The sequence below is a fragment of the Anthonomus grandis genome, chromosome 4 (genome assembly GCF_022605725.1).
Source record: "Anthonomus grandis grandis chromosome 4, icAntGran1.3, whole genome shotgun sequence".
In the NCBI taxonomy this organism is placed as follows: Eukaryota; Metazoa; Arthropoda; class Insecta; order Coleoptera; family Curculionidae; genus Anthonomus; species Anthonomus grandis.
The window spans coordinates 23264354-23552711 of record NC_065549.1 but is presented as its reverse complement, the minus strand read 5'-3'; the positions used below and the strand labels follow the sequence as shown (position 1 = coordinate 23552711).

The window sequence follows — 288358 nt, the reverse complement described above, 5'->3', positions numbered from 1 at the left end:
TCCAACTACCCCTCCCAGCTCATGCCCCGCTGATAAAATTCTGATTTTTGCAAGTTTTTCAACTATCTTGGAGAGGGTAGATAATATAGAAATTGGACGGAAATTACAAGGCTCACTCAAATCTCCACCCTTATAAAGAGGGATAACCACTGCCTCCTTCAAACATGCTGGAAAGATGCCATTATGAAAGGAATTGTTTATGGCAGAAGCTAAGGCTGAGTCAGGCAAAAGGAGTAGTAATTTTGATGATATCCCATCAGCTCCAGCTGATTTATGGTTTTTTAAGCTTTAAATTGCATCTCTAACGTCAGTAAGGCTAACAGGATAAAAGAAAAAAGAATTTTGAACTGACACTTGTTGAATATAATGCAAAGGATCAATATTAGTATTTACATCCTTGAGCAATAAATGAGGAATATTACAGTAATAATCATTTAAACTATTTGGTCTTACATATAATGCCTGAAGTCATTTATAATTGACCAACATTCTCTCTGCCTATTTGAGGACATATTCAAGCGGTCACTATAATATTTAACCTTTGCTGCTTTTATCGTCTTTCTGTATAGACTACGACATTTCTGATGATAAAGAATAATGTTTGCATTAGTTGTAAACTTGCACAACTTAGCCAAAAAACGGAGGTTTTTAGCTGAAGTTCTGAGGCCTGCTGTGACCCATGATTTTCTATTTTTCAATTTAAGCCTCTTTTTAGGAGAACACTGATTGATCTTGTCACATAGCACATGAAATGACAAAGTAAATGGGTCAGGAGCCATTTCAACTGCATTCCAATTAACCAAAGCTGTAGTAGAAGAAAAAGCATTCAAATTTGCTCTGCTGAATCAAATTCTTCCTATATAGTGAGATGAAGGAAATACAGTGTTGCATGGAATCCTAGTGAGAATGGCTTCATGGTCAGAAATACCAGATGAGAGTACTCTACATGGCACATCATTTAAATTTGTACACAAATAATCAATAGTAGTTGCAGATGAGGATGTTATATGTGTGGGTGAAAGAACATGTATCTTCAAGTCATAAGATTCCAATATACTTAAAAGGGATGTATGATATGATGGCAAGCTTACATCAGTGAAGGTAATATTAAAGTCACCAGCCAATATAACTATGGAGTGTAGAGACAATTGGGATAATAGAGAATCAAGTTTGTCCAGGAACATACCAATATCTCCTGTGGGTGGTCTATAAACACAAAGAACGTATAAATTAAATCGCTTACAAAAACAAAGGGAGAATTCAAAAACCTTCTCCAACAGAAAGCTATCATACTTATTAATTTTACAGAAAAAAGCTTCAGTTGTTTGTTCAGATATTAAGAAACATTCGTTAGGCTTTAACCAGTGCTCAGTTAGTAATACAATATCAGGAAAATCACATGAATCAAGTAAAAGATGAAGCTCGTCCATTTTATTTCTTAAAGACTGTATATTTAAAATAAAACTACTGAAACTTTTCGCATGCTTATTTTCAATGTTATTTATAGAATGTTAGTGAGCTTCATCTTCTGTGTATTTATCTATAAAAAAGAATCCCTATCACAGTCAGTATCTAGAAGTCCAGGTTGATTACTTGGTTTTATTGTGGACACATTTTTTGATGAAATGCTACTTTTGAAATGTTTTAAAATATGGGTATACAGTAATGATGCCAAATCTGATCCAAAGGCTGGCATGATTAGACTCTAAAAATTCTATTTAGATTAATATTATTTGCATGAAATATTCTATTGAGAGCCTTATTGCTATTATAAATTACATTATGGTTTGGATACATGTAAGGGCTTGTCATCACTAAACTATTGCTGTGTAAATGTATAATTTTTTTTAAAATATCGAATGATGAGCAAATACCATTTAACATTAAAATCAACAAATCATTTTCTGTAAATTCCTTAACCATAGATGATGCAGTATAAATCAGTTCATTGTTTGTACTTCCTGGCTTCAGGAAACACTGGACTTTGTAGTTAGCTTCAAACTTCAGACGCAATTTCTTCAGGAACACTCTACTACAATTTCCACTCACAAAAAGAAGCTTAGGTCGATTATCAACAGGTGAATTTGGCCTACATGGCAACTGTGTTGAAGAATTTATATTAACAAATTTAGATAAGTTTTGCTGTTCCTTTAATGCACAAATATCGGAATAGCAAGTATCTTTTTCAACTTCCAACACCTTTATAGACTGGATCATATTCTTATTCATCTTAGTTAAATCATTAACTTCCATTTGTAACATATTTATTTGCGTCTTATAGGTTGCAGATTCATTTTCCAATGTTTTTATTGTTACAATTAATTTTTTATTTAAGGTATTTAACTCATTGATTTCTATATTGAAATTTATTTTTTCCTCTTCACATACTTTTAATAGTGACAGTAACTCACTAACTCACATTCTTTAGTTTTTAAATTTGTTAATTCAATTTTCAAATTCAAAGTTCATCATTAAGTTTGTGTAGATTATCTAGGGAGGAGGAAAACTTCTTTTCGGCCTCTGACACTTCATCTTCAAACACCAAACTATTTCTTCTCATTCTTTCTATATGTCTATCCTTTTCTTTTAGTTCAATCAACAATTCGTGAATCTTCTGCTCGTAAGACTTCTTTTCTCTCTCAAGATATGTATAGCCTAGCATTATATCAGATCCTCAGAACTAATGAGGAGAATTTGATATACAGGATTCAAAACTCATTGCATTAAAATTAAACTTTATATGAAAAATTGGAATATAAAGAAAAAATACTGTTTTAAACAAAAAATGTACAGACTAATGGATTTTAATTTTTAAAAATACCAAATATTTCTTCATTATATTCATATATACAGGGTGTCCGGAAGCTAGATGCAATTCTTTAAGGGGGTGATAGCTGACTTAATTTCAAACATTTTAAGCTAAATATGTGTAGGTCGAAATTTGTTTATAAATTTTTTATGGCAATTTTTGCATTTTTCTTAAGAAATACCAAAATTTCACACTTAAATGGTAATAGAGCGCAAGTTACAATTAGTATCGGAGTTTCAAAGTTTATTTTGTTTTGTCTAATGTGTATTAATAAAAATACGATCAATTTCAAGCTTCTGTGTGAACTTATTAGAAAAAATAGAGATATTGAAACGTAAAAAATAAATATGGAGTTAAAATAAAAATGCTTTGTTTTATGTTTAAATAATTGTTATGAAAATGCTTTCGTCGTTCAAACCTCTCTAAAAATATGCCTGGCTTCTGCCCTTTATTTTAAGATATCACTCATGCCGATGCCTGGCCAATTCTCAGAATTATGGCCTCTTTTGTGCGGCAGGTCATGTAAACAAAACTTACTGGATTGGTTTTCTATTATGGGACAGTTTAGGTAAATATTCAGGTAAATAAAAAGTAATAAAAACAAAATTAAGCAGAGGTACCTAATAGTAGATACTGTAGGGTAAGGGGTACCTAGTAGGTACTTTGGGGTGGGGGTTACAAGTTAGGTACTCGCTGAATAAATAAAAACGTGTGATTTTAGCCTCTTGTTGTTTAGTTTCACTCTCCCTTCTAATTTTGTAAGATTATCAACTTCGTACTGACTGCATCCACTGTTTTTTAAATCGAGTTTCTGCCCGTTTTATTAAACAGTATTGTAAAATGGAATTTACCAACCAAGAGTACGATGACATTGTCTTCAAATATGGACGCGCTAACGGTAATGGAGCTTTGGCACGACGCTTGTACCAGGAACGTTATCCAGATCGGAGGTTACCAAACTTCAGGGTGTTTCAAAACATCTTTCGCCGTCTTACTGAAGTTGGCATTGGGAATAATCCGGCACGTGGATTTAACCCTGGCCATAGTAATGTAGAGATCGAGGAGCAAATACTGGAAGCTTTTACCGCAGACCCTACTGCAAGCGTCAGAAAAGTAGCTAAAGACCTTGGCCTTTCTAGATGGGAGGTATGAAGAAAGATAGACAGTATCCCTTTCATGGTACGGGGGTGCAGGGCTTACAAGAAGAAGACCCTGCAAGACGAATTCAGTTCTGCCGCTTTTTATTGAACATGGACATCGAGGACCCGTTATTCTTAAGAAGTATCTTGTGGACAGACGAGTCCAATTTTTCCAGGGAGGGTATTACCAACTTCCACAACCTCCACGAATGGGCTGCCAAAGATGCAAATCTGCACTGGAAAAACAAAAATCATTTCAGAACAGATTTTCGGTCAATGTGTGGGTTGGAGTAATAGGCAGGACTATTATTGGGCCACATTTCTTACCAGAGAATTTAAATGGTGCGAACTATTTAGATTTTCTACAAAATGATATCCCCGTTCTTTTAATCCAGCTTCGTGGATTATTGGAACGAGAAAGACCAATAATCTTTCAGCAAGATGGTTTTCCAGCGCATTGGTCCTTGGCTGTCAGGAATTACTTAGACGACTGTTTTCCGGACGGTTGGATCGGTAGAGGCGGAACCTTTCCTTGGCCTCCTCGATCGCCTGACCTAACTCCGTTGGATTTTTTCATATGGGGCCGGGCAAAGAGGCTTGTATACATCACCGAAATAAGAACAAGAGAAGAGTTGATTTGCAAAATAAATGAAGCATTTGACAGGATGAAAAAAGATATGACCATAAGAGTAACCACCACCGAAGTAACAAAAAGGGCTCGAGCCTGTATTAGAAATAATGGATTGCATTTTGAACATGAACAATAAATAGTTTAAACAAAATTGTGTTTTATTTAACATTAAAACCTAAAATAACCCCACAATCGGGGCTCTAATGCTTAGTAGGCCCGAGGCCTCTTAGAATGAGAGTTCTCAGTCTAATAATTTTTGTTTACATGACCTGCCGCACAAAAGAGAATTGGCCAGGCATCGGCATGAGTGATATCTAAAAATAAAGGGCGTTTCAATGTCTCTATTTTTTCTATAAGTTTACACAGAAGCTTGGAATTGATCGTATTTTTATTAATACACATTAGACAAAAGAAAATAAACTTTGAAACTCCGATACTAATTGTAACTTGCGCTTTATTACCATTTAAGTGTGAAATTTTGGTATTTCTTAAGAAAAATGCAAAAATTGCCATAAAAAATTTATAAACAAATTTCGACCTACACATATTTAGCTTAAAATGTTTGAAATTAAATCAGCTATCACCCCCTTAAAGGATTGGATCTAGCTTCCGGACACCTTGTATATCAATCTACATAGTATTGTTATTAGTAAAAGACAAAATAAAAGGATTTATAATTTTATAAATTGTAGATAAAAGGACATTTAAAATATTTTTACATTTTCCGTTTTTTAGATTTAATATTAACTTGAGTCAAGTAGCTTATTTAAAAACAGAAATACAGTAAATATTCTTTAAAAAAATATTATTTTATGCAGTAATAAGTTACAAATTAACTGTAAGTACTTTTTATTATTATTCACTAAGAAATTTGTATGTCAATTTTTACCTGTATTGAAGTTTGTAATTGTATTTTGCTTAACATTTTTTTTGCCTTTATACTTTTTTAATACATATGTTTTTTTTTGTTAAAAATTTTACCTTTTTGTTAAAAATTAGCTCTAAATTCTATTTCAAATATTGTGGTCTGTAAAAATGAAATTGGAGTCAATATGAATCTTTGGGCTCTCTGAATTACTGAAAATTATCACATGTTTAATTGTTTATGAGTTCATAATCTTTTATATTTTTATTTAGGGTAATGGAGATAAAAGCACACGCACTTGGATCAGCACCTAAATTTTTTTCAATTGAAGTTTTGTACAAATTATATTCATATTTTGTTTGATTTTTTATTTCAGCTCTAAGGTGCTGATATTCAACGCATTCTGGGCTCACTTGCTTACTCAACTGAGAGTGAAGTTTATTTTTCTTTTTAATTTTATATTTTAAATCAAGAGAGAACCATACTGGAAATTTCCCTGCAGTGTTGGATTTTACCTTTGTTTTTGGAATTGAAATGTCCAGAAATTGGTATATTAGTTTATAAAATGTATTAAACCCCATACAAACATCATAGCATTTAAACACCATAGACCAGTCGCAATCAGAAAGTGATCTATAAAGAGTAAAGAAGTTACCTTTTGCATAGTTGTATGTATAAGTCTTCGTATTAATTGTTTTATTTTGTACAATCCTCAGATTAAATTGTAAATTAAGAGCAGGGTGATAAGCATCTTTAGATAATAAAGGGTCACTTGGTCTCGATACTGTGCATTTTTCCATATTAGTTAGTGAAAGATCTAAAGATCTGTTAATATCTTAAAACAATAAATTAGGAATATTATTTACTTGGCATAGATTATACATATTAATAAATTGCTGCATCAGGACATTTTTATCACAATCTGTATAATTACAATTATTAAAATAAGGTAAATTAAAATCTCCTAGCAATATCACATTATTAGTAAAATTTCCCCAAAAAGGTTAAAATATTTTTCATACATTAAAACAGTGGAATTTAGTATGAAATAAACAACAGACAAATAAACAGATATATTTTTAACACTTACTTTAAGTATCAGACAGTCACTATCACAGTCGGCATTTACTATTTCATAAGGCAGTTCCTTTCTGTAGTTAAGGTTACTTTGAGAGGGTCCTCCTATTATTCTGGTGGTTTTGTTGAGAAAATTATTCCAGAGATATTTTTTTCTGTAATTTGTGGTTTAGAACCATCATATCTTCAAATTTAATAGTATGTCTAGTATTTGTGCTTTCTTATACAAGAGCAGTGTAGTTGTTTATTTTTATACAGTGATATTTACATACTTTTGCTTTTTATAGATTCCCACCAACAAGGACAAGAAAAAACTCCAAACAATCTTCGGCTCAGCCGAAGAGATCAACACAATAGCACCACCAACGAAAAGAAAAAACGCTCTAAAAGCGACTCTACCGTCTCCGTTACAAAGAAGAGTAAAATTCCTTTGAGAACGATTTCTCATGACAAAGAAGTCGATGCAAATGGTGAAAATAAGAAGAAAGATGTAAACATTAATTTTACTGAAGCTGTACGATATACGCCGAGCATGTCAGGACAAAAGCAAATGGTTAATTGTGACCTCGTTACTCCTAAAAATGTCTCTATGATGGATGCTCCTGACAGTAGCTGTTTGCGAGAAAACAAGCTATCAAATAAAAAAAAAGAGTCCCCAGTAAGAACTAGAGACATGTTTGTTAACAAAACACCAAGATCAAATAGAAAAGTAAATTATGAACCTGACGGTAAGTTCATATTATTTTCTTTACTATTCATTTATTTACGTTTTTTTAATGAAATAAAAATTATTATATAGTTTCGAGAATAGTGTGCAATAAAATGAGAAAAAAAATCTATATAGACATAATTTGGCATTGAGATTAAATTATTAAATTTTGTGCTAAGTACAACTTAATAACTAAATATGTAATGGTTATTAAACAGGACTGGCTTAGGATATTTTTATATTGAAAATGCATGTTTTGTCAGAAATCATATTGAACATCCAATGGTAATAGGTCCATATGAAGGTTTTCAGTTGAAATAATGCATTAAGACGATCAGGCAGTAAAATTAGGCTGTTTACTACCCCGATTATCACTAATAATTTAGGAATTTTGTGCGACAAACGACTCGTAAATTTTCGTCCGACCATGGTGCATTTTGTGAATATTCATTAAACTCCAGACGTTATAAGCATCAACTAATCAGATAATAGTTTTCCAGGAAAAAAAAATTATTTTTGGCCACTATTAATTGAAAAACTTGGGCGTTGTGAATAGTTGTTAATGTACTGCTATACTATTTAGAAATTACTTTCTATGCCTCCTAATTTCACAAATTAATGTGAATAAGGATGGACACCAGAATTTTTTTTTTGTTGATGGATCAAACATCAAATTAAATTATAACAATGTCTAAAAACTTATTATTCAGTATCCACTTAATTTATAAATAGTTTTATTTCCCAATGAATTTATATGCATGTTTAGATTGTATTAACTCAAAATCGGTGCATTTTAGCGATATCAAACAGAAACAACCTTCTTACAAAGAAAATTCTAGATTTTCAGATTTTTTTGATCATAGTTGGGGTTAGAAATATCCTAAGTTTTTTGCTAAGGTCCTATTTAATATTATCGAAACATCTAAAAATTGTTTCGGTATTAATTTGTGCCAACCTCAGGGCTACAATTAAATTAATTATATTTTGTTATTTACAACAATACGTTAAAATAGTTTTTTAAATTTTTTTTAATATTAATATTAATTTCAATTTTAAAACAATTAAAGTAGTGCTAAAGTTGAAACGATAATATTGTGCATAAATTAAATCGAAAAGGCAACTAAAACTATACATATATTAGATTTTTTAGAGCTAGAATTTTTTTAAATAAAGAATTTTGAAAATTGAAAAATTTTAAAGGTACAGGATAGCCTAAAGCCTCATCATCATTAGGATCTCGGAAAGCAGAAGGGACGAGAGGTTGGTAAAATTATGGCAAATTTGCGTAATATAGTCATTATTAAAATTCAGTTTAAAAACATTAAAAAATTTTGATACGTTGGCATATAATAAATTTTGAAATCTTTTTTATTTTTTTCTGACGTTATTTTATAATCCTTTGGCAAAATAGATAAGATTTTATTAAGGCTTTTTGCTCCTCTACAAAGTGACGTTTTTATATTTAACGTTCGACGTTTCGCCTTTTAGAAACCATCACCAACTTTAATTTTTTGATTTTTTTTAGCCACCTTAACATCATGAAATATTAAAACTTTTGACATAAAAAAGGATCAAAACGAGAATATTTCATAAACATTGTCTATTATAATTAACCATACTCAAAATAAATATGCAATATTTTTTCAAATTTAAAACAAATAACAGATAACAATATTTAAGGAAAATTAACATTTAGTCAAGTAAGCTTTAGCAACTAAATCAAACTTACGATAATAAGTAAACTCTAACGCAAATGCTTAAATAACCCGCCTTTGTTTTCTGTATACTCTTAATTCGCCTGCGCATACTGCCCGTAGGATTATTCTCCCTTTCATTTGTAGAGCCGCGGTTTCAACAATTCAGTTGGGCCGCAAAATGTTTTTGCAAAATAATGTTTTGTGGAATATTTTAAAATATTTTTACCAAAATATAATCCAGCGGGGACAAATCTAGGCTTCTGGCAGGCCAACGCACGACACCCTGGTGTGCAATCTCCTGATTGGGAAGGATTTCATAAACCTAGTTGCTACCATTATGGGATGGTGCCGGATCTTGTTACCACCACAACTACTTCTATTTCTAAATACCGTAATACTAAAAGTATAACCGCGGAATTTGAACTGAATCTAGTTAGTGAAAGTTTTCTGGGAAGTGTCGGAGATTGGATCTAATGCCATTGGTATAAATGGAATTAACCTTGAAATAATGAGGCGATTTAGTCCAATAATTTTGCATGTGCTTTTTAATTCCTGCATGCAAAAGACCATTTTGCCGGCCCAAGACGGTTGAAGTCTTGGCACTACCAACAATTAGCAGCCCTAAGGATGTGTATTATATAACTTTAAGCTAAAAAAGATTATCTGACTGGTTTTACGTCAACATAAAATAGTATATTACCTTATGAAATACCTAAAATTACGTAAACGATGACTCAAATATACTTCAGTTAAACTTCTAAATTAATACAATATAGGTCAATTTGAAGATATATCTCCTAATATGTTCAAATGTAAAATAAAACAACTGCTTCTCTGAAGTATAAGTTTGTTCGTTTATAACTTTTTTGAACATATATGTAATTATTTTTTTATGTAATGTTTTAATGTTGCAATGTAAAACTTGTTTTTTATCTTTGTCATATTACTTTTCTTTATGGGTTATTATTTTTCTAAATGCTCCGATAAGTTATCAGCATAGCTGACCTTCGCCCAGTTTAAAATAAAGGCATTTATATTTATATATTATTATTACCTATAGCAACATATTATTTAATAGCTTATTTTTAAGCTGACGTAATACAGCGTTATTCAATACCTAGAAGTAATTTTCAGCATTTAAATTTTTCTCCTAAAAAATTGGCTCCATTATTTTATTGCGATTTAGCCCGATCCATATATTGATCTTCCCCTTCATTAATGATCTTCACCGTCTTCAGACTTAATAGATTTGTACCTGTATTCTTAACCCCATAATAATATTCATTAGGTTGCTTAAAAAGACCGCTTGTCGAAAAATTGCTCTTATCTGTCCAGATGATCTTATTTAAAAATTCCCCATCTTCTCCAATATTTCCTTTGAGCAAATGACAAAAATTTAATCTTCTATTGAAGGAACTATGTTCAAATTCTTGACTTATATGAATCTTATATGGCTCATATTTGTATTTTGAATCTTAATCCTAATTAATCCTTTGAATCCTAATTCTTGGCATTACTAGTTCTGCCGCAAATTGGTGGGATCAAACTTTAGGATTTTGCGTAAACGTTAATCAGATATTTTAAAAATGTAGTGCTGAACTATCAGGTATAAAAAAAAATTATAATTAAAAAGTTATATGCATTAATTATGGACCATTTTGTAATCTAAAGGATCTCTGTGTGAAAAGAATTTAAAAAACATTTGTTTTTTATAGTCATGTATCAAAACTAATAAAAGATTAAATTATCCAGCAAAAATGAGCTATTATGCTATTCTTTATACCATTTCTTATGTATTATATGTCAGTCGATAATAAAAAAGTTAGTCTTACAGCATTTAAAAGCTTCTTCATCATCGGATTCTCTGCGTTCGCCTTACTTTCGATGGGGTTTATTGAAACTCTTAGGGTTTATTAAAATTCCCTGAAGTTTTAATCCAATAAGAAACGGAAAAGGTCAGAGGTGGCGCACGCTCGCGTATTATGCCAAATATCGATCGCATGACATTTTTAGATTTCTGTTCATACTGTAATAAATTCGAATCATCACGTTTTTCGGGAATTCGAAAACCCCATCTTTACTCTTTTAATTAGTTTAAAATGGTAAATTGACACGTCAACAATCAAACAATATAATTATTGCTGTTGGTTACAAAATATCAAGCTACCTTTTGTTTTTTTCATTGATATTTATAGAGAATGGACCCAAACTCAACAACGTCGAAAATATTAATTGCTTGTAAAACTCATTTCTGTTATACAGGGTATTACAAAATTCGGTGCACATATTTTGAGAGCTTATTATTGGAGTCAAGTAAGACATTTTTTTCCTATAAACATGTGTCCTAAAATGCTTCCCCTCAGAGCTACTGCCCTTCTAAATTGATTAATGAAAATTGATTATCTGAAACCGTGACTACATTAATTTATCGGTCAAATCTGCTGAAAATTGGGGGCTTTTTTCGTTTTCCCTCCAAAAAATGATGTAAATTCAAATTTAGGGAAAGATTCAGAGTAGCTTACCCTTCTGGTGGCCCTTATATTATGTTTTCGATAAGAAAATTAAAAATCTAGCAACATCATTTTTCAATTTTGGTATCTTGCATTTTTTCGATACAATTAACCGTTTTCGAGAAAATCGTTGATAGACGAAAGAGAAGCATTATTAAATTCGATTAAAAAGATCGAAGTGGGCTGTGATTGGTTTAATTTTTGTCAAATCAAACTAATTGCAATTAAAAAATGCAAGAAACAATAATTTTAGATTTTTTCATTGCTAACTAGATGGTGTTCTAGATTTTAAAAATTCTTATGAGCACCATTGCCCATGAGATATGGGCAATCATATGGGTAAGTCCCCTTGAATCTGTGTTAACATTATTTTTGGCATGGAAAATGTCAAAAACAGTCAAAGAGCCAAAAAAAAAAACTGTTGTCAAGCCTTCCATATAATCTATTTTCTTCAAGCAATTTGCCCAGGCTGTAGCTCTCAGGAAGAGTATTTGTTTAGCATGTTTATAGGATAAAAAGTTCTTAATTTGAATTCAACAATACGCTCTTAAAATATTTGCACCGAAGTTTGTAACACCCTGTATAATATTGTTTTTTTTTTAGTCTAATTTTATCCTGTAAAATTTTTAAGACAAAAATCAATTTTCCTTTAATTATAATGTAATAAAACATTTTAATTTAATTTAAACAGTATTATATTTTGTCACACTTCAAGAAAATATCGTTTTGAAACTCGTTTTGAAGTTGAGAGTTGTAATATTATATAATGTTTAAATGGCTAATTTGTAGCGAATAATAAAATGAAAAATACAGATTTTTAAAAAAATAAGGTTAATGATGGTTTCTGAAAGACGAAACGTCGGATGCTAAATCTAAAAACATAATTTTCTCGAGGAGAAAAAATGACCCTAGTAAAGTTTTATCTATTTTGGTATAGGGTTGTAAATAACGCCAGAAAAAATTGAAAATATTTTCTTAAAGTTTTAAATGGAATTTTAATAAGCATCAAATTATGCAATTTAGCCATAATTAATTCCGAGATTCCAGTGATAAGGCTGTAATTTGAGTCACCCTGTATAAAATAGAATAATTATTTTAAAATGAAAGGACAGAATTCATTTGAGGTAGAACTTTAATAATAATTATAATTATAAACAAAATGCCGATATACTTTGAACTAAACTTCTCTAGCAATTTTTAGTTGGACAGGAATCTTAGACAGATTCGATATAAATAAAGAAGAAACAAAACACAACTGATCACTTACAAAAAATTCACTTCAAAATTTAAACTTTGCCTACAATACTTAAAAAACCTAGAAAAATATTACTAAAAATATTTTAAAAATTTAAAACTTCCTCTTTCAAACAAAAATTATCGTAATACTTAACGACAACAATGACGCTATGACAACAGATTTTATTATAGCCCTGAAGGTGATACAAAATAGTGCCGAAACGTGGGCTTTATAAACAAAAAGTTTTTAAGGATATTTTCGAAAAAATAATAAATATAATAATATTAATATACGTTTATTAAGTGAAAATATAAATTACTTAAATTAAGATAAAATTGCATACACATAGAAACCTAGCTAATAAACGGTTTAATCATAAAAGCTGTACAATTTTGTAGCTTGTTAATGACGAGTGCAGTAATAAAATTTTTTGTCACAGTTTGGTAATTGTTAGTCACTTTTATCATTAAGGTCATAGCTTGGTAATTTTTAGGCAGAATTCGGTAGCTCATAATCTCTAATATGTTCCAGTTTGGTAATTTATGTCATAGCTTGGAAAATGATATACGTATATATTTTCTAAGGTAAATCAATTTTGGTTGTTAATTAATCTATGGAAAATAATGCGGTCTGTTTGCTGGATGCAGAGTTTAACTGCAGATTTGAAAGTTTTCTTGTAGTCTAACTAACTATATATATATATACGTCATTAATACTCGTAATTTTTTAGTCACATGGTTACTGTGAATATCCCCTTTTAGAAGCTGGTCGAAAATAATACCTCAATATTTAATATAATATGTCTCGGATATAGCAATATTTTAAGTTATTTCTAACACTTTTAGGAAGATTGCAATTGTAGGATGAAAAACTAATATATTTAGTTTTTTGAATATTAGGGCATAATTTATTACCGTTAAGCCCGTTAGAAATAATCAAGGATCTTTCCTGCAAGGATTTTTAGTCGTTATCATGTCGACGCTGTATAGAAAATTACGGTCATCGAAATAACTAATAATTTTGCCGACATTGTTAAGTTTTAATAGACAATTTACATATATAATAAATAAAAGCGGACACAAGACAGTTTCTTGAGGTACTCCGCAAGTGACAATTCGAGACATGCTTTGAACTTTATTTACTTTTACAATTTAGCGTCTATTTGATAAGTAACTTTAATAGTTTTTGGGTACTTCCTCTGATATAATATATTTTGCCAAGTTTTTTTATTAAAATTTTATGATCTACAGTATCAAAAGCTTTAGACAAATCTACAAAAATAACAGGAGCGAGAATATTTGTTACTAAGATCTTCATATAAATTGGATGTAAGACCTAATATGGCATCTTCTGTCGACTTGCCTCACCAAAGCTAAATTGATTTTCTGCGAGAACATACATTTTTTTTCAGAAAATAAAGCAATCCGAGTACATTTTTTAAAATTATTTTTGACAAATTTGATATTAAATAATTTGAAATTTGAACTGTTTCAGCCTTTAAGCCATCTAATCCAGGTGCTTTTTTTTGCTTAAGATTTAATAATTTGTTCCACCTCATTAGCATCTGTTTTTAATGAAAAAAAGGAATTTTTGAAACATTTTTGATTTCATTAATGTGGTTCCTGTCTATATGACATGCTAATCTTTCTCCTATCTCAGAGAAGAAATTGTTAAAATATTCCGACATTCGTTCACCATGTTCCAATACTTGGCCTGAAGTAGTAACTAATTTATTTATAGTCTGTTTACGTCGCTTTCATTACAAGCTAATTTTTAATAATGTTGATCAGTGTATTTTTTTATTAATATAAAGTTATCATAATTTGAATGTCAAAATGCATTTTCATTGTATCCTGTCGATTATGTTTAAAGAGAGAACGCGGTCATAGCTTATGCCTTGTATAAGACAGAAAGAGAGAAAAGTTGAAAACTTTTGGATCGATATTTTTGCGAAGAATTTATTGGCGTGGTTAAAAAATCATGGGCGTTATTAAAGAGTTATAATACTTAGAGTTATAAACTTAGTCTTTTTTAAATCACTTCACACTAATGTTTCTTAAATCACAATTAAAAAAAAACTGTATTTTATGACATTTATAATTTGCCAATTTTTTAAAAAAACTTTAGTTATCAGTTTAATAATAACTATATAATCTATTAGTTATCCATAAAAATTAAAAAAAAAACTCAAAATGGAAATTAATACTATTACTATCCTGTGTCTGAGAGGCAAAATGAGTTAGCTTAATTCTGTAGCTATATTAGGTTTCCATAACAGGTTCGGGAAAACCTCAAAGTTTATCTTTAAAAATAACCGAGATACCCTGCAATTACAACCAAAATGTGACACAACGATTATTTTTTTTAAAGTAAGAGTTAATAAGTAAAAGACATTATTCGCTTTCTGCTAATTACAATGAAATAATGAGTTTTTTACTTAAATTACTAAATGTCATATACAAGGGATGTGGGAATTTGATTATACAATAAGGCTTCTCATTTTTACTAATAGACCCGATTAATTGATAAATAATTAACTAAATATTACATATTTCAGAAAATGGTGAAATCCTCACCAGAACTATTAATTTGGCTGATAAAACTGATAATATTAAGGCGAATGAGCTAACAATTGTCGCAAATCACACTGTACAGACGTCAATCCTAAACGATTTACCAAAAACGAAAACACCTAAAAATAACATTTTGGAAATTCCGTCGAAATTGGTTAGGGAAGCCAATCTGGAACCTCGACAAACTAACAATAAAGATGTTCAGACTACGTTTTTTAACATTGATGCTGGAAGTAAGTTGGTAAATTTACAGATTACCTTTGTTGGTTAATATAATTATTGTTAGCCACTAAATTTTGAATATAAACATTTGAAGATAATCTTTATATGGAACTTAATTACAGCGTCAATTATAGCGTATAACTGACGAAATAAAAAAAATAGGTTATTGTATTAACTAAATAGTGTTAGTACAGTATCCCATTTTGTATCAAATAAAAAAATGTAAAGCACAGAAACTAATAGATAATTTTCAAAGAAGAATTCAATGGTGAAATTTTATTAAAGTTTGTAAATTTAATGTTAATTTTTTTTTATCTTCATCTTGAATTACACCTTCAACGTCAGTTAAAGATCTTCGTTCAATAGTTTAAGTTCAATTAGAAGATACCTGTTACATTCTTTTTTAGTAACATTTATATTTATTTTTAACTATACGATAAGAACTAACTTTAAAATTTATTTGCTTTAAACTGACAAAAGTTCGTAATTACTTCTTTTAAGGTTTAAATATTTTTAAGAATTTCTAATTTAAGCCTCGTTTAATTTACGTCGTAGGAATAAAGCTTAAAATAGCCTCGCGTAATTACCCCCATTTAATATAAGTTAGGTGGCTTTTTAACATTTAAAAAAAAAAAATTACCGTATATATTTTACAGCTTCGCCAGAGCGACACGAACTTTATGAGTTCACTGAACCCGCGGAACTAGGCAGAAAACGAAAATTCGAAATATTTTTAAAAGGTCTTGAAGAGTTTGCTTTAGAAGCTGATAAAGTAAGCACAGCGCCTACAATTGAAGGTAAGAAAAAAAATTTAATTAGAAAATAGAGTTTACCTAAAGCAAATTAGCATCGATTACTTTTAGCAAGTTTTGTTATTACTATAACAAATTATTACTATTAAACCGGAAAAGTGTCGAAAATTGGTCATTCTGCCAACTGTTATTTTTTATACGTGTACACCTACAAAAATTTACTACATCAAATAAATATTATCTTTATTAACAAAATTATAAACATTCCAAAATTTAGGAGCTACTTCTAGCATAGCTGACCTAATTTTTTAATAAATCTCTTCTAAATTTAAAAAAAAAAAACATAAACTATATATCCGACTGATTATATAACAAAACCTCTAAAAAGTAGCAGAAACAAAGGGCTGGTGGTTGGTTTTAAACCAACCTTTATTTTTATACCAACGTTTTGACGTGGGTTTTACGGCTGTATGAAGTTAAAAAAATAAAAATTAAACCTAAAAGAAACGATTTAACAGTAGACGAAATAAAATATTCATGGTTATTCACGACATACGATACACGGAATATTTTGGCTAAACTACAAGCTCAAAAATTAAAAAAAAAGGTGAATATCAGAGGCCTTCCAGAAGTATATTTTAAAATTATTTTTATGACCTTCAGGGTGTTTCGAAGTACAGAAACATAACAAAGTTACGTTTTTTTTAATGGATCAGCGTGTATATTATATAACTTTTGAATTTTACCTCGTAAATAAAGGTAGATTTTATTAAGGTTTATCCAGCCTAAACATTAACATTTTCGAAATATTTCGTGTTCTGTGAAGATTTTTTTTACATTTGTACTAAGAAATACTAAATTATTAAACTGTACATTTCCTTTGCAGAAATGTTACAATTTTATATATCTTCTTTAGATTTTTCTACCTCTCTTAATTTAATGTTTTTCCTAACATTAATTGCCGCATCGCCCTTGTCCTACATAAATGTACCGTCTTAAAATTAAGAGTGTCAAACATAAATTGCTCACCTACTTTTATCTCACTCACTCTCAACTACAAAACATTTCAACAGATCAATCTTATTTCTAATACTTTGACAATTCATATAACAAACTTTTATTTTGCGTTGGGTTGTCTCTAGTTTCTTAAATCCACACGGTTCTCAATTATGCATATTTTAGAGTTGTCCTCCTTTTTTAAAAATATACTTCCATAATATAATCCAGAGATATTTAAAACCATGCTCTTTTTTAAACTCTCTAGCAACCTTAAACAGTTCTACGTTTAACTTATTCAAATCGTGATTGAGGTAAATCTTATTATTTTGTCTACAGCCCAAGTCCTTGGCGTTTAAAAACATTTTTTCTTGGATCTTAGAAGATCAGTCTTCATGTTTTTATCCCCAAATGTGAATTATTGCTGATGTATTAGTATTATCTCTTCCCAGACGTATAGCGGTAAACTGTTTAAGAGGAACATCAACATTTTCTTCTATTTTTTTTACTATGTTTATAATATTCTCCCCATCCTCGTATGGCACTCCGTGAATAATAATATTATTTTTAAGATTCGCTTGATCCCATCTGTTTAGCTGTTTTTTATAACAGATATTATCACATCCATCACATTCAGCAAGCATGTCGGCAATTAGAGCCACAATGATATAACGGTAAAGAAAAATACTACACCACTTATACTATTGTACAGGAGTTAGTACAATTAGTCGAGTAACACACAGCCCACCAAATTAATGTATATTTAGTGCAAAAAAAACTGCCCTTATCGAATATTTTTGCACTTAAGAGTTAACGCAAAAATACCTTTTCAATGGTACCACTTTTAGTACTAAACACTTAAATAAACTCACGCAGACTACCAATAATTTCGGAGCACTTTAACAATGATGCTTACTGTTCAATTCAAATTGACTTGATAGATTTATTCAACCAACAGCGACGTCGGTTAATATAGAAAAAATAAAACTCCAACGTTTCGAGTTTGACTTTATGTAATTTTCAAAGCTAATTATAGAGGTATCTAAAGACTAACCGGTATCAATAACAAATGAACTAAATTCTATATTCCCTTCCTCGGGAGTTCTGAGGATGCCGCTGCTCAAGTAAACACACGCCAACAACCGTGTAGAATTATTAGAGTTTCGTGTGCTAAAGTTATAATTAATAGCTACATTGTGGATTGGTTTATAGACCATTATTCCTGCTGTAATTAGTATTATTTATCTCTGAGGAAAGTATTCTATAAAACTAGTAATTTTGATTTAAACTGGTGTTAACGAGAACCGATCTGGAAGATATTAAGCGAAACCATAGCGCAACTGGCTATTATCAACACAGTCAACAACTCTTGCGAAAGAGTTGAAGGATCTAAAAGACGAAAATTCGCGCCTATCTACTATGCTAGACTCTCAGGAACAATATTCCCACAGGCGTAATATTCGCATTTTCGGTTTCAAAGTCGAGCGCGAGGATGACCTTTAATTGGCAGCGTTTAACACGCTAAAAACTAATCTCAAAACCACAAATCTAGAAATGTCCGACATGAGCCGCTGTTATTATGGGCAGTCAAAAGTACCCGATCCATCAAAACTGCCTGCTATTTTGGTTCAGTTTTCAGACGTAAACAAACGGTCAATGGTGCTTAAAAATCGCAAATTTTTAAAATCGATGCCGAATATTACAATCAAGGAAGATCTTACAAAAGCGCGACAAAATTTGCTTCATTCCGCTGTGAATAAGCTTAGTGCAAAAGGTGTGTGCTTAATGGCAGTGTTTATGTAAAAAACAATCGGGGTGAAATTCATAAAGTGGACAACCTTGATCACCTCAATCAAATCGCAGTTTAATAGGTACACTTGTCCTTAATTTTAAGACTATTTTTTTTTCTCTCTTAACAATACGTGAACATAAGTATGGGACAGCATTATTAATTTTTTTTTCAGTATGCTTTTCAGTATGGTGTTGGCTTTTTTTTCTTTTCTCATAGATTAATTGTTATTATTCTTATTTTTAAGCCATAACTTTTAAAGTAACAATTCTAGTTTTTAATAATGTATTCTATAATGTAAGTAAAACTTTAACAAAAAAGAAAAAGCCACAAATTAGACAACAGTATGCATACACGGGTTGTGTCTATAAGAATTCTTGGTGTGAACTTTTTTTTTCTGTGTTTTGAGAACTCTTTAGTATCTATTTTCAAAGCTCTTTTTTATAGTACCAGACTATAATTTTGTGAGGCAGGACAGAAATTCTAGGGGTGGTGGCATGGGCCAATACATAAAGAAAAATATCAAATACTCTATCATACTACAAGAAAGTACCGAATTTATTGAACACATCTGGGTTAAGTTATTCTTGGGTGATGAAATCTTCATATTAGGAGATATATATATATATAGACCACCTTCATGCAATATTAATAATTTTTTTTTAATTATGAGGAAATATTGACAGAATTACTTTCAAGCAATGATGCACTCTTTTGCTTTGGGGATTTTAATATTGACATGGGAAATATGGGCAACAAACTAAGTGAATCTTTACAAAATATTACTGACGTATTTGGTTTAAAACAAGTTATTTAAGAGCTTACAAGAATAAATAATTATAGCTCATCTACTATTGATTTAATATTTTATAATCAAGATAACGTCATAGATGTTAGCACTGAAGATATACAGATATCTGATCATAACCTAATCTTTTGTAATATTCAAACAAAAAAGAAAAATGTAAAACCATTATATAGTTTTAAATTTAGACGTCTTAACCTAATTAATAAATAAATTTTTCAATGCGAACTTGAAAACATTTCCTGGAACATTTTTTATGAATTAAATACTGCCAATGAAAAGGTAAATTTTCTAACTTGAAGTTTATTAAGATTGTTTGACAAACATGCCCCTTTCGTCAATATCAATGGCAAAACCAAACCAAACTCACCATGGATTACAGATAACATTCGTCTTATGATAAAACTTTGCAATAAAGCACTTAATAGATTGCGAGCCACTAAAAACCCCAATCACTAGGTTTAATATCAAGAACTTCGTAATTTTACAACTTCGGCCATAAGAGCTGAAAAAAAGCTTATATGAATACCGTCTTTAAGCAAGGTACCACTAAGCAGAAATGGCAAGAACCTAAAAATAAAATAATCAAAAATAGATTCAACCACATTCCAGAACATCTGTCCAACGGTCATGAATTAAATAATTATTTTTCGTCGATGAATACCAGTAATCAAAACATACATAATGAAACATTATTATCCTATCTAAGTAATAAGCTCAATATTACAAATTCATTTTCTTTTATTTGTGTGGCAGATAGATTAAAAGTAGTTTATAACCTTAAATCAAATGCAATTGACCAAGATAAATTAAATTTAAATCTTATTTTATACTGTTGTCCATTTTTAATTCCTCATATTAGACATCTTGTAAACTTTTGCTTGATATCATCAGTTACCTTTCTGATTCATGGAAGCAAGCTAAAGATAGTCCATTGTGCAAATGTAACAACCCTAAGGAATTTAGCGAACTTCGATCAATCTCTATCCTTCCTTGCTTATCCAAGATTTTAGAAAAAGTAATGGAGACTCAGATTGGCGCTTTTGTAAATTCTAACAATATTTTACCCGGTAAACAATCCGGTTTTAGACAGGGGCATAGTTGTGAGAAAACTCTTGCTGAGGTCACTGATTCAATATTTAAATCATTAGATTTAAAAAATGCATCTGTTCTTATTATGCTAGAATACTCTAAAGCATTTGACACTTTAAACCATGAACTATTGTTGGCAGTACTGCAGTATATTGGATTGTCTGAAATGGCATTAAGGCTTAATCAAATCATATTTAACAGATAGGTTTTAAAGGGTTTGCATCGGTAACTATTTCAAGTAGTATAAAAATAACAGCTGGTGTTCGTCAAGGAAGCATTCTGGGTCCTCTCTTATATTCTATTTACACTTATAACATGTACCGGGTGTACAACTAAGAGAGGTCGCCGGCCATATCTCAGTAACTAGTCATCCCACAGCATACCGAAAAAAATATTTCTTATAAAAGCGGCAAAGAGAAATCGTTAGAAATTATTTATAAGTTCGTACGATGACCGCTAGGGGGCGCAATACAACATTGAAATAGAAAAAATTGGTTTTATTGAAAATATTCAAAGTGAATCCTAGAGATGATGCCATTTTAAAGCATGATAAATTCTAAACATTTTTTATTTCAAACTTTTTTTTATAATCTGTCAAATAATAGGTGGGGGAAGAGTTGAATATTTATATCTAAAATTCTTGATAACTTTAGATTGGTCTAACGAATTTCAACGAGCTTACTTTTGTTTTCAAGAATAATTATCAGGCTTTTATGTGGTATAATTACTTAGCCGTTTTAGTTGTTTTGTTGAGCGCTAGAGGGCGGTTTGTATTATTTTGGACTTTTTCAGTGATTTTCTGGCAAATATTAAATACAACGATATAATTTTTTTTACTTAAGCTAAAAGCGCATAAAAAACATAAAAACTGGCGCAAACCGCAACTCGATATCTTATTTTATTTCGAAATTATTAATTAAACTGTTTTTGAACAATAAAAATAAAACTCCAGAACTCAAATTTTTGTCATAAATAAATTGTTTTATATTTTTAATGGTGTATTAGATGCTCAAACTGTTTTCCTTCATTTTCAATATACAGTCGAAGTCGTTGCGTCGTTGACAGAACCGCTGTCTGGATTTATGCTGTGGGTAAGGAATTTATTGCATTGCGTATTTGGTTCTGCATGTCATTGTGTGTTTTGGGTGGGGTGACAAGAACTAAATCTTTAATCCTTCCCCACAGATAAAAGTCTAGAACAGTCAGATCTGGGGATTGAGCAGGCCAAGGAAAAATACTTCCTCTTCCTATCCACAAACGATATTGTCTGGTTAATTATTGACGAACTTGAACGGCAAAATGTGCAGGGCAACCATCATGTTGGAAAATTATTTGCCCTCTTGTTTCCAAATCAACATCTTCCAGTAACCGGGAGATCATTTTGCAAATAAATTAAATACACATTTCCAGAAAGTGTTTGATTGAAAAAGAAAGGACCAATAATTTTTCGGCCAATAATTCCGCACCACACATTTACAGTCCATCTGCCTTGGTGTTGAGTCTCGCAAATCCAAGAGGGATTTTGTTCTGCCCAATAATGCAAATTATGCAGGTTTACACCACCATCACTGCTAAATGATGCCTCGTCCGTCCATAATATCTTCGAGATAAATTGGGTATCTTCTCTAACCATGTTCAACAGCCAATAACAGAAATTGAGTCTGTTACCAAAGTCTGGAAGCGCCTGGCGCAGAACCACGTGATATGGATGAAATTTAAGTAAAAAACAATAAATACACTATAATAGGATGCTTATTAGTGTTGTAACAAATAAAACTAGGTACCTGTGCTCTTTCAGAATATTTTCTACTGGGTCGAGGGACACTCCCAATTCCCTACAAATATTTCGGATGCTTAGTTGAGGGTTTATTTCAATATATGCCTAAATATTTATAACGTTTGCCTCTATGCGCCCTCGCCTTCGTCTTCGATGAATATTGCCGCGAATAATTTCAGTATTTCTTAGCCTGGTAGCTAAACCGGTAAAGACTCTATGATTATTGTGTCTTCTGCCAGAATATCTTTGGGCATATATACGGGCTGCAATGCGTGCATTTTGCATTAACTCAAAATACACTGCTAGCTACGTTTGGCATTTTTAAAAACTTGATGATTTCAAAATCTGTCTTCGACGTTACATTTGACATCGATCATAAACGTTTTATCATGGCCCCGAAAATATTTATTAAATTTATTTGTTTCCAAAGCTTACTATTGACTATGTGACGCAATAATGCCAGCGCGGCGACAGATTTCATTGTTCAAAAACATTTTAATTTATAATTTCGGAATAAAATAAGATATCGAGTTGCGGTTTGCGCCAGTTTTTATGTTTTTTCCTGCTCTTTTAGCTTAAGTAAAAAAAGTTATATCGTTGTATTTAATATTTGCCAGAAAATCGCTGAAAAAGTACAAATTAAAACAAACCGCCCTCTAGCGCTCAACAAAACAACTAAAACGGCTAAGTAATTATACCACATAAAAGCCTAGTAATTATCCTTTAAAACAAAAGTAAGCTCGTTGAAATTCGTTAGACCAATCCAAAGTTATCAAGAATTTTAGATATAAATATTCAACCTTCCCCCATCTATTATTTGACAGATTAGAAAAAAAAGTTTGAAATAAAAAATGTTTAGAATTTATAATACTTTTAAATGGCAGCATTCTTTTCTAGGATTTACTTTGAATATTTTCAATAAAACCAATTTTTTCTATTTCAATGTTGTATTACGCCCCCTAGCGGTTATCGTACGAACTTGTAAATAATTTTCAGCAATTTCTCTTTGCCGCTTTTATTAAAAATATTTTTTCCCTACGCTGTGCGATGAGTAGTTACTCAGATATGGCCGGCGACCTCTCTTAGTTGTACACCCGGTACAAACGTCTTCAATACTGTGATCACCATATGTATGCTAATGATACCCACCTAATTTACAGCTTCACTGTTCCTGGTACTGAGGAAGCCAATTTAAAAATAAATGGTGACCATCAGTATTTATACGAAAAATCGACAAATATGCAGCTTAAACTTAAACCAGCCAAATCCATAGCAATTGTCTCTGCCAGTACCGAACGATTATAGTTAATGATCTACACTTAAAAATAGGAAATGAAAAGATAACAATTAAAGATAGTGCAAAAAACTTAGGTCTAATTATAGATCATAAATTATGATTTAAAGAACACATTACTACAAAACTTAAAATAGCCTATTCGACCCTAAAAATGCTTTATTCACACAGACATTATTTAAATGAAACAACAAAAAAAACATTATGCGAATCCTTAGTCTTATCTCACTTTAACTTTTGTGACTCAATTTATGGCCCATGCCTTGATAATGAAACAAAACGTCGAATTCAAGTTCAAAACTCCTGTCTAAGATTTATTTTTGGTATACGAAGATGCAACAGTATTACTTATAAGCTTAAAGATGTAAAATTGATAGATATGGCAACACGTAGAGAGCTACATTAAGTTTCTTTTTATTATAAAATGTTAAAAAATCGCACCCCTCACTACCTTTTTACTAAAATTAAACTAAGAACTTCAGCACGTCATGTAAACCTAAGACAAAGATATCTTGTTGAAATTCCAAGACATCATAAGACATCTTTTTCCTATAATGCTGCCAAGTTGATAAATAAGTATAAAATTAGTGATTTAACATTGTCAGTGCACTCATTTAGAAATGCAATTTGGAAAAAAATGTTTGTTTAATATGTAACCTATTTAATTATTCAATATTATGTGACGTAGCGCTGCATTTATAGTGCCGTCTTTTCTTTTCTCTTCTTTACGCCTTCTTTTCTTTCGATCTCTCTTATTGTTCTCTCTCTCTTTCCCCCTTTTTATTTTGTAAATATACGCTTGTATATATATATAATTATAAAAATAAATAAATAAATAAACAGTTTACTTCTTGGCTTCAACAGCCCCTACGTAATTGTTAGGATGCTGAAAATTAAGCCATTTAATCCCGCACAATTATATTATTATTATTTCTTTTACAGCAATGTAAATATTGAATTAGGAATATGAACTATATTGGGAATTAATAAACATTATTATTATTATAAATTTTTACACATATTTTAGAAATCGGAAAAAAGAGACCCAGAAAAAAAAGTTCTAGTGAATCCGGAAGTGACGGCAAAATATTGCACAATATTGTGAGTAAACTAGCGAAAAGGGCTCAGGAGGCATCCACTCCAGAAAAACAATGCAAGACACCCAAAAACAACCAATTAGCGAGCAAAAAGAATCCGCTTTTTAGGAGATCACATCGAAAGGCTAGTCAGAAAGAATTGAGGTAAGATAAGAAGTCTTTAAAAATAGTACAATAATTTGTTTTACTATAGTCATAATATAATTAAAGAAATAATAAATTATATTCTGAATACAACATAAATAATATCTCTGCAACAGAATGCTGACATGCTCACTGAGTCTTAACGACTCTAGGGTAAATCCTTAACTTTCATACTATATCATTTATAATATTGTATAATTTGATAATAGCAGCGGACTATGCTTATGATAATTCTTATTAAAAAATATTATTATTTTAGTTTTGTTACGGTTTATGACCAAGCTGTGCTCCTTTGAGTATCACAAAATTAGGCTTTAATGAATGTTTCAAACTAAACTACGAAAAGGGAGCCACTATTCCATAAGTTTATATTCCACGTATTTGGTAATTAAACAAAAATATTATTATACAATCACAATGTATAGACTTTCGCCTTATTCGTACAGTTATAAACAAAAAATTTTTTGTGTCGGTATCCTCAGAAAAAAATGTTAACATTTTAATGTTAAGAATTCCTTATCAACGCATATTAATTTTGCGCCTGTCTTGATCAATCTTAGTAAAAATTTTACAGCGAAAAGATGAATATTGATGTGCTAGGTAGAAGAATACGCCGTAGAGTAAACCTTAATGAAGTTGAAATCGATAGGGCCGCAACGGTAATTGACAAAGATTATTCCAGAAGAAGAGTCGCTGAATGTGAATGTGAATCGGGCCGCTATAAACAGAGCATGGAATCGATATTTAATTTATGGCATTATCAGAAGAAAGCCCTATCCTCAACGTCAAAGGGCCACATCAGCTCGAGAAGACTGTTTATTAAGTCTGTGGGCGATTAGGGAACGAACCACTATTGCACGAGCGCTTCAAAATCAGTTAGCAACCACAAAGGGAACCAAAATTTCTGATCAAACAGTACGTAATAGACTTCATCAGTCTCAGTTGCGTGCTAGGAGGCCCGTTAGAGTTCCTCGTGTAACAGTAGAGCATCAAAGAGCTCGAAGAATTTTTGTCGAAGCACATGGTCATTGGACAATACTACTATGGAGTAATGTTTTGTTTACGGATGATTGCAGATTCTGCTTACATCACAACGATGGACGAGTTCGGGTATGGGACGAACAGGTGAGCAATATTTGGACTCAGCTATGCAAGAAACTGTTCGATTTGGCGGAGGGTCTATTATGCTATGGGCTGGCATATGTTTAACCAGTAATTGCAAAAGGTTCCTTAACGACATTACGTTACTTAGAAGAGTTTTTAACACCACACGTGATTCCTTTTCCGAATAATATGAGAGCAGATTTCACTTTATAAGATACAGCTAGGCCGCACATGGTTAGGATAACGATAGCTTTTTTAAATGACCTTAATATTGAAGTTATGGAATGCCCGGATAACAGTCCGGATCTCAATCTCATCGAACATATGTGGGATGCATTGGGACAAAGATTATTGGAGCGGCAGCCTATACAAACCATCCACCAACTTGAAGAACTTCATATTCAAGAATGGGAACAACTACCCCAGAAGTTGATCAGAAACTTGATTGAGAATATGCCCAGTCTTTTACTGAAGTTATCAGAGCTAGAGGAGGGCATACTCACTACTAAGAATAGTCTTAAGATACTGTCTTATTAAAAGATGGAAAAACATGGACTTGGAATTGAAATTTGAATGTTTTATTCCTAAATAAGACATCCGACAGGTTTAAGACATTACAATTTTAACAGTAGCCTTTCACCAATAAAGGAGAACACAATAACTTTTTCAAAAAAATAATTAAAATTTTTTCAAGTGGCTTCTTTTTCGTATTGAGTAGTTTATTTTTCATTAGGTCCTGACGACTAAAATAATGAATAATATCAGCACATTGATGAATTTATGACATGATCAGCCGTATACGCTAGAAATAAAAGAGGCCCAAGAATTGACACTCGAAGGGCACTCTTGAAACTATTTCTTTGGATGTAGAATAATTGTCATTAATAGTCTAAATTGTCATAAGACAAAATCGTTGTATACGCTCGTATTTAATAGTAAAAGAGCACTGGACTAGGATCCGATCTGACCCAGGTTGTTAAGAAGGAAAACTCTTATTGTCAACTGAGTAGGCAGAATGCTGTACATGAAAGTATAATACATCTATACACACATAATTTTTTGCCCAAAAAAACTCTTAGAGGTATTTGCTAAACGACTCGCTACCGTTTATAAATCAAGTAAAATAGCAAATTGCTAATAACTTATCAAAATTGTCAATATCACAACGCTAGAAAAAGTATTTGCGAACGTCACCAAATCATAATCGGTGATAGTAGCGCATGGAGGCTCTAGCATACAACGAAATGAAAATTTTGAAATTGTTATGTCTCTCTCTATTTCGAAAAATGGTGTTTTTAATTTGGTAAATTCTATTCTAATTAGAGGAAACCCAAGATTTGAAATATTTTCAAGTATATCAAATTACCCACAAATAACGTTTTTTTTTTTATCTGAGCCCCTGTTTTTATGTTGAACCTCTAAAACTTTTAAATAAATACGAAAAGAGGGATCGTGTAAAACTTTAGTTTTAATAACCTAAACTACCTTTTCCAAAAGTTTAAACGACTATCACAAAAAAGTGTAAAAATCCCTCAAAGTGCATAGTATTTTGTTCCTTTTTATATTATAGTATAATATATACATAATTTCTTTTTTTTTACAAGAAAAGATTATCATGGACAAAGAACTGCAATTTGTGATTACTTTTCCAACACCCTCTTAGTTTTCCAATCCTTGGCGCTGTATTAGTTTTGTGAAAAAAAAATTAATAAAATCAAAAGTGTTTTTAGATGGAAAATGAAAACCACATTAATTTTTATTACTTTTAAATAGAGAAATTTACTTCGCTTTTAATATATACAATGATGAACAAAAAAAGATAGAAACGATCATAAATACCTTGTAATATCATCTTGTGATTATTGGCTATAAATAATTTTATTGAAATATAAAGGTTGTCCCAATAAGAACGCACATTTTAATTGTGAAATAAAACTCATAATTTATTTAAAACTGAGTGTTATTTATATTTTAATATGAGGGACCACTTGACATTCTGGGAAAAATTAGCAGGCAGTATAGTAATAATGAACACAAAGATTGCTACAAAAAATTAAAAATTGGAATTTAAAATACTTTATTTGCGTATAAAAAGAAAAAAAAATTTAACTAAAAGATAGTTGCAGAGGAATCGCATAGTTCTCTTTAGACAAAAAGGATGGTATCGCGATTTTTAAAACCGTTAACACCTGGCAAGTATGCCAGGAGTGATACAGACCTACTACTACTAATACTTAACATTTAATAAACTTAGAAACTTAACAGAACGAAAGGCTGAAAAAATATCTGGTAAAAAAGTATACAAAAATGTATATAAAAAGCCATTTATAAAGCCAACATTTCTGCTTCTGATTCTTGCATTGAATCGTCAACAAACCCAGTATATGGGTTTAATGTCAAGGTCATACAGTCGGTTATTGTCGGTTCTGGTAACCCTCACAAGGATTATCAATCTGTGCATCAGAGAAAAAACCTTTCCCAACTGTATAAAAAGGGCTTTTTAGCACTGCGGTCTGCTAAGAAGCAGTCCTATTGTGTCCCATATGTTTAGTCCCACAGGTTCAATTCTGTAGCTTCAAGGAAGTCCAGGATTGTGCCCAGTGGTAGATTTCTTATACCCTCTGGTGCGGGTTTCTCCTCCCCCAGGAATGTTGCCCTGGTTTGATTAAATGCTTCACAGAAGCACAGTATGTGAAGAGTTGTTTCGTCCTCCTCATTGCATCCCCTACATAGCGAGGTAACTGATTTCCCTAGCGTATGCAGGTGTTTCCTGCTGGGTGCATGGCCTGTAAGTAGCCCTGCGACCTTTCGCAGTTGTTGTCTGGAGAGGCCCAGTATGTTCTCACCCTTCTTGAAGGGTGGGCTGCCTATAAGTTGTTTGGATTGTTCCATCTTTGGCAGCTGCTCCCAGTAGAATTTGTTCTGGTTTGTTAGCCAGTTGCCGATTTCCCTCTTCCAGGTCTTATCGCTGACATAACATGTTGGTTCAGGGCCTACCAGGCTGTTGCTGGCTCCCTGGGTTGCAAGTTGGATAGCTCTTCTTGCAGCCTTATTGTTGCCCATATTCTCTGCTAGGATTATCTCTGGCCTATTTTGCGCTTCGGCGAGGTTCCTGAGATCCTCCCAGCAGCTTTGCACAGTCCTTGACTTAGTCTCGAACTGTTGTAGTGCAAGTGTCGCAGCCTGGTCTCCTGTGAAAATTGCGAAGGTTTTGCCTCTTGGCAGCCCTTCTCTCATCAGTTGGACACAGGTTTGAATTCCTATTATGCTTGCCTGTAAATTTGTTGTTTCGAGGCCCAGGTTTAGCATAAGTTGTCTGCCCTGTTGTTCGTCCTCCACCATGCCCACAGCTACCCCGATCTTGGATCGTTTGGTTGCCGTGTGCCATACTGAGTAACCTCTTTGCCTGAGCCTGTTCGCTTCTGCGTCCAATGGTCCCCTTTTTTCTTTGATGATAAAAGGTTTGTCTAGGTATGTGACCTTGGTTCTGTCTGTTCTTAGGGCCAGGCGCCCAAGGTCCTGTATCTTGTCAAATAGGGCATTGTGCCCATCTTTCGATAGGATTGTTGCGCCATTTGACAGCAGTCTTTTCGCCCCCGTTATAGCTTCAGCCCGTACCACTAAGTGTAGCGGGCTTAGTCCTATCAGGCTCTCTAGGGCAGCAGTCGGCGTTGTTGACATCGCTCCTGTTATGCCCAGACATGCTATTCGTTGTGTTTTGTTGAGTATCTGTATTACAGTCCTCTTTTCTGCCGCATGCCACCATATAGGTGCTGCGTATGTAATGATGGGTCTAACCATTGTCGTGTACATCCAATGTACCATTTTTGGTGACAGTCCCCATGATCTACCGAACATTCTCTTGCAGTACATAAGAGTTTTCGTGGCTTTATTTGTAGCTTGGATTACATGTTTCTTGAAGCTGAGTTTTTTATCCAGGGTTATACCTAGATATTTGACCTCGTCTTCAAGTCGCAGATTTTCTCCATAAAATTTTATGTTTCTAATGGGCTCTAGTTTCCTTCTTTTGGTAAAGGAAACCAGAGTAGTTTTTGTGGGGTTTACCCTTAGTTGTTCTTCCTCACACCAGTGCTCGACAGTAGTCAGGGCTCTTTGCATTTTTTCGAATACATAAGCCTGACTACCCCCTCGTGTAAGGATGACTATATCGTCAGCATATCCTATAGCAAGGATAAGCTGCCTCTCCAGTCGTATCAGCAAGCTGTCCGATACAAGGTTCCACAGCAGCGGTGACAGTACGCCCCCTTGCGGTGTTCCCCTGCACACTTTGGCCTTAACCGTTGTGCTGTTGAGATTTGCTGCTACTTTCCTATGATTTAGCATTTGGGTTATCCAGCCGCCAATCATGGGATGTATTCCTCGTGCTGCTATCGCACGGTTGATTGAGTCATATGATGTATTGTCGAATGCTCCCTCAATATCTAAGAAAGCTCCTAGGGCGATCTCTTTGTTGTTCAGAGATTGTTCGACCCTCTGGGTTATCTCGTGAATCGCTGATTCACAAGATTTACCTGTTTGGTAGGCATACTGGTGTCGATGTAGAGGGTTGACCCGTAATACATTGTCCCTGATATGCCTTTCTATGAGCTTTTCCTCTGTTTTTAGGAGGAATGATGTAAGGCAGATTGGTCGGAAGGATTTAGGTTTCGCATAGGAGTCGCGTCCCGTCTTTTGTAGAAATACTACTTTTGCTTCCCTCCAACTCTCTGGTATATGCGCCGTGGCTAGACTTGCCCGCATTATTTTACATAGTGCAGGCAGCAGCAGTTCGCTACCCCGCTGTAGCATGACTGGCATTATGCCATTCATTCCGGGAGATTTAAATGGTTTGAAGGAATTTATCGCCCATTTAACCTTCTCGTAGGTTACTACCTTTTTCGCTAGTTCCCAGTGTTCCCTTTTGCCCCTGTTCGGAATGATAGGAGTTGGGTCCTGGGTATGTTCTGGTTGGTGGAGAATTTTCGATCCCGGAAAGTGCGTGTTCAGCATTAAGCCAAGCGTTTCTTCCTCGGTTGTCGTATATTCTCCATCGGGTTTTAGACAAGAGCCTAGGGTTTGTCGTGGCCCTTTGGATATTGCCTTGTGGAGTCTAGCATATGCTGGTGTCTCTGTTAGGTCCCGGCATAGCTTCCTCCACCCTTCTTTCTTTGCTCTTTTTATAGCATCATTGTACCTGGTTAAGTGTTGTCTGTATAGATTCCACTCGCCAGTTCTTTTGGCTCTGTTAAAAAGCTTTCTTACTGTCTTCCTTAGCTCGCCCAATTCTTGGTTCCACCATGAGGTGTTCCCTGCTTGACGCGGTTTGCTTAGTGGACATGAGTTTTCAAAAGCAATTGGGGTTCCTCGGGACTCCATTCTGGGCCCAAATATTTTTCTCATTTCTATTATTGACCTGCCTTTAGTAGATCCAAACAAAAAGTATACCCTCTTTATACTATCATTTTTGTTGGTGGTGGGACTCTGGAGGCATCCGTGCCTCCTTGCAGTGCTCTAGGGATGTACAGTTGAAGGCTGAGAGATGGTTTATTTAAAAAAAAAACTGCTTTTAAACCAGGAAAAGTCAAAAAGAATTCTGATATTCACTCTGAGAGATCTGCAAGCTGTGGGTAATCCTGTTGATCAGATCAAGTTTCTTGGAGTTCACATTAATCAGAGGGCTCAGTGGAATGTACATCTGAAATTTTTAGCTGGAAAACTCGCTAAGGGCTTTTTTTGCCTCATCGACTTACTGAGAATGAGGCCAGCCTAATTTGCCATCTTCCACTCGCAGCTATCCGATGCTGTGCTTGTGTGGAGCCATGCTCCAAATACCTACATCTCTTTGAAAGATATTAGAATAATTGGTCGTTCCGGAGATATGGAGATAATTGCAGTTTAAAAAGCTGCAAATACTTACCAGACTTTCCCTATACATCTTGAAGAATCTGTTGTATATTGTGAGGAATATTGGTTTATTTGCTACTAATGGAGATATGCATGATGACTTAAACTTTTTCTGCACATAAGTAATCTTTAACATAATGTATGCGAATTCGCTTTTTTAAATTGATGACCAAAATTATATTTTAAAGTGTACTTAATTAGGGAATTTTAATCTATGTGACTTTCCTATTAATTATTACTTTTAATTTAATTTAAAAAAAAATATATTGTATTGCTATTTTTAAAAGTATGTATACGACTTTCGTCGTTTTGTAAGCATAAAATGGATGAATTTCAATTTAAATATAAAGCTAGTTTACTGCAATTAAACGTGAAAAATAATATCTGGCAGATGGTTGCCTCGACTTTAGTGAGAGACTCTTATTTGTTTTGAGCAATTTTCAATTACATTCGCACAATTTCGCTAATTACACGTTTAATTTAGTTTTTTAACTATTGAATTGTTGGGTTATTATCACATAAACATGTCGCACCATCCTGTACGTACCACATGAGTTCTATATCCATACCATCCAATTTAGATCATAAAAATTCAGTTAACATGTATCGATAGCGTTCGCTGTTTACGGGAACTTTATTTTCTTCCTCGTCCTCTAAGGAATAAGACCCTATAAAACTTGTCTAAAGTGCGCACCAAACAGTGACTGTTAATCGCTGCATTTCATGAACAACTCTGGCATTTTGTTCGCGGCAATTTTGTTTATTAACAAAGTCATTGCGGCGGAAGTATGCCTCATCAGTAAACAGATTTTTCTTCGAAAAATTGACATCCATTTGTTGTTTTTGCAATACCCAAGAAGAAAATGTACCGTGTGTCGCATGGTCCAGTAGCTTTAATTCTTAAGTCAAGTGAATCTTATCAGTGTGGAAATGAAGATCTTTTATGTGCAACTGCTGTGCATGATGAGGGATAGACTTTCCTGGATTCTCGCCAAACGAAGCGACCAGCACCGTGACGCATTGGTATTTCTATGACACAATCATTTTGCTCAAATTTGTCACGTAGTGTTTTTCACGGTCGTGTGATTGACCCAAAATGCTACGCAATGAACGAACTGTATCCGCAAGGCATTCTCCATATTTGTAGTATGTTTTAATATAATAATTTTTTGTTCGACCGGATATCGTTTCCTGGCTACTAATCGCAAACTATTTACATTATTATTTTAATTTTTTTTTTATTTATCACGAAAAAAATGCCGTGCAATTCAACCTGTGCATTTCTATTGGGACACCCTTTATATTAAGAGCTTTTAAGTTTTAGAAACGTAAAATTGCTTTTAAATAGTACTCCAATTCATTGCTATTTTATTAAACATTTTTGTATCTTTGGGTAACTAAAGATACTTTGGTCATCCTCCACAAAATTTATTTAAAAAATATTAATCCGACATGTTTCGGACATATAACATGCCCATCATCAGGAATATTATAACAGAACCAAGGAAACTTATAAGATATAGATTCAAATTGTTAAATTACAAAAGGTATTAAAATCACTCACACAAATTAGGGGGTTCCGTCAATAGATCTTACAGATCTAGTGCCTCAAACAAGGTTAAAAGGTTAAAACGACTAAAAATCAATAAAAATGGCTTCTACAATGATAAAAAGCTTAATTTATTAACAAATAATTGGACGTTGAATACATAAAACTTACATTAAGATACATGAGAATGGGACAAAACATGGATTTACAAAAACTTAAAAGGTAAACAAGAACTGAGAACAAAAGAACCATATAAATTTTCAAACAATAGCGTGCGACTTAGGTACGGCGGTACTGGAAATGATAATTATAAATAAAATATAAATGTTTTTGACTCTTTAATATGAGAGAATGAAAAGTTCGTAAAAGCGTTATAAATAAGCATTAAAATTTAATGAATTAAAAAAGTGTGTGGACGAATGATTTATCATTGACACATGTAATATCATTATTCTGTATCCCTCTATTATCTCTAAAGTTTCTAGTAAATCTATTTTATTACTTTTATGGCAGAAATGTAAATATTTTGTGTCTAAAAGAAGATCGAAGTTATGGTTATTAAGATGTATGTGTCTAGCAAAATTGAATTTTATATTTGAAGGGCAAAGATTGCGTTTTCTAGCCTTTTGGATCTCTTTACAATGTTCCGTAACACGAGTGGAGAATGTTCTACCTGTTTGGCCGATATAAAAAAGCGCCACACTTATCACTGGAGCAGTTTAGTTGATAAACACCCGATTTTTGGTTAGGAAATACTATGTCCTTTGGGTTCACTATAAAGGCTTTCAGAGTGTGTACGGTTTTAAAACTCATATTATTAAGGTGAGAGCTGAAAATGTTTTTTAATTTATGCGATATCGGACCCCAAAAGAGCAGTGAATAATATTTGGTTTCTTTAGGTTCTTTGCACATTAAATTTTCATATACAAAATTACTAGACGATACGTCGGGACTCAATACGTCGACAAAGTATATATCTAGTATATCTATAGTATATATATCCATTCTTATCTTCTGACAATTTTTCGCACATTTAACCCTTTAGACAAATTTTTCATCAACTTTAAAATACACTGAAACAAGTATCAAACACTTTATAATTTTTCGGGACAAATAAATTTAAGCTACGCCTATTAACCCAACCATTCCTTTATTATACGACCTTTCCAAAATCCATAAGCAAGACATTCCTATTCGTCCTGTGGTGTCTTACTGTTCTTCTCCTTGTGATAAACTCAGCTCTTGGCTGAATCACATTTTATTTTCACTTACTAACTTTAAGAGTTCCTTTTCAATAAAAAATTCTTCACAATTAGCGGATGAATTAAAAGATCTGACTTTACCACCCGCAACCTTTCTAGTCTCGCTTGACGTCTCTAATCTATTTTCAAGTATCCCTCCAGGTGATTGTGTACCATTGGTGAGAGATCTTCTTAAGGACCGTGCCAGTATTTCCCAAATTCATATTAATAATTTATGTCTTTTAGTTGAGCTAGTTCAACAACAATTTTTTTTTCCAGTTCAATGGATCTTTTTACCCACAAAACAAGGGGTCTAAAGACCTCTGCTAGCATTGGAACACCAAATTAAGAACAGCCCTCTTTTTCACCACATCTTCTTTATCAAAAGATCATATTTTTGCCATTTTTTAAGGGGATAAAGATGAGTTAAACACTTTTGTGACTTTTCTAAATGCCTTACACCCTTCAGTAACGTTAACTTTTGAAATTGAGGAAAATTAATCATTACCTTTTCTGGATCTTAATTTAAAACACATCAACAATAAAATTAAATTTTCGATATATCGTAAACTCACAAGTACTGACAGCACCATCCCCTATAATTCCAACCATCCCCATAGCCATAAACTTGCTTCGTTTCATTCGTATTTTTCAAGGCTTTTCTCAGTTTCCCTAGAAAACACACACTTCATCTCTGAGTTGAAGATCATTAAACAAATTGCAAATAACAATAACTTTCCAGCGAAACTTATAAATAAAATTTATTACAAAGCATTTAAATAAATCACTTATTATTCACTACTACTTTTGGGGTCCGATATCGCATAAATTAAAAAACATTTTTAGCTCTCACCTTATGTTGACGAAGGTCGGTTCCTCCCCCACATTAAGTATATTTAGACCGGAGGCAGCACAGTAATTTAATAATGATTCGCCCCGTTTGTTTGTTCCAGTGCTTCCCCAGATAGTGTGGTGAGCATTGGCGTCACAGCCTATTATAAGGTTTTCCAATCTTTGATGGTCTATCAACCTCCGAACTGTTGTCGGAGGTGGTTCCCCTTGTTGATCGTGCGGAAAGTATGCTGATACTATTATTGTATCGTAGCTCCTCTCCGCTGTTTTGATTTGTACTTTGACCGCCGCTGTGTCCCTGTCACAAAACTCCCACAGCGGTGTGGCCTCTATATCTTTTCTTATAAAGATACAGCTTCTTAGGTTAGGTCCCTCTTTTGGGTCTGACACTAGTCTCCCGTTGAGGTTTCCTAGTCCCCTTATCTGGCCCCTATAAGTATAAGGTTCCTGAATCAGGGCTATCTGAATATTGTTGTCGGCTATGCATTTTTGTAAGGCCGCAGTGGCTGCTTTGCAGTGGTGGAGGTTAATTTGTATCAGCCTCGCACCCATTGCGGAGAGCGATTTTAGGAGGAAGAGGTTCCCGGCAATCCCTCTGTTTCCATAGGGGTTGCCTGGTCCCTCTTCTCTTTCTCTTGGCTGCCGGCCAAGAGTCTAATTTTTATGCTGCCAAAGTTAAGGTATAGCGATTGATTCGCTTCCCTTACTTTGGCCCAGGATTTCTCGTCCATGAGGAGCGTTACCAGGCAACCCTTGTCGTCCTGGTCCTTCCTCATGTCGAGCACTTTCCACAAGCTGGTGTTGATGTTGTTTTGAACATCCAGCTTGTGTAGGAGTGCTTTCGGTTCCTCAGTAGGTCCCGGCACCCATGTTATTGCCTTCACCGGTCTGGGAAGTTTGCCGTCCTCCGTTATCTGGAGTTCAGCCCCTTCCCAGGGAGTTTCCTTCTGCACCAGTCCGACGAGCCAATTTTTAGTTGACTCGTCGACACAGGTGATGTGAAGGATTCCCCCACCGTGGCTTACGCCTGCAAACTTGGGCGCGATTTGTGATCCGCTCTGCAGAGCGAGCGTTTTGTTGAGCAGCCAGCCCTTTAGGGTGTTTGCCTGCTCCTCCGAGACGAATGCCTCGGGGTATTTTTTGGCTGTTATGGCCATTCTTAGCCCCGCCGCAGCATCCCGATAGGACAGCCCTGGTTCCCGTCTTGGGCCCCTGGGCTTTTTCCTGGGTCGTTTTGACTCCGGCGGAGTTTCTCCCTCCGAGCGATGTCGTTTTTGCGTCTCGCTCGTATTGGCCTTGGTCTGGGTGGGTGTCAGTGCCTCTTTGGGCCCCGTCCCCCCCCTTCCCTTGGCCGCCAACAGTTTGGCTTTCCTTCTTTGAGCCCCCGACGGTCGTTTCCTCCCGGCAGGTCCCTCTTTTACTTTCTCAGCGGCGGTTCCTTGCGGCCCCGCCGTTGACTTCTCAACAGCGGTTCCTTTAGGTGCCGCCATTGCTGGCAAAGGTTGCTCTTGGCCCCCTTCTTTGGTTTTTTTGTTTTGGTCCATCCTAGATGTTCCCACGAGTAGCTAGGGAAAGGGTGGTCCACCCCTGCAGAGCCCCGCATGCAGGGGTAAGGCTGGATACACTGGGGTGCGCCTTGTTCCCCAGAGTTGGCCGCTAGTGACTGGGCTTCCCCCCAGTCTTGCATCCCTTGGCGCGCGCCATACCCTAGGAATTGGGAGATATTATAGTGTTCTCACCACGCGGTCCGGGTGGTTAAGCCCAGACCCCCGTGCCGTTCATCAGCACGTACCCCACGCTCCCTTTCAGGATCATGGGGGTCGTTGCGCCGAATGGACGGTTTACGGTGTATAGCTGGTCCGCGACGATGACCTTCAGTTGGCTCGGACGGGTGTAGGCCCGTTGGCTTCCCTTATAGTCACCGTTAACCGGAACCATTTCTGGTTTTCCGGCCGTTCTCCTATCCGCCACCTGGAGACGCGCCTGACAGGTTGCTGAACCCCCGCAGATGTTTACTGCGGTGTCAGGATCCGACAGGTTTAAGACATTACAATTTTAACAGTAGCCTTTCACCAATAAAGGAGAACACGATAACTTTTTCAAAAAAATAATTAAAATTTTTTCAAGTGGCTTCTTTTTCGTATTGAGTAGTTTATTTTTCATTAGGTCCTGACGACTAAAATAATGAATAATATCAGCACATTGATGAATTTATGACATGATCAGCCGTATACGCTAGAAATAAAAGAGGCCCAAGAATTGACACTTGAAGGGCACTCTTGAAACTATTTCTTTGGATGTAGAATAATTGTCATTAATAGTCTAAATTGTCATAAGACAAAATCGTTGTATACGCTCGTATTTAATAGTAAAAGAGCACTGGACTAGGATCCGATCTGACCCAGGTTGTTAAGAAGGAAAACTCTTATTGTCAACTGAGTAGGCAGAATGCTGTACATGAAAGTATAATACATCTATACACACATAATTTTTTGCCCAAAAAAAACTCTTAGAGGTATTTGCTGAACGACTCGCTACCGTTTATAAATCAAGTAAAATAGCAAATTGCTAATAACTTATCAAAATTGTCAATATCACAACGCTAGAAAAAGTATTTGCGAACGTCACCAAATCATAATCGGTGATAGTAGCGCATGGAGGCTCTAGCATACAACGAAATGAAAATTTTGAAATTGTTATGTCTCTCTCTATTTCGAAAAATGGTGTTTTTAATTTGGTAAATTCTATTCTAATTAGAGGAAACCCAAGATTTGAAATATTTTCAAGTATATCAAATTACCCACAAATAACGTTTTTTTTTTATCTGAGCCCCTGTTTTTATGTTGAACCTCTAAAACTTCTAAATAAATACGAAAAGAGGGATCGTGTAAAACTTTAGTTTTAACAACCTAAACTACCTTTTCCAAAAGTTTAAACGACTATCACAAAAAAGTGTAAAAATCCCTCAAAGTGCATAGTATTTTGTTCCTTTTTATATTATAGTATAATATATACATAATTTCTTTTTTTTTACAAGAAAAGATTATCATGGACAAAGAACTGCAATTTGTGATTACTTTTCCAACACCCTCTTAGTTTTCCAATCCTTGGCGCTGTATTAGTTTTGTGAAAAAAAAAAATTAATAAAATCAAAAGTGTTTTTAGATGGAAAATGAAAACCACATTAATTTTTATTACTTTTAAATAGAGAAATTTACTTCGCTTTTAATATATACAATGATGAACAAAAAAAGATAGAAACGATCATAAATACCTTGTAATATCATCTTGTGATTATTGGCTATAAATAATTTTATTGAAATATAAAGGTTGTCCCAATAAGAACGCACATTTTAATTGTGAAATAAAAGTCATAATTTATTTAAAACTGAGTGTTATTTATATTTTAATATGAGGGACCACTTGACATTCTGGGAAAAATTAGCAGGCAGTATAGTAATAATGAACACAAAGATTGCTACAAAAAATTAAAATATGGAATTTAAAATACTTTATTTGCGTATAAAAAGAAAAAAAAATTTAACTAAAAGATAGTTGCAGAGGAATCGCATAGTTCTCTTTAGACAAAAAGGATGTAATCGCGATTTTTAAAACCGTTAACACCTGGCAAGTATGCCAGGAGTGATACAGCCCTACTACTACTAATACTTAACATTTAATAAACTTAGAAACTTAACAGAACGAAAGGCTGAAAAAATATCTGGTAAAAAAGTATACAAAAATGTATATAAAAAGCCATTTATAAAGCCAACATTTCTGCTTCTGATTCTTGCATTGAATCGTCAACAAACCCAGTATATGGGTTTAATGTCAAGGTCATACAGTCGGTTATTGTCGGTTCTGGTAACCCTCACAAGGATTATCAATCTGTGCATCAGAGAAAAAACCTTTCCCAACTGTATAAAAAGGGTCATAGCTAATCTACTCATCAATGGAGAAATACGACGCTGGGCATCCTCAGTGGTATTTCGGATGTGATGAATGCGTTTGATGAACTTATGATGCAGTTCTCTTCTGTGATCTCAATAAGGCCTTTGATTTTGTTGACCATGGAGTCCTATTGGAGAAGGTCAAAGTCGAGGGTTTTCAGGAGGACAGCGTCTAACTACTGAAATCGTATTTAGCACAGCGATACCAAGCCGTTTGGTATGGTGCAGTGTTGTCTGCTGAGAGGGAAATAACAATTGGGGTTCCTCGGGAGTCTCTTCTGGGCCCAAATATTTTTCTCATTTCTATTATTGACCTGCCTTTAGTAGATCCAAACAAAAAGTATACCCTCTTTATACTATCATTTCTGTTGGTGGTGGGACTCTGAAGGCATCCGTGCCTCCTTGCAGTGCTATAGGGATGTACAGTTGAAGGCTGAGAGATGGTTTATTTAAAAAAAAAAACTGCTTTTAAACCAGGAAAAGTCAAAAAGAATTCTGATATTTACTCTGAGAGATCTGCAAGCTGTGGGTAATCCTGTTAATCAGATCAAGTTTCTTGGAGTTCACATTAATCAGAGGGCTCAGTGGAATGTACATCTGAAATTTTTAGCTGGAAAACTCGCTAAGGGCTTTTTTTGCCTCATCGACTTACTGAGAATGAGGCCAGCCTAATTTGCCATCTTCCACTCGCAGCTATCCGATGCTGTGCTTGTGTGGAGCCATGCTCCAAATACCTACATCTCTTTGAAAGATATTAGAATAATTGGTCGTTCCGGAGATATGGAGATAATTGCAGTTTAAAAAGCTGCAAATACTTACCAGACTTTCCCTATACATCTTGAAGAATCTGTTGTATATTGTGAGGAATATTGGTTTATTTGCTACTAATGGAGATATGCATGATGACTTAAACTTTTTCTGTACATAAGTAATCTTTAACATAATGTATGCGAATTCGCTTTTTTAAATTGATGACCAAAATTATATTTTAAAGTGTACTTAATTAGGGAATTTTAATCTATGTGAGTTTCCTATTAATTATTACTTTTAATTTAATTTAAAAAAAAATATATTGTATTGCTATTTTTAAAAGTATGTATACGACTTTCGTCGTTTTGTAAGCATAAAATGGATGAATTTCAATTTAAATATAAAGCTAGTTTACTGCAATTAAACGTGAAAAATAATATCTGGCAGATGGTTGCCTCGACTTTAGTGAGAGACTCTTATTTGTTTTGAGCAATTTTCAATTACATTCGCACAATTTCGCTAATTACACGTTTAATTTAGTTTTTTAACTATTGAATTGTTGGGTTATTATCACATAAACATGTCGCACCATCCTGTACGTACCACATGAGTTCCATATCCATACCATCCAATTTAGATCATAAAAATTCAGTTAACATGTATCGATAGCGTTCGCTGTTTACGGGAACTTTATTTTCTTCCTCGTCCTCTAAGGAATAAGACCCTATAAAACTTGTCTAAAGTGCGCACCAAACAGTGACTGTTAATCGCTGCATTTCATGAACAACTCTGGCATTTTGTTCGCGGCAATTTTGTTTATTAACAAAGTCATTGCGGCGGAAGTATGCCTCATCAGTAAACAGATTTTTCTTCGAAAAATTGACATCCATTTGTTGTTTTTGCAATACCCAAGAAGAAAATGTACCGTGTGTCGCATGGTCCAGTAGCTTTAATTCTTAAGTCAAGTGAATCTTATCAGTGTGGAAATGAAGATCTTTTATGTGCAACTGCTGTGCATGATGAGGGATAGACTTTCCTGGATTCTCGCCAAACGAAGCGACCAGCACCGTGACGCATTGGTATTTCTATGACACAATCATTTTGCTCAAATTTGTCACGTAGTGTTTTTCACGGTCGTGTGATTGACCCAAAATGCTACGCAATGAACGAACTGTATCCGCAAGGCATTCTCCATATTTGTAGTATGTTTTAATATAATAATTTTTTGTTCGACCGGATATCGTTTCCTGGCTACTAATCGCAAACTATTTACATTATTATTTTATTTTTTTTTTATTTATCACGAAAAAAATGCCGTGCAATTCAACCTGTGCATTTCTATTGGGACACCCTCTATATTAAGAGCTTTTAAGTTTTAGAAACGTAAAATTGCTTTTAAATAGTACTCCAATTCATTGCTATTTTATTAAACATTTTTGTATCTTTGGGTAACTAAAGATACTTTGGTCATCCTCCACAAAATTTATTTAAAAAATATTAATCCGACATGTTTCGGACATATAACATGCCCATCATCAGGAATATTATAACAGAACCAAGGAAACTTATAAGATATAGATTCAAATTGTTAAATTACAAAAGGTATTAAAATCACTCACACAAATTAGGGGGTTCCGTCAATAGATCTTACAGATCTAGTGCCTCAAACAAGGTTAAAAGGTTAAAACGACTAAAAATCAATAAAAATGGCTTCTACAATGATAAAAAGCTTAATTTATTAACAAATAATTGGACGTTGAATACATAAAACTTACATTAAGATACATGAGAATGGGACAAAACATGGATTTACAAAAACTTAAAAGGTAAACAAGAACTGAGAACAAAAGAACCATATAAATTTTCAAACAATAGCGTGCGACTTAGGTACGGCGGTACTGGAAATGATAATTATAAATAAAATATAAATGTTTTTGACTCTTTAATATGAGAGAATGAAAAGTTCGTAAAAGCGTTATAAATAAGCATTAAAATTTAATGAATTAAAAAAGTGTGTGGACGAATGATTTATCATTGACACATGTAATATCATTATTCTGTATCCCTCTATTATCTCTAAAGTTTCTAGTAAATCTATTTTATTACTTTTATGGCAGAAATGTAAATATTTTGTGTCTAAAAGAAGATCGAAGTTATGGTTATTAAGATGTATGTGTCTAGCAAAATTGAATTTTATATTTGAAGGGCAAAGATTGCGTTTTCTAGCCTTTTGGATCTCTTTACAATGTTCCGTAACACGAGTGGAGAATGTTCTACCTGTTTGGCCGATATAAAAAAGCGCCACACTTATCACTGGAGCAGTTTAGTTGATAAACACCCGATTTTTGGTTAGGAAATACTATGTCCTTTGGGTTCACTATAAAGGCTTTCAGAGTGTGTACGGTTTTAAAACTCATATTATTAAGGTGAGAGCTGAAAATGTTTTTTAATTTATGCGATATCGGACCCCAAAAGAGCAGTGAATAATATTTGGTTTCTTTAGGTTCTTTGCACACTAAATTTTCATATACAAAATTACTAGACGATACGTCGGGACTCAATACGTCGACAAAGTATATATCTAGTATATCTATAGTATATATATCCATTCTTATCTTCTGACAATTTTTCGCACATTTAACCCTTTAGACAAATTTTTCATCAAGTTTAAAATACACTGAAACAAGTATCAAACACTTTATAATTTTTCGGGACAAATAAATTTAAGCTACGCCTATTAACCCAACCATTCCTTTATTATACGACCTTTCCAAAATCCATAAGCAAGACATTCCTATTCGTCCTGTGGTGTCTTACTGTTCTTCTCCTTGTGATAAACTCAGCTCTTGGCTGAATCACATTTTATTTTCACTTACTAACTTTAAGAGTTCCTTTTCAATAAAAAATTCTTACAATTAGCGGATGAATTAAAAGATCTGACTTTACCACCCGCAACCTTTCTAGTCTCGCTTGACGTCTCTAATCTATTTTCAAGTATCCCTCCAGGTGATTGTGTACCATTGGTGAGAGATCTTCTTAAGGACCGTGCCAGTATTTCCCAAATTCATATTAATAATTCATGTCTTTTAGTCTTTTTTTTAGTTGAGCTAGTTCAACAACAATTTTTTTTTCCAGTTCAATGGATCTTTTTACCCACAAAACAAGGGGTCTAAAGACCTCTGCTAGCATTGGAACACCAAATTAAGAACAGCCCTCTTTTTCACCACATCTTCTTTATCAAAAGATCATATTTTTGCCATTTTTTAAGGGGATAAAGATGAGTTAAACACTTTTGTGACTTTCTGCCTTACACCCTTCAGTAACGTTAACTTTTGAAATAGAGGAAAATTAATCATTACCTTTTCTGGATCTTAATTTAAAACACATCAACAATAAAATTAAATTTTCGATATATCGTAAACTCACAAGTACTGACAGCACCATCCCCTATAATTCCAACCATCCCCATAGCCATAAACTTGCTTCGTTTTATTCGTATTTTTCAAGGCTTTTCTCAGTTTCCCTAGAAAACACACACTTCATCTCTGAAGTTGAAGATCATTAAACAAATTGCAAATAACAATAACTTTCCAGCGAAACTTATAAATAAAATTTATTACAAAGCATTTAAATAAATCACTTATTATTCACTACTACTTTTGGGGTCCGATATCGCATAAATTAAAAAACATTTTTAGCTCTCACCTTATTAATACGAGTTTTAATACCGTACACACTCTGAAATCCTTTATAGTGAACCCAAACGACATAGTACTTTTTGACCAAAAATCGGGTGTTTATCAACTAAACTGCTCCAATGATAACTGTGACGTTTTTTATATCGGCCAAACAGGTAGAAAACTCTTCAGTCGTGTCAAGTCGTGTTGCGGAACATTGTAAAGAGATCGAAAAGGCTAGAAAATGCAATCTTTGCCCTTCAAATATAAAATCCGATTATGCTAGACACATACATGTTAATAACCATAACTTCGATCCTCTTTTAGACACCAAATATTTACATTTCTGCCGTAAAAGTAATAAACTAGATTTACTAGAAATTTTAGAGATAATAGAGCGATACAGAATAATGGTATTACATATGTCAATGATCAAATAAATCATTTAAAATTAGGGGCACCATACTTTAAGTAAGGCGCACGTTATTGTTTGAAAATGTATATGGTTCTTTTGTTCTCAGTTCTTGTTTACAAAACAATTATTATCGTATTGTCGTAATAATGTAATTCGATTGTAGATGCCATTTTTATTGATTTTTAGTCGTTTTAACCTTTTAACCTTGACTGAGTCACAAGATCTGTAAGATGTATTGACGGAACCCCCTAATTTGTGTAAGTAATTTTAATACCTTTTGTAATTTAACAATTTGAATCTATATCTTATAAGTTTCCTTGGTTCTTTTATAGTATCCCTGATGATAGACATGTTATATGTCCGAAACATTTCGGATTAATATTTCTTAAATAAATTTAGTGGAGGATGACTAAAGTATCTTTAGTTACCCATTGATCTATTAACTCCACTGCAAGAATAGACTATTTCTTCTACTTCAAATTTTTGTATCTGCGATAGTATTTGATATGCTTGTACTAACATTAAAATTACTCTACCCTGTATATATTTTTATTTTAATATGATTTTTTAATCTCCGTAGGGAGCCGGCTGTTATAAGTTTAGGCGAAGATTCAAGGGAGTCCTACCAAAACGACTCTGAAAGACGAAATATATTTGACAGTTTGGAAGTGGGTAATGTGGTTGACGTTGTGGATTTTAGTAACGATGCTGTTCCTGAAATCTCCGTAGCTGAAAAGCCTTGGCGGTTCGAAGGCAGTGACGGTCCTATGCGTTTTAACAATATTACGCTGAAATTTTCCAGGAAGGAGGCCGATATTAGATATAGCGACTGTTATAATGTTTCAGAAGAGACTTTACCTGGAAAAATTTCTTTAGAATCGACACATAATTTTAAAAAACGGCAAAATGAGCTGAGTAAGGATGTTGTCGAGTTGGATAACATTGTGCCTAATGTAGAATCAAGAAAATCCTATTATAAGAAAACTTATAGTCGAAACCTTAGAAGTTGTGCTGCCGAAGAAGATAACGAACAACCAGCTGCAAATAATCCAGATGCATTTAAAAAACCACCAACGCCAAAACAAAATACTAACAAAACGTCGCTGCGTAAAACGTCAAGGAAAAGTGGTTCAGCAATTCGAAAGTCACCGGCTAATGGCGGTAAGCAAAATAATATTTCAAAAGAAGCAGAGAAAACAATTTTCCACGAAGAATCAGACAAAGAAAACTCAAAAACTATGTCCTCGACGCAAATTCAGAAAAAGAATGTTAGTTATCAGGCCAGAAAAAAGCTGTTTGGTGTTGAACTACCAGAGCTCGCGCCAGACAAAAGTGTTAGCGATGAATCTCAAACTCCAGTCAATAGTTCAAAATCTAAAAAACAGCCTCAATCAGGACAAAATTATCAAACAATTGTCATTGAAGAATCTCGCAGTTTAGTTAATAGAGAGTTGCGGCCTAGAAAGCCGAACTCAAACCCAAATCAGGATAAACCTGTAAATAAAGCCAAGAAAAATGTAATAGTCATTCCGCTAGAGAATGAGATCTCAACAATAGTATCCGGTGAGTACTTAAGTCTTTAGGCCTTTTCATTTCAACGTTTGAACATTCTAAGTTCGTAATATAATAAGCTTAATAATTTAGTTGTAAGAATTCCTTAGATTAACCCTTAATGTTAAAATTAACCAAATTTGCTTTTTTTATAAAAAAATTATATTTAACAGCAGAAAAAGTAATGTGTAAACACGTGTGATATATCACAAATTGAAAATTCTTTCTTCAAGTAGACATGTTTAACTTTCAAACTTTTAAAGGAAAGTTTATATTCTTCACAAAAGTATGATGGTTTAATTTTTGTTTTTCATGACCCTATCTCTCGGAAGATTTTTTATTCTAAATAATTGCTTCGAATTTAAAATCAATGAATATTTCACTTATGCAGTTCTACACGCAAGCTTTTAACATATAATTATTTATTATACAATATGGTTCAGTTTCGAAAGTGGAACTTAAATAGCCGATGGAGAACCAACAAATTACAGTTTCGATTATAAACTATATTCGAAAAATGCTTTGTTCAAAATTTACAGGAGGTTTTAAGAAATACAAATAGAAATATTCTTAAAATTAATAACTTTAAAATTATTATTTTTAAAATTAGGTAACTTAAATACATCTTTTTACATGGCATTAGTAAGGACCCAATTCTAATGGAAATAATTTTTTACCCCTTTTTTAAAATCTTACAACGAAAAAAGACTTTTCACTTATTGCTTTAAGCAAGTATACTTCAAACATTTTCAAACAAATTTCACTCTGCGGTTGTTGGCTATATGAAACAAAAAAGACTACTTTTACTATCCAGTCGGTGTTTTGTGCATTTCATTATGATTGTGAATTGACTTTTGTCAGCTTATTTAATTCAGTATAATTGTATACTTCCTACTTTTGATAACAATCTAAGGCACCTCTACATACTTAAGTCTAAAGTATTTCATATCCTGTTCAGGGTTTGTACCCTGATGATACTGAAAAACAAAAGAGATTTGCTACTGGCCTTTTGACGAAAAAAAAATGACATAAGATTTTTTTAGACCGATTCTCAACATATATCTAAACATAAAACTAGCAAAATTTTATTTAAATTTATAGAATAGTTTTAAAAATATTATTCAATTTCAGTTTTTTATTAAAATTTTGACACCCTGTATTTTTGTAATGAAGCACTTTTAGAATATAGTTTATTATAAACTATATTCTAAAAACGGTTGATTACTTTATTAATAGTATAAAATATAAATATAATATAAATTAAACTTAATTTATTAATATAGTTTATTATAAAATTATATTATTTTGGTGTTCTCCGTTTGCAAGTGTGGCTTTCGAAATTCGATCACTCTGTTTTTTATAGTCTTTAGAATTCCTAAGTAATTTTAATTAATATAACGTTATACCTTCCTTTTTCAACCATTCAGCTAATCAGAAGTTGTCCGCATTCAACTCACTTTCAAATTTCTCAAAACTATGGCGATTCTGGCAAAATAATAAATTCTGCCTATTTATAATATGTTAACAAATATTTAAATAAGGCACATATTTACAAAAACGATGCCCTTTACAGAAGCATATCTTATTTTGTAAACTTATGCGGAAAGTATGTCGAGAAACATTAAACACAACAAGCAAATGCGTGCCTGTTTTAGGACCTCAAATAATTTGTCTAAATCTCTAGTCAACACCAATTTCCGTCACACACAGATCGGGTGTTTACAGATTAAAATAGTCTCACCCTGACTGCAATGTGTGCTACATCGGACAAAACGAAAGATGAATCAAGATGACAGTCAAAGAACATACTAAACTCATTGAAAAGAACATTAGCCGATTTATAACCAATAGGTCTTCTCCTTTCGCCAATCATACTATTGAGGTTGGACATAGGTTCGAATTTAAAGCGGATATCAAAGGGCTCCACGTTTGTCAGAAAGTTTTAAGGTCCAATCTTTTGGAAATTCTGGAAATAAATAAATACATTGGATTACACTTGCGTTAATGAGCAAATTAAATTTAACAGCAACACTTTCTTTAATTCCTGTAAAGTCCTAACAATAACACAGTATTTCATTTAACTCATTAACATATTTAAAACACATTTATTTTTTATTTATATCCTGTAACATTACACTCCAACGATGGTCTCTCACTCGCTCTCTGTACTGAGTAGAAATCTGCTAATCTGAGATTGCTCAACTTGTTGTAATTTTAATTGTTTACTAAATGTTGTGCAACGTACCATTCGATATTTGTTATAAGTCTATTTACAATTTTAATTTGTATTTTTTGATATTATCTGTCACAAAAAAATGTAAAATATATTACAAAAACTGTTTGTAACATATTTTAGAGTCTGATGGTGGCAAGAACACTCGTAGAAATGCATCACTTCTGAAACTAGGATTGGTATACTACTTGTGGCGAAAAGACTACCCCTACTAACTTTTCTGTTACATTGACTCCCCTTCATAATGCATTGCAAATGCATTTTTCCTTAATATATCTATAGTCGTGCTAGTTACACTAATTATAACTGAAGAATGGCTGAAACTTGGTGGAGAGGTAGCTTAGAACCAGGGGACGGACATTGGATAGTTTTTATCTCGTTTAACCGCGTTTCAGTGAAGTCACTATAAAACGCGGTATAACAAAAATCCATCTATTATGGAATAACAAAACGCAAATAACAGCTAAACATACATTTATCTATGGTTAAGTAAAGAATGCTCCTAATTATGAGGATGTGCGTTCTACTCGCGCTCTTGGTCGTATGTATACCGTTCATCCAAAGAATGATGAATGCTTCTGTTTGTTATTGTTGCTGGTAAATTTCCGTAGGCCAACGTCATTTGAGTCACTATGGCCTGTTAATGTTAATATCGTGCTGCATGTGAAGAACTTAATTTACTAGAAAACGATACCCATTGTGATACGACAATCGTTGAAGACATCCATTATCTCTGCATCGCCAAGTCAGCTACGTACATTATTTGCTGTGATCAATTCGACATGCTTTCCATCGAACTCAGTTCAGGTTAGATCTGTGGCCTAAATATAAGGATAATAAATATGTCAGAAGATATTTTACATCAAATTCGTGTCAGTTTCAGAAATCACAATCTTGAGATTAATGAGCAGATAGATAATCGGGCTTTACTCTTGATCGAAGGCATGTGTTACCTTAGGTGTGGTGGTTTATTAGGTATGCCACATCGTGAAATGTCATTAGTTTTAGCCATTGTTCGTGCGCGATCCCACATTGCGCTTGTAGTGGCTCCTTCTGGAATAGCAGCCACATTGTTAGGACGATGCTGTACGGCTCATTCACCATTAAAATTGCCGTTAAATCTTCAAAATATTGAAGAACCTAGATGTAATATTTCAGAAAACTTTGGCAAAATTTTTTCAGCATCGAAAATCATCATCTGAAACGAATGCGCAATGGCGTATAAATGTGCATTAGAAGCACTTAACCGAACATACGCAAGATATACGCGATGACTCGAGATGTTTTGGAGGCGCAATGATTTTACTGTCTGGCGATTTTCGCTACACACTGCCAGTAATTCCAAATCAACGGTTGCCGACGAAATAAACGCTTGCGTCAAGTCACCGAATCTACAGCGGTATGTGAAGAAACTTCAGCTGACAACAAAAATGATAGTTGCATTGCTTGATGATACATTTGCTGAGGATTTCTCTGAGCAATTGGTGATTATGGATAATGGTCGAGTACCGGTCTACGAATCGAGCGAATGGATTTTATTTCCTCATAATTTATGTAGCTTTGTCTTATAAAAATACCAACTTATCAATAAAGTATTCGCAAACATCATTATCTATCTAATAATAATGAATAGTTGAGTGAGCGTAAAATTTTAGCGGCTAAGAATAAAGATGTAGATGACCTAAACTACATAATTAGAATGATATCATTGGAACAATGCACTCATTCAAATCCATTGACTGTACAACAAATGAAGATGAAGCCACAAACTATCCAATTGAATTTTTTAACTCCCTGGATGTGCTTGGCTTACCACCGCATAATTTAGGCCCAAAGGTTGGCTCTATAGTAATCATGTTTCGAAACATAAACCCACCAAAACTTTGCAACGGTACGCGTTTAGTGGTATGTAAATTGATGAACAATGTGATTTACACGACGATACTTAAAGGGAAATTCGAATGTGAGGAAGTTCTCAGCCCGAGGATTCCGATGGTCCAAACTGATATGCCGTTTGAGTTTAAAAGCCTTTATTTTCCGATCCGTCTTGGACTCGCCATGATCATTAACAAATTACAAGGTCATTCCTTGAAAGCTTGTGGTCTGGATCTAGGTGAATTATGTGTGGTATGTTTACGGGTCGGAAGACAATCTGCGTTGTTTGTACTTGCGCCTAATAATAAAACAACAAATATCGTGTATCACACGGTGCTTAACTTTATTCTGCCTTATTTCTGCTCTGATCACTTTAAGGCAGTGATTATGCAAATTTACAAATCAAAATTAGTATATATAAATCTACATATATACATATATTAAATTTGGAAAATATATTTTTGTTTTATTATAATAATTTTATATTAGTTTCCTTGAGCTTAAACACACCGCCAGTCAACTACCGCGAAATTCGATCTGTCTATCCAATAGTGTTGATAATAAACTTGACATATTTTATTTGGAAAAAAAAGTAATAGACAAGTTCTGTTTAAAAAAATAAAAAAAAATTCCATTTTTGCCTCACTGATAACATACAATTGTTAAGTAAATTTTGGGATAAGACACATAAAAAATATTACAAGCAGAAAATCTCTTTCAATATTATTGAGTTTTAAGGAACTTTACAAAGCAATACATAATACGCGAAGAAAACTAGCTGATTCTGAATTACTTAATAAATATTTTGCATGTAGTATCAAGTACTACATCAAGGCAGCAGAATTTATTTTACAATAATAATATTTTTTCTAATATTATATCTGATAATATTCTAACTTTCCTGAAATTTGAAAAAAAGCTAGTATTAAACCTTTACCGCTATATTTGCCAAATATCCGCTACGGAACCCAAAGATTTAACGCCTATCGGTATTCGCTTCCTTGGTTTAAATAAAAAAGTATTGATTTCACCAAATAGTAGAAGGTATCATAATTTTTGCTTTATTTATCGTGTAATAAAGTCTGGCAAATCGCCGTATTTAAAAAAAGGTCTTTAAAACATCAGGAATCGTCTTAATTTTAGAACTCCTCAATACAGTACGGCAGTTTTTTAATGTTCGTTTAGCTTTATTGCCGCACAAAATGTGGAACAATTTGTAGTAAATGTGGTACAATTATACCTTTAAGAAAGATATTAGGAATTATACCTTAAAAATGTCTATGAAAGAACAATCTGATTGATGATTTATTCCTTGTTTGTGGATTGTGATAGTTTGGATTATACTAGCTTACTATAAATCTACCATTCAAAACAAAACCTTATGTCAATTAATAACATACACACTAATTTTATAAGGTTTCATTATTAATACTTTTCACCCCTCTCCTCATGTTTTGAGGTCGCCGGTGCCTAAAATTATAGTTTTTTCTTTTTTATCTAATTTATTGTATTGTATATAGTTCCCAAGTAGTCATTTCAAGGGTGCATCGCACGTACCTCCTCTCCAAGGTGTTACTGCGGAAGGGTTTTCTTATAATCGAGATGCATTCTTATTTGATTTTTTTATTAAATTAAATTATATAGTAAATATTGTAATCTGTAACTTTTTTTATAATAAGCGAAAACTCTTTATTTTACTCGACACGTGTTTCTCTAACACATATAAAAACAGTTTTAATCTTCTCGCGAAGATTTCCTTTTTTATATAGAAGTTTATATGCTTTTCAGAGCCTGAAGCTAACAATAACACCAATGATTTCCCCCAAAAATCTCATCAGAACATCCAGTTAAAAGAGGGAATTAAAAAACCTAATTGCCAGCCAGAGCTTATTATTCCAATTCCAATAACTCCTATAAATTTGTTAATTAATAGATCATTGAAGCAAGTATCTAGCTCTAAACCTAAGGAAGCAAAAAAACCAAAGCAAAAATTACCATCAAGAAATAAAATTCCGGATAATAGTCAACGTAGTCGACATGCTGGACTTACGGCCGCCGTAGATGCTTCTAATGTTCAGGATTGTGGTAGGTTAACGTTTCTAAAATATATTAACGAGCTGAAGAACTGATATCTTTTAATTCATAATTTAAATATTAATTTTTTATAGTAAGAAAAAATTTTTAGGAACTGGTAGGCCGCAGAGGACGCGAAAACCTGCAAAGCGCCACACCGATATTGTGCAACCAAAACATGGTTACAGTAAGTATATTTTCAGTTATATATTCTGTATTTAAGTTATAGAGCCTATTATTACATTTTTAGTTGCACTTTTTGAAATCTTATTTAAATTTTAGTTTCCATGTCACTATTTAATAGTGACTTCAGATCGAAACCCAGAAAACGAAAATCTAACATTCAAACCAATAATAATAATGGTACAACCAGCACCATTTTGAATAATCTCTCAGAGCAAACAACTTGTAGTATTGAAAGTGCCAACTTGAAGTCATTAGCTACAGAAATTTCTGGAATGGAAATCTTGTCTCATGGTAAAAATCCGAAACGTATAAATATAAATACTTTGGACACTATTGTAGATGAGGATGCCGTACAAGGTAATTTTGATTAAAGTAGATGTAGTTATTTTTTTATTAAATACTATTCATATAACTAGCTACATATTTATTTATTTATTTATTTATTTATTTATTACACTCTCACAAACTCATTGGAAATGTAGTTACATGTTAAGAGTGCTTACTAAGCCAGTAAAGGCGAGAAAAAGAAAGACTACAACTAAAATATACTAACTAAACAAATTAACAATATAAAAAAATACGAAAAACATACAAATACATATAGCAGGTTCTAAAACAAATATATGTACTACTTATACTTTGAACTACCTAAAATCACAGATCTAATTTGTCCTACAGAACTATTAAAGAAATCTATATCACATTTTTGTATATATTCATTACTTTGGTACATCATTCGATTTATAGGTGAGTTAAACATTGGAACAGCTTTTTATTTCTTATTCTTAAGTTTACTTTAGGAACCACAAAAGTTATCTTGTTAATTAATGAACATTTCTTATATTTTACATTGTTGACAATATTATATAAAAAAGAAAGAAAGAAAATGTGCTATATTACGTAAGAATAATCTTGTGTACAAGCATCCTACAAGCTAAAAAAACAAAAACAAAACAAAAATACAATTTCAAAAATTGACAAAGCAATGAACAAAATTAAACACAAGAAGACAAAACTTTTTGAACATACTTGAATTAAAGATAACTAAATAAAACAATCAATTACTAAATAAAGGTAAACTTGTTGACAAAACTAGAGAAGAAAAAAGAAAAAAAACTTTCCAACATGTCCAAGGTTAAAACCTATCATTAAAAAAGTCATCCAGGTTATAATATGCCTTAGCCAATAAAAGCGTTTTTAATCTCTTTTAAATTTCTTAACATCCGATATATGTCTAACACATAGAGGAACATGATTGTAAATTTTTTTACTTATGTAAATTAATGAGTTTTTGGTAAGGGAAGACGAAGGAATAGGTAGGGGAACATCATTTACACGAGGAGTCAATAAATAGTACATCATTTAAACTTCGTCTAATACTTAATCTAACCATACTAAATTCAGTCAGCATACTTTCATAAGAAATCATATAGGGACAGGTATTATGAGTTCTTAAGTATAGATACCTTAGAAACCTCTTTTGCATTTTTCAATCATATCAATATGCACCAATGACTGTGGTGACCAAATAACAGAGGCATATTCTAAGTGGGGTCTATCCAATGTATTGTATAATATTATGATTGATTTTATTTGTTTCTAATTACAAATCTAAGCACTTCATATGCTTTATTGACAATAGCTTCATAGTGCTGGTTAAATTTAAAGTTTGGCTGCATGTACACACCAAGGTCCCTACATTCACTTTTCCTGCTTAGTGACAAATTATCAATCATGTAATTAAACTTGGTACATTCCACTTTTGGTGTAAAAGTTAAGACATGACATTTACCAACATTTAATGACATTCTATTGACCTTAAACCACTCAGACACTGAGTCTAAATTACTCTGCAACTCATCACAATCTTTAATAGATGATATTATATGTTTAAATAACTTAAAGTCATCTGCAAACATGACACACTCAGAACATTCTACAGAATCTGGCAAGTCATTAATAAAAATTACAAACAGTAATGGACCAAGGCTTACTGCCCTGTGTCACTCCAGACACTGCCATGTACTGCACAGATAATTCTCTACCCATCTTAACCCGTTGAGTTATTTTCTGTTGGGAAGCTATAAATTTACATGCGGACAGAGAAAACCCGAATTTACCTAGTTTAGTGATCAGCAGACCGTGATCAACCTTATCAAAAGCTTTTTCATAGTCCGTCATGATCACATCTAACTGCTCCTTATTGTCAATAGTCTTAGCTGTTGTCTCTGTCAGAACGTCAAGATTGGTGACAGTCGAGACTCCCGGCAAGAAACCGTGCTGCTGTAGAGCAAATTTATTTATAAAGGTGTTCAAGTTATCTTGGTATAGAATGTTTTTAAACATTTTTGCAAGAGAATTAAGAACACTAATTGGTCGATAATTGTTAACCAAACATGCATCTCCTGATTTAAATATTGGAGTTACTGTTGCATATTTCAGCATTTCAGGAAATGCATTCGTCATTAAACACAGATTAAAAATTGTTTTTAGTGGAGCACACAAAATATCAGAACATCATGTGATCGTTACCAGTGGCCTTTTTTGGCTTTAATTTTTTGATACTTGCTTTAATGTCGTCGTCAGATATAAAGGAAAACATAAAACTGCCGGAACATTCTTCAAATTTAGGCTCCTCAGACTGCCGGAAAACTGATTCAAAATATGCAGCACATGTGTTAGCAATGTCTAGAGCACCACTAACAGAATGACCCTGAAATGAAACCTCTGTCGGAATATTAGGTTTTAAACGTTTAGATCTTATAAGGTCCCAGAAGGTATTTGGGTCAATAAAAACATTGTTTTCAACTGTCTCATGATACAATTGCATTTCTTGTGTAGTTTGTGATTGTGGCCCTCAGGGTTTTAAACTGCTTTTTAACCTCCAAACTAGCATCCCCTTTTTTTATTTGTCTGTAGACTTTACTTTTTAACTTTATGTTTTTTTTTAATTCTGTAGAAAAATAAATTGGATAGCTACTACTTTTGCAAATGTCGCTCTTTACTGTTTTTTTTCGGTATTGCTTTATCCAAGCATTCATATACCTTTTTGTAAAATAGATCAATACATATGTTTACATCTTTAGTTACTTCAAGATCTGACCAGTTAACATCCTTCAATAAATTATACAACTTATAGAAATCACCCCTTGAATAATCATAGATATGCTCACTGTGAGGAAGACTTATTCTCTTTTGTTGTGATCTAGGCAGAGTCATACTAATGGAGGGATGGTATGAATCCTCCTCTAAAATTGGACTATCGCAATGTTTTAAGTCTAAAATGTTCATATTTTGCAGTACAAGGTCTAGTTGCTTTTTGAAGGTGGTAGACAATGGTACAGTTTTCAAGGTCTAGTTGCCTTTGCATTTTGTTACATACAGAGTTGTGGTGATTAAGATTGTAAAAGTTTAAAAAATTATTTAAAAACTTACTTTTCTCACAGCCTTCCGTTGAATAAGGTGGTAAATTGAATTCACCTAAAATTATTACATCTACATTCTTATCTAAAATACACTCAAATTGATTAAAAACTTGGACATATATATCTACATTTACATTAGGTGGGATATAAACAGCAGATAAATAAAATAATTTCTTTTTACTTTTAATATTTTACAACATGTGGGGGTGCAATGTATTTATGAGAGAAAAGGGATAATAAAAATGAACATACCACAGGCTGTTGATTCCTTTCTTCTATATACTTGAGCTGCCCGTCACTGCTGCTACCGGCCGGTATTTTCGATAATCGGCAAGGTTTTACGGGATTAGTTACTTAATTTGAGCACTAGTGAAGTATACATTCAAAAAATGTTAAAAGTAAAAAGAACAATAGAAGTCATAGACTGAGTATGTATTCTTGTGTAGGCTTTTACAAAGAGGGATCGAAAAGAGAGAGAGTGGGGGAAAACATTATTCAACACTAGGTATCCATTATGCCGAAAAACTTATTGCAAATTGTAGAGACCCATGCGCGGCTCTAAAATTTTATTTTCGGTTTGTTCTAAGTAGAATTAAAAGTTTTGAGTGTTTTTCGCGATTTAAAAATAAATAAATGTCAATAAAAAAGCAAGCCGAAACGTAACAAACAACGAAAAAGTTGAAAAAATCACTCATCTTATTCCTAAAAACCATCGCCAACCAACTCTAAGAGATGTCTATAATATCATAGAGTTCAATTTAGATGATTTTATCTGAAGATTGCATTATTGCGTTTGATTCTTTCATTTCTTATACAGATTGTTAGTTAAGTATGCAGCTCCACTTTAAGCGGTGATCCTTTGAAAACTGTTTCAAGGAACAGGAATAAATGATTATTTTTTAAAATACTTTCAAAAGTTACGTCGTACCTTACCTAAGAGTAATTTTTGAGTATGAAAACTTTAATTATCTTTTATATAAAATGTAATTAACAAAAGACTCAATATGCTCTTGTAATAATATGATCATGAATCACTTAAGTCACTATAAATAGCTAGTGACTTACAGAAATGACGATAGCATCTTAATACTTGCATTGCAAATATTATTTTAAGCAATCAAAAGTTCAAATTTGGTCTCAATTAATTCCATGGATAACTCGTCTCAGAGTCTTTTAACCTCTGGAACATACTAAAATTTATTAATTTGCAATGATGACACACAACATTCATATCCCACCCTATATAATTAATGTGTTAAAAGTATTCATCTTAAAGTCTTTAACTGTATAAAAAAGATAACGAAATAAAATGTGTTAAAGTGACTTTTACGCAAAATAAAAACATTTTAATGTTTTAAATATATCGTTTTTACATTTATTAAAATTATAAATATTTTTGTGATATTTTCCCTTTATAAATATTAAATATATACCTCTGACTTTTTGTTCCTAATGTACTTCCGCCCTGTATAGGATATCGAGATCAATGAAAAATATAAAAAGCTAGGTTTAAAATAGTAAATACATACATAAAATCGTAAGTGAACAATGAAGTATCATACAATAAGACCTTACATCCCATAAACTAGTAAGTTTAAAATAAAAATACATAAAAGAAATATAATTAAATAATATGCAAAAAGCAACATTAAAAGCAAATGTACCACGGGCTAAAAGATCTCTTTAACTAACTTAGATTTATGTTTTAAGCTCATAGGTATATATGGATTAGATTCTTATAAGAATTTCTGTGGAAATATTAAAATGAAGTGTATAAATAATAGTGATATGAGTATGAATATATACAGTGACCGCCTAAAGTTCCGCATAAAATCGATAAAAATTAGAGACATAATTTTTTGAGAAAATGCTCGGACTCGGACCGTCGATTTTTATTTGAAGTTGCGCATTATTTCACATAAATTTTTGTATACAGGGTGGAACAAAAAAAATATATGATGTCATCGGTCATTTTTTTAAATGGAATGCTATATTTTTTATTGCATTTATGAAATATAGGCGAAATTCCAAGCAAGTTTCATATAACACACCTTATCTCAAAACTCAACTGTTTCAGAAATATTTACATTTAACCAACAAGAAAGCAAGTAAGTACCGGGTGGCCAACTAAGAATGGACGTCGGCGATATCTCAGGCCCTAATAGTCGTAGCGCCTTGAAAAAAAAATTTTTTTAATAAAAGTGGCCAAAAAAAAAGCCAGAAATTATTTTGAAGTTCATTGGTCAACCGCTAGAGGACGCCACAGCTTCTTTAAATCTTAAAATTGCATTTTTGCCAAAAAACCTCCAATAACGCACACCTCAAAATATTATATTAATATTCTAGGAAGATTTCCTCACAAAAAAGTTTCTACAAAAATTTCTGTCAGTTGTCAAATAAAGTGGCGGGGGGCGTTTTTAGCTTGAATAAAGAAAACAGCTGAAAATCAGCTATGACTGGACCGATGTTTTTTTAACATATTTTTTTTTAAGTCTATTGTTGCCTTATTTTTTCAACCAAAAAAAAATTTCAAATTACTTTTCCTAAAATCCGCTAGAGGGCGTTGACTTGTGACTAACCCTTTCTGACGGATTATTTCAAAAAACTCAAATGCAACTATATATATTTTTTTACGTCATTAAAAGCGGGGAAGAAAACCAAAGAAACTGGTGAAAACGGCACTTCGATATCACTTGTTAAACTAAACTTATTAACAAAATAGTGTCCATTCGAAAATAAAAGTGATAAAAATGGCCATAAATTACTATTTGCTTAGACAAGCTGAATAAACTCGTATTATCTAAGTATTTTTAAAAAGAAACAAACTCAGTAGTGTTTTAGAAAATCCGAGATATAGAATTGATCGTTATACGTTTATTTATACAGGGTGTTAACTAAATAAAGTTGACCAAATTGGCCTATTTTGGGAACACTGTGCATACAGTTTATAGTTGTTCTATAGGAAAGTTTTCAAAATTTAGCACCATACCATACCATAGAAAAGTCAATTAAAGATACAACAATAAAATAATTTGACACTTGTAACAATTTTGATGATCCGGATGTAGATGAAAACTTGCTTATTTTAAATAGAACCCTCTATTATTATAGAGTGACATATTTGTTATTTGATATTTAAATTCTACATACAATTTTAAGAAATCTTAGGTGGTACAATAAATAATATGTTATACACATAATTTATTTAGTGCCTCCCCAAATGTTCCAAATGCATTCCATCATTTTCTATGCACTGAAACATCTTTTGTTCGGTAGACAAAACTGCAGTCTCTACCTCAGCAAATGCATGCAGACTCTCTCGAGTCTGCATGCAATCCCTAAGCCGGCCAATCATATTTTGTCGCGTCGTAGGTCTTGTTGCAAAAACAATTTCTTTAACTCGACCCCATAAATAAAAATCCAGGCACGTTAGGTCTGGTGATCTAGCCGTCCATGGAAAGGTACCGCCCTGCCCTATCCATCTACCAGGGTAGGTAGCATCTAAAAACTCCCGAACATTTCGGGCGAAATGTGCTGGACATCATTCGTTGGCGAATTTCAAGCGGCATATCCTCTAATAAAATTGGCAATTCCTCCCTTAAAAACTGCAAATAATTTGCACCATTTAGTGCGTTGTTAAAAAAAAATGGGCCGATAATTCGACCTCCTGCCCAACAATTTAAAGACCAACGGCCTTGATGCTGGACTTCTCGCATCCAGTGGGGATTCGTTGGTGATCAGTAATGAATATTGTGGAGATTCACGCCTCCATTGCTGTGAAATGTAGCCTCATCTCTCCACAATATGTTTGAAAGCACCTGAGGATCCTCTGCAATCGTACCCAAAAGCCCGTGACAATGGTCTAGCCTTCGGTCAAAATCTTGTGCACTTAATTCTTGATGCAGTACTAAATGATATGGATGAAACCTGGAACAAGATGATGACTGCTGATTCAACAGAATATACCAATCTGGTGCTTGTCGTGTAAAAATTAATTAATTTTACATTTAAAGCATCATCATCAAAAAATGAACTCTCCTTAGGAAAATTAAGTCTCATCGCGTATAGTAAAGATTAATATCCAAAAGATCGCTTACCTGTACTCCTTAAGAATATTCTGAACAGTAGTTCGATTTACTCCCAGGTCGTGCGCTATTGTTCTAGTACTTAAGTGAGGATTAAACTCGACGTAGGCTAAAACATTTATTATGTTGTCTTCGGTGCGTCCCCTGCGTTGTCTCCGAAACACGGGCAGCCAAACGTTTCCAGTCGTTCGCAAACGATGTATGATCCGAAGAAAAACTTTTGCAGTAGCATGGCATCTATCAGGATACTGATGCGCATACACCCTTGCAGCAACTGTGGCATTTCTCATACATTCAGAATAAGTACCTATTATGTCAAACGCCTCTTCGTTTGTGTAAAGCATTGTTAAACAAAGCAATACGAAAAACAGAGATAAAAAGTTAAGGAACAAAAAACTTGAACAAAACACAAAAAACTGGAACAAAACAGGAAAAACTGGAGCAATACGAACAGCTGGCACAACACGAAAAACTGGAACAATACGGAAAACTGGAAAAACAAAGTTCACAATACGGCGAACTAACAAGAAAACTATTGGATGTTATTAGCGAGACTTAAAAACGCTTTAACAATCGCAAGAAGAGACGCTAAAATGACATTTAACTGAAATATTTACATATTTTGCTTCCATGGTTACCTGCCACTTTTGTTTCCATAGCCTACTAACTCAACTTTCCTATGCACAGTTTTCCCAAAATAGGCCCATTTGGTCAACTTGGTTTAGTTAACACCCTATATAAATAAACGTATAACGATCAATCCTGTATGTCGGATTTTCTAAAAGAGTACTATGAGTTTGTTTGTTTAAAAAAATACTTATATAAAAGGAGTTTATTCAGTTTGTCTAAGCAAATAGGAATTTATCGCCATTTTTGTCATTTTATTTTCGAATGGACACTTTTTTTTATAACTTTTGTTTAAGAAATGATATCGAAGTGCCGTTTTCACCAGTTTCTTTGGTTTTCCTCCCCGCTTTTAATGACGTAAAAAAATATATATAGTTGCATTTGAGTTTTTTTAAATAATCCGTCAGAAAAGGTTAGTCACAAGTCAACGCCCTCTAGCGGATTTTAGGAAAAGTAATTTGAAATTTTTTTTTGGTTGAAAAAATAAGGCAACAATAGACTTAAAAAAAAATATGTTTAAAAAAAATCGGTCCAGTCATAGCTGATTTTCAGCTGTTTTCTTTTTTCAAGCTAAAAACGCCCCCCACCACTTTATTTGACGACAGAAATTTTTGTAGAAACTTTTTTGTGAGGAAATCTTCCTAGAATATTAATATAATATTTTGAGGTGTACGTTATTGGAGGTTTTTTGGCAAAAATGCAATTTTAAGATTTAAATAACTGTGGCGCCCTCTAGCGGTTGACCAATGAACTTCAAAATAAATTCCAGCATTTTTTTGGCCACTTTTATTACAAATTTTTTTTTTCAAGGCGCTACGACTTTTAGGGCCTGAGATATCGCCGACGTCCATTCTTAGTTGGCCACCCGGTACGTCTATTTACAAATTAAGATAAAATGGAGGATACAATTTTATAAACTGTGAAAACTCTTATTAATGTGTCAAGTGTTCAAGCTGATCCCCATTTACTTCTTGGCAGAAAGCAAGAGGGTTTACAAACTCATGTAAAACACTATCAATTATTTCGGGTGATATACGACTAATTTCATATCTAATTCTATTTTTCAAATCTTCTACGTTGTTTGGCTTCTCAATATAAACCTTAGTTATCAGGTACCCCCATAGAAAATAGTTGCAGGGATTTAGGTCTGGTGACCTGGGCGGCCACTCTATTGGCTCTCTTCGTCCTATCCATCTTCCTGGGAACACTGTATCCAAGTAATTACGGACATCTCGAAAGAAATGTGGCGGTGTCTTGCTGAAACCACAAATTATCTGTCGGGACAGCAGGGTCTTGTTCGTCTGGGTATACCGACGTAGTACCGACAGTTTTGCCGATTTACGTATTTAAGAAATATTTACACCGTTTAAACAAAAAGTTGCTTCATCTGAAAACAAAACTCGTAACACAAACTAGAACCCTTAACTGTAACAACGGTTTTATTTTGTAAAAATGATGCCCCTAGTCACATATTTTTATAAACAATTAGAAATTACGTATACCGTTTAGAGTATCTAAAATATTAAGCTGTTTTTAACAATCTATTCGATTATTTACCTATGTTTTTGTTTCTTAGAAAATGAACTGCCTCAAACCGGGTCTAGAAATAAACGTGGAAAGAAAGCAACTACAACTGCAAAAAAAGTTGCTGCTAGAGGAAAATCAAAAGTTTCCGTGCCAATAATTAATAATGAGAATGCCCGATTAAATCCGGTTGATGATCACGTAGTAGATGAACATCCGATGAGTTTGGAGAGCGAAGTTATACAACATTCTAAGATTCCAGATGTTTCTGGGATTGAACGTTTTCCAAACTTGAAGGAACCTATTCTTTCAACCGATCCTGATTTAGGAAGTATTCTAGAGGAGAATGCTAACGATGCTACTAGTTTTCAAGGTACTAATTTAAGTAGTCTAAAAAGTATGGATTTTTTTAATTTTTGTTTTCCAATTCATGTCTTTATAAAGGGTCTTAGAAAAGTCTTCAAGCTTTAAGGATTATACCTTTTTTATTGCAATATCATCTGAATAAATTTATCTTCCTATGAAATTTATATTAAGTATTAACTAAAATACTAAGTATTGAAATAAGTGCGAAAGTATAATTTTTATTGTTTGGTACCGTTTTTGATATGTCCTTTTATTTAATTTTTGAAAAAATTGAGCTGGGAAAGCAAAGTCGAACATGTGAAGTAATGCAAGGATAATATATCAATTTCTCGATATGTTACGAACGGTTTTTTTAATATATTTCTTTAAAAATTATTAGTTACAAATTTTTAAGATCATTATCATAGCCAATAATGTACAGAAAATTCTTAATTGCATATAATGCAAAAAACTGTTAACACCTACAAATTTCACTTGCATCTCAACCGGTGTCAGAGCAACAAATAAATTGTCAGTGTGTAAGAAAAATGTCAAAACTCCATGTCTTGGAAAAGGGAACACTTGCGGACATAGGTTTATATAGCACACTGTTAATTTTTTTTATATCAAATCACTTTCCGAAATTTTCCGTACTTATTTATCAATACCTTGCAGATTATTCAGTTGCTAAAGATTGTCTTAGTCTATGCTTGGAATACAGGCTGAAAAGCTTATTTTGTAAAAAGATACATTAAGAGTATTTTTGCACCTTGCACCCCTTATCTACCAAATCATTTACTCGAATTATCTCTAAATTATTTCTTTAACATACATCAAAGATCCCAAGTACCAAAATTAGGAGCACTAAAATAGCAGCATTTTAGCAGCAAGTCTTTTTATTCTAAACAATTTTTTAGAATTGATAATCTACTCTTTAATGTGGTAGATTTGCTCAATTGGCTTTTTCCACCAAGGAAACTAAAAAAATATCGTCATTCGCAACTTTGATATTTTGTTGAGATTTCGCGATTAACTAAAAACTTGATATTCCTATTCATAAATATCTAAACCTGCATTTCTTGGCAATAACTTTGTGCTGGATTATGCTGCTTGCTCCCGGATGTTATCTGGATTTCCAGGACTTCGTTTAATTTTCGATTTGTTTCTGTATAATTTTTTTTTTAAATATAAATGCGGCTTTTTCGTTGAGCGCAGGATTAGAGAATCGAAGACGCGAAAACTTTTTCTCACTTATATGATGTAATATGATGAAAATAAGATATTTTTAAGGCTGTATAATAATAATACGGTTTTTTTACATCAATGAGCTTTTAGTTTCTAGCCTTCACGTTTTCTTCCAATTTTTAATATTTTGCCGACAAAAAAGAACATAGCGAAAACTAACCAGATTCAATATAATTAAGATATAGAAAGATAGCGCGGGCAGTCAAATAACAAAAGAATAGGCTAGTCAGGGTATTCCGTGATAAGAACAGTTGAAAAAATAAGGATTGTACTTGCTTGTAACAATGACAATCCTGTATCTCTGTCAAATCAATTTTTTTTTAAATAGACAAATTCGCTATTGCTATATTTTAAACTAAGGTATAACCTAAAGTTGAAATAACCTTTCTGAAACTGTCTGAATGTCTAAATCTATAAATTGATTGTTAACCTTATATTAGTACGGCGCTAATATTTTATATTAGCCGTAAAAACATATACAGTCTCAGCCAAATGGAATAAATTCCGTAATAAATAAATAAATAACATTTTCAAAAAAACGCTCAGACACGTCGATATGTATTTTTACTTACCTTTTAAAAAATATATCGAGTGTCAAGAATTTTTGCAATAAATTCGAAAGCACTAAAATTGTACATAAAATGATTCTAAAAATTGAGTAATATGAGGGTGTCACATTTAAAATGAGAAAGTTGATATTGGACACTGCTACATGATATGCCCTGTATAATTTTTTTTTTTTTAATAGACAAGTAGATATATCTATTGACGTGTCTGAGCGTTTTTTCGAGAATACCCCTATTTATTTATTTCATTTGGCTGATACACACTGTATATTCAATAGTCCAGAAACTATAATCCTGTTAATGGCTCCCTTGAAATATTATATATATATATAAATATATGAAATATAACTCTTAATGACTAGATATTAAAGAATTTACGGCCAATATCATTGGTTTTTTAAAAATTAACATGTTACAAAAAGCTATTATCTTTTTTAAGCTCATTTTTTTTTATAAATGTAAAATAGCTGAAATATTAAGTCGTATCTTAATTACTTTTGTATTATTTAGCAATTCTTTGTTTCTTAGATGTTGTACCAACTTCCAAGACTAAGCCTAAAAATAAAGTGGGTAGACCAAAGAAAACTCCTAATACAGACACAATTTCAAAAAAACTTGCCAAGGAGAAATCAAATGTTTTCGAACCAATTGCTAATAAAGAGAACGCGAGGTTGAATGAAGTTGATGATCACACAGATAAACAACCGATGGTTTGTGAAAGCGAGGTTTTGCCTATGGTAGATAACATTCCTCAGATTCCGGATGTTTCTGGCATTGAACGTTTACCAAACTTCAAGGAGCCTATTGTTCCCAATGACCTCCAAGATTCAAGAAATACTCAGGAAAAGAATGCGAATAACGCTACTAGTTTGCAAGGTACTATTTTTAGTTTAGATTTTATTAAATGTTCTTTTTACGTTATGTTCATATACAATGGTGTAAAAGGGCTCTAGCGTAATAAGTACGTCGAATCGGCCTCTAAACGAAATGCGAAGTTAATTGAAGAAACGCAGCTCACGATAACTCTTAACTAACTTAATGCTTATGGCATTCTAATTAATTTAGATACACACCCCACAAAAATTATCGCATCACTTATTATTTCTTAAATATTTTAAATTTTTTGCCTGTTTTTTAAAATTTCATTGATATTGATAATTAAATCACCAAATAATACGACTTTTGCATCATTTATTTTAAATCAGTTCAATCTACAGAGGACAAACATTTTGATTTGCCAAAACATACAAAAATCAAAAAAATTGTACAAAACATTGTGGCGTTAACTTTACAGTGTTACTATTTTGCCAAGAGTTTGCAGACAGTAGCTCAGAATTATTGGAGGCTTGGGATTGTTCGAAGATTCACTTATGACTGGCTATTAAAGATTATAAACTTGATTATAACTATTAAATAAGAGGGCGCCACTTAGTTTTTTTTTAATAAATGAAAGAAAACTAAGAAAAACACTTGGTATATAGGTTTCAATTAACAATTAAATGACCCTGGATAAAGTAGATTTAAAAAGACAAAAAAAATATCTTAACAATACAACCAAATTATATTTACATCAAAGATATGTACACACCTCATGTTCTAATCTGATAAAAATTAATAATTTGCTATGAATTAAAATAATATGAATAATGTTGATAAGATTTAAATAAATTTGACAAAAGTAACATTTAAATTATGATTTCGCTACTAGGTAGATTTCAGCACTTGAAAAATAAATTGCAATTATTAAAGTTTTTTTTTTTATAATATATTTGTAGTATGCAGGGGAAAGTTCATGAACCTTTTCACCTAAGGCATATCAACCTTAACCGAGTTATATCTACTTAACTACCAAAAAAGGTACCGAAAAATACTGAACAAAAAATAACTAAAATTATAGATAAGAAATTGACATATTAAATTATGATATTGATTAAATATTTGTAGCAATAAATTGAAATTAAAGATATATTAATAAAAATTTAAATAAGTGAGACAAATCTATGGTTAATAATATTTAAATAAATGGAATAAACTGGCCTGTATATTCCTCCAAGAAATGAACGGCTAGCCTTCAAAACCTTCAGGCTGTGAATGTATGCCATTTGTAGCTTAGCTATCCAGACTGGGAATTTCTAATACTAGCTCTAACTCTGGCTACAGCTCCACCGCTTTCAGCAATTTCCCGGGGAAATCAACAGCCTGTAGCCATCAACAATTGAAGAAGAATAAAGAGGAAAACGGAAAAGTAAAACCCTAAAACAACGGTTGCCATGGTATTCACTGTCGATAAAAATGAATGGCGTTCAAAATGTGATACACTCACCTTGCTAAGTTTCATTATGTATCCATTAAAATCTTGGGCATCCTGCACCAGAATTATGAAATAAACGGTTCCCTAAAGGAACAAGATTAAGGACTATAAATTATAAACCATATTGGCCACTTCCTGCTTCATAAACTTCGGAAATAAAAAACCGGCCTTTTACGTCTGCTTCTACCTGCAACACGGGAACAAGTCCTCGAAAAAATGGATGCAGTACCGACTAAATAAGTAACGACCCCACCTTTCGCCTGAGTTGTCAATATCAGCCAATCAGAGAAAACATTAAGACCAACCAGAAGAGTGACGGACCGTCAACAGAAAGCATGAATAATTAAACCAGGAGAGTGATGCGTTACAGTAGTAATGTGTTATTGACAGTGTGAATTTAAAGAAATATCAATAAAAGAAGTTGACTGAAATTATTAAGATAATTATTGAAATTAATGAAATATCAATGGAGCGTTAGTGAAAATAGGAGTAGAAAAATAAAACGCTACAACATGTATACAAAAAAAATTAACTTTATTTAAGCCAATGAATTTCTAATAGCGTGTGTTACCGCCCCTGGCTCTAATTACAGCTTCCATTCGTCTTTGAAGGCTTCTAAACAGGTTCTGGAGATATTCTTGCGGCACGTTTGCCCAGAAGTCAAAAAGAACATTTTGAAGATCATCTCGTGTTCTTATTGGTGCTAGATGTTGCTGAATTTGCCATCCTAGATGGTCCCAGACATGTTCTATCGGATTAAGGTTCGGGCTACGTGCAGGCCAATTTAGGGTGGGTATCTCGACCTTTTCTAAGTATTGCCGAACAACTCTAGCAGCGTGTGAACGATGAAACATTATCATGCATAAGCACAGAATTATCACCGATATATGGCATATAGGGCACTTCATGGGGTTCTAGGATATCGGTTATATACCTATCAGCATTTAGTCTTCCATCATTCACTGGTACTAGCTCCGTGCGACCCTCAAAAGAAATTCCCCAAACCATGATAGAGCCACCACCAAAGCTTTCAGTTTGACAAAAATTAACCTGATCGTGCCGTTCACCACGTCGCCTATATACTGGTACACGCCTATCTGAGGAATATAGACAAAGTCTTGATTCATCCGTGAATAAAATATTGGACCAATCTTGAATATTCCAATTTGCGTGTTCTCTAGCAAATTGCAATCTTGGTACTCGATGTTCTCTGGTAAGACGTGGACCTCTAGCTGGCACTCTGGCTCGTAAACCTGCTTCTCTTAGCCTATTTCGAACTGTCTGTAGGCCTATTCGGGCATTACGAGCAGCCAACAGATCTGTTTGCAGTCTTCTAGAGGTGGTATGCCTAATTCTTGAAGCCGTTAACCTTAAGTAACAAGAACCTTAAGTAACTCTTCTGCGGCCTTGTCCGGGTCGTCTGGATAGTTGTCCTGTTTCTTGGTAGCGATTACAACTCTGGATATGGTGCTTTGTTGAACTCCCATTGTCCGAGTGACGTATCTTTGACTGCGGCCATCTTCTATGAGCGCAATGATTCTAGCGGCTTCTTCATTAGTCACATGTCTTGTTAAACGTTCAGGCACATCCATTATTAACAATAAATTTAAATTTTCACTTTAGAATAACACTATTTGCTTAGAAAAATATGTAAGAAATTCGGATCATTTTTTGTCCATGATAAGAAACCAGAAATATGTTTTAAGTTGATACATATACAGATTGTCCCAAAAAATATTAAAAATATCTTAAAATATTAGTGATGCGATAATTTTTGTGGGGTGTGTATTTACAGGGAGTTTAGTTAAGGGTGTACACTATCTTTATCTCAAGAGCTCTGGAGCCAATTAAGAACATAATATAACAAAAATGGCAATGAGGGATCATCCCAACATATTTTCATCTTTGCAAAGTGGTCGTAAGTCGGCGCATTTGTCAAAATGAAAATTTAAAATTTGACCAAAATTATTAAATTAAGATATAAGTTTGATAACGTTATTAGAGAGCTAAGTATATTTTTTATGTATTCGATTTAAGCCAAATTTTCATTGGATCTATTGATCCAATTGCGCCAAAATCTACATTTTGGCGCAAACCCTATATCGATACATTTATTCGCTTCGGAATTATTGCCAAATAACTGGTAATAATAGAATCAAAAACAAATAAATTATCGTTTTTATGACAATGAAAGCAGTAACTGTCAGTTTGGTTTGTTTATTGTTTTGTGAAAGAAAGTTTACTGCTTATTTCCACTATTAAAGTAAAAATGCCGTTTACAAATGAAGAGACATTCGATATTTTATCTGTGTATTTTGAATGCTTTCGAAATTCAGCCAGAGCTATAAGAGAGTCTGCTTTGCAGTACCCTAATCGGACGCATCATTTCAGGCATATGTTTACTCGCTTAGCAGGACGACTTAGATAAACTAGCATAGTACAATCAACTTCTACTCAAATAAGGTATCGCAGAGTCAATACAATCAAGATCATAAACGTTTTAGCTTATATCAATGTTGATCCACATGCTGGTATTCGCGAAATTCATAGGCATTTGGGAAATTTAGTTAATTTCATTAATATAATTTTCATGTTTAACATGCATCTCTCATATTGTCTTGCACCAGGCTCTGCTAAACGCACCAGGCTCTACCAAACGCATATTTCGACAACCACTTAAATTATTATCATTGGCTTGATAACCTGATAAGGGACGATCATCGTTTTTTGGATACAGTACTATGGACAAGTGAAGCCTCATTTACCAGCAATGGTAAAATAAACCTGCCCAACATGCATTCCTGTATGGTAATAATCCTCACTGGATGCGTGAAGTTGACCATGAACATCGTTGGACCGTGAATGTATGGTGCGGAATTGTTGAAGGAGAGATTATCGGCCCTTTTATCTGATAGAACTGTATATGGTGAAATATATCTTCAATATTAATGATATGCTACAATTATTAGAAAACATGACCTCGCGACACTGAGAAATATATGGTTTTAACACGGTGGATGTCCTGCCCATTTTGCGAACCAGATGCGTCACTACCTTGATAAGCAGTTTATTTTCGGGTGGATTGGAAGAGGAAGTTTATTTCCTTGGCTAGCTAGTAGATCTCTAGACTCAACTCATCTCGATTTTTAATTTTTAAAAGAATAAAAGATCTCGCTCACAAAAGTTGACCAACATCACGAGAATAGCTGTTCTTTGTACCTATTATAAATTATCTTATATATGATACCTTGTTCGTTAAATTTTTTTAAGATATAGCGATTTAAACATGACAACATTAATTTGTTTTCCCCACTCTTATTATTGTCCAATGAAAATTTGGCTTAAACCGAATTAATAAAAAAATTACTCAGCTGTCCAGTGACGTTATCAAACTTATATTTTAATTTAATAATTTTGGTCAAATTTTAAATTTGTATTTTTATTATATTATAAAGTTTCAATTTGACAGACTCTTAAGGCCATTTTGCAAAGTTAAAAATTCTGGACGATTCTTCATTGTCATTCTTGTTATAATTTTGTTTTCCTAATTGGCTGGGGTCAAGGGTCCTTGAGATATAGATAGTGTATACCATTAAGTGAACACCAATATAAATACGTTCAAAAGATTGTAGTAAATTCAGAGACCTTTTCTAAATTTTTTTTATTCTTTTTTTGCTAAATTTTTGTATTTTAAGTAAGTAAAAAAGATAAGTAATTTTTAATACTTTTTTTTAGTTCGGAGAACCAAGTATTAGTAAAAAACATCCATTTTACCTCATAAGGTTGTTTTATAAACTAATTCGAAATAAAGAAAATTTTTTTTAATATTTATTTCAAACCATATTCAAAAAGTATAGAAAGTTGCCTCGAGATATCCCGGGTGACACAGGGAAAAGGCAACACTTACGTTCCGTCACTTCTGGTTAATCCGAAATTGACACTAATTTTCTTATTTTAAATGGGACACTTAGGTATATCGTTACGTATTTTGATAAAAAAGACTAGAGGGCCATGATACCGCATTTGCTACTTTCCATCAATGCGTCAGAAGTTTTTATTTTTAAATAAATGCCCAATTTAAAATTTTCTGCAAACCAGTATTTTTGGCATTTACTTAAATTGTTTAAATAGCACGTTTTTGAGAAGAACCGCTTTTAATAATATGATATGATTGTTTTTTAAATCGGTTAATAAATAAGCCCAAAAAAATAAAAAACTAGGTCACGTACGTAAACGCGTTTAGTTAATAAATTAAAGTTAATAATAAAAATAACATGAACTTTCAATTTTTGAATAGCAGACTGCGATTTGACGCGTTCGTCAATTATTTTTATTAAATGTTTTACTTCACGCTAATACACATACCAGTTTTCGTAAGAGAACTGGCAATGTAATTTAATGATAGTTGAAAACACGAGTCTTCTAAGAGCAATCTTCATCAACCTCTTTATATGAAGGGGGCTTTGAAAGACGACTGCAATTCTCCAATCGGCTTCTAAGCAAATATCAAGAAAATAACTTGGTTTTATTAATTTTTTATGCTTGAAATTCTGGTCTTCAAACAGTGCTAGGTTTCATCGACAAAATACATATTGAGGTGATAAGATATCATTCTCAACAAATTAAACAATTGTTTGTCCTAGACAGTTGCAAGGACGATTCGGAATCCATGTTTCGACTGGAGTTATCTGAACGCACATTATCGGACCGATTATTTTTTCATGGTGCTCTAACTGCTGCACGATATTTTCAGTATCTAAAAAATTTAATTGAACAATATTTAGAACTTCATCCTCTAACGGTTCTTAGAAATATGTATATTTATCAGGAGAGTTCGGCCCCTCTGAATTCTAGAAAAGTAACCAAATATTTACAGCGTCAGTTTCGCGAAAGGACTAACTCTACTCATGGTCTGACTCTAAGGTTAGCGGATTTGACAATCCTAGATTTTTTTATAGGGATACGTAAAACACCGTATAATTTTGAATAGGCAACGGACAAATATTTATTTACCTAGACTTTACAAGTATCGGACAATGTATAAGTAAGTACTAAATAAACGCTGCAACATCACAAATCAGTAGCCTGCAAAAGCAAAATGAACACTACTTATAATTAAAGTAATCTACTCTCGTGCTTGACCTGAAGGAATTAACGAGAATTTCTAAAACTTTTTAAAGCATAACTCCTGACATATTAGAAAGGATTGCAGCAAACGTAATTCTAGAGAGTAAATTAGACAAAAAAGTGGACTTTGAACAATACATGTAAAAAGTTTTAAATGTGAATAATATAAAACTTTTAATAACAGAGCCAGAGAGTGAATTAGACAAAACAGGTTAATTTTAAATAATACACGTAAAAACTTTTATGTTATAATATTTAAAAATAAACCTAATATTTCACTTTATTATGCATTTGGTTTAAAATAATACAATAAATTCAATCGACGATCTTTTTTGTTTAACATTTGTCTGTACGAACGTTATGCTAGGTAAATGTTAATAGGATGTATTTTTTTTTTAATTTTAAAATTGATTAAATGAAATATGTGGTATTGAAGTATTGCAAACAAAAACGAAACTTCTCTTTTACCGTCAAATAGTGTTATGTGACAAAAAAGTCGTGTTATTTTACATTATAAAATCCCCTGCTTTTGAATAAAGCGAAGTTTCCTATCTTATTGTTATTAACTTTAAATTAATAATTAAGTGCATTTATGTGGCTAACTTTTTCTCTTCTTATGAGCTTACCCATCAATCGATTTAAAAAATAGTCATATCAAATTATTGGGAAAAAAGCTGCATTTCAAGTGGTTCTTCCTAATATCATACTGTTCAAAAAATACAGGTTATGATGACATTTTAAATAGGCGTGTGAAAGATTTAAGTACTAAAATACAATGAAAATCATTTTTTCGTAATTGCTTGAGTAAGAATTAAAACTTTTAAGAAAACTGGCACTAGTTTTCCATTTAAAATAAGAAAGTTTTTCGCATGCTGTTATAACCGTTCTATCAACATACCAAATTTTATTCGTTTATCTTAAAAAGTAAAAAAAAAGTGTTGCCCTTTTCATGTATCACCCAGTATATTGACATAATTAGATTTACCATAGCAATCTGGTTAGTGGTAAAAGTAGGTTGAAAATATTAATTATTAATAAGAATAATCGACAATTTCGTGATATTGGCACTTCTGGTTAACGATAAATTGTCACATCCATTAGCGTATACAGGGTGTCCCGAAATTACATCGCAATATTTTACCAGCCGCGTCTTTGTCTAAAAATAATATAAAAACTCCATATACAGGAATCTTGAAAAGTGAATCGTTTTCATGTTGCAGGGTGTTTTATAATTCCTATTGAAGGTGTTTTTTTGTTAATATTTTCGAAACGCCTGGTAGTTATTTTTCGAATTTTTTTTATCGTATACTACTGTTATTGTTACTAACTGATTTTATAACATTTTATGCTAAAATGTATAAATGTATGTAAATGTATAAAACGAATTGATATATGCTGTAGAAATTAATACCCATGAAGGATTAATTCAACTGATTAATTGGGAGGTTAATGAGACAACTACTTGCTATAACTTTTTTTCTTTTGTTTGTTTTGTTTGGTATTTTCAGTTTTTTTTCATTGCTAATAAGTTAATTGTTTTAATTTTTCTCAATTATTTACACATTATTTACAATTTTGAAATAAAATTCTAAACAAAGAAAATAGATTTTGATTTTAAAATTAAGTATTTGTAATAGTCTTATGTCATGTTTATACTTGATGATTTGTAACATACGTTTTAATTTTATTAAACGTTATCAAAAATACTTTATGAGCGTAGGTTGCATGTCTGATTATTTCAAAAACGGGCGCTCCTACCGAAATAAGACAAGAGCACCTTTCTTAATTAAAAATATTGATTATTTTCTATTTTATTACCATAATTATTAGAAAGTACCTAGAAAAAATTTTTTTTGGCATTTTTAACCCTTCTGAACACTAATTTTAATCGACCCAGTATACACTTTAGCATAAAATGTTATAAAATCAGTTAGTAACATTAACGGTAGTATACGATAAAAATTTCGAAAAAGAATGACCAGGCGTTTCGAAGATATTAACGAAAAATCATATTCAATAGGTATTATAAAACACCCTGTAACATGAAAACGATTCACTTTTTTAAATTCCTGTATACGAAGTTTTTGTCTTATATTTAGACAAAGATGCGGCTGGTAAAATATTGCGATGTAATTTCGGGATACCCTGTATATCAGGTTTTTTTGTTGCACTTATGATAGGTAGTACCTACAATATTACACCTTCATGGCTTACTAGTTTTTAATTATGGTAGATTAATATTGAGATTAGAAACTAATATTGGGGCACCACCACTTTAGCTGCTGCTGTTCGTCATTTTTTGAACGACGTATTTCCTGGACCATTGATTGCCCGGAGAGGTTTCGTAATAGTCTGCTAGATCTCCTGATCTTACCCCTTTGGATTTCTTTTATAGGGTTAGCTAAATAACAAAGGCTTGAAAGCCACAAAGCCTGACTCCCATGTAGATCTTCGAAATAGAATGTCAGTTAATGACGCCCAAAATATTCGCTAATATGCGCGGACGTTTTGAACAACAATTGTATTTTTGTATGCAGGTCAATGGAGTCATCATCATTTTCAACATTTAATAAACTAGGTGTTAGATACGTTTTATTTTTTCAGTTAAAATAAGCTTAATTTTTTTATTCGCATTTATTCATATCTCTTAAGGAAAAATTTATAAAATAAAAAAATAGAGCTATGTAGAGAATAAAATTACCTTTCAAGGCTCGACCCCTATTTCCATTTAAAAAATTGACATGGGGGCGCTGGGGTGACGTCACAGAAACGCAATTTTCGTCAGTATAATACCCTCATTAAATTATTTTTCTATTAGAATGTGGTCTGGTGACCTAGCTCGCCAATCCATTACATCAATATCCATATCTTGGAAGAACCTCCTTACTATATAACATACTCTGGCAAAATATCTGTAATATACCCTCCAGCATTTAAAATGACTTGTTGAATGATATTGGGGAGTAAGAGCACCTAAGTTTATTCCTTCCCAAGCCATAATACCTTCTCCACCAAAAGTCTCTAACTGACGAATATTGGTTTGTGGAATCGGGTTCCAGGTCTTCTATATACTCTTACTCGTCGATCATTTGTCGAGAGAGTAAATGCTGACTCGTCAGAGAATAGTACCGCCCTGCAGTCATCAGCGGTACAGCACGGTGTTCTTGGTGCCACGTCGACCACTTGCTGCTCCTCTTGGTCTTAAATTATATTCTCTTAGTATGTTTCTAATTGTCTGATTAATAATCCTTCTCTGATAAGATTGTCAGCTAATTTTGTAGGTTTCTAGGCGTTGTTGCACGATTTCCTAAAGTTTGCAAGTACAAAAATTGATCCTGTGTCGCTGGTTCTACCCTTGACCTGGATGCTAGCGTATCCCGTCTTCAGAACCTACTTATTCACGTATAGCATTTTGCAGTGAAAAAGAAAAAATGTGTAAACACAGATAAGAACATACAACAGCTGATTTAATTCAAAAGAAGAATAATAATATTGGGTACTACGCCAGCATTTCACAATTTTAAGATTAAAAGGCCTTATACAGGGCTTTCCAAAATATGCAATAATTGTTTTGAGTAATGTGTATACACATATTTTTTGAATAACAAATAACTAATATTGACAATATAAAAAAAAATGAAGCAATTAATTTTATTTATTTTCATTAGAAACATAAATTAATTTATTTAGGTGCTGTATCATATCTATAAAAGTTAAATTTTTTGCATTTCTGTATAACTGCGTTATTTTATATATAAATTTTGTGTTTAACAAGTAAATTAAAAATTACTTTCTTAATACTGGTTTCAACTATCGAAGAAAGTTTTTCAAAAATAGTAAATAGATTTGTGTATGCTACTAAACATTTTTGTTTTATGCTATGGTAATTTTATTTTATAGATGATCAACTATTTGTTCGACCTGAGCCTCCGAGCAGTAGACGTTCAGCAAGACCAAGAAAAGGTATTTCATAACAGATTCTTTGCGTCTTTTTTTTTTGTTTACAAATATGAAATCAAATGTATGTACTATAGGTACCAAGTGCCCAGAAAAAAAACCATCAACGGGAAAGAGGTCTGTTAAGAAGAACTTAGAACTCCTTGAAGAAGTCAGGGTGGATGAGGAAAATGATGTTCAAATGGGATCGAAGCTTAGAGTTCCGGAAGTGACTACTTTAAGTCAGTTGAATGGAATTTCAAATCAAGACCTAGAACACTCAGTTGATACAACTGGAAAATCGAAAGAAACAAAAGACAAACTGGAGGAAAATTTAGGTGAGACAGGCAAGTTGAACGTGAATTATAAGTATTCTTTAATTTATCCACACTTTATGGTTATTATAAATAAAGAATTCTTTGTGTTGAAAAAGAAGGCATTGGTTTTTGAAGTTTATTTTATGACGAGTTCAATAGGAAAAAATTGATTTTTGCAACATCTATCTAAATGTAATTTTTTTAAGGTCAATATGGTTAGCATACCAAAATATATAACACATCTATCTAAATAAAAATTAAAGCTAAATTTTAGCAACTTAATGGTAGAAATGTTTTAACATTAACCCCACTTCGGAATGCGAGGAGACTCGGAAGACAAGGAAAAGTACTGGTATAAGTTAATATTAATAATTTGTTCTTGAATCCTCTCTTTAGTGCCCCCGAAGTTGTCTTTAAGCTTTTATTATTGAAAATTGGCTAAAGTTATATCTAACATTTAATTATTTTTTAATACTACAGGGTGTCCATTTATAAACTGACACATTTTAACTGCTTATAAGTCGAGAACGAAAAATGACAACAATGTGCGATTTTCACAGAACTTCATCAATATTTTTAAAGTTTTTTTTTGACAGTATTGCCAAGTTTTAAAATTTACCTGAAATAGGAGGAAAAAAATTGATGATTTTCAAAGGCCGATTTCTCAAAAATTTTAAATGTAACACCCTGTACTTTTTAATTTCACATGAAAGCCTGTTAAATCCCCTTTCCGAAAATGTATAAATTATCTTAAATTCATTATTTTTTTTTTTACAGAGCCAATTTTAGTAAATGACACCTTTTTGAAAATTTTCCTAGAATACATATTCGGTGATTGATGAACATTTTCTGGTAATTGCCTATGTATCGCTTTAGCATGATCATAATTAAATAATTTGCGCTATTGCCATGTCTATAAAAAGTATTTATTCTATGTATTAAATTACAACTATTTACAACAAACAATTGAAGAAATTAATTTTAATTTATAACTAATAAATTAGCTGCTGAATATGCTGAACCCCCATTTTGCTCGGAACACAATTAATGTAGACGGAGAAATAAGTTGCCAAAGGCGTTTTGTAGCATTCGCGGTGTAATTTGGTTGAAAACGTTTACTATGTTGTTGCGCAGTTCATCCAAATTCCTTGGGGTTGGATTGTAGCAACGGTCTTTTACATATCACATATTTGCACAATTTAGTCAAATATACCACATATGTGGTACTATGTGACTAAATTGTGCAAATATACCACAAATATCCTTGTATATCATCAGAAATACCGTAGTCTGTACAGAAAGACAATTAAAGCAGCAAAATCTAATTATTATAGGGATCGCTTAAATATGTCATCAAATAGGCAAAGAGAGTGTTGGTCGATTATTAATGATTTTAGACATTGCCATAGAAAAGTATCTGAACCTGGAGTTAAGACCTGACATTTTAAACGACTATTATTGTGATATACCTAATATCTTTCTCAAGGGCATTCGTAGTAACATTGATCCCCTGTACTATCTTCAACAAGTGCCGGTTGAGCATTCATTTTTCTTTCATCCTGTCGAACTTACCGAAGTAAAAAATGAAATCAAACGCCTAAAAAACCATAAATCATCTGGAGCTGATGGGATATCTTCGAGGTTGTTACTCTTTTTGCCTGATTCAGCCTTAAATGCTTTAGTTTCTGCCATAAACAATTCTTTACATATTGGCATTTTTCCTTCATGTTTAAAAGAGGCAGTGGTTATCCCTCTTCATGAGGGTGGAGATTTGGATCAGCCTTGTAATTTCCGTCCCATTTCTATTTTGTCTACCCTCTCTAAGATAGTTGAAAAACTTGCAAAAAGCAGAATTTTGTCCTTTTTACATCATAATGGCATTTGGTCTGCAAAACGGTTTGGATTTCAAGCCGGTAAAGGGACTCATTATGCTGTTTTTAGCTTTTTGGAGAGCGTCTATGTGTCTTTGAATTCTGGAGAGTCATCGGCGTCAGTGTTTTGTGATCTATTCAAAGCATTTGACTGTGTCGATCATGGAATACTGTTATCTAAGCTCGATAAATATGGTTTTAGGGACGTAGCATTGCGATGGCTTGAGTCCTATCTATCAAACCGTACTCAGAAGGTTACAGTGTCTGAGCGTTTGTCTGCTTCTAGATCCCTAAAATGCGGCGTTCCCCAGGGTACAGTGTTGGGACCACTGTTATTTTTACTGTATGTGGATGACTTGAGTTCATTGAAACTGCAGGGCAAGGTGGTTCAGTTTGCTGATGATACCACCATCCTATGGAGCCATAAAAATTCTGATTATATTAAGACTTGTATCCTTGAAGACCTTCAGATTTTATCAGGGTGGTGTGCTTCCTGTGTTCTGCTAAGTTAAGAGATTCTTGCAAACCACTCTTCATTTCTGCAAAAATCCTAACTCTTTTTTCACTCTTTATCTTAGAAACAGCTGCTCTTATTCACAAAATTCCCAAACTACCCTCTGACACTGGCCATTTGACTCGTCGTGTAAATGATGTTCCCCTACCTATTCCAACGTCTTACCAAAAACTCATTAATTTACATAAGTAAAAAAATTTACAATCATGTTCCTCTATGTGCTAGACATATATCGGATGTTACGAAAATTTAAAAGAGAATTAAAGTCGCTTTTATTGGCTAAGGCATATTATAACCTGGATGACTTTTTTAATGATAGGTTTTAACCTTGGACATGTTGAAAAATTTTTTTTTCCTTTTTCTTCTCTAGTTTTGTCAACAAGTTTACCTTTATTTAGTAATTGATTGTTTTATTTAGTTATCTTTAATTCAAGTATGTTCAAAAAGTTTTGTCTTCTGTTGTTTAATTTTGTTCATTGTTTTGTCAATTTTTGAAATTGTATTTTTGTTCTGTTTTTTTAGCTTATAGGATGCTTGTACACAAGATTATTCTTACGTAATATAGCACATTTTCTTTCTTTCTTTCTTTCTATCCCCATACACAAAAATCTGGAATGGTTAGATCGGGAGAATAAGGTGCCCACTCGATTGGACCTGCTCGCCCTATCCATCTGTTTCCAAAAGTAATATCTAAGGAATCCCTTGCGACCCTCGAGAAGTGTGGTATATGACGTCTTGCTGGACACCGTGTGTGCGGTCTACCGTGTCTAAAATTCCATCCTGCTGAAGTTGAGGATAAAAAAATGTTTCCAACATATCGGTGTAATTGTTTCCATTCACTGTTGCTTCTTGGAAAAAAAATGGCCCATAAATTTTAGAATTCGATACCGCACACCAAACGTTCAGCTTAGGAGAATCTCTTTCAAATTCGTTATACACTCGAGGATTTTCATCTCCCCATATTCGGCAGTTATGCTTATTTACTCGAGCACTGATGTGAATTGTTGCCTCATGAGACATTATTAAATTGGTATCCGGCTCATTTCTAAAAAGATCTAGTAGTGTTTTGCACATTAAATATCTTTTCAAGGGCGCGATTTTCTATTTTTTGGAAAGTTTGAATTTTGTAGGGTTTAAACTTAATTATTTGTGGAATTTTATGTACTTTACTTTTTGACATATTTGTCGTTTAAGCTATCTTCCTAATAGATATTTGGTTATTGTTTAAGGATAACACTTCTTTTACCAGCAAAATATTATCCAACAGATTATCTTGTGCATTTAAGTTTGTTCTAACTTTTCTTTTAACTGTTCCCTCCTGGGAAAATTGGCGTACCCAATAAAGTATAGAATTGCGTGAAGGTGGAGCCCTTTCAAAAATCAGCCTAAATCTTCTTCTCGTCTGCGTAACTGATTTGCATTCACTAAATAATAACACGTAACGTGTCTTTTTCCGGGTGGTAAACATATTTAAACCTTTCAAAATCTTAAAAAAATGCAAAAATACATATAGAAATCAAATTATTGGGACTGCCCAACGAATGACGTTAAAAAGATTTGACAGTAGTTGAAGCCCACAAAACAAATCGTGCAACTCACAGCCTCCTTGACAAGCTACAATTGTTATTGTTGTCACTTGATACTGAGAATGTTATTTAATAGGTATTTATTGTAGGAAAATTTTCAAAAAGGTGTCATTTACTAAAATTGGCTCTGTAAAAAAAAATATGAATTTAAGGCAATTTATACATTTTCGGAAAGGGGATTTAACAGGCTTTCATGTAAAATTAAAAAGTACAGGGTGTTACATTTAAAATTTTTGAGAAATCGGCCTTTGAAAATCATCAATTTTTTTCCTCCTATTTCAGGTAAATTTTGAAACTTGGCAACACTGTCAAAAAAAACTTTAAAAATATTGATGAAGTTCTATGAAAACCGCACATTGTTGTCATTTTCCGTTCTCGACTTATAAGCAGTTAAAATGTGTCAGGTTATAGATGGAAAGTCTTTATTTTATTTTTATTCTTCATTAATATATATGTCATTGGTGTTTTATGAAATTTTAATAATTTTAATTATAATGTCATATTGTAAGAAAGGTGGCCGCGAGTCTGTCATATGTTGTTAATGTGTAATAAATGGGGCGGATGGATTATGGTTTTGTTGGAATTATATTTGTGCTTGGGAAATATCATGGTCATTGTGTTCTTTTTTTAAGTTATACAGACAATAGTTTGTTTATGTAGTTTGACTACATAAATAAGGTTGTGAATAGGGTTTTTAGTGTTTTTTATTTAAATTTAATTTTGTTTAGACTAATATTTTTGATTTTAGGCCTGGTGATGCTCTAGCTAGAGCGAAACACGTGTAGCCATTTATTATATGTTCTCAGACCGTGACTGTGTGCTTTTTTGTTTTCGCTAATTTTGTGTGTTGGTCTTTTTAGATTTTTGTATTAGCATAAAACTGACCTAATTTCTAAATCAATAAATGGGATCTACCGTGTAATCCGATTATTTTTAATTGAATAAATTGTGCCCATTTGCTATTGAGCCACCGGGTTTCACTCTATATTGTTTGAAAAAAAAAAATGAATTTTTTAACGACATCAAAACAACTAATTAATTTATACATATTCTTAATTCCCGAAATATTTTTGATTATACAGGATGCCCGGAAGGTAAGTTTAATCCTAAATAAGTGCAGCGCATGCTAGATGACCTAATTTGGAATATTTTAGGGTAAACGTATAGGTCAAAATCCCTTTTTAACATATTTTTTTGAAGTTTTTGCATTTTTTTCAATAAATAACTAAATTTCACCCTTAATCGGTAATACAGCACATATTACAACTGATGTCTAAATTTCAACGTTTACTTTGTTTTGTCTAATCATTAGTTAATACAAGTATCATATTAATGTTGCAAGCATTTGTGTTAACTAAGAGAACAAAAATTGAGACATTGAAACGTGAAAACAATTCTAGAGTTAAAAATAAAGAAGTTAGAAATAATATACTTTTCTTGATCAATTTTGATTAAATAAAATTGCTTTCATCGTTCAAACCGTTTTAAAAATATTGATGTCTGGTCAATTCTCACAATTAGAGCTGCTATTGTGGGGTAATTTCAAATTTGAATGTTTAATGAAACTGAATTTTGTTTGAACCATTTATTTTTCATACTCGAAATGTAATCCACTATTTCTACTACAAGTACGGGCCCCATTTCTTACTTCGGTTTTGGTCACCCTTAACGACATCTCTTTTTTTATACTGTCAAATGCCTGATTCATTCTGCCTACCAATTTTTCTTTGCCCGGCCCTAGATGAAAAAATTCAAGGGAGTTAAGTCAGGCGATCGAGGGGGCCAAGGAATGGATCCGCCTCTGCTGATCCAACCCTCCGGAAAACAGTTTTCCAAGTAATACCTGACAGCCAAGGTCTAGTCCGCTAGACAACCATCTTATTGGAAGATTATCGGCCTTTCTCATTCCAAGAGTTCAGCTTCGGCTAATTGATCGGGGATATTATTTTGTAGCAACTGTAAATTGGTTGCTCTTATTAAATGCTCTGGTAGATAAAATGTCTTCTAATAAGAGTTTTTCGATGTCCTTATTCAACAAAAAGTGGCATACCTGGATTTTTCTTGCAGGGTCTTCTTCTTGTAAGCCCTGCACCTCCGTACCATGAAAGGGATACTTTCCATCTTTGTGCTTAATCGTTCAGACCTTCATGTTTACGATGTAGAAATTGATCTACTTGTCAATTTCTACATCGTCACGAGGATTGACACTATGTGCCGGATTGTTGCCAATTCTAACTTCACTAAGCCGACGAAAGGTGTTTTGAAACCAGAACCTGGAAGCTTGGTAACTCGGATCTATATAACGCACCTGGTGTAAGCGTGGCGAAAGCTCCATTACTCTTCACTGGTAAATGCCATTTAACAGTAGTGTCCAATAAAAAGTAAAGGAACTCGATTTAAAAAAGACTCAACACTAAGTTCGTGATAACCATACACAATTAGTGTGTATGGCAGCTGCTAAGCCTACCGACTTTTTTGTTTATTGTTTATTAAGTGAGTCCCTCACCCATGAATGCATATCATACACTTTAGTTTACAAGAGCTGCCCCACAATAGAGGCCCCTATCCAGTAACTTGATTACCTAAAGTGTTCCACTAGAGAGGCTGAAATTCTGAGAATTGGCCAGACATCGACATGAATGTTAACTTAAAATAAAACATAAAGTGCAGTAACTAGGCGTATTTTTTAGGTTGAATGATGAAAGCAGTTTTTTCAAGCATCAATCAAAGTATTTTATCTCTACAATTATATTTCACGTGTCAATGTCTATTTTATATCTTAGTTAACACAGATTTTTGGAATTCATAGTATTTGATTAAATAAACATTAGACAAAACAAAATAAACTTTGAAACTTACATACCAATTGTAACTTACGCTGTAATTACCGATTAACTGTGAAATTTGGCTGTTATTCAAAAAAATGCAAAAGTTGCAATATAGAATTTAAAAACGGATTTCGACCTGTACCTGTTTGGCTAAATTTTTTTTAAATTAGGTCATCTATCATGCCCTTAAAGGAGCGCACCTACCTTTATGGACTCCTATGTGCTACCTAACAAGTGAAATAACCGAAAGTAAAAGGAAATGTGAGAATCCTCCAAAAAATAAACATGTACCTGCTGTTGGCGGTCCTGTTGCATTGAAAAATGCATTTTTTCCGACTTGCCCTATTGCTAGAATCCTAAAATTTCGCTGTTTTTAACAAGTAAACTTACATAGATGAATGTTTCATTTTCTCATACGACAGTGTTTCTGAATAGGACGCAAAAAATCGAATAATTCAAAATTAAATTGAAAGATTCAAGTTTATACGTAAATAATATAATAATTTTATAGTGGAAATATTAAACTTTTTGAGAATAGTCTCTCGAGACTCTTATCCATCGTCGATGGAGGTTTAGTGTCCGAGTTATTACATAAGTAAGATTTATATTACGGTTAAAAAGTAATAAAATAATTAATATACTTATTAACTAGTGAACGCGACTTTATTAGTTTCTTAGATCTTGTTGTAATATTTGCAATTTGCAATGTCTGAAAAGAAATTTTTAAAAAATCGACCGACCTCTGACGTTTATGTAAATATAGAAATATGATTTTATTAAGGAAACAGTTCAGTTCGGATAAACGAAGCCTTCTTATTCAGTAGTTCCTACTAAATAAAAAGTTTTATGCTTCTCCTCAAGTTTGAAGAATAGATACTCTTTATCGCATTTAATTTTTATTTAGTTTTTTTTTTTTAATTTTTAAAGACGTTAATTTATTTTCTTTCAAACCACTTACAGATAACAAGCCAATGTCAACTGAAACCATAGACGGTGAAGAAGGGCAATATAATAATAGGTACACAGATGGATTTAGTTTTAATAGGTAAATAATATATTTAAATAAATAACTTTTATGATAGTGTCTATATGTTTATAAATTTAATTATTTCCTTTCCAGTCGATTATCTACTTTTGATTTAACGTCGCAGATTCATCCCCGTTGCAGTTTGAATGCTAGTGAGAAAGATTATGTTAAATGTGTTCTTGATGGGAAACCGATGAATTTGAGTAAGTTCTAAAGACTATTAATTATCTACTAAAAATTTATTATTTTAAAGAAATTTCCCTGTATTATTAAAAATAATGAGTTTCTATTGGCGATTAAGTATTTATATTTTATTTTAAACAAATGAAATTAGGTATGCAGGTATGTTACTTTCGGTTTAACGGGAACTTGCCTTATCCAAAATGTAAGAAGATATTAGGTATCTTATTTAAAATTGGAACGTTGACGCCGTTTAATCATTTTCCATTAAACCACAACTGACAGAAAAACGTGAATGCGTCAAAAAATTTATTCAATTTAAACCCTAATTATTTAGAAAATAATTAATTTTCGTGAACATCTTAAGTTAATTTGATTTTCTGTTAGATGTATTTTCTTTCTTATAATTAAAATAAAACTTTTAATTTTGAAGGCATTTTTTTACTGATAAAATTTAATAGAATTATTTTCTTGGATACTTATTTACAGGAAAACTCTCGGAAATTTGTATTGAAATTAAAATCTAATTTTGCGTGTTATATTTTCCCTACTTTTCTTAGTATTTTTATTTTGCTGATAACTTTGGACGTTTTTTCTCTCTTTAATACTTTAATTCTGAATAATTATAGTCTGAATATCTTAAAAATATTTTTTATTTTATTGTGTTAAAACATTTTCAAGTTAAAAAATTCTTACCCGAAAAGATAACTCGGAAAAACTGGTTTCTAATATGCGCCCCTTAATTTTACAGCCCTTAAAATGCAATTTATCACCTCTTTGACGTGGAAAAAATGATAGCTTAGACTTTTTGCTTTAATTTGTTGCGTAGAAGCAACATCGTACAGTCGATAGTTTCTCCAAAAAAGGTTTTCAAAATTTTCACGCCCCATAAGGGTGGTTTACGTACGGAGTTGAGGGTTGCTTTTACTAGCAAATTGAAGATAAAATTTTTCTCCACCTTCTGTACATCCAACACTTGTTTCTTTGATGTATAGTTTTCGAGTTATTTCAAAATGAAATTTTTTTAAATTTTTTGATAATTTTTTTGGGTGTGTCAATAATTTTTTGCATAGTCGATATATATATATATCAATGTACGCGTCTTTTTGAGAGCTATAATTTTGCTATTTGAACAAAATTCGTGGGATTTTTTCCAAGAGAGTTATTAATTTAAAACCAATTTTTCAAAACTTCACCCCCTTTTTACACCCTCTAAATCAGCTCGGATGAATTCAGCTTTATGAAAAAAAAGGTAGCTCTGATTTTTCTGAACAGTTTATCTCATGGAGTCAAAGTTGTAAATGCAAAGGGGTAGCGCCAATCCAAGACCATCCCCTAAAAAAAAACCCTTCGGAATTTTTGTTAGCATTTTTGGTTTTTGCACTTTCTCAACCCATACAACTTATTGTCAAAATTTCATCCTCTATCTAATTTTTGCATTCATTGGACCATTTCTAATGACAGCACGACTGTACTAGTGTAAGATGACTTCCAAACGAGCTGCCTGCTACAATTTTCTGCTTGCTCTTTTTGACACTGATATTTTGGGTATCTCACTCCGTCATGTCACCTTCATTCATTGTTTGGTTTCATTAGGAACCACTTAAAATCGACTATATAAAGATGCACTACCGCGTCCGAACCAAACCTTTCACTTCGCTTGAGAAAAATTCTACAATTCGGGTATTCATGGATCCATCCATAATAAGCTAGTGTGATTGGTGGTGTAAATTTTAAGGATATTTATAGAAAAGAAAATATCTCCTCCAACTGAATCAGTTCGAAATGTTGCAAAAAAATTGTGCAATCTACCACTAATATAATAAAACCAGCTGGTCTTTTAAGTCTTACAAGAGAGTTTTTTATTGTGTTGGTTATTCTGGGGTGGTACCAAAGGAGTGCATTTAAATTTCGCAAAATGCATAATGAATGACCATTTAAAATAAAAAACTAGAGTTCAACATTTTGTCTATTGATTTTAAATGTTTACTATGCCCCTCATAATTGGGATTCAGTACAGTCAATTTGGCATCGAAAAAGGTCTGTAAGTTCGAAGCATCTATAAGGCTATTTTTTTTGTCAGTTATTTAATTATCTTAATTTCTTTTACTATACATTTCCACCACTAACAACTAACAAAAATAAAATGCTCCATCTCTTTTTTAAAATTTCACCAAATTGATTGTACTAATTGATTATTACTATATCACCCCTGTTTACCCCTCGATATTCTAATCGGTCAGATTGTTAATTTTTGTATCTTAAATTCGTCCTAAACCAAACGTTCCAAAAAAACCAAATCTTCAAGAATTATTATTATTATGTGTAAAATCCAAAAACAAGAGAAATCTATTTATTTCTTTGTAAGTTGTATTTTTACGTATATAATCTTCTACATAGAGTCACTTACACTATAATTTTTGCTTACTGCATTTGCATATACTATATATATTTATTTGCTTCAGAATTTGTGTGCAGACTACCGGCAGAATCCAAGTTTAAACAAATTCGAAACATGTATGTTACAGCATCTTGCAGAGAACCAACAGGCCTGTTTAGTTTTGGTTATTTAAAATTAAATGCCAATGATGAGAAGGTACCTTCGATCGGAAACTATGCATTTGTAAGTACTAACCCGATATATAAAATAGTATTAACTGTATTTCAAGAACATAATTACTTTTAGTAATATGTCTTGAGTTTTGAAGCCAAAAAAATCTAAAAATAATAACTAGCATCACGGAATTCATAATTTTGTTCTAATGAATATAGAAAAAACTATAAACTAAAACTTATAAGTATATAATAGATATCAGGGCTATAACCAATATCGAAATTTTGGAGCACTCAATATTTTATAGAATAAGTTTCACGTGAGTAGAAAACTTATTATAAAGATAAATTACACATATGTAAGTAATTAATTAATAGTTTTTTGCGTTTGAAGAGTTGAATTATCCTCTATTCTTTTTTCGAGTAAGGTATAGAACTACAGATTACATGGCACTAGTAATTCAATTTTCTCAGGTATTTTCAAAAATGTCTCAATCAACAATAACGTTTTTATATTGATATCGTCTAAAGTTCTAAAGCAGATAGCGACGTCAAAATTTTACTCTTTTCTTTAAAGCGTTCCTTCCATTTCTTGTGTTAACGTGATCAGACATTTTGCAAGTCTAAAATGCTCTGAACTTCTTCCCATAAAGGTCAAAAGAAGAGGCCATTCTTCAAGACAATTTCACGCAAAAATGGTAAAAAAATGACAGAAATTGAAAGTTATTGGTGGTTTTTGAGTCAAATTTTATTATTTGCACTGTAATAATTTAAAATATTAGAAATAATGAAATTAAATGGTCGTGTTGTTTTTATTACAGTACCTCAACTCTTGAGTTATAATGTAAGCGTAAGGTTTAATTTTTTTTTTAAACACGTAGTTAGGGCGCTTATACCTATTTTAGTTTTGTTTATAATCTTTAACCGATTATTGTTGCTATATAGTGTAATATGTTAGAGTTTTTCTTGCAATGATGTTTTAATGAACATTAACATTGCACAAAAATAGCTTGTAAAGGTTATTGCCTTTAAACCTGAGCAATTATCCTTAATCCTATTATTTCGGAAGTATCAATATTCATTAGTCGAAGCCGTAAAAAAGCCGTATAATAATAGTATAGTTGCAAATAGTGTAGTTGTATGCATACTACATTATAGTGCCGCGAAAGGATTGATTGAAGGCGAAAGGAAGTATTACTTTATATACAGGGTGTCCCGTAATTAATTAGACATAGGTTAATGTAGGATACCTGACATGAAAATAAACCGTTTGAGCTCAATATCGCTTAGCAAAATGTTATTGGTTTTCGTTCTACAGGGTGTTAAAACTAATTTTTTACCAAACATTTATTGAAATATTTTAGAATCTACCGGACAGATTAACTTAAAATTTGGCGTACTCTTATTATTTGGGATGAGGAACACGAATATGATATCTATTTCCCATTATCACTAGATGGCGCCACATACAACAACATTGAGTGATTAAAATGGTCATAACTTTTTTGACCTACCTGTACGCACATTTGCGAGTGAAAATAATAAAACAGCATTTAATTCTAGTCAAAAAATGTATACTTCTTTGATCCCCAAAAAGTAGACCGTTTTCGAAATAAACGCATTTTTGTATTAGGTTGCGTATGAACAAATTATTATCGGAGTTTTACAAAGCAGGCTTTGCCTAGGATGAACACATCATAACTATGACCTGTCAAGAATTAATAAGTAAGTCTTTAATTTGGCTAAAGCTCGTGTTCTTGTTGTGTTATTTTCGCTTAAAAATGCCGCGTCACAATGATTTTTCTAATGCTCAGATGCGGGATATGGTATGTGTATATGCTCAAGAAAATTTTCGTAGTCGAAGAGCAGCGCAGCGTTATTTAGATCTGTATCCGGATAGAAGGCAGCCAAACCATCAAACATTTAAAGCGTTGTACGATAGATTAGGCGAAACGGGCTCATTTCGTTCAAAAAACGTAAATGCGGGAAGACCAAGGATAATTGGAGCAGATATGGAAGATGAAATTTTGGTTACTGTTATCGAAAATCCTGAAACCAGCACAAGACGTATTGAGGCAGCCACTGGTGTAAGGAAATCTTCGGTGTCCAAAATTATACGCCAAGAAAAACTGTATCCGTATCATTTCACTCCAGTTCAAAATCTTTCTCAAGACTTGCCTGCAAGAGTCCAATTCAGTCAATTTTTAAGAGAGCGCCAATTGAATGATCCATTTTTTTGTAATAAAATTTTATTTACGGATGAAGCCACGTTCACAAGGAGAGGTGTTTTTAATTGGCGTAACAATCATATCTATTCGATGGAAAATCATCATGCTTTCCAAGAACACCATTTTCAACATGAGTTTTCAATAAATATTTGGTGTGGTATCTTTGGGGATTGTATTGTGGGACCGTTTGAATTGCCAGCTAAGCTTAATGGAAAACGTTATCTAAGTTTCTTGAGGAATGATCTTCCCATTCTTCTAGAAGATGTGCCCCTAAATTTAAGACGTGACAGTTGGTATATGCACGATGGTGCACCGGCACTTTATTCACTGCAAGTCAGAAATTACTTGGACGAAATTTATCCTCATAAATGGATTGGTAGAGGTAGTGAATATCCGTGGCCTGCGCGTAGTCCCGGTCTTAATCCCTTAGATTTTTATTTCTGGGGCTTTTCGGTTCAGGTAAAACTAAACGGGCACCAGTAAAATGAATATTGTTACTGACGTGAGGAAAAGTATCAATAAATCAGTGACAGTTGATATTTGAAAACAAGTATGAATTATTCAATCGACGAAAAAATAGATATAAATATTCAATATAACTTCATCGTTATATTAAATAAAAGTTTAGATAAAAAAGTAATGTTAACGTATCTTACTTTGAATGTATGGTTGTGAGATTGATAAAACGAAAAAAAAACATTTCTTGTATTCGGCTGTACGTCAGATTTGACAAAGCCTTATAACAAATTGTTTGCTGGTGGCTGGTGTCTGGTTTTACCTGAACCGAAAATTTGGTAATTTTGCAATTACATTTAATTGAATAATTCAAGATTCGCTTATTAAATTTTTTTGAAACTTTGCAAGAGGGTTTGCCAGATTGGTCTCTTGTTAAGTTATCTTAAATTTTTTCTGTAAAATGTACAGGGAAGCCAATAATTGACCTCCTTAAAATTTACATGGGATTTCCTATGTTTCGCTCGGCGACGCACCATCCGGTATAAATGGTCTATTAATTCTATGACTTTCCATGTTTAAAATACTATGACGATTTTTAAGAGTTAAACATTATATTTCAATAAAAATAGAAATATCAAAGTCAAGATTTTGTAATCTATAAAATAAGGTCAACAAGACCCCCTTTGGTGTCTATTTTCTATAAATCCATCTGTTTTTTTTTCGCATAGTTAACAGCTGTTAATTATGCTGAATAAACAGCTAGATCTAGAAATTATGAGTTCCACAATGGAATCCCATATTTTAAGTACCACTCAAACAATTAAAAATATACTGGTTGTGCTATGTCCTATACCAACTCAATTCTCTCATGTCTTATAATATGCAAAAAATCCAGAAGGCAGCCTTTTCTTAATTTAAAAATTTGTTGTGCAAACCTTCATTTACTATCAATATGAATTCCCAAAAATTTATTCTCTGCTTGGCTCAGCAGGATCACTAGCAAGATTTACAATTTGCAGATTACACTTAATACGTAAGATATTTTATTAACATTAAAACAAAGACGATAGCCATTATATTAATTCTTCATCTTTAACAGATCTTTAAGAATGAAAACTTTCAATATATTGACCACCTTATGATGCCAAACAACAAAAGTGTTATCTGCAAACAATAAATAATAATTCTTAGACATTATTCAGAGGAGAACTGTTGCTTGGCTTCTTCCCCAAATAGAGGGGGACACAATTGTTTAATTGTGCCACTGGAGAGTACTTGTACTTGAGAGTGGACTGTACTTGTTTATTTTGTTTCTTTATCGAAGGACCACAGCTTATATGGCGCTGAACCAATTATCTTAATAAATGAAACAAACTTTTACAATAAAAAATATGCTCATTTATTGGATCCGACGATGGGAAAATGGAACAGTTATTCATTAAAGCAGTTGTAAAATATGGAGGATTGTGTTTGCTGTCTTTTTATATACTTAATTGTACCTTATTTACACTCACTTTGTTTCTAAGCAAGTAACTTCACTCACTTCTTACTAACTACTAACAATGGTGCTTATACTCTAATTACAATGGGTTAATTAGTTTAACCTATTAACACACGATGACCGAACTCATAACTAGCGACAATAATATAGGTAGTTTTAACTGGGTTTAGAGTATAAGGGTACTTACGGACCTTTTTAGGTGACTAAAGGTGTAAAGAGAGAGAGAGAGAAAAAGAAAAAGCCGTCTTGGGTATTAGGGGTAATGGGGATAATAGGGAAAACTTCCGTGAGCAACTTCTCACTCCGTTCGCGTCTACGACTCGCGACTCGACTTCTATCGCGACACACTACTTTTCTACCACAGTACCTCAACTTGACTGTGACAGTAACTCAACTCGACTGGTACTGCAACTCTTGGACCAGTATTTAGCCATCAAGAGTCTGGAGAAAGAGAGACCCATATTAGGGTTTAAAGAGTAAAGAGAATACGGGTAACTCGTGACCCTACCTGACTTCTACAACAACTGAGATTGACGGTATACTACAACACTTGGACCAGTATTTGGTCATCAAGAGTCTGGAGAAAGAGGTCCATATTAGGCTTTAAACAGTAAAGGGAATACGGGTAACTCATGAGCAACTTCTCACTTCGATCGCGACTCGACTCACACACTACATCTCGGGGACAGTGACCCAACCTGACTTCTGCAACAACTGAGATCGACTGTGTAACTAAACTTTGACCGTGCGACCTTTTTACTAGTTTCTTTGACTTAGTGGGTGTAAATATGTTCAATAAGTGCCTCTTTCATAAACAAAGGATGTGAAAACGGGCTTAAGACCTAAGAGCCTGACAGTTTCATGGCAATTTATGGGTTATATTTGTTTTCTTTAAAAGTTTGAAACGTTTAAAAGTAACCACTTCAAATTGATTATTTTCTGAGCTGTGGGAACCTTCTAGGAATTGATGATGTCCTTAAAATTATAAACATATAGAGCAATTAAAAAATAAATACATCTCGATGACAGAAAAGGCTGTTGTTGGATTATTTCCCAACAGACATGTTAGATTGTTGTTATAAATCAAAATCATCAGAGGACCTAAGCTGATTTCGAACAACCAGGAAAAGAGTATCTATCAAAATACTTGAGATTTATAGCATGAGATAAGGTATCAAGAGATCTTATGGAATTCTAGTTGTCACTATTCTTTTCACTTTACAAAAACAACTATTGATTGTTAATAATATCGATGCAACATTTATTATGCATGAGAGAATTGGAGCACACAAGGCCGTAACTAGCATCAAAATTGTCGACCACGTTGAAACGTCACTGTTATCCATGGGAATGACTGGTAACTGCACATACGATCTTCTTCTTGCGTTGCAAAAGCTCGAAGATTCGCTCAAATGTTAGATACTATAAACGACTGTATGTAGTTAAGAATTTCTCAATTTGTAATTCGAAAAGACATATTCGCGATGTTCGAGTTTTGAAGTACGAGAGATATCTCTGTCTTTCTTACGCGACGTTATCGTACCGACGGTAAGTTATGACGCAAAAATAAATTCATCTTAGTATGTTTAAAACAACAATGAAGATTGAGTTCTTCAATAGGATAATGACTCGAAACATCGGAGTTGCCTGGCGAAGACTTAATTTAAACCAGTTGTCCCGCAGAATTCGAGAAATTTGGCAGCGCCTGTCCATCGAACACGCGAAAAAACTGGTCGAAAGTATGTCCTGAAGATGTGAGGCTATTATCAAGAATAGTGACGATTACGTGACCTATTAAAATGATTGCGTTATGTTATTTTGTTAGTCCTTTGATGTAAAAAAATTGAAAATGAATATCTTTGATACTTAAAAAAAACTGACACATGTTATATGAAGACAGAACGATATATTGGCTTTTGACATGCCTCTCGGAGTGTACATATTTTCACTGATAAAAACGTTTTATGTTTATAATCACTTTACATCTAAGCACAGTTTTTTTTAAGTTGTTGGCATTTTTAAAATTATATTAGAAATCCGATAATCATAAAGGCTTTTTTTGGAAGTTTGATATATTGGTCATCGAAAATATTTTATCGCGATTATTTTTCTTGTACGTAATATCCATCATTATATATATATTGAAACGCATTTCCACTCACACTGATGAAGAACTTTAACTAATACTCTTGGAAACTTGATTTTTTTTTTAATTTAGATTCAAATAATGAAACTGTATCATGCTTTTGTGTACGCTAGATGGTGGTCCATCGCCAAGCTGGCAAATACAAAATAAATTTTTGATTTAATACATTTTTACTTACTCAGTTACAATTTTTCTCAATTAAATGCTCAAACAATCCTCCATTTACCGCCAAGCATATGCTAATCGGTTGTAAAATTCGGCTCTTACATTACTAAGCTGATATACAGTTATTTAATTAAATGCCGTTAAAATTGCCATCTTTAACTCTTTTAAATCTTGATAACGCACATCTTTATAAATAAGTCTTTTAATCTAATCCCACAGGAAAAAGTCGTTTGGAGACCTGACTGGCCAATTAATAGTGTAATTTAGCCCGATTACGCGTCCATTAAATATGTTTTGAGGATGTTTCCTGATTTGCAGTGAATTATGCGCAGGACAGCTATCCATTTGAAACCAAACCTCATTTTCAGGTCCAACTTCTTCCGATGCTGCTCCAATTTGATTTTGTAAAAGTTCCAAACTGACGTCTCCGCCCATATATTTTTTCGAAAGAAAAGATCCATTAATTTTATGACCAAATAAGTTTACGCCTTAACATTTACATTTTGAGGATATTGGGTTCTTGTAATAACATATCTGTGTTCGTTTTCTTTACTCCACTAACGAAAATTTTCAACATTATAGCAATATTCAACAACGAGTTATTAACGATCGAGTTATTAGCAATATTCTACATTGTTGTTTAGCTTGGAAAATATCTATCAGGGAAATTCACAGAGAACATTTCGGAAACTATTCCCCATGTAGTACCACTTAATCATAGTTATTTTCTCTTGATTAGTGTAATAATTATTGATACTGAGCAGTAAATAAATAGATAACAACAGTTATTTGGTTGGTTTCATATTTTAGTTGTTCGTTTTTTCAAATAAATTTTAAATCGTTTATTAGAAAGTAATGAAATTTGGTATGGTGGCTTAGCTTACTCACATCTTCAAAAAAGTCTAATACAGTTTTTTTGTTAATATACAGGGTTACATACTAGGTATATTTGAAAATATCCTAATTTATATGGGATTTTCTATGGCCAGCTCGGCGATGAACTACACGTTATGAAAAAATTGTCGAATCAAACGCATTAGCATACAGTTATAAATGCAAACGCCATTAAAAATAAGCTATTTTCTAACTTTTCTAATTGAAATTTTTTGTTTCAGAAATCCTTATTAATTGATATTAGAGGAAAATATATACCATGTTGGTATATATGTCTTTATTCTCCCTGCAATAATCATTCAAAAGTGAATTATTTGCAGCGATTTAAAACAATTGATAGACAAGTATAGAATATACACTGCGAGTCTGTTACTTGGAATAAATTTGATAATAAATAAATGAAAGCGTGTTCGGAAAAACGCTCGGACACGTCAATTGAGATTGCAAGTTTCGCATTTTTTACAATATTTTTTTTTAATGCAGGGTGTGCTATCTAGGCGAGGCTAATACCAATTTTCTTATTTTAAATGGGACACCCTATGTTTACTTAATACGAGAATTTACATAATATACTAATTTTTCCCTAAAAATTCTTGAGTATTTTCTAAAGTGATATTTATTTAAATAATGCCGTAATATTCAACAAAATATAGTATTGTACAGGGTGGGCAAACAAGCGAGATAAGCTGTATCTCAGGACCTGTACATCTGCTAACAATGGAATTTTTTGTATCTCTATCATTTTGGTTTAAGGCTCATTGGCTCAAACGATAGTAGAGGTGGGGGAAACTATGGAAAGTGTACTTATTCGATTTTAGCAATTTAAAATGCTGTATGTTTGGAAGATCAATGTGGCTATTTTAAATGTCCGATCTCATTCTACCTATCTCTACTCTAAAATTTCTAGTAAAAGAGCTAGAAGGTGCAATTTGTGATAATTCCAGTTTTCTTTCATTTTACTCTAAAAGTTCAAATTGAACCGTATATTTTTGACATAATTTTTGGAAAAAATATATAAAATTTGTAAAAATATTGTCAAAACCGGACGATAATATCTTTTGAGGCTAAAAGGCATAAACTTTGTACAAATTGTCTTAATGCAAGTCATTCTAATCAAGCATGTCTATCAGGAACAATGAATTGTAATGTTTGCAATAAAAGACATCATCTGTTATTGTCACACCTGCCAGTCTTCATACAGCATATTTTGAGAATCAAGTTTTGTTATCTACAGCTATTGTTTTTATATCGGATCTGTATGGCAAACAACATAAATATAGGATTCTTCTTGATTCTGGTTCCCAGAGTAACTTTTTTACTAAGGAGCTTGCTGAATTATTAAAACTAAAAATGCAAAAAATTAATAGGCCTGTATCTGGACTTGGTCAAACAATAAATAATGTTTCGTACACGGTTAGTCCTACCATAAAGTCTATTTACAATGATTTTAAATCAGATATTGGATTTCTGGTTATTTATCGAATAACAGACAGCTTACCGTTAAACCATATACCAGACAGTTGGCTCTTAAGAGATTTTTTTCTATTGAAAAGAAATTGCAACGTAATTCCGAATTGAAAAAAGAATATGTTCAATTCATGGATGAATATGAATCCTTAGGTCATATGTCTCAGGCCTATGAAGATGAATCAACTTTAAATTATTGGTCATCGCTCTGTAATTAAAGAGTCTTCAACAACCATTAAGGTTTGAGTGGTTTTTGATGCATCGGCCAAAACTGAGTCAGGGTATTCTCGCAACGACATTTTGATGACTGGCCTCATCATACAGCAGGATCTGTTTTCCATTATTTTCAGGTTAAGAAAACATCAATATCTCATTACTGCAGATTGTACTAAAATGAACCGCCAAATAAATGTTGGCCTAGGAAAACAAATCCAATAATCCTCAGATAAGTAATATTATTGAAAAAGATTTTTACGTTGATGATCTCCTGAGCGGCGATAATTATGTTGAGGGATTTTTACAGATTTAGCAAGGTCCTATTAAATATTGTCTTAAGATGAGTTATTTTTCATAAGTGGAGATCTAATCAATCCACACTTAATGACTGTAAAAATAAAAACCTTGAATTCTCAAATAATAAGAAATCCAAAACATTAGATTTAATCTGGAATAGTGATTCTGATCATTTTCTCTATAGTTTGAAAATTATTTGTATAAAAGAGAATAATGTAACTAAAAGAACAGTTTTGTCATATATTTCCCAGATCTTTGACCCGTTGGGTTTATGGATATTGGACCTATAATCATTAAGGGCAAAATAATGCTCCAATAGTTGTGGTTGTTATCTTTAGATTGGGATGAAAATGTACCTTCTCAAATATATTCTAGTTTCAAAATTAATTAAGGTCAAATACAGGCTCTAAAAGATATTTCTATTCCTTAGAAGATAATTCTTAAAGATCCTATAAGAGTACAAATTCATACCTTTTGTGATGCTTCCGAGATTTCATATGGAGCATGCATCTATTTACGATCTGCTAATAATAAAGGGACATTTTCTATGAATTTGCTTTGTGCAAAATCAAAGGTAGCACCTTTTAAAAAAGCCATCGCTTCCACGATTTGAACTGTGTGGTGGTTTATTGCCAGTAAGAGTGTGTCAGGTTGCTATCAAGGCATTAGATATGCCAATTAATCAATATTTCTTTTGGTGTGATTTTAGTATAGTTCTTACTTGGATTATGGATGAACCTCATAAATGGAAAATTTTTGTTGGAAATCGGGTGGGTGAAATTTAGATGGGGGCAAAAATAATTGGCGACATATACGATCTGAACATAAAGACATTATTTCTAGGGGTATTAATCCAGTAGTATTATTAATCGTAAAATATGGACCTCAATGGTGTCAATATGACAGTACCAAATGGCCTCCTTCTATGTCTATACAAATCTCAGAAATGCCTGAAAGAAAAACTAATTTAAGGTCGTTAATTGCAACTAATCCTGACTTTTTCTTAAGTTTTCCTTTTCTGAAATTGAAGAGAGTAACTGCTTATATTTTACGATTTAAAGTTATTGCCTTGTCTTTACAAGTTCGACGTTTGTATGGTCCCTTAACATCTCAAGAACTCGATATTTTTTTAAAACAATTAGTTAGAATGCCTCAAATGCAATTTTTTCATGATGAAATTATAGCTCTAAAAAGTCAAAAATAAATAAATAATAAAAGTACTCTCAAGAATTTAAATCCATTCTTAGATGAGCACATGATGCTGCATGATTAAGGGTGGTCGGTAGAATAAAGCATTGAAACTTTGATTATGATTTTAAGCACCCAATTATTCTCCCCAAAAATCACACATTAACAAAATTAATTATCATCTATGAACATATAAAATTGCTTCATGCTGGAGCTCAAGCACTAAAGCCGTACATTTGGAACTGATAGCCGATTTATCCACAACCTCTTTTTTAAATGCGTTTTAACGACTTATATCTCGACGAGGTAAATGCTCAATCATTTATTCTGATAATGGAACAACTTTGATTGGTGCCAATAATGAATTAAAACATTTTATTACTCAGGCAATAAATCAAAACGTTTTCGTTGACTTTTTGCCAGTCATAAATACGACGTAGAAATTTATACCACCGCGATATTTACATTTTAGAGGAATATGGGAGAGTGCTGTTAAAGCAAACAAATATCATTTGAAACGAGTTGTTGGTAAGACCACTTATGAAGAATTATGAAGACTTATGAAGATATTTAATACTATAATAACGCAAGTAGAACCCTGCTTAAATTATAGACCTCTTTCCTCATCCAATGACGCTGATCATCTTAATCCATTAACGCCCGGTCATTTTTTAATTGGTTGTCGACTAGTTGCAGTTCCTGAGCCAGACCTAACGAATATTAAAACAGGACCTCTTTCTTGATATCAACATTTAACTCAAATGTTTCAACATTTCTGGAAGAGATCGTGCAGAGATTACATCACTGAACTTCAGGCACGTTCCAGTAAGGGTGCTTCCCAATACTCAAATGTTATACCTGGAGCCATGGTTTTAGGTTGTGAAGATCATCTTGCTCCATTGCTATGGTCACTTGGAAGAATTCTACAAGTCCATCCAGGTGATGATGGAATGGTTTTAATAATATATTTAAAATAAAAACAAAAATAATAATTTTTAAAAATATGTCAATTAAATTCATAAAATTGTTTAAATGCGGCTCTGTGCGTTCGGAGTGTGTATCGCTGCATAAGCCGCTGCTGTTAGTAGTATATTACAGAGGCTGTAAGAGAGAGTTTATATCATTTCGCCGTTTTCAAATTGCAACTTTGCAAGTTATTAAATAAATTCTCTAGTCTCTGATTCAGCACCATAGAACATCCCATTACGGTTCAGTCAGGTTAAGCAATATTTGGACGAAGAGTTTCCGGGACAATGCATTGGTCGCGGTGGTCTTATTAGTTGGTCTCCAAGATCTCTAGACCTCGCACCACTGGACTATTGTTTATGGGGCTGACTTAAAAATGAAATAACAAGTGAAAGTCGACACTCGGGATGTCCTTATTCGACGCATTAGAAATGCGGCAGTTTGTCAAGAAAGACATGAATCACTTAAAGGCAACAAGGACCCTTCGCAGACGAAGTAGAATGTGTTTAGGGGTTAATGGCGGTATTTTTGAATATTTGTTAAATCAGCGCTATAGTTAAAACCAGATTTTTTTAAATAATTTTTTCATGTACAATACTCTCCTAAAGTTTGGTGCGTTCCTCTCGACTTACCCTGTATGCATATACTACCGAAACCGACAATTTTAGTTCCAAATCAAGGTTCTTATTTTATCAAAAGATTCTGTGAGAAGACAATAATTATTGCAAAAAGCAACCGGCGAGTTTCTTGGATATAAAAGTAGGGATAGTTTCTCTTAAATTTTAAAATTAAGTTTAGGGTTTCATCTATCACTGTGAATATACGTTATATAATAAATTTGCTTTTTTTATTTTTTAAATATTCTTGGTCTATATCACCCGTCATTTCTATATGTGCGTTACTTCATGCCAACCATACTGTATATCTGTAAAAATTAATCATATATACTTTTGGACAATCTTCAGAATAATTAACATTACAAATAGATAATAATAAATAGCATTAATAATATTATTTATGTTTATTACAGACGTTTTGTGTAATAAAAGGGACAGCCCATGTAGAACTGGAAGGGAGCCAAAGTACTATTAATGTGGGAGAAGGTTTTATGATTCCAAGTGGTAAGTTGCGTAAACATATTAATTTTATATCAAAATATTTGTTACAATACTATTTATGTGACGAAAATTATAATTTTCATAAATAAACTTGTATAATATACCGGATGTTCCTAAATATCGTGTGCATATAAAAGTGCATACTTGCAGTAAAATTTTCAAAATATTAGGCGTATACAAAGTTCAGGCATTTTTAAAATATATTTTCGATGCAGGCTTTGCATACATCATCGTACAGCGCATATACAATCGTAATCTCAAAATATTTATTAGGCTTTGTATTATATAAGGAAAATTAAAGCGTCATTCTAATTAAAATAAAGTATAAACGCTGATGAAAGTAGAAAAAATTAAACCTTATACAAAAATAAAATCGAACTTCTTAAAGTCAACTTAACAGAAATTTGTGTTTAAATAAAAGGCTCAAACTCACATAAATAATAAGATAACCTATCATAAAAGCCATTTTGTATATCCAAAAGAATTGGTTAAATGGAATTGGAACATTCAACAATGTTTTCTCGCAAATCTTCTAAATTTGTTGTCTCAGTGACTTCGTGTTTGTAAATGGAAAATATGACCCTAAAAATAATGGTGCTATAATATGGTTTCTCAAAATACCAGCCCAAACATTCATTTTTACTGGCTTTTTCCGCCATGGTTTCCCAAATTTCCATTTTTCGCTACCGGTCTTCGAAATATGTCCTGAGTTTTGGAATATTTGAAACATTTGTACCAATACTTTTCCATATACTGGTAACAGTTTTATAATCCATACCCAGTAGTTCTCTCCAACATTTCTACTTGACCGTGTTGAATCCACTTCTAGACCATTTTTTCTTTCTAGTCGTTCTTGCCCCTAGATCCTTTCGATAGAAGGTTCTTGCACTTTAGTGTGGCATTTATGACAATCTCGAAGTTCTTTCGAAATTGAGAACAAATAATAGCGCTTTAAAATTTTACAGTGCAGCATGCAGTCACACAGCAGAATGAGGCATGCCGATATTATTATCAAAAATAACAACAGCAAATACTTATCAGACGAACGTAAGCGGCCGCTTATTGACGAAAGAAAGCGGTTTTGTCATTATTTTGGACAATGCGTAATCTTCAATTCCCCAACCTGTATAGGTAAAATAGATATTGCGTTCTTTCAGCCTAATTCATACGAGTAGATTTTATATTACCTAGTTTTTTGTAATGAATTATTCGTTAGGCAAAAACCATAGATTCCAACGCTGTATTACATGTTTAAAAATGCTAGTAAAGCAAAAGGAAGATACATTACTAATTACTAATTTTTATAGAAATGTTTTCATCAAAATAATTAAGAAGTAAAAACCTATTTGAAGAAAGTTAATTAGTACATAAAATGTTTACCTATAAATTAAGAAATGCAGAACGAAACCCTGACAAGACTTAAATGTTTCAAAGTATAATCGTTGATTGAATATTTGGGAAGATACGCAATCCTGTGTTAAAAAATGTACCCGGTCGACTATCGATTGCCGTTTAGTTTCATTCACTCTGTGGTGCGACAAATCTAGGAACAATTTTTATTATTTAAGCTGCTTGGACTTGGCATCTTTGAGTGAGGTCTTCAACGACTCATAGACATATTTGGTAACATAGGACTTTTAAGACACGTGGAAAAAGTGGTTTCGTAAATGTAGTGTACCAAATAAAATTACAGGTTTTATCAAAAAAAAAAAAAAAAAATGGAACATTTAAAACATTCCAATTGCATCAGCTTTTATTATTCGTAAACTTTCTTTGGCTTTTGTTATTTGAAATTCAAAATCTCCTACAACAGGAACAGTTTAGATTTCTAAAATATCTCGCAGTTACGCTAAAATACAGTCAATATTATACAGGGTGATTTTTTAAGTTGATACTTTTTTTTAAGTGTGTATAGAACTCTGTAAAATAAACATTTTTTTCAAATAACTTTATTCAAAAAACCGAAAAATTAAAAAATTGCATTGCCAAAATGTTATAAAATGAGTCCAATACGATTTGCTCGACGTAACCACTGTTCCGTAACGGCACGCAATAGAGAAATCGGTTTTTGTCTAACTGTTGCAGCAGCCTGCTCAATACGTGCTATTAGTTCTTCTTGTGTGTCGATAGGCGTCTTGAAAACTAAACTTTTCATATACCCCCACAAATAAAATGTCACATGGATTTAGGTCTGGCGACCTTGGTGGCCAGGCAACTGGTCCATTTCGGCAAATCCACCTATTTGGGTAACTTATATCCAAAAATTCGCTTACTTCTCGTCTAAAATGGGAAGGTGCTCCATCCTGCAGGAACCACATAGCTTACCTGATTCAGTGGCACGTCTTCTAACAGAACAGGCAGATTATTTTGCAAAAAGTCCAAATAAACATCGCCCGTCAAACGGTCTGGTAATGGTCCAACAACTATCCCATTCACAATTCCTGCCCACACATTAGCAGAAAAGCGGTGTTGAAAATTGGTTCTGCGAATTGCATGGGGATTTTCAACAGACCAAACATGCGTATTTCGAAAATTGTTAATTCCGTTTCGGGTGAATGTTGCGTGAACGTTTAAAATTTTGTTCGAAAAATGTTGATTATTTTCATGTTGTTGTAGGAACCATTCTCAAAACTGAACTCTGCGGGGGAAATCTTTAGGCAGTAGCGCTTGGACACGTTGAACGTGAAAGGGATTAAATTGATTCTCGCGCAATGTTGTCCATACTTTTGTTTGACTTAATCCGACCTGCCCTGCAACAACTCGAGTACTTGTTGGATCTTCTTCGATGAGATATAAAATTTGTTCTTCCCTATGAACATTTTCAGGTCTCCTTCCTCTTCCTGCATGCCCTCCACGATGTTCCCCTAAATCGCCAGTATCCCTAGCCCGTTAAATAAGATTTATGAAACTTCTGGGTGTAGGATGATTCCGCAAAGGAAAGCGGTCTGCGTATAATACCGAAGCAGCAGCAGCACTTTGAAAACACTCTCCATAAATTAGCAACATGTCCACAAGTTCATTGTTTTCATAACGATGTGCCATTTTTAGGATTTGCAAATTTAAAATTAACAACAATAAACCAAAAGTGTCTAAGACTAACTGATCGGTACAATGCGTGATCAATAATACAAAAATTCGAGCAAAAACTAAACATAAACAGACGATGAAAAACAAACCTATATTCACTTTTTTTCAACACTTGTGTGTCAACACTTTAAAGATTTATTGAAATAATTTTCTGATTTTTATTGTTTCAATTTCTTTTATTTGAACTGTACGTTTTATTTTCAAGTTTTCGATTCTGTTGATAATAAAATTCTATCATAAGATACTTTCACTCTTTTTGATAGATCATCAGATACTACCTACAAGGGCAAATGTCATTGTCAAGGAAAAAATTCGTAAAAGAATCAAGAATTAATATCTTGAAAAGGAGAGGTCGCATTTAAAAAAGTGTCAGATGAGAGTTACTTATTTTTTAACGCTAAATCAGATACTATTAAAAAAATAGAGGTTTCTATGCAAAAAAGTGAAGTTGACCTTTGGCCAGTTCGTCGGCCCGCTCATTGGCCTCAACACCTTCGTGTCCTTGGACCCACCTCAGTCTCACTTCCTTGTGTGCTGTAAACCTTTCCAATACGTCTCGGCATGCCTAAACTAGCGCTGAGCTGGCCTTGGGTTTCTGAATCGCCTTGAGGGCAGCTTGACTATCGGAGTAGATGCAACTCCCCCCGTTACCTTCCAATGCCTCTCGTTTGTTCGTGACTTCGAGTATAGCAAACACTTCCGCTTGGAAAACTATGGTATGTTTCCCTAGCGGAAAGGATTCCCCTGTGTTCGTTTTCATCCTGTACACTCCGGCTCCTGCTGAATTGGTGCTTTTCATCCATGATTCATCTGTGTGCCAGGCCTGGAAACCATTTGGCTCGCCGACCATTCTTCCCTTGTCGGGATTTTGACTTGAAACCCCTTCTTTAACCTTAGTTTGCCACTTTGTGTAGTACATCTGGATGTCAGAATTGGTATGTTCTTACACCACATCCTGAGAGCAATCGTCATATGGCCTTGTCCTAAGTGAACATTGCGCCACCCTTCGCTATCTCTCATCCTCTTATACACCGCCTTGGCCTCCTCTCAATCCAGATTGTTCCATACGAGATCCTCGGTCGTATGACTGCGGATAAAACCACTGGAGAACGTGGGGTTTAAGACCCCATCTTGTACCTATTGTTCGCCGTAAATGCCGTATTAGGGTCGTTGTTTTATTTACTGCCTGCTCTACGTGAGTTTTAAACGTGAGCTTGCTGTCTAAAATGACTCCCAAGTATTTGACCTGCTGCCTCAAGTTAGGCGAGTCTGATACATAATGGGAGGTTTAAAGCCTGTCAAGTTCCGCCTCTTAGTAAAGAGAATGAGCTCGGTCTTTTCGGGGTTGACCGACAGCCCTGTCTCCCGATACCACTGTTCCATTATCCTGCACGCGACTTGCATTCGCTCACAGACTGTGTTCACGAATTTACCCGTGACCATCACTAGTCCGTCGTCCGCGTATGCCTGTGCAAAGAATCCTTCATATGAATCCTTTTATATATATATATATATATATACACTGCTCAACAATCGAAGTGGATATTATAAAAATCTGCAATTTTAGTTTGTCAATGATTTACAATAAAACAAAATTAAATGTAATAAATAAATCTCTATTAAGTTCACTCACAATAGCCCCAAAAAAAATTAAATAAACTGATATCTCCTAAAAAATTTAAATTTTTAACACGCAACAGGAAAAATTAAAATAAAATTACACCCTGTAAAGCGTGCCCCAAAGTCCTGTCATGAAAATTAATTGTAGGTCCACCCCTGGCTCGTCTTAGTGCTGACACCCTGTTTGGCATAGTTCTTATTAAGTTGTTAATGTAGTGTTGAGGAATGTTTTGCCATATTTCCGGTAATTAATTAGCTAGTTGTTCTAAGGTTAGAGGTGACTTTTCAATGCGATCATTGACAATTCTCGCACGGTGCGGGCGCGCATTATCATCGATTAAAACGAATTCTTCGCCTATTGCACCAAAAAATGGTACAATTATGTTCTGTATAATAATGTCTCTATATCGTAAAGCGTACATTGTTCCATTTCTTAACACCACTAAATCGGTGCGGCCATCGAAATATATGCTTCCCCAAACGCAAACTGAACCGCCACCAAAAAGGGTAGTGGGCGCCATCAAATGTTCATGGTATCGCTGTCCCCTTTCCCTCCAGACCAAAATTCGACCATCACACATATGTAGCCGAAATCTGGACTCATCGGTAAACATACAAGACCTCCAGTTTTGAAAATTTCAATTACTGTGTTCTATTGCCCACCGATTTCTGCATGCACGATGTCCCCCCGTCAACCGTGGATGTGTGGCACGTCGTCTGGCTCTTAAATTGGACGCATGTAATCTTCTTCTAACAGTCTGATTAGAAATTACCCTCGTAGTAGCATGCCTTAAGTAGCTGTTAATTCTCGAAGCCCTAAATGTTCGGTTTCTTTTTGCGGTTATTGTTATATAGCGGTCTTGAGCATGAGTTGTAGCACGTTCTCGGCCTCCACCATGCCTGTAAGCTGCAGACGCAGTCTCTACATATTGATTCCATGCACGACTCACGACACTTTGGGACACATTTAGCCGATTAGCAACTTCTTCTTGAGTTAGGCCCTCCTGTAGCCAACGTACTAATTGCTCGAGTTGCACTGTTTCTAACCGTCGTAGAACCATTATTTTTAAGAAAGTAAAGAGATTTATTGGTAACAATGAGAATAATAAAGTCTCTACAAGCACTTTTATGTGACTAAATTATTAGGATTTTGAAACCGAACTCTCTAAAAGAGATAAGAATGTATGAAAAAAAGGAAAAAACGACAAAAAATATTTGCTATCAACAGGATTTACTTATAGCATAAAACGGAACTTGATGAATTTAATTTTTTTAGACAAATTTCGGTAATTTATAAAATATCCAGTTCGATTGTTGAGCAGTTTATATAAGGATAGATAAAATTTTAACATATTTGTTTATTATATTTTATTTGTATTATATTTGTTTATTATTAGTTTTATTATATTTAAATTTTAACATACTGTCGATCGGCAACCAAGCATTTATACAAGCTGTTAATTATAAAATGCCCCAACCTTCCTGACCAAAAAAAGCCTGACATGACATGATATTTAGGAACTCCTCATATACTTTTGCTGGTGACTTCTTCGAATAAACGCAAATTAACAATTTACTTTTTTCTAGGAATGAAGTATGGTATAAAGAACGCTAGCGTACATGAAGAATTACTTATGAGTTTTACCAGGATAAAAAACGGTGGCACATAACTATTATATAGCTTATAACTGTTAATTTTTATCTTATGTATATTATTTAAAGCGTAGCTGTTTAATAAATTAACATTTTTATTTAATTTTTGTGTATACATTGTTTTTCGGGTTGGACAACTTTGACTAGAAAGATGTAATAGTTTAATAAGAAATTTAATGTTATGTTGGAGATGTTCTCCTTTATTGCCTATTAAACTCGTTTTAAAAAAACGCGTGGTCTTGTTACCGATGTACCTTAGGATTAACACTATAAGATGTTAAACAAAATTATCGTTATATGGGTATCTTTATACAAATAAATTATAACAAAAAAATAGTAATGAGATATATATGTGTTCTATACATCTTACAAAAAAAAATGTTTTATAGTATGCCAATGATTATATAATTACTTTTATCATTTAACCTAGAGCTATACACACAATATCTATCCGACAAACAGATGCGACTCAGGAATATCGAGTGGATCTGCAGATGTCTAGATTGTCGCTTAATCGGGACTTATTTTTATGGAGAAGTGCAAGTCTCTAGAATAAACTCCCAAATTACCTATTTCTGGAGTGTTATAACTTCAATAAAAATATCTACAGACAGCTTCGTAGCCTTGGTGCTACTTGTGATGCTTGAGTATAAAAATGCCCTTTTCTACTATTGTATTCCATAAAAAAAATCGTCAACTGCATTTAAGTAATACCTATTCAAAAAATAATTGGGCAGTTGAAGTTGTGGATTAATTGACGATATTTAAAATAACTTCAATATGAAAGAAACTTGTTGAAGCATGTGCTTCAAAGAGGATTTAAACAGTACAAAATTTTATCTACAGAATATTTAATATCAGCTTTTACTATAATCAAGGTAATCTGGCGAAACACATTTACATTAACATTTAATCTTTCTGTTTTTTAATAAAGAATTCTTTGCCAAATCAGGCCGGGAACACATATGTTTTTGACAAATTTTGACTTAATATAAAAGTAAAGTCTGGATCTCAAAATAGCTACAGCAAAAACTAAAATTTAAAACGGGCAGGTTTTCGCTTTAAACAAAGCATCATCAGACTTAAAAAATTTAAAACAGATATAAAACTAAAAATGTAACAAATAAATAAATACATATATTTTACCTTTCTTGTGAGATTATAATACAATATATGAGCGATGGTATAAACCAATAAACTGGATATAAACTAATTCCACATTTAGTTTTTTCTCAAAAGTAAAGAGTAGCTTGGACCAGTGTGTTTTAACTCTCGGAAGAATATTTGAAAACTTCTAAGTCTAAGTTGTACCTAATAAACCTGAGAATGCTATATAATGTTGTATAGCTTGCCTAAAATATACAAAAAACGGTGAGACCTATTGTTTCATTTGTGGATGCTACCCCCATGCTACCTATTGTTCTTTTGGCTAAACAACCTTTCATAACTCTTAAACAAAATTTACTTAACTTAAGAGAACATCCGAAATTAGTGATAAATTTTCTGTATTTATAAATTAGTGACTCATTTTCCTCCTTTTACTAGTACCACAACGATACTTCAAAATTAAAATTTAACGGCAGAGCTTTTACATAGAAGATGGGTTCTTGTCTCTTAAGCAGTCATTTTGGGTCATTTAGAAAAAAATAATATGATTAGTCGTTTTTCCACAAATCTTAAAGAAGGTTAGGAATAAGGAAATCCTCAATAAGTTTCTCATTTTCATTTATTCACTCCACAAAAACATAACTTTTACATTGGAAAAGGAAACGGATCAAATCGGAAAAATATTCTTTTTTTAGATTAAATTTTTTTACAGAAACGCCAATAGTATAAGCTTTGAGGCTTATAGGAAACTTAATTCAAACTCTTCACACCAACACATTCGCCGCATTTGGTTCCTTACCTTATCGCTTATTTAACCTTCCATTGTCTATACCTACTTTTCTAAAAGAATATAATATAAATTTTAAAAAAAGTTAATGTCATGTCATTTATTTTGACTTATAATGGGTGATTGATTCATTTATACTTTTTTTTTTTAATTCAAAATAAAATCCATACAATGGAGTTGAATGGCGGAATCTTTATTATAACCTGAAAGAAGAATCCTTGACATTTATTTTTTTTAAATAATTTCATTTAAATGCTGGCCGCGACTACGCCTTACATGGTCCATTCGGTAGGTCCAATTTTCGATCACTCTCTCTATTTGCTACCAGTATCTGCCGAATTACACGAGTAATGTTGGCTTCTAAGTCTTGAATCGTGGCTGGCGTATCGACAAAGACTTTTAACATAACCCCTGAGAAAAAAGTCTAACGATGTGATATCATACGATCTAGGCGGCCAGTTGACACGTCCAAAACGCGAAACTATCTGCTCACCAAAATGATTTCTTAATAAAGCTATTGTGTCGCGCGCTGTTTAGGCCGTAGCTCCATCTTGCTACGGGCTTTGCTTTGCTTGCGGGCCCATAAGCCACACCAAACAGTGCATATCTGTGACTGCAACGGTAGTTCGAGAATTCCTTTGGGTTGCTCATCAGCCCAAATACGGCAATTTTGGTTATTGACATATCCATTCAGCCAAAAATGTGCTTCGTCACTAAACAAAATTCGACGTGAAAACAGTGGATCTTCAATGAGGTGTTCCAGAGCCCATTGACTAAAATTAAAGCGTAGATTCAAGTCTTGTGGCTTTAATTCTTGAACGAGTTGGATTTTGTAAGCCTTCAAATCCAGATCCTTCGTAAAATTCGCCAAGTTGTTTCAAATACGAAGAAAAAAAGTTCTGAAAAAGAAGGTCTAAGTGAATCACTTCTTATAACCCAGATTGAAATTTAAGATGTTCGAGTTAATTTGGTGGCATTTTAAGTTTTTTAACCCTTGCTGCTTTTCAGTTTTGATAATTTCAATTATTTTACATGTTTTTCAAATTTTCAATACTAGTTAAAAGGTTCAAATGTAAAAAAGGGGGATTATATATTATTTCAAAGTGCAGAATCATATCAAAGTTTTTTCTTTAATAATACACCCTGTATATTGTTTGATTTTTTGTTTCTACATCATAAATAAAGTTTATCCAGCCTAAACATTAAAGTTTTCAAAATATTTTGTATTTCGTGAAAATACTGAAAGAAAATAATGAAACAATGTCAATGATAAATTTCTTAGTATGTGTTTTTTTTTACTATTTTGCTGAGGAGCGCTAAATTTTACATTTTATTTGTAAAAAAAGTCACTATTTATAGCAGTTTACAGAAGGCAATAAGTTGCTTAAATTACATGAAACACCCTGCATTTTATCTCACCAACAAATGTGACGATGAACTCTTTCCTATACCTAAATTTTCACATTTTTATGAAATTTATGTTGCTATTTATTTTGCTATTTATTCAATACTCACCGACTAAGCGATGACGAATTTATTTGTCAGTTACTTAAATGTTCTTTTAAAGTTCTCACTTAATAATTAAAGCTTTTAACAGTTTTTTTGCTTATTAAGTATTTTTGGTTTCCAGAATTTTAGCTGAACTAAAAAATAATTCTCTATTAAAAAAACAAAAATTATAATAATTTCCATTTAAAAAATTCTATTTTTGCTGTCAAAACTTTAGTTATTTATCAAAATTTTTAATATTGTAAAAATATCCTTTTTTCCTTCAAAAGTTGATTTTTTTGGTAATTTCTAGTACTGATTAAAGCTTGTGCCACTTACAAATATTCAAAATTTCGGAGTTTTTGTTTTTAAATATTTTAGTTATTTTTAAAATAGAATTGCTAAATTTCATAAAAATAAAAATTAATATGGTTCCATTGCTAAATATGGTTGTATGTTGCTGTCAAAATTTTTGATATTTTTCAAAATTTTGGATACTGTCAAAATATTTTTCTTTCCTTAAAAATATTGAGTTTTTTCATTATTTCTTGTACTGATTAAACTTCAAGTTTAAGCTGAAATTCCTTCAAGCTTCAAAGTGATTTTAATTTTGTTTTTTATATTTTCGGTAAATTTCAGTCTTTTTTTATTTTAATAATTCTCACAATTTCTAGTACTGTATTAAAACTTTTAAGTTTCAGGGTTTTCCTTTTTTGCCAAATAGTTTTTGCTTGTTTTTTTAGAATTAAAATACCATTTATTATTTTATAAAAACAAACATTAATATGGTTTTCATTTTACTCATTGGTTTTAAATCTTTATTTATTTTTGAAAATTTCAAAAATTTCTGCATTTCTTCAAAATTTTATTTTTTCCAAGTTTCAGTACTGATTAAAATTTGTACCAATTATAAACTTCGCAATTTCGGTGATTTTTCAAAATTTTTTTTCCTTATTTTTATTTTTTGTCAATTTTTAGTACTGACTAAAACTTGTATAATATACAACGTACAAAATTTTTTGAATATTTTGTATTTGTTTTGAGTTTCAGTTATTTTTCAGTATTTATTACCATGACGTTTAAAACCTCAAAATTTCCTAAACAAGAATTCGTTAAAGCCTATTGGTCATACAAATCCACTCTCAAAAAGACCGGATTTTGAGCTGTCATCAATTATGTAGGAGAGTCGGGCAGATGGGTCACTAGGCTACAAGAACATCTTAGCCTTGTTAGTAAGTTTAAGAATACTGACGTCATAATTTTTCGGTACCCGAAAACATATCTATTGTTCACCGATGCCACAAGGCTAGAAAGTCGCTCAAAAAGTAGGAGATTGCCAAAGCTTATTTTCAATATTCTTACTTAGCTGCTCGTTTCCTGTCTACATTTATATACCAGAGAACCAAGATAATGCTAGTAAACATAACACCGTTTGTTGATATAAATGTAGTTTTAAGTCTAATGTTCGAAGCCCGAGACGTATTTTGTTTTCTCAGAATTTTTGTATTTTTTACTTTTGAAATTTATTGGCTTATTTTCTTTTCACACGAATGTTATAATTTTGTGTTGTACTTTTATTTGAAATTTTTTAGATCTGATAATGCCTGTTTAAAGAACTAGCACACCGTTTGTTGATAGAAACGTAGGTTTAGGTCTAAGGTTCGAAGCCCAAGATGTATGTCTGTTTCTCACAATTTTTATATATTTTATTTTTTGCTTTTGAAATTTATTGGTTTATATCTATTGTTTATGTATTTTATTTTTTTTTACAAGAATGTTATAATGTTATGCCAAAGCGAGTAATATCAGTTTTTGTCTTGTAATTGAATAGTGAAATTGTCTCTTATTTTTAATTTTTTAGATCTCATGGTGCTTGTCTAAAGCACATGTTACCTGTCTCGTTTTAAATTTTACTTTTTATTAAAACTTTCTCGAGGCTGAGACGTCGTGTTTCATTTTTATATTAATTTTAACAGGGTCTCTATGAGCAGTATGGACAACTTCTCAGCAAACTAAATTTAAATTTGACTCAATACAACTAATATCCGCTACAGAGCAGATCAGATTTAATAAGCTGGAACTTAAAACGATGTGTCTGCATTCAAGAGTATCAACTGGCCGATGCCAGTTGATACTCTTGAATTTTGTAGGGGTGTCAATTTTATCAACACTCCAATCAATTTAACGCCTCATAACGACATAGCTAGTATATTTCAAGCTAGGCCATTGTGAAGGAACAAATAATTTAATAATTCTTTTTCATTGCTTTGTATTTTCGCGAGTATACTAATAGTAGATAATATTGTGTTATTAAACCTGTTATTACGACCAAAGTTTATAATTCTATTTATTATCTAAATTTATCTGTAGTTTTTTTTTAATTGTTTTGCAAATGTGTTGTATTGTCGAGTTTTTTTCTCATTCTTAATACTTTAGATTTTAATTGCTTTTGTATTTTTGGGCGCATGTATCCTTGTTATAGGGATTGTATTTAATGAAAGCAATACTAAATAAATAAAATAACAAAGCTTATTTAAATAACAGTTCTGTGCATTTTTCCATCCTATAATAATAATAATAATGGTTTATTTATTCCTAAAAATACATGCTTATAAAAGAAATACAACATAATTAAACTAATTTATTTGGAATAAAAAGCTACATCAGCTTCCCTCCGAAGAGAGGCAGCTGCTAGAGAGCAAAGGAAAAATTATATTAAAAAAAAATACAAGGCCGCAAAACAGTGAGCAGCGCAAAAAAAACAATATAGTTTTTAGTTTAAAAATTACAAGACAAATTAAAGAGAAGGGAGAGAGGGAGAAGGAAAAAGGGTAAATAAAAAATCAGAAGCTAAGAAAGATCAGATAGAAATGAGATAGCATAGTGAGATGATGTGCAAATTAATGCTCTTGAATCTATTTGGCTTTAAAGTTTCTTTTGAAGACTGGTATCGATAAAGAAAAGTCCATTATTTTGTATTTATTAATTACAGAGGCAATTTGATAGGTAAAAGATTTCTTAAATGTTTTGGTTTTATGAGGTGGTATAGTTATAAGGTTTAATTTTCAGATATTGATGTTCTGAACATCGGTGCGATATTTAATTTTGTGGTGGAGACATGAAGGACATTGAAATTTAATAATTTTATAAAAAAATACTGTTGAATGTAAATTGCGACGTCCACTCATATTAAGCAACCCTATTTCGGACAATTTGTGAGATATATATACGCCATATGCCAAATATAAGTCTCAGACAGCAATTTTGCACTTTTTGAGCACTTTTTATGTCCTGGCTGTCCAAAAAAGGCTCATATACATGATCAGCAAAGTTAAAAAATGATAAAACGAGTGTTTCACAAAACATAGCCTTAGTTTCTTGCGATGAATATCTGCGTGAATAAATTAGTTTCAACATCAAATATGCCTTTTTTAAGAAAAAGTAATATGTTCTTTAAATTTTATTTATATTCAATATTAAGCTAGATTCTTAACTGAGTCCTTAAATCTTATTATATTGTTGCCTAGTTTAAGTCTTGTACTGTCCTGTAAGTGGTTTTTTTAAGTTTTATTGTAGAATAGAATAACAGTCAATTTATCAGGATTTGTTTTCACTAAATGATCTTCCGAACATTTCAGTAATTTCCATAAGTCATTATTTATTTGTTCTGTTGATATTGCAGCTAAACTACGTATACATGACGAATAAATTTTAATTTAAATTAATTTACAATGTTAAAGGTATATATGCTATATAGGACAAGGGCCAAGTGTACAACCCTGAGGTACTCCTGATTTGAAGCAAAAATTCTGATTTTTTCCCTCAAGGCAAACTCGCTGTTTTCTGTCTGGCAAAAAAGAATTAATTAAAGAATACGAAGCCTCCTTAAAGCCTATACAGGGTGTCCGGAAGCTAGATGCAATCCTTTAAGGGGGTGATAGCTAACTTAATTTCAAACATTTTATGCTAAATATGTGTAGGTCGAAATTTTTTTATAAATTTTTTATGGCAAGTTTTGCATTTTTCTCAAGAAATACCAAAATTTTACACTTAAACGGTAATAGAGCGCAAGTTACAATTGGTATCGGAGTTTCAAAGTTTATTTTGTTTTGTCTAATGTGTATTAATAAAAATACGATCAATTTCAAGCTTCTGTGTAAACTTATTAGAAAAAATAGAGATATTGAAACGTAAAAAATAAATATGGAGTTAAAATAAAAATGCTTTGTTTTATAATTAAATAATTGTTATGAAAATGCTTTCATCGTTCAAACCAAACTTCAGGGTGTTTCAAAACACCTTTCACCGTCTTACTGAAGTTGGCATTGGGAATAATCCGGCATGTGGAGTCAACCCTGGCCATAATAATGTAGAGATTAAGGAGCAAATACTGGAAGCTTTTACCGCAGACCCTACTGCAAGCGTCAGAAAAGTAGCTGAAGACCTTGGCCTTTCTAGATGGAAGGTGTGGACGACCATAAAGAAAGATGGACAGTATCCCTTTCATGGTACGGGGGTGCAGGGCTTACAAGAAGAAAACCCTGCAAGACGAATTCAGTTCTGCCGCTTTTTATTGAACATGGACAACGAGGACCATCGTTATTCTTAAGAAGTCTCTTGTGGACAGACGAGTCCAATTTTTCCAGGGAGGGTATTACCAACTTCCACAACCTCCACGAATGGGCTGCCAAAGATGCAAATCCGCACTGGAAAAAACAAAAATCATTTCAGAACAGATTTTCGGTCAATGTGTGGGCCGGAGTAATAGGCAGGACTATTATTGGGCCACATTTTCTACCAGAGAATTTAAATGGTGCCAATTATTTAGATTTTCTACAAAATGATATCCCCGTTCTTCTAGACGAAGCTGGATTATTGGAACGAAAAAGACCAATAATCTTTCAGCAAGATGGTTGTCCAGCGCATTGGTCCTTGGCTGTCAGAAATTACTTAGACGACTGTTTTCCGGATGGTTGGATCAGTAGAGGCGGAACCTTTCCTTGGCCTCCTCGATCGCCTGACCTAACTCCGTTGGATTTTTTCATATGGGGCCGGACAAAGGAGCTTGTATACACCACCGAAATAAGAACAAGAGAAAAGTTGATTCGCAAAATAAATGAAGCATTTGACAGGATGAAAGAAGATATGACCATAAGAGTAACCACCACCGAAGTAACAAAAAGGGCTCGTGCCTGTATTGGAAATAATGGATTGCATTTTGAACATGAACAATAAATAGTTTAAACAAAATTGTGTTTTATTTAACATTAAATCCTTAAATAACCCCACAATCGGGGCTCTAATGCTTAGTAGGCTTATGAGAGGTCTCAGTCTAATAATTTTTGGTTACATGACCTGCCGCACAAAAGAGGCCTTAATTCTGAGAATTGGCCAGGCATCGGCATGAGTGATATCTAAAAATAAAGGGCGTTTCAATGTCTCTATTTTTTCTATTACTTTACACAGAAGCTTGGAATTGATCGTATTTTTATTAATATACATTAGACAAAACAAAATAAACTTTGAAACTCCGATACTAATTGTAACTTGCGCTCTATTACCGTTTAAGTGTGAAATTTTGGTATTTCTTGAGAAAAATGCAAATATTGCTATAAAAAATTTATAAACAAATTTCGACCTACACATATTTAGCTTAAAATGTTTGAAATTAAGTCAGCTATCACCCCCTTAAAGGATTGCATCTAGCTTCCGGACACCCTGTATATTTTAAAATCGCAATCATGATATTATGATCCATCATATCAAATGCTTTGGAATACAAAACAATTAAAGTTTTTGAGAGGTTATGTTTTCAAAAATACAAACTAGAAAGTTACATATAGATAAGAATTTAAGATAGTTGCGTTAGATCTGTGATTTTTCTGGTACTTTAAGAATTTCGTTAAAAATTTATGAAAGAAAATAATTCTCACCTAAAATGAGACAAAGTTTCAACCAACTTGGAATAGATGCATGCACTTTAAAATATTTGTTTTATTATTCTGATAATCTTGAATCTTATAAATCCTAATACTATAAAAATGACAATATTCATTTAAATTTTTGCTTGTATTTACTTAACAAATTCAGTTAAAAACACTTTTATATTCTTTCTGTTTTTACTACTACGAGTTTTACTTTCCTTCTATGTACAGTGTTTCCACATTAATAGGTACAACTATCTATAAAAATCAAAATATAGATTATTTTATGAGGGTTTGTAATTAGCAAGGGTTTATATAGTAAAAATATATTATTCGGTCAACAACTCAATATATTATTGTATTATAAACAACACAGACGGACAATTCACATAATTCACAATAATTCGGTTTTGAGAAACTGAACCAAATACCTTTAACCCTCGAGGAAAAGCGTCTTAAAAAATCTACCACTAAGGATCGCCTTGGGTCTAATATACCCACAAAGGAAAAAAACTACACATTTTTGTAAGTATATCCAAAAATTTATTTTTTTGTTAGAGATATTAATAGAACAAACAAAAAATAATATTCTAACAGAAAATAATCGCAATATTCTACTTAGTTAACCTAAGAAGTAAAAATTAAACTTATGAGACATTTTAGGCTCCGCCTCACTGACACGCCCTCTATGATATTTATATGGTAATTTTTTCTTTGCAAACTTCACAAATAGGTACAGTATGTTCGAGGCATATATACTTTTTACAAAAACGGCAGGTATATTTTGTTTTACGATCTTTACAGAAGTTGCACTTCCCCGTTTATTCTGAACGTTTTCGACAACTCAGTACCACTAATCCTCGCAGCAAGTTGTCGAATTTAACGTGGCAAGTATTGCGAGGTTACTCGACTCTTCATGTAGTCTAATATGAGCCATACTAAGTTGTTTTAAAAAAATTCTTCTATCAATGCTGCTTTTATTAATATTATTGTTTCTATATATAACAAGAGCGTTAAAACCAGCAACATTGAGCAGCCCATACAAGACTACCATGGGCCATCTACGCGTGTTTCTAGCAACATTATGCTTTGCGGTAAGTTGGTCGACAGTATCGACTCCGCATTTTGTAGAATTATAAAAAGTAATGATTTCTGGCTTGACTGCTCCAGATAAAACATCGCCATGATGTAACGTCGATAGCAATATCACCTGCTTGTTTTTTTTTTTTGGAATATACGATACAATAGTCAAATCTTTAGTAAAGCCAAACATACTTGACTTTTCTGGTCGTACGGTAAAAAACTATTTTGGAATTTGACGCTTATTTTTCCTAAGGGTGCCCACTATGGTCAACTGATTATTTAGTAATCTGTTGGCCACTTCAACCGAGGTTAACCAATTATCCATTGTCACGTTTCTTGGGGATTTCGATATTGGTAGGCACAGCCTTTCAACCACATCGGAAGCGTTGTTACTTACTGAATACTGCCCTGCAGGTTGTTTGCCACAATACATTTCCATATTTAGAGTATAAAAATACTTTGAGTCTGTCAGTGAGAATACTTTGAGTCCATATCAGGCCGGCTTATTGGGTATATACATCCTAAAACGACATCGGCCCCTAAAAGCCCACAGCATTTCGTCGATTGATGTATGTTTTCCCACAGAGTAATGTTTTTGGCAATTTTGCACCACTGCTTCAAAAACTTTTCGAATTGGAGCTAGGTTGTCTTCACTTTTACTCTTTTCCCTTGTATGAATATCCATTCGTATATACATCGCATACATACATCGCATACATCCATTCGCAAATACCTTAGTAAAAAACGAAATCTTCTTAGAGCCATTGTTGCAGGAAAAATTTCCACTCCTGTACCATCCCTCGACAAAAATTCAAAAATTGATGTCCTTCCTTCATGGTGAACTCCAGCTAGATAAAGTAGACCAATTAGTGCGCGCATCTCAATTACATCTGTCGGCCGTACATCAGATTTATTTTTGTAATCGCTGAGAGATACTTTCAATATACATGTTTGTGCTGTTTACTAAATTCATAACGATATCATCGTCGAAAAAAAGCTGCCACGTTTCGAATGGAGTTTCAGCTGGGCCAGTTACTCCGGGTAATCTTACAATTATGTTTTCTTGCCGCGTTCTCACATTTTTAGGAAAGCATGTTTTATTCCACTTCATTCCGTCTTTTGAACTTAATTGTAAATGACTACGTCCACCTACTCTCGGTTGATCAAGTGGTTCTTCAATAAATTTATCTTCCTCTATCTCCTGCTCGCTATCAGACTGGTGATCAATGAAGATTTCATACAGTGGATCCGCTTCTGAAGCCTCAGAATCTGAATAATTTTCAGGATCGGATGGAACTTCTTCATAAAGTGGGTCAATTTTTGTACCTGTTTTTCATAAGGATTCATTTTTCTGTAAAAACAAACAAGCCGTAAATATCATTCATATTTTTTTTTTTAAAGCAAACAAATCTTAAAATAAACCAAAATAATTAATAAAAATAAAAGTTACCAAAAGGAACGCGTTGGGTGTGCGAGACCGAAATTAACTATTAAATTGTTGTTTCTCACTTGACTGGGCCAAAACTACTGATAAATGCGTAGCGGTGCAGCACTAAAAGGTACTAGAGCGCGCACTAATTGGCGCGCTTTTTTTTCAGAATTACAGAAACAAATATTTTTGTCTGGGTCTATTAGACCCGACGCGTTTACTGTAGAGTTAAATAAAGATGGTGATATATTATTCACGTATTAAATAAGGAGAAAGATACATCGCCTGTTCCAGACGATATACCGCGTCGTTTACAAATCGCCAAAAACTGGGCAATGCTCTATACTCAAACGTCAGCGTCGTCAACTTCGTTACCGTTATTTAATATATTTTTTGTTGGCAACACTAAAATAATGTTCAGAGTGACCAACATCAAAAGGACACAACCACTATAAAAATGGCGGCCAGCAGGCAGTGGTCATTTTTGGGTATCGTGGCCATTTATGCATTAGCAGTCCAGGTTTATTTATTAAGTTTATGGATTGAGGAGGTTAAGCTCGGCTGATACAGGTAGTCCTTGCACTAGTATACGTCAACTTGTAGTTGATAAATTGGGACTTAATAGGAAGGAAGGAATAGCAACTATTAGAATAAAAATAGGCGAAATGAAGGCCAACCTTTAAGCAGTTGTTGTCGAAGATAGTGACTTGATTTATGATTGTATTATAGGAGGTGACTTTAAATCTACCTGATATTTTAATCTATAAAGTTGTACTGTATTTCTGCGCCAATTGCCAATGTTGTGTGCGGATGTGAGTTTGATATTTTGGATTCTAGTATTTCTCACGAACATAAAAATGAGTTTTATACTTTATTGGAAAAATATGAAAACTGTATTGCTTCCTCCATATAGGATTTAGGAAAAACAGATGCGGCGTCTATGATTATTCATACCGTTAACGAGGATTCATTTGTTTATCATCCCTACAGATTATCAATTACCGAACGAGAGATTTTGCAAAAATTGCTTTAAGAATTGCTTGAAAATAATACAAGGGGAAGAACTCCATATGCCAGCCCTATTTTGCTAGTTAAGGAAAAAAAAACGGAGGACATCGAATGTGTGTTGATTACCGCCGCTTGAATGCTATTACGATAAAAGATAAGTTCCCTTTACCACTAATAGAGGACCAGATTGATCAACTTAGAGGAAATTCTTATTTTAGCGCTTTAGATTTAGCCTCTGGTATTCTCTAAATATTTTATCAACTACCTGTAGATGAGAATTCTGTGCCAAAAACTGCTTTTGTTCCTCCCGATTCACATTACGAATTTCTTACGATGCCATTTGGCCTTACAAATTCTCCACCAGTATTTTAAACGTTGATGAGTAATTTATTAGAAAGCTTAAAAATCTTCAGTTAGTGTTGGATTGCCTACGTAAACACAATCTTACATTAAACTTAAAGAAATGCGCATTTCTACAAAGGAAAATTTACTATCTAGATCGAGAAATATCCGCAGAGGGACTAAGACCTGGTCAATTAAAGATTGAAGTTGTCTTAAAGATGGAAGCTCCTAAAACAGTTAAGCAGGTTAGGCAATTTTTTGCTTTAGCTGGTTATTTGCGTAGGTTTTGCAAAGATTTCGCGAAACTTACTGAACCTATACAAAGGCTTATTCGTAAAAATTTAAATTGGATGTGGCTAATAAGATAACAAACAGCCTTTAAAGAAATAAAACAAATACTTACCTCTAGGCCTATTCTACATATTTTTGACATAAATTTACCCATCGAGCTACACACAGATGCGAGTTCCCTTGGTTTTGGAGCAGTACTTATACAAATCAAGGAAAACGGGCAATGTGTGATTGCTTATTATAGTAAACAAACAACTTTAGAACAAAGAATGTATCACTCCTATGAGTTAAAAATATTGGCTGTTGTTTACGCTCTAAAACATTTTAGAACCTACCTTTTAGGATTGGCTAGGTTTGTAACTACATTTTTTAAGCAAGATTTAATTCCATTCATTGCAAGATGGTGGTTAGAAGTTCAGAACTTTACGTTTGACATAAAATATCGGCCGGGTTCAACAATGAGTCATGTTAATGCTTTAAGTAGGTACCATGAAGGACAAATGAAGGTTGAAATTTATGGAGTGGATATAACTGAAGGTGATTGAGTGTTAAGCGTCCAATTGCAAGATAGCTAGCTCCTGCAAATTAGAAAAGTTCTACAAAGAAATAACCGGAATGATAATAACAAGCAATATTTTTCTGAGTATGAATTGAAAAATAATAAATTGTTTAGAAAATTCCCTGATAATCGCCGCTTATGGATAGTACCTAAGACAGCAAGATGGCAAATATGTGTACTTTGTCATGAAAAATGGACATACAAGTATAGAAAATACTCTTAAAAGGATAACATCAAATTATTGGTTTGCTGGAATGAGGCGTTTTGTAACAAAACATGTAAATGCGTGCCTAAATTGTTCATACTACAAAAATACACAATTAAAAAGAGTTGAAAAACTGCATCAAATAGAAAAGGTATCTGTGCCATTGCCATTTGAAAAGAGTCCAACTAAAAATATATTTATTTAAGTGGTTGTTGATGCATTCCCAAATGTACGCTAGTTGAACCAGTAAGAACGACTAGTACTAAACCTGTGGGTAGGTTTATAAAGACTTTAAGGAGTTTATTTGGTGTACCAGTTCGAATTATAAATGATCGAGGAACTACATTTGCTTCAAAATAATTTTTATTGTTTTGCGAATCATAAAATATTAAACACATTCTTAATGAGGTAGCATCAACGCCTTGCGCAAATGGACAATGTGAAAGGTAGAATAGGACGATTCTAAATATGCTTGCAACAACTAGCAGTGAAACAGACTAAGGGGTTTGGGATACTCATCTAAAGAAAATTCAAAGCGCACTTAATACTTCGTTTAATAAGGGAATATCCACACCAGCAAAAGTCTTATTGGGAAATTAACCAACAACTATGTCGGAGAGCATTTTATTCAATTTGATTGGAGAGGAAGTAGAAAAAGTTGATATCACACAATTAAGAATGGAAATTAAGAATCACATTAAAGAGGATCAAAGAAGGGGCAAAAGGAGCGTTTTGATCGATTGCACAAAGAAGCAAAAAAATATGCTGAAGGAGATTTAGTGCTAGTGCAAATTACAAGTGAGTCTTGTTCTCGAATGAGTAGAAAATTGCATCCAAAATTTAAAGGACCGTTTAGAGTTTCCAAAGTGATCCCTAATAACCGATATGAAGTTGAAGATCTGAGAGAAGGTAGCAGACAATTTAAAAGTGTTGTTGCAGTAGACAAGGTCAAGCCATGGATTGCTGTGGCAAAATCAGATTAAGTAACAATTTTGGGTAGTTGCCCAGTAATTTGGGTTACCGCCCATCGATTTGGGTTGTTGCCCAGTAGTTTTGGGTTGCCGCCCAGTAATTTTGGGTTGTCGCCCACAGTGAAATACGTGTACAGAACGTGTGTGCAGAACCATATATTTTTTATGTAGGTGTTATTGTGTAAATTTTAGTTTTATTGCTGATAAATATGTTAGAATGGTAAAGGTATGGTTAAAGGGATGAGGACATCCGATTGTACAGGATGGCCGAATGTAAAATAGGTATTTCTATATTTTATAATATTCTGTAATTTTAATGTATTTGTTAATCTATACCAGGACATAAATCTCTAACGACACTCTTTAAGTTTATTTAGATATGCACTTATTTATGGGTCTGGGTCTCAGATATTGGGACTAAGGATGTGTGTAAGCACTTTTCAAGTGATGAAAGGCGATGAATGCCCGTTTTGTTTGTGAGTCTGTTTTTGATACGAAGATTGATGGTTAATTTTTATGAAATAGAGATTAAGAAGTTTTAGTTTAATTTTAACTTTTGTGGATAATAAACGTATAAAAAGTATAAAACAACGTGTATTCTTACACAAAATCTATTAATAGTTTTTACAAGGTACCTAGCTTTTATAATAAGATACTTAATTGAATAGTCATGAAATATTGCTGCCAATTTATTAAATTAGTTTCTCTTAAAGCCTCAATAATATTTTTCTATTAGATGTACAACGTCAAAGTCCCAACTAACTTTTTTCAATATTAATTTATATTTAATTAAGAATATATTATAACTATAATTAAAATTTAAAAAAAAACACGTTTTAAGCAGAATAAACAACTGTACTTAACTATATTTTAAAGAAAGTTATAGATATCATTTATGTCGTAATAATACTTATTTGAACAAGGTTCAACAGAAGAGATAATTTTCTGGTACACACCAGAAAGTTTTTCATTGTTTAAGCAAGTGGTCCCTCCTCCTCTTTCTGTTTGCTTTTGCTAAAATGAAAAAAATACATGTTAATTTTATTCAAATGCGATTTAAAGTAAATTAATATTACAAAGATCATATTGAACCAAAAATGTTTCTTTAAAGAATGAAAAAAAGCAAAATAACGTAAAACGGGGAATATTCTTTCGATTTGATCACAATTTACCAAAAATGTGCTAAATCAAAAAAGCGTGTTTAATATTTGAACCCATATAAAAAAACAAATAACGCTTTAGTATGTTCTCTTGCACAGCTTGTTTATAAAAAAAACTTTAAAAGGAGAATTAAATTTTTATGGGTTTTTCAAATGCGTTGATGAACTGACTCCTAATAAATACATATAGTTTATACTTACAGCTCTGTTAATATCTCCAATACAAACCCACTGGTTTAAATCGCTTGGAGTTGATACGGCCCATTTCGAATGATCGACAGTGGCTTTAAATGAGACTGACGGATTTGACATTTGTATTATTTTAATATTATCTACCCTAGAATATATAAAATGGAATTCAATGTATACCAAAAACACTACCCTAAGCAGAAAAAGAAAAGTTTAATTTCTTTCCATGGAAACCACTCATTTTTCCACCATTTTTTGCTCCATAAATCTTTAACTGCTATAACAATGATTGTATTCATAAAGGGGTTTCTTTAGAAGTGTCTAGTAGTATGAAGACTTTTAGATACGTTTGAATCGAGCCTATTTAATTCGGCAAAGTACAAATTTCGACTACTTTAAAAAATAATTTGGCACCGCATTATTCTCAATAACACGACATATATTGGTTTCTATATCTTCGTTTTGTTGGCACAAGCGACATCTTTATAAGAAATAAACCAATGGCGTGACAACACACATGTGTACGGCCTGTGTAATGATTGACATTATTCTATGGTCACTTTAAAGTCATTTAATTGAGGAACAATAAAATAAGTAATCCCGAATAAATGTATACTGCTTCCAAGAACGTCCCCTTTTTTCAGTGTTACTACTCTTTGCATTAAATCTTAAATTCAGACTAATGGATTGTCTTTTATGCAGAAGGCGTTTGGTTTAGAAACATTTTCAACTCGTATATTTCTTTTTTAATTCACTAAAAAAGAAAATTTCACCAAAGCCTGACCAGGATTGTTTTATTTTGGTAATGTTATAAGTTTCAGGTAGGCCACCTTAAGTTAAAGGTGAATTTAAAAAAAAATGCTTTTTGGAAACCACATAAGTTATAGGTTTTACAGATCTCCTCTATATCTTCTGTTGTGCGTTTAAAAGATGTTCATGAAATACAGTCTGCCATGAAAGTATCGCATCATTATGATTTTTTATTTATAGAAAAAATATAGGTATATTTATTGGTTTTCATGTTTTAGGGTAGTTAAATAAACTTTGTAAGTTTGATGAGTAAAAAATACAAAATACAACATATACAGAGGGTCTCTCTATTAAACTATATAAATAAGGTTGAATAAAATCTTTTGGTCCAGATTTATTCTCTTCTATTCTGATCTATTGATTCTTGATCTTAGTCTTCAAGATTAGCTGAATGAGTTTCCATATCTTGCCCTTCTGTAGAGCAAGTTGTAAACATGCTTTGTCGGATTTATATTCGACCTGCATGCCTAAAACACTGATATCAATCTTCTGAAGATACTCAGTTACTCTTCTAGGTACGTGGGAGCCTGTATTATCATGCATCAGGAGAAAGTCGTCACCAATGAATGAAGCATAAGGTATGATGTTCGAAAATATGTGGCCTCTCAAGATATTCCTCTCCAGAGCATAATAGACCCTGGCCCAAAATTGGTTGAAAGCTTTATGTTGCACTGAAAATAGCTCTTACCATCTCGTCTGTAAACAAGTGTTCATTGATCTGAGGAATACAAGCAAAATCTGGACTTATTCATGAAGAGCACGTTACCTCTATCACTTTTATTCTAATTTAAGTGCTCTTACGAATCCTAATCGTCTTACCCAGTGCTCCCTAGTGAGACCCAGGAGTAGTGATAGCTACATTGGCCTTTATTCTAAATTGCCTCAGGATGTGGGTCTTACGGTTTCTGATATTATCCGTAAATTTCGAGTGGCAGCTAACTATGTTGAAGCTGAGTTGCAGACACTTGTCATTGGCGAAGAGCTTGCAGAATGGAAAATCGATGATCTACGGGAGCAGTTGATACCAACCGACCTCATACTGGTCCCATACTGTCACCCATCGGATCCTGCTCTTTCCTGGTTAACGACCGCTCGAGATACCGAGTATTGAATAACGCCAAAATCGCCTAAATTATCGCTGACTGCGTCTATCTTCAATAAGAGAAATTACTCTGATTACTTAAGATCTTGTTAAATTTTCGGTTGTGTTTAAAAACCCATTATCCATATTCAACATTTTTATGGAACTTGATTGATGATTTAATCTAAAAAGTGTAAAACCTTAGACCGGCACAGAGCACGGTACAGGCTGAAATAAAATCTGTATTGTTGTGGCGAATTCATAATGAGTTACTTAAAATTGTTAATGTGCTTTTTTTTAATACAAGATTTTGTCTAGTAATATTGTCTTGGCGAAACGGTACTAATCTAAATATTATAAAGACCAAGAAAACTAAAGAAATTTTTTTTTACAGGCAGACTTTATATTTTTAATAGTGATGCGATACCTTCTTGGTGCAGTGTGTTTCATCACATATTTTCGAATGAAACACCTAATACAATATTTAAATTGTATTTGAAATACTAAAAAAAAGAACTTTTAATTGAGGTAATTTGCAACTAAAGATACCCAACCGATGAGTGTTTTTTTCATTTAATTATTATTGAATAAAACAATAATTTATGAACGCCCTATATAAGTTGCCTATACGAAAAACTAACCTCTAGAAAAACCCTTTACGAATACACCCTAATGATATCGGGTAGAGGTACCTACATAACTTACTGATATTTGTTGGTACAATCCGATGGCAGCCGGTTAGCCTCATTAGGCCACGTCTCTACATACAAATTACTAGTCAGCTCTGAATTTACTAAATTAGAGTATAAATCTTTTCCAAATTTTGCGGATTTTGCAAAAGAAGTAATTTTGATTCCTGCTAATGATATAATAGTTTCGATATTGTAATACGGCGAAGCATTTATCGTTTCATTGTTTGCGGCCCTGACAATATCTGGCAAAGTATCTGATAAAGATGTAGGCACATATTCTGAGAAGATAAATGGTTCATTGTACTGCAGCTGTTTACCTAGTAGAAAAATCTGTTAAATCTTATACTTAAGGAAATATTGGGAAGATATCCATACTCCGTAATTTGAATTATTAATGGTTAGTACCTACCAACGTTGTTTATTTGTTTCAAATTAAGACTGATACATAAAAAGCTTTGTCCATAGTGCTGTCCAGTAGTGGGATATTCATAATGATCGCTGCTATAGGGAAAGTGTGGAACAGAATGGATTAGCCACAATCCCGAAATGGAATCAGCCAAGACGACACCTTTTGTATGACCTTTACTTCCCGATGTTTTCCCATTGGGAGCTTCATCGTTGTAAAGGATATAGGCTTTCTCCTGAAATAATTTAATAAGCTTAAACGAATAAAATTTCAATATGATTGATAAGAAGAGGTCCATTACCTCTAGTTTTTTAAGCTAAAAACTATAAATAACGTTTTTTTTTTTTTTTTTTTTGAAGAAAGAATGTTATTGAGGTTGGATCGTTTTTCAGGATCTTTTATTACCTTTTCGTTAAGGGCATGTTTAGTTTTGTGAAAAAGTAGCACATTGTCGCAAAAACCGTATCCCACTAACGTTAAAAATAACGGAGATACCTCACAAAAGTACCCAAAATGGGACAACCTGTACACTACATCTAGAAATTAAATATTTGTACTGAATAACGAACATTTCATTTATTAGCCAGAAAAATTAAAATTGATAATTTTTTTGTTCTAGATTGGTGGTATGCCTTCAGGAGCACTTCACTTACTACCTATTTTTTACTAGCAAATAATAATGTTACTTACATTTTTTTTCTCAAACAGTCCTTTTAAACTGTGGCCTACCATTGAGTTACTATCGTTGATGCTGACCTCAGACCAAGTCCATTCAGTATAATTCTTTGAGGTCATATACACATATCCAAGCCCCTCCTTTATATGGGCGTTACTTTTAGAAGTTTGTTTTGGTAATTTATATATAACATACCTGGAAGAATTTTTTAAGAATCTTGTAAAAATTTTACATCTCTTAATATAGTTACTATTAGTTAATATCACTACTTTTATTGAATGTAATTCATGTTATATATTTTCACTTTTAAACAACTGCTATTGAAATAAACTGAGCGTTTAAATGAATACTTACCAATCTAAATCTTCATTATTTTGACCTTTGCATTGTAAAGCATATACTAAACTATTATCACTGTAAATAATTGCAAGCCAAATATATAACAAAAATCTCCCTAACATTTTTTAACACTAATTGTCAACTGTTGGCGTAAGAATGTCGACTGCATTGTTATTTAATATTCAATCAGTTATCGCGGGAAGTGTGTATATGACATATTAAGTCAATTATTCATCTTAACTTATCTTATGGTTTGTAAATAATACTTATTAATAATTTTTAATACAGAGTGTGCTTTACGGTAATTTTAAAGGGTCATCTCAAATGGTCAAATTAAAATTTTGGATTGGATTACACCATTCTACTCAACCTGATTTTGGGTTTCGAAATAGAAATTATTCTCAACAGTCAACAACTATGATCTTTTTCGTTAACTGTTATAAAGTATAACAGTAATAAAAGTATTCTATTGTGGCTATAAAATTTACATAATTTATTCGCTTAAATTTCAATTTCTTTATTCGTTTGATTGTCACTAAACCCGTGATTCTGATTACCTAAAGCCGACCCCAGCGGTATGGTGGTCGTGTTATCACGATGTGATCGTGTGGTCTCAAGTTAGAATCCTGAGTTTGGGCATCGTTGTTTGTGTTTATTTCTACCAAAGTCTATATATTTCAACTTGAAATATAATGAAATATGACAAGTTGAAATATATAGACTTTGTTTCTACAAAAAGTAGAAAAAAAAATTAAACTGGGCAGGAAGTCGATAAAATGACTCGAGCTCACTCGTAGTGTGGAGGTATATGAAAAGCTACATAAAAAAAAGCTGTAGCTCCTGGAATTCGGTTTTGAAAAAATGTTTAGGAAATTAAATTAAAAAAAATCTGTTACAAATAATTAACTAAAACATTAAATAATTTAAGAACATTTTGTAGCTCACACCCTTTTGTCTCATGAAAAAATGTCTTTTACATACAGGGTGGCTAAACGAAAACGAAACGGCGGCCATGTCGAGCTCGTAAAGATTTAAAAAAGAAAACGCTCGGACATGTCAATTTAGATTACCAGGGGGAAACATTTTCAGAGTATAATACCACCCCCATTTGTCATCCCTTGGCCAGGGTGGAACAAAGCTCAAAAAATTTAAATGGAATATGGTCGAGTTATACCTTGTTTGAAAGGTCTTTTAAGTCTCTTTACGGCTATAGGATTTTACTTCAGCGGTCCTCAAACTATTGACTATTTTAACATTTAATACAGTTTTTTGGAAAACCTGTATTAAATCGCAATTCATTGTCAAACCATTAATTTATAACAATCATACATAAACACTAGTCCAACATGCTAAAAATAGCCATCAATATAGCTATGCATTAATACAGATTTTATTTAAATCGACGTTTAGGAGGGTAAAAAATTAAAATGTCAAAGTACAAATAACCAATAAACAGTTCAACTTGGTCGGAGTGAAATTGGATCATTAAATTTTAGTTTATTGTGTTAAACAAACTAAAAGTAATAGTCAAAATAGTTTATATCGATAATAGAGATAGTGAAGTTATTTTTTGCTAACAATCAAAATGTATTTCGAACAGCGGAACTTTTCAATAAACGTGAAAAAAAAGGGAGGGAAAATAGAAACGTGAAAAGAAAGTATGTCATAGAACTAATTACAAAATTTAGGGAAACAGGATTGGTGGCTAATAAAGAAAGGAATGTTGGGAAACTCGTAAGGAATGAAGCTGTAGAGGTTGCGGTTTTGGGACAGATTAATATGGATCCTACACTAAGCACTCGACAGTTAGCTTCTGTATCTGGGATCAATCGAGAAAGTATACAAGGGATTCTAAAAACTCATGATTTCCACCCCTATAAAATAAAGCTGGTACATGAAATAAATAGACAATAAGAATCGGCGATTGGAGCTCTGTGAAATAACTAGTAAAAGAGCATTAAATAATCCCAATTATGTGTTTAACATTTGTTTCTCAGATGAATGTTCGTTTTTCTTAAACGGCACTGTATACCATCATAATTATCGTTATTGATCGGACCACGATCCACACATTTGTCACGAAGTACATATTCAACATCCCCAAAAATTAAACGTTTATGGAATTTATGGCGATAATATTATTGGACTATTTTTTATACCCGGTACTCTTGATGGGGATATGTACCATAGGTTATTACAAGATGCTATCGATCCAGCAATAACGAACATTATTGAAAATTACAATAACAATCAATGCGTTGAAGGCGAGGTGATGTTTCAGCAAGATGGTGCGCCTCCTCATTATGCAATAGTTGTCTGCAATTATTTAAATCAGAACTATTCTGGTCGCTGGATTGGACAGAGAGGTTCTGTTGAATGGCCCGCGCGGTCGCCTGATATTTCACCTCTGGATTTTTTTTTAAGGTAACACCTAAAGATTAAGATCTCGGCTACACAACCAGCTTCAATAAAAGAATAGCGCGAAAGGATTACATTTGAAGGCCAACAGAAACTCCTGATATGCTACGAAATGTGCGACGTCGATTTGAACAGAATCTGTATTATTGCATGGAGGTTAATGGTGGCCATTTTCAATGTTCGCATTTGTTGTACGAGTGTTTATGTATGATTGTTATAAGTTAATAGTTTGATAAAGAATTGCGATTATTTTCCAAAAATTGTATTAAACGTTAAAATAGTCAATAGTTTGAGAACCGCTGAAGTAAAATCTTTTAAACTATGAATATGTTACGGGTAAAGTTAGAATAACGGTAAAACTTAGGTTTGCCCGGATAAACTGCACAATACCCAGAAAACATGGGTAAAGTCCAAAATATTAATAAAATTGTACACGTTTCGGGCCCGGGTAAACCGCGTTCTATCCGCCTTGGCGTGGTTAATGTTAAAAAATAACGCCATAAATACTTGGAGAAATTTATTTAATTAAAAAGACAGATTTTACAAATCAAAGGTTACAGTAAAACTGTATCCTAACAAAGTAAAAGATAATATAATCTATTTGTTCAAACAAGACAAGCTGCTGAGACATTTCGAGTTACAAAGATTTTCAATAGCTTTATATTTACATTTATTGGTCATGCATTTAGTTCTACAGTTGCATCGTTTATAACCTTGACCTCCTAAAAGTGACTGTTCGTTTGCAAGTTGTCTTAAATTTTTCTTTTCCGGTGATACACTTTCCACCTCAATAAGCTTCTCACTGCACACAGAAAATTGGTTCCTGGAAAACATTTCTTCGATAGTTCCTCTCTTGTTCGCTAGCTTATACAAATCGTCGTCAGTTTTGGAAAACGTCTGGAATTTTTACTCTCACTGTATCTCCAACAGAACATGGGGGAAACTTTGAATTAGATAAAGCTTTCATCTTCTTTGCTTGATTTTCTAAATTTCTTTTTGCTAGTCTGTTTGACTGTATATTCCTTTGGTACAAGCAAAGTTCACACCTATATATATTCCCTGATGTATTTAAATTGTCGCACTCTACACACTTGCTCTGATTTTCTGAAGTTTCTGTATTACTAGCGTTTTCTCGATAATTATTGTTGCCATTTTCCATATTGCCACCTTCAGTAATATCTTCTTGCAAATTGTCTGGTTCTGGGTCACTATCCATAGACTGGTTTATATTTATTTCTTGTTGAGGCTGTTCACCTAAACCAAATTCCCTTACTACTTTCTCGAGCTCTTCTTCGGTTCGTAGATTTTCAATAGCTTCTTTTGGAAAAGCTGATGTGGATAGGCCGACTTTAATATCATGCCCAAACATGGCGGCATAAGGAGCTTGTTTTATCCCATCATGGTATGCCCTTTTTTTCATTAACTAAACAAATCTTAGACCTTCTGACCATCGCGTGCAGTTTTCATCGTCCATCCACGTCATAAGCATGTTCTGTATATCTTGATTTGCTCTTTCCACGCTGCCTTGTGACTGACTGTGACGTGGTTTCCCATGGACTATTTTAAGGCCACTTCACATCGTACATAACTCTTCAATAACATGGTTGGCAAACTCCCGGCCGTTGTCCGATTGTAGTATAGATGGGGCGCCGAAAATACAAAATACGTCTACCAGGCTCTTAGCTACTTCCTCAGCCCTTTTCGACGTTTATGGACGTATTTGAACAAACTTAGTTAAGTGGTCCTGATACGCCATAATAAATTTGTATTCTCTATCCGGATGGGATTGCATGTCAATTAGATTCACTTGACAACGGCTGTTCATCTCCGAAAAAACCATTGGTTTAACCACAAGCCCTTTTTTGGCAGATTTCAGTTTCTTGTAGCACCCTTCACACAAGGGCATATATAACTTAATAACATCTTGAGTTATTATTGTGTATTGTTGTTATCTTGTACTTTTTTTTACATTCGCTTTCCATACGGTGCTTACCGCCATGTCTTATAGCTAAATGTGCATCATGCAAAATGTCAAACATTTCGTCGTTTGTAACGTAATATTTAATGATAGATTCACCTGACGATACATGAGTAATAAAATTTTCAACGCCTCTAACAGAACATATGTCAAACCTCTTTAACCGCCGATATTGTAGCGTAGTCTTAGAGTTTTTTGCCAACTTGACTGATTCTAACATTTCTTGGTATTGTTCATTATTAAAATAAAAACTATTTGCACTTTTCGTAGACACCAACTCGTTAAAAACTTCATAACAACGGTGTGCTAAACCCGCACGTCCACTCTCTTCGGTTGCCATTTTAGAACTGAACTGAACGTGGTGAAAGATGATGCAATAGTAATTCCTACATCCAACTTTACCCACGCAAAAGCGGATAGAACGCGGTTTACCCGGGTAAAATCCGAAATATGTGTAATTTCAATATTATTTCGGACTTTACCCATGTTTTCTGGGTATTGTGCAGTTTATCCGGGTAATTTTAACCGTTATTCTAACTTTACTTGTAACATATACACTTAAAGAGAATCGAAAGACCTTTTATAAGGTATAACTCCACCCATTGTTCCATTTCAAATTTTTGAGGTAATTTCCACCCTGGCTAAGGGATGACAGATAGAGGTGGTATTATATTTTGAAAATTTTTCTCCCTGTAATCTAAATTGACGTGTACGAGCATTTTCTTTTTAAAATCTTTACAAGCCTGATATGGCCACTGTTTTGTTTTCGTTTAGCTATCCTGTATATTGTTCTCATCGAGTTTAAAGATGTAACAAAATTTTTATCCTATGCTATGAATTTTTTAAATATATTTGGCAGAGGCATTTATCCCCTGGAAAACGTGTGTCTCCAAAATATATAATTTGAAATTTGAGTATAAAGATTTTTTAACATATTTCTAGAAGGTCTCTGTGTTTATAACGAGTGGAAATTTCCCTGGTGCGAAAATAAAAAAGAGAATTTGAAATTGTGGAGCTTCTTTGGATCGCACGGTTAAGATTTGAAAGATAAGCTAGCTAGGCTATTTTTAAAATATAAGTAAATGATAAGATCTTATATTATAGAATCGGGTTTTCTTATACATAAATTACGTAAATTAAAAGCTTTTCATCAATTTTAAGTTTGGAGCAAACGCTGTAATCTATAAATGAATATGAAAATAAATAGTATCATGTCCATGTTTAACTTTAAGAGAACTTTGTTTAGGAATAAAACGACTATATGCACATAAATAGTATATATGAACATATGCGAGAAAAGAAGAAAAAAGATATACTTTCATTTATATACTGCTAGTAACGTATGCACGTTTTTCTTTCTTTTTGGGCCTATGATGGGTCGGAGACCAGAAAGTTGTACTTGTAAAAACTGCTTTTTTAATTTTTTTCTGATTTATTGAATAATTTTAATAAATATTTAAAAATTTAGTATAATTGATAAGTTATTTAACTCATTGTCTCCACTAAACAAGTAGTCTTAGTTGTGGTGCCACAAATATCCAATTATCGCAGTCAAAGGGTCTTATTGAAATAATATTTCTTTAGTAGTTAAATTAATTATAGCTTCTTATATAATACCTGTTTATCTTGTATTTAATTACATGCTATTTTATGCCTTAATAATTTTCAGTAATGTGAAGTAACTCTCTTATTATGCAACTTTTATATAGGTGATTTTTGGTACATTAACTTCTTTTGACGAGTTCTGCAAGGTGGTAAAATAAATGACCGAACATTGAAAACACCATTTATATCTAGTGTTTAAAACTGCGGTATATCAAACGGCTCCAGAATTTTCTTAATGTATTTTTGTATGTTCTATCATTGGGTTTACGATCAAAAGCAAATTCCAAAAAGCATCTTTTATTTCCTCGACATCTGACTTGTGAATAATCTTGGACACACATTGAAACAAGGACGTATTTTAAGACGATTAAGATTATAAAGTAAACCTTATACTTGGAGCCCGGTATGACAAATATTATGCATTATATTTGTACATGTCATATATGGAAAGAATAGAAAGTATATAGATCTAATTTGAAATAAAATTAATAAATTTTACATCACCTAAATTTTTAAATGGGAAGAGAAATGGAGTATTTAAAGCAGTGGTAAATAAAGGAAGTTCAAAGAGGTCAAGTCAATCTACGAGATCTGATAAGATAAGATAATTCTTCAATACTACTTCAACACTTTTTTATAAAATCACAGGCAGGAGTGGGAGGGTGGTCACTAATAAACCTACTCTAAAAATATTACAGCTTAAGTCTCAATTTAACAGGTTCTAAGCCATATTGTAGCATTTTGGTCAAAATTTGGGACATGCAGCAATACCACAGCTGATAACTTTAAATGCCAGGACAAAAAGGATCAGAACAACCTACACACCCAATGTCATAACAGATTTTTTAAACTACTACCAGAAAGTAGTAAAAATAATAGTCGGTGTGACCTGAAAACCTTAAAAATCACAGGAGACAGAATCACAAAAGAAAACTCTGAAAATATCACTGTTAAGCATTACGTTTAAGTTTGAGAGATCAACAGCCACAACCAAGCAGATAAATGCAGAGGCAGTGTCACGTATTTGGAACAATAAATGTATATGCATAGAAATAGGAAACACCAAGGGGATAAACCACAAGCATAGGAAACCTATAAAGCTAACTCCAACCCTAATCTAATTTACCTGTCAAGTTTAAAGTATTAGTATTTTATGAATGCGGATTACCCAGCTATATTTCTTGCTAATTGAGCTGATTGTAAAAAGGCTAAAAGGCTACTTACAAGCTTGATTGCTCAAAAACTAACGTAAATATGTTTAAATTAACGTGAAACCCTGGTTGAACTTAAATGATTAAATTTCTTTGAGAAGCTTGCAAAAATGTAAAAAGTTATTAAGAATACAAACAGAATTAAACCCTACCTACGAAATTAGTTACAAAGCTATTAAAATAATTTTATTAAGAAGCATAGCAGCTATAGTTCGCACTAGAACTATACTTAAACTAAGAATGATAAAATTAATATACGCCTTAATGTATCTTGAAAAGAAAGCTTGACGAAGGGATATCAAAATGACCCAATTTACACTGACTTCTCCAAACCATTTGACAAAGTGCGCCACAGCATGTGGCATAAGTGCATAAGCTAAAATTGTTTGAAATAAATAGAAACTAGCACACTATACTATACTCCGCAACTTATTGTATGAGCCAAGCTTATTTTTTAGATGTGGATTTAAGATGGTTTTTCTTTCTATATAATATACCCCTATTTAATAACTTTAAAATCCATATATATATATATATATATATATAAATGATTTGCTTTCTTATTTTTTGCGGATGACCTGAAATTGAGCTACATACGTAAACAAGTGTCTTGAAGATTATGAAAAATGGCAATATCTTTTTAACTGCAATTTTTAATATAGATTGGTTAAGAAGAAATGGAATTTTATGCTGTAAATCAAAATCAAAACCATGTCTTTCATTTTATCTTCAAAAAACTATATCTCTCGTTAAAGATGCTGGTGTCATATTAGACACAAACCTACAGTTTACTGACCAGTTAGTTAATGTCATTAATAAGGCATTTCACATAGATAATAGCGTTAACAAGGCTTTAACAAGCGTTAACAAGACTTTGAGTATAGGAAGCATACGTATGTCGCCATATTGTTTTAATTTGCTTCAATTATTTGAATAAAAATACATTTTTAAAATAAATATTTTATTTATTAAGATAGTTATGATGACCAATATATTGTAATTCTACTGAATATAAACCTAAGTATCGAAAGTAAGAGCAGCAACTAAGCTCAACAGATTAATTCAGAAAACTGTGGTCTAGTTGTTATAATTGAATGATTAATTGGATCAATGTCAACTACTGGATCGATCTCCATTGGTTGTTAAGGAAAAAAAATACTCTTTGAGGTTAGTTCTGTATAATTCCCAAGTTCTGTGAAGATCCTAAGCGTAATTTCAGAACTTTTAGCGAGTACTTGCAATGACCTAAATATTTTGATATTTCTTATACTTCCGATTATACCTACCTACATTTTAATAATGCTATCTTGTAACAGTAATCTTATCGGATAAATAATGAGTGTTGAAAAACAAATAATATTTTTATGTATTGGTATCATATTTTTTTAGTGCGTAGAAGTTAATAATTCATGAAATCTCGAATATTTAGTTTTTCAGTAGATATTTCTGATTTTAGAAAATATAGAAATATTAGCATTTTGTAAAATATTCTTAGATACCTCTTTGACTAACTTAAAAGTAATTTTAGATAAAAATATTTTTTGTCCTAAGTCCCAAATTAATATATTTTTATTATAAAATATTATAATAATATAATATAAAATATTAATAATACATGAATTCCTTTGCTTGCTTTCAAAAAAGTAAATCGGGACATTCTTCAAATAAATAAATATTTTAGAATCACATCCTTTTACATTAAATCAACGCAATCATTGTACTCTCTTTTTTACGTTTTAGACAATTGATCAAAGTTAAACGCATTCTTTAAAAAACTTTAGGATTTAGGAAAAGGCAAAGATTTACAACCGAATTTTTTTCTGTATTTAATTAATTTCCTTAGTTTAGACTTTGATTAAAGCTACAAATTTTCTTAAATAAATTTAGGTTCTTCTGATATTTTATAAAAAAAGTATCTTAATTTATTAATTATTATATTATTTTAATATATGAAAATATATTTAAAAAATCAACTACACATTTGAATGGAAGAATTGACGTAAAGTTAGATAAAATTCTAGCTCCTGAGATTAATTTTAATATACTTTTATACACAAGACTATCCATATTAAATTTTATACCTTAACTAAATTATCGTATTTAATAATTATTAAGGACCTAGATTGAAATAAATTATGAATTAAATTATATTACCATTACGTTATCGACCAATATTATCTTCAGCATAATATAATGCAGACTTATTGAGTCATTCTTTACAAATCATTAATTTAAATGAATCTGCTGATTACTGTTTACTTTTTGCACATTCCATACTTATCGGGACAATTCTAATTTTATATTTAGACTTAATATAAGATTTACGAGAAAAAAATAGACACTTACAAATGAACATAAACAGCTTAGAAATTATGTTACAAACGCAGTTAAAAGTTTCTATTTTTATTAAGATAATTCCAAAAGTGTATGTGGTTTTTTATTAATAAATGTATTTTAAAAATACATCCTAATGTGATTAATACTCGTAAATGTAGAGCATTAAGCCACAATTAAATTTATAGTATAATAGGTTTTACTTATTAGAAACTCGTCGTAATGTCGATTGAATCTGAACTCACGTTTGAGGTTCAAAAGGTTTATGGTTCTTGAATTCAAATGATTTTTTTTCCAAAATAAAAATAAATTTTTAAAGCAAAAATATTCAATGGAATTATATGCCTAAAAAAATGCTGCTTAGCAATAGGACAATGCAAACATTTTTTTTGTGATTTTTTAACGGAAATCCGTGCTACCAAAGAAAAAGACCCTAATTTTAGCAGTGAGGATATGGACACTATTGGCATCATTGTTATTTTAATAGAATTTTTTGGCATTTTGGTTCATATAATTAAAGGCACAAACGACTTGCCTGTAGGAAGTTCGTTCCAAATTATATGAACTATACTCGTTCAGTTAGATTACATACGTAGTCACTATCGAAACTTTGTCAAGCACATTTTAAAGCTGACTCATATAAAAATATCCTTGTAAGTATCATCCCTCGTAAGTATCATCCCCTACCATACGTGAATCATTACACTGTTGAGGAAAAAACTTCAAAAGGTAATGAATGACCTGGGAGGGTTATATGGGAGGGACTCTAATTGGACGAGTATAGCTCACATAATTTGGAACGAACTTCCTACAGGTAAGTCGTTTGTTCCTTTAATTATATTTCGCTATACTCGTCCAATTAGATTACACACGTAGTTATTTAAAGTAACAATAATCACTCTTTTGAAGTTTTCTGAAAGAAAAAAAAAATAAATAAAAATGAACACCTATACATTTCCCATACACAATTTTATTGTTAAAGTAGTTTAATATTAACACTTAAACCTGTAAATAACTTTTCAAAAAATTTCCCAAAATCAACAACTAACAGTAAGTCAAAAAATAATATTACGCATATATTTAACATTATAACATTAATATGAATTAACCAATTAATATCGGATCCTACACCCAAAAAGTCATGTTTCAATCAAATTAACGTAAATGAAGAAATTTTTGAGAAAATTTTAATATGCACAAACAAGTAACAATATTAATAATAAAGTGTTGATATTATATCTATACATCTACCATACACATAGGTAAAAAGAAAAAATACATATTTATTTTCTCTTGTAAACAAATATATTTAAGACTATTATATATTTAATAATATTTAAAATATATTTAACAAATACTTTAAACTTCTTTGTCCAACCTGCTAAATTTTTGGTGTTATCTATGTTCATTCCCGCTTTAGAAACCGCTGAAGTAGTTGCATATCTAACACTATGACTTAAATTGATTTGGCTTATAGACTGCGAATGCTTTTTTTTTAAAGGGTTTTCTATAAGTAAAAATTAAATTTTCTTCATTTTCTCGCGTTGTTTGTGTTGCCTCAATATACCTAAATAAGGCCCTTACAACACTTAAACCAGGTCGTTCGTTAAAAAGACCAAATTTTAAGACTGGTTGTTTACGACTATATTTTGAAGTTTTTAATATATCTGTTATAAATATATGTATACCATTTTCCTTGCGTGAAATATTTTTTAATTTAATTTTAGAACTAGTCTGTATTCCATGCCCCGAGGCTAACATCAATAAGATCAGGCGATCATTTTCGAGAGGCAACTTTTCTAAAGGACACCATTTTTCGATAAAATCTAAAACAATTATTGGATCCCATGTTACATTATACCTGGAAAAACTTGATTTAACTCGAAAGGCTTCCTTTAAGAAGCGCTTTATTAACAGTTCATCTGTATTAGAAATATTTAGTATTAACGATAAAACAGATCTGTGCGCGTTTAACATAGCATAAGCAATATTTTTATTAAAAAGACTACTTAATTAAAATTATATTACCGACGTTTGTATTATAAATATTCCGCTTTTTATTTTTACAATAGAGCCACCATTTTTGAACAGTTGCAGAATATTGCTTTAGTGTCGATTCACTTATTGATTTTAACATGATCGGTATGGCTTCTTCAGGAATCCCCTTTTCTATAAACGACCTCCTGATAATATTGATGCTGTTAGGGGTATGTTCTTCCACATCGGATGACTGGTTCTAAATGGAGACAAAAGGAGTTTTTTACTAGGTTCAAAAATCAAGGCTTTTGTTACTGAGTCTTGGTTTTTACTATTTATAAGATAATAGTGAAAATCAAGACTGATTAGGCCAATATGGCACTACAAGAATTCGCTTAGATTTATCTTCTACAATCTTTTTTAAAACAAGTCCTATTATAGGAAAAGGTAAAAGAAGAATAGGAAAAGGAAAATTTTGCGTAGAATTTCCAAGATGCTTTCCATTTAATTGTAAATGCATCTGATGTTATAGCTCCTAGATCTTTAAACCGTGAAATATATTTTTTGCAGTTTGTATTTGCTTTAGAAGCAAATAGATCAATCTAATATTGTCCAAATTGTCTTACCGTTTTTGACGCATCTGTATAAATTTCGTAAGCATATCTTTTACAACTAAAGTCATTAAAAGATTTATCTAGAGTTAGTTTCCACCATAAAAATTCCTGACGAATAACTTCGGACACCGATATCTTTGAGCTATAACTTTCGAACTCGAATTTATTTAATTCCAGAAATTTTTCTCGTTCTAACCTTCTAGTATGTAGCCACCCATATTGTAAAGCTGGACAAGCGGAAATTAACAACCCAATAACTCTAGATAAATCTCTAATTTTACATGTTCTTTTTTATGAAAATAAGTTTATAGCATTTTTAATTGTTTGTTTTTTATTCTTAGGAAGAGAAATTGTCATATTTTGACTATTGTAAATATATCTGAAATATTCACATACTTGTTCCGGCTTAAATTTAGATTTTTTCTTGTTTATTATAAACCCTAGTTAATGTAAAATAATCCACTCTTTTCTACTTCCTGATTAGTCTTTCCCAATAAAAAAATGTCATCTTAATAATGTACCCAAAATACCTATTAGGCAGAAATAATTAAATATTGGCTTTAGAAGCTTAGCAAAATCGTAAGGAGCTGTTGATAACCCCATAGGCAGGCAATTAAATTCATAAAGTTTATTTTCAAATTCAAACCTAAGATATTTTTTATGTTTGTTATTTATAGCTACCATATAATCTGAACAGTTTTATAATTGTCTAATTTAAAATGAGGGGGACTTAGAAATTTGTTTACACTTTTTAAGTTTAAAATAAAACGTTTGGATTTATTGGATTTTGATATAAGAAAAAAGGGCGACAAAATCTGGCTTTTAACGGTTTACATTTCCTTACTACCCCTTTGCTGACTAATTCTTATATATATTATTATATTCTTATAGTTATATAATTTAATATTTGATGTTGATGGCAGTTGTTTCGACGATGAATAGATCTTTTTTATTTCTTTCTGTTCTTTATTGGTTTTTAACCTTATTAAATTTCTCTGCAAAATTTTTCCCACACAGCAATTCATCTGGTTTACTTTCTTTAATAATTTTTCTTAGTGTGGGGTTCATATGAGCTTCTATATGATATTTTCGATTTGTAGAAAGCATATGAAATACGTCACATAGAATTTTACCGATATCCACTATACTAGGTAAAATTTTTTCATTTAAATTATCCTGAACTGTTTCTGAGGGAGTTATATTTTTTTGCAAAATTTCATTAATTCCATTGGCAACCGAAGCAAGTGCCACTCCAATGTGTTTTGAATGGTAGAAACATATTTCAACAATCATCCTTTTTCATCGACTCTTCTAGAGATGCCTCCGACTCTGGATTTAGCAGAGAAGCCCGTAAACCAGGAATATTTTGAGGGATTAAGATTAAATAGTTAAATATTTGTACGTACCAACGGTCTGCTAGAGCCTGAAAACTGGCTCACTTCCTCTTGGTACCTCGCCCAAAAGTCTCAAAACTTCTAGATTTTTTTCTTGGCGTTGTTGTTCGCACGAGGGAGACCTACCAGACTCATTAATCATAACCTCTAGTTCTAAATATTGCGGTGTTTGCTCATTGCTACTTCTAGGGCTAGCATTCTCTGAATCAGATGTATAGCTTGGTTTACTTAAAATATTATCGGTTACTTACCTATGCAGAAAACAGCTATATTATACTTATTTTAATAATATTAAGCTGTTATTATGGGTTTAACGGTTTTACCCAAAATTTCATTATTTTCTTTGTTTAATTAAAAAACATGAAAAGGTTTTAACGGTTTTAGCCTATGCTTTTTAATTGGGTTGAACAGTTTTACCCAAAATTAGCATTTTTAAAACACTTACTACTGCTTGTATTCCTGTTTTTGTTGCTTCCTCTCTAATATCTCACTATCAATAACACTTCTACGTATTTTCAGCATTTTATTTAAATAATAAGCTCGTTATAAGTTAAAACAAAATTTGTATTTACTCGGCAAAGCACAACAGCGTAATGATTCACATATGGTAAGGGATGGGACTAGCAGGTAACATTCTTGTTGGATTTTTATATGAGTCAGCTTTAAAATGTGCTCGACAAAATTTCGATAGTGTGCCTACGTGTGTAATCTAATTGGATAAGTATAGCGAAATATAATATTGCATCAAGAGTAGAAAAAGAACTCGTTAAAAAATGTCTTATTACCATATATTTTTGCTTACTATTCGCTTATACTTCAGCCGATTTCGTTTCGTTTCAGTTCGGTGGATTCTATGCCGTTTAAAATGCTGTATCAGCCTGAATCCACATTGATATGTAATTACAGATCCGTTGGGACCACGTGATTGCTATCAGCCAATAAGAGACCCAAAATGTTTTACGTACGTACGTGAAGGAAAACACCGATAGAAGTTGGTTAATTCGATTCGTTTTCCAAATAATTTTGCCACTCCAAGGTTTCCTAGTACATATGGAAAAGAACCAGGGTTTTACCTTCGAGCTTTGTGCCAAAGAAGACAATATTTTAACATTAATGGCCTCTATAAGATCCGAGAACCCCTTTACAATCAGGGCGAAACAATAGGTTGAAGCAATTGTGGGACGTCAAAACTGTAGACACCAAAAACTCGAGTAAAAATATTACGTCATTTTACGGATACGCTTACCTCTAGTGGATGGGATAAAAGTCACGGTTAGGCTTGACAGCCTCACGTAGCCGTAATTATGTACCAATGTGGATTTAAGCTCACACTTAGGGTAGCCATTTGATATGCGAAAGCATGACGTCGATAAAATATTCATTATTACCAGACATTTTAGCTCACTCATTTGCTGGTACGTCAACCGATATTTTTTTTTTATTGAATAAATATTTTAATGCTGCTTATAATGATGTGTTACACGATGGGGTTCCTATTTGACGTATCAAAGTAAGGTTAGCTGGAGATGAGGAGGTAATTGGCAGAACTTTGTCAAATAAAAAATTAAACGTCCCCCTGTGTATCTAGATTATCTCATTTTTGTTTTTAACCCTTAAGCCCAAATACTGTGTAGTTTGTCCGACATACGATTTCCCCGCAAAAACATGGAACATCATAGATACCACGTACTGGATTACTTATCTAATGGAAGGTTATCGTTATTATAAAATTTTTGCCGAAAGATACCAATAATTTTAGAATACTGACAGTCAGAGCAAGCAATTATGCAAATTCTATAAAATTTAAAATACAAGGATTTACAACAAAATAGCCTAAATTAGGGCCCTCAAACAAGATGAACTACTTAAAATCTAGACAGTATGATGAGAATATTAAACCGAACGTAAGTAGAACCGAAATAAACCCTACGAATCAACTTTAACTACACAATACGAATAGTACAAAAACTAGGAAAATAATTAACCTATTTACATTTTCATAATACTCCTCCCCTCCCAAGTTTGATCGTCCCAATCAATCAACACCTCCAGGGTCAAACATGGGACCACCTAAGTCATGATAGGGCGCTAACCGGATGATGTTTACAATTTTCATCTTCGTTGTCGGATGTCGCTGGATACGGTACACCATATCGTTGATTCTGGTGATTACATGGAATGAACCTTCCCAATCCTTCTGGAGCTTTGGTGACTTGCTCTTCGTCCTCCGTGGATTGTATAACCAGACTTAATCCCCAGGATTAAAACCGGTAAAATTTGCCTTTATGTCATAACGTGATTTCATTCTGTTACTTTCTAGGTGAAATTTATCCCGTGCTTGTTTGTGAACAATTTGCAAACGCTCTTGTAAATGGTCGACGTACTCCGCAAGGGTTTCAGACTTAAGGGGTCTCCCAGTAAACGAAGTTTATCACCGAGGACAATTCTGGAACAGTACTTCAGCTACTGTCGTTGCTTCTTGGTTTGGAATTCGATAAACCTCGGGCCACTTACTAAAGTAATCCATAGCAACAAGAGCGTATCGGTTTCTGGAGCTACTAGTAGGAAATGGTCTAGCTACGTCTGGTCATTCGTTCAAAGAGTGCACCAACAATACTGCATCATCTTTTGACTTTTACTTGACGAACATTGCTCACACTATCAGCTCCAGCGTTTAACATCTTCAGCCAGTAAAACCGTTCTCTCACTTTTGCCAAGGTCTTACTAACTCTAAAATGGCGTCCGCCAACAACAGTTCATGAAGAGCTTCAAGAACTTCAGGAATCCGTTTTCGAGGAAGAGCTGTCAGATGTCTTTTCTTTTCTATCTACGCTCTCCCAGACTCTTTTTAGCAATCCACCTTGTATAACCAACGAATTCCATTAAGACCAATATGCTGTTAGTTCTGGAGATTTGTCAGAAATATCTTTCCATTCTGGTTTTGAAATTTCTCGAGATTTCAGTTTGTAAATAAGACCAAATACTGGGTTAAAAAAAGATAAACTAGCTACGTCCCACTCTTCAGAACTATTAAGGCCAATACGATTACAAGTAAATATCTCTGGATGCTGTTATGATTCCTTTTTAAGACACTGTTGACATGTTTTAATACAGGGTCTTCTCGATAAACCATCGTCGTTTTGGTAATATTCGCCTTTCCTATGTTCTATTGTAAAGTGATACTCTTGTAATCGTTGAAGCCACCTTGCTGTTTGTCCTTCGGGATTTTTGAACTCAAACAGCCATTTCAGAGAAGCATGGTCAGTCCTAAGGATAAATCGTTGACCATACAAATATTTATGGAAATGTTCAATAGTTTTTACTGCTGCCAATAGCTCTCGTCCGGTGACATGGGTGAACCATAGTTTCTTTCTGGTTCTAATATCGTTTTACTGAAGTAAACTATCATTTGCTCGCCATCTTCATATTTTTGTGATAGGACGGCTCCAATTCCAACATTGCTTGCATCGGTATCCAAAATAAAAGTTTCTCCAGGAATCGGGTACGTTAAAATTGTAGATGTGCACGATGCTCTTTTAAGCTGTTGAAATGATTCTTCACAGTTTGCTGACCAACTAAATACCATTTTGTCCTCCGTGAGTTTATATAGAGGCAAGGTTAGCGAAATTTCTTACAAATCTTCTGTGTAATAGGTATAAAGGCCCATAAAGCTTCTTAACTGGTGTTTATCAGTGGATGTGGCCAATTTTCGATTGCTTCTACTTTATCTAGATCAGTCTTGACACTTTTTTCTGATATTACATAGCCAAGCTATGGAACATCTTTTTGAAAAAGGCAGCATTTTTTAGGACTTTTCTGACCTCTCGGAGCTTAACAAATACCTTGAATATTCTTTAAATGATCTTCAAATGTTTTTCCCAGTATGATGAAGCCATCCAGATAAACTAAACATGACAACCCAGGTCATTCCACGTAACATAGTTTCCATAAGTCTCTGGCCTCAAAGGTGGCTGGTGCATTGCAGAGTTTAAAGGGCATGACTGTAAACTGCCAAAGTGTTCAATCTCCAATCTCCAGTAGAGATTGCAGTATTTTCCTTATCTTCTGGGTGCATCTTTACCTGCCAGTAGCCACTCTTCAAATCGAGCGTTGAGAACCAATGCGAACCTGATAGCGTATCCAGGATGTCGTCAATTCTTGGTAGGGGATAACTGTCTTTCTTGGTAATGTCATTTAGTCGCCGATAGTCTACAATACAAAATCTGGTAGATCCGTCCTTCTTCTTGTGTTTTCATTTCTTGAAGCATTGTTGTTAGCGAGGTGCTTGTTTTATCGAAGCGTTGCCTGCAGTGTTAATTCGATGCTGCACCAAATCAGTACTTCCCAGGTCATTATCGTGCAAGGAAAACACATCTTATTTTCCTTCAAGAAGACGTTGCACTTTACTACACTGGTCCATGGTTAAATTAGCAGAAGATTCTTCAAATAGGTTTTGTAAACATACTATAATATAGAAAAAGGTCTGGTTCAATAACGAGCTACGATGTTCGGCTTCACTATGTATAGTACGACTTGATCCTGTATCCACCACCATCTCACATTCACGGCCGCATATTTTTCTTGGTACTACCAAGCTTTCTCCAGAACGTGGAAGTCGGTTTAGTTTAATACGTGGGGCTTGATAACGCCCAGCTAGCTTGTGCCCCATAAAGCTGACTAGTTTTCAGCTGAGAGGTTTTCCTTGTTCCTTGGGCCTCTCAAAGGTTTGGGGTTTTGACGTTTAAGGTGCTCATTATAATTCCAATATTGGAATGATTTTTCAGGTTTTCTACCTAAAAATGACTCAATCTTCTTTAGACGGTGTTCGAGATCACATTCCGAAGTTCTGATTTGTCTTATTCGTGTCTTCCTTCTAGTTACTTGAAAAGCTCTGGTCCATGGACCAAAGCTTCTGAAATACTTTTATGATGAGCCATCTTCAAAGCATGGTTAGTATCTGAATCTCGAACCCCGTCAATAAAACAATTTATAGAAATTTATTCTCGGAACTCTTTTTGGGCTGAATGTTAAGCCAGATTTACTAATCGAGTAACAGACTGTTGGAGTCCTCCCTCGGGTTATTGTCTCCTAGATTTCAATTGAGCCTGGTACACTTGTTGTAAATGGGCTTCACCATATCTCATCTTTAAGGTACGCACCAGTACGTTGAAATTGAGCTGATCAGATGACATCATTCTTAATATTTCTGAAGCTTCTCCTCAAAGGCATAACTTAAGATTGATTGCCCTTTCGTCGTTATCCCAGCGATTTTCTTTAGCAGGGGCCTCAAACTGATTCAGGCAAATACTCCATGCTTTTTTGCCATAGAATTTTGGTGGCTTCACTTTCACCATTGTTTGCATTCCAGGATAGGGATGAAGAGGAGCGCACTTTACTTTCATCTTTTGTTTGTGGATCTTTTTTTGTACTTGCCCCAATTCTTCTTTCACTGCTGCTTCGAAGTTAGTCATTAATTATTTCTGATTCATCTCCAGATCTTCTCTAAGTTGTAAAACTGTTCCTTTTGTTTTCTGTCTCGTTCGTCCTTCTCCTTTTTAAGATTATCTTTTAAATTAGTGAGTAATCTTTCATGAGGTCTTCATTTTCTTTCTTTAGTTCATCTTTTATGGTCCTAATCAGGTCCTTCATTTTCCTTCTTTAGGTCGGAGTTAATTGTCTTTGGTAAATCTTCCTGTTTCTTGTCTCGTTCTTTTTGTTTACAGTCTCCTTCTTCCCTCTGTTTTCGGTCTCGTTCCTCTTGTTCTACTTTTTGCTCGTCAAACTTCTTTAATAGCAGCTTCATCAATTGCTCGGTCTCCATCCTGGCCAGACTTTCTGTTAAAGGCATCCACTAATATGAGCTTCCAAATATCCCACTTCTGATACCAATCGTAATGAAATTCGGGAACGCACTTTTATTGGCAACGTCAAAAACACTAACCTAACTCGCCTTGACTATCGTTTCTTTCCAAGATAAAAACTTGTTTCCAAGGTAAAAATTGAATTAACAATTAAAACTGAATAAAATGTTAAGAAGCGCGTTCTTTTTAAAGCCCGATGGAACAGGTTCAAAATATTTGGAATTTTCTTCATTGTTTTTGCTGAAAAAAGACCAATAATTTTAGGAAAATACTGTCAGTGAAAGCAAGCAAGTATACAAATTGTAGGAAAACTTAAAATACAAGGATATAAAATATTATAACCTAAATTGGGCCCCTGAAACAAGATGAACTACTTAAAAAGTAGACTATGATGAAAATATTAAACCAAACGTAAGTAGAACCCTAAATAAACCCTACGAATCAACTTGAGAATACGAATAAATTACTATAAAACTAGGAATAATTAACGTATTTACATTTTCATAATCATATTTTAACATCTGTATCAAAGTAAAACTAATTTTTCCGTAAACAAAAAACGTATATTGAATTCAAACAACCATAGTTAATTAATTTATTTCTTTCCTTTAAGTAACATCATAGCCAACTCTTCAGTTTCGTTTACGTTAAGGTCGTTGCACAACTGTTCAGTTCTCTGCTTCTTCTTTCTTTTTAGAACGGTTTCTAGGTTATCTGGCCCTTTGGATTTCCTCTTTTTAGCTCTATAGTAACCCAAAATTAAAACTCTCTAAATTGAACAATATATTTCAAACTACCTTTTGATATTTTTAGCCTCCTTATCCTCGACAAGCGCATCTCCATCACTAATTTCCATCTCAACATCTTCACCAGTTTTGGCACCATAAATTTTGTCTGGGTCTGGAAGCCAGGACAAATCTGGACCTATAAACACATGTTTTAATATTAATTTACTAAAAGAAATACCAAAGTAGATTATCGAAAAATGCTTTTTTAAGGTTTATAATTTTAGATTATATTTGAAGGGACCCCGGGTTAATAAAACTAGTTTTTATTGTATTACCTTCATCTTCACTTTCGCCAAAATCATCCTGTTCATCTTGCTCCCTTTCTTTCTTCTTCAATTCCTTAAGTTTTCGTTTTTCTTCCTTGTGTTTCGCTTTAACTTTCGCCTTAAATACTTGTTTATCGAATTTGTCCTCTTCTCTCAAAACCAATTTTGCCTTTTCAATGTCTGAAAGAAAAATTAATTGAACTTCTTGCTTATTTTTTAAGACGATTATTTCTACCTATTCCGGCGACGTCTTCGTTTTCATATTCTCTGGCTAATTCGGATCGCTTTTCTTTGCTTCCATGAACAATATCAGCGCCGCCTTCATCGTCAAAAATAATTTTCTTATTCGCCACGATGTTTTTCTTTAACATTTTCTTTACTACGGCGGCTTTTGTTATTGCCTTTTTGTTTTTGCTTCGACCTTAAAACAAATATATTTTTTATTTAGTACAATTTGCCACTGAATAAGTGAGCAGGTTAGTCGTTAATCAAAAACTAATCTTTAGCAGAGGGTATGATAATTTTCTCATCTCTCCTACAAAGTCAATGTTGCAGCTCTAATATGTAAGTTTATTAAAAAGTGCTGTTAATTCTAAATACAACCATGCTTTTAGAATATCATTCAAATAAATGTAAACTATTGAAAAAATTGAATATATTAATAGATCTACGGCTAAAGAACACATTTTTTTTTGTATAAATTTAGTTGGTCCTTCTAGAGTTTTAAATAAATTATCTAATAAAGCAATTAGGTCTTTTTTAGCTATAGCAGGATAATTCACAACTATGGAATAAATTAATAGTACATTGAGTATAAAAAGAATGCAAGTACCAAAAAGGTTTAGAAGCTAACAACTAGTTCTACAGTTCAGCTAGTTTGATTGTACAATCTCGCCATGGAAAAAAAAGATCTATAAATTCTACATATACATGTTTTCAGAGAAACAAATTCGCAACCTCTATGAGAATCAGGCCAAATTAAATAAAATACTACATAAAATAGCCCTAAAAGAAAGTACAACTTTCCGTAACTGTAATAATTCAGAATTAGACGGTATTAATCACTTATTTGCATGCAATGAGAATAACACGGAAATTGCTTACATATGAATATATAACCGTCAAAGGCAAACCAAATTCCTTGAAATATTGTATTGTACTGTATTTTAGAATCGGAAAGTGGATTTAATATAATAAGATCTATGAAAGTATGGGAAAGAATCGGTCTGTACTAATAGGTTGGGCATCTCTATACAATTCCTTAAGTGTCCTTGCTTCATTGTGTATGTTTCTAAAACTAGGGGCTTGAAACGAGTGTCCCTGCCTTAAATGTTTAGTTTAAGGAAAATTCATAACAATTGTTTAAAATAATTTATGATTGTATAAGGTTATGGTTTTCAGACACACTAGCGTATCCAAAAAATGGCTGAAAGCTACAACGAAGTCATCCACACAAAAAATATATTTCCTCAACATATATTAATTTTTATTTTTTTCAAAGAACTTTTAGTTCCTGCATTTATTCAAAATGTACCAAAATAAACACGAAATTATTGATATTCTTTAGTTACTGAATTTTTCTGCTTCTTAATCAAGATTGTTGGTTAAAGCAAATAAGTTGTGTCCAACTACAAATGAGGTATATATATATATATATATATATATATATATATATATATATATATATATATATATATATATATATATATATATATATATATATATTATATATATCTGTATATATAGATATATAGATCTTTCCATTTCCATTTTCCGTTTGATTTTATATTTGACAAAGTTCTTTCAATCACCTTCTCACCTCCAACTAACCTCATTTTGATATGCTAAGTGGGAACCCCATCATGTGGCACATCATTGTAAGTAGCATTAAAATGTCTATTCAACAGTGCCAAAAATAAATAAATCGGTGGACATACCATCGAATAGTGACCAAAAATGTGGGGAATAATGGATATTTTATCGACCTCAAACTTTTGTATTTCAAATGGTTAACCTAAGTGTGATACATAATTTTAAAGGGCATAATATAATCTCCAATCTAACCAAACTAAAAAAAAAACACAATCGGTTGACGTATAAGCGAATAGTAAGCAAAAATGTATGGTAGCAAAAGACATGTATGAACTTAAACTTTGGTAGGTCAAATCGTTACCTCATAGTGTCACACATTATTTTAAATGGCAAACAATTTTACTTCGCCAAAAAAATTGATGTAAGTTGAAGCGATTTACCAGTGAAAATGTATGGTAATAAACAGTTCATTGAGTTAATTTTTTTTTGAAATATGCATCTATTATTTGAATAAAACTAATACTAATAAGAAAATAACTAATACTATTTTGAAATTCTTTCCAAAATTGTTTGCAGTTTAATATTTTACTAGTATTTTTTTCAATACCTAATAGGTACAAAAATAACACTGCAGTAACTAGTATAACTCTTTAATATATTTAAAAACCAGTTGATTATTATTAACCGGCAACTGCAGATACTGAGATAATGAAAATACGGACCTTTTTCAACAAAATCATATGTGAATATGTGTGAATATTTGTTAAATTAATGTATGAGCAGGAATTTATGGCAACGAACTCATCAGGCCATTTTTTTTTATGAAAATTTCACTGGACAAATTTAATTAGACCTCGAAAATATGTATCTATAAATATATATCATCCAGTCCAAGTGGATGAAAATGGTGTTGAATGGGAATACCACGAAAATAATGAGTATTTCCAAGAAGATTCCCCGCACTACGGTTTGACAGTTTGAGAGTGGCTTAATGAACAGCTTCCAGGGATGTCGATTGACAGGCGTAATGCAATTGAATGGCACGGTCGCCTGACTTAACATCACTAGATTTTTTTTCTTTGAGGGTATTTAAAAAGCAAAGTTTATAAAACCCCGTCTGAAAATATTAATGATTTAAAGGATCGAATTACTAGCGAATGTATAGATATTAGCGGACAAACACTTACCAATGTTCGTGAGGAATTTAAAAACAAACATTATTGTTTTCTCGCAAATAACGGATCACATTTTAAGGACCTAATAAAATAAATTCTGTGAACTGATTAAATTATTTATTTTTTTAAATTCCTTTTTACACCCTTCCTGTTTATAAGTCTATAAACTCACATTTTTTATACACCATTGGGTGGTAGATTAAATGACCTTTAAAATAAGTTATCACACTATAGGATAGGTATTTGACCTACGAAAGTAGGACGTCGATAAAATATTTATTATTACCAGACACTTTAGCTTACTATTCGCTGATACGTCAACCGTTTTGATTTTTTGGCACTGTTGAAGAGACATTTTAATGATGCGTCACAAGATGGGGTTCCCATTTGACATATCAAAGTGAGGTTAGCTGAAAGTGAGGAGGTGATTGGCAGAACTTGGCAAATATAACATTAAACATTAAACATCCCCCTTGATATCTAAATTGACCTGTTTTTGTTAAGAGTGGTTGAAGTGGTGAAATGAAAGCACTGTATATGTAGCGGGTGACCTAATAAGACTGTTCTTGGCCATATCTCAGGAACCGTGCGTCGTACGACTTAGGGCTATAAAAATTGGGTAAATCGATCATAAAGAATCGCTGAAGAATATTTTCAAGTTTTAAAAATGACCATTAGAGGTAACAGCCATCTTAAATTTTAAAATTGCATTTTCTTTAAAAGTCGCATAATAAACTAAACATGTTTTTTTCACATTTTTAAAGAGAACCAGTTTATCTATCATTTATGTAAAAAAAATCAGTTATTTCAGAAACAAAAATGGTTGGACCGATTTTAACAAATTTGGTATTGTTGAAAAAAGGATTCCCTTGGCAATAAGAATCACCCAAAATACAGTTAATTTAGTTGAGGTCTTCTCCGACAGGAGCCTAGTTTTGACACCACGGTCCAAAATCGTAAAAAAAAAACAAAAAAATTAAAGGGAATGATATAACTTTTTTCTTTATGAAAAAGTAGCCAAATAACATCCAAAAAAACAGTAAAAACCGTTTTTTAAAATCTCATTTCTAACCTCAAATATTGGGCAAATGAGGTTATTGGATCTTTGAAGACTCGCGGCAAGGATCGCACAGTAAATTTACCGAACCTTTAAAAATTTAGCAACAAAGTCTAAAAACTTAACTATATTCAAATTCAATCAAAATACAACTTAAACATCAAAATTAGATAAAAATGCTTAATTTGTATCTTCAATTTACTTTAAATACCTAGTTCAAATCAAATCAGTTCCTACAAGTGACAACCTAACTTAATAACTACTAACATTTATTAGAAACATAACCTCAGAAAATCTGGTTAGTACTGACTAGTAATACTTACTACTGAGTTCATGTTTTTTTTTACATTTGTTGCTATTTTTTTCTACACCCCTACCATATTCATAGTTTCAAAGACCAAGCTATAAGTTGACAGTTAGTCAAGGTTTTCAAAGACCATTTTATCCAAAACAATCCAATCCATACAGTAACCTACAAAATTCATCAAACCCTTAGTCAAGACCCGGCAATTTTGGGTCCAATCAACAAAATCAGTTTCGTCCTTCCGTAATTCAACGGAAACCCAAATCATCAATCGCAAAGAACTCATCTGATGAATTTTGAAGACAACTTATTTTATGAAAATAATTACTACGACGAAACAAATTATCCTTACAATAGTTTCGAAACTTACGACTATTATTCTGATAATAGTTACAGTAGTTTCCCAGATCAAACTTATGACGATTTTTCAACCCAGTGATTATCCAATTGAGCAGACTCTTTAACTAATTGAAAATCAGTACACTGATAATTTTATGATTAAACAAAACTAAAATTTTCTATTGGTGGCAAACCAAAACCATCCACCCAATCAACTCCAAATGAAACAAAATTTCGCTCAGATTACAGCGCAAATTCAAACCCTACAAATCAACAACCCTTTGTCGGAACACAATCCCAAACAAAGCATTCTTTAAGCAATTTACACATAGTTAGCTCCAAAAACCTGTACTGTATTCACGATGCAAAAAAGTACAAGTTACTCATGGACACAGGAGCAGGAATTTCTGTTTTTAAAGATCCCATTGCAGAAAACTTTAAAGAACGTTTTTCTGAAAATGTTGTTGTTCAAGGCATAACTGATCAAATTTTAATTCAAGAATCCTTTTAATATTAACAACCTTTGTAAAGTCTATATTTGTAATCCTACCTTATAAACTTACAAGCCCTTACTCTTCCAGAGTTCGACTGAAGGATAGATTTTTGCCACTGGCTAATAAACATGGTAACAGAAAATCCTCAATTTATTCCAAATGTGTTTTGGACTGACGAGGCCACCCTCGATAGCGATCGACAATTAGACTTACATAGTATGTACCTTTTGGTATTTACTCGAAATAATCCGCGCTGGATTAGGGAAGTCCAGCATAAAGGGAGAAATAGTGTAAATTTTTGATGTGGAGGGCGAATTGTTGGTCTATTTATTTTGAACGGTCGATTAAATGGCCGTATATACTTCGATTAAATTTCTTAAAACATTTTTTTGCAATTTTAATGGGACATATTCCGCTGACCTTCCGCCATAATATGTTTTTCCAGCACGATGGTTCTTCCGCCCCGCCCATGATGCCCTTGCTGTTCGCCAGTATTTCGATGCCATATTGCCTGACCGTTGGATCGGAAGAGTAAGCTTCTTCTCTTGGCCTCCAAGACAAGTATTTAGCACAAGAATTTTTAGTTGTTTCCTTTTACAATAATTCTGTTTATAATTATGCACATATTAAAACTTGATTCCTAATTTAACCTAATTGTCTCCTGATTTAACCTGTCTTGATTTTTATCTCTAAAAAAGAAATAAAGATATAGTCTTTGCAACAATTTCTTTTTCTATCCATGGGTTTTAAATATTAAAAACTTTTTATTAAAAAACGGTTCAGCAATTCAGTAAACTAACTTTAATATAATTATACATAAAATATTAAAGTGACCTAATAAGTTCAGGATACGTTTAGTCCCTTTGGAGTAACATGAATGTTCTGAAAATATAAATTTTTTAATGATTGAGCATTTGAGGCTAAGAACGAGATTTTGAAAAACGGTTTTCATTCGGTTTTTTTGATTGAGTCATACCATTCCATTTTATTTTTTTAGGATTTTGAGTCATGGTGTCAAAACTAGCCTCCTGGCGGAAAAGGATTAAACTAAATTCATTGTAGTACGCTCTTTTCAACGATACTAAATTTGTTCAAAATCGGTCAAGCCGTTAGTTAAGGCAGGTTATTGCAGAAACAATTAAACGCACCCGATCACCTTTGTTTTTGAAACAACTAATTTTTTTACGAGGATGATAGAGAAAGTGGTTTTCTTTAAAAATTAAAAAAAAACTTTTTAGTTTATTATTCGACATTTAAAGAAACTACAATTTTAAAATCTAAGATGGCAGTTACGCCCTCTGGTGGTCATTTTTAGTACTTGAAAATATTTTTCAGCGATTCTTTATAACAAATTTACTTCATCATGTTTTTTACCCCTAAGTCATACGACGAACGATTCCTGAGATATGGCTGATGAATGGTCTTCTTGGGTTACCCGGTATATATATTTATTGCTACTACCTGGTATCTAGTTAGCATAATTGTATAACTATACAGGATTTTAATTAGTGGTAAAAAAGGTACAAATATTTTGGGTGTCAAAAATGTGTTTTACTATCAGTTTCTAGCACAATTTTCGCAGAAATATTGGTCTAAATTTTATCACAGATTACTATGGTAGAGAAACAAACTTTTTAGACTTTAATTAACTTTTTGTATCATTGATCATTTATCATTTATAAACAAAAACGGCCTGATTTACTTTTGTGGTGAAATTTCTCTTGGGAAACATTGTTGAATTAAGTTAAGTTAACCTTGTTATTTGCCAGATTGTTGTTTTGTAGTTGTAAGCATTATAACGTGTATATAAATTTAAGTAACACCCTATATAGGTAAAACGAAATTTTGTATAAAGTTAAATTTGTCAAATACACTCATTAAGATGGTCAAGGCAACAAGAAAAAAAAAGCTGTTTGTATTAAATAAATAGTTTAAACTCTTTAAGAGGTATTTGGTAAACTGAAAAATTTATCCAGTACAATTTTTGCTGCCAGTGAGAATTTGTTTTAATTGTGCAACATAGTCAATATGGAAAGGACAGTTACGAGCTGCTAATATGAATACCCGACACGTCGCAAAAAGTTGTTGCAGAGATTTGAAAAGACTCGTGATGTGTGAGCAAAACATTCTGATCCACCGAGAGCAACAGCACTCTTACATGATAGGTTTATACACCTTCAGACGAAAATCGAATATTACTGTCAACCGAGAAGTGAGCTTTAAGATGTTTATGGTATAAGTGTCATTGCTCAAACAATAAGGAATAGGTTACATGAAGATCCTTACCTTACCCGAGATTAACCGAGACCCGTTAGAGTTCCAGTACTTCTCGTGGAAAACGCACAAAGAGATTGGGATGGACCGAAAAACATGAGAATTGACAAGAGCGTGAATGCGCACACATTCTTTTTACCCATAAATCAAGGTTTGGTTTACTTCCATATTCAAGAAGGCTGAGAATTAAGCGAACACTTGGAACGGGTCTTGCTTGCCAACCATTCAAGAAGTTGACAGGTACCAAGGCGGAAGTTTAATGTAATATCGAGATGAAATTGTGAAACCCATTTTTCATCCACGCGCTACAGAACTACGTGAAAACTCTGTAATTATGCATGCCAATGCACGTCCAGTTGTTGCAAGAACTGCTAAAAACTTTTTGGAGCAGCACAATATTCAGATATTGTCATGGCCTACTCAATCTCCCGACTTAAATTCTATCAAGCACGTTTAGGGCATGTTGAAAAGGCGTATTTTAACTCAAAGAATAGTGTTACTCGTTGTTAACAACCAGGGTGGCCATGCACCCATTAATGAGATTTTTTCTCTTGTATTGGCTTTCTTTTAATGTTGTTTTTTCTAATTTTCAATATTTTACTTGTCTAATTTGTAATACATTATTATCCCCCGATACACTACTTTGTTTGCATTCTTAATAAATTAATAATCAGCAGTTTTTCCAAAATAAATTCAGATGTATTTAATTTCAATAATTTTCAAATTTTCATTTTAATACCTTTGTCCCCTAGACCATTTTGATGTGTGTAGTTAAGGTGGGAAGCATGCTTCAACTTCAGATTATCTATTCATATTTAATGTAAATTATAATAAAAACATTATTAGTTCAATTTAAAAAAATTACTTTTATAAGCATTTTAAATAAATAGATTTTATGTAAACATCTAAACATTCCGTTTAGTTAGTATTAAGTATTAGACTTAATATTAATAATTTTGGTATTATTTTAGATATTTTCAAAAAACTTTATCTGAAATTGAGATTATATAAACAACGTACATAGAAATTTCTATTCAAATATACTAAAATAAATATACAAAAAATAAAAATATATAAAAAGTCTTTCAATTTTTTTCAGACTTTTTCAAATCAATACATTCAATTCAATTCAAATACATTAAAATTCTATAAGTACGGCCATTTTAGTGTAAGTACTTTTGGTTACAAACAGTTTACATTTTTAAAGATTCCACAAAGCTTTTTGGAAGAAATTCTATATATCTAAAATTTAGCCACTTCATAATGTATGGGTAGTTTATTTTAACATCGAAGATTGTATAGAAAAATAAATGTGCAATAAATACATACCAATTGATAAATCCAAAATTCCTACATTCTTAGGAATTTCAATATCATGATCTCGACGTTTGATTTGCAAAACATCATCCTCCTCCTCTTCACCGTCGTCACTATTGTCCATTGCGAAATTTGACGTTTTAGAGTGTTCTTGTGTTTTTTTCTTTTTCTGTGTATCCTCATTAACTTTTACTTTATTACCCGAGTCTACTTTTGTTTTACTTCTGATTTCCACTGCATAATCACTGTCACTATCTTCATTTATATTTGCCTTATTTACTTTTAAGGCCATTATATTTTCTGGTTTAACAACATCCTCGCCACTTTCTTCAGCAGAATCGTTAAAGTACTGTTTTGTATTTAACGAGTTCATATTATCATTTTCATTTTTAACAGAATCTAACTCTGCGCGAACTTCTTCTTTTCTATTTTGTAAACCAATTGTTTTTCTATTCATTCTATCTAAGAATCTAATCCGAGGTGGAACCGCTAATCCAATACTTTTAGAGAATGCCTCCAAGTCTAAAGCTCGAACATCGAATACGTCTTTCTGTTTCATTAAATGAATTGCCTTCGCATAGTGACCTACTGCCCTCTGGGCTGTATCTTTTAATGTAGGATCTCTGGCCAAAAAAGCTTCAATTTTTCGGATTGGATTCTGAAGCTGTGCAGGATTAATACTGAAATAAATTAACATCTAACTTAATTTTCCATAGATAATTCATTGAAGCCTTGTACCGCTGATTGAATACTTGGGGATAAGCGTAACCTTATAGACGAAAATGTCGCTATCGATAAACCCGGGAGTTTTGCCAAAGCCGTGTGCCAACAGCTACTGCGTTGATTGAATACATTGATCAAATATTCAATTAACCGTAACTATCTGCCTGTTTATTCGCTTTGCATAATTCACCCTGAAAACTCGGGCGCTTTAATTTAATATTTAAATTTATGTTATTTAAATTTTTGTGGACATTTTGGGTTGTAAACATTATAATTTATTATCTTTAGTAGCGTAGAAGCTGCTTCTCTAGCATACTATACCGAGTTATGCTGGCAACAAATCAAAATAAGTGTTGTAGAGGACGTCATAATAAAAAGAAACAACGATAAATGTAAGTTTCTTTAAACCCCAGGGTCTAAATCGAATACTTCTTGAGTGGATTCAAACCTGTGAATATTTTTTAATAGGGAACACACCGCTAAAGTATCAACAGTAATTAAAAATACTTTTTAAAAAGTATCAAAAATACTTTTTTAAAATTTTGATACGAAGAAATTATATTTACATAAGAGCAAACAAAACAAAAGTACTAGGAAGAAATGTGATACGGAAGTGTGGTATTTTTTATATATAATTCCTATATTTTTGTTCATTAAATAGAGAGGTTCACTTATTATAGAATGTTCACAAAATATGTGGTTATAAATATTAAATTCTATTTAATCTACATATTAATACAAGCTTATTTTTTTCAATTTTTCGTTTATGTATTTCGTTATCTATTATATACATATGAAAGTTTGTATGTCTTAAAATTTCTTTTGAATAAGACTAATTTCGCTAAAAATATCTAGATATTATTGTTAGTTTCATAGTTTTATACTATTAATAGTCTATTTGTTAAATTAATTGTTTAAAATTATTTAAATAATAATAATAATAATACTAATAATATAAAAAAGACGTTCATTAGTCACTCAAAAAGCAAAAAAAAAAGTACAAACAGAGGTACACAGACAGTGAATAACACTATTTTATTTCAATGTAAATAGGAAAAATAAGAACGTTACCCTTAACAATATAATTTTTTACATATATAGTAATAATAGAAGTGAGTGACCAAAAGGCCATTATATTCAGACTTTCAGGGGTGACTTTCAAGAAGTTCCCACAAATTCTGTTGAGGTATTAGAATTAAAAATTTTATGCAAAAAAAATAAACTGGAACATATACCTAAAAAAGGAATGGGATAGAAAGAGGTGAGGGGGAAGGTTAAACTATAATATTAATTTTAAACTCCATTTTTGTATATAATATTATTTTTTTTTTAATTTTATTATAAAATATTAATTTGTACATTAATATTCATAGTTATTTTTAATTAGTTTAGAAAGAGAAAATTTATGAGTTGAACAAATGCCGCTTAAATTTTGCTTTAAATGCGTTCTTGGACATCGAAAAGTCTAATATTTTAAATTTATTTACAAGGTGTACTATTATATACGAAAATATTTATAAAGGAAAATAGGTCACCTTTCTAACTAGATATGGTGGAGTTTCCCATTAAAACACTTTATAAAAAAAAACAGAATGCAGCAATCGTCGATTTTACATATTTAGCCATGCTGCGTCCTTCAGGTTATGAGATATATGCTCTCTTCTTGTTATGCCAAATATAAGCCTAAGGCAAGAATTTTGGAGTTTTTGTATTCTATATGAGTCATAATAATTACAGAGCCCATAGATGGTATCGCAAAGGGCAGCTCTATGGCTATCGCTACAGAAAAGAATAGCTGTTGATTTAGCAAAGTTAATCTTTAAATGTAGCTTTTGAATTTCCATCAGTAAGTTGCTAAGATTAGTATTAATTTTTTGATTGGCTTGAGCAACAGTGTGTTTAAACGAAAAATAAATTTCAGTGTCATCAGCGTAGTTATGGTGTTTACAATATTTTATTATTTTTGTAATTTGTGATGTATAAGGCGTATAAAGCAATGGGCCAAGAATACTACCTTGGGGAACGCCAATAATCACATCCAGGGCTTTCGAAATTTTGCCATAATGTTACCCTTTGTTTCCGGTCAGATAGATAAGAACATATTAAAGAAACGGCCGACTCGCAAAAGCCTAAATAACGTAGTAATGCTAAAAGAATTTTGTGATTTACCAAATCAAAAGCCTTAAATTTAATCTAAAAGAAAAATCTAAAAGAAACAACACGCTGGCTAGGAATTATCCAGAGGATACAAAATATGGTCAGTTACTTGAATTAGTGCAGTAGTACAGCAGACAAATGACTAATAAGCGGCAACAACAGTCTAAACGATGCAATTTCGGGGTCAAGGTGGGTGGAATGCTTTTTTCTAATTGGTCAGCAATGAAATATTGAATAATGGCGTCTTGCTTTTTTTGTTCCATCTATTTTGAGAATTTCACAACAGGTGTGTGATTCATATTTGAATCTGGTTTTGATCATAGGCGTACAATATAATTTATCGTTTTTGGCACTGACTGCTCCAATATTTGTGTTGTGTTTAAATTTTTCTTTTTTCATTGACTTTATTACTACTTTTTTCTTGTAATATATTTTGTTGGTGAAATTGTTTTGTTGATATTTTCAATTATTTCAGTGGCTACTAATATACAATATAGTAGAATTATTTGACAATTTTTTTATTTAAAATTAAAAAGCTGATATAGGAAAGTATTAATAAATTATTATAAATAATATTAATAAATTATCTAGATCAAAGGGTAACTAAAATTGTTTCTGTCATCCTTCACTAAATTTTTTTGAAAAATCATCTATTCTACGTTTCGGACATATAAGATGTCCATCATCAGGGATATACAATGAGGGTTTTCGTCACAACATATAACAAGCTATCGTTCTACTGGCAAGGTCAAAAGTTAAAATCTCAACAATAAATAAAAGGGCTAATAAATAAGATGCATGAGAAGGGACTAAACAGGGTCCCAAAATTCGAAAAAGTTAACAATACAGGGTATCCAAAATAAGGATCAGGTACATGGGGTCTCGGAAACGGTAGAGCATATGGGGTCAGTAAAATCAGAGAAAAAATGTGCAATTTACTACTTGAATAAATGCAATTCTGAAATTAAAAAATAAACATAATATTTCCCAAATTACGCGAAATTTTTCAAAATCATTTTTTTTCGTAATGTTATATTAAAAGCTTTGTCGAAACACACATTATAATCACACTTAAACAGGGTAAAAATTGAAAAACATGAAATAGCCATATATTAGGAACGAAAAATTACGTTTTGGAAATGCAAGTGTGATACACTATTGAAAAGTAATTAAAAGGGCTATTCAAAATTGCAAAACTCCAATGTAGCGCCCATTAGAAATACACCCCCAAAATAGAAAGGGGGATCAAGTGATACATTATCTTGAAGCTCTTGAAAAAAGCTTTCTAATGATACCATTGAAAACTACATTACAGAAAATTGTTTTCTACTTTATTGTTTTCTTATTAAGAAAAACAATAAATAAAAATACTATTTTGAAATTATTATTCTTATTTAAGTAAATGTTGAAAATGATTTCCGTTATTTTGAAGACAATAATAAAGCCTTCCTTCAAATTCTTGACGTATATTAATAAATGTTTCTCTGTACTATTTAGATTTGTTGTTTAGTATTAAGAATAAGTAAGTTTCTAACAGTTATTATTTGTCGTAGGCTAACTATAATTAGAGAAATAACTTTTTATACAAAATTTGTGAAATAAAAATGAGTAATGAGTAATTTTTAAACTATTCTATGCTGGAGTTACAATACCATCGCCCAATATACCAGCCCAAACATTAATGTTCTGGGTGTACTGGATATGCCCGTACTGTAAATACGTGTGGATTCTCGTCAGTAACGACAGTTTTGCTTATTAACATGCCCATTTAAGTAGAAGTTCCACTCCTCACTGAATAAGCAAATATTCTCATTCATTTATTCATTATTAATTCATTGAGCACGTCAGTCAGTTAAGTACATCTTGAAATACACAGCGTGGAACACCAAACTCACTCAACAATAACCAGAGAAGACCAAAAAGCAAGAACGGCGGAGAAAAACGTCGACTCGCCCCCCATCGTCAGTGGGGGGCACAACCAACGCCGAAAAAAAGAGGAAAAGAAATCAATTGACATGTCTGATGGTTATTCTACGGACAGATCAACTAAAAGCGAAGACTATAAGAGGATAAAAAGCAAACAGGAGAGAGAGAGGGGTAAGACTTCGGACGACTCCTCTAAGTTCCTAAAACCTCAATATAAATCCCGTGATCCTAGACTATCCAAAACATTAAAAACCACACCAAACCCCGACCTGGGAGTTGGCAAGGCGCCACCCCAGAGTGCGGAGATTGGGAAAAGCGAGGAAGAAGTACGAAAACTCGAGGAGGCAGTTCGGGAACGAGATTTGCAAATTGAGAGGAGTAATAACGAGTTGCATGAGATTAGGCTTAAAAACTCTCAGATTATCGAGAAAATGCAACTATTCGAACAGAAGATGAATAAGTTAATCTCAGAGAATCATTCTCTCAATGGGCAGATCACGGACCTGAAACGCAAACTCGGGGAGATGCTGAACCATAATGAAACCCTTACCATCAAAAATTCCACAATGAATGAGAAACTGACAGAACTGGGGGATCTGGTTAGTGATAAAAATCAAAAGAAACAACTTAAAAATAAACGAACCAGGGAGGAAGCGGGCCTGTCTCCGACTTCACAAGACGGAGACGTGCCGGCCTCGGAACCGGTTTACCCTGAGATAACCACAAACAGGGAGCCAGTCCCCTCAACATCGTCAGTCTCAGATCTCACCAAAACCGTAAATCCTACTCCTAAATTAACAAAAAACCCGCTCTACATGCCCTTGAATAACCTCTCCTTAGCGGGCAAGGGGAGAAGCACTGATCCCGTCAAAAATATTAACAAAATCCCGAAAGTGGTCTTAAGGGACACAAAGAACTGGGCCGCAAAATACAAGCTATTCTGCGAAAACAAAATAAACATTGTAAAAGTTCAAAAAGATAGACTGGGATTAGCGATCTTCCCCAAAACCTCAAACGATCACCGTGCACTAACGGGACTACTCAACGAGGAGGGAATGGAATTCCATTCCTTCTTCCTTGAGGAGGACAGGAAGCTGAACGTAATACTGAGAGGACTTGACCAAAACTTCAAGTTAGAAGAGGTCTGCTTGAGGGCAATGGGATTCGACCCGGAGGAACTGGGTTGGTTTAAAACCGGCCCAGGCCGACGGAGACCCACGGACCTCATCAGATTCCTCGTCCCGAAGAACAGGAGAGTGTGTTTCAGATTGATAGCATTCTAAACATCAGGGTCCGCGTCGAGCGCTTAAGGACTCAGACAATAGAAAACAGGAAGCAAATTGGGCAGTGTCATCGCTGCCAGGAATATGGTCATGTCCTAAGCAATTGCAACGCGAAGCCGCGTTGCCACAAATGCAAGGGCGAACACTTCTACTCAGAATGTGTTAAAAACAGAGCAACCCCGGCTGAGTGTTGCAATTGTGGCGGTGACCACCCGGCGAGCTATTGGCGCTGCCCAAAAAACCCAAACATTAAAAATGTAAATAACAAAAAAAAAGCTTCGCTGAGACCTTGAGGAAGACCGACGTGGACTCTGAAAACAGGAGGGCGGAGCCAAAGGAGGGCAACTCTTCATCGCACATGAAACGTCCCGAGCTCTCGATCAAAAACACAAATCTCCTGAACCTTCTAAGTTTGCCCGACGGGATCTTAGAAAAGAAAATAGACAACCTAATGGCAAAATTAGAAAAATTAAATTCAAACCCGGCTATCAAGCTATTGCTGGGAGTCGAGATCTAGTCTCTCGCGGTGTACGTTCGCTTCCTTCCCAACGTGCTTAAATCCCATTCCTATCCTTACTAATCACTTAAAAACAAACCGCATATAAAACCCAATCCAACCGACAAAATCCTAAAACCACACCAAAAAGTACCGTAAAGGACCGGTTACGTTCACACCTCCGCCCGACCTTATCTCGCTAACCAAAGTTCCGCAATCTGAGGGGGCGTGGTCTGCTTCACAGGCTCGCGTCCAATAACATCACATCCAGACCTCATAAATACATGCGACCAAACCTATCCCGACCAGTCGGTTCCTATTCTCCGAGCAAGTCAAAAGTCCAAGCACCTAGATGCGACCCAGAATTATAAAAAGATGGCGCCTAATCTCGACAAGGATCTATCAAAAGACCGGCAAGAGCCGTTGTTGCTAGCCCGGAATAGTCAGTGCGTAGATGAGAATAAGCAAATATTTTTAGATATTATATTTATGTATTTTTATAATCGAAGTTCTGCCGTAATAAATTATTTCACAAAACTGGATTCTTCTATCCGGGTTGTCATCACCAAGTTTTTGCAGTATTTGAAATATAATAGGGATATAACTTATGACATTTAAGTATTGCTAAGTATTTTACTTTCTTATTGATTCATGCCAGCATATCGGTAGCAATAATTTTGAAGATTTAATTAAATAATAATAAAAAAAATGCCACAAATGTGTTTTCATTCTTTGTTTTCATTGGAAAGCATTTTTCAAGAGCTTCAAGATGATTTATCACTTAGCGGAGTCAAGAGTCAAGTTCTATTTAAGATTTTAGGAGTGTATCTCACCCTGCCCAAAGGGATCACCAATTGGAGTTTTGCAATTTTGAATAGCCCTTTTAATTACCTTTTGAACAGTGTTTCACACTTGCATATCCAATACGTAATTCTGGTAAGAACTCCGTGACGAAAGAGACATATGTAGGTATATAATTTTATAGGAGTGATCCCAAATACTCATTGGAACTACAAGATACCTCATTGAAAAGGTAATTAAAAGAGCTATTCAAAACTGCAAATGGCTAACATGGCGTAGACAAGGAAAAACAAAGTTGATGATGGCTTTCTAAGATGGAAAGTCGTATTTTAAATTTAAAGGTTTCATCGTATATGGGAGAAAAAGTAGTCACAATAATGTATTCGCCTAATAAATTAGATTTTGAAAAATGTATTTATTTTTCCCAAAATTTAGAAGTATTTGGCATTTTTTAAGTTATTAAATTGCATTTAATCAGGAAAAATTTTGCGCAACTTCTCTCTAATTATAAAATCTCGTATCTTCTACCGTTTCCGAGGTCCCCATACTGCTCATCCTTATTTTGGACATCCTGTATACCGTTATGCGGATCTTTTAGCCAAATGTTTGTTTTTTTTTTCGTGACTAACTTTTTCTAGTTTTAAATATGGTTGTAACAATTAGTAATTAAGGATTTACCTGTATCGCAACTTAAAATGTGGCCTATCTTCCATATTTTATCGAGTGCTATTAACAACCTCACTCAAAACCCCTTTAACTTTCTTATTCTTAATTTTATTTTAATTTTAGTTAAAGGTATTTATTTTTTAATATCTTTTATCTAAAAAAGTTGACTTTACAGATCTTACTACGCTGCACAATTTTTGAGATATTTAATCACATGACAATATGGGCTACTTGATACAAAAAATTGTTGACTAGAAAGTTATATTATCATAGATATTAGGTCTTATGAAGTATTTTAATTGTTCTATTTACGTGAAACCTACTTATATCTTAACATTTGTCCTACGTGTTTTTTGTATATTTATTTTTAGTAAATTAAGTGCAACAGGCTTTAAATTTAAAAAACTCGACACCCTTCAACACAGAATGAAAAAAACATTATATTTGTTGGTAATTTTCAAAAAAATAAACAAAGCTTTTTATACATTTATTCATTTTTGTTTCAAAAAAAGGTTTGGTCAGTAACTAGTTATTTATCAAATTTAAGTTGTAAGAAATGTCAGCCCACCTCCACCCTTAAGTACATCATTCACCATTTGACCACCTAAATTACACCATTGTGTTGTATGGTTAAAAAAAAAATAAAAACGTAATTGGCAGCAACAGCCTTGTCTTAAAAAAATAGCAAACACGGTCGCGCTTATAACAGGAGATTCCAGCGTCGTTGAAAACCTCGCTCAAAAAAGCCAGCAGCCTAAATGAATCTTTCCTAGGTTTGCAGCACCACTCGGTAAACGAAACTGGACGGTAATCGATAGTCGACCGGGTACATTTTAAAACACAGGATTGTGTATCTTCCCAAATATTCAATCAAAGCTTGTACTAAAATAATTGATTTTTCTATTATTATCAACATTGAGTTTATTTTGTGAAATAATTTAAATGTAATTTTACAAAATGGCTTAAGTAAATGGTTACTAATTTTACGGTTAATTTTGATACAAAAAAAGGCAATCAAAAATTATAATTAAAATCATTAAAGAAATTCAACAGTGTTGTGTTTACACCACTAAATAATTAGCCTAAACACATTGAAGGCGCCCCATATTTATGAAGAAAATTCAATTTTTTAATTCCTTGTTCAATTTAGAAAAAAAACTAAGCTTTAATACATTTTGAAGACAGTTCATATGTTAATTTCGGTAGATTTTGGTATTTAAAATTAGCGGTTTCAAAATAAAGCCATAAATTGTTTTTTTTTAAGGGGTAATCTTTAATTATCAAGCAATTATAAGGGGATGCAAGAGTTGAAATTCTGTTTAAATATTTAAAGATTCAAAGTTTGGGAAGGGGACGTTTTAACGTTAGCAGAATGTGGGTTTCGAAGCTATTCTTACTTTTCTATGATCGAAAATACTGTTAGCAGCTGTACTCTTTTTCTAGACACCTTTGTTTGTGACGTACAAGATCATTTTCAAATTTTGCTGATTGTTAGTTATAAAAACAGTAATATTAAAAGGTAAAAAAATAGATGTATTGTAGGTGTGTTAGACATATCAATCAAAAAAATCCACTCATAAAATCGTAAATGCTTTTCTTAATATTTATAAACATTACTATTTTCTTTGATTATGTTCCTTTTCTGAACTTTCTGCCAAACGAAAAGAACGAACAAATAATATTCAAGACTACAGATAGTATTTCATAAAATGATTTCAGTTAATTGAGCTATACTATAAGTATCGGCTTCTCTTCTTAACATATTTAAAATTAAAAGATACTTACAGTTAAACTTAATGAACTGGATTATTCTATAATATGGCTAAGTTAGTAGTTTTAAATAATTGTCCGCAGTTTTTATTTGCTAATTTTTAGTACAAAGAAATTTTGTGGTTTAAGTTCACAAAAAAACATAAATAAAGAAAATAGTAATGCTCATATACATATTATAGAGGGTGTCCCGAAAGTAATGGGACATAGAACAACAGTAGATTCCTTACGTTAAAATAATGTGATATGGTCAACAATGAAATTTAGAACATACGAGTCTTTTAAAAAGAAAAATAATCTTTCGTATACATTCGGCGCTCATTGCGTTAGTTTTTACTTTTTTAAATCCCCTAACTTTTTTCTGCAGGTCCGTATATTGCATGAAAAATAACAATAGTATATTGTATACCTAGTAGGAAAAGCTTAACATTCCCGGGCGATCGTAAAAATTGCCAATATGGAGTCAATATACAAAGCAATAATGAGATTAGGTGTAAAGAGTGCCCTGCAGTGTACGTCGGCCAGTCTGGTAGGAAGATTTCTACTAGGATTAGTGAACACAAGGCCCAATATAATAAATTTAAAAATACCGAAATCACAGTGACCAGATCAGCTTTTGCTAATCACCTCCTCGACTCCAAACATAATTTTCCTGACAGTCAAAATATAAAAATACTGCATCAATGCAACAAAAGTAAAAAACTAGACTTGTTGGAGACAATGGAGATTAGTAAAGCTTTTAAAAGCCCAGATCTGTCCTGTGTTAAGGTTTGATTTTGATGGCCACCTAGTTTTTAATAACCTTAAGTAGTTCTAGACTCTTATAATATAAATGATGGTTAGATTTCTAAAATGTATAAAGTGATTTGATTGTTTAGTTGAGTTCTTTGTACATATATAGTGCCACTTTATTGTAATCTTTGTTTACTTATGTCAGGTGTTTTGTGTATGTTATGGTAAGTTTTTGTTGAATTCTCCTTTTTTCGGGTTACATAATTTTAGTTACCGGTTAGGTCTGATGATGCTCTAGTCGAGCGAAACATGTAACCTTCGTAATTTTATTAAATGTATTTGTGATGCTGTAGATTTCGTGTTTTTTACCTTTTAAAAAAGTGTATGACCAGCATCTTTGGGATAATAGATGAATTTTTCGAGTTTTCCTACGAGGTCTACATACTATTTTTCCGAAAATCGGGAATCATTAAAATTACGCTAAATTATTACTAATCATGTTAAAAATTTCAAATCAACATTACTATTTTTCCCTTAAATAAAAGAAGCCATGAAACATTGTTTCGTAACTACGGAAACGAAGTACATAATTTTAAATTGTCAAACTTGAGAGTGAAAAGTTTATTTGTGGCGTCTTTCCAAAGTGTTGATTTTTTAACGTTTTAAAAAGCCAAAGTAACGTGTAAAATGATGAGTGATGATGACTGTTCCATTTCTGGAACCCCCTCAGAACTCACGGAGGCAGTGAATGCTGCATCATTGGAATTGTTACCAGTAAAATCTAGAAATAAGTATAACTATGCATACAACCGCTTCATGGACTACCGTACGAATAAAAATGTAACTTCTTTCTCGGAAAATGTTGTAATGGCATACTTCTTGGAGCTTGGTTCCAAGATGAAATCTTCAACTTTATGGGCCAATTATTCAATGCTGAAGGCAACCCTTGCAATTAGACATGATGTGGATATATCTAAATATTCAAAACTTCGGGCATTCCTGAAACGGCAAGCACATGCCTTTAAGCCAAAAAAATCCAAGATTTTAATTAAAGAAGAAATAAACAAATTTATTCAGGAAGCTCCAGATATTTAAGAAATATTTAATGATTAAGGTAACTTACAAAACTTCAAATTATATTTGGATTCTTTACATGCTTATTTATTGTTGTAGGTAGCTGTAATATTTGGAATTTCCGGAGCTTGCAGAATGGACGAGCTGGTTAAAATGAGTGTACAAGATATACAAGACCTACTATCTAAACTTTTAGTTACCATACCGGATTCAAAAACCAATACATCAAGATCATTTATAGTAAACGAAATGTACTTAAATCTATACCGCAAGTATGTCTCTTTAAGACCAAGAGACATGAATACCACTCGGTTTTTTTAAGTACCAAAATTAAAAAGGTTGTAGACAAGTAGTAGGAATTCACCAATTTAGAAACATGCCTAAAATAGTGGCCAGTTATTTGAATTTGCCAAACTCGAAAGAATATACCGGCCACTGTTTTCGTCGGTCTTCTGCCACAATGCTCGTTGATTCTGGTGGAGATATTACTAGTTTAAAGAAACTGGGTGGATGTAAATCAACAAACGTCGCTGAAGGATATATAGAGGAGCCTCTTACTAATAAGGAAGAAGTGGCAAATAAAATTTTCACAGCAGAAAAAAATCAAGAAAGTAAATCTAATATTTCTAATACTGCAGTAACGCCCAATATTAGTTATTGTCATACAAATAAAATTATTAGTTTGGAAAATATTCAACAAAATAATGCTATTAGTTCCCAAGTTCTTCCAGTTTTCAATACTTGTACTAATTGTCAAATAACAGTAAATATAACAAATAATAAGTAATAATTTTAAAATATAATGTTAATCTTGTTTGTGCTGAAAGTTTTAAAAATAAAATTGTTTAGGAAAAGACCTGTTCGCATTTATGTTCTAAAGTTTACTGTATGGAAATAACATTTCCTTACAGTACAGAAATGAATATTTCCTTACTGTTATTTTCGGTTGCCAGGCAACAATCACGTTGGAGGAAATATTGACTTGTTCTTTCAAATATGTTGTCAAAAATGTTATTATTTCTTATCGATTTTCGGAAAAATAGTTTCCTTTTTTAATATTACATAAAAAATGTATACCTTATTAAAGTCGCTAGGAGCAACCATTTTCGAAATAATCTCATTTTTAGGTTTTCATAATATGTGAATAACTTAAATTTACTAGATTTTTAGCAATACAATCCTAAATAAAATAAAATTAATACCTAAGATTATTGATATTTATGTAAAATTAGAATAGTTACTAAATAAAAAAAAAATATATTAGGATTTTTGTTAATTCTCGTATTATAACCAAAGTAAATGATGTTTGGTATTTTCAAACAAACATAGCAAAAACAATAATAAACAAAGAAACATACAAATAACGCTATTGTTACAACTGTTCAAAATGCCCTTCATTAACTTCAATGCTTTTTTAAATACGTTTAACAAATGACTGCCGTATTTTAAAAAGAAGATCCTCATTATTTTTTATCATATTTACAGAATTTACGTTTAGTTCATTTAGAGTATTTATAGGACTATCGTAAACAATTGATTTCAAATATTTCCAAATACAGAAGCCCATGGGGTTTAACTCTGGACTACGCGCAGGCCAAAGCAAAGGTCCTCCACGGCCAATTCAACGTTCGGGATATTGTTCGTCAAGGTAATTGCGTAGCTGTCGAGAAAAATGCGCTGACGCCCCATGTCGTATAAAATACATGTTCTGCCTAACATTTAATGTTATATCTTCTAATCTTTCCAAGTTCATTTCGTAAGAAATTTAAGTACGAGTCTCCGTTCAAACTAGGTGGTAGTTCATGGAGGCCTATTATATGGTTTCCAATAATACCACATCAAATGTTAACTTTAAATTCTTGCTGGAAATGACGACTGACAACTGAATGGGGGTTTTCAGTATCCCACATATGAGCATTTCTAAAGTTAAATATGCCGTGTCTAGTAAATGTAGCCTCGTCTGTGAATAACACTCTGCTAATAAGCATTGGATCTGCGTTTTGCATATTTTTAAGCTGATGACAAAACTGCATTCTGGCTGGCAAATCTAGTGGGATCAAACACTGAACTGGTGTAAAGTGGTATGGATAGAGGCCTTCTTTCTGAAATACTTTACCAACACATGATTTGCCTACACCCGTAGCTGCCGCTATACGCCTAGTACTTAACCCGGGATTTTCTGCTACGCGGATTAAAATTTCTTCTTTCTGTTCTTGGGAAATATTTTTTGGGCGGCCCAAAACAGACATTTTTGGCCGAAATGATCCAGTTTCTCCTAGTCGGCTATAAATTCTTTGGATTAATTTGTGGGTTGGTTGTTGTCTATCTGGAAATATTTCCTAATACCTGCGTTTTGTATGCCGGCCATTAAAATTTACTTGCGCGTAAAAATAAAGCATATCACACATCTCCAAATTAGTAAACAAATTATGCCTAGGCATTACTTAAAATTATTGAACTTAAAAGAAAAACTTTTTTACTCGTTTTAAAAGTTTTATATGACATTCATAAAGTTTAACATAAATAATACAAATACTTGTCTCCAACGTCAACTGCCAAAGATGCGATTTAAATAAAGTAGTAAATGAATATTATTTTAATTTTTTTTTTGAAAAATGGCGATTGTGTTGAAAATGGTTGCTCCTAGCGACTAAAACTGTATACGAAATTTTATTTTTCTTTTTAAAGGACTCGTATGTTTGAAATTTCATGTTAGTATATTAATTGTTTCAGGACCTATGGGAAAAAAACGATAAATCAAATAATACTTTGACACTTCTATTTCAGTTACTATAAAAGTTAGGATAAGGCAAGTTGACCTCAATCACATTTTTTTGACGTAAGGAATTTACTGTTGTTCTATGTCCCATTACTTTCGGAAAATGTTTAATAATTTAATGACAACAGCATTATTATACAGTAAGGACGTTATATTTGATCATAATGCAATAAAAACTTATTTTTATCAATTTTTAGACGTATATTTTAATGTCGCCCTAATGTTTCCAATATCAATAGTTTTCGAAACTCCAACAAAATTTGAAAACCATATTGTATATAAAAAAGGTGGTTGGAAAAATTACATTTTTTAATCACATTTTCTGAAAAAAAAATTTCTAACTTACTCAATTTTGGTGATGGGAATCTTCTTTTCTTCTAAATGGTGAAGCATTTTTATCTCATTGGGCAATAATAAAAGCAAGCTTTCACCTCCTTTGTAATACCTGGCAGTTCGCCCCACCCTATAAAAATACACATGGTTATTGCGAATTTAAAATAATGTTTACTTGCATGCTAACAAAGCTTCTGAGACGCATTTAAAAAACATTATGGGGGTTTCAAAAACTTAATAGTTTTTATGAGATATATGGTGTTGGGAATATTTAGATAAAATATTTATTTTCTTTATCTCTCTAAACAATTCTCCTTTTTTAGCAAATGTTGAGTTTCGATACCCCATATTTATTCAGAACAACAGTTTACTAAAATCATACTGCATAAATGTAACTATTAAACTGCTAGATGAGTATTTTTACTGATCACAATACAAGTCTGTCAACAATACAAACAAATTTTTCTAAGCAATTTTGATAGAATTTCTAAAAAATCAGTGTAAACCTCAAAAGCATAACTCAAAAAAAAACTACATGTTTTCCTGTAACTTCTTTTTGACATATCCTGTATATGTAAAATTATTTTTAGTGTGAAGATTTTGCCATCCTTATAACCATTTCATATAAGTTTTTCCATTCAGTATAGTTTAGACTAGGCACTGTTTTAGCCGTACACCTTGCTGACGCACTCTGTACATACATTTGTGTATGTTGGTCATTTAATTTTTTTAAGTACACCTTTATGTGCATAACTTATAATAAATATATTGATACTCTGATATAATTGATCACTCTGATAATACTTAAGTTTCCTAAACTAAAAAGAAATAATAGAAAATAAATATTATCCTAAATCCTTTTGTATTGATTTAATAACTTAAAAAATTGATATAAATTAAAATTTACAGTAGGCTTATTAAGGTATTAAAATTCTTTCTAAAAAACTTCTTTTTAAAACATTCAGAAAATTTTCTTATATTTGTTTCCTAATTGATTGGCGGAATTTATTAAAAATTGTTGGTACCATAACTGAGTTGCATACAGGGTGTTTCCTAACTACGGTACGAAACTATACAGGGTGAATCGTTAGGTCGTTTTATGAAAAAAAGTTCCTATGAACGTATGTCGGGAGTTGCTTTGTTTTTGAGATTCAAGGCGATGAAGGTTCAAAAAAATAACGGTATTTTAAAAATACTATAACTATCCTTAAACCGATTTGGTTGAAATTTGGTGCAGTTATTTGAAGTTATAAGACGCTTATTTAGCTGTAACTAGATTGAAGTGTCAGTGGGCACCACATGCTTATTGTTGAGTAAAAAACAAGGCCAATAATTGTTTTGCAGCTTTTTATTTATTTTTGTATTTAAGCAACTAAAAATACAACTTTTTCGTATCTTATATTATCTTCATATCTGGCTTTGTTTTCGAAAAAAAAATTTAAAGTATCTTTAACTCATTTTAAAAATTATCCATGTGTCATCCCTGGATAATTTTTACATGAAATAAAAACCAATTAATTCAATAAACAATTTCGACCTTAAAGTAAATGAGCAAAATACCCACCTTCTGATGGTCCTGCACGTCCAATCCAGCAATTAGGGTAGATGACGTCGAGATGCTGATGAGCAAGAACACTGAAATGAGCTGGAGCCCCGTCGTGCATACACCACATGTTGACTCTTACTTGTAAGGGTACTTCTTCTAATAAAGTGGGTAAATGGTGTTGCAAGAAATCCGTATAGGATTCACCTGTTAATCTTGCCGGTAAAAAAAATGGGCCAATTAGGTAGTCACCAATAATTCCTATCCAAACGTTCAGCGAAAATTGTTGCCGAAAATGAGTTTCTCTAATAACGTTGGGATTTTCGTCGGACAAAAAATGATCATTGTGGAAGTTCATAATAGCATCTCTTGAAAAATTTGCCTCGTCCGTAAATAAAATATTTGGTAGGAAATTATTATTGTGTGCCATCGTAGAATCAACCACCTGCAAAACATTAATCTTGGATGAAAATCCCGAGGCAGTAGAGCTTGTACACGCTGTATGTGATTTGGATGCAGGAGGTTTCTTTTTAGAACTTTCCAAACGGTTTTTGAACTGACTTCAAGCTGCAGTGCAATCTTCCTGATACTATTGGAAGGATCTTCTTCTATCGCATTTCATGGTTAGTAAAATTATTCATGATGGAGTAATGAATCACTGCTAATTGACAGCTGAATTTTACTTATAGCAATTCTATCACTGTCAGCTGGTCTCCAAAGCAGGTAGGTACAAAGAAGGTACTTGAATGGACTTGCCAATTATTTGTCATAAGAAGCAATGTATTTGTTATTTTGTTGTATTTCAAAAATCTGATAATAAAAATCGTAGTTGAATGTTTTTTATCATAGTAAACAAGACACAAGAGACCAAAAAGTCGTGCATTGGAGGGTGGACATTTTGCTCATGTACTTTAAGGTCGAAATTGTTTATCGAATTAATTGGTTTTTATTTCATGTTGTCGTCCATGGATAATTTTTAGAATGAGTTAAAGATACTTAAAAATTTTTTTCTCGAAAACAAAGCCAGATATGAAGATAATAAGATAAGATACGAAAAAGTTGTATTTTTAGTTGCTTAAATACAAAAATAAATAAAAAGCTGTGTATAGGAACTTTTTTTCATAAAACGACCTAACGATTCACCCTGTATAGTTTCGTACCGTAGTTAGGAAACACCCTGTATTTGATTTCTATCAAATCTGCGAAATCGTATAGTAGGCTGTCTTTGATTTTGTTATCTTGTTCTATATTGATGGTTGATATATTTTTTCATAAGTTTATAAGAGAATATGCAACTTGCTTGGAGATTTAAGGACCTAACATTAAAAATTTTGTTCTTATATAAGAGGGTGATAGTTTTTTGTATAGTTTTTAAGGTTTCTAATGCGTTAAATGCGTATTAAAGATTTAACAAGTGATTGATACAACATAATTAAAGATATTTTTAATTAAGTAAAATTTTTTACTTAATTATTTACTTAATATTTTACTTACTTTATTTATTTTACTTAATATTTCTCTAATTTTCAATGTTATTGTTAGACCTATGTGTTTATTGTTTTCAACCTCTTTTATGATAAATGTTGCCTTTTTATCAATGATAATTTTCCTAAAGCTTGGCAGGTTAGCATCTGTTAAGAAAAAGGCGATCGATATACAGGGTGTCCATTTAATAACGCGGTGCTCATTTGCGGCTAAATCTTGAAATGGAAAAAAAATTTAATGGGAGAAATGTTAATTGAGTTAGAGGCGCTACTTTTTAACATTAGTTTGATGGATACGGGGTAAAGGCGTGGTACAAATTTTTTTTTTTCGAAATGGGAGTCTCATTGTACTCTCTCTTGAATCTTAAAATAATTTTGCTCTAAAATGCGACAATGGATAGTTATTAACAATTTAAATAAATTTTCACGAAAATCAATTTGTCACTTAAATTTTAATATTTACCACCGACGTTTTTTATCTGTTTAAAAAATTTATATAAAGACCTTGGCTAAGTTTATTTTATCTTTTGAAATTACAAAATTAATTTTTTTTATACAGGGTGATCAAAATAGTTACTCAAATAATAATATTTTCAATTTAATTTTATGCAATTTTTTTAAATGCAACACCCTGTATCTCGTAACTCATTTTGATAGAACATTCTTTTATCTTGAATTTGATTCCAATAAATTTGCTTTTATCTCTATCGTTTTCTCAAAATTTGTTCTTAAAGCAAAAATGACTTTTATATGAATATTTTTTCACAGGCATTATAACGTTTATTTTTACTTAAGAATTTTTAGAGCATTAGAGTACGAAAAACAAACTAGAACAGAAATAAATTTAAATGAAGAAATAGAGTAGAAAGTCCGAAAATAAGAGTAAGAGACTTACAAATGCAAAAATCGTCCGTAGGAAAATGCCACAAGAAAAATAAATATTACTCCTATCAAGTTCACTTACATCAAGGATTCACCAAAAACATTAACAACATTAATTAAAAATATTACAAACAAGTTCTATCACAAAATTGCTCAAAATGTCTACCGTTTTGCTCCAAACACAAATCAGCTCTACGTGCGAAATATCTTTTAACTGCACGAAGCGTAGAAGGCGTAATACGTCTAAAAGACTCTTGTTTGCGCTCCACCATATTTTCCCTAGAAGATTTTCTTAAAAGCAGAAATTCAGAATGGTTAATTCAGGTGACCTAGGAGGCCATCCAGTGGGAACTAGCCAGTATAAAGTTTATAAATATGTGTACAAAAGCTAATTTTAATAACTAACCTAGCCTTCCAATCCATATATTACCAAATTGGTGTTTGATATGTTCCATGAAATTTGCACTAAAGTGAGCTGGCGCACCATTCAACTGTAGCCACGTCTGATGCCTCACAACGTCGGGAAGCGTAGAAGAAAATCTTGTCTCAAGAAACTTAGAAAAACTTCTCATGTTACACGATTTTCAAAAAAGTAGGAACCAACGACAAAATCATGTATTATTGCACCACAAACATTGATCCTCCATCTGTGTTAAAAATTATTGATAAAAACTCGTGTGTCGTAAAAATGAAAGTTATGTCGGTTCACAAAATTATTTCTGTTGAACGTTCATTCATCAGTAAAGGACACAAATTAAAAAAAAAATCGTTTTCTGCTAATTAACTTAGTGCCCATTGACAAAGAGTTATTCTTTTTTTAAAATCATTTTTGGGCAAGTTCATGATGTAACTGCGCATGAGGGGGATCATATTTGCTTTTCTTGGGTTTTTTTTTGTCACGGACGATTTTAATATTTCTAAGTTCTTATTTATTTTCCTTACACTAATTTCCGATGTTGCAACAACTAACATGGTGATTATCAATTAGTTTTCGTTATTTAAAGCTGTTTTCGTATTAGGAAATTTTTCCTAATAAATCCTTGAAGCCAAAAAACAGTTCCCAAGGCATTAACCGTTAACGTAAATCATATTTACTAATTCTCGCTGAAAGTAATTCATTTTGACGTACTTATTTTATTATGGTTATTACAACTATTGACTTTTTTACTTACCAAAAAATGTCCGATATAGAATTGAACAGAGTGACAAAGTGCTTGTTACTCTGATTCCAGAAAATATATTTTAATTGTTTTTCGTCGTGAAGTGACCTAATGCCTATGAAAAATATGTGTCACTCTTCTTTTAAGAACAAATTTTAAGAAAACGGTTAGAGATAAAGGCAAACTTATTGGTATCAAATTGAAGATCAAAGAATACTCTATCAAAAAGTATTACTAGATATAGGGCGTTCCATTTTAAAAAATAGCGTAAAATTTAATTGAAAATATGATTAGCTAAGTAACGATTTTGATCACCCTGTATAAAAAAAAATAAAATTTGGAAAATCGAAAGATAAAATTAACTTAGCCGAGGACTATACATAGATTTTTCAAAAAGTTAAAAAACGTCGGTGTTAAATATTAATATTTAAGTTAAACATTAATTTTCGTGAAAATTTCGTTAAATTGTTAATAACTAAACACCGTCGCATTTTAGAGCAAAATAATTTTAGGGTTAAAGAGGAAGTCAAATTAGACTCCCATTTTCGAAAAAAAATATAGGTAATTACATTTAAAATAAAAATGAAATTATGTACCACGCTTTTTTGAGACAACATGTATCAACCACACTAATTTTAAAAAGTAGCCCCTCTAACTCAATTAACATTCCCCCTATTAAAAGTTTTGTCGGTTTCAAGGTTTTGCCGCAATCGAGCAGCGCGATCTCGAATAGACATCCAGTATACTGTTTTTGAAACTTATTAAGGATAATTTAATTAAGGATAATTTAAGTTTGTCTAACTACTTCTTTATAATAGCCTTCGTTCTGACTTGGTTCTATAAGGCGTGTTCAAATATTAGGACTGTGTCATCTGCATAAGATATTGCTACACCATTAATATTTAAAGATAATAGAAAATTAATGTATAGGATGAATAGTATAGGTCCAAGCACTGTGCCTTGGGGAACACCAATACTTGGAGCACTTAGGGAATTTCTAATTCTGACTTATTGCTTTCCCGCTTAAACCAGATGCGAATGTAAGCCTGGCGGCATGATCTGCGTTCCCCACTTGTTTCGTCTGCTCAACGTCGGATCGAATAGTATGGGAGCACAATTATTTTAGTTTCACGCTTGCTTCGGTACCCGTGACGCTGAGAAGTGGCATAGTGCGAGCGCAAATATTTTTTTTAACTATGACGAGTTATAAGTGCCTAAGTAGATGCTGTTCTTCTGTGAACACAGAAGTAACCTTTTTTGGTCTTCCAAGTGATCCTTTTTTAACAAATTTCTTAAAATATGGCGCGCAGCTCTCATAAAACTATAACATTTTGTTTATAGTAGGGGCTTTTGGTTTGCTGTTTATCAATTGCACTAAAGTATAATAGAAATACTAATATAAAAAAAATAGTACAATGCAAAAAATAAAAACTCTTTAGAGTTATAGGTCGCTAACATATGTATATAATAAAAGCAAACAATAAGTCACATTTATCTTCAGCAAAATGTCAAGTATTTGTGTTTATTCTGTTTGCCCCTCGGTTTACCCTGCCTTATCAAGTCTTGTAATATTTATTTTATTTTTTCACTTTCACACAAATAAAAAATTGTTTTTAAAAGGACATTTTTTAAAATGTGCTTAAGAAAATAAATATTTTTAAAACTTTTTTAATAATATTTATTTTTTTCTTTGTTATTATCTAGATGTGAATAACCTTAAATCAAATAAAGATATGATTGACCAAACGACCAATTATAAATTTGTTCAAAGTGATTTTCCAAAGGCATATGTAAACACAGGTATTAGCATAGGCATTATTTAAATATGTATAAAAATAGTATTAGAGTTAATAATTTTCTAGATGTAACAGGCACTAATGATACGCCCATCAATTACATTACAAGCATAAAATCACCAAGCATAGGAACACAAACTTCATCTGCATTGACTGCCAATAGCCCAAGAAAGCTGAAGATGCGATACCAAGTCAGAGGTTTAAAAAGGAATATATTAAAACAAAAAAAGCAATTTGAGCAGACTAAAGCGATTAAGCTAAAACTCGATAGTTTTATTAAATTATGTGACCGCTTTTTAAATAAAACTTTATCTGAAATAATAAAAGTTCAAGCTAAATTACAGCATAAAGTAGGTAAAGCTAAACGATATCCAGATAGTTATAAACAGTTTAGTTTTGTATTTCTTGGGGCCAAAAGCATATAGATTTCTCGCAAAAATATTAAATTTACCTACTAAACGTACTCTGGAAAAAATGACACAAAGTATTGTTTCAAAACCAGTACTAAACGAACAAACATTCAACTCTCTTGCTAGTAAAGTTAAAACTATGTCTGAATTTGATAAGTATTGTACCATATGTATTGATGAAACATCTTTAATGTCCTATCTTTATTTTAATTTAGCAAAAGATGAAATTGTAGGCTGGGAGGATATTGAAAAAAATTACAATAATAATATCATAGCACAAAATGTTGCTGCTATTATGGTTCGCGGACTTTTTCATAACTGGAAGCAACCACTGGCTTATTTTTTTCTAAACTCCCAACTTAAAGCTTCAGATATTTTAAAAATATTATCTGAATGCGTTAAAAAATTATCAGATGCTGGTTTATTTATCCAAGGCTTAGTAACTGATATTGGCTATAATTTTATACAGCTTTCTAGAATGCTAAAGGTTAACGAAGAAAATCCTGAATTTTATTTGGGCGATTTGAAATTAGTTTAAATTTTTGACCCTCCACATTTATTGAAGGCTACTAAAAATAATTTAGCCGAAAATAATTTTTATTTTGACAATATAAGAATAATGTCTTGGAAGTTTGTCGAACAATTTTATGAAAAAGATAGCCAGCCAGTGTATAGGTGTGCTCCGAAACTTACTAAATCCGACATATATCCTAATAACTTTGAAAAGATGAAGCTAAAACTGTCCACTCAAGTTTTAAGTCATAGTGTTGCGAGTCGAATAAATACATATATGACTTTAGGAGCACTTCCTGTAGATGCTTTACCTACAATTGAAATCATAGATAAATTTAATACTTTGTTTGATTTGTTTAATTCTACAGATACGTCCCACCCGAATAAATTTAAAAATTCATATCAGGGTCTTGATTATCAAGTTGAGTTTTTAAATCGCATGTGGCTATTTTTGAAAAACCTTGAAATATGCATATTTCATATAATAAGGGAAAAAATTTGACAAAAAAGTGTAAATTTCGTTCGTGTTGGATGATATCTATCTATGGATTGAAAGTTTTATGGCAGCGCCTTTCAAATTGCGGATTTAGCTACCTAAAAACCAGAAAAATAAATCAAGACTGTATTAAAAATTATTTCGGAAATATAAGGCAACAAGGAGGGAATTGCGTATATTCAACCCCAATTCAATTTCAAAGAGCCCATAAAAAAAATATTTTGTCAGAATTTTTTACACTCTGAATATATGAACTGTGAGGACGATTTAGGCGTGCTTCTAGCTGAGCTAAAAAACGTTTCAGATGAAAATTTAAGAGAAGTGATGCCTACGCAGTCATCTCAAATATGTAAGGCAATAACTGTTTCTGATTGTGATTATAGAGAACACAGTTTAACCACACAAAATGCTTTTAAATATATCTGTTTACTTAATTAAAAAAGCTTTAAATATTCATAAATGTCCCATTTGTGTCAGTTTTTCAGAAGAATCCGGAAACCTTGATGCTTCAAATTTATTAACTAAACTAAAGGCATATAGCAACACCGAAACTAATATTTTTGGTAGTTTAAAAACACCTAGCGAGAAATTTGTATGTTTTAATTATGAATTAGAAAAAAAAATTATTTCAATGTTTGATCAAATATCTACTAAACCTGGCATTTCACGTAAATATTTAAATCTTATGAGTTTAATAAAATTTAATCATCCCTGTAATAATTTCCCTCGATTATATATTGTAAAGTTATTTATAAGACTTTACTAACAGAGATTTGAAATCTTTAAAAAAATCGGAGAAAACTAATAAAAAAATTCGAATTCTTAACCATTTATAATAAAATAAATATTTATTATTAGATAGTTTTTTTTTTAAACTGAACAACTGGTGCAAAAAAAAATGCGTGTTAAAAAATCTATGACCAATGGTGGAAATCATCCGCTACCGGTAAAGGCCTCGCTTTGGCTGGAGCCGCGCCTTTGTACGCCGCTTGGTTTACGAACTTGAAAGGTGCCGACGCAAGCTTCGCATCTGGTTTAGGTAATCTGTGGCTTAAAGAAAATTTTTAAAGATCTCTAACACTACACTCCGAATTTCGTCCCACTCAAGAATAATGGGTAGTTCAGAATGGGGTAGAGTTTCAAAGGCATTAGCTAGGTCTATGAATATAGCTCCGCTTTTGTTTCACTGATCTAATCCAAATTTAATATTTTCAATAAGGCTACACAATGCATCATTTGTGATAATATTTTTTTAGAAAACGAAATTGTTGTTCGTTAAGCATGTTGTTTTTTATAAGGAAATTACATAGGCGTTCAAGCACTTTTCGAAAATTTTGCCAAATGTATTTATTAAGCATTATTGACCTAAAATTAGAAATATGATTTTTAGATCCTCTTTTATAAATGAATTGAGGTCTTCGGGAATTTTAGTAGACGCAAAAATGGAGTCAAAAATATACGTGACAGGCTTGACTACATACTAATAACACAACTTCACTATTTCTGATGTTATCCGATCTGAACCTGGAGAACTATTTTTTTTTTAAGAAGTAATATGTATGATAAGCTCATTTATAGTGGACTTGAAGCCATAGAGTTTAATAGTGTTGGATACTTAAAATTTAAGTTTGTGGTACTATCAGGGATTTTACTTTCGTTTTTAAATTCTTTGTTATATAAATTTTTAATAAGGATATCTTGATTAAAATTTGGTTTCGATTCATTCAAAGCATCACTTAATCTAATTTTATACAGCTTTTATCATTATCGATTAGTCCTTCCGATATACATGGCTTTATTTTCTTTTGTTTCTGTAAGAATATATTTTTTTAATTATGTATTTATTTTTAATAACGGTAAAAATGTCAAGAAAGTTCTGATATGCCCTGTTTGAGTCTTGTATTTACATGATTGTTCTTTTACTAATTCTATAAGCTTTTTTTTGTCAAAAATTATGCAGGGTGTTCATTTGAAAACTTCCCACCACGGATTTATCGAAAACCACTGTTAAAAAAAAAAAAAAAACCCCGAAATACGTCAAAAGGTTTGTCAAAGGGGACAACTTTCTAACCTAAAATTACTTCACCCCCTTTCACCCTTTGCCCCCCAGGGTCATCCCCTTAAAAATTTTAAACGGCAAGGGGTATCGAGTAATAGCTTGTTTAAAAGGTCTTTCGAAGTCTTTTATTTTGACGTTTGATTTTTTTTAATCGGTCGATTCGTTTTCTAGAAAATTAGAAAAATCTTTGTTTATCTTAATTTGTTCAGATAGAAAACCAAAACATGAAAATATCAGTTTTTATTTCAATAAGTGTTCAAAATGTTGCCCGTTTTTGACCAAACAATGATATAGGCGATGTTCAAATTCCTGACGGACATTTTCAAAAACATGTTGTAGGATATCATGGCAGCTATCGATGATGCGTTGACGAAGTTCATCCAAACTTTCAGGTTGGGGAGTAAACACAATAGATTTCAAATGACCCCATAGAAAAAAATTTAAAATTTTACGGCGTTATATCAGGAGATCTAGCAGGCCATTCTATAGGCCCCCTTCGCCCTATCCATTTATCTGGAAACTCGTCGTCTAGCCATTGCCGAACGCGAAGAACATAGTGAGGAGGAGCGCCGTCTTGCTGGAAATATATTTCATCCTCATCAAGTATAGGGTTTCCATCATCATCGACTTGGTTTTCAATGGATTCAGTGATAAGCGGATTGATGGTATCTTCCAACATATCCAAATAAATGTCTCCATTTAAATTTCCGTTAATAAATAATGGCCCAATCACTTTATTTCCTAAAATGCCTGCCCATACATTAATTTTTTGAGGGTACTGGGTATGCCCTTCTACAAATGCATGAGGATTTTCATTGCTCCAATATCTACAGTTATGCTTATTAACAAATCCATTTAGATAAAATGTGCATTCATCGCTGAAGCAGATATTCTTTACATGAATCGTATTATCATTAATCGCTTCAGTCATTTTTTCACAAAACTCAACTCGCCTATCAAAATCGTCTTCGGTTAACTCTTGCAATATTCTCATTTTGAATGGATGAAATTTATGAAGTTTGGTAACTGTGTGAACAGAGCCTAATGAAATACCAGTGGCAGCAACAATTTTGCGTAATGAAGTATTAGGATTTATTCCAAAATGACCCAAAACTTCAACTTGAGCGGCTTCATCCAAAATTCGCCGATGATCACGTTTTTTATTTGCGACAAATAAAGTTTCAGTAAACTTAGTAACAAGGTCCAAAACAAACCTATGCGAAGTTATCTTCTCCGGATGTATGGCGTTAAATTGACGGCAGTTTGCCGAGCACATTGATTTTGTGCACCATAAATTAGAATAATTTCCACTCTTTCGGCTAGTGTGTAAACTATTTTGGAAGTAAAATCTTCAATTCAACAAATAAATTTTCACTATTCCAAGACTGTCACAAATATAACTGACGGCAAAATAAATTCTTTATTTTCCTTAGCAACTATAAATAACTAAGCAGGTATAACAATAAATACAGTTCGCCCAGGATATCTGTGTCGATGAAAAGAATGCGGAAAAAAATTCAGGTTGTTATTTAGTTTTTTCCACGTCTATTTTCGGAATTGCTGTTTATGTTGGTAGTTTCCGTTTTAAATTATAAACGAATTGTAGATTTGGCAAACCCTAATGGGCAACATTTTAAACACTTATTGAAATAAATACTGATATTTTCATGTTTTTGTTTTCTATCTGAACAAAGATAAACAAAGATTTTTCTAATCTTCTCAAAAACAAATCGACCGATTCAAAGGTCAAAATAAAAGACTTAAACTATTACTATTACTCGATACCCCTTGCCATTTAAAATTTTTAAGGGGATGACCCTGGGGGGCAGGGGGTGAAGTAATTTTAGGTTAGAAAGTTGTCCCCCTTGACAAACCTTTTGACGTATTTCGGCGTTTTTTTTTTTACACAGTGCTTTTCGATAAATCCGTGGTGGGAAATGTTCAAATGAACACCCTGTATATTGAATCGTTTTGTTGTTTTTATTACTTGGGTTGTATGCAAATTTCTAGGTAAGTAGGGTAATGATCTGTTACATCAGTCTCTAAGACATAGAGATCATATTCAGTATTTTTTAATGAACCTGTTTTCTTTATAAATAGGTGATCAATGGATGTTTTACTATCTTGTGTTATCTAGTATATGAATTAATAAGTGAGGTATAACCATAGTAAACAAGCATACTAACTTATAATACCTGATGTATTTAAAATATAAATGTTAAAATCAACGACTACTATGGTTATACCATCTATTTTTGGCAAATTATTTAGATAGATTTCAAAGTGAGTAAGAAATTTATTGTCAGATTTACTTGGGGATTTGTAACATAGTACGAGTGAAAAACCTATTAAATTAACAGAGAATAAAAGGTGACTTAGCATTTTGTAATAATTATCAATTATAATTAATTAAGTAGAATAGTATATGTAATTTTATTAAATACTACCCTTTATCTATATCATTAACCCACCACATACATTAATTGTACCATTGTTACAGTTAGCTGTAAATTCAACTGTGATATTTTTATTTCTCTACATATATCAGCTTGTAGAAGATATTATCCTACTGAAGATACTGTTCTACAAAGAACTTATGGAATAAAATTAAAAGCTGCAAATTATTTGGCTCTGAGAGGGAAATTTCACAAACATTATATCACTAATTTTATCTGATTACTAAGATACTTCTGTATCTAAAATGAGTGAACCCAGCAAATTAATGACTCAGTGCCCATCAGCATCAGTTGCCTCTAAGCTTTTAGAAAAAAATAAAAATAGTGTGATATTTAAAATATAAACCTTTCAAAAGAATCACTCATACCTATAAAACATAATCCATTCCACATATAGTTAAAAATATTTTAAAAGTTATATATTTACATTGTAAGAAGCTTTTTTAACTAACATGATTTTAACAGTTTTTTAAATTCCAATAATATATAAATTACTAGCTCCTAATTAATTATATTATTAGCTTTCATAAATTCGGCCATTCTCTTCTTGACAAGTTTATCTACAAACTTCTTAAGAAAAAGGAACAGTGAAATTAGCTGGGAATTACAATTGGCCTTTTTAGAAGAACTAAAATCTAAGTCTAAATATACCACAGAAAAATGCATACCTATGAATATAAGTTTGAACATCCTCCGGACAATCAGCTTGCACCACCCAATGTACCTCAGGAAAATCCAACCCTCTGGCAGCCAGATCTGTGGCAAATAAAACTGCGGACTGTTTACGACAAAATTCCTCATAAATTTTCATCCGACGTAGCTGATGCAATGTACCGTATAAGGGCAGCAAACTTAAGCCAGGTCTTAATCTGCAAAGATAATACAGAAAATAAAAGATTCTTATTTTCGAAATGAGCGTCTATGCTTACTTGCAAAAAAGTTCATAAAAATATTTAACTTGTTTGCACGTGGAGAAAAAAATTATCGTCTTTTTTTTAAGATGATTTCTAATGAAACTCCAGATGATGGACAACTTATCTTGAAGTTCACAAATAACATAGCTCTGTTGGAGTTCCTTTGGAGTAGTCATTTCGTTGACGCTCACATATGATGGATCTTTTAAACTTAATCTAAGAAAAAAAAACAACTATGAGTATAACATAATATTAGAAATTAACATGGGATAACCTTGCTAAGTCCTGTACTGATTTTGTCTGAGTAGCGGAAAATAACAATGTCTGTCTCTCAGGCGGCAAATTCGCAACTATAGCGTTCATGGTATCTTTAAATCCCATATCAAGGCACCTATCAGCTTCATCTAGTACCAAAACTTTCATAGTGACACAATCAAATAAAGGATTTTCGTCCATATGTTGCAATAATCGCCCAGGAGTACAAACAATAATATTACATTGATCCATTCGTTTTCGTTCAAACTTAAGATCTTTGCCACCTATTATGAGACCTGCGGAGAAGTCATGGTACTTGCCAACCTATATAAATGCAATAAATATTATGTAACCGACCCTTTATTCAAGCCAATAATCAACCAATAATAAATATTTCATACCTTTCTAAGAGTTTCAAATATCTGGTAAGCTAATTCTCTTGTAGGAGTAATCACAAGAGCCCCAACACCATCTAATCTCGACCACTGTTCACAGTAAAGACGTTCTATAATAGGAATAAGAAATGCCAGTGTTTTACCAGAGCCTGTCTGAGCTGCACCCAAAACATCCTTGCCTTGAAGAGCCAAAGGAATACTTGCTTTCTGAATCTCAGTTAGTTTATTGTATTTTGATTCTCGAAGGCCTTTGATTGTTTTCGAGCTAATTGGAAAATCCGTAAATTTGGTTGCATTTTTTGGATCAATCTACAATTTAATAATATTATAGTATTAGTTCTTGAAATATTAAAGTAATAGTGTTAATGAAAAACCTATAAGCAATAATAAAAAAAGAATACTATTTCAGACAAGCAAAGATAATTTTTGCTTCAAAATTGGCAATGTTTAATTAGTGATTCGAGTTCCGCGTTATTGAAATGTTCTTAAATCCCATAAAACCAAAAGAGATAAGTGAATTAGCAATCAAAATTTAAAGTAAATATGGTTTTATAGTGTATATTATGTATAACATATATGAGTACATAAGATGAGGTGCCAGGTTTTCTAATTATCTAGGGGAACTTAAAGAGACCCTCAGCGCTTTCCTCACTTTCAATTTAACAGTTATGGACCTGAAAGTCTTTTACGTGGATTTTTTAAACTCTTTGACTTAGCCTCAAGTAAAAAAATCATTGGATTCTGAAATATAGATAATGCAATAAATAAGAGTCAGGATGCATTCAAAGAGAAAAATCCACAAAAACTGCAACATATTAATTTATTCGGTCAATGTTTCAATGGTTGTCTATCTGACATTAACTAAATGTGTGCTATGGAATGTGAATTGTAGGTAGGTATATGAATGAAAAAAAAATCTAAAAATCCTATTTTGAATCTTTATTAAGACATGGAATAACTTTCTGGCGTCAAGATTAGGGTTCATAGTGCTTTCATTGCTGAGAATGATTAAACAGATTAGCTATAGAGAGTCATGTTGCTATATTTACAGAGGAATGGAAATGACAAACATATATATTTATGAATATCTTATAAGCCATACTAAAATAAATGTCATATAAGAACTGAATATTTTAGATACCCTTTGCACCATCTAAGGAATTCTTAAAGCCTAGAAAAACTGTAAAATACAATGAAACCCTTACATGTTTAATATGGGATATATGGATATGTATAAGTATGCAGTAAGTGGCATGATATTGCACTTCCAGCACTGCTATTTTTTGTATTTATTATTAGTAGTATGCACCTATAGTAGGAAAGAAACTACCTAAAAAGTATTTGTTGGCTTATCTAATATTATATAATAAGTTTATAACATTTTCAGAATACAAAGATATACTAGCGAGATAAGGGACAGAAATTTCACTACTTGTTCTATAGTTAAATTCAAATGGGTCACAAATGGGTCCACAAATGCTTCTTTACCAAGATAGGTTTTTTCTATTTAATAGTGTTATCATCTTAAAATCTACTATGCAATAATAATTATCTCTAGTATGACATTATATCAACATCAAGTAGACTAAGTGCCATAGATACTTCTTTCGTTTGTTATTCTGTAGTTGCATTAGTTGGACTGAAATTTGCACAAATTAGTGTCATGTTTGTTTTTACAAATGAAGAATCTGCAGACATGCTGCTAGAATTCGCATATTGTAATAGAGGTGGTAGACCAGCAGTGGTTGAATGCCACCGTCAGTATCCAAATCGAAGAATCTCTGGTAGATGAGTCTTTGGGAGAGTTTTTGATCATTTAAGAGCAACAGGATTATTTTCAAATATTTCTCTCATACATTTATCAGCAGCTGCTCAAGATGTAACCCTTGATAGTGTTGAAGGTCACCAATAATTAGTGTTCGCAGAATATAATAATAATGGTGTCGACAATTCAAGAAATTGTCATTCTTTTCAGCTTGAAAATTCCAATGTAACAATTGAAAGGAATTTCCAACACTGTTTTTCGGTTAATGTTTGATGTAGTTTGTAGATCAGTTAGTCAGTCTGTATATATTTGACAGTCGTTTGACATCTGCAATTTACCTTTAATTTTTACAAGAAAGGAATATGTTGTTAGAGGATATTCCAACTCAAAGAAGACAACAAATGTAGTTGCAGCAGGATGGTGCTCTGCCTCACAGTAGTACAAGTGTAACTCACGAGATTTAAATCAATTGAACTATTATTTGTTTAGTGTATGCAGAGAAATCACATACCAGGGCTGAACTGCCTCGTGAAATTAATAATATCACTAACTACCTAAGTAATAACCAACATGTTATTGGGAAAGCTATCAGCCATATTATTAAAAGGGTTATACTATGCTTAGAATGTGAAGGTGGACACTTTGAACAATAATTGTAAACAGTTATTTTCACAGTAGTAAAATTTTTTTTTTAAATAAAATATATAATATTTAAATATTTGTTTCCCTTGGTGTGTAGTAAAAAAAATACCCTGTAGATTTAATATTGGTAATTGTTTAAATTGTTTCTAAAATTACAATAAATAATTTGCAAAATAAGATAAAAAAAATTATTTGACATACCCACAGAAGTTGGTAAACAAAGAATATAAATTGAGTCAAAAGTAAAAAAAATATATATACTTTATTTGCTAAGTTTACAAACTTGTGCTAAAAGCTTCCTAATCCTAGAATTTATAATACAAGTATTTATTTGGTTATACAGGATACAGGAGAAAAACAGAATACAGAATCGATTTTGATTGTACATAGAAGCATATTTTATATAATCAAAGAAAAAACCAAAAAAGAAGAAAAGAAAAGGCGAGAACCAACATAAAACAAGAATAATAAAAATAAAATAAAATAAAATAAATCTGATCAACAGATATATAATTATTTTTAAATATTAAAATGAGTCGTTAAAATACTCTTCAATGCTGTAGTAAGCTTTTGGTAAGATTAATTTCTTTATTTCTCTCCTAAACTTTTTAAGGTCTGAAACAGTCCTAATCGAAAAAGGAACATGATTAAATATTTTACGACTAATAAATATAAAAGAGTTTCTTGTAAGTGAGGAGGTGGGGATTGGAAGAGATAAGTTGCCCACTTGACGAGTATTATGACTGGTGCAGGATGGTGGACTTATGGACTTATGTATGAGTGTTGCAGTCTCCAATATAAAGAGTGAGAAAACTGTTAAAATTCCTTCAGCTACAAAAAGAGGTTTACAAGAGACTCTCAGACCAACACCACACAGATACCTTAATGCTTTTTTCTGAATAGTAAAAATTATGTTAAGGAGTCCCTTGGAGCACAAACCCCAAAATGGCAACCCATAACGGATATGAGAGTCTATTAAGGCGAAATAAACTGAACGAGCAAACAATCCCCCCAACTCATGCCTGGCAACCCTGACTGCAAAACAACCAGAAGAAAGTTTAGCAGCGAGGCCGAAAACGTGGTTGTCAAACCTTAAACTCTCATCAATGAAGAGGCCGAGAAATCGACAATAATCCCTACCATGTAGTGAGCTCTGCTCATCAAACAAAAAACCCTCTAAATTACACTTAAAGTCTTATCAACATTGAACACAAGCTGATTGCAGTTGCACCACTCTTTAATTTTGTGAAGGTCCTCTACTATGAGAAATCTGACTACTTTTTGATCTTTGTTATGCCACAGAATTGTAGTATCATCGGCAAACTGAACCACTAGTCCATGCAGTGATAGTGAGCTTAAGTTATTAACGTATAATAAAAATAAAATAGGACCTAACACTGACCCTAAAGGTACACCACATTTAAAATGTGCTATCCCTAACGAAAATCCAGATGCAACCACCCTCTGAGTGCGGCCAGACAGGTATGACTTCAACCACCCCAAAGCCACTCCCCTAAATCCGTAAAAATCAAGCTTTTACAGCAGTATTCCATGATCCACACAATCGAAGGCCTTGGACAGATCACAGAACACCGCTGCTGCAGCCTCCTTGGAGTTCATAGATAGATACACACTCTCCAAGAATCTGAAAATGGCATCCTGCGTGCCCTTAGATGACTGAAATCCATACTGATTAGGGGACAGCACATTGTATTTGGTCAAAAAAGAGACAATTCTCTTTTTTGCAAGCTGCTCAAGAACCTTGGAGAGGGTCGGTCCAAGCTACCACCCTTATGAAGAGGGATAATCATAGCTTCCTTTAAACAGGATGGGAACTCGCCCTGAAGAAATGACTGATTGATTGCCCAAACCAAAGCACCTAAAGCGCTCGCAGGCAGAAGTGACAGCAGACGTGAAGAGATACCATCGTAACCCGAAGACCTATGATTCTTCAAGCACTGAATTGTTTCAAGGACCTCAGTGGCATCTACAGGGTGGAAAAAGAATGATTGGTTGATAGCATTCCGATTAAGATACTGCAATGGTTCGCCGTCACTGGGAACTGCTTCCAGTAATTTCTCAGCAATATTAGAAAAATAATCATTGAAATCATCGGGCCCCAAAACCGATTCAACCAACCGCCGAGGAGCAGACTGCCTACATTCGTTAATGATTAACCAACTTTCCTTCTGTCTGTTACCGGACGAATCTAAGCGCTCATTGTAATACAGTTCCTTTCTGACTTTTATCAGATGCCTATAAATTTTCCGATAATCCTGAATATAAGATCTGATGAATTGATTGTCAATAGATTTGCGAAGTCTTGCTAAGCATCGCAAATTTTGGGCAGATGTTTTTAGTGATGATGGTGATCCATGGTTTTCGTCTCTTGGATTTAAGTCTAACCAAGGGAAAGCACATATTTATTTTATCACGTAATGTATAATAAAAGGAAGAAAATGGTTGTGGAGCAGCCCGAATTGTATTCCAGTTAACAGACGAAATGGATTGAGAAAATAAATTCAAATTGTTCCCACTAAACACTCTCCCAATGCGGCGGCCAGATTTGTTTTTAAAGTCAGCAGGGAATTGGACATACACCCCCTCGTGATCCGATATACCCACTGAGTGCACTGAACAGGTAACACCGTCCAAATTACTGCAGAAATAATCAATAGTGGTCGATGAAGAGAACGAAATACGAGTGGGTGCATTAACATGTATGGTGAGTGCAAATGATTTGAAGATTCCATCAAGAGAAATTCTTTGCGGTAAGGAAATCTCTGAATAATTAATATTAAAATCTCCAGCCAAGATAACACGCGAGTGAATAGGGAGCTGGGACAGAAGAGAATCTAACCTGTCAAGAAACACACTGATATCCCCAGAGGGCGGTATATGCAAATAACGTACATTATTAAACAATTTACAAAAACACACCGAACACTCAAAAACCCATTCAACTGAGGCATCACCAAACTTATCAATAGCACAGAAAAAGTTTTGAAAATGTCTCCTAATTAGAACAGCAGTCCCCCCATGTAGAGAGTTTTGTCCATAATAACCTGACAGTGGTACATACTCATCAATACAAAAACATTCATTAGGTCTAAGCCAAAGTTCTGTTAATATAACAATGTCAAGAAAATTAAAATTAGCAAGCAGAAGTTGAAGCTCATCCACCTTATTCTAAAGGGATTGAATATTTAATAAAAATGCACTACAATGCTTTAATTTTGATATTGCAGTTGAATGAAAGGGAGCTTCAACCTCTACGGTCTCATCTATAAAAAAGAGTCAGAACCAGTCACACGCTCAGACGCAGTTCACACGCTTTCGACAAAATTAGGTGATCTATTTAGTTTTAGACGCTTAGAATTATACAGTGGGTTTAGAAAATATTTTTTTATGTGGCCATGTAATATACAAGCCAAATCTTTATGTAATAAAAGAAAGCTTTATGTAATGACAGATTACTATTATATACAACACTGCAACTTGGTCCAAAACAAGGGCTTGTTATAATGAGGAAAGTAGTGTTTTTATAGGGAATGATAAAATCGTTAATAATAGATGTAGAAGAATATGTTCCGTTCAACCACAAGATCACCAAATCGTTCTTGGTAAAATTAGAAGCAAGAGCTGAAGCAGTTAGTACCAAATCATGAGTCAAGCAACCAGGTTTTAGAAAATATTGAATGTTGTACACATGTCCCATTTTGTTACGTAAAAGCTTAAGAAACAATCTATTATATTTTCCAGCTACAAACAGAAGCTTTGGATGAAAGTCATCATGTTTATTGATCTCAGTACGCACATTCCTGGAGTCAGTGACTGTTGATACCACCTGCTGAGTTTTCAAGAGCCCAATCTCCAAAAGGTGGCTTTCTTTTTCTGCTTCTTAAACTCTTATAGAAGTCACCATCCCTTTATTAATAGAAGAATACTCATTAACATCTCTTTGTAGCAAAGAAATTTAATGTTTATATGTAAGACTCTCGTTTTCTATAGCGTGTATGTTGGTAATTAGGTCTTTATTTAAATCCGTTAAATTGTCCATTTTGAGTGAAAGATCCATTTTTCCTGTTCCAGAGACTTTACCAACAAATTCAGATCATGTTCCTTAGTCTTGTTGTCAATCTCGTAACTAAGTTCGTCATTTTTTTAATTGAGAATATCAAGTGTCGATGAAAACTTTCTTTCCGCTTTAAATACTTCATCCTCAAAAACCAGACTATTTCTACGAATTCTCTCTAAGTGTCTATACTTTTCCCTAAGTTCCTCCATCATACTCTCAATTTTCTGTTCATAGGCCCTAGTTTGACCTTTTTCTTCATTAAAAGTTGTCTGACATCTTTCCGTACACAAAATTTAATTGCCGCCCAACCTTATAACCTCAGATTGTCACTCGAGGCAACTAGGGTGAAAAATTGAGTTGCAGGCTACACAGCAGTAATTTAAAAAATCCTTATTTTTACAGCACTTAAAGCTACAATTCATCTTATAAAACTAATATTTCTAAGAATTTAAATGTGCCGCTGAAACCTGAATTTCCCTAAATCCTAATTATAATGTGAAAATGTAAACATAAATACTGAAATGAAACAAAAATAATAACAATACATGCCTTAGATGTCCATAAAAATTTAGTTCAGTGTTTATCTAGTGAATAATGTTGAAAATGCCAAGTGGGTCCCAGGTGTGAGAATAACAATGGAAATACCATCAATTGTTAGCAGAACTGGGCAGAGCAGCCGTTTAAAAGTTGGAGTGGAATTTCTTTATTTGAGGCTCCCTGTATTGAGAAGCACTCCTCTCGGTTTCGTAGTTATCTCCAAAACAAAATGTCCCATATGATGATATAACATTTACTATGAGCGGGCTACTTTAAACCATAAAAATGTGACTAAATAGTGGAGCCTTGGAAACATACTTAGGTATGTAATTTTTTTGCATTTAATTTATACTGTCTATATTTTTTACATGGACATGTAAAAATATATTTTACATTCATACTAGTGGTGTTTGCAATAAATTAAATCATTAAAATACAAAAAAGTGGCTTATGTGACAAATTTTATAAGCTTGGACTTGATTTTTTTTTAACTTGACACTCTTTTAGACATAACAAATTAAAAAAAAAATTATATGAATTTTTCAAAACAAAAAACAATAAACTATCTAGTGAATTCAAACAAATAAATATTATTAAAGTTTTTGCAAGCAAGATAAACAATACAGACACACTAGAAGTAAAAAAAAACATAAAAAATTTGTTAGGATAGTAAGTTTTCAAAATCCATTCCACAACCACTTATATGCTTTTCAGCATGTTTATGCAAACTTAAAATGGAACTTCTAACAAATGTGTTAAATGTAGCTCAAGGTATTAACTTGGTCAATTTTGGTGCAGGCATGGTTTTCAACATAAAATGGCTAGCATGCATTTCTTATTTAAATTTCATTTGGATTGACAATTAAAAAAAAAATAGTAAGGTCAATGAATGAAACTGAGGATTATTCATAAGCTGATGAGAATACATAAGTTTAAAAACTCTATCACATATCAAAAAAACTAAAATAAGCAAACTTTAATTGCAATACCATCTTATATAATATCTATATAATCTTATCTCGACAAAAGGCTTTGATAGGGTTTTTAAAGAATGGTCGAACAAAGTTTGGCCAAGTTAAGAAATCTTTTAGGAAACCTATAAGATCAAATGAAGACCAAAGAAGTCAGGCCTTTGAGATTAATTGTAATGGTTATCATGAGACATACATTGTATATTTGTATATACATCAGATTTAAAGAGCATGTAGCTCATGTGAAATATTAGGGTTGAAAAGTGAGGTTAGGCTGAACATGTTTTAAATACTGGCTGCTTTGTACGAATAATAATTTAAATATGGTTAAAAAGTAAGACCACTTAAAAACAATTGACAATTAGACATACAAATATTTAGAAATATTAAAACAATTGTTAATAGAGGTTCGAATAAGTGGTTATAGCAAGAACACACACATAGGTTTGGAGGTTTGTTTTAATACAGTTGCGAATTGTGGATAGTAAGTTTTCAAAATCCATTTCACAATCACTTATATCGTCGGTTTTCAAGAAGAGTGACATAATCCAAAAATGATAATTTTGAGATAAACAAGTTTTAAAATTTTATTCAATTATTTTAGCTTATTATTTTTATTTGTATAAATGAAATGATTTACTTCTTTCAGTATATTGATGTATACCTTTTAAGTAAATATTCATTAATATTATTATCTATGATGTTGATAATTTAGTGGTAAAAACTGGGAAATTTAAAACCCCCTTTTGAGATGTGACATTATTCTAGATAAATAGTATTAAAATAGTACTCTTTTATTTCATTTTTCAGTATAAAAAAATAGGAAAATAAATAAAACAACAAATACAACTTTAATAAATCTGGTTCTATTTGGAAATAGTAAACAAACCTATCATCTACATTACAAAAGTTGATGAGCTAACAAAGACATCAACTTTTAACATAATACTTTACTCATAAAAAAAATTATAAACAAAAATTTAAGTCTTAAAAGACTATTATAATAACTCAAAGAAAGTTGCATAATATTTTGGAATGTAATTTCCTCTCACCAGATCAATCAAATATTTTTTTTGAGATTCCTGGTTTATTGGAAAAAGCTTTTTTTAACTGAATAGGATCTGATGGGTTAATTGAACGTTTGCTATTTCGCGATATTACTTTAACTCCTTCAAATCCATCTGTGTATGATGTTTTATAAAATAATGAGTTAGGCGAGCATTTCTCAAATTTCGACCTGGAGTTTTTTAAAGGTATCTCTGTAGAAATTAAGTTTGGAGCATCTTCAGATCTGGCTGTAAGTAAAATAACTTTTTGGAAATATTTACATACAATTACAAATAATTGAAATTGCTTTTTTAACACATTTTATATGTCTAAATTATTTGAACATCTTGTACAACTTTAAAAATACTACCTACCTACCTACTTATTTTAATTCAATATTTTTTTCTAGGCAATTTTATTATTAAGTTATTTTAATTAACTTACATGAATTATCCAAATCTGCCTCTGTACTATTGATTGCCATTTCTACTAATATCCTTCCACAGCTTGTCATTTTGTCTGCTAAATCACTGCCTGAAATGTAATTGTGTTTTTTTTAAATGTCTCTGGTCTAAACAAAAGGCTTTTGTTAAATGCCATTTAAAATCAAAATAAGTAGACTTCAACCAATTAATTTATAAAAATAGTCAAAAAAGCTAACTATTTACAAATTAATTTTACTTAAATAAAGTCACATGTCAAAAAATTTCTTATTGTATTTTAATTGATTTACTAGAATACCGTCACAACTAATACCATGTTTATTTATTATGCTTTAAGACAATAATGGCATATCTCAAAATAATGCATTCTTTCACAAAAATAATTAAAAATATTATACTTACGTTGTTCAAGAATAATGGCACTATAATTATGAATTAACACACTCTTCTAGAAAACTAACATTTTAAGTAGAATATATATTTTGTTCAACAGTGACACATTTCAAAATAATACTCTATTGCAGAAAAAAATTTACATCAAAACAGTCTTAAGTCGAAATGTGACGTTCTCACTGAAAAAATGCGGCTTATCTCTTAGCCTGCCACAACACAACTACAAATGTGTCAATATTAAAGAAAACGGATTTTCCAAATGTCAAAAATAGAAGAACGTCACTAGCGCGATCTCGCGGCAACCATTGTTAGTTTATTTGTTACACTCTACCAGATAAAAAGTACTTTGAATTTAAGAATAAGGTTACAAATATCTCAAAAAGTGGGATTTTTGACTTGTGTCACTCTTCTCGAAAACCGACGATATGCTTTTCAGCATATTTATGCAAACTTAAAATGGAACTTCTAACAAATGTGTTAAATGTAGCTCAAGGTATTAACTTGGTCAATTTTGGTGCAGGCATGGTTTTCAACATAATATGGCTAGCATGCATTTCTTATTTAAACTTCATTTGGATTAAAAATTAAAAAAAAAAATAGTAAGGTCAATGACTGAATATGAGGATTATTCATAAGCTGATGAGAATACATAAGTTTAAAGTTTAAAAACTCTATCACATAAATTAAAATACGCAAACTTTAATTGCAATACCATATAATCTTATCTTGACAAAAGGCTTTGATAGTGTTTTTAATGAATGGGCGAACAAAGTTTGGCCAAGTTAAGAAATCTTTTAGGAAACCTATAAGATCAAATGAAGACCAAAGAAGTCAGGCCTCTGAGATTAAAAGTGAAGTTTGGCTCAACATGTTTTAAATACTGGCTGCTTTGTACGAATAATAATTTAAATATGGTTAAAAAGTAAGACCACTTAAAAACAATTGACAATTAGACATACAAATATTTAGAAATATTAAAACAATTGTTAATAGAGGTTCGAATAAGTGGTTATAGCAAGAACACACACATAGGTTTGGAGGTTTGTTTTAATACAGCTGAGAATTGTGAATATCACATTGAGTGTTTTTTTATTTCAATTTATTAAAAAAAGCAAAACTAGAAAAACCAATTTGACTAGAAAATTTCATTTCTTTTTCCAAAGGGTTACATTGAAGTAGGTAAATTAGTGTAAAAGCTAGTAAATTAGTCAAAAGCAAACATCCAATCCTTGGAGATAAGCAAACAGAGTTAATTAAACATTTTTTAATTATAAAACACTTACTGTGGAATACTTTGATCTTAAGGTTTCGATTACAACATCCTCCGTTTGGTTGGTTTTCTTTTTCTTGTTAAAGACTTTAACTTTGGATTGTTTTCCTTTTTTTGGAAGCTTATTACTTGACTTTTGGGTTTTATTAGCGACTTTTGCCTTTTTCTCCATGGTTTCTATATTGTACCACCTTATGAAAACCTATTATAAAACATTTATAATAAACTTATAAGCTTTTACACACAAAACACAAAAAAACAGACTTGTATAACTCCATATCTATTTATATTTTATATTGTTTTGGCACATTTTCCTTTAAAAAAGTATATAGGTTATGTCGTAGTTAGTCGTGTTCGAGTTGTCAAAAAATTTAGGAGTGCTTAGAGTATCACTTTCGTTTTAATCCCGGAATAACTAATTAAATGCGGATCGCACATTACGAAATCGAAAAACAGGTCCTATATATAATTCTATAATTTTTTGTCAGTTTTAGTTGACGATTTATGCCATTATATCTATTAGTGTGTGAATAATTTGGTAACAGTTTACAAGACGGTTTTCTACTATGTTACTATTATAAGAAAATTTCTCTATATAGGCCTTTTCTAGTGTCTTTATAGAACACAAAACTGTCGGCGCTGCTTTAAAAAATATATTTTTGTGTGTTTTTTTTTACCCTAGAAGATTAGGGGACCTGGGAGTGAATAGAAGTGCTGAGTGGGGTAAATAAACCATAAAATAGAGTGAAACAGTAGGTGTACTACATACGTAAATATAAAAAGCAGCTAGGTATAAGGTGTTTTTAAACAAAACAAAGGTAAAAACTCCCCGAAAAAAAATTTCAGTACATTTTTTCAAAACATACAATGCAAAAACTTATATAATATAATACAATGCAACAAATGAAATTTGCTTACTGTCATAGAGTAAATAAAAGTATAAGAGGGTTCAATCCCATACTAACAAGTAGCCAGTAGGCACCATCTTTATCCTAAACTCGATTGCAGCATTACTTTTTTTTCTTTCATACATCTTTGAGAATTCTGCCATAGCTCTTTTTTTTTCTTTTCTCATTCCCCACTTCATGGCAGCGGTTTGAACAGTACTTAGATGCAAACATTTCTCGTCAAGTCCACAAGTCTATTCGCAACAAGTCCTCTTGTCTTTCGACAAAGCTCTACAATATCGTTTTCCTGCAAGCATACGCGCTGCATAAAAAAACCTGCATCTTCTTCACTATGAAATAAAAACGCAGCACCGTAAACTGTTTTGTCAGTTATGAAGTTCAAAAACTGGGTGGCGCATGCTGTAACGTTCTTATCCAAGCGACGCGGCTTTTCTTTTACCTGTTTTTCTTTCACTGCTTACCTGGCTTTCTTTTCATCGGTATTTAAATCCTTGGAAATAACGACATTTCTGGCTGAACAGTCCGGTCCTCGAAAAATGGCAACAGAAAAACTATGGACACTTTCGCGACTTCTATGCAGGTGTGTACGCGTGATAAGTGTGTATCGCAAAATTAAATGCAGGTGTGTACGACGAGCTAACGTGATGTACTTTGTTGACTGTTTTGGCCATTTGAGCTGCAGAAGATTTTCCCTATTCCTGCTCAACACTTATTTTCAAAACACCGCAATAACTTCGAATGTATTAAACAAATGCATACAAATGTTTGCAGCGCATTTTATCTTTGGTTATGCAACTGCAAGACAAGTCCGTCACTTTTCGATCAATGTCAAGCTGCAGAAATAAGAAATAGCAATAAAATTAAAATTTGACTAACATACAAATACATACAAATATCTCTTACATCAAGTAAAATATGGTACGCTTTTAAAGTCATTGAAGTTTGACGTATAAAATTGGCTTTAATGCTCAATTTTCCGTTCTGTCTTTTCCCACAAACATCCCTGAAGTGAAAATATTTGGCTTCAACTAATTTTTTGCCCTTCATCTTCGTCGCCTTGCGAAATTTCATTTCCACGACAATTGGCACCGGACTTAATATTATAGTCCATTGTGCCAAAAATGTATTGCACCTGCAACGCGTATTTTTGGAACGCGATTAGTGGGATAATACATATATTGATTTCGATGTACGATAATTTGCTCTTGTCATATCTCAATTTGCAGCGAAAAAACAATGCACGTGAAACTGGCACTTATTAATTTGTTCCACTGATAAATTGTTTGTTTACCAACAACTTTCTTCACGTGCATATGAGCACGTGAAGCACGTAATAACATTTTTACAATAACAATTACATTACTACAATAACGCATGGTTCGACACAGGAATCAGTTTACTGTTCGGCCAGTAGCGGTGCCACACGATGACTTGTTCATATTGGTCACAGGAAAATATGCAAAGGACCTTTAAATATCAAAGATATTCATAAGTCGCATCTGCCTGTCGAGTAGATCTTGTGTAGACTTTTGCTCTAGGTGGAATGATATAGGCCTGTTTAGAAGAACATTTGTTGTGATGATATCGATAAAACAGAATAAAGTCTGTCACCTTATCAATAATCTCTGGATCTCGTATAAGTCGTATGGCCCTCTACTGGATGGTATTAAGCCACTTCAAAATGTGTTTAGGTGCAGAGCCCAATGTGTAAGTGCAAAACTCAAGAGATTGACAAATCGAAGCCTACGACGCTAAGATTTGCGTTAAAAGCTGTTGCATTACTTTTGCATTGCCTTTTCGATTTAAAGGCAGCCGCAAGTTTTTAAGAAGCTAGTTTATTATATTTCTGTCAACTTCCACACCTAAAGAGCGGACTGACGAAGGCAGCGGCAAAGTAAGCTCGGACAAAATAAGGCTGTAAACGGTAGAGATAACCTTCTTTGTAAATACAGCAGCCCAGTTTTAGCTGCATTAAACTTAATCAGATTACACTTACCCACTCCAATATAATGTTAAGAGTTGAAGGAATGTGCGTATGTCACTAAGCAAAACTGTAATTTGGTTAAAAGTCTTGTCGAGAAGGTCGTTGATATATAACAGGAAGAGAGCAAAAGACAAGATGCATCGCTGCGGGACATCAGCGTTAATATGAAGTGTGTCCATCAACGATAGCCTGGATGGATCGGCTCTAAAGACTCGTTCATAATAATCGTAATCATTTTTTATTTACTACGCTTTGTAAATATGTACAATTGTAGCAAGGCAAAATATATAAATTACACAATATACATAAAACATCTAAACCTAGCAAATGACAAGAATTATAAAATCTACACGACCCCTGTAACTAAGTATTTTTGCAAAGCTATTTATTATAACCCTGTAGTATTTAGTTAAGACAAAATTTCTTCAACACTGTAAATTCCATTTTTTGTTAGTGACTGATATATTTCTTTTGATAGCTTGCTTAAATTTATTAATAAAGAGTTTTTAAAATTGACTGAAAGCTTGTTGTAAATATCTAGTCTTGGCATTTTTTTACAGATTTTTCTAGCCTTTTTAAATTAGGTCTAATTAAATTTGCTGATCTTGTGCTATAGTCGTAAAAATTTGATTTTATTTAAGAGATTTTCATGCAAGATCCTGATCAGATGCCCTTGAAATATCCAAAGCTATTGCACGGATCTATTATATTTCTCAAGAACCTTAGTCCAAACATACGTGATAAGGCCAACAGATCGCCATCGAATCGAAAACTCGACATCGAAATATCGAAAACCATACTGACGGTCACTAATTATGTTGGTGCACTCCGGATATTTTACAATTTGCTGGTTCATAAGTTTCTTCATTACGTTGGCGATTAATAGGACTAACGCAATTGAATGGTAATGAGGACCATCTTCTCCTTTTTTAGGTATTGGCTGTATCCGCGCAAGTTTCTAGCCTCCCGAAGAAACTTTTATATAAAAGAGAAAACAGTTTGCACAATGGTCGTGCAAGCATGACATTGGCAGTATTCCATCAAGGCCGGTGGCCTTGTTAGTGTTCAAGCCTTTGATAATTTTTTTAAGATACTATGATGGAAATCTATCTCTGGCATCGAAGAAGCTTTTCGTGGCAAAGTCGGTGATACTTTGCCTCATGGGTTTGCGATAAAGTTTGATGCGAACATCTGACCCGGCAAGTCTACCTTTTTCCATTGTGGTTATTGCAATGGAATTATCTTCCCTAGAGAATGATGTCATTTTTGACCTACAGAAACCCTGACTAACTGCTTTTGCTGCAAACCAAAAAGATCCGAGTTCATTTGGGTAATTAAAAAGTTTGTTCTTTACTCTCTCTGCTTGCACGTATCTCTCAAAGCAACACGATTTGCAGGGATTCAATTTTAAGGCCATTTGCGATAAGCAGCAACTTTGTCGTTGACTGCGTTGGCGCAACTTTTATCCAACCACGGTTTGCTGCCTGAAAAGTTTTGGGATGTTCAAAATATAAGCCTTCATACCTGCCACAACCACTTCTGAAATCTCCCTGGCACGCTGAAGGCTCGTTGGTCCTGAAACAGATATCATTCTAGGGAAACGAAGAGGGGAAGTCTTTTAAATGTCTCCAGTTGGCTGCTCTATAATACAAAACTCAACGCGGCATGGGTGGATCTTTCAGGATTTCTCATGAAGTTTTGTTAAAGATGAAAAAAAAAGCTCTCTTAATAAAAGCGTTGGAACGCTATTTGTTGCTATGAAAAGGGGTGAACAGGAATGGGGAAGGAAGGGAGGGGAGAAGGGAAGAGGAAATGAAAAACAGGTGCTGAAGGGATCAACTTTAAAGGGAAGCCGACTAGCGCAATCACTCAAAAGGTACAGTGGCGCGAGTAGTAAAAACAGAACTAAAATAAGAAGATAAAATAAGAACTAAAATAAGGGAGCGCTACCTGTTTTAACCCTGATGGAAAAGAAGATCCCGGTGTACTTACCCAAAACAGGAAATCTCTAACTAAAGACAACGTTTAAAACCTGAAATGAAATCTCTTAAGAAAACTGCTAGGCATAAAGAAAACACAAAAAAATATATATTATCTGCAACCTCTGTTTTATACCTTAATTACAATAAACTCTTTATAATCTTATAATTTTGCTCAATTTGCCTTTAAGTTATCATCTTACCCCTATTAAAAATATCTAATTCTAAGCACAAGTATAAATCCACCCAAAATAAATTTCTAACAATGAAAAGCCACATTCAATAAATTATAAAAGATAAAGAAAGATGGAAAGATATTTTGGTGTGAGGTTATGATAACAGTTTATTCAGTCTCATAATTTATTTGTTTAAATAATGATAAAAATGGGGTATTTTGTAATTATAAAGCCGTTTTACTTACAAATTAATAATCATAATCAACGTTTAGTGCAAGATTGCCTTCGAAATAGGCCTATTAATTTATTTATAATTATTTATTAATTAATTAACTAATTATTAATTTTATATTGGAAAATCACAATTTGTAGTGCTTTTTACTTAAGATTAAGGCCTAAACGATAATGACTTTAAAGGATGAATAGGCTACATGCGAAAACCTCAATTGCTTTTATCAAGAGGTGATTGTCTTTTATACTTGAGAAATTTAAGTAAATGCTATCACTTATCTGCCATAAAATTTATAAAGTGGTCCCATCAAGGTGGTTCTAAAGCCCACTACTAACATCACAACATGTAGCAAACCTGACTTTATATAGGTGAAGCTTCTAGTATTGTTGAACCTCAAACAGGTCTCAGGAACAGGAAGAAACCTGGCAGAGATTCAAAAAGTTAAAGCTATAAATCCTAAAAGAGACTTCTCTCTTGTGTGCTTGCTTAAATAGTCCAATATAGCTTAAGACAAAGCTTTGAGGAATCTTGCAAAAGTTGAGAGTTGGGATAACCCAAACTTAAAAAAAAAATATAATTTGTCTTTAAGATTATTATTAACAACTATTTAAATCTGTTAAAAAGAAAATAAACAACTTACCTGAAATACTATTATTATGAAAAGAACATGCAATAAGGCGAGACGGCAATGGCAGCTGTGGAGGAAAGGGTGCGCAGAAAAGCTTAAATATAATCAAGAATTTATTTCTTAAATTTTTAACTTTTCAAACCAGTACAAGCACACACAAAGCAATTGCAAGCCTAAAAAAAAGTGAAATTATTACTGGTGAAGTGAAATATTCGACCAGTTATTAAGCTTAAACCTAAGATTTTATTTTGTTTTATCCGGGTTCTTGAATTAAAGCTATTGTATTCTGCATGATATCAAGGCGGTGGCAATAACGTTGCTGAAGCCACTCTGCTGCTCTGCAGATTATACTGAATAACTTTTACCTGATGCACAGCTTCCTTCGTTGCGGTTAACTTACGCAGACTTTATATCTCTTTCTCTAGCAGAGGTGAGATTAAGGAGAGGTGAGTCTTGTAAAGCGGGATAACAATCGATGATTCGACATCGATCGTTAAGTTGCATTTACTGCAAACGTCTACTTTAGGAGTTTCATTTTTAATATTCTGGTCAATGTTGAGCGGCTTTAATTAATTTAATTTCCATGCATTCCATTTCTTGTGTGGCTGGTTTTTGACCCAGGACCTGGTTAATAAGTACTTATTCTAGATAAGTAATTTCCAAAAGAATTACACGTAACAATATGGCTTATTTTGCAATACGACAGACGTACCGCCTCAAATTATTAGTAGTATTTCGAGATTCTTAATTATTATTGTCGTTTAATAACAATATGCCAAGTCATATTATAATAAAAGTAATTTTACAAGAAGTCTGCGACATACCATGTACACTTATACAAATAATGTATTAATACACAAGTAAAGAGTAAATTATTTCAAAGTCATGAGCACGCAGGTAACATGGTAGACAATGGTACAGTGAAAACATCTTGTCGGACTTGCATTGTCTTATTTATTTATTGTAACACGACGTTTCGGTTGGTAAGTATCTCCAACCGTTATCAAGTGTAAACTATTTTACATTTACTTCACTACTTTTCCATATTTTTTTCACTACTTTTCCATTTACAAGTTTTCAGAAATGTTTATATTTTGATCACTTATACAAAATATTTATAACTGTACATCCTATTATTTCACTAAATTTAAATGGGCAATTATAAATTTATGCCCCTTGTATATTTTTTTGATAGTCAAGATGATAAGATCCTTCGTAGTATATTATTGCCAGCTAATTATTTAAGGGAAGTGTTTATGATAAATAGGTATCACTTAATCCTATTTTGAAACCTTGTGTAACCAAATAAATTAATGAAATAATCTGTTAATTTACATCTGAAAAAAAATCAAAAACACTGGATTATTTTTTGCTATTATAAATATAGTGATTTTTTATTGTTGATTGTTGTGATGAAACATCTTCTCTCCTCTTTTGATTTTTAAAAATGTTTTTGATATAGAGTTTAATAACAAAAATAATTAGCGGCTGTTGACGTATATTGTTTTCGTAATTTTAATAAATACAACAGTACTGGAATTTAGAATAGCGTTTTATCTCAAATTATATTGGCAAAAAGGGGAGAGTTGAATAAAAGAGATTGCTTAAGTAAAAGGTCAGTATTTAGATGCCAATTTTCCAAACAGATGGATTGGTAGAAGGGGTGCAATCGAGTGGCCGGCACGTTCTCCCGATCTCACCCCACTTAATTTTTTTCTGTGGGGACATTTGAAAAGTCAAATTTATATGAGCAAACCAGGAAACCTAGACGAACTCAAAGAACGTATTAGGCAAGAAATCCGACAAATATCTCCAGAAGTGTTAGAAAATGTCAGAAACGAATTTTATTATCGTCTTGGGCTTTGCCAACAAGTAAATGGTGCTCATTTTGAGCATCTTAATTTAATGGTTTTTATTTTTTTTTCGTATTTCTCCTTTAGATAATCACAAAAGTAAATAGGGCAATTTAATCAAGAAAGAGGGCTCTTTTCAATGAGAGTTTAAAAAAAGTGGCTTTCCATTTGAAAAAAAAAGTTTGGGTTAATTTGGACCCCTCCTGTAGGTGAAAAACTACAAAAACTATCTTGAAATGAGAAAAAAAAAATAAACAAAAATCGACGGATCTCAGGAATTTTGCGAGATAAAATTTGATTAGTTTTAACTGAATTTATTCCAGTTAAAGTTACCATACTGTATATATTAGTATATTTAACGCAAATAAAGAATATAATCTATATTATTTATTGCAAATTTAAAGGATCTGTGCAACTATATATCTAATTAGAGAAATAAAAATATGTATGTATTCGAGGATAAAAAAACAAACTAAACTTTATGCGTTATCTAAAAGACTTAAGGCTGGTAACCGAGTTGGTTTGTCATTTAAAGCATTGGAGATTCGCCTTGTTGAAAAATCAGTTTTTATTAATTGAATCACTATTAATTTTTCTAAAAGGAAAAATTACCCATTAATATTCTCGACATTTTATACTTGCATTGGTATTCGCTTAGTTATGACAATGATAGCAATTAACTAAGGCATTGTCAAACTAATTTCTTAATAAGGGAATTGCCCAAATTATAATATTTAACATAGGCTCTTATTATATTAAATAGAAATATCTATATTAAATAGAAAATTAACGTTCATCTTCAGTAAGTTCGTTTAGTTTATCCGCGAACCATATCTCTATAGAAGTATGTTTGTGTTGAAAAACCTAATTAAAACCCAAAGTGATTTTTGAAAAAGGTCAATAAATGCTCTTTTTTAAAATAACTGAGACTGCGTAACTGGTCAATTTAAACGGTTCTTGAGACGGTTTTTGACAAGATAACTATCTACATATCTGAAACAAACATCCGATAACTTTTACCCACGAAAAATCGTCTTAGGAATATGAAAAATAGTAAAATCAATAAATCAATTTATTTTGAATGACCAAAAAATAAAATTAACTTGATTTTTATATCTTTTCTTTAACTTTCGTAAATTAGTAATTGTTCAAACTCCGTAGATTCTAAATGAGTTTATAGGAAATTAAAAGTTAAATTAAAGTTTTGGCCGAAGGATGACTTGTTCATTCTTAATTGAAAGGCCACTCCCTCCTCTATTTAGAGAATGTTAATGTTGAAGTTTTTGCTGTGCTTCTTATGTCAAAAGTTATTTACCTTAATAACAAACTTTTCTTGTGTTTTTGGAATTTTTCAAAAAGTTTTGCTTTTCTTTAAAATATTATTTTTATAAATTTACTCGCAGCTTTGTATATTAATATTAAATAAAAATAAATGATCCGGTAAACATATTTTTTGCTAGACACGATAAGTTCGCCTTATAGCCTATATAGCCTTATATTCGCCTTATATACCGATAGGTAGGCCTTTAGAATATAAAATATTTTTAGATGTAGATCCCAATATACAACAACTATAAATAAATTGCAAATTGCTGCTTTATTAACTATAATTCAAGATACAGATTCATTTACCAATTTCAAAAATCTAATTTAATAGGCTTTAATATAGATTTGCACCTGTCTAAATGCTTGTCTAGTCTGAATGCCTGTATGTGCAAACCAATAATTAATTTAATTAATACGATATTTCTCCAGTTACTTACGTAGGTGTCTTGTTTTACCCCACATTCACTCAAAGCTATCAGTTGAGTTGCAACCCGATAGGTTTCCATATAATATGAATATGTGAGATATTTTCCCTAGTAGCCAATTACACGTGGTTGATTGGCTTGTTGGGAATTGAGCCTATGTTCTTTTAGTTTCGTGTGTCTATGTGTATCGCGTAAGCAAATATCGTTTAAATAGACAATTTTATTATGGCTTGTCCATTAAAACGGTAAGTTTTTCCTTTTAAATTATTAATTTTTAAAGGGTATTTTTTTTGTTTAAACTGGACCTAAAAACATTAATAACTCAAGCATAATAAATACAATTTTGGAATAAATTATGCAAAATGGGTAAATAATCTGACAAATATATAAATGTTAACAATTATATGCATAATGTATGACCAAATTTACATTTGTTTGGGGGTAACGCAGAAATTACGTTAAATTAATACTTATAACGTGCTTATGGTAGTAGAATATACAGGGTGGCCATTTGAAAACGAAACAGAGCCTATTTTGGGTCCCTCAGAACATTTGCGAAAAAATGCTCGGACCCGTCAATTTTTGATTCAAGGGGGAACCATTTTTTTGCTAGTTTCGCCCCCCTGAGGGCAAAGCCCTAGCGGGGGTGACAAGGGCCCCCCAAAATTTTTAATGGAACGGGGGGTCGAGTGATAACTTATTTTGAAGGTATTTTTATGTGGATTATAACCCTAAAGTTTTAAATCGTTACTATTTGCCTAGTCGATACAGGGGCTAATAAAAGTTACAAAAACATGTCAACATTTTTTACAAAAAAAAATGCTTGTAAATTTAGCAGTTAAATAAATACAAAAAATTTTGTTCTCCTACATTGTGAACCGTACTTTCCGTTGTTTTTTTTCAATACCCGTAGGTATCTGTCAATTCTGCAAGGGAACTCTTGGTTATTGTTGAGACTGTTATTATAGCAACATTTTGAAGTTTAATAGTGGTTGTCAATTACTGCTGTCAGATCATAGTGTGTCAAACAAATAGCTCTTTAAAGTTAGTTAGTTACAACATTGAGTGTGATAATGGTTTATTCACTTTCTTTTCTTTGCGAATAATGAAAATGCTAATAGAACTGCTTAGCTCTTTAACACACTACAACACCCTAATCGACAGGTCCATCGCAAGTACATTTTGGAATTGGTTCAAAAATTTAGGGAAACTGGGTCTGTGGCTAATAAAAAGCGCGAAATGGATAATCCAGTGGTGAATGAAGCTTCAGAAGTAGCTATTTTAGGCCATATTGTGCAAGATCCTCCACTGAGCACAAGGAAGTTATCAACCGTGTCTGGTATTAAGAGAAGCAGCATTCAGAAGATATTTAAAAAAAAACAAGTTTCATCCGTACAAAATGCATCTCGTACAAGAACTAAACGAAGACGATTTTGATAGGCGAGTACAATTTTGTGAAACTATATCTAAACAAGCCGCCAATGATACACACTTTCTATTTAATGTATGTTTTTCTGACGAATGCTCCTTTTTCCTAAACGGTACTGAATATTATTGGGTTGTTTTCTCGAAGGACCACTCATCCAGCTATGAAACACGTTCAATTTTTATATATATATTTTTATTTAAACTAATTACTTTTACAAGTTAAAGAAAAGGTTTAGAACTCGATATATAATTATGTTCGTTCTCGTTCTTGTTCTTGATGATGTAATAATAAATCCGCTTACACCCGTACAATCCCCTCTCGCAGATGATGCTCGCTTCCCCTCTCTCTCTCTTTCATGTGCAGTGTGGTGCGGTGGCTAAGGTTTGATTTACCGAACACTGTTTCTATAGTATGCATACGGAACAGATACTATGAATCGTCACAACTGTCGCTATTGGGCTCATTCAAATCCCAGAATATTTCGTGAGGTGCATACACAACATCCTGAAAAATTAAATGTTTGGGCTGGCATTTTTGGTAAACATATAGGCCCCTTTTTTTACCTGGCAATTTAACAGGAGAGATATACCTGGAGTTATTAGAAAATACAATTTATCCAGCATTAGTGGAGATACTAGAAAATAACAACGAGTACTTGGAAAATCGTCTAGTATTTCAGCAAGATGGGGCGCCACCCCACTATGCTGCATGGGTTCGTCAATATTTGGACCAAACGTTTCCAGGACAATGAATTGGAAGAAGAGGAGCTATTGAATGGCTTCCTCGTTCCCCGGACTTAAGTCCGTTAGATTTTTTTTTATGGGGCCATAAAAAAAAATCCACCCCAGAAATTTTGCAAAATGTACGGGAAATGTTTGAACAAAACCTGTATTATTGTATGGAAGTCGAAGGCCAACATTTTGAACATTTACTTGATTGATTTTATCTTTAAGCCCTTTATTTAAAATTATACTTTTTAACATTTTTTTGTAACTTTATTAGCTTTATTAGCCCCTGTATCGACTAGGTAAATAGTAATGATTTAAAACTTTAGGGTTATAATCCACATAAAAATACCTTCAAAATAAGGTATCACTCGACCGCACGTTCCATTTAAACTTTTGGGGGCCCTTGTCACCCCCGCTAGGGCTTTGCCCTCAGGGGGGTGAAACTAGCAAAAAAATGTTTCCTTCTTGAATCAAAAATTGACGGGTCCGAGGATTTTTTCGCAAATGTTCTGAGGGACCCAAAATAGGCTCTGTTTCGTTTTGTATCATCACAGGATGTTTCGTATCATTATTTTCAAATTTTGCGAGGATTAAATAGACTTAAGTCTAAGACTAAAAAACACAAAATGCGGTAGGTCGTTTTTTATTAGTCGTAGCTCTTTCCAACGTTACAAGTTTAAGTATAGGATACCTATACTTAAAGGATCAGTTTCAAAAGGGGAATATATTTTCGAACAGATCTAGATGAGCCAACTCTCAATGTACATCAACTTAGCTGAAAATTTAAAATACCACAAACAACTGTTTGTAAAGTCTAAAACGCGAAGATCTACATTCATGAGATTAAATCCATATAATTGTTTACAGGGCCTATCTGACAAATTACCACTCCTTTTAGAGAACGTTTTCCTAATCCTAAAAAGAGATATGTAAAATATTGTTATATACATATGGATGGTGTACTAGTATATTTTAGAATCGTCGTCTAAAATTTTATGAATATTCATTTCAAGATATTCGAATATTCGTTATAAGTTTTATTACTGGGGAAAAATTAAAAATTTTGGTATCTATCAGTTGCAAACATCAAGAAGGAATTAGTAAATTGTATACAGATTACTGCTGCTGGACAGACTATCCAATAAATACAAGAAAACACGCGTGAAATAAGAAATGTCACTTCATATATTGGCATTCGAGCACAAGCCTGTAATCAGTTTTTTGAAAATATTATTTAATAAACATTTGTAATATAAGATTTATTTTATTTGGCGTACGAATTTAAATCGGTTTATATACTCTTTTTATAGAGGCAATTTTTGGAACTGAAAGCAGTCACCATTTTTAATTAAAGGGACTTACTCAAACGGAGTATCCCTAGTCGATCCGTAGTGTGCAGGTCTTAAAGTTACTGTTTTTTAATGTGATTTTCAGAAGCTGTTGATCCGGTCTGATGATTCCTTTAGGGGCAAAAAAAACGTGTAATCTATTTTCAATCTAAATATAGGTTCAAGGTTTTTTAACCAAACTTGTAGTTTTGTGATAAGTGGAACGGTTTAAGATCGACCTACAACTTTCTTGTTTTTTATTCTTAGAATCAAGTCTACTTAATGGTCTCAAAATTTGGACATAAGATCTCGTTTACACACTCTGTATATCATTATATTCAATATAAAAGATCTATTCATCATATTCATTATAGAGAAAAGTAGGAATTTTAATATTTCTACATACTTTTTAAGGTGGGGCCAAAATGCTCAAGACGGAGACCAGTTGGATGATGAAGCAGGGATGTTATATGGGGAATACCTGATGTTAGATAAAGTTTTGGGAGCACAAAGAATGCTTAGTGAAGCCAGTAAAAATCCGGTGCACGATGAGCATCTTTTTATTATTACTCACCAAGGTGTGTAGTGTATTTTATTAAGTAAAGTATTTTTTTAAATTATTCTTAATATAAAAGACCGCTACTTTGTGCTAATGTTTTAGTAAACAAGCTATATAAACTATTATGTGTTCAAACTCAACTCAAATTTTAAACGCTTATTCACAAAAAAAAACCATTACAGTGACACGTATTTCATCAGAGTTACACCATTCAAGAGTGTTATAAAGTATTATTAAAAATTCATTATTATTTTAAATTTAAGGTTTTTTGACAACTAAAAGATTTCTAACAAAAAAATATATTAACGAAAGATATCATTCTCTATTAAACAAAACTTAAAAAAAAACTCAATTATTAGGAAAAAAGGTTTTTGTAGAAGTCAGCACTTTAAAAAAAAACTGCAACAAACATAAATAAATAATCATAAAATTAAAGCACTAGTTTAAACAAGGCTCCAGATGTTCTTCAGCCTCTTAAACCTATATTAATCAGCACTGGGATTCTAAAATCACGATTCGACACGATTACTCGATATGACTGATTCTAAATAAAATTTTCAGTCGTGAGTGTCTTGCGGATTACCTGGTTTTCAACGATTTGTCGACGACACGCTTCGACGATATAGCTTCTTCCTTTTTTAATACGTGCATAATGTGACAGCATCCGTTTTTAAAAGTATTTGTTTTATTTATTGCTTACCAATGAGTCATACGGTTTTCATTAGTATATCAAAAAGCTTACTTAAACACAACAACTAATAGATCTAATTCGTCCCTATTTTCCACAACCTTCTGTTAATAATAGAGGCAGAGGAAGTAGAGTTACCATTGAATGGACAGTTTTAGTATGTCAAAATTGTATGTCACAGATTGTTACCAAAGAAGCATTGGACAAGATTTTAAATTTGGAATTAGCGAAACTACTACAAGCCGTTGGATCCATAAATTTACTGAATACTGAGTGACAGTCACCTTACTGACCGATTCATTAATTTTCCAATATGGGATCAAACTTCTGGGGGTTGTTCAGTGCAACAGAAGAATCCATTTGAGTGTAGAAACCCATGTTCGGAAATGCGTCACTACGCCACTACGGCCCTAAGACGCGTTAAAATTTATAAAACAAATAGGATCTGCTGCATTTATTTTTACCTTTTGTACATGATACCATAACAACAATTGTTTAAAATCAACGCTTATCAATGTCAATTCTCAATGTCATGTTTAAAAATTTTATAGCTTACAATTTTTAAGCATTTATTGCTAATGGAATACTTTACCAATCAAGAATTGGCGGATATGCATTTGGCGTACGGAGCAACAAACTGCAATGCACGAGCAGCATCGCGGTTGTATCATGAACGTTATCCCGAACGATAGCATCCTGGATACAAAAAGTTTATTGCGGTTCATCAGCTGCTTGCTGAGACAGGCATGTTTAAGACCTAGATGCATGATACTGGTGTTGCTCGGACCGTAAAAACGGTCGAATTTGAAGAAGAGGTGTGAAGCACCAGCGAGTTGCCAATGAACCATCAAATAGAACACGAGACGTTGCTAAGAATATGAATACGAGTAACGCTTCTGTCTGGTGGGTACTACACAAGCAACAACTCCATACTTACCACTTCCAGAACGTTTAAGGTATGACTGCAGCCGATTATTATCCTAGAGTTCAATTTTGTGGATGGCTTCTGGATCACATTATTGCACAACCCAATTTTTTACGATATGTTTTGTGGACCGATGAAGCCTCTTTCACAAAAGGCGGTATTTTTAATAGTAGGAATAGCCAAGTTTGAGACGAAGAAAATCCTTATGCAATTTTTCCAAGAAAACATTAGAATCGTTGGTCTGTCAACGTATGGGCAGGCATTGTTGATGACTATTTAATTGGGCCATACCTTCTACCGGAACGGTTAACAGGACCTATTAATCTGCGTTTCTTGGAGGAAGTTCTCCCAGAACTCCTTGAAAATGTTCCACTAAACGTTAGACAGCAAATGTGGTTTCAGCATGATGGAGCGCCGGCTCACTTTGCCGTATAAGTACGCGAGTATTTAGCTCAGCGGTTCGGGCACCGTTGGATTTTTAGTGGTGGAGCAGTTTCTTGGCCTCCTCGGTCACCCGATTTAACGTCGCTCATTTTTTCTTGTGGGGACATGTAAAGTCTTTAGTCTACGAAACTCCAGTAGAATCAGAGCTAGGCTTAAATAGACGAATAACAGCAGCATTTGAAATCATTCAAAACGAGGATCAAATTTTTAGTGTAGTCCGCCGAAATCATGTGCGGCGTTTAAATCGGTGTATTGAGGTTGGAGGAAGACATTTTGAACAATTGTTGTGATGGTATCATATACAAAAGGTAAAAATAAATCCATCAGAACCTATTTAGGTAATTAATATTTTTTCTAAATTTAAACGCGTCTTAGGGCCGTAGTGGCATAGTGACACATTTCCGGACATCTTGCACTGAACAACCCCTAGAAGTTTAATCCCATAGTTCGGAAACACCCTGTATAAGAGATGAGAGACAAATTAATAAATTAACATTTATGGTGAGATCAAATTACCCTGGCTATTGATTGAACCCATGTTGCCATATTAAAACCAAAAGTGGATGAACACAACAAGTTTTTGTGACTTTCCATGAATTCATTTATTATTTTCCAATGGGTAGTGGTAATTTTAAATGGCATTTTTTTATTTTAAAGAAATAATATAGTAATATATTCAAATAAAAAAACACGGAGGCGAAAAAAATTAACAAAATAAATGAAAATTCTTGTTGTTTATAGAAAAGACAATTGACGCTTCCATCTGTCAAATATTAGGGAAATAACAAATATATACCAAGAAACCTACATCAAATCAAATAAAACGAGTTTAGCCGACAATTGAAATTTAGAATCAGCCTTGTCGTCACGACTGAGTCGAATTCGAAGTCGTGATTGTATCGAGATCGAGTCGTGATTTTAGAATCCCAGCCCAGACCTATTTAATCTGCTTAAGGATACCTAATGATGCGATTAACATGTCGTCAAATAACATGTGAATAAAGGAGGGTTGCAGTTTTTGTGGCCAATATTTGCTATTCCTGGCAAAAACTCAAATTCGAAAACCATCATTGAGTTGCCCGTCAAAATTTAAAATTATTGTATTATGCATTTTTTTTGGTACAGTTAATCTTACACAATTGTACTGAATTTGATCTGAATTCACATCAATTTCGCGAGTACCCTAAGTACCAAATTGCCAGAAGTTATGCGGACAGACGAACTAAGGAAAAAATTTTAAATCGCATTGACGAAAATTCTGGATTAATCACTAGACAAATAGCCCAGGTTCTAGATGTTTGTCATGCCACTATTTGGGGGTTTTTGTACAAAACTAGTTTATATCCTACCATGTTCAACGAGTTCAAGTATTGCTTCTTCAGAATTTTCCGTGGCGCTTACAGTTTTCCAGGTCGTTAGTTGAAAAATGTAAAAGAAATCCTAATTTTTTAACACTCCATCTTTTTATTGACAAGATTTTATGGTATTGTACGATGGTTTTTCATTTCATTCTCGACAGTATGCAATTATTTAAGCTTACAGTGAATTGCAAAAATAGATAAAGTGTGTTTTTTTGAGGTTATTTGAATCGCCTATGGAAATAAGGTGGATTGACGGAGCTATTTAATTAAAAAATAGGGTTACGGTAGATTAGTAATTGTTTTTTTGTCTTTTAAATGTCTTTTTAATGAATAAAGCTTATAAACTGTTAGTATCTTAACAAGTTAAAAATCCATAGATGACTATTAATTTTCTTAATTAAATACAAAAAGAAGCCTGTGCATTTTTAGAATTATACAATTTTTGAGGTATAATTTAAAAGTCGCAGTTTTTTGCGAGGCTTGCGAAAGCTGTAGCTTGCTGTGGGGGGATTTTAGCATATTTATAGGCATATTTAAAGGATAAATCTAAGCTTTGGATACATTTTGTGTAAAAGCATATTTTAATTATTTGTGGGACATAACAATGCTGTATATTAATAGGACCATAAAACTATTCATTAAGATTATATGTTTAATTAAAATTTTAACCTGTAAATGCAAAAATCGGCGTAATTTATTACAAGTTATCATATTATAGAAGTATTGCTAAATTTTATTATTTAGAATTACAAGTAATCAAGTATTTATTAGCAAAAGTCAATATGTTGCTTAATGCTTTATGAATAAATCAATATCAAAGCACTAACATGTTTTTTGTTTATATTTAAATATAGCATTAACAAACTCTACTAGTATATATGAACAGAACGTGAAAATGTTTATTTTATATACTAATTTATTAAAGATTTATAAGGATAACATTGTGTCAAAATTAAGTTTAAGCCTATTACATAAAGACGTATACCAGATACAAGGCTTAATAATATAACTTACGCATGTCCTAAGTTCTCAAATACGGTTATTTAATCGCCAAATGACTATCAGGTTTCCAGATTGACCCAAATAGATATTCAATTTTTTCTGGTTTCTTTATAAAAACGTTAAAGAAAACAGTGAAAAAAACCTTTGTCTGTATAATTTTAAAAATTTAGTGATCTAATTAAGCAGGTGAAATGCATCTTTTCTTAAACATATTTTTGCATTTCGATCAGTTGTGGTTCAAGACGTTCTTTTTAAAAAAAATATATAAACTACATATGTTGAAAAATACATATGGTATAAAAGACAATAATAAGGATAATTTCGTTGATTTTTTAAGTCACAGTAGGTATTATAGTAATTATAGTTGCCTTATATTATTGCCATAATATAATTGGCTATATTATTGGATATATTGGAATATATCGGATTTGGTAATTCAGCTTTGGCATTGGTAGCATCGTTTTTATCTAACCGTAAGTAAAAAGCTATATTTGATGGTAGAGTATCTGATGTATTCGCTGTCACATTGGGAGTGTCTCAGGATAGCAGTTTCAAACCGTTATTCTATGCTCTTTTTACATCACAAACCACTAATAATCTAACACACTGCAAACATCATTGCCATGCAGATGACACGTAGCTTTACTTTTTTAAATTTTAGTCAATGTATTAACGAAGATTTAAATATGCTATATTTTGAGGCCCAAAAGCTGTTCTTAAAAATCAACCCTACTAACTTAATTGCCATTCTTTTTTGTAGTGATAATCACTGGCCATTTATCTTGGAAAATATCAATTTACCTTTAAACAATAATGCTATATCATTTAAAACATCTGCTAAAAATGTAGGGCTTATTGTCGGTAATAAACTAAGATTTAAAGAACATGTCACTTTTAAGTTAAGAAATGGATATTCTGATTAAAAGTCTACATTTTCTTTCAGGCACTTTTTAAGCCCTAAAATTAAAAAAAAATGCTATATGATTAATTGGTTTTATCATCATTAAACTTTTGTGACACCAGCTACGGTCCCTGTCTTGATTATTCTGATGCGGCCAGAATCCAGAAGCTTCAAAACTCTTATCTAAGGCACATATCTTATCAATTAAGCATACTGGTTGAGTATCCACTGCCGACGAGACTTACATTCACTCTGTTTTTTTTTTTTAATAAAATTCTAAAATTTGAAACACTTCCATATTTATTAAAAGAAGTCAAATTATTTACGGATGTGCATAATCTTAACATTAGATGGAAGGATCGTCTAGCTATCCCATCTCGAGGTCTTTCTCATATTCGATTGCTCATTATATAAATAAATTTAAGATTAGCCAGTTTGCTTCTTTCGAACTACTTTTAAGCTTAGAATGAGATGGCACTTTCTAAGTAAAATACAACTCTAATGTCGGATTTGATATGTGTTTTTTTTTTGTTGAATAATCTTTAACACCATTCAGGTGTTAAAGACCGTTGAATCCGTTGAGTCTTTTTATAGGGTATCCTCCTCAGACCCAAGGTGAAATGAAAATATCGTGGGCGTACAAGCAAAACCGTATAAGTCCATAAAAGTGAATTATGAGAAAAATGGAAAAAAAGATTTTAATTTGCCTGTAAAAGTTGTTTTTGAATATGTGATATTTTAAAGCTGTAGACATGATTTGTTAGCTTTTTTTTAATGATAATTTATTAGTAAAACACCTATATCATCTAAGTTTTTTTTTTATTTTACGTTTTTTACATACAGGTTGGACTTACATTTTTTTTCTGATAAATTTATTTATTTTGTTGGACATAAGTGATTAATGGTAAATCATCGTCATCATCACTACTTTCTGATTCGACCAAGTGTTCTGGTGCATTTGTGGATGTTGGCAAAGAATTGTACCATCCATGGAATTCGGCCGGAATTATATTGTTATGGCACAGTTTTAGAAGATCCTCTTTCTTCTTTTCAGTGATTAGCAGTTGCTTGCTGTATAATGGTTTTAAGACCTTCGGAAAAGTTGGGGTTTTCCCCCTTCCAAAAACATTAATATACTTATAAGGGTCAGAATGCATGTATTTAAATTCAATTATGCCTGGCTTGTCTTTTGAGTAACGTAATGATTTGATTAGTAACCAATTGACTGTGTTTCCTTCTGTATCTTTACTCTTATTTCAAAGTATTTTTACAGACAAAGCCTTTAGATCATAGAAGTCATTAAATTTTAATTCTTGGACATTGTATGGTTGACTTTTTTGTTTTTATTTCTGTTTGATCTGGCGAGTCTAAAAATATTAAGCCAATCTTGAATTGTGTAAACTGGTACATATTTCTTTGCAGGTTCAATTGAGCTATGCATGGAGTCCACCTCCATGTAGGAATGCCCACTTTCCATAAAATTATGTTGAATAACTTGAAGGTGCGTAACCTGCACTAAATAAAGCAGTAAAGCTGCAACATGTTGGTTGCGGTTCTGTCCTCTACATGTATCGGTCCAGAGTGATACCCAATTTACATGCAGAGGCAGGTGTGTTAAGTATTCAAACAAACAAGTGCCTATTTCTGAACCTTCTCGTTTTCCGTTAATCTCAGTCCAGCAATAACAGTTAGCATCATTTGGAGGGGCCGAGTTATAAATAGTTTGAAAACTATTTATAATTAAAGGTTGAAAACACATAGTTTTCTTGAATAGTACATGGGGCTTACGTCGGAGCAGGGTATTTGAAGGACTGACTGCAAATCAAAAGTTGCTGAAATAAATGTCGGGTCATTAAGAGCGCATATTTTGTCCTTTTCTTTGGCAGAGTAGCAATCCCTTTTACGACTTTCATGTCTTTCAAATTTTTCAATATCGGTCTGACTCTCATCACCTGTCTTATGTTTTTCATAAGTTTGACAAAGGTCTTTTTTAGGGTGAAAAAAGGATAAATTAAATTTGGAACCAAAATACCTTTTATACGTTATGAACGATACAGCTTCTTTTTTTTCTGTTTTACATTTTTCCTCATAAAGGTTGTACATCTTAGCTATTGATAATTTGCTGTCCAAGTATTCCTTTTTAGTTGACTTTCGGGAATAATGGGATGGTACGGCCGGAAAACTTTGAATGTGCCTTTCTACATCGGCAAGAAGTTCTGGCCTGGTTTTGTTCTTGGGTACCGATTTGCCACGTCTGTCTTCACCGACATAGACGCCAGAAGAGCCTTTATAACAAAATGCATTTTTTACAACATCAGCACTTATATTAAGAGTTTTCAGAAAAAATGCCTGACAAACTCTTAGTTTGTTTTTATCTTTTGTAAAATAGTACTGTTTAGAATTACTTCTAGGAGCCCTATTTCCATTTCTCTGTCTTCTTCTCTCTGGAGAAGAGCTTGTGACATTTGCAAGAATAAAATCTTTTTGCCGTGTAAAATTATTCATTCTCCAATACGTTAAACACAAAGTTTGCCTTTCCTCTTCTAAAAATTTTGTCTGACATTTAAAACGACACTTTTCACAGTTAATGGCTTGAGGTTTCTTGGCTGGCCGCTGTTTGTTGTTAGTCACATAATCAAGTCCCTCGCTTCTTCTTTTTTTCGCCACAGCTCTTTTCCACTTTTTAGGTTGACTTTCTTTCCATCTTTTAAGCTGTGTGTCATTTCCAAGGTCTACAAAAAAATAGAAGTAAGGCAATTAAGGCATTTTCTAATTTTTCTGTGACAACTAAAAATCTTACCGTCATTTGAATCATCTGTTTCATTAAAGTCTGGATCTAGGATCGAGTCATCACTATCTTCAATTAAGGCTAAATCGTCTTCATTGAAGGAATGCTGAGACACGTGATCAACAGACGGTTCTGATACATTTAAATTTCCCACCTCAGACCCTCTTTCAATTTCTATATTTTTATCTAAAATTTAGAAAAAAACCTAAGTCCGTTAAGCTACTAGTACCACAAACAGGAAGAAAAACTTAAGTCCATTTACCTACGAATACCACAAACAGAAAAAGTCCCTACACAGTTTAAAACTAGCGAATAAAAATCTAATAAAAATGAAACAGATAATAATTTGCTGTAACTGTAAAATGCATTTTAACTCTAAATATCCAAAATTTAAGAAGTTCTATCTACTTACCTTTCGGTGTAGCATCGCGCTGTTCCCCAACCCTTTCATAAAACCTGGACACGTTAGAGCCTATTATTCTATTATAACTAATAGAGTTTTCATCACTACTACTTCTCTGGTTTAGTGTATTATTACACGCCATAAACACAAGTTTTTTCCCTCTGGAAGACATACTGACCAACAGCCACAAACAACAAAATAATGTAAACTGCCGGCAAATAAAATAACACAAGTACATATTTACTTAAATGGACTTACAGGTTTTTTCCTGTTTAAACTTGTCTCATGCTCCTAATAAAAATCGCTTAAGTGCACATAACTGATTTTTTTGTTCAAAATTAAAATATTTTGGACTTAGGCAAATACATGTGGCCTATATCTTTTAGAGTATGAGGAAAATGGACTTAAATGATTGTTGACTTGATGAGAAATCATCGCGCGGACTTAGTGGTATGAAAAACTCAAGTTCGTCAAAAAGTGGACTTAAAGGGATTTGCTTGTACGACCACGATATATCTTTTTAAAACACGTACTTTTTTGTAAAGTGTTGGGCCCAAAAAACAACAAAATATCAAAAAAAAATATTTTTTTTTGTTTTTTACTGTAAACAGTAAGGTATCATATTTGATACCTTGGGTTTAAATAAATACAAAAAAAGTTAAAAAAAAAACTTTATTGATGAAAAAGAGCAAAACAGTTTCGCTCAACGGAGCAGCAAAGATATACGTCACATGAGGCACACTTAGCAAATTTCAATTTACCACATTTCGGATATCGACATTTTGATCTGGATTTTTGGTCGTGTTTGGTAAATACTGGTAGATGAGTGTTTCCCTGCTTCCTCTCTCTTTTATCTGGAATAGGCTGAATTTTCCTTTGCTTTCGGGGCGTTACTTGCTCTTCATCAGAATCACTTTGCTCGCAATCTGCTTGAGGAATATCAGTGTAAACGAGAGTTTTGGCAATTGATAATTTGAAGTCAAGGTAATCTAAGATTTCTTTTCTCCGCAAGCCTTCTGCAATAGCATTTTGTCGGTATTCCAGCCAAGACGCAGCTACGGCAAAATCCAAAAAATGATAAATTGTACGTACTGTCCACTTTTTGGTACGTCCAGGCATTGCATACTTTCCAATGACCCTATCTAATAAATCGACGCCTCCCTTAAAGTTAAACTGGAATGGTTTAAATTCTCGGACACGGGACCAAGTTTTTTCATAACTTGGTAAATAATGGGCAAGAGGCTCGTCATCCGAAGAATCACTCATATTTTCTGCCATCTCCATATCCTCTATACTTTCTAATCCATCCTGATGATCAAGGTTAATATTAACCAAATCCAAGTCCACATCTACTTCATCCCCACTCTCCGACGATAAATCGCCGATATCTGATTGGTCTAGCTCCAGATTAAGAACTAATTCTTCTAGCTCGAAGCTGGTTAAGGCACCTAAAAATTATTTCATAGACGAGTGACGAAATAATGATGTTCAACAAGGCAAATAATTAAAAAAACCCAAAATATGATTTTATATTTAACACACAAATTCCTAGCAATTTATTTATTTTTGTAGTCTTAGAGACCCAAGAAATCACTGGTGATACCTTTACTAAGTCTACCATTTGCGGCACGATTAGATTACTAAGAGAGAATTTTTTTATTACACATGTTCTATGTGCTACCTGCCGTCAATATATAACAATAAAAAAGCAAGAACAATATTACTTATTCTTATTTTGGTCAAAAGGCATAACGATGCAACGTGCACTTCCAAATGTAAACAATACACTAACCTAACCTCGCCACTACAGCGTGCGTCGGCGAAATAAAAATGTGTGCGCATATTTGGATATGTATCATTTATGATACCATTGGGAACTGGCGGCTAATTGCTTCAGCGCGCCGAAAAAAAAAATTCAATCCTCAGGTATCATATATGATACCTGGGGTCTGAGGAGGTTATACTTAAGTGTAGCAGAGATCCCTTTTTTATCCTTCTGGTATTGATGTTATTTTTGCTTCACGCTCGTCTTTACGACTTAATGTTGATTATGTGATATAATTTATTATTTTTAAGTATATCTAATCTGTAGTATTTGCTAGGCAATACCTAGGCCTTAACAGAGTTCAGGCACTATTTTGTTAAAAACACAAAGTCACGGTCTCATCAAAATGTGAGAGATTTGATGAGACCGTGACTTTGTGTTTTTACCTTTGTTTTGTTTTCGTTTGGTCTCTTAGTGAAAAATGGATGATACGTTTCTATTTACTATTTTGTTAAATGGTCCTGGAAGTCTAAATTAATAATAGCCTGTTAGATACTTTAGTTACGTTATTAATTAGTTTTATTACTTATGTATAATAAATAAAATCTATAATATATTATTTTGGTAACTTATAAACTAAAAGCATTACTATTATTATGATTAATATAATTTATAAAATCGTTTTATTACATTTGCAATAATTTATTTGACTGTATCTTAAATAAACAAATCAACAAATCTATCCTAACCGGAAAAAACATTATAAATTTTGTGCTTATCTAATTGCATCATATATGAACTTTTTTTTATCAGAAGTGACCTCCTTAATTTGACGATATTAAATTAAGCTTAGCTTGTTTTGAAAAATTAAAGAATATTTTAAGTAGATATTTGTCTATAATAGAAAATATACAATGGGATTTAATAAAAACCACTGGCACAACTATTAATAGTATACACTTGCATACCACAAAAAAAAGCGAACCAATGACCATAGATAACACTGAATTATGGAAACCTATAAACACAATACGCCACATATGATTATAACAAGCATAACAATAAAAAAAACAGTAAATTAAAGTCCTCCACATAATTAATTCAACCATCAAAACTGCTCTCTTTCCTGCCATGGAAAAAAGCTATCAAAATTTTAAACTTAAAAGCAACCTAAACTACCCTGATTAGAAATTGTTGTCCAGTCAGTCTGTAGATATATTTAAAAACCTTTTTAGCTCCAGGTAATTTTCTATAACTAAACACGCAAACTGAAAAGAACTGACTGATACTAAACAAGAAGCAACCGCGAATAAATTCTTCAAAATAGGTCAGTACTTGTACCAATTAACCAATTAGGTGCACTTAGACCGCATCCATACATCCCTTTCGCCTGACGTTGGCAGTTTAACCTATATAAATACAATTTTGGAACAATATGAGCATTCAATAATATTCAGCTGTAATAAAATAGAGTTGTTGAATATAAAATAATTAACTTTTAGAGACCATACCGCAATACTTGAATAAATGAAAATAAGTTTCCGCTCTTAATAACTCTTTCGTGACTGAAATCCCGTCTACGTCGAAAATTCTTGTCAGAGTTCTTTTTGTAGCCCTAGATATAATGGTCATACCATAAAGCCTTGGAACAAATAGAATAGTGAAAGTGAAGCGCCACATAAAAAATACACACATTTTTTATTTACCAGAAAACTATTATAAAATAAACCATCATACCATCGATTGTCAATCATGCTGTATATAACTTAAATATTATATTTAACATAAGGAGGTTTTAATTCAAGATACATCTTTTAATTTGAACTTTGACCTAATTTCAACTGGGATTTATAATCAATAACCCTCATAAAAAAGTCTGGCTTCTCTTGCTCTAAAGGCAAAGATCAAATAAACGATTAAAGAAAAATCATGCCCCAGGTTAAAGATAACCTCTAGCGTAGCTTTGAACATAAATTAAACGGTTATAATATAATAAAGACATTTTAATTTTTACAGGCTGAATCACGTTGCACGAAAATTTATGGGCGTATTTGTTGGGTCAAAATAGGGAAAAAACTTTCTATTATGTTCGAAAAAACTTCCATGTAGAGATAAAGATCGTCAAAATTTCATAAAATAGAAACTAGGAGTAGAGGATATAAAGGTTGTTGAAAGTGTTGTTCCAACTTTAATGCAACCAACGCTTAGAAACATTGACTGCCTCACTCGTTCAAAAATGTATTTCCAATTGCCACTATCCTATTTCTTAACTCTTAGACATTTTCAATTAAAGAGGTATAAACTAATTGTTTTAGATAACCCCAAAGGAAAATGTGTAATGAGATTAAATCGGGAGATTACCGAGATAGTTGTGGACCTCTGCGGCCTGTTCTGCGATTGGGATATTTTCTATCTAAATCTTCTCGAGCAATTAAGCTAAAGTGCGCTGGAGCACCATCGTGTGATCAATCAAGTTATCTTCAATAGTTGCAACCCATAGATTAACCGAAAATTGTTGCTGGTGTCGAATTTCAATTATTTTATTCTATGTGGATTTTCGTATAAAATTTCATAATTGCATTTTTAGAAAAACTTGCTTGATCGGTGAATAGTATTTTTACCACGAACTGAGGACTTTCTCCTATTTTTTGTTGTTACCATCGACAAAATGCAAGTGTTTGAGAAAAATCACCTGGTAAAAGTGCATGCACTCGCTCTAAATGTCGATTGACTAATAATTAGTGTCGTAGTCAATCTTTCTTGTACTTGTTGTAGGGTCCTCCTCAATTTGGTTTAATTAGCGGTCAATTTCTTGAAACTACAATTGTTACCAAGTGCTTACCTACAAATTTCGCTGATGGCGGCAAATAAACATTTGACCTTGTGGAATAGCACGATTAGGAAATCTTTTTTCATAAATACGCCTTACTTTGTAGGCATTACCGTTCGCAATACCGTACACAAAAAGCATAAACTGCAACAATATCAGTAACAAAAACTTTAAGGTAGAGTGTATTTAAATTTTGACCAACAATCGACTTTTCTTCTTGCATGTTTTATGACGTACGAGCGATGCATAGATATGCTTTTCTTTCACAACAAAAATTGAAATGAAGTTAATTTTTTTTTTCAAATTTACTTTTTATTTTTATTTAATATTTTATTATTTTCGGCATTTTATGAACATTTTCGGATGTAGGTTTATCGGAAGTTTTTTCAAAATTTTAACCCAAGGAATACGCCTTTAATTTTTCGTGCTATATTAATGGCTCACCCTGTATAATATCTTGTTGTCAAAAAAGATTAGCTACTTTTCTTAAATAATGGGTAATATTGTGAAGAAGTTAAGTATACATTCTTAAAGACATTATACAGGGTGTTGCACCGCGGGACATAGGAAATTCCATGTGATTTTTAATAGGGTCAAATTATTTTAGAGAAAAAGTATGTTAAGGTAGTTTAAAGAGCACTAAAATCTGCAACCAACAAGATAACTTTTAATTTGGTAGGTTTGCCCGTTTAGAAGTTATTGGCGAAAATCTTGGTGAAAATGTTATCTTTTTTGTCGCTCTGTACTTACAAGTATCGCTCAAAGTAAGAGAGTTATTATTATCGTAATAAAATTGTAACTTTAATTATTATTGGAAATTCGAACAAACGTACACATACACACAAATTATTATAATAATATAAACCATGAAATGTTAAAAAAAAATTGTTAACTTTAAGACTTTTTTTACTACTTTACTTTACTTTAAGACTACTTTTTTATTAAAAATTATTTATTAAATCTAAAATATTAACTTAAAAAAATCTTATAACAAATGTTGAAATATTCTTCAGTAAGCCGCTAAGCAATGACCCAAACGGTCGTAAAACTCATTTTTAACATTCGCTAAATGATAAACTGAAATTTTGTTACATTCCATCGAAATCGCATTTTTTAACTCTTTTAACTTAGATTTGGATATTTCTTATCCTTGTAAAATTTATTTTTAAATGGCTCATTGAAAAAAATTGTTGATAGAAAGATCAGAAGACCTTGGTGCCCAATTGCAGGCCGATAATATTTCCATTGAAAGCGTTATTTAGATACTCCCGAACAGCAAGCGTAGTATGCGCCGGACAACTATCCATTTGATACCATACCTCTTGAATTTTCACATCGATCATTTAAACTTAGCAAAATTTGGCCCTCAGTAGTTCTAAATAATAATTGGCATTTAAATTTTGATTGAGAATGGTCCTAAAATATGGTATTCGAAAATCCCTGCCCAAACATTAACTTTCTGTGGATACTGAGTTCGTGTTGTTATATATTTATGATATTTATCTTTATCCCAATACCTATAATTTTGAACGTTAAGTTCATTGTTCAGAGTAAAAGTTCATTTATCTGTGAAGCAAATATTTCTTATAAAATCCCTATCCATGTTTGCCCTTTTTATCATATTCAAACAGAACTCCTGCCGCCGTAATTCATCCCCATATCTAAGTTTCTGACGACTTCCATATTTGTACGAGAAATATTTCTGTATTTTTTTTAAAGCCCAAAACTTTAGTTGTATGATCAATACCCATGATGTCTCCAAGATTTCTTGTACTTATTTTTTCTTTATTTTCTTCCACTTATAAAAAAACCTGCAAGTTTCTATCACTTTCCTTCTTTTCTTGCTTTTGAGGATTGTTTCGTTCATTATTTGCCTCACATTTGTAGCTATTTACTACAGTGCCCTTTTCTCAAATTCTGAAGCACTTCTATTAACTGTTAATTTTCCTGGTATTGGTCTATTTGAAAAAAAAACTACAAACTTTTAAAGAAAATTTGTCTCTTCTGGATAGACTTCTTGACAAATTTTGTTTAATTTGTTGTTTAATTCGGTGTGTTTGCCTTCATATAGTGATCGATATAAGTCATCAATTATTCTTTTTATTTCTTCCGTTCTTGTGACTTTGATGTTATTTTCATTTACAAGTTTTGTAATATGGGTTGACTGCAAAATTCTCTTTTTAGCATTTTCAAGCTCTTTCCATCTGGTAACGTCTCTCTAATTAATTTGTTGACCGAAAGAGTGGTAACGATTAGGGATGGCATATGTCCAATGACGAATGATGATAATGATGATCATTGGTATATGGGTGAACTAATGAGTATTTGAAGGTATACAGGGTAAAGGAAAGAGGACCAAGAATAAATCGTTGTGGCTCTCTGCAAAATCTAGAAATTTCAATAAAAGAAAATTGAAGAAATGGTAAAAAGTGAAATTTTAAGCAGATTTGATAATGCATGAATGAAGGCGTTAATTCAAAAAATCGGAAGCAAAGTGGACTTTGAATTAAAAACAAAATTTGAGAAACAGAATCAGCAAATTCAGGTATTAAATAAACAAATGAAAGAATTGAACACTGAAACAAACAAATGGAAAGCTGAAAAGCAAAAATCCGAATTTGAATAATTTTTAAGAAAAAAAAATTTGAGAATATTTGGTGACCACCACTTACAGAATATTTGCTGCGGAGGACCAGCAAAATGAAAATTCTCTTATTATATTGTTTAAAATTTGAAAAGAAAAACTGGGTTTGGACATGAATAGTGGAGGTATTATAGAAGCATATAGAATAGAAAAGAAAGCAAAAAGGCCGTTTTCGATCGAAGTCTCTTCGAAACAAATTTTCGTAAAGATTTTTGTTTGTTACTTCTAAACGGACAAACCAAAAATAATTAAAGTTATTTTGTTGATTGCAGATTTTGGTGTTCTTTAAATTATTTTAATACATGGTTCCTCTAAAATAATTAAGGGAGCCAATATTTGACCCTATCAAAAATTACATAGGATTTACTGTCCGGCCTGGCGGCATAATACCCTATATGTTATTATAGTAAACATTTAAAAACGTATACTCAAGTCATATTTTTTTAAATTAAATTAAGAATAATACTTACGGCGTACGATTATTTATTATGCCTTTTAATCATCAAAGGCAAAAAACAAAAAAAAAATATTGGTAGAGGCAATTATAATAACAAATTAAGAAAATGAGCTTTCATGACTTTAAACTAATAGGGAAAGTTAAAATACGACTTATATGCCACAGTATCAACTGGCCGCAGATAAAAAAGTGCTCAAACTGCACGTAATCGGCTACACGAATGTTGATTGAAGCAAGCGGGATACCTAAAGTATCCTATATGAATCTTTCACATTATAGAGCCATACAGTTGCATAAGAATATAATTAATAAGCAAGTAGTATTATCATACAAGGTAGTATGTAGTATTATAAGTCTGAAATATATAGACTGTACATTTCCATAAGTGTTTATTCTGTAACTAATGCCGCCATCTATTATTAGGCCAATAAAACAGACTCAAGTGTACGCTCCGGCAGTATTGGTCGTTTTACCGCTCGATTATTTGCTCTCTCTTCCAGCTGTTCACGCGACGCGATAACATTTAAGTTCAGTTTTGCTCCTGTAAATTATCAGTTTTAAGGTGTTTAATAAATGTTTTAATAAAAACAAAAGGCTCTCAATAAATATACAGTCCACTATCTTCAACACCAGCGATCGTACATAATCTTTTTGGTCATTCGAGCCAGATTAAGCCGTGTTAAAGTTTCGTCATCGAGGGCTTCATAATTTCGTCGTCGGCCATGTTTGTCAGCGTGAACAGGATGCATGTTGCAGCGTTGCCAGACTTCAAATCCAAGTAGGTCCATTCCAATAAAAAACGTTAAAACTAATCGTCGTTAGTAAATTCACATTTAATACCCACCTTTTACCAGACTTTTCCCTTCCTATGCATGCCAATTTTGTGTGTTTAATGCGTATATTTCATAAAAAAGAAAAACAAACAAAAAAAATACATTTTAAGTAGTGTTGTTCGTATCTAATTATAATTCGTTTAAGGTCGTTTCGTTTCATTCGTGAAAAAACAGAATACCTTCGCTACTTAAAAACAATCGTACGTACAATTCATAAACATTAAAAAAAAAATATATATATATATATATATATATATATATATATATATATATATATATATATATATATATATATATATATATATATATATATATATATATATATATATATATATATATATATATATATATATATATATATATATATATATATAACAAAAAATGCAGACAGTGTTTCACTAAAATTACGTTTAAATAAACTCGAGACGGTTTGGGTTGAGTTTCAATCGCGTTTAGAAGAGCTGGAACCGCACCGTGAATGTGAGAGAGAATCTTTTGAAGACGACTATTATAGTTTAGCATCTAAAGCTATTCGCATTATTGAAAAATCTAACATTCGAAATAATAGCGCGCAACAGTACGATGAAGCAAACACACAAGTGCAAACGGCACAAAGTTGTGTCACAAAATTGCAACCAATATCGTTACCACAATTCAGCGGCTCGTACGAAGGTTGGTTGCAGTTTTATGAAACTTTCAAAGCATTGGTAGACAGAAATCTTGAACTCTCAAAAATTCAAAAATTTTATCATCTACAATCGTGTCTTCGCGGGGAAGCACTACAAGTCTTACAATCACTAGAAATTTGTGAGGATAATTACGACGAAGCCTTAAAATTATTACGCGAGCGATATGAAAATAAACGGGTACTTATTTATAATCACGTTCGTAATCTTTTCAAAACTCAAAGCGTAGGTAAAGAATCGCATCAAGCCCTACGAAAATTAATAGATAACGTAATCAGAAACCTCCGTGCCCTTAAAACATTACACGAACCAGTTGATCATTGGGATACCTTAATTATATACATGATTTCCCAAAAATTAGACACAACGACACGCAAGGAATGGGAAATATTTAACAAAAAGGATTCACCTAAGCTAGATGAATTTTTAGCATATCTTAAAAATAAATGTCAAATACTAGAAACGATTGATAGTAAAAATCAAACAACTTTAAAATCGCCTTCTCTTCGCGTCGTTAGCTATGTAAATATTGAAAACTCGGGTAATCAAAACAAATTCGTGCCTGTCAATAATAATTATAATACAGCGCCACAAGAAAACACATTTTTAAATTGTTCCTTTTGTAATGAAAATAATCATTTCGCATATAAATGCCCAAAATTGCTTGCTTTACCGGAAAGCAAAAGATTTTTCGCCGCCAAGCGCGCAGGAATATGCACTAATTGTCTAAAACGAGGGCATAATGTCGAGAGTTGCACAAGTCGAAATTGTAGATTTTGCAACAGAAAGCACAATTCAGCCTTACACGATTTTAGTTTTTCAGCTCAAAACATCCCTCAGCTTAATTCCCATCCGAATCCAAATAAATCCCGTTTCACACAATATCAAAATACTTGCAATTTAAACACCACCTCGAATCTAAGTCCAAATCCCTTTTCCTCTGATGAAGCGGAACGCATTGGCAACAGTGTCAGTGCCGGTGAGCAGCAGCACCAACGACCGGCCGGGCATCACCTGACGTCAGCGTCTTCAGCGCCGCCAGCGGCCGAGCAGCAAAGTGATAATTCGAATTTCTCCACCATAAATGCTTGCTCGACGTTTCGCGAAGTCAGCGAGTTCGTCGATTTAGACAGTAAAATTAATTTAAACTCGCACAAAGAGAAAATAAAAACGTGCCAAACGCAGGTATTGTTGGCCACCGCAGTGGTGTATTTATACGATTCGTTAAACAAACCAGTAAAATGCCGTGCCTTATTAGATTCTGCAAGTCAGTCAAATTTTTGCTGTAAGCGACTTTTACAAAAGCTTAATTTGCCTGAACAAAAAATAAATATGCCAGTTTTTGGCATTAATAACGCATCATCAACATTTTATCGAAAATTAAAACAAAGGTACAATCGTTATACCGTTTTTTTCAATGCGACGTAGAGTTTCTAGTGGTAGAGAACGTAACAGTAAATTTACCTCAAATTTCTTTTGACCCCTCTTTGTTGCACATACAATCGAATATCGAATTAGCGGATCCTGAATTTTATGAATCACAGGAAATTGATATTCTTTTGGGTACAGAAATATTTTTCCGTTGCTTAAATAATGAAAACATCGAATTAGGGCGCAACAAACCAATCTTGCAAAATACGAAATTTGGTTGGATTATTGCAGGACCCCTATCTAATAAACAATTCAGACATACTGACTCGTCTAAGACAGTTTCATGTTTTTTAAATCTGAATAATAATAATGATTTAAATAATACTTTGACAAAATTTTGGCTTATAGAAACGGTAGGAAGTAAGCAAGATAAATTAACAAATGAGGAATTAGAGTGCGAATTACATTTCAAGGAAAATGTTCGAAACGATGAAAGCGGTCGGTTTATAGTCAAACTTCCCTTAAAGGAAAATTATATACAACTTGGTGAGTCATTCGCGAGTGCGTTAAAATGCCTTAATTCTTTAGAAAAACGCCTAGAAAAACGTCCGAATTTACGCGAGGAATACGCAAAATTCCTAAAAGAATATGAGGACTTGGGTCACATGACGCGAATAGACCCAGCCTTAGATTCTCCCGAGGATCTACATGTTTATTTTAGTCACCATGCTGTACTAAAGGAAAGTACGACAACAAAATTACGAGTTGTGTTCAATGCCAGTGCCAAAACAAGCACAGGCTTAAGTCTAAATGATGTTTTAAAAGTAGGGCCAAAAATTTAAAAAGACGTGTTTGAATTTGTTTTACAAATGCGCTTTTTCCCTATACTTATGATTGCCGACATAGAAAAAATGTATCGGATGATTTTAGTCGATGAATCGCAGAGAAAGTTGCAACGAATTCTTTGGCGCGATCAACAAACCAAAGAGTTGTTACATTTCCAATTAAATACCGTAACTTACGGTACGGCAAGTGCATCCTTTCTAGCAACTCGAGTACTTCATGAAGTCGGTCTAAGACATAATAAATCACATCCTGACGCGAGTAAAATAATTATAAACGACTTTTATATTGATGATCTTATCTCTGGCCACGATAACATCGAATATGCGTTAAAACTAAAAAGTGAGGTTTCAGAAATTTTAGCAAAATCAGGTCTAAATCTTAGAAAATGGATGTCAAACGAGCTTCGAGTGCTAGAGAGCATATCTCAAGTAAACGATTTTCCTACTTCATACTGTATACAAGGCGACGAAGAAACAAAAGCACTCGGCACTACGTGGAATGCATAAAATGACACAATCGGCTATAAATTTTCTCTTAAGCAGGATAACGTACAAATAACGAAACGTTCAATTTTAGCCGGAATTGGTCAGTTGTTTGACATACTCGGATTAATTAATCCAGTCATAGTCAAGGCAAAATTAATTTTACAAAAGGTTTGAAAACTACAATTGGATTGGGACGACCAAGTACCCAAAGAGATTTCAGAGGAATGGCTTAATTTTCTTGAGAAATTAAATTATTTAAATAATTTTAACATTCCGCGATGCGTTGTTTCAAAGCACAGTTCTACAAAATCAATAATAATTTGTGGGTTTTCTGATGCATCACAAGATGCTTACGGCGCATGTTTGTATATAATTTCTCGTGACGACATAGATAATTTAAATTCACATTTAATTTGCTCCAAATCTCGATTAGCACCTTTAAGCTCAACTAGCTTGCCGCGTCTTGAATTATGCGCCGCGTTGTTGTTGGCTCAATTATTAGACCGCGTAGTTAATAATTTAAAGTGTCAAATATCTGATATCTTTCTGTTTACCGATTCAATGATCGTACTTGATTGGTTAAGTTCAGAACCAAGCAAATGGAAAATTTTTATAGCAAACCGTGTTGCTGAAATTCAGCGCATTACTGACGGAATTACTTGGATTCACGTAGATACATTAAACAATCCCGCTGATATTGTTTCGCGAGGCTGTGAGCCACAGGTTTTAGAAAAATCGCCTTTATGGTGGTACGGATCATCTTTTTTAAGTCAAGAACCGGAAAATTGGCCTAGCCTGCGTAAAATAAAAATTTCAGTTAACGAAATACGAAAACAAGACATACAGTTATCTTTTCTCATCATTCCTCAAAATGAAGTTAGAACCCCGAATAGTATTTTTTTAAAGTGGTCTTCTTATACTACTTTAATTCGAGTTGTTGCTTATATATTCCGCTTTTGCAATAATGCAAAGAGTCCTTCCAAGGTAACAAGCAGTTTATTAACTTCTAACCTAGAAAATGCACTTTCTAAAATTTGTAAATTAGTGCAAATAGATTGTTTTTCACGGGAAATCGAGAATCTAAAAAATAAGAAACCTTTGGAACGAAATAGTAAACTTTTAAGTTTAAATCCGTTTCTCGATAAAAATGATTTGCTGCGAGTGGGTGGTAGACTAGTAAATTCAAACTTACCTTTCAACAGTAAGCATCAAGTCATATTACCATCAAAACACCCTTTTACGACCTTATTGGTTAATCATTTCCATTTAAAGCATTTGCATGCTGGTCCCCAAATAATTTTATCTCAAATACGAACGAAATTTTGGATAGTGTCTGGTAGAAATTGCGTACGAAGTGTTTTGCGTAAATGCATGGTATGCTTCTGCGTAAAGCCTGAAAATATTTATCAATTAATGGGTTCGTTGCCTACTGAAAGGGTCAAACCTTCCCGTCCTTTCTTAATTTGCGGTATTGATTACGCCGGCCCTTACTTGATGAAGGACGGAAAAACGCGTTCCAGAATTTTGATTAAAGGCTACTTATGCATTTTTGTTTGTTTCAGTACTCGTGCTTGTCATGTTGAATTAGTCACTGATTTGAGTTCCAATGCATTTATGGACGCCTTTAAAAGATTTGTTTCTCGTCGGGGCTTGCCAGCTCAATTATTTAGCGATAATGCCCTCAATTTTCTAGGCGCCAACAATGAGCTTGGAAAGTTAACTCAAATAGTCCGAGATACGGTACATGAAAAATATAATTCCTATTTTGCTGAGCATTCAATTGAATGGCGTTTTATCCCTGCAAGATCTCCCCACCATGGAGGCATTTGGGAGTCAGCAGTTCGTTCTTTTAAATACCACCTTAAACGAATTCTCGGAGATTTTCATTTGAATTTAAGTTTTTATACATTACTCACGCAAATTGAGGCAATCCTCAATTCCCGCCCCTTTTACCCCTTACTAACGACTCTACGGACTTGGAAGTATTGACGCCTGGACACTTCCTAATTGGAGAGGCTTTGGTTGCTGTACCTCAACGTGCTACTCTAGACACTTCTACTAACCGGTTGAAGCATTTCCAGCAGCTCTCACAATTGGTTCAACGGTTCTGGACAAGGTGGAGCAAAGACTATCTGAATACTTTACAGCAGCGTTCAAAGTGGTGTGTCAAGCAAGCGAACATTAAAATTGACACTTTGGTTCTCCTGAAGGAAGACAACGAACCACCTATGCATTGGCCTTTAGGACGTGTAGTTGCAGTGCATCCCGGAAATGACAATTTAGTGCGCGTAGTTTCTGTCCGCACAAAAAATGGTCTAGTGAGGAGGGCAATAACAAAACTACGTCCGTTGCCAGTTGACGTGAAACAAAACAATTAATTAATCATTGTTCGTTTTTTTTGTGTTGAAATACCCAGTTATTTCAAGGCCGGCGGTATGTACATTTCCATAAGTGTTTATTCTGTAACTAATGCCGCCATCTATTATTAGGCCAATAAAACAGACTCAAGTATACACTCCGGCAGTATTGGTCGTTTTACCGCTCGATTATCCGCTTTCTCTTCCAGCTGTTCACGCGACGCGATAACATTTAAGTTTAGTTTTGCTCCTGTAAATTATCAGTTTTAAGGTGTTTAATAAATGTTTTAATAAAAACAAAATGCTCTCAATAAATATACAGTCCACTATCTTCAACACCAGGGATCGTACACAGACCTTGGTGTTACTTGGGTACTATTAGTAATGCTTACTTATAATTCCAGGATTTTTTAAATCATGGTTATAATTATATTATAAGGTGAAAATTGCTTCCTAGTAAGCACTATTTAGGAAGAAAGTAAGGCTTTTGTAGGTTTCTTATTTACGATAATTAAGACGGATGTCTCGCTCACAACGCTAGACAAGTGTAGGACTATTTAACAAACACTTTTCCTGAACGGCTTCTTTCCACAAGAGGTACCGTACCATGGCCTCCGCGATCTCCAGATCTGACGCCTTGCGACTACTTCTTATGGGGCTATTTGACGGAAATTCTTTACCAACACCGACATGAAAGGGCCGTTAATTTAGACGAATTGCGACTTAGAATTATTTATATTTCTAGGTCCACTACACCCGAAATGTTAGCCATTGTACGTAGAGAATTTTACGACAGGTTGTGATACTGTGAAGCCCAACAAGGAGGTGTATTTGAACACCTTATTAAATAATCAATTTTATTAGAATTATTATTTTGTTTAAGAGTTATTTTTCATTTTATTTTAGAATATTGGATTTAGTTTTCACCAAAGGTCTTTAATATTTGAGCATATTAAAGTTTTTTTTTGACTTGCGATTATGAGCACATTAAAAAACAACATAAATTTTTAACTTTCGTGTGCGCGTAAAATTCCAATACTTGATTTGAGGCTAACCTACCCATCTTCAAGCGCTTGCTAAACATCACTGCGAGCAAGCCGAAATTAAATTCACATTGCAAGCAGTCAACTGTCTACTCTCTATCTATTAGGTCTAATACATTTAAACTCAATCCAAGATTCAACTCGCCAAACGTATATAAATAACAATTATTATATCATAAAGTAAAATATTTATGTAAAAAAATGTATCATTATTAAAATTGGTTAAGAACGTTCATTAAATTATATAAAATAATATATTGTACATAAAATAATATTGTATCTTTTATTTTAATGAGTGTGTCTTAATTTTCTACAAATATTTTATGTTTAAAACGCTTCCTCCATTTACAAGTTAGCCTTTTATTACAAAATTAAAGTTAACCCTTATTTTATTTATTAAATCAATATCCATTATTCTTTAAACAAGAGCTATAATTAAATTATCGGACGTTGATCTCATAATTTCCATTCGATTGCATTGCAGTCCTTTTTTCGATATTAGCTTTCCCCCCTATGAGAATAAGATAATGAGCAAAACTCATATAAAAATATATTTTTCTCAAATAATAGCTTTTATAGGCGCACATTACTTGATTTCTATTTAGACTAATCATTTTAGTTTTTAATGCTTAAGGCTTTAAGGCTCGACATAGGAATATATTTTTTGATAAAATTTATTACATGATTAATTTAATTATTCATTTAAGAGTTATATATTATGAATTTTTGGTTACTGAAAGTTCATTATTTAAGTTTTTAAATAAGGATAAAAGTCAGAGGCTCAGATATATCAGAAAATGGTAGTTAAATTTTGTTTAATAATAGCTTTTAGTGAAGTACATTTTATTACTAAGTGGTACTTATGTAACCCACCCCATCGAAGTTTATAGTAATATATCACAAGAAAACAAATTTGAATTAAACGATAAAAATTATTAAAAATACAATACTTAAATATTTACACAAAAAACAACCCTTCTTCTAGCCATAGTCATACAGCTATTAAGAATAAAAAGTGCTACTTATGACAAAATATTACATACGAATCTAATAATAATACGATTTTCTTTCTATAAATGGTAAATATTACCTACGATATTTTATCTATTATTATGTACGTCATTTTTGTACTAGTTTAAAATATTATTAGATTAAATTGAACACCGTATTTCTTTAGACTAAAGATCTTATTTAAAATATATATATCATACAAAACATTTATTTTAGTATTTATGAAAAATAATAATCAAGACTCACTTAAAAATTTCGATGATATAGTCGGATTACCGAACAGATGGAGTAAATGATGTGCGTGAAATATAGGCCGCCGATCGATGCAAGCTTGGCAGATTTAGACGAGGAGAATTATGCCTACTTATTTTAAATTATTTTACCGTACAGCTTTGTTTTGTAAGCAGCTTTTTTTTAAATATAATACGGTCGCCTGTAAAATGGGTCCAAACCGATTTTGAGGTTATGGCAGGTAATTATATAATAATCCCTTTTAAGTACTTTGTTATGCAAAGTTATGTTAATATATTGGGGTTTACCGAAAAGGGATCTCCTTTTAAGGTAATCCTTTTAAGTAATCGTCAAAAAATCAAAGTAGGTCTATGGTTATGAAATGCGGTATTCGGGCATAATTTTGCATTCTAAACAACCTTTTCTTATAAACTTTTTTTATATCTTGCCTAGAATTACTACTTTACCCTCCACTTTACTAACTTATAAAATTTAAAAAATGTTCTTATCAAGGCAAGCTTGATTTAAAAAAAATAATAATATGCTAAATTTTATTTTTTAATCAAGCAGGGCTGGATGCCAAACGGTCAAATTTTAACCACAACTTTTTTCGTACTCTTTTCTTGGGGGGTGACAATGGGGGTGTACGTGGCTCGTCAGCCATTATTTGTTAACAAACAAATTAACAAAAAAATAAACACAATCTCAACTTTTCAATATTGCGAAGATTCAAATATTAGTAGTAATCGAATAGCAGAAAATTCAACCAAAACGATCTAAAGCCGCTCGACTAATAAAATTAAATAAAACCTCAAGTCATGAACCCTATCGAGGCTCTAGGCCAAACCTCCGGTGCAGAACGATCACGTGACCACTCCATCTGTTCGGTAACCCAAGTATAGTAATTACTAAGCGCCAAATTTATCAAAAAATACATTTAATTAAATATTATATTGCAACTATAACATAACCCAAAAATGCACCAAAATTTATTATGAATTATCCTCTCTTGAATAGTATTAATCAATTCATTCCCCATTATCTTCTTCAAAGATGATTTCTGCTACTGGTATATATAAAAATAAGATAGCCTGTTTAGCCATTTTCTCAAAAGATATTACTTAAATAGGTTCTCGCCCATTCAACCATCAAAACCCTTGAAAAAGGATCACTAAACATATGGAGTTATTAATATTTATACGTTATAATTGATATCAGAGGTGGGATATCTGGAAGCTTAATTGAGTATATATCTTTAACCAGAAATCAAGCCAAGAGGAGACCGAGAAATTATGGCACTTGATATTAAAGTTTGACAAGCAGAATAAAGAATAAGAGGAACAAAGCACTAAATAGGAAAAGCGAGACAAAAAGCAGAGGGAATAGCAAGAGAAATGAGACAAGAAACAGGAAGACTTACAAATTACATTTGTATTTGACTTGAAGAAAAAAAATGAAGACCTTATTAGAACCATGAGAATAGACTTGAGAAACAAACGGGATGACCAAGATAAAAAACAAGATAAACGAGAATTACAACTTTGAGAAGATCTTGAGACGAATCAAAAACAACTAATAAACATTTTCGAAGCAACAGTTAATGATGAAAGTAAGGCCACCAAAATATGGCAGCAAAGAAGCAGAAAGTGCCTACTTGAATTAGTTTGAGGGCGCTTTTAGAGAAAACCGTTATTTTTAAGAAGAAATGGCAATTAATCTTAAGTTGGCCTGACAGATAAAACTACAGAACTACTAAGAATGGTACCATCTGAGGATCAACTTCATTTTCATGTATTGGTGCATATTTTAGAGATAAGATGCGGGAAAGCATATATACAATAAATATACCAGACCCAATTGAAATCTAGGAGCCAACAGCCTGATGAAGGTCCCCAATAATTTGAAACCGAAGTTGCTTGATTAGCAAACCTGGCGGGAGTTTCGTGATCAAATCTTTTTAAATTGTTTTATTGTAGAATTTCGAGCATATTACTCTGACTCACCATTAAAGTTCTTCGAAAGCTTTGTCTCATCGTCTGGAGTAGGGAGCAGCTTCTTACATAACTAAAAAGGAGAGCCTCATGAGCTAAATCAGAACCTCGAAGGCCGCCTGAAGATGCTTGAGTCATTTTTATCTAAAAAACCATTATATTACTCAGATAACTTATGGCTTGAATCAGTTTTGATTGAGACCATGGAAAAGTATGTATTAAGAATTCTTTCAACAAATACGTTATCCCTATAGTAAGAATCTACTGGTTTAATTTAAATTATGAATACTTGAAACAGGTAGAGAATATTGGCGTATGCTTTGAAGTAAAAAAGTCATGAAAAATGCTATTGCAATTAGTCATTCATAAAAAAAATTCTTGTATGTTTACAAACGTTGATAAGTATGTTTACAATTTGACAATTTACCAGAGTATTAAATTACCATGTCTTACTGAAAATATGAAAATATGTTTTAGTTGTACGATAATGAGCTGGAAATCACTGATGTGGCGTAGCGTAGCATCGAAATAACACTGGAAATAATTCTCCAGTAAAATAAGTACCTTGAAGGATTCCGATCGCTAAACAATATACAGTTTCCTTAATGCTTTAAGAAATGTGGACACAAAGAGTAATACAAAACATTCCAGACGATATCTTCAGTTGTACATGTTAAGAAAAAAGATGGATCTATCAAATTTTATGTGGACTATTGGCTACTGAGTACTATCTTCAAGAAAGATAGTTATCCCTCACCAGGAATTGATGACATCTTGGACAGTTTATTAGATTCACAATGGTTTTCAAAGCTGGATCTGAAGAGTAGACACTGGCAGGTAAAAATGCATCCGGAAAATAAAAAAAGACTGGATTTTCGTTAAAAACAGGATTTATGGCAGTTTATAGTCATATTGAAGACGTTATGATAAAAGCTATGCATTAAAATATGCAAACTTTATGTTAAAAAGGAATTGAAACAACCGAGAGATATTTGTTTGTCCTGAAGAGTGAAGCATAGCTAGTATAATCCGGGATTAGGATGACGATGATTTAGCCTTATTTATAAGCTGAAGACTTTAGAAATTTTAAAGCCAAAATGGAAACATATTTCTGATAAATCTCCACAGCTAAAAGCTTAATAGGCTGAATTTGTTGGTTAAATAAAACGGCTTGTTCGCTATACCTCAACTTTGGCAGCATAAAAATTAGACTCTTGGCCGGCAGCCAAGAGAAAGAAAAGACGGACCAGGCAACCCCTATGGAAACAGAGGGATTGCCGGGAACCTCTTCTTCCTAAAATCGCTCTCCGCAATGGGTGCGAGGCTGATACAAATTAACCTCCACCACTGCAAAGCAGCCACTGCGGCCTTACAAAAATGCATAGCCGACAACAATATTCAGATAGCCCTGATTCAGGAACCTTATACTTATAGGGGCCAGATAAGGGGACTAGGAAACCTCAACGGGAGACTAGTGTCCGACCCAAAAGAGGGACCTAACCTAAGAAGCTGTATCTTTATAAGAAAAGATATAGAGGCCACACCGCTGTGGGAGTTTTGTGACAGGGACACAGCGGCTCAAAGTACAAATCAAAACAGCGGAGAGGAGCTACGATACAATAATAGTATCAGCATACTTTCCGCGCGATCAACAAGGGGAACCACCTCCGACAACAGTTCGGAGGTTGATAGACCATCAAAGATTGGAAAACCTTATAATAGGCTGTGACGCCAATGCTCACCACACTATCTGGGGAAGCACTGGAACAAACAAACGGGGCGAATCATTATTAAATTACTGTGCTGCCTCCGGTCTAAATATACTTAATGTGGGGGAGGAACCGACCTTCGTCAACATACTCCGCAGAGAAGTAATTGATCTAACCATTGGCAAGGGACGCATCTGCGACCTCGTTAAAAAATGGCATGTATCTGACGAACCAAGTTTGTCGGATCACAGGTACATAAGATTCGATCTAGAATCTATGGATACAAATTCGGAGACCTACAGGAACGCCAGGAAAACGGACTGGGACCTCTTCAATGAGATACTAGGACGCGAACTGAAAAACTGTCCAACGGAGGCAAAAGACAATGTAGAGCTTGAAGTGCTGACAGAGTCAGTCACTGAGGCTATTAAAATTGCTTTTGAAAACTCATGTCCACTAAGCAAACCGCGTCAAGCAGGGAACACCTCATGGTGGAACCAAGAATTGGGCGAGCTAAGGAAGACAGTAAGAAAGCTTTTTAACAGAGCCAAAAGAACTGGCGAGTGGAATCTATACAGACAACACTTAACCAGGTACAATGATGCTATAAAAAGAGCAAAGAAAGAAGGGTGGAGGAAGCTATGCCGGGACCTAACAGAGACACCAGCATATGCTAGACTCCACAAGGCAATATCCAAAGGGCCACGACAAACCCTAGGCTCTTGTCTAAAACCCGATGGAGAATATACGACAACCGAGGAAGAAACGCTTGGCTTAATGCTGAACACGCACTTTCCGGGATCGAAAATTCTCCACCAACCAGAACATACCCAGGACCCAACTCCTATCATTCCGAACAGGGGCAAAAGGGAACACTGGGAACTAGCGAAAAAGGTAGTAACCTACGAGAAGGTTAAATGGGCGATAAATTCCTTCAAACCATTTAAATCTCCCGGAATGGATGGCATAATGCCAGTCATGCTACAGCGGGGTAGCGAACAGCTGCTGCCTGCACTATGTAAAATAATGCGGGCAAGTCTAGCCACGGCGCATATACCAGAGAGTTGGAGGGAAGCAAAAGTAGTATTTCTACCAAAGACGGGACGCGACTCCTATGCGAAACCTAAATCCTTCCGACCAATCTGCCTTACATCATTCCTCCTAAAAACAGCGGAAAAGCTCATAGAAAGGCATATCAGGGACAATGTATTACGGGTCAACCCTCTACATCGACACCAGTATGCCTACCAAACAGGTAAATCTTGTGAATCAGCGATTCACGAGATAACCCAGAGGGTCGAACAATCTCTGAACAACAAAGAGATCGCCCTAGGAGCTTTCTTAGATATTGAGGGAGCATTCGACAATACGTCATATGACTCAATCAACCGTGCGATAGCAGCACGAGGAATACATCCCATGATTGGCGGCTGGATAACCCAAATGCTAAATCATAGGAAAGTAGCAGCAAATCTCAACAGCACAACGCTTAAGGCCAAAGTGTGCAGGGGAACACCGCAAGGGGGCGTACTGTCACCGCTGCTGTGGAACCTTGTATCGGACAGCTTGCTGATACGACTGGAGAGGCAGCTTATCCTTGCTATAGGATATGCTGACGATATAGTCATCCTTACACGAGGGGGCAGTCAGGCTTATGTATTCGAAAAAATGCAAAGAGCCCTGACTACTGTCGAGCACTGGTGTGAGGAAGAACAACTAAGGGTAAACCCCACAAAAACTACTCTGGTTTCCTTTACCAAAAGAAGGAAACTAGAGCCCATTAGAAACATAAAATTTTATGGAGAAAATCTGCGACTTGAAGACGAGGTCAAATATCTAGGTATAACCCTGGATAAAAAACTCAGCTTCAAGAAACATGTAATCCAAGCTACAAATAAAGCCACGAAAACTCTTATGTACTGCAAGAGAATGTTCGGTAGATCATGGGGACTGTCACCAAAAATGGTGCATTGGATGTACACGACAATGGTTAGACCCATCATTACATACGCAGCACCTATATGGTGGCATGCGGCAGAAAAGAGGACTGTAATACAGATACTCAACAAAACACAACGAATAGCATGTCTGGGCATAACAGGAGTGATGTCAACAACGCCGACTGCTGCCCTAGAGAACCTGATAGGACTAAGCCCGCTACACTTAGTGGTACGGGCTGAAGCTATAACGGGGGCGAAAAGACTGCTGTCAAATGGCGCAACAATCCCATCGAAAGATGGGCACAATGCCCTATTTGACAAAATACAGGACCTTGGGTGCCTGGCCCTAAGAACAGACAGAACCAAGGTCACATACCTAGACAAACCTTTTATCATCAAAGAAAAAAGGGGACCACTGGACGCAGAAGCGAACAGGCTCAGGCAAAGAGGTTACTCAGTATGGCACACGGCAACCAAACGATCCAAGATCGGGGTAGCTGTGGGCATGGTGGAGGACGAACAACAGGGCAGACAACTTATGCTAAACCTGGGCCTCGAAACAACAAATTTACAGGCAAGCATAATAGGAATTCAAACCTGTGTCCAACTGATGAGAGAAGGGCTGCCAAGAGGCAAAACCTTCGCAATTTTCACAGGAGACCAGGCTGCGACACTTGCACTACAACAGTTCGAGACTAAGTCAAGGACTGTGCAAAGCTGCTGGGAGGATTTCAGGAACCTCGCCGAAGCGCAAAATAGGCCAGAGATAATCCTAGCAGAGAATATGGGCAACAATAAGGCTGCAAGAAGGGCTATCCAACTTGCAACCCAGGGAGCCAGCAACAGCCTGGTAGGCCCTGAACCAACATGTTATGTCAGCGACAAGACCTGGAAGAGGGAAATCGGCAACTGGCTAACAAACCAGAACAAATTCTACTGGGAGCAGCTGCCAAAGATGGAACAATCCAAACAACTTATAGGCAGCCCACCCTTCAAGAAGGGTGAGAACATACTGGGCCTCTCCAGACAACAACTGCAAAAGGTCGCAGGGCTACTTACAGGCCATGCACCCAGCAGGAAACACCTGCATACGCTAGGGAAATCAGTTACCTCGCTATGTAGGGGATGCAATGAGGAGGACGAAACAACTCTTCACATACTGTGCTTCTGTGAAGCATTTAATCAAACCAGGGCAACACTCCTGGGGGAAGAGAAACCCGCACCAGAGGGTATAAGAAATCTACCACTGGGCACAATCCTGGACTTCCTTGAAGCTACAGAATTGAACCTGTGGGACTAAACATATAGGACACAATAGGACTGCTTCTTAGCAGACCGCAGTGTAGGGAGCCACAAGGCACCACCCAGCGGTGGAGTTTTAGTGGGTATAGGACGAGACAGACTCGACACTGAGTCCCACACTACTGGGGGCGGCGCCGCGTAACCAGTGTTCATAAAGAATTTCTCCACCGACCCAAAAAAAAAAAAAAAAAAAAAAAAAAAAACGGCTTGTTGAAAAGAGTCTGGCAGAGCGTGCTGTGAACAAAAAAGATCTGATAATCCTTCCTCGAAAACGTATTCGAGAAATTCCTAAAGCTGTTAGTTGTAGCTAAAAAAGGAGTAAAGCTGTAAGTTAGTCGGTTGGTGGTTAGATGGCTTAGAAGTTACTAAAACCTTGACAAAAGTGAGAAAAAAGTTTTACTGGTGGAACAGACGTGAAGATGTAGAAAGCTGGTGCCGACAATTTGAGCAATGTTTATAAATCAAGAGCCCAAGAATCCGAACTAAAGGAAAAATTATTCAGTATCTTGTTGCTGCACTTTTTAAACGAATTGCCATAGACGTAGCAAGAGTTTTTTCCACTAGCAGCTTCGGAAATTAATATGCTCTTATTGCTATAAATTACTTTATAGTAAGTAGCCTTAGGTTTATCCCATTCCAAATCAAAAAGCAACGACAGTAACTGGGTGTCCAATTTGGTGTCCCCAGAAATAATGTATTACACATTCAGACTAGGGAAAAAACTTTGTGTTACAAGTACTCTAACCAGTATGCCATTTCCTGAGAATCAATAAGACCCGTACATTTGCGTTACACCGTTAAAAGATGTAATTGCACTTTAAAAAACCTATTTGAGAACCTAACCCAATTTTGGTTATTTTACTATAAATCCTGATAGCCTCCATTTTAAAGACTTATGTACTTGCTTGTTTTGACTTGTTTCAGTATTCTTATAAAATAAATATTTTTTTTTCAAATTCTATTTAATTTTCAAATTATTTCATGGGTATCGCGTTTCGTGACATTTTAATCTGTTATGCACTTTTAAAACAATTAAATGACGTTAATACGAATGTGTATTTCAGAAGTATGTTCCTGAGTTATATTACAATATAAATTATACATATCATGCAGCATATGGTAATATTGAGCATCAAAGATTATTTTATGATCGAGCCCTTATGCTAAAGATATATTATTTAAATATATTAAAAGAGTTAGATAAAGTTAACTCTCTAAAAGCATTTTCACACTTTAGTTAAAATTTAGACTCATTATTACTTTTAAAATTTATACTCAACAAAAGTTCGTGTCAATTGCTAAATGATATAATTGTAGATATAAATTTAAAAGGGATTGCTTAATGCCAAATTTTAAAGCATCGTGTTTTTTAATAAGGAATTCGAGGCAGAAGTGACTAACAAGCCTTCAGTAAAACATAAAACTTTATTCTCAAAAGAAAACGTTAAAAAACATTTTGCGTAATACATTCCAAAAGCTTTTAATATTAATTTCGTCATGTCAAGGAAAAGGCGTTGATTACCATATACACGTGTTAGAATTTTTTTAGTATGTAGCAAAAAAGTTAGAAGTAATTTAATAGCAACCATAATGTTGTTTTCCAAAAATCGTAATATATACAAACTAATAAATTAATAGTAGTAAAAATAATAATGCCAGCATTTTTCATATTGCCTGTCAAAAAAAAATCCAGCCAAAACGCATGTATGAAAATTAAATAATTCTCAGCGCTTCAACTGAATTAAATGTCCTTGAACTAATCTGTGTCTGTAGCTTGATATATATAAAAATGACCCGACCTTAATTCGATATCCAAACGAACAATAATTATCGCAAACTTCCGCGTATCAGCTTTTTGTGTCAAGCACGACCTGATTTTTCCTGTTTTAGGTTTTGAACGTGTCTCTGCTATTGATGGCTTAACTTGATTAATTTTTATCAGACGTGCAAAATTAACTTTTTAAACAAATATAAAAAATTTGTTATTCTTAGGTGACATTGACCTATTTGTTAAATTGATCTAGCCGACTTTAGCAAACCTTTAAGCTCCATACGTACTTTTAGTAAGTATTAATAAAAAAAAATAATAGCAAATTAAGAAATATCTTTTAGAATTAATTCGGCTGATCCTTTTAAAGATAATTGTTGACTAAGCCTAATGGAAGAAGTGAAAGCTTTTTGTAGGAATTATACTTTACCCGTGTTAAATTGGTATATTCGATAAGTGTGGAAAAAGAAAAGTTCTAAATGATTAGAGAGACTTGATCCGAGGCGTTAGCAAGGGGAACGGCTTGATGTATATAGAATTTTAAATTCCTTGGAGTACTAAATTACTTTTCTTTAAACTTTTTTTTTAATTTATATTTGTTTAAATAGTTGTGAATATTCCCGCATTAAGTCTGAAATAAAACTACTTCTTTGTCAAAAACTATGTATTTCGTAATGGTCATCCAAAAAAAAATGTTTTTTTAAACCTGTGTAAATAATATTCGTTTATTACAACTGTTTGTTTTAAAAACTGTATTAAAACTGATTGTAGATTGAATGATATCTTATATTATGTAAAATCAGCAAACTTCGTTATGGAAAGGACACCATTCATAAAATATGAAAATTGCAAAAATCCATTTATAAAATAAATTTCCATAATGCTAAAATATAAAATACACTTATTGGATGCTTTTAAAGTAGGACAGTCTAGACTTTTATAATACTTTTCTTCTCTATGAAAGTGGCGGAAAGTAGTAAAATAAACCTTGAACGATAAGGCTTCCGTCGGAGTTACAACGTGTGGCTGAATATTCGCTATTAATGCTGTTACGGCATATGGTTTTAAGGAAATAAATATTTTATGTGGGTTACTTGACGTCATCGTCTCCCTTAAAAAATTGATTTATTTATATACATATATTATTTAAAGATAATGATGAAAATATTTATTGGATATATCTAAAATATTTAAAACAAAGTAAAAAGAAAAATATTTATCTCGGTTTCTTTATGTTTTAAATCAATGAAGCCATAAATAATATAAAAATACAGATGTGTAAAATCCGTAGACACCTTACGAGTTCAAAACCCTTATTATAGCAAGCACGAGATTTTATATTCCTTTTTTCCATAAAAAAGAGCATTTCTAAAATTTTTTGTTTTCGCTTTAATTTATTGCAACTAAAAAATTGATACATTCATGGCTATTCCGGTTATTAAAAATTTTTTTTGAACCTGTGTAAAATGTATGATTTTATTACATATACAAGGATATAAAACGGTGGTATATATAAGTCTTTAAAAAACAAATATCCTTCAGTGATTCCGATTATTAAGTAATATAAAGTGGTGATGTTACGGTACGTTTTCTTTGCTTTAAATAAAATCAATTAAAAATTAGTAATATAAACTGATAGGTGATATTTTTAATTAAGCTGTGATTCTATGAGCAGGGTAGTTATAAGCACATATTTTATGGATTGTAATTTTGTATGATCATCACTTGAACAAGTTTTACTATTTAAATCTTATTTTCTTTCTTTTTTAATCTAAACTATTTTAGTTATTTGTAATCTAGTTATGCTTTTCTTACTAACTTCTCCTGCTATGCTTATTTTTTAATTTTGTAGCTTTTATAGCCAAGAATTAATTTGTTTTTCAGTTCACCTGTTTACCTACATTGTACTACAGTGAACTCCGGTTATAACGTACCCTCTAGGGTGAATAAAATTAGTACTTTATAACCGGAGGTATGCTTTAAAAGAGACCCATAAAAATAAATATGTAAAGATTTATTTGTTTTAATTAAAGGACTAAATTAACAAAAAATACATTCTAAGTATTAAATACAAAACAAGATATAATATTAATATGTAACATATAACATTGAAATAGGATACATATACATATGTCATCAAAATAAATCTGTTCTATTTATTAGTTACGATTTTTCAAAAAAATTACGTTATTTTTGTTTGCTGATTTTTTTTACACAATTTGAAATTCTCGATGTGCTTCTCAACTTTTAACGAGGCTTGTAAAATTGTATCATCAGATCCGTAATCAGTATATTGTAAGAAATTCGTAATAGTTTTAATTGCACAAAGTGCTTCAGAATAACTTGGAATGGGTTCGTTCACTGGTTCATCATCATCGCCGCTTTCGTTATCGGAACTTAAATCATTCGTTGAACAGTTTGATTCTGTAACTTCGGCAATAATGTCGCAATCCGTTAAGGTCTCCGTTGCTACCAGATGATCGTCGATGGTCGTAAAATTATTTAGTTCAGGAAGATAATTTTCTACAGTAGTTACGTCTTGGCAGTGATTTTGCAACCAATAACTTAGCGGAATATCCCAGTCATCATAATCATCATCAACTTTTTTATATTTCTCGTACCACTGATTCAGAGGCAAGTCATCATCTGAATCAAACTTCTCGATCGATTTCACTAGACCAGCATGTCGAAATCAGTTTTGAATCGTTTTTTGTGAAACCTCATTACAAAATTTTGCAATTATTTTTATCGAGTCTAGAATAATTATTAGATTAAACGTTTTCTTACTATCCAATGCTTGAATTAGGCGATACATAAAATATCTACGGTAATAGGTTTTCAGACATTTTATTATGCCTTGATCCATTGGTTGTATGACAGAAGTGCAATTGTAAGGCAAAATTTCTAATCTGATATTTGTCAGATCTACATTCTTTGGATAAGCTGCACAATTGTCCACTAAAAGCAATATTTTTCTTTTTTGACGTCTTAGTTTTTCATCCCACTCTTTCAAATAATTACTAAAAATATCTGAAGATCCATGCGCGTCTATTCGATTTATAAATAACAGGCAGGTTTTTAATATTTTTTATGCACCTCGGTCGTTCGTATTTACCAATGACAAGAAGTTTACATTTTTCACTACCTGTCATATTTGCACAAAGCCAAACGGTGTATCTTAGCTTTGATTGTTTGCCTCCTACACAATTTTCTCCTCTAAATTTCAATGTACGGCCTGGAGTCATCTTGTAAAATAGTCCGGTCTCATCCCCATTAAAAATATCTTCACAGCTGTAATTTTGTGCAATACCTGGCCATTTCTCGGTTAACCAGTTCACCACAGCTTCGCTGCTAACATCTCCTGCTTCACCGGACACAATGCCGACATTGATGTTGTGACGAAGTTTAAAACGCTCGAGCCAACCCGTAGAGCACTTAAAATCTCCACAGTGTAATCCCTTAGATAAATCTTCCGCTTTTGCTTTTAAAAGTGGTCCACTTATAGGAATATTTTCGGTTCTTCTCACCTCAAACCATCGAATAAGAGCTTTATCAACATCTGGGCATACGGGATTTCTAATCTTCTTAATTCTTTGCGATTTATTTTAACTCGCTTGCTTGATTTTTTCACGATTGCTCCAAATTGTAGAAACTGTTGTTTTTGCCATATTTTTCCTTCTCGCAATTTCCGATTTGTTAATGCCGCTTTCAATACTTTTAATGATATCTATTTTTTCTTTCAAATTTATAGCTCTGCGCTTATCCGTCATTTTACAGAGTCGAGAACTGGAAATCTCCGGCGGCCTCGGTGCCAACGCGCGACGACAGAGAAACTTCTCAATATCGATTAATGGGAATCCCCGACAAAGGTGGAAAATTACTCTGCTTATAACGTACCTTTGTACGTTACAACCGGAAAATTACGGTCAATCGGGCAAAAATTTTGAACGTTATAGCCGGAGTTAAAATTTTAGTTAGTACGTTATATCCAGTAAAATGACAAGACTATTTGGGCGGGTTCCGAATTATAAGTACGTAGTAACCGGAAGTTACATCCCATGTACGTTATAGACGGAGTACACTGTATATGCATAATTATATTTTAAATGTATAGTATCCTGTTCGTAACTGACACTATACTATGATAGATACAATCTATAATGTTGTGACAAATTTATTATTAGTTACCTATTTTGTTTTTAACAGTTTAGACAATCATCTAAAAATTCTTTGGTATAGTCAAAATTTAACACCTGAATACGGTTTTATAAAAAATGTCTTAATATATACCAATTATCTAAATGAATTTTTTGAAATTTTTTTGATAAAGTTTGAAGATTTGCGTATAAAATCAAACAGGCTGCTTCCTTAATTTTAGGGTATATTTAGAAATTTTATTGACAGAATCAAATGCCAAATTATTTAAATTATAGGAAGGTGCATTTATAATGTTAAATAAAGAGGATGTATTCATCTGATTTACTAATTATAATTTAAATTAGGATTACATCCTTTTACATATTAAAAAAAAGTAACTAGGTATTTTCTTTATTAGTTTTTGGAAGAGTCTCTTCCAAAGACTAATCTGGAGAGAACTCTTATAAATAAACATAACAAAAATTAATTCTCTAAATGCAAGGCTCAAAGAAACTTACTTCTTTGGCTAAACATTAAGTTTGTCTATTATGAAAGCTATTTCTACTTCCAAAAGAGATTCTGCTCAAATGGAAATATCACATTTTACAATTTTCTCTCGTAACTGCTCTACATTTGTTAACCTACGAAATTTCTGTTATTTAAAAAATTTTTTACCATAATCACATTATGAGCAGGGCAAACAGCTTCTTAAAAGTAGACCAATCCCAGATCTAAATCAGAGAGGATTTGAATGGAACGAAACACTTGGTTTTGCAGTAACTCAAGGAAAGGAAGATTTATCTAAAAATATAGTATTTCGTAAAAAAAAATATATTTTATTTCCTTTTTTCTTCAAAGTTTCACAAAATTCTATTCTTATTCGCCACTGGTCTTTGGAAAATATCTCCTGAGTTTTGGAAAATTTCAACCATTTGTATCCATGCTTTATCGAAATACTGGTCTATAACAACCTTATTTCATACCAGTCCATACCCAGTTCCTCTCCATCATTTCTATTTGATCGTGTTAAATCTACTTCTAGGACACTACAAACCATTTATTTCAGACGTTCTTGCTCCTGGACCCTTTCGATAAAAGGTTCTTACACTTTAGTATAGTATTTACGAAAATTACAATTAAAATTAATTCATTGCAAGGTCTATTTCTAAGTGTAACTGAAAATACGTTCTTAAATTGTACTGCCGCCGAATTGCCACCATAAAACTATTTAATAATTTGAACTTTTTCGGAAGGAGTATAAATAGCCAGAATAATTTAGGAACAAAATAATGCACAATTTTGAATTTCCCAACATGTATACAAAAATCTATTTTATCCCAGGTAAATTATTGTATTTAAGAATTATCAGGCAAAAATTCAATTAAATATGACCAAAGATATGAATAACTCTTTTCCGATTTTCTTCTTAATACTTGAGCGTATAAGAAAGTAATTTTTTATTTGATATTTGTCTGAATAGTGATCTTATACCCAACAAAAAACATAACTATACCGTGATATCTATATTTTCTTAATCCCTGCGATAAGTATATTTCAAGTATAACATGAGAAAATGACAACGTCGGTATGTATTTGTAACTATTTTTCCTCGATTTTTTCTATTATTTTCTTTTTTAATTTGGTTTTTTTTATTAAATAACACCTTATTACATACATTTTATTGTTTACATAAAGGTATATATATTACATGCAAAGCAAAATAATAGGCGAAGGGTCCTGTCTACTTCACAATCCTTATTTCAAAAATCCCGACGCGTTTCGGTTGTTAAACCATTGTCAAGGGAAAACTATGTAAGTAAAATATAAAAGTGTGTTATAAAACTAATAAATTAATTTAAAAAAAATAGTAAAACTTAAACATGATATTATCACAATATGCCCATAAAAACAACGGCACACACATAACATTACAATACATTACTCTAAAAACATCTCATCACACCGTATATTTACAAGCAATAAAAAATTTTAAAAATTCCATAGGGTACTACAAAATACACAGATATTTAATACTAGTACGAATAGAGACATCTAGGATCAAACGCGGCTAACAGAACATTAAAAAAAACAATAAATTTACAGGAATGTGGTAAACTACTTAAATAAATGTACAATCTTGGCCGCTTCTCCAAAGTGGGCGTTAATAGGTTCATTTAGACAATTAACTTGTATATTTATTTCTAGTTTTGCTATTTCTAGATTTTCTAATATATTTAATTTTTTGCTTTTATTTAGGTTATGCAAAATTTTGAAATTCTCGTCTGTATTAAATGAATGACCTGTTTCTCTTAGGAGCATTCCAAAGGCAGATCTTTTATCATTAGTCAACTTCTGAGAGTTCAAATATTCTTTAATTCTTAATTTGAAATTTCTGCCGGTTTGACCAACAAATCTGGTTGGACAAGAGTCGCATGATAAAAGGTAAACGCCACTGCCTTCTAATGGGTTAATACAGTCTTTTAATCTGGAACAAAGATTTCTTATAATTTAAAAGGTCTTTTAACTAACAATTTTTATATTTTTATCTGTGGACTTAAGTAAATTACCTACGAGTATTCTTAAAGAAATTGGACCAATAAAGGAAACTTTTATATATTTCGGAGGTTAATCAGGATGGATGGTCTGATCGAGGGGCTCATTGGAGAGATAATGAAATAATATTTTATTTAACTTTTTTCTAATCAAATTATCTATTAAAAACTTTTTGTATCCATTGTTAATTGCAATCTGATAGATAGTATTTAAGAGTTCTTTTAAGAATTCCAAAGGTAAAAGAGGGATCGTAAAGAGTCTATGAATAAATGCGTGAAAAGCTGCTAGTTTATGCCCAAAGAAATGGTTTAATTTTGCAGTAATGACATTATCGGTTTGTGTTGGTTTTCTGTATACAGATCGTGTTTTCGTTCGTTATTTATAGGAAGCCGCCTAGAGGCGAAATTTTGCAACATCGCGCGTGTACGAGTGCCTGCGACAGAGCACCGCCCCGGCCGGCCCGAGGACGGGACTAGTAAAGATCTGACTTTCGTGGGAGCTGCGTCGTTTGGCGACAAAATGTCCCAAAATATTACGCGAAAATCCAGGCATTTTGAAAATATTTATTCTAATGCGGGTTTTACAGACATGAAAATGTGTAAAACCCGCATAGAATTGTAATCCTAAAATGTTTAATATGCTGTGTTTTGCATAATGAAAATTAAAGCGTTATTCTAATAAAAAATAAAATATCAACTCTGATAAAAATATAATAAAAAATCAGAAATAAAACTGTAATAAACAAACTTAACAACATATCATTTTTTAAATAAAAGGCTCAAATAAACCGCCTTTTTTCGCTAAACAAAAACTTAAGCTATCGTAAAAGCTATTTCGCACCTCCAAAAGAGTTTCAGGTAAAATGGAATTGGCAACTTCGACAATTTTATTTCGTAACTCCTCTAAATTTGTTGACCTACTAAAAAAGTAAATGGTCTGCTTAAGGTAACCCCACAGATAAAAGTCATTTGGAGACAAATCTGGAGATCTATGAGGCCATTTAATATCGCCAATCCCACTAATAAGGCGGTTAGGAAAAGTATTTGTTAAAAATTCTTTTACCCTAGCCGCGTTATAAGCAGGACAGCCATCTTGCTGAAAATAAATCGATCCCAGGTCTACATCAGGTAGGATTTGAATGGCAGAAAGAACTTGGTTTTGCAGCAACTCAAGGTACTTTTGGGCGTTTAAAGTGCCATCAATAAAAATGGCCCTATAACATTGTCGCCCAAAATACCTGCCCAAACATTCAATTTCTGAGGATACTGGGTAGGAAACTGAAAACTTCTGTGCTAGTTTTTCTGAGATCAATAACGAACAATGGAAGGATTGTGTTTGCCATGTAATGGAAAAGAAGATTCCAAGATCAGAAAACAAAATATTTTTTAAAAAATATTCGTTTTCATTTGCCTTTTCCATCATGGTTTCACAAAATTCCATTCTTCGCCACTGGTCTTCAGGAAATATTTCCTGAGTTTTTGAATACTTGAAACATTTGTACCCATATTTTTTCCAGATACGAGCAACAGTTTTATTGCTAATTCCCAGTTCCTCTCCTACACTTCTAGTGGACCGTGTCGAATCAAGTTCTAGGGTACTGCAAACCATTTCTTCCCGCCGTTCTATATCCTGGACCACTTCAACAGGTGGTTCTTGACGTTTTGTGTGGCATTTTTTACAATCTTGAAAACAAAAAGATGTCTCGAAATTTGTAACCACATTTAAAACCGTTTTTGCACAAGGAATCGGTCTATTCTCAAATGTCACTGAAAACAAATCTCTACATTGTACTGCCGAATTGCCTCCATAAAACCATTTAATTAGTTGAACTCTTTCGGAAGGGGTATAAACAGCCATAGTGAAAAAAACACGAAAATAATGCTCAAAAAGTATTAATGCAACGTGCAGTAACACAGCAAAGTGAGGTCTGCTGACTCCCGGTTCAAAAAATAAAAACGAAAAATTCCGCCGCCTGCAAGCCGCAACCAAGCGGTGTTGCCATTATTTTGCGTAATACGTAGCTCACGATAACACGATCTATATAGAGTATTGTAAGCTCTTCAAAATCTGACATAAAGATATCAGCTAGTAGGGTTTGTCTCCTGTCCCCCCAAATGGGTTCTATTGGTAAACCATCCAACATTCTATAATATCTATCATTAAACCTAAAGAAATCTAAATTAAGGCACGCACGTAAAAAAGAAATAATTCTTGTTTTGGTTCTGGATGTTAGATTATGATGAACACCCTTTTATATTTTACTTATATAGTTTTCTCTTGACAATGGTTTAACAACCTAAACGCATTGGGATTTTTTAAATAAAGATTGTGAAGTAAACAGGCCCCTGCGCCTATTATTTTGTTTTGCATAATGGTAGTTCATCCTGGAGAAATCCATGGTAATATATATTAAATATTTTGAATTAATAATTTACAAAAAACAAAACCTCCTTTTTGTAGTAGAGCCCATCAAGTTTCTGAAACGTTGGCAATAAAGGAATAGTTAGTTATCGTTAGTTCTTAACCAATTTACCCACAAAACACAATTATATTTTGTTTAAGTTAACGATTTATTAAGACGTGTTTTTCATAGACATGCTCAGTATATTTGCTTGACATTAGCTGTAAGTCATTAATTGTCTTTATAGACAAGGGATATATAGATAATTTCCTCCTCTTTATTTATTGATTATTGGTTAAGATTTAGAAAGGCTAGTACTAGTGTTTTACCTTTAATTTCTATCTAATCAAATTAACGATAAACAGATAATAGAAAATAAGACAAGAACGATATTTTAAAAATATACACTCATGTTTTTGGGCTTAATTGGGAATGGTATTAAGTAGCATCAGGAGAATAATACTTACCTAACTCAATAGTATGCTTACTATCAAATGCATCATATTATAAGATTTCTCTATTACGGAATAGTAAATTTAAGTTGCTTATGACTTTTTTACATTGCAAAATGTGATTCTAGTCTGGTTTCAATTCCCATAATGAACAATCAGAAACTGTTACCGTCAATAAAAAAAATACTATTTTTCAGTCAATGCTATAACCGCCTTGTAACCGTCTTCGGTTTTAGTAATTTTTAGAAGTGCAATTAAGACGAAATATATAAGTCTTCACGTGACTGCCTGCTTCCTTATACAAGGTGGAAATAATTTTACGATCATACGATTTAAAAAGAATTTCTAATCATTCATTCATTTCAGTAGAAAATACGCCATCAAATAACAGAAAACTATGACACGCGATAAAAGATATTAAATAAAATAACCGCATTCAGTTCGCTTTATTTCTGCCCACTCAATTGCAGGTATTCGCACGCTTAGAATTTTATGGCTCACGCATTTTAGACACGCACAACACTCTAACTTACTATATTGTGTGTCTTAAGATTATTTAGGCATGTCTTCAAGGTTATTAAGCCCTATAATTATAGAAGTATATTTTATTAAGCATTTTTTTTCTCAAAAAACTAATATAATAGAGTAACCCTCTCTCATGGACGTAGGTGCAGTATCCAACAAATTTAGAAACAGTCGACTAACTATGACTTTTAGAAAATACAAAAATGTATTGACTTCATCACACTTATGTTAATTCAAATATGTTATTTTCCTAAAATCATAAAAAAAATAAAATATATAAAAAGCTAATTTATACCCTATACAAATGAAAGTAAACCAATACTGCAGCAACAAGGAAACACTAAGAAAAAGGTACAGAATACACAATACTAAGGAAAATATGGTGTTCAATAGTTTTTTTGACATCTATTTAATATGGACTTAATACGATTATAAAATGTTGGATTTCTTCAGATAGTTGAATCTTTTTCTTTCTTAAAGATTTTCATTGGGGTGGAACCACATGTTCGCTCGTAGACCTAGAGGCACCTGTGCATGGTCCAAAAGCTGAGGAAGTATGTCTTGTAGTAAATGTAAGTAGGTGTCACCAGTTAGCTGAGCTGGAAGTTAGTACAGACTAATTAAGAAGCCGGCAACAATAACGGATCGCATATTATTTCAAATTTCTGTTGGTGAGCTCTCACCCATACTGTGTGAGGATTTTCAGCATCCCATATGTAGCTGCGGCGACTATTAAAGTAACCATATTTGTTAAAATAGGCCTCATCTGTGAATAGAATGATCGAATCAAAATCCGGTTGCGATAACCATACACAAAAATTTACTCGTGGCTGCTAATCTAATAAATCCAGTAGCTGGAATTTTTGAAGGTGAAGGGAGCAATTGCTTGTAAAGCACCCGCTACACTGTTTGCTGGGCAGCATTTATTAGATGGGCAATTGCACGCATGTTGGTGCTAGGTTGTTAAGCAATTCTGTTTAAAACCTATTCCTCAAAGGCAGGTGTTCGTGCAGTTCGTGGATGTCTTATACCTCCAAATGGTTTAAAACTGCCCGTTTTCCATAATGGACGATGAATTGTAGAAAATGTTTTTCGAGAAGGATGTCGGCGATTAGGGAAGCGCACAGCGTAGTACCGCTCAGTTTTTCTAGTATTGCATCTTGCCTTGCCATAAATAAGATGCATATCACAACTTTCTTCAAATGTAATATTTTGTTATAAATAAATTAAATGTGAAATAAATAAATTGGTATTTCGACTAGAATGGCCAAAAACATTAAGTTTACGAATTAAATATTGACAAACAAGTATCTTTTTCTAATATTCTGCATTACTGAAATTTATAATTAATTATTTACAGATAAAAGACTTTCAAGAAAAAATTATTCTAGAGCCAAAACGGTTTATTTTTGACTATGTCCCAAACAACTCTATTGGTATTTTATCCGAATTTTATTTAATGGAATTTAAAGTAGACTGTATTTAATTCTAGGAGAAGTCAATTTCGGATATAATTATATTTTGATTGATCACCTATTCCTCAACACATTTAACAAGCGTAAAAGAATAAACAGCAAAATAGGAAACAAAAAGCAGAAACTCTGACTTACCATTATTGTAGGAGAGGGTTAAATATCTCGGATCGGTATTGTTCTATCTATTATACAGTGACCGCCTAAAGTTCCGCATAAATTCGATAAAAATTAGAGAGATGATTTTTTGAGAAAACGCTCGGACCCGTCGATGTTTATTTTAAGTTGCGCATTATTTAACATAAATTTTTGTATACAGGGTGGAACAAAAAAAAGATATGACGTCATCGGTCATTTTTTTTTAAATGGAATGCTATATTTTTTATTGCATTTATGAAATATATGCGAAATTCCAAGCAAGTTTCGTATACCACGCCTTATCTCAAAACTCAACTGCTTCAGAAATATTTACATTTAATCAACAAGAAAGCAAGTAAGTACGTCTATTTACAAATTAAGATAAAACAAAAAAGATAATTAATGTATCAAGTGTTCAAACCGATCCTCATTTACTTCTTGGCAGAAAGCAAGACGGTTTACAAACTCATGTAAAATACTATCAATTATTTCGGGTGATATACGTCTAATTTCATATCTAATTCTATTTTTTAAATCTTCTACGTTGTTTGGCTTCTCAATATAAACTTTACTTTTCAGGTACCCCTATAGAAAATAGTCGCAGGGATTTAGGTCTGGTGACCTGGCCGGCCACTCTATTGGATTTCTTCGTCCTATCCATCTTTCTGGGAACACTGTCGCAGCCAAAGCAGGGATAAGATCTTCTTAAAGAAAATTCAAATAGCGTTGTCCTGTTAAGTTTTCTTCGAAAAAGTATGGCCCTATTACTTTATTTTCCACGATACCAGCCCAAACATTAATAGATTTACGGTACTGTGTATGAACCTCAGTTGCCCAGTGTGGATTTGACACTGACCAGTACCGACAATTTTGCCGATTTACGACACCATTTGAACAAAAAGTTGCTTCATCCGAAAACAAAACTCGTAACACAAATTGACGGTTATTATTGTAATTGTTCATCATTTGCTCGTAAAATTGGTTTCTTCGATCAGGATCATTTAATTCGAGTATTAGTCTAATTTTATAAGGGTGGTATTCATTTGCTTTTAAGATGCGTCTTACTGACGTTTTGGCTATATTATTATCAACTTAAATTTGTGAAGTTGCATTGTTTGGATTTTCTTCGACGGAAAGCAGAACGTTTAATTTTATTTCTTGAGAAATTTTTGGACGACCTGATCTTGGAAAATCCCTAACATGACCTGAAATTATGAATTTGTGCTCTATTCTACTGTTGACTGAGAAATAGGATGGTTTGGGTATTTGGCATTAAACAATTTACTTACTTCTTTTTGCGTGCGCACTCGATCCCCGTACCCTAGCATCATCAAATTTTTAATTCGTTGGGTTTCCGTTAAATTAGACATAATTTATTCTGATAAAAACTATTAATTTTTGAACTGACAGTGACATTGACAGTGACTGCTCCGAGCGTTTTCTCAAAAAATCATGTCTCTAATTTTTATGGAATTTATGCGGAACTTTAGGCGGTCACTGTATGTACTACACTGCCAAAATTCGCATTCGGCCAGTTCACAGTCTCACCTTCTTGACCCGCATAGGTGGGCAGTATAATTAAATAGGAATAATTAGGGAATCTAATAGGTCGGAGGTATAGTTTAATCGTAAAATAACAATTTAATGCAAATCGCATAGTAGCAATAAAGAAAAATAAAATATAAAATAATACAATTTCTTGTGATAATAAACCTGTTCGTTATTATTGAGAAGCCCGTTAAATTGGTAAAAATTGGAAAATATATAAATTATTCAAGTACTTTCATAGCCGCGGGTACGCACCACCCTTCAAGTTCGGCACCACGCTTTTAGAACAATCGGTATAATAAACAATATCAAAGTTCAATGCCGGTTGATGTATACACCGTAAACTATTCAAAGCCGTGAATATTGGCCTAAGAAACGTTTACCTTTAAAGAACGAAAAAAAAAACATATTTATTTATATCTTGTCATTTTTCATTGTGATCAATGACAAATAAAATATCCTAAGAGAAAAAAAAATATCTACATAATATATACACATCTACCTACATATTTGTAGCAATACATAAACTAAATGATACTTTCTTGGCCTGGAAACGGTGCGTCGATCAAACTTTGGAATAAAATATGTATGATGAAAATTATTAAAAGACACTTCTGGAAATATTTATATGGCCTTTATATTCAGTGCGGTAAAATATAACTGAAATCGGTAAACAAAAATATATTCTTAAATTATCATTGCCACTTGGATTAAATCCATTAGACATGTTTATTTAAGCTTTAGTACTTTTTTAAAAATTATTAATTTAATATTTTTGATTCTGCTTCATTAATAGTTGTTGGGTTTTATATACCTCAAAGAATTAACGATTTATTTAGTAAAGCCTATCAGAAAATTCAATTGAAATAACCACATAATGCGGTCATATCACACGTGTCTACCAAAAGTAGTCAGGCATTTATGAGTCAGCATACTAACGACGAGTTCGGGGAAGGAAACAAGGAATGTTTTCGCACCGAGACGATTGAATATTATATTACATTTTTTTTATCTTTAAGTTTCGGGCAGAATAAATTAGAATTCCCAAGCGTAAATACGCAAAGGGTATTGTAACGTATTTTCGTATTGTCAAATTATTATTTATTGATAATAATTGTTGGTAACGTGTTCTTTATATATTATACATACAGTTTGTGAATTTGAAACAGGCTTTCATTACAAAAGCCCACATCAGAAGTGGTTGAACTAATATTGTGCGGTGTTTTGTACAAAGTTGGTGCTAGAATGGAAAAAAAACGATCAAGGAGGTCCCGATCTTCATCGTCCTCTAGTTCATCATCGTCTAGTACTTCATCGAATGACGCAAGGTATAGGAAAAGTCATAAGAAATTAAAACCAAAGAGGGACAGCAGACAAACTGTAAGTTATACTCCTTCACGTCAGTATATCGACCAGCCATTAGTAGAACCAAGTATAAATTCCAGAGTGTCTACTATTATCCCCGATTGTGACCCTAAAACTATGGATATCATCGATTGGATAGAAATAGTTCAATACAATGCTAACACTTATCAATGGCCCGATAATCTAACAACTTTTCAAGCCTTAAATAAACTAAAAGGCACAAAGTGCAAAAAGTGCACTTTGTGCACAAAGTGCACAAAGTGCAAAACAAAGTGCAAAAATGTGGTATGATAGCTATATAGAGAGCGAGTTGGGGTGGTCTCAGTTTTCTTGGGCAAAATGGAAAAATATTTTAACATCTACATTTCAATCAAAAAGGGATGCTTTTAAATTATTAATGAATATTGTTAACCATAAACCTACTGAGGGCTGCTCATTATACGACTTTTATTTTAAGCATTTATCTATAATAAATAAGCTTAAAGTCAATTTTTTTGAAACCGATAAAATTTCTTTAATTTGTGGTGCCATTGGGGATAATATAACGTCAGCTGTTGAAGATCTGATCGCTTATCTGAAAAATAAATCATATACATCTTTGCCTCTTAATAAACCTCATAACGCTAACATCTCCAAATTTAAACCAATTTCACATGACAGAAAAGATAAAGTAAATGTAGTACCTTCCACAAGCAGAACAATAGGGGTAGAAAAAGAAAAATTAGTATGCGTGGCTTGCGGAAAAAAGGGGCATGATCGTTCGGTTTGCCGTCATAAGCATCAGACATGCAATTTCTGTCATATTCAGGGTCATATAGAAGTAAATTGCTTAAAGAAAAAACATAGCTCATTAAACCCAAAGCAAAATCAAAACAAAGTAGAAAAACAAAAAAAATTAATTCTATAGACCCGCACTCCAAATTTTACAAACAAATAATTATTAATAGTCATGAATGTAACGGTTTTATAGATTTTGGAAGCGAGTGTTCTCTTATAATAAAATTAACTGCAGAATCACTTAAGCCAAAAGTTTATGACCTTAAAAAACCAATTACTCTTTCTGGATTTTTGGGACTGGGAACAAAGGTTACAAAATATGTCTCTGAAATGACAAAGATTGATGAAGTTAACCTTAGTATAAAATATTACGTCGTTGAAGATATAAACTTTAAATTCGATATATTGATTGGATCAAACTTTACAGAAAATCAAGATCTAATTTATTACAGAATTGATAATTCCCTTCATTTCAAAAATAAAGAAAATATCCCCGATTGGCTTACACACATAAACATAAACCCACAAATATCCCCAAACAACTTAAACATGTTACACGACACCTTACAAAAAAATAAAGCATGCCTGTTTGAACCGCTAAAAATACTAGGAAAGGCACATTCAGTTTCTCTTTCAATCGAATTAACAACAAACAAACCGGTAGTACATAGGCCCTATCGTTGTAGTGAAAAAGATAAAACCATTTTTAGAAATATTATAAAAGAATTACTTGATGCCAAAATTATTAGAGAAAGCAAATCGCCTTATTCAAGTCCGGCCCTATTAATAAACAAAAAAGATGAAGAAAAGATATTAGGAGTAGACTACCGAGCATTAAATAAAATAACTATAAAAAACAAATTTTCAATGCCCATAATAGAAGAAATAATCGATAATTTATCCGACTATACATTTTTTACAAACTTGGATCTTGCTTCTGGGTCTCACCAGATTCCCAGGAGTCAAGAATCAATCCTCTACACTGCCTTTGTAACCCCTGAGGGCCATTATGAGTATATCAGAGTACCCTTTGGGTTATGTAATGCGCCCTCGGAGTTTCAAAGGTTTATGAATGAAATATTTTCTCCTCTTCGTCGTTATAAAGTGAGGCCATACCTGGATGACCTCATAATTCCTTCCAAAACACTGTCTGAAGGTATTGACATTCTAAACAAGGTATTGGAAATTGTAAAAAATTATGGCTTAACTATTAAATTAAAAAATCTTTCTTTTTACTGGAAAAAATAAGCTATCTTGGATATGAAATAACTTTCAACAAAAAATCACCTTCAGACGCTAAAATCAATTCTGTGTCTAATTTTCCTTACCCTAAAACACAACACCAGTTAAGACAATTCTTAGGCTTGGTCGGATATTTTCGCAAGTTCATTTCAAATTTTGCACGCATATCGGCTGCCTTAACATCATTGTTAAAGAAAAATTCAAAATGGACTTGGAACCATGAACATTCAAAAATTGTGGATTTTCTAAAGAAGCAAATATTATCAAAACCAGTTTTAGCAATTTTTAATACTAAATTGTCAACATCTGTATAAACAGACACTAGTAGAGAAGGCTATGCAGGTATACTCACACAAAAATCAAATAATATCGAACATCCAGTCGCATTTTTCAGTAGACAAATGACTGAGCCAGAGAAAAACTATCATTCATTCGAGTTAGAATGGCAATAGTACTGGCAAGTTACTGGCAATTGTAAAAACTTTGGAGAAATTTCGATATTATCTGTCTAATTCACTATTTTTACAGATTGTAATGCAGTAAAAAATGTCTGGAATAAACAATCAATTATTCCACGTATTGCTCGTTGGATTCTATTTCTGCAAGATTTTTCATTTCAAATGTGCCATAAAGCAGGTTCTCAAATGCAACATGTCGACGCATTAAGCCGGAATTTTCAAAATCCAGAAAAAGAATGAAATAAGCTTCAAAGAGATCTCCTAGATCTAAAAGATCGAATTACGTAGAAACCTGAAGAGGCCATAAGAGAAAAAATCGTTTGTGTTTTAAATGCCTTAAACTTTTTAAGCGATAGATTAGGTCAGTGTTTTTTTTTTTGGATCCTTTCGTGTATATTTGATCCTAATTAGTACTACATGCTTTTGGTGAATTGTTTTATAATTTTCATATTATAATTTTTTAATTTATATATTTTTAGTCGCTTTTCTAAGCAAGAACTATGTTTATATTTATTTCTAACTATTTATTCAAACTATTCTTTTTAAAGAAGATTATCAGGATTTTGGCGGAATTTATTTTTTAATCAAGATCTCAACAAAATGCAGCAATACTCTTGACATTATAATTAAATTTAGTTTTATTATTCCACATATCTGACAAAGAAAATTGGAAATATCTTTGTCAGTCATTGTAAATTTTTTTTAATTCAATTTTATGGACCGACGAATCGAATTTCAAGCGCACTGACATTTTTAATATTCATAATTATCATTCCTGGAGTATTGAAAATCCTCAACTTACACGACAATCAAATTTTCAAGAGCAATTCGATGTAAACCTCTGGTCTGGGATAGTAAATGAAAAACTAATTGGTCCCTTTGAATTACCCGACCGATTGAATGGAGAATCCTATTTAAATTTTTTAACAGAAAATCTCCATGAGCTGTTAGAAGATGTTGATTTGGAGACAAGAAGAGACATGTTTTTTAAGAACGATGGGGCTCCTTGCCATTATGCGATAAATGTTCGAGAATATCTGAATAGGCGATTTAGACACAAGTGGATCGGTCGAGGTGGACCAATTCAGTGGCCCCCCAGGTCACCGGACTTAAACCCAATTGATTTTTTTGTTTAGGGTTACTACAAGGAGGTCGTGTACGCTCAAGAGTCAAGAAGAACTAAAAATAAAAATTAATGAAGCAAAACAAACCGTAAAAAATAACAGATTAGCATTTAGACAGTTAAAAGATAATTTTTTTCGCCGGTGCCGTATTTGTATTGAACAACAAGGTCGTCATTTTGAAAACTTTATGTAATAATTAAAGATAAATTAATTAAAACACTTTTTGCTTTATTTCATTTATTAGTAAATCTTTTTTTGATTTCCTTTTAACTGTTATTTAGGTAAGATGCGATAAGGGTAGCCCAATGAATTTTTTATAGTGAAAAGCTGATAGACGAATAAGGTTTCTTAAATAATTATGTTTTGAAAAAAAAAATGCTGTAATTTTTAAAACGCCTTTAACTTTGTTGAACTTTTTTTACTTTTGTTTTTTATGTCACAATTTATTTAGTTTTGTAAGCAATATTTTAAATTCTGGATCAAATTATCTTTGTTCTTGTTAGTCAACTTTTATCTAAATAATAAAATAAAAATCAGGCATTCGCCTTACCTATTTACTATGAATATAGCAAAAATAAGCATAAAAGTCGAATAATACTAAAAAATCACAAAAAATGTAATAACTCCTAAACTAAAAAAAATCGGATCATATAAATGGGGGTGATTTGGATTCCCCCAGGGTTGCTCTATCTCTGGGCGTTTACTTGACACTCTTTTTTGGGACACCCTGTATAGGTTTTCATATTATTTTATACTTCTTATTTTCAATAATATATTTAGAAGCTTATAAAATTTACTATTTTGATTTTATTCAACGAAAAAATATTAAGAAATAAAGCTTACATTGTTCAAATCAATCTATATTCTCAATTATAAATGTAAAACCAGTATACCAAATGCAGTACGAGTTACAATTTACGTTTTTTCATTTTAGCCTACGAACTTTGGTTTAAACAAATTATATTTGAACTGGACTCTGTAAGGAATATTTTTAGTGAAATATTGGAGGAAACTCAAACATTGGAAATTCTGAAGAGGCTTAATCGAATAGTGCTGATTTTAAAGGTATATATGATAAAAATATACACTTGACACTTAACATAATATAACACGTAACATAATAGGCTAATTGATTTATAGGTATTGGTAGATCAAGTGATGATTCTTGAAACTATGACCCCATTAGATTTTATGGATTTCCGCAGCTATCTGAGACCCGCGTCGGGATTTCAGAGTTTGCAGTTTCGCCTTCTAGAGAACAAGCTGGGAGTAAAAACTGAAAATCGTGTGAAATATAACAAGAATTACACAAAAGTTTTCGGAAATGATGAAGTGAGTTTCTTGCTAAAAAACTAAAACAATTATATTAAATTCTACTAATAACTAGGAAGCCTTACTAAAAATAAAACGCTCGGAAAGTGAACCATCTTTAGCCCTATTGGTAGAAAGATGGTTAGAGAGAACCCCTGGGCTTGAGGTTGAGGGTTTTAACTTCTGGGGCAAGTATGAAAAAGCTGTTAATTTACTTTTGGAAAAGGAAAAACAAATTGCTCTGGTAAATATATATACACATCTAACTACCTGGTTTACCTCACTTATTAACTTCTAGGCTGAATCTGTCGAGTCATTAAAACAGTACCGCTTAAACGATTTAGAACAAAGAAAGGAGGTATACGAGTCAATTTTTCGTTCGGATATTCATCAGGCACTTCTGAGTCGAGGCGATAGGAGATTTTCGCATAAGGCTTTACAAGGTTTTTAACATTTCTTAAATTTAAATATTAATATACATAATAAATATTTTAGGAGCTATTTTAATTACATTTTATAGAGACGAGCCTAGATTTAGTCAGCCCCATCAGATTTTAAACCTGCTAATGGATATTGATTGTTTAATAACAAAATGGCGATGTAAGTTATATTTCATTGAGTTATTAAAGTTTATTAAAAATAGATAATTATTTTTGTAGATAATCATGTTTTAATGGTTCAGAGAATGATTGGCTCCTCACAACTTGGGACTGGTGGTTCATCCGGGTACCAGTATCTTCGCTCTACTCTCAGGTAATTTAAACTGTTTATCTTTCAAAGGTAAAAGTATTATAAAATGTAAAATAAAAATATAGACTACCAAGGATATAAAAAAAGCAGTAAACTGGTCAAAGATACCATCAAATAGAAATTTAAATGACATAATGATATGTGAATAAATCGGGATTTAATTACTGAAATTAAATTTGGTCACAAGATAGGTAACAAATAATTATAACTATCATATACGACATAACTTCAGGGATGATTACTTTCGGATTCTAAAAAGCTCGAAAAAAGCTAAAACGAAGGCAAAAGGAAGGTTTACATGGTTGCTTGGAGAGCATATACCAAACGCATCAAACTAGTGTCTGTTTCCTTAATAGAAAAAGATTACACCATAACGATATCATCATTATGATACTTTAGGTCCCTCTACAGAGCTTGTAAAAATGCTTTAACCCTTTAGACGGTACTTAAGAGTACCATCTATTTCGTAAGCTCATAAAAATGCATACAACGCGAATGATACATTTTTTGCCCAACGGTACGCGAGAGTCCCCTAGTGGACCAATCAAATGCATCAAAAACCCAAATGTATTCATAGTGCAAATAAATATAGACAGTTGACTGTCAACGTTCCATGTAAGCAGTAGCTAATTTTACACATTGTTTTTATAACGCAGTAGTTGCTGTTTTATTCTATTTATTGCTACTTACTTTTTTGTATTTTGAGGGTGGTTTAATGATTACTGAGTAAGTTTATTCATGACGACAGTAAATCTGAATTTTTTTTTCTAAGAAAATGTGTTTTTTTCAGTTGAACTTAATACCGTCAGGAATTATGACCGACCCAAATAAAATAAAATGGTTTTATAAGAAACCTCTAAATCAAAATGAATTAGAAGATAATGCCAATCAAATTTTGTCTGAAGTCTTCGGACCCTTGGACAATGATATTTTAACGGATGAAGAAGATGGCGATTCTAAAGATGTGGAATTTGATTCAGCAAATAATTTCATGGATTTTATACATGTTACTGCCGAAAGCGATATTGCACTAAGAGCCACAACCATCATGCTCGTATAACTCTTCACAAGCTTTTCATTCTTCTCAGAAAACTTTAGATTTGGCTTAGGTAGAGTCATTCCATATGAAAATAGAACAAAAAAGTAAAAAGGTGTTTGCTGTAGGGGTTAATAAAAAAAAGCTACGTCAAAAAAAATAATGCCGCAGAAATATTGGAACGTGAAAAAGAAAATGAAAATCCATTAGATCAAACAAGAAATATAAATAGAAAGTTGAACAAGCAAATATAGATTGTAATTCTTCTACAGATGTTTATTTGCGGCTGTTGGGAAAATCTAATAAAGACATTATTTTTCAAGGTAATATTTATGCAACACAAAGAAAGAAATCTTGAAATTTGACACGAGAAGAGCTTCTGGCTTTTATTGGGATAAATTTTCTAATGGCCTATCACCGTTTACCTGCATGGAAGCATTATTGGAATACAAGTGGGGATATAATAATACTTGGGACTTCCAATGTTTTCCAAATGTATGTCAAGAAATAGTTTTGAAGAAATTCTAAAATATCTTCATTGCAATGTTTAAAAAAAAAACCGCCGAAATACGTCAAAAGGTTTGTCAAGGGGGACTACTTTCTAACCTAAAATTACTTCACCCCCTTTCACCCATTGCCCCCCAGGGTCATTCCCTTAACAATTTTAAATGGCAAGGGGTATCGAGTAATAACTTGTTTAAAAGGTCTTTCGAAATCCTTCATTTAGACGTTTAATTTTTTTAAATCGGTCGATTCGTTTTCGAAAAGATTAGAAAAATCTTTGTTTATCTTAACTTAACTTACTTTGTTTATCTTAACAGACAGAAAACAAAAACATGAAAATATCAGTTTTTATTTTAATAGGTGTTCAAAATGTTGCCCGTTTTTGGCCAAACAATGATATAGGCGATGTTCAAATTCCTGACGGACATTTTCAAAAACATGTTGTGGGATATCATGGCAGCTATCGATGATGCGTTGACGAAGTTCATCCAAACTTTCAGGTTGGAGAGTAAACACAATAGATTTCAAATGACCCCATAGAAAAAAGTCTAACGGCATTAAATCAGGAGATCTAGCAGGCCATTCTATAGAATGGCTGGCCCCCTTCGTCCAATCCATTTATCTGGAAACTCGTCATTTAGCCATTGCCGAGCGGGAAGAACATAGTGAGGAGGAGCGCCGACTTGCTGGAAATATATTTCAGCCTCATTAAGTATAGGGTTTCCATCATCATCGATTTGGTTTTCAATGGATTCAGTGATAAGCGGATTGATGGTATTTTCCATATCTTTAATCAACATATCCAAATAAATGTCTCTATTTAAGTTTCCGTTAATAAATAATGGCCCAATCACTTTATTTCCTAAAATGCCTGCCCATACATTAATTTTTTGAGGGTACTGGGTATGCCCTTCTACAAATGCATGAGTATTTTCATTGCTCCAATATCTACAGTTATGCTTATTAACAAATCCATTTAGATAAAATGTGCATTCATCGCTGAAGCAGAAATTCTTTACATGAATAGTATTATCATTGATCGCTTCAGTCATTTTTTCACAAAACTCAACTTGCCTATCGAAATCGTCTTCGGTTAACTCTTGCAATATTTTCATTTTGAATGGACGAGATTTTTGAAGTTTAGTAACTATGTGAACAGAGCCTAATGAAATACCAGTGGCAGCAATAATTTTGCGTAATGAAGTATTAAGATTTATTCCAAAATGACCCAAAACTTCAACTTAAGCGGCTTCATCCAAAATTCGCCGATGATCACGTTTTTTATTTGCAACAAATCCAGTTTCAGTAAACTTAGTAACAAGGTCTAAAACATACCTCTGCGAAGTTATCTTCTCCGGATATCTGACGTTAAACGTGACGGCAGTTTGCCGAGCACATTGATTTTGGGCACCATAAATTAGAATAATTTCCACTCTTTCGGCTAGTGTGTAAACCATTTTGGGAGTAAAATCTTTAATTCAACAAATAAATTTTCACTATTCCAAGACTGTCACAAATGTAACTGACGGCAAAATAATTTTTTTATTTTCCTTAGCAACTATAAATAACTAAGCAGGTATAACAATAAATACAGTTCGCCCAGGATATCTGTATTGATGAAAAGAATGCGGAAAAAAATTCAGGTTGTTATTTAGTTTTTTCCACGTCTAATCTTCGGAATTACTGTTTATGTTGGTAGTTTCCGTTTTAAATTATAAACGAATTGTAGATTTGGCAAACCCTAACGGCCTAACGGCCTTCGAGACAGACGTTGGAAGGCTGGTCATAGAGGTATGCCAAGTAGAGCCTAAGAGTTTTTAAGATGGTGGGGTCTCTCAGTGTAGCCAACAGGTACCGTCCATTTTCCGCATCAGATTTTTGGGATAGTCGCACTACTGGAGGAGTCATCGGGTCCATATTATGCAGTCCATCATCATCGTTGGCCTTCTCCACAAGTTTGAAGCTGACATTTTCTTGCCCAAATGACTTAGATGCAGCTATCGCATCTTTATCTGAACCAATTTGAAGCATATTGAGCTGATTTGAGACAGGTTTGGGAGTTAAGGTTTTATTAGCTGCCGGTGCAGAATTTAACGGTGGTAATGGACCCATCCTCCGTCCATCCACAACAGCACCAGCCGGCCATACGTTCGTCTCTTTTAGCTGGCTAAAAAGATCCTTGTTTTGGACACCTTCTTTAAAGCTGGAGTTCACACTGTCTTCATTTTGCGTGAAGGGAAAACATCGAATAAAAGAATTAGTCTGGAGCTTATCTTTAACGTAGTGAGCGAGCCGGTTTACTGTATAGTCAGGAAAAAAATTAGAGACGATTAGGTAATGCCATTCTTCCCTAGTTATGGTTTTCTGAGGTGAAACCGTTATTCTTTTTGTAGGGGGCGAAACTTCTGGTTCCTGATCGGTCTGTATAGAAATGGAAATCGATCTTTTTGCTATTGTTGGAATGTATTTAGGGATTTCTTTTTCCTTAACTGTCAACTTTTCCATTTTAAGGGCCATTTGATTAATACCCTTCCGTAAATCTTCCATTTCCTTGGCAAGTTCTTGTTTGGGGGAATCATGAATCTGGATCTTGACGGATTCGTCGTGATTTCTCAAAAGAAGCGAAGACAGGTTAAAGAGCTCTTGTTTCATATCCCTGATTGAGTGAAACATTGACTCTTGACCATTTTCAGATCTACTATTGGCAAGCAAGTTGTGAATGTCATCCATTTTCTCGAACAAAACCTTCCATTTGGGATCATTTTGACTCAAGATGTCATATAGTTCTGTAATGACAGGGTAGAGATCCGTATTCCGTATTTTGAGACATGAACCCAAAGCATCAACAATGTTTAAAGGAATCTGCACTTTTTGTAACTGTGAAACCTTGTCATGAAGGTATTTTAAAGTAGGAGAGTCACAAACATTGCAGAAGAATCTAATGTTATGGTACTTTTGATTATACAGTACCTTTGTTGTGGCCTTATCCAAACCAGTACAGGACATGCAAAAATTTCGGCGACATTCCCCGCTACAGCGAAGCTTATATTTTTATTTCTCCAAGATGGTCTTTTGACAGGAATCACACTTAAATTCAGCCATAATTTCTTAAGATTGATTTCAAAAAGTGTCCAAATATTTAAATAAAAAAATATTGTTCCGTGAACGAAAATAATGTGTAAAGCAGGAGACCGGAACTGTTTATTATCAAATCACACGCACTGCGAAAACTTGATGCTGTAGAGTTAAACTTCAATAAATTGTGATTTTAAGGTCAAGTTTAGGTTAACAGGTACTAATTTAATCGGAAATCAAAACTAATGTTTACACAGGAAGCAAATCAAAACTATTTATACCGAAAGCACACGTACAGCAAAACTTCGCGTCGCGTCTGGTAAGGTCAAAAACAGAAAGACAAATCAAAACAAATCAAAGTCAAAACAAAACTTATCAACCATCAGAGCCGACCAGCGAAGACACAACCGTCTCGTACGACTACCAATGAATATGAATGAACTCGGTATCCCTTGCCATTTAAAATTTTTAAGGGGATGACCCTGGGGGGCAAGGGTGAATGGAGGTGAATTAATTTTAGGTTAGAAAGTTGTCCTTGCCAAACCTTTTGACGTATTTCGGCGCTTTTTTTTTAAACAGTGGTTTTCGATAAATCCGTGGTGGAAAGTTTTCAAATGAACACCCTGTAGATAAAAGCATGATACTTTTTAAAGGGCGAAGCTCATTGAAGCAATATTATCCGATGAAGCCAATCAAAAGAGGCTACAAATTATGGTGCGTAGCCGACTAACATGCCTATGTTTCAACATTTGAAGTCTATCAAGGAAAAAATGAAAAACTCCGAGAAGAGTACAAAGAGCTTGGTCTTGGAGAAAGGATTGTACTTTCTTTGAGTAAACCTGAGGGTCAAGTTTAAAATTATATATGCGGACAATTATTTTACGTCTATTAACCTTTTGGAAACATTATATTTATAAAGAAACCCTGGCATGTGGCACCATTCGAGGTAGTGGTTTTCCAGCAATGATAGAAAATAAAGAAATGAAACGAGGTGACTATAATTATCGGATCTCTAACACCCAATTCAGGGCTTTTAAGTGGAGAGACAATAAAATTGTCCACTTTACATCTAATTTTCATGGTACAGAGGAGGTCAAAGGGACTCAGAAAGATGGAACACGATTAGATGTGAAATGCCCATCCATTGTAGCCGATTACAATAAGCACATGGGAGGAGTTGACAGGGCAGACCAGTTGAGAAGTACATATGTTATCATTCGTAGATCACGAAAATGGCGGCACCGACTATTTTGGGGATTTCTTGATATAGTATTTGTAAATGCCTATATTATTTACAACTTGAATTTTAAGAAAATTGCCACCCTTGAAATTAGAAGATCAATAAGTTTGCGGTTTATGACAATGAAAACAGGTAGAGCTTTAAATCCCAGAAGATCAGGACCAATAGTTAAAACCTGTGACCTGATGATGTCCGTCTACGAAATCGTGGATCTCATCGGGTGGTTTTTTGAAATAGAAGGGGTAGATGTGAAATGTGCAGTGCGTGTGCTATACAATAACAGTGCTATATAATCGTATAGCACTACGTACGTTGCAATCAAATGAAAAACTGTTCTGCTGAGTGTCATGAATTGAATTAACTTTTAATTTGTTTATCACTAATGGTACTTTAAAGTCCATTTTTTGTTTTTTTTTAATTGGAAGTAAACATTTCAAAAAATTAATGTACCTTTTTTAACCAACCAATGAATATAACATCCAAAAAAATCCTTAAAATTTAAATTATTTCGATATCCGGTCTCTAAAGGATTAAAACGCCCTTGCGAGTATTCAAACAGATGTTACTGCAAATTATCTTACCGTAAATCCGAGAACTGAGCTTCTGTTGAATGAATTTCCAGAACTTCATTAAGTTATTCTCAATAGAACAATTTGATACAAATTAGAACAGTTTGATACAAATTGTCTGGAAATATCATAGAGTTTTACATAAAAGGCTACAACAATTTTAATGATATTTAATATTTTCCTAAGGACGTCTTGGCTTACATCTAAGATAGGTCAATAAGGCAGGCAAAAATTGTAACTTTGATGATATTTACTAACTTTAAAGTAAACCTTCCCACGAATATAAGAATTGTTAGAAAAATTAACCGCGTGGTAGTAAATATACTTAAAAGGTACCAAGGGCGATATATTATTTTCTGAATACAGCATTTCAGATGCGTAAGATCTAAAGCAACGATGTGTCTTCATTCACTCTTAAAATGATTACATGGCTCTTAGAATAGGAAAGTTGTAAAAAATTAGGTCTGGTATTAATTTGCTCATTAATTTCACGAATATGTTTGTTAGAAGTATCTAAAATTATTATCCTATTATTTAGAATATTTTTGCTACTTGGTCATAAACACTTGACTAAATCTATGTTTCAGAGACATAATATGTCAATAATATGTTACTCACAATAACATAATAATTTTAAATCTAATTTTAAAAAGTCAGGATACACGCATTGGGATACAGTTAACGGCCATTACAAATAACAAGTCCAAGTTATTAACTATACAGAATGTCTTGCATATCAGGATTAAAACTAAGGGAGCTGATAAAGAAGGTCATGCCCAGTGAAGAAACTCATAAAATATAAGAAAATGACCGGCTCTATAACCTTCTTCAGTTTAGACCAAAGAAAACTAAGAAGACTGCTCTCCGCGCTTTCCAAATTAGGTGACATGTACGTAAAATAAAACGATAACTAAAACGATTCGCAAAATAGCCATCTTGGCGCTGCTAGTTAAAAGTGTACCTCGTTCTGATTGCCTACTCTGCACGTGGCAGAATTCTCTCCTTGTAATTAATACTGCTGCTTCGCAAACAACAACACTATCAACTCTTAAAAGGTGGGTACTCAATCAGAGTGACTTACACTTCTGACAAACAGCGTCGATGTGGCTACTTTCTGAAATTAGTTATCGTACATTTTTGGATACGCATGCTTAGCATTCAGATCAGTCTCCTTACATATACTTTCTTGTTCTCAACCAAACATATGTTTTGTGTAAATCAAAAATAAAAATGATAAGAAAATTATACTTTATGTTGCTATATGGCTCTTTTTTTTGTCTGATTACATTCGATTTTTTTTTAGGTAAGACAATGGCTTACCTAACTTTTCTGATTCCTCTAAAATTGTGATTTAAAATGTACTTCTGAAATTTGTCTCTCTGTTTAGAATTTCTTGTTAAATCAAATTTAAAAACAAAATAAAAACTAACAAGAAACAAAATCTAATTTGAGCAAAAATATCATTTCATACCTTAATACTAATATTTTAAGAAAAACATATCTGATTTCCTGTGTGTCACTCGCCTTTGCAAAGACACTTGTCTCCCCTTTTTATAATAAAAAGAAAAACACGAGAGCTGAATCACAGAAGGGCGGAGAACTTTCGATTAAACTCGCACGCATTTTTAAAATGTTTTTTTCTTTGTCAAAAGAGCAAGAAACTGGATTGGACACATACAAAAATTAATTAATAAACTTCTTAAAATATCAGAAAAAAACAAGCGTGGCCAAAATGTATCATACTGTTTTTTCTTACTAATGAAATTTAGAAACTTATATTAAATTTCAAATGGAATCCTGGTAAAGAAATAAAATTAAATATAAAAACAGTTTTTCTAAATGTTTGGATGTTGATCCCTTTTCAAATGCGTGTAAAACTTTATCGTAATATATCAAGTATATCACCTATTAGATACAGAGATATGTTAAAAATATCGAAACTAATCTAGCAGTTACTATGAAATAATTTTTTAAATCATCAATACTCTGTAGTTCAAAAAAGTAATTAGTTTGCTGTACTTTTTTTACAACTTTTTATAAATATATGTAAGCATATTTCTTGCTTATAAGTACTAAGAATATCGTAATGGAAATAAACGTCTTTAAAATGATTCACCTCCCCAAAGGTAATGCCTAAATTAAATAATAATTATTAAAAGGAGGCGTATGCCAAAAAATGCTTAGATCCGACGTTTTTTATTTTTTAATTACTTTTTTTCATGATAAATTTATGTAAAGAAAAAAGTTTAATGGAAAATTCACGTACAAATTAATTTAAAGTTTTATATTATAGAATTTCTAAAAGAAAGGAAATACCATTATAACGGAAAAAATATTTATTAATGTTTTGGGAGTAGTTCATTAATATTATAAATTATATTGCTGGATTTCAAATTCTTTTATTCACAAATTTCTTTGAATATTTTAATCTCTTTTAATTTCTCTTTGTTAAGTGAGCAATTTTTGATTCAAATATAGAAAAAGTTGTAATGCAAACAACTTATTAACTTTTTCTTACCAGATAATTAAAGGTATTTAAAAAAAAACGTGTTGCCTTACTTACCTAAATTACTGGTTTATAAGGTATGTTGAAGTTAGGCGCTTACTAAAACATGTTGTTACTAACTTATCTTACACAGGATCTTAAAACATTGGTAACATTTTTGCTACCTACTTTGGTGATATCTTTTCTAATCCTAAATATCTTTCTTGGGAGACCAGCTTTCAATTTGACTATTTTTATTATGAGCCTATATTGGAGAACGACTGTTATCAGTGGACTAAATAAACTGGTATTCCAGGATCTATTCTAAAAAGCTGTGTTGAGTTACTACCTGAGCCACGGACATGTATGAATAAAAATTAAAATTATTTTATTAAGTTCCCCTGTAAGTGGAAAGTTAATAAAATATTTCTAATTTTTAAGCGGTATTCAAAAGAGGAGGTGGTAAACTAGAGAACAAATTTCAATTATCAATTCTATTTTTAAGTTCCTCGAGAGTATTATATAAACCTTTTGACAAAGTTAAATACACTGTCATAATGTATGCCCTTCAACGAATGAATGTAGTACCTGCTTTTATTATGTTAATGATGTCTTATTTGTCACAAAGGAATCAAAATTATCAAAAATAGTGGTTTTAGGTCAAATCCTTATTCTAGTAATTCGCGTTTTCCCCAAGGTCTAATTTAGGATCATTACTTTTTATTGTGGCAATAACTGATATGTGCAAATCATGCAAATATTTTATTGCCCTTTTGTTTGTCGATGGTTTTAAAATTTTCTTTAAAATTTGTTGGCAACAAGCTGATATCTGATAGATAGCTGATATCTATCTCTGATAGAACGATCTTAATAAAATGGTTAAGTGGTGCGGAAAATAATTTAATCCTCAATACACAAATATATATACCTCTATGAGTTTTACATTAATCAAAATTTTCATAGATATGTGTAAAAGATGATGGTTTACCTTGGCGTGCCACCTCCAGTCAGAAAGACCTGGGTAAAATATTTGATGCTAGTTTAACTTTTGCTGATCATGTTGATATCAAAGTGAAAAAAGCCTATAAGATCTTGTAGTATATTGTTAGAACCACTAAGGATTTAAGCCAAAGTGTATGCGTTAAATTGTTTAAAAGTCTTGTTTTGTCAAAACTTGAATATGGCTCTTATATATGGTCTCCGCAATGTGATACTTAAGTTAATTGTATTGAGCATATCCAAAGAAAGTTTCTTGAATACTTATCTTTTAAAAAGTTTGATTACGACATTAAAGAACTTTTAATAATCGGATTCTATGTTGGAGTTGTTAAAGTATGTTGAAGTGTTTATCTATGGAAAACAAAAGGATAAAAACATGTTTAATTTATCTTTTTAAAATTATTATAAATTGGTGGTAAAGGTATATTGTTGCAGGATTTGATCTGAAATTAATTTCTTATTTCTTACCAGAAGTATTAGATCAAGAACCAATTTCTACCTGTATTTCCCTACCATTAATAATTTTAAGGCTTCATCTATACAAGGTGTTCTATAAATAATGGTACCTAAATAATTTAACAGCGGATTCCTTATAAAAAAATAAGTTAAATTTTTCTTGTCTGAAAGTCAAAGACAACAAAGATCCAGAGTGATAAACTTAACGTAGTTTTTTTTCTTAATTTTGGCCATAAATTTAGAATTTATTCTGCTTTTTTAACAAAATTTTGATTTTTTTTTATATGGAAAATCCTAAAATTAACCCTATTACAAATTATTTCATTCCACTAGCAATATTGTGATTTTTTTTAAAACTCTTACACTCAGCCGCAATTAATATTTTTAACATTAATTTTATGTATAAAGCAAAAATCTAATGGGTTAAAGTCTGGACTTCATGCGGGCCAAGGTCTTCGACTTTCACGTCATACGCAATAGATAACACTAAACAGTACTAACAATAAGAACGTAATAAAAGTTAATAAGTAACTTTACTAAACGTGTGACAATTTTTATAGCTACTCATCAAAGTAACTGATGCAAAACCGTTTGCACAATGTATATTTTAAATAAGTTAATTTTAAGATTTGCCATATAAAAAAAATTCCAAATTTTTTAAAAATGAAAAATAAATGCTAAATTTATGACCAAAATTCAAAAAATTACATAAAAAATTACAAGTACCTACCCTGAATCTTAGTTGCCTTTGATTTACGGACTAGTAACATTCGAATTAATCTTATTATTTATTTAAAAGGAATCTGCTTTTGAATTGTTTACCATTATTTATAAGACATCCTGTATATAAAATGTGTTCAATATTTAATAAATAAACCTCTGATATTAATATTTACTAAATTTCTCTAAATTAGTTTAAAGTTAAAACTACTAATAGGCTGTATAAACATCAATCTGCAATGTTACCTTAGAACTTTGATTTGATAATTGCCGTGTTATCTTCTTGCTATACGAACTTGAATCATTTTAGTTATGTATTGTTACTTATAAGGGTGTCCAAAAAGTCTGGAAAAATATCTTTTACACGTAAACGAATTACCTGGTTGAAAAACGTTTGGACACGTCAATTCTCTTTTTTTTGCATGTTCTCATATTTCTAAAAAATATACAGGGTGCATCAAGAAGACCGGGCACTTGTCAACTTTTTTTAAATAGAAGACCCCATTTATTAATGCATTTTTGGATTTTATGATAAATTTTAAACACATTTCCTGTGTAACATCCTCAATCTTAAACTGTTTTCGAAATATCAAAAATTAAAAATTAACATTTAAAAAAAATTTACCAGGCTTTAAAATCTAATCTAAATTATTTAACTCTTGGTACTTTTTGTGTCACAGGTGGCAGGTGGCAGGTACTGATCTGTTCCCAAATCGAAATCCAATTACTTTATTAACTGTTCAGAAAGTAGTAAAGAAGATCGATGAAACTGGCAGCATTAAAGAAAGGACTAAATCTGGTCGGCCAAAATCCTCAACAAATGATCAAAGTTTTACAATAATTCGTTGAAAATTCCCACAGTTTGTTGCGAAATACCGCTCAAGAAATTGGCATGCTTAAATCGGTGCTTCAGCTACCCAACCCAACCCAACCCAACCCAACGAATCCCTATCCCATTAACGACAATCGTCGCATTCGCCTGCGACTCATGCAATAAAATCCAAGTTGGTGACACAAGTTACTATAAAGTCCTTGTATAAAAAATCGACATGGAAATAAAACTTAAAAAATAAGTAAACCAACTGGCCTGACACCTTTATCGAATAAAATAATATATAAAGAATGAAAGCTAAGAAAATAGCTTCCCAAACCGGCAATGTTGTAGTAATTAGTTTGGTATTCCTGAATAGGTTGTGTGTCAAATGTCACATTCAATTATAAACTTCAACGTTCCTAAATTAAAGGAGGCAATTTGGTAAACTACTTTAAAAAAGCGTTGTGTTTTTAATCCTTATATTTTGTTTTATTTAATATAGGAGTAAAATAAAAGTATTTTAGATCAATATAAAAGTGATTAGTCTGCTATAAGACTCTAGCATATTTTTTATATTTGTATCCATAAGTAAATAGAAACTCAGGAAAATCATGGTCTATATGCAACAAATTTTTCGTTTTTTTTTAAATGTCTCATCTAAAAGCTTTTTTGTTTTAATTTAATGGATTTAAGGTAAGCTTTCTAAACATTCAAAAAAAAAGTCATTGGGTCGTAAATTGCTCAATCACCGCCTAAATTATCGGTTGAAGTAATTTTAAAACAAAAGAATTTTCGGCTTTATAAAATTCACTTGGTGTAAGAACTTTTCGAAGATGATTTTGACAGAAGGGTCGAATTTTGTAAAACAATTATGGCTAAACTAAACCAGGAACAGAGCTTTAGAGATTTTGGCCAGTCCAAACGACAGACGTATGGTTTCAACAAGATGGAGCTCCTTCGCACTATAGTCGAGATCTATATGTCGTTATTTTACTATTAGATGAGTGAAATTTTATTTTTCCAAATAGGTGTAGAGATAGCATAGAATGGCCAGCTAGGTCTCGAGACCTCTCTTCTTTAAATTAATTTTTTTGGGGCCATTTGAAAAATAGAGTATTTGTCACTAAACCTGAAAATATAGAGGATTTTAAACAATGCATAACAAATGAAGCTGGCCAAACTACAAGAGAAATGATTCGAAACCTTATTGACAAATTTTATTTCAAGCTTGCGTATTGTCAGGAAATACGAGGAAAGCAATTTGAGCATTTAGTTAAATAGTTTTGCTTTGTACAAAAGTTTCTATTGTAATACATTTATTAAAAAACGCCGTTAATTGCTTGACATTTTGAAACTAGAAATTTGTTTTCTTTTATTTAAGCTTCACTTAAATCTGAAGTTCTTGTTACACGATAGGTTATCACAACTAGGATAGGAAAGTGCAACCCTTATTTCTCCAGGTTAAATAATTTATATTTAATCTAAAGGGAACTACACAAAGTCTCGGTCTCAAAAGTATTTATTAATTCTAACAGTAGGTTACGCGTGTTTCGCTTATATTAAGAGCATTAGTCCTAAAAATTAAAAACAAAAAAACTAAATACAATAACAACCTTAAAGTTAGATAAAATTGGTACCTTAAAAATCGACTACAAACAGTACATGCTTTAAGGTCCCATTATACACACACACTAAATAAAAAAAATTCTTAGGAATGTGATACGCCACAAGTTTGTAAAAAATCAAAACAACTAAATTAAAATTGATGAAATATAAAAGTCAGGCAATATTGTTAAAAATGAGTCCCGATTCAAAATTAAAAACGTCGTTAACACAGTCTAGGATTGGGCTCTTCTTGGCTTTGATGATTGGCATTCATGCATGACTGATACATTATCAGGAACAGTAAAATTATGTTTGGTTGTTAGTTGTAATGTGATCTGTGTAGGTCTAGGCCTGATGATGCTTCAATAGAAGCGAAACACGTGTAGCTTTGAACAAATTATATGGATTTGATGAGACCGTGACTTTGTGTTCTTACATTTGTTTTGTTTTTTTTTGGTCTCTTAGACAAAAATGGATGATACGTTTCTATTAATTAATTTAGTTATTTTGGTTTTTTACAAAATTGTGGTGTATCACATTCCTAAGAATTTATTTTATTTAGTGTGTGTGTATAATGTGACCTTAAAGCATGTACTGTTGTAGTCGATTTTTAAGGTACCAATTTTATCTAACTTTAAGGTTGTTATTGTTTTTTAATTATTGATATTTTGAAAACAGTTCAAGATTGGTATAGAGTGCAAAACTCAAAAATGAGCTAATGAATGGGTTTTTCTATTTAAAATAATAAAGTTGACAGCTGCCTCATTTTTTAATGTACTCTTATACTTCAAGTTTGTATTTGTCATTGACATAATTGCTGTTGATATTATAACAAATAAATAGCATAAATATACCAAATATTACATCAGGTAAATAATGGCTGCGGCTCATGTAAAATTATACATATTATAATGTTCGTTTACTCTACACCAGAAATCAGGTTCTATGCTAATGATTTGTGTTTGATCTGCTTACCCAGCTCTGCAATGATGAGGCACCTCTAAAGAAAGAATTTTTAGGCAATAATAATATAATAATAAATATTTGTTGTATAATCATGCAAGAATTATATAGTTTCTTCTGCTGTATAGCGGCAAATCCCCATTTTGATGTTAGTTAAGAATTTCTAAACCGAATTAAAAATTATCATCTCAGATCGATTTTATTCACTCGTGATCTCATAACATATCGTAAAATATGAACGGTATTGTTTCCTTGATTGGCTCTGCTTGGTTAAAAATTATCAATACACTATTTTATGGTATTTAACGGTAGTATCTATGACTAATTTTTTTGATATCGAGTATAGAAATTCCACGTTAATTTTGAAAAAAAAATGTGATTTTGAAACATAATTTGAATAATCCTTCATATAATGCAGCTCAAATATAAGTTAAGACTATTCTAATAAATGAAGTTGTTCTAAACAAAGGCACCATTATTTATTTATCTTGGAAAATATATAAATATGTTCTGTCATACCAATCTATTACACTCAGTTATGAATAACTTAACCTTAATGAAAAAAAATGTGATGGAATATATTAATAACTAAGTGTACATTTAGTAAATTAAAATGTTGTTTCGTTAGACAAGTAATTACCCAAATGTAGTTGTCATTTGTTAATTGAAATCTATTTTAATTATCTTCCAAAAGGGGAAAAGGGCTGTGGTGAAGAACATGTCAAATTCAAAGAATTCGGGCACGTTTAAGATTTACCTAAAACTGGACATCATGCAAAAGAAAAACCTATGAACACTGAAAATCCCTAAAGAAAAACCTAATCTAATTTAAATATGCGAAAATCTATTTTTTTTATTAACTCGATATATAAATCTATTTTATATAAATAATTTTTCGTGAATAGTTGTAATAAGCCTTGTAATCTAGCCATAAAACTACGTTGTTTTTAAGCTATAATGATGTGTAAATAGACAAAATCGATATTGATTAACAGAAGATCCACAATATCTTATTATTGTGGATTATCGGAATTAATAGCTTGTAACTTGAAAAAATAAATGCGTGGTGCGAAATAATATAAGAAAAAATAATAAATCCATTTTTCTTTGGAACTTTCATTAGTTTTGTTGAACAAGTTTCTCAAATTTCTCCTGCTTAAATTATTATTAAGGCTATTAAATAAGGCTTTTATTTCTAAATTTATTTGACTCAACGATGATAAAGTACTTATGAGAAAATCAATGACAGTATTCACGAGAACACCCAGAATATTCTAAGGCTTTCTAAAAATTATTCTAAAGGAACCATAAACAACCTATCATATTTGAATATTATTAATATTCACGACCCCAATAGAAGTTTTTACCGTTAGTCTTAATATTTAGTTCTTCCTAATTCCTTTCACTAATCCGGCATGCGACGTTTCCCTGGAGCAAAAAGCTTATCCTTAAAGATCTAGATATATTGATAATGCTGACATGCATGAATAAATCAAACAGAACGATAAAATGACCGTCAAAGGAAAAGCAAGACGCAATCTCATCCGCAACCTGGCAATTAAAAATTTACCTGGCAACTCGAAGAACTTTTTTCATAGTATTTCCCAATGGAACTCGGTCAATATCAGTAAGCAGGATTTAACGATGAAGGTTAACGCCAACTGCATGCGCTTCTTTACATACATATACAAAAATGTATTAATTACGACTAAGGATTTATAGGATGTACGTTGGACTAATCTTCGCTTGTCTATATTTTCTGAGCAAACAAGAATAAGAATTTTACAAGACTTTACCTTTTGTGTCATCACGGGAGCAACACTACATTCTACAGAGTCTTGACATCGAAACACACACGGTCTGCTTCACCAAAATATGATATGTCTCGAACAACAGGCAAAAATTACTTTAAACCCAGAAAGTCAAAAAGAACCCCAAGAAAAAAAAACTTTCCTAAGAAGAAGGTTTTAAAGAAGCACTAATAAAATTACATTCTTAATTACATGCTAATGAAATATCTTTTTGTCATTAAATTTAATATTGGCAAGTTGAAAATGCTGATATTTAATTCTATGCATTTTCCTTCTTTTAAGTTAAATATGACTTCCCTACTTATTAATATGTTTAAATCTACTATTTCGACTTGAATGCAAGTACATACATATAATACGCCAAAAGATCTTTTTTATACAAGTTTATTACGTATATTTAGAACTTGTACAAGTGATTTGTTTATAAGTAGTTTGCTACTAAAAGGAATAAAAAGCAACACACCTTATTAAAAAACTTAACGGAAAGAAAGTTCTGAACGCCTTTAATCAACACAATGTTATTTTTAAATTTTAGTGACCGCTATAAGGTATTTGTGGACCTCTTCAATCTATCAACTTTCCTCATCCCACGCTCTTATATACCGCCTTTAACGTCTGATATGCGAAGCAAATTATGCCATTGGCGTAACGGTATATCTAATGGTGATCCGAACGATGACTTGGGAAATGGCAAAAACGGCCTGGAAATTGAATCAAATGGATTTGAAGAAGATATTGTATGAAAATAAATAATATCTTAGGAATGATCACTCAACTCAGACTCCCTTGCCCAGTAATGCAGCTTTATTGAAAGTGATTAATGGAAATTATTTATATAGAAAGAGATTTAAAAAAATATATTTTTTGTTGCTAAAATATTGTCATTTTGTTATTGTTTTCAAATAGATTTAATAATATTGTTATTAAAGAGACCGATGTTTTTCCTGTTTCTAAACTTTAATTAAAATGACAAATAATGACAATACTTAAACAGCTTTCATGACATCCATATATGTCATCATAGATAAAATGTGACAGTTTTTACGAGAAAATATTATAACAAAGTTTATTGTTATTAAGTTTTTTAGCTTGGCTTATTATATATTTCATATAACAATGCAGCCGCTTTTCTTAAAAGTACTTTTTTAGGCGACATTCATATAAATATATTTTTACTTCTCTGTACTTTCTCTGTACTAAGGAAAATTACGGTTGTAAATTACAAAAAAATTTGACATTTACACATTAATAATATATAAAATAAATTTAAAGTTTTTGTATTTTCGATTGTACCAGAATTGATGAACCTCAACTAATATTTAAGCTATTTTTTCCAGTTAATCAATATTTTTTTAATTTGGTTTTGTTTTCAACGAAAACAAATAGACGAATAAATAAAAATTAAAATAAAAAAATGTTTATAAGTTCCACTACAACTTTCAATTTTGTAATATTCACATTTGGAATGAATTATTTAAGTAAATTATTTTTATATTTTTTTAAAATTGAAAATATCAAATACATACAAAATATTTAAGGAAAAATATAGAAACTCTAATTTAATTTTAAATGTCAAAAACACATAGCTTTTGCTTGTTACAATATAATACTTAATAATTTAAAATCCTCCTAATTTTTAAAAGTCCTCCCAAATATTATAAATCCATATATTTTAATCTGTTTATATAAACAAGTCGCATAGATTTAGGTCTGCGTTGTAAGGTGGTCAATCAACCCTCTCGAAGACAGTTCATTGTAAATTGACTATATATCTTTATTAATTTGTCTTTAAGAGCTTTTTTAATTTTAATCGATGAAAAACCGCTGAAAAGTGGATTGTTTATTTACTACTATGTCTGAAGTTTTTTATAGTATTCTGTAACTTATCATTGATATTGGTATTCCTAAGAAAAAAGTTTCTAAACGAAAACTTCGTAAGTGATTTAATGCCGAATTGCAAAAGCTTACTATAGCAAAAAAGCGGGTTCACATGATTCTTAAGAATACTGGTGGGTATTTGGATTACTTAAATTTTTTTAGGCTCCGAAATTAGTGTAAATCCTTATCGAAATATTGTTACAGAGAATGTGCTACTCGTTATGAGTCTTTCTTGTTGATTAAGGGAAATATCCGGCAGTTTTGGAAGTTTGGGAATTCCAAACGTAGGGTTAAAAGCTTTCCATCTGTTATGTTCTATGGCAACAATCACTGTAATTTAGGTCCTGAGGTGCCCGACCTTTTTAGAGAATATTTTAGGTCTGTTTATAGTATTGATACTGACTTAAATAGACCTAAAGTTTTATCTTTTGGTCCGGTTTCTTTTACCGCTCTGAATATTACGATTTCTTCTATATACAAAGAGATCATAAAGTTAAAAACATATAAGTGCCCTAGTCCTGATCGAGTATCTCTAGCTTCGTTACAGTGTTGCAGTCTTATAATCTCTCGACCTTTACACATTATTTTCAACAAATCATTGTCAACTGAATTATTTCCTAAATGGTGGAAGGTCAGCTATTTAACTCCAATATGCAAATCTCGAAATAGGGAAGATATTACAAACTATAGGCCAGTATGTAACATTAGCAACATTTCTCAACATTGGAGGAACAATATGGGTTCCTCAAAGGAAAATCTACTGATCTTATTTTGTTAAATATGTCGATTATCTGTCGGAGATTTTGGATTATTCCGGTGTATAGTTCTCGCAATATTTACCAACTTCTCTAAGGCATTTGACAGGATCAGTCAAACTATTTTACAGAAATTGGAAGCTGCTGGTATTGGTGGTAGTATGTTATGTAGATTCAGAGTTACCTTGAAGATCGCACTCAAATAGTAAAGGTACACAATTTTCAAATTTCATACAAAATTCAAATTTACAAAAAAAGAAATCACTGTGCCTTCAGTTGTTCTTTAGGTGGGCCCCCTGTTGTTTAATGTCTTTATTAATGACATTTCTAAGCTTTTTCTTTACTCAAAATTTATTTATTGCTTTTTATGCTTTAAGGGCTTTATGTCTGTGTCATTTGTTCATGACTGCTGCCCACTGCAGGCTGATATAGAAAAGCCGGAGCTGTGGTGTCAATGTAATGGCATGAAAGTGAATACACCCTAGTACCATTTTCTGTGTTTCTCGAAGAAGAAAAACAATTTGATTTTTGAGTACAAAATCAGCAACAGCTCATTGAGTGGATGCCCTCTATTGTAGACTTGGGAGTTACAGTTCTTTGCTCGTTATCTTTTGTAGAACACACTGATAAAATTATATCTAAGGCTGTAATCCAAGGATAGTTGTACTGTTGATTTTATTGATCCTTTATCTATGAGACAAATATATTGTTTCTTAATTAGAGCTATTATTGAGTACTATTTATCTATATGGATACCCGCTTAAACTTGTTACATTCACAGAATTGAACAGATGCAAAGAAAGTTTTCACGTTTTATGGCTTTTAAGTTTGATATTATGCCTCGGGAGAGTTTTTGTTATGACTAATGGCTATGGAACTCCTCATGAGCCTTTTCTCTGAAGGATAGAAGAGAGAAGCTGAATTAAAAATGTTTTTTAAAGTTGTGAACTCTTTAGTGGATAATTAGTACTGTCGGCTTCCATAGGACTTACTGTTCCAACAAAGCCTATCATAAAGATTATTTTTGTCCTTTATAGCTTATGTTTTAAGTGCTATGTAATATTATTAATGTAGGTAGTTACTTTATCTGGTGTTTGCTTTATTATTGTAATTTAATGGACAAGTCTCGTAAATAAATAAGTAAAAAAATACTAAAATCAGGTTTTTTAGTTATTAGTTATTAAAATCTTACTAAATTTGTAGGTTTTCGATGATATATTCGTATTTACCCAAGCCTGTTAATTTATAAGCAAGTATTCATATTATTTAATCGTTATTTACCAAAAAAAGTTGTAATCTCAATTTTTGCTGAAATAAATGTCGAAAATTTAATTTGTTAACCTACTAGTTTTTATATTCTGTTATTCCACTTTATAAGGAGGTATTTATTACTAACTTTAGGTTTTTTATGAAGGAGAACTATAACGATAAATAAAAGGACTTTCAAATTTTAAAAGAGTTTTCATAAAAAACTACTGTTTTTTCAACTAAATTTTTTAATTTAAAAAATTATTTATTTTCTACTATTAGTTATTTACATAGAATATAAAAACATCCTATCACAATTCTGAGGAGGAGCCCGATTTAAGTTAACGAGGTTGACATCTTTTTTGGTATGATCAGAAATGTAAAAACTATCGAAGTTATTTAGTTTTACCATGGTGATTTTTTTAATAAACTAAAAGCAAATATGTACATCCTATGCTAAGTTGTGGTTTTAATAATCATTTGTTTCGTTAGGTTTGTGGTTTTAGTTTAGTGCTTCAAATTGATTTTCTAGTTGAGAAAATTAGGAATAAAACATGAAAATCTTAGTAACAGCAATATTAAATAAATAAAATAAAACTATTTGTTGACTTAAGTTTTATTTTTAACCCATTTTTAAATAGGTGTAATATCCTAGATATTGTGAAACCTGTACTAGATCTTTTGCAATACTAGATCTTCTTTAGAAATTTGCTAATGACCCAGAACCAAATCCTACTAGGGGATGATTGCAGGTAGAATCTCAGGACTTCGTAAGTAACACTATTTAGCCCAGGTAAACCACATAATATTTACTTCAAAATTACCAGAATAAATGGCAGTCTATATATTTATTCCAAAAAGGTAATAAACTTAAGGCCAGTTAGGCTATAGCAGAAGTGTAATCTGCAAAATGGGATATTTGCAATAGCAGGTCATTAATAAATAATACCAATAGGTAAAGTCTGCCCAACCAATCTGTAGCTAAGCGGTATCGGTGCGGGGAACGTGGTTGTAGACTAGACCCGCCTCATTTCATTCATGAAATGGCCAGTGACGTGCGAAATTTTATAAACCGATTACACAGATTTGAATGTATTAAATATTAAAAAATATGCTTTGGTTTTAATTTTAAAATAGGTATTTGTAAGTAAGATATTAATTTGGAAATTAAGGTCTTCTAAAATATTTTATTTGTAAATATGTAAGAAAAAAATGACAGACAAGATTAGGGAAGTTTGAGATAAAAGTAAAGTAAAGAAAACACAAAATTTGTAATACACCTACTTAGTTTATTCACTTAAAATAGAGGGAAAGAGCACGGCAGATAATCCCAATTATGCTGTTTAAACATTGAATTTACTACATAATATGTATAATTTAAATTATTATTTAAATAAGTATAATCAATTTGTACCTGTTGAAGATATATTGCTAACCACTCCAGTAACAGTCTCACTCTGCCAGCATTTTTTAAACGTTAGGTCATTGTCTATCCAAGTTTCATCTAAATAGGCAATATTGCGACCTTCGGCTCGGTGTTTTTTTATTTCTCTTAGGTATTTATACCTTAAAGATGTTATTTTTGGAAAATTTTTTTCTTCTGGCAATTTTTGCAACAGCTTTTTGCTAGTAGGCACAACTTTAAACCCATATAAATTCGATTTATTAGGTGTTTAACTATTTGAAAATGAAAGTTGTCGTCTTGTTCCACCTTCGTCATTCGCGGTCTTTTTTTGCCGGGACTAGAAAGCATTTTGTTGGGGTCCGTCCGCATTCTTTCTTCATCTTCTTTGTGAATTTTTTTCACGATTGAAATGCTTACGCCAGTATATTGAGATACTCTTTCAAGTTTGCGCTTTACTGGTAGATTAACGAAGTTATTAGTAGCTTCTTCATTTCAAACCCTAAGAATTTGTACAAGAAGTATATAATCCTGATATTCGATTTTTTTTAGTCAACGTTCCAATTCATATTACTTATATTTATAGACATTTTATATTCAAAATAACCAACATTAACTTTAAATCTTTTTTGTTTGTAAAGCAATCGAGCTTGGTTTTATTTCATTGAATATGATTTTTATTTATTACAACATTAGGTACATAATTTTTGAAATTTAGTGTCGCATAAATTATGATTTTATTTTAATGTTTTTTTTTTCATAACTGTGCTTAGGCTTTATAATTCTCTTATTATATAAGTAAAATGATATATATTATATCATTTTACTTACCTATAAACATTCGCAATCACTTCCCTTACATGGCTATGAATAAAGTTATTTATTTTAACGTAAATAACACAAAAACTGTTAAAAATTATGAACTTTAACAACAAAGAAACAAATAACACAAAACAACAACAAAACAGCAACAACAATAATAGCAAATAAACTAAACTATGCTACACTACTCAAAAGTCATAGGTCAGAAATTAAGTAGGTACCTAAAAATACAGCAATAAAAACAGTTTAATAGCTCAAAAGTATTAACATACGCCGCCGCCACTGAATCCGCAAGAAATCGATATTATTCCGAGAATTACACAAAACCTGGTAGGATGCGATCCAATAAGATAGAGAAAGACAGAGAGCTGCATAAAAATAATAAATTAATGGCCGCGATGTCATCAACCAATCACCTGTCCCCAAACAGCGAGATGCTTCCGCGAAAGCACGACGTTGCCGGCTTTGTAAGTTTTATTAGGAATTTCGGATAAATGTTAGTCAATATTGGATTTTATAATATGCAAAACATTAGCAAATAGAACTAAAAAATATGGTTTAAACTGCATTACATTATTTATTATCTTTTTTATGATTAAATAGCTTAATTTTACCATTATATTTACTTTTCATTCAATACTATTTCATTTTTGCAATAAGACGTGACAACGCTTCAAAATTTCGCCCGCATTCTTTTCGTAGACACAGATCCGATGGTCAAACTGTATGTTCCTAATATAGATAAGATTTGAGATATTTATGGAGAAATCCAGAAATATTATATACACAAATTAACAGAATACTCACATCGTAATCTTTAACCATTGAAAGGATAGAATTAGCATTACCGTAGAACAATGGGCAGTTTATTTGCTTGCAATATCTCTGATGCAATGATGCCAAATGCTTAAGTAGAAAGGGCAAAAAAGATTTATATCTATATCAAAAAAATTTATCACTTATTTTGACAGGCAGAAGACAATTCTACTAATAAGATACTTTATAAAGAAGTCAATATTTAAAGTAAAATAAATGCAGATTACGTATAGTTAAGAAAAAGGCAACAACATCCCAACGCCTCTCGATCGCAATGTTGTTTCTACTGACACAAGCAATCGACCACGACCACCTGTATGAAACTTGTATGGGGCAGGTGGGAATCGTATGTCGGCCATCTTGCTTGGCAAAATTGACAGAGAGCTGAGAGAAATGACGTTGTTGGCATTGACTGACGAAACATCATTTGTCATGTCATATCGGTTTGTCTTTCAATGTATGTCGTAAGCCCACATTTGAATGTGGGTTAGGTTTGTTTAAATGATGCTGTTTTAAATTTATTACTTTTTTCCTAAAAAATGTCTCTTTTAATATTATGGGTAACGTTTTAATTAATTTGCAGCAACTTTCCAGGTTTTTCGGTAAGAAAATGTGATTATATTTATTACTGTTATCTTTTTGTATTGTCAATTTTTTGTATATAATAAACTCAAACTCAATTGGTTTCAACCAACCTTTCAAATATTTAATTTTTAAATTTATTATTATAAATAAATATTACAAAATGTCTGGTTTCTCATTTTCTTTTCAACAATCAAAAAATAGATTAAAATTTTCCTGTAAATATCCATCTTGTAAGAATATCTAGGTTTTAAATGGTTCTAATAAACACATTAATAAAAAAAAATTTCAATTTTCTTTAGACCCCATTGCAAGAAAAACATGGAGTGAGATATGCAATGTAAATTTTAGTAAGATTTGTAGAAGCTATAGAATTTGTTCTGATCATTTCTCTCCAATAAATTTTAATAACCCTGATAATACTCATAGGCTTAGACATGATGCTATCCCCTGGTCTCCATTAAAATATCAAGTTGTAGCTGAACACAATTATTCCCTCATAAAACCAAAACAACTATTCTCCTATAAATCAGTTGAAGTTAAGACACTTGACACTTCTGTTGCTGCATCTGCGGTTTTTTGGAACTGAAACTGCTGAGATTTTGATGACTGTAGATAATAGTAATGATTCCGCTTTATTATCCTCTTCTTTGGGAAATGTTCAGTCCATTCAACCCCAAATGGTGCTTCAGTTAATGCATTCAGGGAACTCTATTGGTTCACAATCAACTGCAGACTATTCTGACTATTCAGAGATTATGTATAATGTTCATAAATCTACCATGAGCAAGCTGTCAAAACTTAAGTTATTTCTGAAAAATGAGAGAGCTGAACTTGCCTCTTTAAAGTTCCTTTACAATGATGGAAGATTTCAATTTATAGAGGACAGCCTTAATGAAGTAACTAAGGAATTCATTAATTCACAGTTGTTAAATGCTAATCGTCCTCCTTCAGGTCGCAGATAGTCAGTGAAAGACAAAGCCTTTGCCCCCTCCATTTTTAAAAGAAGTCCACGTCTTTACAAATACTTGAGACATTTTTTTCAACTACCCTCTCCAAGGACGCTTCAAGAAATTCTTGCATGCATTCCTTTTGATTGTGGTCAGGTAAAACCCATTTTAGAACATCTGAAATTACAGGTTGAATCAATGAGCGAACTAGATCGTTGTTGTGCTCTAATGTTTGATGAGATATCATTATGTTCGGAACTTTTTTGTGAAAGGCCCAGACAGAGAATTTCTGGATTTGAAGATTTAGGAATACTTGGTAGAAGTTCCAAGCAAGCAAATCATGCTCTTGTTTTTACGATAAGGGGTCTACGGAAATCTTAT

The 288358-nt window shown here is 32.6% G+C and overlaps 4 protein-coding genes across 8 annotated transcripts in view; 2 read left to right on the top strand and 2 right to left on the bottom strand.

Moving 5' to 3' along the window:
- Nucleotides 1-105747, top strand: part of LOC126735356 (uncharacterized) — a 109628-nt gene extending 3881 nt beyond the window's left edge. The window contains exons 5-21 of one of the 4 annotated variants that reach the window (XM_050439316.1): nt 6809-7249; nt 15232-15480; nt 16126-16266; nt 25002-25215; nt 45238-46220; nt 52105-52401; nt 52502-52576; nt 52672-52932; nt 62289-62609; nt 64921-65268; nt 75731-75793; nt 75865-76113; nt 83843-83927; nt 84003-84112; nt 86555-86712; nt 99197-99287; nt 105579-105747. In XM_050439316.1, coding sequence (XP_050295273.1) covers nt 6809-7249; nt 15232-15480; nt 16126-16266; nt 25002-25215; nt 45238-46220; nt 52105-52401; nt 52502-52576; nt 52672-52932; nt 62289-62609; nt 64921-65268; nt 75731-75793; nt 75865-76113; nt 83843-83927; nt 84003-84112; nt 86555-86712; nt 99197-99287; nt 105579-105661 — 4169 coding nt within the window. In that variant the 3' untranslated portion in view covers nt 105662-105747. The remainder of the gene's footprint in view (nt 1-6808; nt 7250-15231; nt 15481-16125; nt 16267-25001; nt 25216-45237; nt 46221-52104; nt 52402-52501; nt 52577-52671; nt 52933-62288; nt 62610-64920; nt 65269-75730; nt 75794-75864; nt 76114-83842; nt 83928-84002; nt 84113-86554; nt 86713-99196; nt 99288-105578) is intronic. The other 3 variants (XM_050439317.1, XM_050439318.1, XM_050439319.1) reach the window with 3 other exon arrangements.
- A 15850-nt stretch (nt 105748-121597) lies between these two features.
- On the bottom strand, nt 121598-126376 carry LOC126735361 (plancitoxin-1). The gene is made up of 6 exons (XM_050439327.1): nt 126207-126376; nt 125867-126047; nt 125180-125411; nt 124784-125087; nt 122200-122335; nt 121598-121852 (listed from the first exon to the last, which is right to left on the bottom strand). The coding sequence occupies exons 1-6, from the start codon at nt 126311-126313 to the stop codon at nt 121709-121711; spliced, it is 1104 nt and encodes a 367-aa protein (XP_050295284.1). The 5' UTR covers nt 126314-126376; the 3' UTR covers nt 121598-121708.
- Nucleotides 126377-146124: 19748 nt separating this feature from the next.
- On the bottom strand, nt 146125-196009 carry LOC126735357 (probable ATP-dependent RNA helicase DDX10). Of its 2 annotated transcripts, XM_050439321.1 has the most exons (12): nt 195923-196009; nt 195672-195860; nt 184519-184821; nt 184137-184441; nt 183878-184078; nt 183617-183817; nt 170163-170279; nt 155422-156089; nt 146873-147058; nt 146647-146817; nt 146381-146507; nt 146125-146326 (listed from the first exon to the last, which is right to left on the bottom strand). In XM_050439321.1, exons 2-12 carry the CDS (start codon nt 195828-195830, stop codon nt 146179-146181), a joined length of 2586 nt encoding a protein of 861 aa, XP_050295278.1. In that variant the 5' UTR covers nt 195831-195860; nt 195923-196009; the 3' UTR covers nt 146125-146178. The 2 variants fall into 2 exon arrangements, with proteins under 2 accessions (XP_050295278.1, XP_050295277.1); XM_050439320.1 differs by having other exon boundaries at nt 195672-195976.
- Nucleotides 196010-205269: 9260 nt separating this feature from the next.
- On the top strand, nt 205270-284005 carry LOC126735360 (tryptophan 2,3-dioxygenase). Its single transcript, XM_050439325.1, has 9 exons — nt 205270-205414; nt 209069-209232; nt 262121-262251; nt 262327-262518; nt 262574-262741; nt 262796-262940; nt 262993-263097; nt 263157-263250; nt 280060-284005. The coding sequence occupies exons 1-9, from the start codon at nt 205395-205397 to the stop codon at nt 280265-280267; spliced, it is 1227 nt and encodes a 408-aa protein (XP_050295282.1). The 5' UTR covers nt 205270-205394; the 3' UTR covers nt 280268-284005.
- Nucleotides 284006-288358: the final 4353 nt, after the last annotated feature.

Excerpts from the sequence above, each read along its gene's own strand:
- LOC126735361 (XM_050439327.1), bottom strand. The coding sequence starts at position 126,313 with ATGTTAGGGAGATTTTTGTTATATATTTGGCTTGCAATTATTTACAGT. Across the intron at positions 125,412-125,866 it reads GACTGTTTGAGAAAAAAAAT|GAGAAAGCCTATATCCTTTA; the intron begins GTAAGTAACATT and ends AAATTATTTCAG. Across the intron at positions 125,088-125,179 it reads GAAACAAATAAACAACGTTG|GTAAACAGCTGCAGTACAAT; the intron begins GTAGGTACTAAC and ends TTTTTCTACTAG.
- LOC126735357 (XM_050439321.1), bottom strand. The coding sequence starts at position 195,830 with ATGGAGAAAAAGGCAAAAGTCGCTAATAAAACCCAAAAGTCAAGTAAT. Across the intron at positions 156,090-170,162 it reads ATTCCCATCACCAAAATTGA|TATTAATCCTGCACAGCTTC; the intron begins GTAAGTTAGAAA and ends AATTTATTTCAG. Across the intron at positions 147,059-155,421 it reads AATTTTGGATTTATCAATTG|GTCGAAGCAAAAACAAAAAG; the intron begins GTATGTATTTAT and ends ATTTGTTTTAAG.
- LOC126735360 (XM_050439325.1), top strand. The coding sequence starts at position 205,395 with ATGGCTTGTCCATTAAAACG. Across the intron at positions 262,941-262,992 it reads TTCGCATAAGGCTTTACAAG|GAGCTATTTTAATTACATTT; the intron begins GTTTTTAACATT and ends TAAATATTTTAG. Across the intron at positions 263,098-263,156 it reads TTTAATAACAAAATGGCGAT|ATAATCATGTTTTAATGGTT; the intron begins GTAAGTTATATT and ends TTATTTTTGTAG.